At 33.4% G+C, this 255,398-nt stretch overlaps 20 protein-coding genes across 42 annotated transcripts in view; 8 read left to right on the top strand and 12 right to left on the bottom strand.

Annotated features, from left to right (window-relative positions):
• The first annotated feature begins 17,286 nt into the window (after positions 1-17,286).
• On the top strand, positions 17,287-23,122 carry LOC100816122 (zeta-carotene desaturase, chloroplastic/chromoplastic). The gene is made up of 14 exons (XM_003556436.5): positions 17,287-17,811; positions 18,010-18,134; positions 18,318-18,452; positions 18,598-18,670; positions 18,773-18,846; positions 19,030-19,134; positions 19,445-19,689; positions 19,772-19,859; positions 19,965-20,007; positions 20,093-20,249; positions 20,384-20,512; positions 20,968-21,040; positions 21,510-21,674; positions 22,820-23,122. Exons 1-14 carry the CDS (start codon positions 17,676-17,678, stop codon positions 22,982-22,984), a joined length of 1,713 nt encoding a protein of 570 aa, XP_003556484.1. The 5' UTR covers positions 17,287-17,675; the 3' UTR covers positions 22,985-23,122.
• A 123-nt stretch (positions 23,123-23,245) lies between these two features.
• On the top strand, positions 23,246-27,655 carry LOC100820537 (uncharacterized). Its single transcript, XM_041013467.1, has 8 exons — positions 23,246-23,739; positions 23,837-24,008; positions 24,112-24,206; positions 25,048-25,113; positions 25,323-25,412; positions 26,599-26,638; positions 27,312-27,390; positions 27,490-27,655. The coding sequence occupies exons 2-8, from the start codon at positions 23,911-23,913 to the stop codon at positions 27,577-27,579; spliced, it is 558 nt and encodes a 185-aa protein (XP_040869401.1). The 5' UTR covers positions 23,246-23,739; positions 23,837-23,910; the 3' UTR covers positions 27,580-27,655.
• Positions 27,656-29,388: 1,733 nt separating this feature from the next.
• LOC100815054 (uncharacterized) lies at positions 29,389-30,813 on the bottom strand. The gene has a single exon (XM_003556434.5). It carries the CDS (start codon positions 30,547-30,549, stop codon positions 29,554-29,556), a length of 996 nt encoding a protein of 331 aa, XP_003556482.1. The 5' UTR covers positions 30,550-30,813; the 3' UTR covers positions 29,389-29,553.
• Positions 30,814-32,067: 1,254 nt separating this feature from the next.
• On the bottom strand, positions 32,068-32,820 carry LOC100820003 (uncharacterized). The gene has a single exon (XM_003555532.5). The coding sequence runs from the start codon at positions 32,701-32,703 to the stop codon at positions 32,311-32,313; it is 393 nt and encodes a 130-aa protein (XP_003555580.1). The 5' UTR covers positions 32,704-32,820; the 3' UTR covers positions 32,068-32,310.
• Positions 32,821-36,990: 4,170 nt separating this feature from the next.
• Positions 36,991-42,105, bottom strand: LOC100819479 (histone-lysine N-methyltransferase SUVR4). The gene is made up of 7 exons (XM_026127356.2): positions 41,453-42,105; positions 40,201-41,126; positions 39,685-39,950; positions 39,068-39,134; positions 38,916-38,966; positions 38,035-38,128; positions 36,991-37,049 (listed from the first exon to the last, which is right to left on the bottom strand). The coding sequence occupies exons 1-7, from the start codon at positions 41,721-41,723 to the stop codon at positions 36,991-36,993; spliced, it is 1,734 nt and encodes a 577-aa protein (XP_025983141.2). The 5' UTR covers positions 41,724-42,105.
• A 4,226-nt stretch (positions 42,106-46,331) lies between these two features.
• LOC100818939 (plasmodesmata-located protein 2) lies at positions 46,332-48,449 on the bottom strand. Its single transcript, XM_003555530.5, has 2 exons — positions 47,690-48,449; positions 46,332-46,459 (listed from the first exon to the last, which is right to left on the bottom strand). The coding sequence occupies exons 1-2, from the start codon at positions 48,447-48,449 to the stop codon at positions 46,332-46,334; spliced, it is 888 nt and encodes a 295-aa protein (XP_003555578.1).
• A 7,098-nt stretch (positions 48,450-55,547) lies between these two features.
• On the top strand, positions 55,548-58,899 carry LOC100814522 (uncharacterized). The gene is made up of 2 exons (XM_003556433.5): positions 55,548-55,977; positions 56,786-58,899. Exons 1-2 carry the CDS (start codon positions 55,875-55,877, stop codon positions 58,360-58,362), a joined length of 1,680 nt encoding a protein of 559 aa, XP_003556481.1. The 5' UTR covers positions 55,548-55,874; the 3' UTR covers positions 58,363-58,899.
• Positions 58,900-61,492: 2,593 nt separating this feature from the next.
• LOC100818409 (protein CHROMATIN REMODELING 20) lies at positions 61,493-106,958 on the bottom strand. 4 transcript variants are annotated; one of them, XM_006606412.4, is made up of 26 exons: positions 106,927-106,958; positions 105,637-105,761; positions 105,427-105,489; positions 93,667-93,762; positions 93,494-93,586; positions 88,952-89,142; positions 88,643-88,877; positions 87,793-87,906; positions 85,788-85,871; positions 84,943-85,485; positions 84,178-84,509; positions 83,117-83,207; positions 82,819-83,034; positions 81,916-82,035; positions 79,991-80,157; positions 79,592-79,733; positions 78,282-78,431; positions 78,141-78,196; positions 77,752-78,052; positions 77,168-77,303; positions 76,142-76,203; positions 75,738-75,964; positions 74,350-74,553; positions 65,407-65,485; positions 65,076-65,335; positions 61,493-62,108 (listed from the first exon to the last, which is right to left on the bottom strand). In XM_006606412.4, exons 2-26 carry the CDS (start codon positions 105,757-105,759, stop codon positions 61,736-61,738), a joined length of 4,458 nt encoding a protein of 1,485 aa, XP_006606475.1. In that variant the 5' UTR covers positions 105,760-105,761; positions 106,927-106,958; the 3' UTR covers positions 61,493-61,735. The 4 variants fall into 4 exon arrangements, with proteins under 4 accessions (XP_006606475.1, XP_003555577.1, XP_014628106.1 ...); XM_003555529.5 differs by lacking the exon at positions 106,927-106,958 and adding an exon at positions 106,594-106,907; XM_014772620.3 differs by lacking the exons at positions 93,667-93,762; positions 106,927-106,958 and adding an exon at positions 106,594-106,908.
• Positions 106,959-115,128: 8,170 nt separating this feature from the next.
• Positions 115,129-142,924, top strand: LOC100817872 (probable inactive ATP-dependent zinc metalloprotease FTSHI 5, chloroplastic). 2 transcript variants are annotated; one of them, XM_003555528.5, is made up of 19 exons: positions 115,129-116,116; positions 116,675-117,146; positions 118,307-118,507; positions 118,615-118,908; positions 119,001-119,285; positions 130,949-131,038; positions 131,128-131,259; positions 133,297-133,470; positions 134,243-134,364; positions 134,459-134,660; positions 137,096-137,224; positions 137,877-138,059; positions 138,263-138,382; positions 139,503-139,688; positions 139,813-139,887; positions 140,875-140,934; positions 141,009-141,116; positions 141,916-141,996; positions 142,590-142,924. In XM_003555528.5, the coding sequence occupies exons 1-19, from the start codon at positions 115,269-115,271 to the stop codon at positions 142,650-142,652; spliced, it is 3,825 nt and encodes a 1,274-aa protein (XP_003555576.1). In that variant the 5' UTR covers positions 115,129-115,268; the 3' UTR covers positions 142,653-142,924. The 2 variants fall into 2 exon arrangements, 1 of the variants encoding a protein (XP_003555576.1); XR_005890325.1 differs by lacking the exons at positions 141,916-141,996; positions 142,590-142,924 and having other exon boundaries at positions 140,644-140,934; positions 141,009-141,098.
• A 670-nt stretch (positions 142,925-143,594) lies between these two features.
• On the bottom strand, positions 143,595-147,544 carry LOC100817339 (leucine-rich repeat receptor-like protein kinase PXL1). Its single transcript, XM_003555527.5, has 2 exons — positions 144,289-147,544; positions 143,595-144,132 (listed from the first exon to the last, which is right to left on the bottom strand). The coding sequence occupies exons 1-2, from the start codon at positions 146,972-146,974 to the stop codon at positions 143,720-143,722; spliced, it is 3,099 nt and encodes a 1,032-aa protein (XP_003555575.1). The 5' UTR covers positions 146,975-147,544; the 3' UTR covers positions 143,595-143,719.
• Positions 147,545-154,087: 6,543 nt separating this feature from the next.
• LOC100813990 (inositol phosphorylceramide glucuronosyltransferase 1) lies at positions 154,088-159,599 on the top strand. 2 transcript variants are annotated; one of them, XM_006606410.4, is made up of 11 exons: positions 154,177-154,529; positions 154,727-154,847; positions 154,996-155,181; positions 155,339-155,502; positions 156,992-157,099; positions 157,253-157,390; positions 157,467-157,601; positions 157,812-157,957; positions 158,030-158,097; positions 158,223-158,346; positions 159,125-159,599. In XM_006606410.4, the coding sequence occupies exons 1-11, from the start codon at positions 154,302-154,304 to the stop codon at positions 159,258-159,260; spliced, it is 1,554 nt and encodes a 517-aa protein (XP_006606473.1). In that variant the 5' UTR covers positions 154,177-154,301; the 3' UTR covers positions 159,261-159,599. The 2 variants fall into 2 exon arrangements, with proteins under 2 accessions (XP_003556480.1, XP_006606473.1); XM_003556432.5 differs by having other exon boundaries at positions 154,088-154,529; positions 157,812-158,097.
• Positions 159,600-167,194: 7,595 nt separating this feature from the next.
• LOC100813450 (bifunctional TH2 protein, mitochondrial) lies at positions 167,195-171,845 on the bottom strand. 8 transcript variants are annotated; one of them, XR_005890329.1, is made up of 9 exons: positions 171,434-171,839; positions 170,849-170,957; positions 169,950-170,240; positions 169,395-169,809; positions 169,028-169,294; positions 168,016-168,116; positions 167,506-167,562; positions 167,331-167,409; positions 167,195-167,237 (listed from the first exon to the last, which is right to left on the bottom strand). XR_005890329.1 is itself a non-coding variant. In XM_041013426.1 (8 exons), exons 1-8 carry the CDS (start codon positions 171,760-171,762, stop codon positions 167,404-167,406), a joined length of 1,575 nt encoding a protein of 524 aa, XP_040869360.1. In that variant the 5' UTR covers positions 171,763-171,839; the 3' UTR covers positions 167,214-167,403. The 8 variants fall into 8 exon arrangements, 4 of the variants coding, with proteins under 4 accessions (XP_040869360.1, XP_006606472.1, XP_040869359.1 ...); XR_005890328.1 differs by having other exon boundaries at positions 167,331-167,562; XM_041013426.1 differs by having other exon boundaries at positions 167,214-167,409.
• A 1,563-nt stretch (positions 171,846-173,408) lies between these two features.
• On the bottom strand, positions 173,409-190,534 carry LOC100816792 (myosin-24). The gene is made up of 38 exons (XM_006606408.4): positions 190,207-190,534; positions 188,747-188,875; positions 186,506-186,649; positions 186,281-186,426; positions 186,041-186,197; positions 185,842-185,900; positions 185,265-185,424; positions 185,041-185,190; positions 184,807-184,943; positions 184,583-184,729; positions 184,350-184,451; positions 184,147-184,204; positions 183,969-184,070; positions 183,337-183,374; positions 183,006-183,132; positions 182,755-182,925; positions 182,484-182,615; positions 182,250-182,359; positions 182,065-182,125; positions 181,664-181,841; positions 181,348-181,553; positions 181,143-181,262; positions 180,395-180,493; positions 179,977-180,198; positions 178,169-178,308; positions 177,586-177,697; positions 177,457-177,501; positions 177,105-177,371; positions 176,846-177,001; positions 176,553-176,759; positions 176,255-176,398; positions 175,756-175,826; positions 175,554-175,653; positions 175,406-175,462; positions 175,248-175,304; positions 175,093-175,173; positions 174,877-174,959; positions 173,409-174,070 (listed from the first exon to the last, which is right to left on the bottom strand). Exons 1-38 carry the CDS (start codon positions 190,207-190,209, stop codon positions 173,947-173,949), a joined length of 4,602 nt encoding a protein of 1,533 aa, XP_006606471.1. The 5' UTR covers positions 190,210-190,534; the 3' UTR covers positions 173,409-173,946.
• A 2,163-nt stretch (positions 190,535-192,697) lies between these two features.
• On the bottom strand, positions 192,698-196,314 carry LOC100812917 (GRF1-interacting factor 1-like). Of its 2 annotated transcripts, none has more exons than NM_001289286.2 (4): positions 195,878-196,314; positions 194,635-194,711; positions 193,510-193,594; positions 192,698-193,345 (listed from the first exon to the last, which is right to left on the bottom strand). In NM_001289286.2, exons 1-4 carry the CDS (start codon positions 195,956-195,958, stop codon positions 192,950-192,952), a joined length of 639 nt encoding a protein of 212 aa, NP_001276215.2. In that variant the 5' UTR covers positions 195,959-196,314; the 3' UTR covers positions 192,698-192,949. The 2 variants fall into 2 exon arrangements, with proteins under 2 accessions (NP_001276215.2, XP_006606470.1); XM_006606407.4 differs by lacking the exon at positions 195,878-196,314 and adding an exon at positions 195,537-195,822 and having other exon boundaries at positions 192,703-193,345.
• A 14,529-nt stretch (positions 196,315-210,843) lies between these two features.
• LOC102668810 (protein MAIN-LIKE 2-like) lies at positions 210,844-212,252 on the top strand. The gene is made up of 4 exons (XM_006606875.1): positions 210,844-210,907; positions 211,213-211,469; positions 211,641-211,751; positions 211,851-212,252. Exons 1-4 carry the CDS (start codon positions 210,844-210,846, stop codon positions 212,250-212,252), a joined length of 834 nt encoding a protein of 277 aa, XP_006606938.1.
• A 5,692-nt stretch (positions 212,253-217,944) lies between these two features.
• Positions 217,945-225,838, bottom strand: LOC100812377 (phosphoribosylaminoimidazole carboxylase, chloroplastic). Of its 9 annotated transcripts, none has more exons than XM_006606405.4 (19): positions 225,512-225,838; positions 225,243-225,406; positions 224,510-224,552; positions 223,872-224,132; positions 223,487-223,702; positions 223,298-223,409; positions 223,038-223,100; positions 222,812-222,950; positions 222,554-222,609; positions 221,996-222,069; positions 221,676-221,823; positions 221,327-221,500; positions 220,825-220,912; positions 220,573-220,689; positions 219,758-219,855; positions 219,552-219,669; positions 219,379-219,473; positions 218,449-218,555; positions 217,945-218,330 (listed from the first exon to the last, which is right to left on the bottom strand). In XM_006606405.4, the coding sequence occupies exons 4-19, from the start codon at positions 224,069-224,071 to the stop codon at positions 218,234-218,236; spliced, it is 1,902 nt and encodes a 633-aa protein (XP_006606468.1). In that variant the 5' UTR covers positions 224,072-224,132; positions 224,510-224,552; positions 225,243-225,406; positions 225,512-225,838; the 3' UTR covers positions 217,945-218,233. The 9 variants fall into 9 exon arrangements, with proteins under 9 accessions (XP_006606468.1, XP_006606465.1, XP_006606464.1 ...); XM_006606402.4 differs by having other exon boundaries at positions 224,521-224,552; XM_006606401.4 differs by lacking the exon at positions 225,243-225,406.
• Positions 225,839-229,478: 3,640 nt separating this feature from the next.
• LOC100811471 (uncharacterized) lies at positions 229,479-233,725 on the top strand. Its single transcript, XM_003556428.5, has 2 exons — positions 229,479-229,933; positions 231,161-233,725. The coding sequence occupies exon 2, from the start codon at positions 231,262-231,264 to the stop codon at positions 233,512-233,514; it is 2,253 nt and encodes a 750-aa protein (XP_003556476.1). The 5' UTR covers positions 229,479-229,933; positions 231,161-231,261; the 3' UTR covers positions 233,515-233,725.
• A 1,850-nt stretch (positions 233,726-235,575) lies between these two features.
• LOC100816274 (uncharacterized protein At2g34160) lies at positions 235,576-237,482 on the bottom strand. The gene is made up of 5 exons (XM_003555525.4): positions 237,343-237,482; positions 237,178-237,226; positions 236,315-236,377; positions 236,160-236,224; positions 235,576-235,955 (listed from the first exon to the last, which is right to left on the bottom strand). Exons 1-5 carry the CDS (start codon positions 237,454-237,456, stop codon positions 235,848-235,850), a joined length of 399 nt encoding a protein of 132 aa, XP_003555573.1. The 5' UTR covers positions 237,457-237,482; the 3' UTR covers positions 235,576-235,847.
• A 12,525-nt stretch (positions 237,483-250,007) lies between these two features.
• LOC100810060 (uncharacterized) lies at positions 250,008-254,147 on the top strand. Of its 2 annotated transcripts, none has more exons than XM_014772246.2 (7): positions 250,008-250,239; positions 251,418-251,895; positions 252,530-252,615; positions 252,859-252,949; positions 253,047-253,118; positions 253,232-253,342; positions 253,455-253,934. In XM_014772246.2, exons 2-7 carry the CDS (start codon positions 251,422-251,424, stop codon positions 253,737-253,739), a joined length of 1,119 nt encoding a protein of 372 aa, XP_014627732.1. In that variant the 5' UTR covers positions 250,008-250,239; positions 251,418-251,421; the 3' UTR covers positions 253,740-253,934. The 2 variants fall into 2 exon arrangements, with proteins under 2 accessions (XP_014627732.1, NP_001240042.1); NM_001253113.3 differs by having other exon boundaries at positions 250,017-250,248; positions 253,455-254,147.
• Positions 254,148-255,296: 1,149 nt separating this feature from the next.
• The window catches only part of LOC100810590 (histone H1.2-like), an 880-nt gene continuing 778 nt past the window's right edge, over positions 255,297-255,398 (bottom strand). Inside the window, exon 2 of the mRNA NM_001253209.2 lies at positions 255,297-255,398. This exon is cut by the window's right edge and continues 561 nt beyond it. The gene's annotated coding sequence lies outside the window, so the exon portion shown is untranslated.

The following is a 255,398-nucleotide window of genomic DNA, read 5'->3' as shown; positions in this document are numbered from 1 at the left end:
TCAACTAGCATAATAGAGATATGGAAAATGAAAATTATCCGACTATAGTATCTAAATAACTATCAATACAATCAGACCTTAAAATACATTTTAACCATGGATTGTGAAGGAAAAAAGAAGATGATTTTTTTTTAGTTTTAGATGTTCAAATTATAAAATTATTTTTATAACAAAGCATTTTTATATGTAAAACCATAATGAAAACATTGCCTTAAATTCTTAAATTATTATTATTTTAATTAGTTCCAAATGACTTTTATAGCATTTATTTTATTTTCTTCCACTCTCCTACTCATTAAAATAAGGAGATTTTTTTATTTCTATTTATCTAAATAAAATATTTTTTGATTAACTATATTTATGTTCTTTTTTTTTCTTATTATTATTTTCTTCCCATTTCACCCATTGTCTAATCAGACCATTAAAAAGTGTCAATGAAAAGGGGGTGCTATTAAAATTAACCAAAAACAGACTTAACTTGGAAAGTTAACTAAAAAAAAGTCTACCGTACAAGTTTAGGTGAATTCTAGGATGAAGTCCTAAAATCCCTCCTTCACCACAGGGAGTAAAATTACATGTAATAGCAGGTTTTTAACCGGATAAAAGAAATTAAAAATCATTAAAAATATTTTATAATAAACAAGTATGAGGAACTTACAGAATCTGGATTTTTGTATTCAGTGGCTGCATAAATCAAATAGTAAAGAATGGCATCTGCCGCTTGCACAATCCATTTGTTTATGAATTTCCATTGCGGACTGTTTAGGGGTTTTTCCCAAACAAATGGATTGTTTTATAAAATAAATAGTATCGTGGCATAAACAATCGTTTACATGAAACTTAATTTTACATTAATCTTTATACTTGGGGACTGTTCAGGGGTTCGTTGATTTTCCTGTGGTTATTGTTTGTATCTGCTTGGGCTGTTAGCCCAACAGGTGGGGTACTGAAATTGGTCAAAGCTTGCATTTTTAATTTCATCTCTAAATATCACAGCAAGTGGAAGAAGAAGAAAGGGAAAAGAAACTTAAGGCCATGGCTATGTAAAGCTTGTTCTGCATTCTGAGTCGTGGGTTGGTGGCGATGCAGATAGCCGCCGGGAACATGCAATGATTGAGACTGGACTCATTACAATGTTCAGAAATGGCTCTTCACGGTACATCTTTTTTTAACTTAATCACTCGGATCAGGTAACCGGTAAACAATCTACACCGTTTATTATAATAATAATATATCCAACGCTAACTTTTTGTGATTCACCGGTGCCCAAGGATTTTAAGACTTCACCCTAGAATCCACCCGAAGTTTAGGGGATTTCCTACAAGCATTTCTTATGAAGAAATATATACTTCAAACAGGAAATAGAAAAGTATGTGAATGTGCTTTTTTAAAAAAAAAAAATTAAAAATTTGTGACATTAGACTACGTTGACTGTTGACATATACCGAAGCAAGATCGACATAAAATCTGTTGAATTTTCAAGTCGACGAAGCAATCTTACTGGTCAGCAATTATATGCTTCAACGCTCAAAAAAAAGTTCAAGACGATAGAACAATTTTGGATGCACCTTCAAAATAATTTTAATGTTTGATATATTAAATTGATACTTTGTTAATTTAATATTGAAACGGGGCATGGATGAGATGGGACATATGGATTGATTGAGTGAGTACTTTTTTTTAAGCAGTAAGAAAGCGTTAGTGAAGAAGTTTTTAATTTCTTGAAAATCTTAAATTTAAAATTTTGATTTTTATGTTTGATATATATTTTTAAAAATTAAAATAAATTTTCATTTTTTTTTCAAAAATGTTATTTAACTAAACTCTTGAGTTAAAAAAAATACTATGATATAAATATCAAGTTATTCTTATTAAACCATTTGATGTGATAAATAATTAAAATTTATAATAAAAATATAATGTTACTTTTTTATTCCTAATAATTTATATAATTATTTTTCAAAATATTTATAACCTACCAAATATATTTTATTTATTTCTAAAAAGGATCATTCCTATGATTTTTGAATCTTAGATATTACAATTTGAACATAAAAAACTTTTGTTATATCAAAAGCTTCTTAAGTTTAAGGTTTTCTTGGATATGATTGTGTTTGACGTGTTGAGTCTTTTATGTAAATGTTTTATTTTAGTTTGTGTTTTGTATAAGGTAAATATTTAGCTACACGAATAAAAAAAAAAGTTATAATGAATGAAAAAAGACAAAACATAAGTAACTCAAACATTCAAAAGTAAGAGGTATTACTAATAAGATTCAATAGAATTGATAGATGATTAGATTTTTTTTTATAAAATTACACGTTTAGTTTTTTTAGAACGAATTTGATAAATTTATGTTTGACTTTTTTCCTTTCAATTCGTTAATAAATTTGTATGGGTTTTTTTTTTATGAATTTCGTTTATTCTAATACACTTAATTTTTTTTATTTACTATTGTCTTTTTTGTTCAAATTAGTTATGATTGCATCAAATAATATTTTTATTATTTGTTTTTTTTCCTCTTCATCATCTTCATAATTATTTTTCACTTGGTTCATGTTCTGGAAATAAAGAAAGTGCTTTAAAGCTCAAGCTAGATTTTATTTTCCTAGTTATGCATTCAAAAAATATTATATTAAGAGAGATAAAATTTATTTGAATAATCTCTATGACTTAAGGAGTAGTTTCATGTCAAGTATTTTTCTTTTTTTCTTTTTGAATCGAGAATATCTTACTTTCACAGAAGAGAAAAAACTAGTCAAATGTAAGAAACTGTAGAAGAAATGCTTTAATAGTAAATTAATTGTAAAAAAGGCTGTTTTAAAGTCTCATTAATTAAACTTTCGTAATGTTTTTTGTAAATAATGTGTAAAAAAACTAGTAGGAATGATTTTGTAAAATTTTAAAAATAAATCTTTAACCTGTGATAAAATTTACCACAATTAACCAATAACTAAAAGGATTTATTTACGTGTTTTTATTTGTTATTCGTATGACACCAACCCTGTTTTGTTGAGCACGCGGCTACGAGACGAATTCTAAAAAAGAAAATTATATTTTGTGGTGTTCTAGAAGTGCAAGCAAAAGCTAAAATTGTCAAACAAGCAAAAAAGTTTCATTGTTAGGTTCATTTGACCAGCTGCTTTGAATGTGTTGATGTATATAATTGGGAATTTTATATAGTTGCTTCTGTTCACATTTTCGGGAACCATTTTCACAGTCATTCCACTGAATTTTGCTGCTATTCACATTTTTTTACAGGAGTTTTTTTTTCAATGGATAATATTATTGAGACTAAACGTCTCCAGGAAAAGAAACCTGAGTTACTTTTTTTTTTTACCGCGGTTATTTATATACTGAAGTTAAATTTTATAATCTCATGCATACTAATTAACATTAACCCCACCACTATTCTATATATAAATTTAACTACGTACCCACTTTTGAATGAAAAGGTTTTTTTTTTTAATAACTCACTAATTTTTTGTTGCATCAGAAATCCTGTAATTTATTTTTAATATTTATTTTAGATTTAATTTAAGAAGTAGTCCCAAAAAAACATTTCTCAACTATATCAAAACACCATTCTTTTTATCTTTATTTGTACAGTTGATTTTTTTAAACTATTTATCTCTTTTAATTTGACCTTTTTATCTTTATTTTCAAATTAAATTTCAATGTTTTTAAAAAATAATTTGTCGATGATTAAAAATAATACTATATAACAATAAAATTATTTATCATAAATCTAAAATATAATTTATATGTTCAAAATATATTTTTATTACACATTTTAAATATAATATAATTTATTCATTTAAAATAAATTTAATGAAAAATATTACAAAAATAAACATTTATCATATATGCATTATTATACGGACTTAAATACTAATTTATTCCTATTGGATAAAATAAAATTCGTCTTATTAACAATAAAAACATTTGTTTTTATGGCAAATTTTCAATAAACCTCCCAATAAATACTCATATAAAAAGTAAATAAAAAATTAAATAAATTAAACTTTTATCATAAGTTAAAACCATTTTTAAAGGAATTAACTGAGAAAATTTGTATAAATTAGCTTATCCATAAACTATTTTTTAACATATAGGAAAAGCTTAAAAATGAAAGTCACTAAAGTCGAGTACATGGCTTAAAATTTGCGGATTAACCTATATAATCTACAATTCCACTCCGGTTAATACTAGGAAACACATATTAAAAAGTAATAATGTATAATTTTCTGCCGAATCCATTTAAATTGTTAGTCATATATGAGTTCGGCCCGTTGGTTAATATATTAACCCAGGGGCAAGAAAAAGATTAAAATATATTTTGTTATTTATATTTTATTTTACTTTTTATCATTTTTTATAAATGTTTTAATATACTTTATTTTTCCGAAGATTCTACTGTAAAATCATTTTTTTCTATTTTTAGTTTATTTAATATGTATTTTATAATGACTTTTTCAACTTTTGAGGAAATTTGGTCTACAAAATGTCAAGCATGCTTAAATATATGCCTAAAATTTTCAATCCGGCCTTCTCCATGCTGCTTTTTCTTTCTTTCTTTTTTTTAAAAAAAGGTTAGCATTTACTAAATACGACGAGGTATTAAAAGTTGTTTTTTTTTGTTTACTTTTGAGAAAAAAATATACTTTCTTATAATAAAAATCGATTCTCCATTCAAAGTGTTACTGTGTTAGGTCTATTTTTTTAAAAAACAATAAAGGCAAAGCAAAGCTTTTTATTGATCAATAACCTATAACTCAAGGTGTGTTGCAGGTTAGAAGCAAACACAGGTTACACATTTTCAGCTTGTGGCCAGTAAAAGCCCAACTCATATTTAATGCGGCGAATTAAAATAGTTTCATTATTTCACTTAGGAAAACGGGTTACACATTTTTTTTGTTAATTAGTGTAAGAACTCATGCAATGTATTGGAATTATATAGCATCCAATTTGAAAACAAGAAAATAAAATAATAATGTTTTACTAATGAAAATTCCAGACAACATTAGGAATTTTTATGATCCAATTTACCAGTAAAATAATGTTTGTAAGTAAAAAGAATAGTGTTAATTCTATCCATATAAGAATGTACAAGACTTTTCATAAAAAAAAAATGCATTTTATTTTATAAAAAAAATATTGTTGAATTTAAAAATAAAAGAGTGCTCTTCTTGATAAGTAATAAGTTATATATATACACACATACATTATGAATAACGCACAAAGCATCATGTGTACATGATTGTAATTAGAGTCATTAATCCTTATTACGAAGAAAGCATTACGTCATCAAAGATAAACAAAAATGTGTTACAAATATACAGTGGCAATTGTTCTTCACCAATGTTAGTAGTCATCGAAAAATATAAAGACAGTAGAAATTGTTGTTTTCTCAAACTCGAAAGGAAAATGTCGTCAATTAAAAGACATTAAATTCGCCTTTGAAATATAAACATTGTCTCAATTTTTCCCCCTATGAGGAGACAGTGACTCTAATAACATTTTTGCTTAGTCATTTTTTTATACTGCTTGCCCGGTCATTTATATTAGTATTGTTTCATCACATAAACTAATATGTTTCCCAAAAGCATTTCTAGTGCCCCATTTTTCAGTGACAATCAATGATTTAGAATTTCAATCGTGGACATGTAGTTCAAATGGTGCACACGTGAACCAGTGAATAAAGTAGCTACAGTACGTTATAAAATAATTTAAAAAGAAATTGATTTTATGTAAATGACTAATATAACCTTTTTTATAAAATGTAAAATGTCTATTATTCAATTAAAGCACCAGGGCTTAAAAGGGACAATTCGTTACCACACATGTTTTATTCAATTATATAAGTTATTAAAATTACGATGCCATGGCTATGTATATCTCTAATGGTAATTTCCACCAACCAACTGCTTCACAAATCGCAATCACGGGCACACAGACCAAGTCAATTCACGAAATCGGAAGGATTCATAATTTCACCATCTTCATCGTTCAGTATTTTTTGTTTTTTAATTAATTTTATTAAAAAATTGTATTCTAACTGATCATTTATAAAATAAAAAATATATTTCAATTTATTTGTTTGTATCTAAAATTTGTCTTAAATTTATTTCATGATTTATGAATGACTAAGTTGATGAAAAATCTAATTGTTAAAGAGTTATATCATTCAAAATTGGTAAGGGATTACATTATAATAAATTATTGGTGAAAGAATAAAACAAAATTACTGAAAAGAATAGAAATAAGAAAGGGTGGTTGGAGGAGAGATTTCATTCTTATTTACAACACAAATACAAAAAAAAAAAAAAAAGCTTCGATTGAAATCATAATTTTTTTGGATCTTGCCTTTAAACGTGTACGAATGATCTCAAGGGCAAAATGAACATGTGTGTTGTATGGAGGTTAGGGTGCATTGATTATCAACAGCAGCACATGCACACACAAGTCGGATCCTATGCACCTCTTCACCCAATGTTTTGATTTTTATACTAATTTAATTAAACAGCCAGTCAATTCAGACGCAAATCTCTTTTTACGCTTTGTTTATTTGGTAGAAGATTGGCTTTCATAGATGGAGGGGAGGATCTAATTAAGCGACTTCAAGATTGATTTCCCTGGTGTGTTTTCATTACTACACAATTTTAAAATTTTGATTTTAATAACAAGTAAATTTGTAATAAGTGGATTTACCTTTTGATATATATTTTTATCCCCAAAAGTAGTATTCATAAAATTAATATTGGTTGAATTATATATTAATTAAAATCAATTTCATTCAAATAGCATGGTCACGAGTTTTATAACATGGTGTTAATATTGTATATTATAATCACAAATGTTGTAATAAAATGTGAAAATTATACTATAAATATTTAAAACTTAAATTAATAATAAAGTGGTAAAAATATATCCCCAATAGGTAAATAGATTGACCCCATGTATGAAAATGTCTAAAGTTTAAAATGTAAAGGCATGCCAATCTACATCAAGGATTTTTACTCTCTTAAAGTGAGTAAAAGAAAAATAATTTTAGTTGATAAAGAAAATCAATTATTAATATTAGAACATATTGTTATATATATATCAACCATTAATTTTTTCACCAATGGATGAGATTATTTACCCTATCCTATCAAACATTAGAGGAAAATTATTATTATTATTATCAAACATCTCATTATAATTTACAAATATTTGAGATTGTTTGGTTTCTGGAGAAAAAATTAATTGAACCCAAGTTTTGATATCGATTTATTTGAAAAAGAAAAAGAAATTATAAAAATGTCTTTTTTATTTTTAAATTTTTGGCCAGGAATAAAAAAGGAAAAACCCATACCAAAAAAACTAATGGGCGGCAAAACACACACATATTGATGGATTGAAACTTATTTTTAATTTTTTTTTTAAATTAATTGGCTGAAACTTATTTTTGGAAACACATGAAAAGCAAGTCATGTATAGAAATCTTGATCATTGATGGAGTACCACCCACACCCGTAATTTTCATCTCTGTACCTACGTATCTCACACACATATATATAATTTTCATTTCTGTACCTACGTATTTAGAATATGAGAGGCGACACGATGAAGCAACGTAAAATAATGACACAGGGTCGCATAATGAAGGTGCAATCGCTTTGAGACAGTTTCTATTAATTTGCATGTTGCTCTAAATAGATATAGATAGTGGTGGGTGATGGGTCGTAGACTCTCGGTGGTGGTGAAAAATGGCGGTAGTGAGATAGTAGTAGTACGTACGTAAGAGAATTCAAGAGTGTGTGAAAAATTAATAAGAATATATAGTGAGTTGAAAATTAAACCACGCACCGGTATTTTGCTTGAGCAAGCATATTGATAAGAAAAAAATATTTATTTTTATATACCTATAATATGTGGTTGAGAAAAGCAAGTATATAGATAAAAAGAAGATGAGAGTAATTCAATAAGATTGAGAGAGAGATTTTAAAAATAATCTTATTCAACAATAAGTTTTAGAAACACTTTCATTAAAGATGGAAATTCAAATTTGCAAGAATAAATTGTTGAATGTTTAAATAATAAAACTGCAATCCAATATTCTTCCTAGGACAACTTTCAACATCTATATCCCTAAAACCAAATAGTTAGGTTGAAAGCTCGATCTATCAAATTTAAGGCCTGTAACTAACCCTCCTCTAAACATTGACACTGCTTATTTTGGTATCACGAAACAAAAAGACAATAATTTTCAGCAGAGATGTCTAACATTTTTGTCCTTCTGACATGTGCCTGAGTTGGTTCATACAGAATCTATGAGTATGAGCTCCGACAAGGCTTTGACTAACTCCAAAACCATAAATTATATATATATGCATCAGGTTATTTTCCAAAATATAATAATAATTATTATTATTATTACAAATTGTTAGGCAGTTAAATATATATATGTAGCTAGACGGCTTATAGTCTAGCAGAAACCAGGACCCTTTTCATGTACTCCTGGAGGAAACTAAATTTTATTAAATTCAATAGCTTATGATTCATAGTGTATTGGAACTGGAAGCCAAGCCATCAGTTGTGCTGCCACGCACACCCATTGTTTTAGGGTTCTTATAGTGATTTTCAAATTCTAGGGTAGTGTTATATTTTGTCTGTTTTTTAATCTCAACGGTCGTCCGTTCAACAAACAGCTTAAGATTTCATGCAATATTAGCATACAAACCTCAAATCGTGATGAAGTTCAAGGCCACAAAAAAATGATGCTAAATCAACTACGGGAAACATGCGCACATGAGATGCTTTACAAGTCAGCGAATGCGTCCTAGCGCCAAGTACTATATGACACAAAACAACACCGATTAGTATCACCAAAGGATTTGTTTCGCCAAAAGTTTACCACACACTCTCATGTCCAACTCACTTATAAAATATAATAAATTTGTAAATATGTTTTTATCTTTTTTAAATTATATCACTCCTTTTCTTACATATTTTTTTCATATAAAATATTGTACAAAATTAAGCCCAATTAACATTTCTTAAATAAAAAAACGTGGATTCGAATTGGAACCATGTAGTTTGCTCTAATCCGAAAGTAGAGGCTCCTTTGATGTACATGTACTTAACCGTGCCATTAATTGGGTCCCCAGAAAGCTTGGGTAGGCAACTAGTGGCCAGCAATGACACTAATGGTAACTCACCCAGCTAAGCATGTCTTTAATATTATGGAACATCCAATATGTAAGGCTTCCCATGAAAGTTTCTCAAGAAAGCATTCGTTGGCCTAGTGGCTGGCTAGCTACATTATAGTTCTTGTTATGATTCGTTATCTTATTTATTGCAATCGATAAGGATGAAAATTTTGTTTTTTCAATTGGTTATATTTTTCTTTCCATGAAGTTGCTTAATTTGTTCGATGTGGAAACCTCCTGTTTTATTTTCTACGGAAATACCCTTTCTAATTATGGTTAGTGTATTGTGATTGTAGAAGAAAAACTACTCGAGGACTTCAACAATATGTTAATTTGGTGCACAAAAAAGTAACCTGCGGACGTTGATGTCGGAAAATATTTAAATTCCACATCGTCTAAAATAAAGTTAAATTAGAATATATAAATAAGAAATAATTCTTATCTTTTGAGCTGCGAGAGTTTTTTTATTTTTTATTTTCAAGTGTAATTCTATGTGTGACTACGTATGATTCTAAAGCTAATGTTCCCCTATACACATAAAGCATGCTAGAAGAAGAAATCAACACCGATTAATACATAATGGAACTTCATCAAAATAAAATTCAGACATGCCATACCTAATCAAACCAACATTTTATTAATTAATATTAAATGAACGATAATGACATGTTCTAATGCACTATTTATTATTAATTAAGAAATATTTAAGTTCCCAAAAATATATGAGTACATACTCCTTAATTATAATAGTTCTCACTTATAATTTCACAAGTCTTAATAAACTTCAAGCAATAGTAAGATGTGTTAAAAGAAGAATATTAAAATTCGTTGCCAGCATTTTTTGTTGACAATATTCACCAAACTTTATTAAGCCTTATCCTTTGTAATACCGTGCACGAAAAAAAAAATCATTACAATTGATTCTCACGACAAATTCCAAAAGACTAATGTGTGAACATTTTCTCAAGGTTTAATATATTTTTTTCCATTATAATTCGTAACTATCTCATTTAGATATATTAAGTTTTAAAAATTTTATTGTAATTCTATATGTTTTTAAAATATATCCTTTTAATCATTTTCTTCAATTAGAAACATTAGTATTTTGCTAATTTTTAAATTTTTAGTTTTGATCTGTTATATTTTAAAAGTTTTATTTAAATTTTTTATGTTTTTTTGTCATTTTTTTAATTTTTCATTAGAAATGTTGGTGTCCATTAATATTTTATATTTTAAAATAATTAAATTATTTTTTTTATTGATAGGAATGGAAGGTAAGGATTTAGAACAATTCATGCATCCTTGCTTAATTAAGTGAGTTAGACCCCTTGATAATTAAGTTAACATAATGACGAATAAAAATAATTACTATATTTTTTTTATTTAAAAAATTTAAAATTACTAAGTAAATGAAAAAAATATGAATTTGAAATCACTAACAACAACAACCTTCACTTTCATATTATTATTATTTAATTATTTAATAATAATAATATTTTTATTCATCAATTATCCACGATTATAATAAATAATGGCATTTTCTCCTTCCACCTCTAGTCGTTGACCCAAAAATATTATTGCTCCGCCTCTGGTTTTGTCAGCCACAATTTTAAAATAATTTAATGTTATTTTTGGTTTATTATTTTTTATATTTATTTAATTTTAATATATTAAGTTTTAAAAGTTTTATTTTGATCTTTTATGTTTTTGAAATGTATCATTTAATCATTTATTAAAATTTAAAAGTAAACAAAACACTAATTTTTCTAACTAAAAATTGAAAAAAAGATCAAAAACAAAATATTTCTGATAAAAAAGGAGGATAAATTTTTTTAAACTTAATATACCAAAATAAAATAATAAAAAACATTATAGATAAAAAATGACATTAACGCCGATAATTAGTTGATTACCGTGTGTGTTTCATTAATATCTACTTGTCGAGATGCATAGTGTATAACCCGTTTTTGTAATAGAAAAGTTATTTGAGTGGTTTTATCTTTTAAGAAGCTGAATAAGCCCCTCCTAATATAAGTTTATCTATATAATTAGTAAATCAATGTACGTTAATTATTGATTTAATTAAAAATGTTTGTTAATAACTGATTTAATTTAAAACGTATGGCGATAATAATTTGATTTATTTAAATTTAAGAATAAATATATTGTTTTTTCCCATTTAAATATTCCCTTCTAAATTTAAGAATTATTAAGCTTTGTTCATAAGTACTTTGTCTAAAATATCTTAAAAAGAAATTCCAATTTCCAAAAGATGATTAAAAACATGATATAGTATATCAGAAAAGAGAAGCAAATTAAATAAAATAGAGAAAAGGCCGAATAATGTAACTGGAGACTGGATGTTGTATTGTTGTGGATCTCAAAGATTCTCTCACAGCATAATGTATTAGATAATCAAGGTTCAAATTTCAAAAGTACACTAACTAGGTAAATTTATCCCATGAAACATTAAATAAACGTGCAAATTTAAAGGATCACAAAGGGTGACAGTTAGGCTTACTAAGGAAAAAAAATCAAATAATCAGACTTATTCAGTCTTTTTTATTTTTATTTTTATCATAGACTTATTCAGTCTTTTTTATTTTATTTTTTATTTTTATCATAGACTTATTCAGTCAAAAAACTCTATATCAATAATATTTCGTTAGGATATGTACTTCATGACGATTTTCTAAGCCCACGTCTAATAGGTAGTCAGATTTTATTTTGAATAAATTAATGAATTTTTTTTATAATAAACTTAATTTTATTTATATTGAACTTAAATGTGTGAGTTTAACAACTTATTAGTATAATTTTTTTAAAGATTGGTATGACTTTTCAAAAAGTCTTCGTCTATCTTATTTGAAAATTTATTTAAAGGACTCCCACCTTTTAATAAAATCTTTTAACTCTGTTAATTTTTTTTAATTAAGATAATAATTTTACCTTTGAATATTCTAATATATAAGTAAATCATATATATAAATATAAAGTAAATATTTTTTCTATGAGATGATCTCAGGCGATAATTTTATATATATATTTATAAAAAATTATTACACGAGATTATTTTATTTTTAATTCAAACAAATATCATTGAGCATTAAATGTAATCAATTAATATTAATATAACGAATTCATCTGTTAACCAATTAATTAATAAATAGATTGATGTGAATAAATTAATATCTCTTATTAATAAAGATAAGTTCTCCATTCTTAAAATCCCGCCAATTTTGCATGTAATATCCCGTTTATTCTGCATGAAAATAGCCACGCTCTTAATTAATGAGGTAAGTCTCAAGTTCATTCATAAGTTCTCCATTCGTTATTTCGTTAACAAAAGAAACTTTTCCCATTAATTGCGAGACTATCTCATCATTTGTCCAGCAATTACGCCGTTTAATTAATAATTATGCACGCCGTTTAACCATTTAATGTCTATATGGAAGTTTATAAGTAGTTCTTTGCACTGTGACTATGGGGAATCGGGTTGCATTTATATAAAAGATTGTGCATGCCTTTCGTTTTTTGCTTTGTTTTTCACAAAAGCTTGCTGGTCGCCAAGGCTGTAATCAACATTGCTGATTTTGGCGTAGCCGGAGAAATCAGATCACAACCACCCAATACTTAGTATATGTCTCTACACGATGGTATTTTGTCACCTCATTACTTTATTATTATTATTATAAATGTATAATGCACTATGTATATGTATGATGAACTCTGATTAGGAATCATGCTCTTGAAGTCCTGCTGCTTCAGTCACAGGTATTTTGTACTTGCACCTGACGCCCGTTCCTGCATCTCTACCTTTCAAATGTTATTTATTTATTAAAATTAGATTTTGACTTTTGAGCTATTCAAAAGTTTATCTTAAAATGAATAATGTGAGAGGTCTAATTCAATCCCAAAAGCTAATTCAAGAGATGAGGGTTGTCCCTCACTTATATATTCTAATGTGGAATTACTTTTAGCAGATGTTGGATTATTTTCAACACTTTAATTAATTAAAGTGTATTCCTCCATAATTAGATCAGTTTACTGGGTCCGAACTTTCTCATTCTTTTATACCATTAGATTGCATATCTTGGTCTTCACCTGTCTGTACGTACCGAACGTTTTTGCTCAGTTGTCGCAGGTAAATATCTGATGACTAATTTCACTGTTACTACTATAGATAGATTTAGCCACGGTTATCCTTCCTTTTTCTTGCAGATAGGCGAGGGGAATTTTTATAGATAGGGTTGCATAGCATGTCGGACTTGAAATGATATTAAATTTCTATTGGTGGGATCTGAAAACTTCTTATAGTTTATCGCTTTCTTTCTTTAGTTAATTTGATAATTGTGAGTGATTGGGTGGTGAAATATTATACTTTTTCTAAAAAAGGGATTTACTTTCAATGCAGACCTCTTTTTCATAGTTTATATGATTCTAAGCAAGCTCTGAATGCAAGAAAATATTTTGTACTTCTTGTTTTTCGACCACTGGATTTTTTAGCAGTACATTATTGATAAGGCAAATTCATTCCTAAATAATAAATGATTTGAACCAGATATAGTAGTTATTACATGCAGTCAACTTAGTATAACAAATTCTGAGTCTGATTACAGAAAAAATGTATGATTGTTCAAGATACAAATAGCATATACACTGACTTTATACATAAATTACTCCGTTAGTTTTGTGCAGCTTTATTAGCTGTTTTCAAGTCAAAGACAAGTAGAAGTGATTGAATTAAATTACCTGTTGTTTATAACTACAGTTTTTGCTGATATCAAATAGCACACTTACTGGAACCAATGAATGCCATATTGAGAATTACAACATAGTGACTTTATCCAAATGAAGTATTCTATGACAGAGTATAGTTACATGTTCCAGTAACTCCTCTTAAGAGCGTATAGTTCTACCTCTCAACAATTTGGGAAAAGATTAAGAATATGATCAGTAATGTCTTTATGTTAGTATTTATCAAAATGTCTTCATTAAAAAACTATTCAGGTATTATATAGTGATTATAGCCTACTAATTCATATTTATTTTGGAATTTATATATATGGTCAGATAGCTTGCTTATTGTTTTATGAATGTTACATTTAAACTAGGGTGGATCTGTTTTAAAGAGATGTTACAAGAACCTGATGATAGGCAACAAATGAAAACACTGTCGATAACTGCTCTGAGCTTATCAACAGGCTTTTAAAGTGAGTGTTTTTGATCATGATACTTTAATCAGCATTGTCTAAGTGAAGGTCTATATTTTTTTACGACTAAGATTGGTTCTCCTTTAAAGGTAGTGCTCACATTGGTCTACTAACCAATAAAAATAAGGCCAGACTTTGTTATAAAACTGAGTTAATTTCTCTTTGAAACCTTGATCTTCTGTGAATAATTCGGCTATCATTCACAAGGATTGTCACATGATGCTGTGTATATGCACCCATTTGATCCATCATTGTTACATAACCAGTTTCTTCTCATGATTTCCATTTGTATATATTTTCCAAGATTTGGTTACTTTATCTCGAAATCCATAATCTTTTCTGCATTACTACATTGGTCTCTGATGATACTATTTCTTCTTTGGTAGGATTTGGACGAGCTGCCTCTTGAAGCTGAAACAGTTGAAAGGGAAAGGGGATACAGTTTGCCTGAAACTACTACTGGCTTATTGAAGGCTTTCAAATGAGGGTTCCCCAAGTGCTTGGGTGCTTATTTCTTAGCATTGGGATTTTCATTTTCTTTATGCCTTAATGATTTTCATTCCATTGTTTACTAGATCATTAAGCTGAGAACAGTCAGAAGAAGTGGCATTGTTGAAAGTTTGCAATTTCATGCTAATGGAGAAGCTGTTCGCTCATCTCTCTTTCTCAACCATAACATTGACCAAATTTGTGTTGTTTCTATGGAGTTGTAAAGGTTTCTCTCTAGAGGGTAATTGGGTTAAAGTATGAAACGCTTTAGGAACCTTTGTTTATATATTGCCCATGAGTTTACGCTATGCTCAGCAACATCAATGCCAGAAGAGGCATTTCCCTACATTGAAGCCTCACATCAAATTCTAAACACTAGTCATTTTCAAATTCAATACTTTAACCATATTTCCAATAATAATGATAATGTTCTTCCAATAAAATGAATCTAATCAATACATTGAAGCCTCACATCAAATTCTAAACACTAGTCATTTTCAAATTCAATACTTTAACCATATTTCCAATAATAATGATAATGTTCTTCCAATAAAATGAATCTAATCAATCAGGAAAAACAAAATGTTATTTTCTTTCACTGCACAAAAACAAACTACAACAATCCAATAAGAGATACAATCACACACTCCTAACTCATGTAAGTTCCCTTGCTTCACTTCAGGTCACAAGATACATATGGAGTATGTGTAAAAAAATCTCAAAACTGACAAATGCGCTTGCTTATCATGCATCCATTGCCCTGGATTAGAAGAAAATTCTGATAGAGGCAACCCTAAAGTTAATTACAACTCAAAGCAACTTCATGCATGAGGAAGGAATAAAGTATTCAATAAGCTTTCACTTGATAGCATATGATCTAGCTAGCTTGATTCATTGAAATTTAATGCAAGGGAAAAAGATCGAAGACCTTCTCATTTTCAATTTCTAAGGCGTACTCATAGCAAAACAAACATACACTGAAAACATAACATATACCAGGCTAAACTCAAATGCATCTACATATGATTTGAATGAACACTTTGCTCTGTGTGCATATTGATATTTGTTTCTCTACAACAGATCCAATCAAAGTGCATGATGCCCAATGGATCAGGACAAATAGCCTGAAGAAATATATAGGTTGTGCTCTATTGTAGAGGTTCAGGAAAAAAAACATTATACCTCGCCTAGAATTGATGCCGGCTTGGATTTAGATCGTCATGGCCACTCCCCATATTATTGTTGGTGCACCCAACACTTAAGGTGAAATGACGAAAATATCCTTGATCCGTAAGTCATTTAAATTGATCCGTAAAAGACTTACAGATCAACTTGATCCGTAGAAGCCTTACGGATCAACTTGATCCATAAGCTTTTTACGGATCAAGTTGATCCGTAAGACTTTTATGGATCAAGTTGATCCGTATTGTTTCGTAAAAGACTTACGGATCAAGTTGATCCGTATTAACCTTACGGATCAACTTGATCCGTATAATTTATGGATCACCCTCACACATACTCATCAAAAATGTGAAAAAAGCGTAGAGACAGTTTTGATATTTAAAAAAAAATGCTGGGTGCACTTAGCAACACCCTCTCTTTTTTTGGTCAACATGTATCAATCAACATTTGGGCCTCAAGCCTCAGCAGGACAGTGATTATGTCGGGCCTTTAAATAGCCTATCTCTTCTTGAAACTAAGGCTTAAATGGTTTGGATATTCCACTCCTTTCTTTCTTTTTTCCCACGATCACCTTCAACTTATTTCGTTTTTTTTTCTCTTATACTAGTTCCTGCAAAATATGATTTTTAACTTTATAAGCTAAATTTAGCTTATAAAAATAATTATTTTATTTTTCCGTAAACATACCCATAGATATAGATGTATAGTTTTTTTTACTGAAAAAGTAACACGGTCCAAACATAAAAAATTAATAAAATAAAAATTTGTTTTTGTTGTGTATCTATTTTACATATGTAACAAAAGCTTATATTCCTTAGATAAAATATATAATGTAAACTTGTTTTTGTCAATGACATTGCTTAGAAAATTGTGAGTCTACACTCCTAGATAGAATATAGAGTTGTAAGTTTACATTAAAAAAAAAAGAAGTTGGAGTGTAAACTTAGAGATTGGGAGGAAGTTTTGACATCAACTATAATTCCTATCTTGCGCTTTTCCAAGAAATTAGGATCAAAACTTATGTACTGCATGAATTTTGAAAAAAAATATAACAAATTGAATAATTAAATAAAATAAATAAAAAATAAAAAAGATTGTGGAACCGACACGTGACCATGACTAAACAGTTATAATAATTAATAATACTATTAACTAGTTAACTAGAAATGGATAAAAAGAATCCGAAGGCCACCAATAGCTGACACGTAAGCGAAATTAAGGAGTTAAAATAGAAAGTTTGATAAGAGTGAAAGTGAGTCTCTGAACCGTGTAGGAAGGAGGTGCATTGGTCCATTATCCGTTGTTAATGGAAATGGAAGTGGAAGTAGCACTTCCATTTTCCAATTTCCAATTTCCAGTGGAGTAGAACACATTCATTCAATTGCAATTTTTTATAATTTCATATATCCTCCAATATTGCTGGTGGTTAGCACTCACAAGAGACAGGCTCAACTACCAGACAAATTTTCCATTCCCGGCATCTCCTCCAAACCTACGTACCCCAGATACCCTAAATTCGATTCATACACATAACACAACACAACCTCGTTCCTTTGCTGACCAACTCGGTTGTTGTTTTTTTCTTTCACTTTCACCTATGGTTATGGCTTCTTTGATTCAGTTTTCCCCAACTCCCCTCTCCTCTGTTCCCATCACTACCCGTTTCACCCGGACCCACAAGTCTCGCCTTCGTTGCTCCTTAGATGCTAATGTTTCCGACATGAGCGTTAACGGTTTGTAATTTCAATTTCTCATCAATTGTCGATGTTACACTTATATTAGCAGTATCTTTTTTTCCCCTTCTCTTTATCTATTATTTTTTTTTCATTTTTGGGAGTGTTGGAATAATTTGGAAATTAAAGGCATAGTTAGTTTGGGGAGTGTCACAACGTTTAGATAATAATTCTTAAACTGTAAGTTTGACATGGCAGCGCCAAAAGGGTTGTTTCCTCCGGAACCAGAACATTATCGAGGACCGAAGCTGAAAGTGGCAATTATTGGAGCTGGACTTGCAGGCATGTCAACTGCAGTGGAACTCTTGGATCAAGGACACGAGGTTTAGCTCCTTCTTTCTCTGTTTGTATTAATGAGCTACTGATATCTTAATAATTTTGAAATCGGATGTTGTGGTAATATATAGTAAAGTTACTTTTGAATTCCTTGATCCTTAGTTAGTCTGTTTTGTTATTCAGGTGTTGATTGCATCAGGATGTTATGACTAATGTATTCTATCATTCAGGTGGATATATATGAGTCAAGGCCTTTTATTGGTGGCAAAGTTGGTTCTTTTGTTGACAAAGGTGGGAATCACATTGAAATGGGATTGCATGTTTTCTTTGGTTGCTACAACAATCTTTTCCGATTGATGAAGAAGGTAAGCTGTTTTTACTTCATCTCTAAAACCTGTTTTCTTCTTCCCTCTTTTTTGGCCATGAAACCTGTACTATTGACTTTATTTTTCGTGTACATTGTATCTGTCCATTTAATAACTTCTACTTCTTCAATGCTTGGATGACTAGGTGGGTGCGGATAACAATCTACTTGTAAAGGATCACACTCACACTTTTGTTAACAAAGGGGGTCAAATTGGAGGTATGTTTTATGCCGCAATACCTTTGCTTCATTTTTTGTTCATTTTTTTCTTCTCATTCCATGAGAGCAGTGCATCGCTCATAACTTAGTTTTCCTGTGCAGAACTAGATTTTCGCTTCCCAATTGGGGCACCAATACACGGGATAAGGGCGTTTTTGTCCACAAATCAGCTTAATGTAATCATATTGTATATTCTGTTATCATGTTTGTTTAGATTACATTACTTGGTCATCATTCATCAGTATTATGCAGAACTAGAAAGTAATATATTTGAATGCCCAACATAAGTATATTTGTTAATTTGGTTTTCCTCAGCAGGATGGTCATTGCACCTAACTTTACATATTGTTTATGAACAGACTTATGATAAGGCTAGAAATGCTGTGGCTCTTGCACTCAGTCCAGTTGTCAAAGCTCTTGTTGATCCAGATGGTGCACTGAGGGACATAAGGAATTTGGATAGTGTAAGAGGATTTGTTATTTTCTTGTTATTTTTTGGTCTATTTCCAAATGATGCTTCCTGATTATCTGTGCCCTCAGTTTCCACGTGTTCTTACACATGCTCATGCCCATCCACACAGCATATACATAAATGCTCACACACACAATAGGAGTAACTGTGAAGGTTCTTTGTATACCAAACAGAGTAAAAATACCATTACTTGCTGCCCTAGAATCTATATTTACTCTTTCACTTTGTATTGCTTGTGTTTGTCAATCTTCTTTCTTTATGTCCAATGTTGTTCTTTTAACCATTATGTGAATTTGTTACAGATTAGCTTTTCAGACTGGTTTTTATCCAAAGGTGGCACACGCATGAGTATTACAAAAATGTGGGATCCAGTTGCCTATGCCCTTGGGTTTATTGACTGTGATAATATCAGTGCCCGCTGCATGCTCACCATATTTGCATTGTTTGCCACAAAGACCGAGGCTTCCCTTTTGCGAATGCTGAAGGGTTCACCAGATGTTTATCTGAGTGGCCCCATCCGAAAGTACATCACAGACAGAGGGGGCAGGTATAATTTTAGATACAAAAATATTGCCACCATCAGCATCCAAATTTCTTCCTATTTAGATTCTCATTCATTGCTGGAACAGGTTCCATCTTAGGTGGGGATGTAGAGAAGTACTTCATGACAAATCTGCTGATGGGAGTATTTATGTTACAGGACTTTCCATGTCAAAGGTGATATCTGTGTTCTTGTTTGAAATCTTAACATGCTTGGTTAGAATCTAATTGACATTCTCAAAATCTTTATTGTCAATACCTTATTAATTTTTATTTTCTCAGGCTACTGCCAAGAAAATTGTGAAAGCTGATGCTTATGTAGCTGGTTAGTAGCTTACTCTTGGATTTTGTAATTTTCCTTTATTGTGCCAACAATCTTCAATGCCTTAACATCATTTACATGATGCCAGCTTGTGATGTCCCTGGAATTAAGAGATTACTTCCATCAAAGTGGAGGGAACAGGAGTTTTTCAATAACATATATGAACTAGTTGGAGTTCCTGTAGTCACAGTGCAACTTAGATACAATGGTTGGGTTACAGAGTTGCAGGATCTAGAAAAGTCAAGGTAAGTCTCTGAATTTTAGGTCCATGTAGAAACTATAAAGTGATGTACTTTTGCTTTGACAGTAAAGATTGATCGATTTTCCTTTGATCATTATTGTTCAACTTCTTCATGCACCCTTACTATCTGAATGACAGGCGACTGGGGAAAGCTGTTGGGTTGGATAACCTTCTCTATACACCCGATGCAGATTTTTCTTGCTTTGCAGACCTTGCACTTTCATCTCCAGAAGATTATTACATTGAGGGACAAGGATCATTGCTCCAGTAAGTGTTTGCAATCTCACACTTCTAAATTTTCACTTCCATTCATGAGTTGTTTACTTGAAAATAATTTATAAGAAAGATTTAAGTGTTTTGCTTGAGTGTTCTGCACTTGGCATAATGATAAATATATACATGGAAAAATAAACACAACTTAAATTTGCAAGAGTAGTGAAGAATTGGACTATTTTTAAGATCTTAATATTCCCAATGCTTCATAACTACTGTCATCATCTCCGACAGTTTATGCTTAAAAACATGCATGGCCAAGTATGTTATGCAATGGATGAAATTGCATCATCAATTCAACGTGCAGCTTGTATCTGAGATTGGTAAATGCACAAGCTTTAACCAAGCCTAGCGAGTAACTTTTCATGGTATTAAAATTTTGTAACCATCGTGCATATAATGTGTGATTTAGTATTGACCTTCTAAGAATATAATGTTATATTTGTCAGATGTGTTCTGACGCCAGGAGATCCATACATGCCCTTACCAAATGACGAAATTATTGCAAGGGTAGCAAAACAGGTTGGTTAACGAATTCCATTTATCTTATTCTGTTTTTGATATTTTTACCATTGATTTAGTAGTGACATGAAACGTTTGCTTCCAAAGTAGGATGCTTATGCACACCCTTAGTAGCTAGAGTGTGTTTACCGTGTGTTGAGTTATTTTAATATTTCAGCATTCAACGTCATATGATGTTAATGGTGAATGCAAGATAAATATTTTTAATGAAATACCAATATGGGATCAGTTTATGGATCACTAGAGACAGTTACTGGTTGGATTGGTACTTGTTCATTTGGTGCATGTTTGTTCATGCTGCTAATTTGATGGCTGACTGGATTGTTCTGATATCATCAGCATAGCATTTTGTATAATTTCCATCACAAATCAAATCACAGGTTCCATTTTGTAGTCTATTTGGGTTTTTTTAATCAATGGTAGATATTCAGTTCTCTTGTCATTACATTGATTTTCAAAATTTTATTAGGTTTTAGCGCTGTTCCCATCATCTCAAGGTTTGGAAGTCACTTGGTCTTCTGTTGTTAAAATTGGTCAATCTTTGTACCGTGAGGGACCTGGTAAAGATCCATATAGACCTGATCAAAAGACGCCAGTGAAGAATTTCTTTCTTGCTGGATCTTACACAAAGCAGGTAGCACCTTGTTGACTATGCTTCTCCTATGCATATAATATATTGCCCTTAAAATTGCATGTTATCTAGATGCTTTGTAGCTGCGGTGTATGAGATCCTACAGGAGTCAGTTAACCTTTAACTTCTTATATTGGTTCCTGCCCCCTGGGCTTATAGGGTGAGCTATGAAAAATTTTTAGAAAGTGAAGAAGCTTTTATGACACTGACAATAAATTCTTGCTTGCTGCTATATTTGATTGAATGGATTACTTGTCTACTGTACTATGAAAAATTGTGTATTTGTGTTTTTTCTTGTCACTTATTTTAGTATCTGGATTCAGTATTAAAAAAATATACTGACATGCCTTCTCTAAAAAAAAAATATGTACTGGCATGCCATAAAATATTACTTGGCTGTTGTTACTTATATTTTACTTTCACTGTTCAGGATGGGGTCTATTGCCACTCTAATGAATTTATTGTCACTCTTATTCAAAAAAATTCTATAATTTTTTTCTTTTCAAAATTCATAATTTGATAAACAAAGAAAAAGGAAATTTCAGATAAAAATTATTTGAATTGGAGTGGGAATAGACATTTGGAAAGTGGAAACGGCAATAGACACTCGCTACTTTCACTCATAATTCCCAGCGTAGTAAATGGTTTGTGGAAAAAGGATACAACGATAAATATAGTGTACATGGTTTTTCAATAGAGATTAGTATGTGCTTTTTCTAGTTTTTTTAATCGGTCAATATTAGTTGTTAGTTTTTGTTAGAATGTTAGTAGGAGGATTTGAACCCACATTCTTGCTCCCCTCCCTCCTCCCTTCAACCCTTAAGCCTCCCTTCCTAACCACTAAGCAACCTTGTAACTTCTGGATGTGCTTTTACTATGCTTGCCCACATCTATGGGATATAACTTGCTCAAACTCAAATTTACCGAACTAATTTGACCTTTCCAAGTTCAACCTTTTTTTTTTATCTATTAACTTTTTTTTTTTTTTTACTTTTTGAGTCCATGCCAATATTTATAATGAGCTCTTACAATTTTGCGGTGTTTGTCCAGCAATTGCTGTATGTTGTTTTCTCCAGTTTTACTGCAGTAGTGAAATTTAAGTTGCATTGGTGTTGCTCACTTTTATTATTATTGTTATTTTTGTTCAGGACTACATAGACAGCATGGAAGGTGCAACCTTGTCTGGCAGACAAGCTTCGGCCTATATCTGTGATGCAGGGGAAGGATTAGTGGCATTGCGGAAGAAGCTCGATGATGAGTTTAAAGACGACTTAACAATATCAAATACTAAAGATGAATTGAGCCTAGTATGATAAATTTCCACGAGGTGGTCACGTTGACATGAAGCTAGCTCGTTCTTTTTCCATGCAACATTTTACAATGTATATTCAATCCAAAAATAATTTCAGAACTGATTGTTTCGAAGCAAGTAGTGTTGTTTATAGTTGTAATATCCGGTGTCTATAAATTGTGATTCCTATCCAGCCATTGACATTCTTTACGCTGCAATTTTTTCTTTTCAACCGAAATTAGCATTAAAATAATTCAAGGTAATGATCCAGGAATTGATCGATGTGCAAGAAATTCTTTTTTTTTTTTAATACACACTTATTAGTTGGAATTTATAGAAAAAAACACAATTTAATGAGTTTCACATTCTCTTTTTTGATTTTATAATTTTTAATAAAATTTAACTAATGTGAGAAAATGTGGTAGAGAATATGTTATTAATATTCCTCAAAGAAAATTCCTATTAGACATGAATATAAATTAAACTAAAAAAATACACATAGGGAATACTGGAGTAGACAGGGACGTAGAATTGATGCGGTTAAGAGTTGGTGCATTTGATGTAGTCAGACAGCAAATGAGAACCCAAATCAAATCCCGTAGAGAGTGAGCAAGCCTTGACCACACAAATAATTGAACCGAATGTATGCATGCATGTTGGAACTGAAAACCGGGAACACGAACAACCTTAAATTAATGTAAATGATCACATGATAGGAAATGGCAAAAAATATGCAGCCTGAGTGAAACAAATCCACTACTAGCTTTACACAAGCAGGTACTACATACTTACTAACAATCTAATATATCTATAGTGGTGAATTCGGACATTCAAATTCATTGCCGCTTCTCTGATTTATCTTGTGACGTTGCAGTTTCGAAGGAATCACGGCGTCCAAAACTACTCAAACACTAACACACTGAATAGGAGGAAGATACAAAAGCAAGTATGAACAGAGAAAGTGAAACACCTCAGATATTGAAAATAGCAATGAGTGGAGTGACGGAGCTCTTGAGGCTTTTCTCTCCTTCTTCCAATCAAACAAGGTCAGGTCTCCATGCCAACACAATCTCCAACCTTCTTCACTTATCTATCTATTAATTGCTCTATTCTATGGAGACCCACTCTCTCCCAATTATTTATATGCAGACTTGAGAAACACAGAGATGAATTCCCAGCTTCAAGCGTCGATGATGTTCTAAGGATCATCCAGTCTGATCACCACAACGCTTATTTCTTAACAGGTACCTACCCTTTCTTTCATTTCACTCGTACCAAACATTTGATTACAAGTTTATTTATATGACAAATCACTACCTTATGATATTAGTTAATAGGACAAAAGTTTGTACTGCGATACACAAAATTACACTTTCCATAATTTTTTTTTTACACTCCTTTATGTTTTTTACAATGAATATTTTCTTCATTTAGTTCTTTAATCAATGTGTCAATGATACTACTTAATAAGATCCTATTTATATTTGTATTGCGATACACAAAATTACACTTTCCATAATTTTTTTTACCCTCCTTTATGTTTTTTACAATAAATATTTTCTTCTTTTAGTTCTTTAATCAATGTGTCAATGATACTGCTTAATAAGATCCTATTTATATTATCACTCTCTACTTGTACTCCCTCCCATCATACCCATCATAGTAGTATAAACAATTTGTTCAAAAATAATTCTCATTTTAGTTTTATAATGTAACATTAATTATTTTTTCCACTTATATTCCTTATAATACCAACGAAAAAACAAAAAAAAAATTAATGATGATAAAATTAACTTTAGAAGATTGTTATTTTTTTTAATCTAATTATTGATTTTTCTTATTATGTATAAACAATCTAAATTGACAATTATAATGAGATGGTGGGAGTATTTTTTGGCTAATATTTTTTAATTTGCATTTATTTTACTAATACGGTAATCACATCAGCTTTTTTTTTTTTTTTTTTCCGTGGTATGTTATCTGTCTCTTAATTTTTGCATGCATGATGAAGCGGATCGTGCTTGAAGAAATGAATTATACGGCTAAAATTAATGAACGCATTTCTCAATTTTGTTTGACAACTAGGGAACTTCACTTCTTCAATTTATGCTGAGAACTGTATCTTTGAAGACCCAACTATTAAATTTCGTGGTAAGAATTATCGTCTTCTACCTACAGCAACTTGTATGCTACTCTTCCTCTTGTGCTTGGCTTGGCCTTTCTTCTCTTCTTCAGCTTGCCCTTCATCCACAACTCAAGTTACTCATATTGCTGTCACCGGAAAAAAAAAACATGAAAGAAAAGAAAACATCACTTTGAAAATGTACAATCAACTAAAGCTATGATGCATGGTCATACAGGTAGGGAGTTATATGCGCGCAACTTGAAATTGCTTGTTCCCTTCTTTGACTGTGGATCAATTATACTACAAAAGATTGACAAGGTAGATATTCTATGTAAATTAACATTTTATACTTGCTAGTTGTAAAACTAGAAACCTACAACAAGAGACCATCTCTCTGTTGGAAGTTGGAACTCTTGTCTAAAGGCACTCTTTTGTGGAAAAGAAAAGTGCATTATTTTAGATCTTCCTCATTAAAACCATTTACACTTGTTTTGATTATATAATAAGAAGATTCACATTAACTAGGAGTGATTCTATTCATGACCAGAAAACTGTATTTCCCTTTGTTACTAAGGCATTCATTATTCAAGAATCACCTGGAAGAATGTATCAATTGGGGGGGGCGGGGGGGGCATGGGACTTAGCATCATACTATTGCCATAGGGTGGTTCTTTTGTGTTTGGACCTTTGGATACTCCATGGTTATATTGAGAAAATGGTCAAGTTTTAGACATGTAAATAAAGTTTGTATTATACAAAATTTCAAGTTCCATATTCTTGAGAAAAAAAAATTAAATTTCTAAACATTAACTAAAGTGGGAGATTCCAATGCATTGTGTAGTGTTATGATTTTGGAATTCAATCTTTGACTCATGGAAACTCTACATTTATCTTTAGATGATGGAGATTTCACTTTTCAGTGGCTCTTGGGAATCTGGGGCAATTAATAATTTAATATCCACCAACTCATTCATGAATGGAGCCACACCACCCCAACCTAAAGAGGGTTTAAGCACCCAAGCAGAAGGAACATGATTCTAAGAAATGTGATTCGCTACTTGATTGAGGGGTTTAGGCTTGTAGGATGATACACTACTTGGAGAGGGTTTTTCGAGTTTATCTATAAAACTTGGAATTCAATTCTAGATTTGTTAATTTTGAACCTATGGTCTAGATACTTCGAACCATTTCTTACCCATTTGCTTTATGGTTTAGACCCTTAAAAAGATTTGTTTCTCTCTTTTGATTATATGTGCTGATCAGTCATCTTTCTCTGTTAGGTTCCTATGTTGTCTTTCTCTGCAAATTGAAAGTCTTGAATCTCCTGATATTTAACTTTCACGACTCTGTTAATTTAAATCCTAAACACCTTATCGCTGGATGTTTCTTTCAATCAGTTTCTGGATATCTAACCATAACTGAAAGGACACTAGCCTCTTGAGCTACACTATTTACTCAAAAGACACACCTTCATGCTTTTCTCATGATATAATTCATAATGCGGGATGTTGACTCTGACACAAATTTTGTGCTGGCATCTTGGAAACTAAGGTGCTTATCCCGCTCCTTATATGCACTAATGTAACATCAGCATTTCGTTTTTCTAGCACTTTGTATTCCCTCAGTTAAGGAGTTACTGAAAACTCAGCAAATGGAGATAGAGTCCAATAGCTATATGAGTTGATAAAAAAGATAGAATAAGCCTTATCTTAATTTTGAAACTTTCCGTGTATAATGCTAACTTATCTGTACAACTTGATCATATGTTGCACATATATATGTGTTCAATCAATGAAGATTATCTTGGTTCCCTCTATATATGCATTGTTGTTCAAAAAATGATAAAATGCTTCTAAAAGCAAAATGGTAGTGATGTTCTTGAATATAGATAAATTTTTGTATTTGGCATCTTTTTGCCTTTAACACTGTTAAAAGGATCCCTAAAGAGTTCGCTACTTGCTTCACTTCAGTGTTCTGAAATTAGGTACAACATAGATAGATGTTTGGTCAATTTTATAGTCTTTGTTCATTCCTTAGGTTTGTTAGGTGTCTGGTACGAGTATGATAGTCATCAGTTTTAAAGTGTCCATGCATCTATTAATCAGCAAACATCACCTAAGAGGATATTAGAAGTTACATGACTGGCCTCCATTCCATGTTTTCATCACTTAATATTTTCAATTTCTTTGTTAATTTAATTTTTGGGGTTCTGATATGCATGCAGGACCAACTTAAACCTTCCTTGGAGGCCTCTAATTTCAATCGATGGAAGCACTGTTTATGAATTAAACGAAGATTGCAAAGTCAGTCAATGCATCCTTTTCTTTCTGGTGTATACCATTTTACCAATTGATGTGATTTGAGATCCATGTTAACTGGTGTGCAACTTTTTTGTTTGATAGATTGTTAGACATGTTGAGAGTTGGAACATTTCTGCAGCTCAAGCTGTTTTGCAGAGTTTCTCCTTTAAGTCTAAAAACTCAGGTGGTTGAGACATTGAGTGTCATGAAATTTTTGCATTCATGTGTCACTCTCAGTTGGCACTTTCGAATGGAGTCACTTGGTAAATTTAACTGACATATATCATAATGATTCTTAATTTATGTAGTTGTTAAAGATGCCATTTACGCCTATCAGTTTTTCTGCATGACTGGCTAATTTTTGCTCTAGGCACAAGTATAACCAGGAGTATTTGCAGCAGAATATTTATGTTCTAAAAGAAGTGTTTATTACTGGTGCATTAGTTGGGAGAATTTTCAAGTGAATGCCAGTATATCTACACATAGCATGAAAAATCAAAGGGACTTCTGCACTAAAACAAGGCAGAATTGCAGGATTTGAAATGGTAGTTTATCTATTTTTTGCTTGAAAGGAAAACTGCATCTAAAAATTGAACAGCCATCCAAGAAGTACATAGCTGCCACAAGAAAAGATAACAGACTTCTTGTTAACAATACACTAAATTAAGTTGAGCAGGCATAAGATTCCCTTTTCCATTTAAGTCTGTTCCACTGGCTATAGTGCCTGCAGTCTGTAATAAGTATGGAGTAATTCAAATTATCAGTTGAAGATCAGCTTTATCATTTGCACCACAAGAAGTGCGTCTGTTGCTATAATGATGGGGTGAGATTAAATTACACTGATAGTCTTTAGATTAGAGCATCTCTAGACCATAAGTTCAGCGCCATAGTGCTGTTAGCACAACCAATTTTTCTCTGACACTACATTATCATTTCCCTCCACTATCTCTGACTAGTGCAGCACAGCCATCAAGTTCAGGATTACCTTTACCTTTTACTACTGTCTTTAGAGTTCAAAAATGAAATTTCTCCTTACAAACAGCATGACCCTCACTCACCCATAATAGGCTAATAACCCATCTCCAACCTTTAGAAGATTTGGTATGAGTAGCTGCTTAGTAGACCATCTTTTAGTTGCATTTGTGAATTATATGAAGGCTTTGTAGTTACTTTTTGACCAAACAATATTCCAGATATGGCAATGTAGATTCCAAGGAGTTCAAGCCAGGAGGGAAGTCATTTGAAAGTTGGTTCATTTGAATTCATTTAGCACAGAAGATTGTTGGATGAAACACAGATTTGGGGTTGCAATCTTCAAGAATGTGGCTTACGATTTCAATGGCCAACCTTCTCAAGGTTTTTCAACCTAGTTGATTATATATATTAGAAAATGAAAGTAGTAAATAAAGCAGTCATGTTGCAGAGAATCTCCACCGACCACCATACCGATCTTTATAAGAAAGGTATAGGTACCTTTCTATCTGTATTATGCTTACCATATGATAGCTAATGGGGTCTATGAGTCTATGACTACGCTATGGTATTATTTAATCTGAGAAACCAAGGTGGAACGGTAGTTACGGTACTAGGGCCTGTCTGCAATTTTGCTCTGTCTTAAACTTTGAAATATATATTAAACGGTACCTCATGAGTTGGAGTCTTACATTTTATAATTTGGTTTCTCTCAACTCACGAGTCATAAGCTAACCAACTAGTTCAGATTCGAACTCATCCATGTGAAATTAAATTGCAGTCACAAATAGCACAATTCTTCTCGGGGGATACACAGCATGTTTAGACATGCAGAAACTTTATGCTCTAGTTGTTGCAATGGGCCGTACATTTTTATAAAAAATCATTACTTCATTGCAATTTACGTGTTACCATGAAGTTCCACTATTTTGTTAGAGGGCAAGAAATGGATAACCATGTAACTATTTTGTTCCTACTACTTGAAGACAAACTTAAGATAAATAACTGTACAACAGAGAAAGGCGAGTATACAAGAATTTGCTCTCCAATCCAGAGCAACATTCAAAGTTGAAACCCCCATGAAAACAACAGTTTCATTAATTTGAAACACAGTAGTTAAAAATCAATAATCACAAGTGAAAGCATGAATGTGCAAAACAACAATGAACTAATCCAGTTCCAAAATTTCAGACTCTAGTCTCTCCGCCAAGCATAGAGCAACAAAGAGAAACCACCATTACTACTCCCACACGACCTTGTTGATGAAGAGCACGAACTCCTCCCACCATCACTGCTCTCCTCCGTCCACTGCAACACACTGGAGCTCGACGGTGACGTTGTTACCACCGAAGGCACCATAGTGGGTCCCACCAACCTCTTCTTCATCAACTTCTTCTCTGGCCCCACCATTTCAGGCCACACGGCGCCACCATCACCAACTTGAAACACAAAAACACCATAACCATTGTTGCCATTGCCATTTTCACTATTAAACACCCAATTCAACACGTCCCAGAAGAACTCTACTTCAACGCCATCAATGAAGATTTTCTCGTTGCCTCTGAATTTCCACGTCAGCCTTTTCACCACCAAGCAAACTTGACCATCCACTTTCACTCTCAGTTCTTCTCCACTGAACAATTCAATCTCTATTTCGCGTTTTGAACCCACGAACTCACCCCTTGACTCGTAACTCGTGCTTCCAAACACGTGTTCTCTTCTCGACACAAGAGCTTGGTCACTTGGTTGGTGAGGTGAAAGCTGCATGGGAAGAACAAGAACAAGATCACCCAGAAAGAATTCAACCCTGCCATTGCAGCAGACTGCAAGGTAGAAGCGTGACTCAGGCTCAGCTGAGTTCCGAGTACTAAAAATTGCTTCAGAGAAGTCCCAGTGAAGTTTGATTTTCTGAGAACGTTTGTTGGGGCGAGTGAGGTAGATGGATTTGGATCCTGGTCGAGTTCGGAAGAAGGAGAAAGTTGAAGGGTTGAGAGGAATGGTGATGGAGAAGGTGTGAGGTGCATAAATGGTTAAGGAGTGAGAGAGAAGGGTTCTGGACCACGTGAGGGTGAGGTGCGTGGAGGAGTTGCAAAGTTGAGTTTGGTATATGCATGTTACTAGGTTTTGTGGCACTTGAGTGGTGCTTGAGCTTGAAGGTGTGTTGGGTTGGCTGAAACAAGCTGGGATCATGCTGTGTTGTTTGTTTCTTCTTGGACGACTGTGTGTGTTTCTCAAACCATGTAGTTAATGTGTCAGTGTGTGTAATTGGCTTTATGTGTTGGGGGCAAATTTTGTTGGACTTGTGTTGAATGGTTTAAGGTTGTGACTTCTTTTGAGATGTTGGCAAAAGTATAGAAGTAATGATGAGAAGGCAAGGCTTGATTGATATTAAAAGAGAAAAAGAGGGAGAATACGAGGCTTTTATGGGGTTAGCCTTTCAAATACAGTTTGGTGGTTTCCTTGAATTGCGCCTTTGACAAGGCTTCAAAAGTCTTTTGTCCCTCGTAGTATACATGCTGGTGAGCTGGGTTGCACTGGGGTGTCTGTAACTTTCCAAGTCATTCGAATTAGTCAATGAAAGAGATAGAATTAACAATTGTATATGCCATGACCCGATTTTATTTTGTTAATGATTACTACCTTCTCAGTTCCCTAGATTGAAATGAAATGTCATAAATCTTATTTATAATGTTTCAACTTTGAATATCAGAAGCATTGGACATAAATGATCGTGTCATGTTTTGTCATGGAGATAAAGGGGGGCGAGAAGGGCATCTGACTTTTCATATGATCCAGTTTTTTTCTACTAAACAGCTGACATATAGATTATAGAGCACTAAATTTATAATTTTTTTCCATGTCAATAAATTTAGTTTACTGTTATTTTGTTTGCATTATAAGTAAATTGCTTGATTGTAATATCTATTTAAATTCATGTATATTGCTTGCAAACCAAAATATGCAATATTATATTCACGCAACATATATTTAAATTAATATGAAACTAACACCATTGAGAAATACTGCTTGGTACAAAAACAAAGAGAAGAAAGGCGATGTAGTGTCATCCTATCACACCCACGGAGTTTGATGTAGTGAAAACATGCTTATTAATTTTGAGAGTGTAATTAAGAGAGTGTATTAGGATATTTCAGAAGGAGGTCCTTAGTTCAATTCTTGCGGAAAAACATTCCCTTGGATAAGGAGCTAATTTACTTATGTTCTAACTAGAATTCCTTATCAAAAAAAATTTCATCTCTCACACAGATTATTATATAAGATAAGGTTATTAATTTTTACCAGAATTATCTAAAAAATTAAGTTGATAATTTGTTATTAGATGACGTTAGTAATTAAATAACAATGTAAGACTATTAGAAAAAAAATGATATATGAACTATTTATGATGACTTCAGTTAAAATTCAAATTTAACTTTTACTTTTATTTTTTATACAACCAATGATAGATATACACATGTATTTGTGATGTGTTCGCGTGATTTTTTATTTATTTAACAAATAGCAAGATTACTTTCTATTATTCACAAAATACTTTTTTTTATAGAACTTTTGTAACACTATTTTCTCTTTTTATTTCTATTCATTTGACCAATCTTATCTCATGTTTCTCTTTCTTTCTTCTTTATGTTTCTTTCCTTTCTTCTTATTTTTTTGACTGCACTGAAAAATATGAAAAAATTATCCAACAAATACAATTTATCTTCTCCTAAAGATATTTTATTTGTTCAACAGATTTAATTTGCAGCAAAAAAAATCTTCAAAATTTGAAATCTAAAGTAGTGGCTGCCTTTCATTAAAGCTAATATACCCTTGAAAGTTGAAACATGGCCAAAATCAAAAGGCATATATAGTTTTGTTCTGCAGTTAATTGGGGAAATCTATGTCAGGAATATTGATCCACAATCACCGGATCTAGAATTGAATTGTTTACTAAGAATGAGAAGAGCGAGTTGCCAATTCATGTTGAACAGCCTTCATGAGCAAGCTATCTTTTCCAAGAAGCACAATGACGGGAGAGCCACCAATGCTACGAGCAGCGGCATTCATAATCTCGGTCATTAAGGCCTTGAACTCCTTCAGATCAAGTGCACCATTCCCATCTTCATCGAACCTTTTGAATATCTCTTCGTTCTCTTGCTGTGGCTGCAACTCCGAACCGAAAGGCAAGAGCATCCCTAACCTCCCTCGGATTTTGTCACGCGAAAGCTTCCCATCGCCATTCTCATCTATCCTCGCAAACCATTCATTCACGAAACCATCAAACTTAGCCTTGTCATTTACGAACTCTGTTATGGTGAAGCTGTTCACTACCGCTACGCTCATTATTCGATCTGTTTTGGATGACAAAAACAGTTAATATGTTATTGTGTTCTGGACATTAATGTTTTATTTATAAAGTAACGGTTGCCCTAAGTTCACGTTTCCAATGGTTGATTAGCCTTTATTTTAGAGCACTAGACCACACCCTTCACATGATATGCCATCTAACATCTGGATCATTATGCCTGCCATAACAAATGATATTTTAATTGTTACCTTTAATTACTTTATACATGCATATTTTTGTGTATCGTCACCATTACTCCCTCCTTTTTTTTAGATTGTCAAATTTTAAAATAATTTTTGTTTTTATTTATCTTCCGTTTTTTGTAATGCTCAAAATCAGATGGATTAATTCTTTTTTTCTATCAATTATATCTTTATTTATTTATAGTTTACGCATGTATTTATTGTAAAGTGAAAAAAGAAAAGAGATAAAAAAATTATTATATTTTTTGACTTAATTAAAAAAAAAAGGTTAAAAGATAGTTAAAAAGAAATGAAGGTAGTAATATTTAAGATGATAACAAGCCTCCATTTCGATATACTTTAGGTGATAATGCATATATTAACTTTAGGAGTATAAAGTGGATTAGTAGATAGTCGACTAAGTTTGTGGGATACATTTATCAGACAAATTCACTCAATTGAGGCATTCGTACGGCTATGATTCTCGAACGAGATGCAAAACCATACGAAGGATCATGGATTTGTTACGTTTGCAGCAGATAACAATATTGTACCCTGGTCATGTGACAAACGATCAGTGCTGTTGCATTTGTTCCTAGTAGTAGAAGAAAGTCAGAAACATTTATGGCTTTCAACACAAGTAGAACTGCAAATACTAATACCATAGGTGAACCTATCTATCTTTCAATACTCAATAACAACAGCTAGCAGATTAATAATTAATGATGGCAGTCATTGAACTGTCCACTACAGAATTATTTTATGTGAAGCAGTGGTGAGTGAAACTATAATTAATTGCCAAAGTTCATAACACTCTCACTTTGCTTTTTGTTCAGCCTGAACTCTCTTCTTTGACTCGTTTTATCAATTTATTAGCAGATTCAGTTTGCTTTTCTCTTCAAGAAAGTGACAAACTGTAAACACACACAGTTGCTCTTTCGACAATGTATGTCAGTGTGTCTGCTCTGCATACATAAAACAACTCGAGTATATATGTTGGGTGGTCCATGATCCTATCAGCAATACCTAGCAACTCTACACTTGACTACAAAATTTATTTTATTTTACTTTTACTAAAATTCACCCGTTACGGCGGCATATTTGAATTTGATTGAATTGGAAAAACAAAATCCTTTTCTAAAAGATTAAAAAAATAGCCTAGATTTATTCAAAGTTTCGTTAACTAAATTAATAATTAATAAACTTGTATATTAAATAAATAATGGCATAAATTGTAATGTATTACATCTATTCTATATTCAAAATAATCTTTACAAGCTGTGTAGAAAATATATGTCTACATTAGTAAATATACATAGGACAACAAGTAAGGGTATTTGTCCATGTGCTTAAGCAGCTTTGGGCCTAATTGAGTGGTCTAGGACTCTAGGGTGACATAGAAGTTTAACTGATCCCACTGCCATTGTTCTTGTTTGTGTGTTGCCATTTGCGAACCAATTGGGTTTGATACCGCAATCCAATACCAAAAAAGAGTAATGATTTTCATGCCTTTCTTTTTGAATTTCTACAGATTTGGTTTGTGCCCGTCAATTCTCTTGTTTTTTCTTTTCATGATCTTCTTGTCTTTCACTGCCACGTGAATTCAGTAAAAACAAAAACCAAATAGTAGTAGAGTTTAAATTGATATAAACTGTAACGTTTACCTAAGTCATTGCTCATTATTTGATGAAATCAGTGTCACATATGGTCTATTTTATGATGAAAGGTATGATTTGCGTAAGTGGTACTTGTCCCTTGATTGAAAAGAAGAAGCAAGACAGAATGGAAAAGGAAGAAATTAACCCGGTAGTTCTGGCTGTAGATTATACTACTTGATCATCAATTTCCCTTCGTTGTCAAGGATATATAAATCCAGGTTGTCACGTACTAATTTTTTTCCCTTTCTCATTGAGGCATCAGAGAGTATGCAGATAAGCTTATGTGATCGCAACTTTTGTGGCGATGGCATTATAAAAGGAAAGACAGCCATAAGACTAAGATTCGGTTTTTCTTTTTCTCTTTAATTTCTATTATGTTATATATAACATGCTTCATTTTCTTCTTCTTTTTTTTAAACTTTTTGGCATAATTAGTTCTTTGACTTTTTTCATTTCATTTTCATCTTTCATTTTTTTTTATTGATATAAATTTAGTTTAATTTATCATTTGTAGCGCTTAATTTGTTATTTATAACAGTAAAGAACTTCCAAAATATGTTAGGTCAAAAACTAACTATGTGAATCTTTTTCTTTTCCTTTCGTTCCTCTCATATCGGTGAGTGTACGAGAAAAAACATTACCCTAATTTTTTGCAACTATTCATTTAATTAAATTATGTTGTTTGAACTGTGAGCATAATTAACTCAGGCTCGCACGGTAATAAGAGACAAATCTCACAGGCGACGAGTCATGTAAGCATGGATACATACATTAATATATTAATATAATGAAATTAAGATTGAATCATTCAGATAATATTAATTATTTAATATTGATAAAGAAATATCCATACTGTCTGGTTAACAAATAGAGCTTTGGTCTCTACCCGAATATATATTCATATCTCAAAGTAGCCATTCACAACAGGTCCACCACCCATTGGAGTATACCTTTCATCTCGTATACTTTCTTTTCTGTTTTACAGTTAGGACTCTTGACTAACTTCTAGTTAGTCACAGTTTGTTAGATTCCAGCTGTGACTGTACAGCTATAAATAGCTTTTCACTTTCTCCTGTAATTCACTTTCAATTAACGAAATGCTTTTTTTCCCTGTTCACCAATCTCATACGTATTTGTCATCTTCACCCCTACTCCCAGAAAAAGCTATTTACTGATCAACTAAGTTGCCATTCACAACAGGTCCACCACCCATTGGAGTATATAAGAATGCCTACTCAAATTTTTGCAATGATAAGAAATTTTTAACATTTATAATTTTTTAACATAAAATGAAAAAAATCACATAGGTTGAGATTTTTGATATATAAGAATGCCTACTCAAATTTAGTGGATTTTGGGCAGTATGCATAGGTTTTAAAATCACTTCAGCATATATTTTAATTTATGAATGTCAAGAATGAGAATAAATTGTTTTGGTTAAAAGTTCAGGCTTACAAGATGCAGGTGAAGAGAAGTATCAGCAATCTCATTTTGAAAATATGATGAATTCTAGTTACGAACCACGTCCGAGGAAGTATAAAATAACAGATACAGTTGCCGTACCATGGAATAGATATATTGAGTAAATTTTTTACTATGCATGCGAATAGGATTGACTCCGAACTAACTTGTGAATGACTGTGTACTCAAGCATCCATTTTTCTACAAGTATTAGCATTTGTTTGTTTTTCTTTTCAGTTTAGATTTTTATTATCATCATTTTTTCAGGATGGAACATGGTTACAATTTTTTCATATTTTGAAATTACAATTTTTTCATATTTTGAAAATTTCTTCCTTGTCCAGAGAAAGTGGAAAAACGATGTATACATGGCCATGAGAGACTGTTTCGAAGCAAGGAGGATCAATAGTACCGACCAAGGAATACTATTAATTCTTTTTCCTAGCTTCTAATTGTGGTCTCTCAATTCCTATTTTTTTATTTTCTTAGTTTTGTTTTCTTTACTTAGAACAATGCAATGTACTGTTATATGTGTGCAAGGTGACGAGTTGTGACAAATGTAAAGATGCAGAGCAAACGCCAAAAAGGAAAATATAAAAGAATACTCACTTACCTTGGTGTATATATATATCAGAAGTTTTAACTAATGTGAGAAATGAAAACAATATAAATCATTATCATATTTGAATGAACAAAATAAAAAATAAAAAAAACACTTTTTTTAAGTAGCCATATAAAACCAACTAATAATTTTGATCATTCAGGTATGAATAATTACGCAAGAAAGGATTTACATTTAGGGATTTTTCAAGTAATCCCAGATAAATTCACCTTCTTACTTTCCTGGCAAAAAATCATCTATTTTATCAGCATTCGCTGCTCCAGCAAGCATATTAAGATGTTTAAAAACATTTATTGCCGATCTTCAGCAAATAGCTGGTAACTGAAAACAACGAATAAAGAATGCTAAAGTGTCAACTAGCTACTCCGTCTTTCTGGCATGTATCTCCTTGAGTTTTTTACCTTTCAATAATCTAGTTCCTGCCAAATAAATTAAATAATGTGTAAGAAGCAGAATCTTCAATAGCACGTAAATAAATATCTAAAGATAGAACCAAAGAAATCGTAAACTGCTTCATATGCACATGACATCAGAGAGGAAATTTAAGGAGACTATCATAGATTTTTTTTTTTTTAGGAAGACAATCATAGAAGATTAGTTTTTGATAATTTGCACAGAATTTTTATTTTTTTAACATCGCAGCGTCACTTAGAAGTGTAATTATGTGAACATGCCAATGATGTGACATCAATACTCCAATGGTCAATTAACGCATAAATAACGAAAGATAAAATTCATAAATTTTTCAAAAATAAATGCATTAAATTAAGGATAAAATTCATTAAAAAAATTAGAGATAAAAAAAATACAATTAAACTTTTTCATTTTTTCCCACAAAATGAAACGTTAATCAAAGAAAACAACTCAACTCTTACTTTGATTTTGCTAATCATTGCCACTACTAAGGTAAAGAGTTAAAAAATTAAAAATAAAAAGATTTTATCGAAAAACATAATAATTAATGTTACAAACTCATTTAATGTGATTTCTTAATAACATTTTTTTTATGAATTCCATAACTATTATTCTTAGACCAATGGTTAACCAAACCATTTTTATGTTAGATAGTCCAAATAACCTCATTCTTATAAGAGTGTCAACAATATGTTTTTTAAAATACACAATTTATGACTTCAAAGAAATTTTAGCTAACAATAATGTGTTAAAAGATGTGTTATTAACACAACCCTCACCCGTTCTTCATTCAGGAATCGGCTATGTAAATATTTAGAGATTGCACAGTTTTCATTCATCATGCAAGTTTGATCAAGAATACGGCAGATGACATTTGAAATTGAATTAGAGCTAGATCCAAAAATTAAAATGAAATAAATAAAGCACATACAGAATAAAGTTAAATTCTGACATGAGATAGCACGATTAATATCAAGTTATCTGACTGACCTTTTTGTTTCTTATCACGACAGAAGCCACTTCCACAACAACAATTAAATGCTTTAATGGGGTGCTCATGATCATCGAAGTCAATACCATAGTCCTGCAAATAATTTCTGGTGTCTTCAGGAAACTCAAACGACTCATATAAACATTAGATGAGTGCATGTAAAGTCAAACATCGATATATTAAGTATTTTATAATAATAATTTTAAATTTAAAGTATTAAATGATTAAATCATATTAGTAAGTTGATTGTATTATTGTTTTTTACAATTTTTTAATCTATAATTGGTCAAATCCATTCAATCAGCGAAATTTGGATTATCGGCCTGGATTACAACAATAGTACCTAAGATGCATATATAAGATATTATTCCCTGGAAATTGCAAGCTAATTTGCATGTATGTCCATCGTGAAGCGAGACTTTTAGATTTATGACGAACAATTCTTTCTAAAAAAACTACTAAAAAACCATTTTTGTTACACAAACACACAACCAAAAGCATTCTTTACTAGTAAGTTGTCTTGTTACCAATTAAAAGTAATTATTTAGAAGTAATGTGATAATAAAATATAGACTTGAATATATTTAACATCTCTAATAAATGAGAATTTTATTTTGAATCTTTAATAATTTTTTTGTTATTTTGAGCTATGATACATTAAAATTTGAGAAATGTTAGTGTGTTTTCTCTTACACTCTTTTTAAAAAACTCTTTATAATTTGTTTGAATTTTTATTGAAAATCAACATTGTAAACTTACAACAACAAAAAATTTATTAGAAATTCAAAATAAAATTCTATCATTTATCAAGAATTTAAACATATTTAAAGCTTAAAATATTTACGAAGAAAAGTAAGTTCAATTGTTTCAGCCTGCTTACCCATGTCAATTCCTCGTATGCATTCACATTTCTGTTTGTGAAGAGAGCAAGCTGCAAATAAGGATCGAAACAAACAATAAATGTGACCAAAAGTTAATTTTCACTGTTTTCCAACAATAAGTAAATGAATGTAGAATCAAACACGTTTTTACATGATAATAGTGACGATCAGGTGTCTCTACTTCAACTGGAATGTCTATCAGATTTGCGTCCGAGCATCTGGAAACAAGAAACACAGAAACCATACTAGAAATCAATAGATGAAAAAGACGGAAAAAGAAACATTTGTAAGGATGAGTGAAAGGAGGAAATAAAATATGATACAAGCCATGGACTACGGGGTACTCTTGTATGACGACAAAATAAAAGGAAAACAACAGGAAAAAAATATGTTGTTCTATGATGGCCATTGACAATTGACATAATGGAAAACAACAAAAATCAAGCACACTGACAAACACATAAAAACAATTCTTTAGTTCTTCCATCATTGTGACTTTCATTATGTGTTGAGTTTGAAATTAATCCTCAACAAAGTCAATTAATAATTCGCACTAATAATATGTTTGAAAAAAAAATACCACCGTAATGCTCTGTTGTAAATCATGTCTATTGACAAACTTTTCATGTCTTAAATCAGCCTAGCACATGGTAATTGGACAAGCCCAAGTTTGGCCGGAAGTGATTGCAAATTTCAGGCAAATAGTAATTGGGCTGGCTCGATTTCATCGTGCATAAAAAATATGGTTGCTGAATTTTGAAACAGCACCTATGATTGATAAACCTTGCAACATTTCCATTATATGTTGCATCTAAGCATAGTGCCTCCTCATCCTTTAACACCCCTTCCGAGCCCCAATCTGCATCAAGGGTTACAGGATATGTATGTCTGTCATTGCCGCTTTTCTGCATAATCCTTTCATATAATTCTGTATTGGTTAATATTTCCCCTGCATATTCACATACAAAACATCCCTTGGGCAAATCTTCTAGAGTTCTGATGCCCCATCCCTTTCCTTCTCGAGTCAAAAACACCTGAAGAATAAAGAACAAGACTTGTCATAGATCAAATACAAGAAATGTAGCAACAACAATGGCTGCTTAGTGCTAGTCTGCTACTGTTACCTATAAAAAAACAAATGTTAATAAAGACATATTGACTTCCATCGGTAAACATATTGCAATTTTCACTTACTATAATATAATAGCCACAATAAAATAAAATGAATAAAAGGAAATAAAATTCTCATCAAATTAATTGTAAGATTATTCATACAATACGAACCTGCAATTTACATCTTAAACCCCGTTGCACTACCCGATTTCCACACTGCATGTCACAACCACATTTCCTCCAGCATTCCTTGATAAACTTCCTAACCAGATGCCCCTTGCATGGTTCGGCCATGATGTCATTCCTGGACCTCTCCACTGGGCATTCTTGGCAATACACAAAATGATGATCTAGAGGTTCCAATTTCATAGACATGCAATCTTTTAAAAATATTTCTTTCAACAAGCCTCGTGGAGTGTAAGCAAACTCTCCACCTGTTTCTTGAGAACATGCACATGGAAGTGATAAGGAAAGACAGTCGCCAGCACAATCAGCACAGCAACCCTCATCCGCAATACGAGCAAGTGAAATATTGACGTTAGCATCTTGATATATTACATTATAGGGTATGTAATTAAACTGAGGCACGTCCTCACTTCCAGTTTCATCCAACAGTGATATTTTAACATTCTCGGAACCTTTTGTTATGTCATCGAGAAAGTGAAAGGAATTCTTGTCATCTTCAGTAACAGCTTGCAGTGGCAGACATGCCACATTGCGTGAATTTGCAGACTTGGGAGTTGACCCGTTTCGATTTAAACTCAAGCCCAGCTTCAAGTAAATTCCACATAAATCATCTAATAGCTTAACCATAGATGATTGAGGCTCGACTATCTTGTGAGCCTTCAGGTATTTCTCCTCAATGGATTTCATGATAGCATCCAAATCAGGAATACGGAAGTTTGGTTGTCCCAAAGCAGCTTCGCAGTTTAAAGAAATTTTAATTTCTCCCAAAGGTGAAGAGGCAATGTCAATACTACCCTTCTGAGTTCTTTTACTATTATTGCATGCTGAGGTAGCATCTTTCTTGGGCACATTCTGATACAGAGCTGATAGAGATTTGGCACAACAATTTCCATTTGAAGCATTAGCTGAGCCTATAGAATATCGGCAAGAAATTTACTAAACAGCAGTTATATATCACAAAACCTCTAAATGTCTAGAAAATAAAGAGGCATTTGTAAATTGGTGGATATAATTTAGTTATGGTGTACAATGACATCTATAGGAGCTCCTTTTTCATACAAATATGGGAAGCATTGACATTACAAATCAATAGTTTTCAAGATCTCCACTCTTATACAGAGGAAAAAAAGAAGAAAGAAGGGAGACCTTTTAGGTCTCAAATTGAAAGGTGAATCATGATTGATGTACAAACAAACACAAAATGGGGGGGGGGGGGGGGGGGATGTGTAATAATTACCATTGTAACTCGTTGAAACAGGTCCAAGATGTAACTTAAGTTTCTCAGTTCTTGGTATCATCAGCTCCTTCTGTTGATGATCATTTGATATATTTTTCCTCTGGACACGAGGATTGCTTGGTTCATCAATTGGATCTTCACAATGCCCTGCAGCTGATGCCTTCCCACGATGCAATTTTCTATCTCTAGCAGGCATGCAAGGTAAAGTTGAGATCCTTTCTACCTCACTCGACATTCTCTGCAATGCTTGTGAACTGCTCGTGGGCTTCATATGTACAATGGAGGTTTGAGAAGATTTAATGATTTTCTGTTTAAATGCGTTGGGAGTTATTTCCGAGTCTTCTACAGACAACCCTTGACTGGAGTTGTCAGTTGATGAAACCTGGTCATCTCCATCTACCAAGTGCAGTTCCTGTTTTGGCTTTCTCCCATTAAGATAACTGATTGGAGCCTTTCTCTTACCTTCTGTTTGCTATTATAAAAAATATTACAAGGTTTCACCAAAATATACACAAAAATCAAATCGAAAGAAGTTGATCAATATACATTCAAATGAACCAATCACAAATACTGATAACACAATATCAGTAACACAAATACATGCTTGGACGAGAAAAATTTTAATTTTTTTTTTAACTTCTAAGAATTTTAAATACTTCAATTGGAATTATTTTATTTTTAAAATTTTGTATTTGATAAAAAAAATTAAAATTATGAAAGCCAAAGAAGATGAATGTAAAGAGAAGACAATATATGATTGATGTGCTTCCAAAAAAAAGAATATTGATGTGGGGAGTCACAGGGAAACCCGGACACGATGGCATACACCATCATACTTGACCACAACGTAAGGCATGGTCAGACCCTCCGTGCCGGCAAGCACCTCCACCGCATGATAGGCAGCGACGACTGCTCCCCTAACTGGTGGATGCAGTTCTACGTTGCACCATTCGACGCTCTGCGAGATAGAAAAGGATCATCGGTGTGAGGAAAGAGTCCCGATTGAGAACGGGATTTCATAAATTTTCAAGAGGAAGAAGATTATAAAGGAAATACACAAATGTTTTGAAAGGTTCTTATGAAGAGAATTTCAATTTTTCAACTTTTAAAAGAAAATTAAAATTTCATATTTTTAGTTGATTAAAATTCTGTTTTAAAATTCTAAAAATTTAAATTCTTCATAAAAAAACATCCAAACAATAAATTTTAGATTAAAAAAATTTAAATTTTCTAATAAATTACTTTTCTTATTTAAAATTCTCTATCCAAACACTAACATAAACACATAAGAAATAACAGATCAACACATTAAAAACTTACAATTAAAAGGACAATTGATCAAATCAATGTTTAAATATATAAATAAGCACAAGATGTTAGGACAAACCTTAGCTTCCTTTAACTCAAAGTATGCATCTATAAGAGTACGATAATTGTCTTCTTCAATAAGTTCCCAGTTTCTATCATACAATTGTAACAAATTTTTCAACACCGGTTTCACCTCTTCATCAGAAATTCCTAAGGATCTCATAGCATTATAAGCCTTAATGACTCTTGGATGAGGAGCCATGATAGTTCCAAAAGTAATTGTCATGCAATTGAACACTAATGTAGAAGCCAATTGTACGCCAAGACTTTGTGCCCCTCCAAACAGCCTTTTACCAAAACTCGCAATCAAATTGAGCTTTATATGCCCACGCAATTAACCCTTTTTCCCTGCATATAACAAAATAGAATCACAGTAGTCGAACCTTAGAGAAAGTCAATGCATCGAGTAGAAAGTTATCATAGAACAAAACAAAGCAAATATAAGTATATAACCATTATACTTGGAAGGGAACTCTACAAGCATAAAAATAGAGGGAAACATCAATGAACAAAATTAGGGACTAACGCAAGATCCAGGTGACATCTTTCCAATATTCGATATATGATATTACTCATAAAGCAAATTAAAGTTTTTATTCCAGTGAGTCCAATATTTTAATGATAAATTTTGCTTTATATGATGAGTAAATGTTAATATAATAAATGCATATGAAATAGAAATAACAACATTTTGCATTTATGTTATTTCCAAATATTTCAATCAATTACTACTATCTAGTAACAGTCAGGGAACATAGGAAGCATTTTTCTCCTACATGGCTGCAATACCTAAATAAATATCCAGTATAGATACAGTATAAATGATCTTGGGATTAAATCCTTCGTAAACTGTTTTCCCTACATTTATGTTTTGTAAAATAAAATTTAAGGGCAAGAAGACTTGCCCCAGTTTAATGTTAGGGCTAGTCGTAGCCAGCAACCTTCCAAAGAATGTCCAGCCAGCAGCTGAAAACAAACCCCAGTTATTTTTGTATTATGGAACCCGACCCGTCGAGGAGGTTCACCTCCTTTGTAACTAAAAATTCCACTGGCTGCAGCTACATTTTTATCCTCAAAAGAAACCAAAAATACCAGCACAATGCATACAACTAGTAAGTAGTAACCTATATAACAGTACAAAAATGGACTAATGAATTTAGTTGAAAAAAATTCTCTCCATTCCCTTTTCTCCCCCATTACTTTTACTACCAAGCTTTTAAAAATAATAAATGTAACTTTCTATAAAATGTGAATCATTCATATTTTTTTTCCAAAAATTTATAAAATGAAAAAAAAAAGAGAAAAAAAGGGAAATGGAGAGGATCCATTTCCAATTTGGCTCAAAAACACCGGTATCGGGATTTCACGGGAAAGGAAGAAGCTTTTTTCGTGGTTAGTTCAAACCACGGATAAATTCCTTTTTTAACTTCACGCATTGATTCTACCAAAGTAATTTCTAATTAAAAAAAATACAATATTTCACTTATTATTTTATAAATTATATATATATATATATCACTCTCGATTTGAGATGACATGTTCAACCTTAGTTCGCATTATCATGTTCAAGCTTAACACAATACTTCGATTGAATAATCAAAATAGCTAAAGAAGCATAATAATAGAAACATCAACAAAAAGAAAATGAAAGAGGTTTTACTTACACAATCACACGATGGAGATATTTCGCGAAGAAGAAGGTGCTGAGCTATGATGGAACTTGCAGAACAAGTTACCTAACGAAAAAAGGAAACGAGTTTTGTTCATAAAAGCAATACGCAGAGTCGAAACTCATAAACCCTCAGAGAATGAGAGTATGCGTTTGGTTGCTAAGAAAATGTATCGGGAAATTAGGAAAATACAATGCGTGACTGCGCGGTTATATGAAGCGGAAGCCGAAGAGTCGCCGAGTCTAATGGGGTCGGCTTTGTTATGTGAGGGATTTATCCAGCGCGGTGGGAAACAGTTACGTGTCGTGTACCGGGCGACGTGTATTATTTTTATTGGATGGAATTTACACTTTGACCTTTCTTTTATAGAATGACTGCGACTTTCAACGTGTTTCGGTGATATTGATTGCAGGTGAGACGCTGGCCATTGCTCAAAGTATATTAAAAAGAAAATATTATTTTCTTCATTTATCTTTGTCTGTTAAATGTTATAAGTCAATTTTTAAGAAACCCGTGAATTTGTAAAAAATTAAAAAGATGAAATAAAAAATACAATTAAACCTATATATCAAGTTTTTTTTTTGGGGGGGGGGGGGGTGGGGTTGGCCTTGTTGGTGTAGTTTTGTCCCTAATTAGAGAGAGTAAATATTTCAAATGGACCTAAATATAAGTAAAATTAATCAATTTTATGTTAATTAAAAAAGTTGATTAATGTCATTTAATTCTTAATGACATTTGAAAATAATATTTTTTAAAGTGTCATTAATTGGAACTTGATTAAGGAATTAAAAACATAATTAATTTAAAATAAATTCTAACTCGTGCCTTTAGGATATTGGTTAAAAAACTAAAAAAAAAAAATTACAATGATTTTTTTATTCATTTTTTATGATCTGTGAAATAAATTATTTTTTTAGTTCTTTAACCAATGTTTTAAGAGCATTAGTTAACAAGACCCTTGATTTAAGGGTATTTTTGAGATAACATCATTAAATATAGTTAAAATTTATTTATATTTGAGTTCAAAAAAAATATATTTTTTCTTATATTTAATTAGATGGAGTAATATGCCGAGAGTATTTTTCAAAATATATTGTTCTACAAATGGAATAAACTGTTACCAAAAAATAATAAATAAAATAAAAATATTTGATTAATATTAACATTTTACTAACTCAACCTAATTTCCCTTAACTAATGCTAGTTGAAATGTATGTCATAACTATTTTCCTTATAATTATAATACAAATGATGTGTTTGATGAGACATTTTAGTTAGTTTTTATTTTTTAGTTAAAAAGTGTATTTAATTATTCGATAAATAATTTTTTTTTAAAGTAATTTTTAATATTTTTTGAAACACTACTTAAAATAACATTTTTTTTAAAAAAACATTTTTTAGTTAAAAAGTGTATTTAATTATTTGACAAATGTCATTTATAGCTTTTTATATTTTTTTATTTTTATCCTTAATATATTTATTTATTCAATTTCTTAGTTATACTTTTTAAACAAATCATGATTTTATAATTTTTCTTTTATTTTACATTTTTCAATTACTCTAACAACTGATTTTATTAAATATTTACAATTAAATAACTTAATTTTTTAACTTTTAATTTTCAACTAATTTTACAAGCATAGTTAAAATTTCAGTCAATATAAATATTTCACAGTCGGATAAGAACCTGAAAAATGAAAACTAAGAAATATTTTCAACATTAGTATTATAGATACAAAGTTGTTATCTTCATACTAAAGAAAAAAGCATAGCAAAGATGATTATTACACAGATAATCGTATCCTAAATTCCTAATACTCACTGGTTAAACCCAGTCCACTCTATTCATAATCGTCTTTTCTAAACCAAGACTTAAGCAGTGATAAAAAAGCAAAACCCAAAAACAGAGCTGCGGCCCCTCCAACAATTATCGCTGCCAACTTTTCGGTGTTGTTATTTCTTCTTGCCCCTGTATTCATAAATTTCGTACATAATTAATGAGTAATTAGTATAACAATCATTGTTTATCAATATAACCAAATTTAATTACAGAAAAATACTAAAAATATCTAAAAAATTATACTAGCATCTAAGTTTTGTTAATAACCATTAGGACAAAGCTGTGAATATATTTTTTGGTACAGAAAGTTATGAATAGTGTAAAGATGGATTAGAATCACTAGTTCAAAAAGAATTAAAAACATTTTAACTTACATTTTATTTTATAATTTATGTATAAAAAATATTTTTTAAAAGACTTGGATTTATTCAGTTGAAATTCAACTATAGAGAACCCTCACCCGTTTAAAGATATGTAGCATGAAAATAAATAAAAACACTTCATATAAGCTAGTAGAAAAACAGGCAGTGCCTGCATTAAAATTGTTTGTTATTTTAATATTTTTTTTTTATCTTTTAACAATTTAATGTAATTCGTTTGATGGGAGAGTTTGAAAAAAAAAAAAGTAGGTGCAGTGGGTAGTGGAAAGATAGTTAAAAGATAAAGTACTGTATTAAGTGATTTAAGAAATAGTTAAAGGAGTAAAGTAGCAAGTAATAGGTAATTTCTTAAAGAAAAAAAGTAATAAGTAATTTATAGAGTATTTAAAGGATAAAATAGTCTAATAAAAAATAAAGACCAAAATGATATTAAGAGCATCTCCAACGCTCTTATCCTATCGTCATGGGTTTTTGAAACGAAGATACCGTACATTTTTTTCTTAAACTTAAGTTCTGTCTTATAGAAGCCACCGTTGCATACAAATTAAAAAAAAAAAACAATATATTGAATAGAAACCAGCATCAACCAACAAAGAAAAAAAAAAGAAGATAAAATGGTCACAAATCACATCGGAGAAGAACATCAACAAAACAAGAAAGCATCGACATAATAAATAAGTATTCACCATAAAAATTGAAAAACTAATAAAAGCTATGCCTAAAGCATCAAAAGACAAATATGCTTAAGCGGGTGGGACAAGAATCCCACAAAATATTCTATTTTTTTTATGCATCCAAAAAAAATATTCTATTTAAATACTTCCTTCTACAACTCTTGGTTTCTAGATTATATTTATCTGGATAAACGGGCAAAAAGAAGAATTTCAAAGATTATTTCAATACAATAATTTTTTTATAAAAAAATAAAAAATGCAAATACAAGACTTTGGTTTGGTTCATGATTCAATTTAGTAGTTACCTGGGACAGAGTTTCCAGGAATGCCATAGTAGCTTATGAAACACTTGTCAAGATATATTTGTGCCGAAAGTGAAGTTCCGCATTCTTCCTTAGCAACCTGCACTGCATCGCTCACGCAGTTGCTACAGTCACAAATATTTGAATCCCCTTCACACTGCGCCATCAATTTCACTGATTTATAATTCATCGTATAGAACCCATTACTGTTCGGAATCCCACTTTCCAGATTCACAAACGCCTCGTCCATAAACTCTTTGAACTTGATATAGTCCACAACCGGTTCCCCACACTCCTTGTGAAGCAAGAAATTGCTATAACTTTTAGATTCACCATTTGTTTCTGGAAGCTCCTCTGTCTCGTAGTGAATGTAGCAACCGTCAAGTTGAACCCGTGTTGGCATGGAATCACTGCACAAGGTGTTTGACATCTGATGCAGCAAGTTTACGCAGTTAAAACAATCTTTTATGCCGATATCGTCTCTACATTGGAAAAGGCCTGAGATGGCTGCGTCGTCGCTAACGGCTTCCGTGTTTTTGAAGAACTTTTGTTGGGAGGATTGTGCAATGAGTTGTTGGAGCAGAGAGTTGAGTGTTTGAGAATAAGTTTTAGTTAATTGGTCGTTAAAGGTTTGGCTTGCACAGGTTTTGTACACTAAAATGCTGTAATCGGAAACTGTTTTGGAAGAGCAAGAAAGTGAAACTGAGGAGGATTGTGGAATGGGAACATTTGGAAAAACCACATTGGAGTGTGCAATGGACATTAACTACTCATGATAGTTTGAATTTAATTAGAAGTAGAATTGGAGTGTTCCATTATGCTAGATGGGAGGATCCTCCTGGTGAAGAGGAGATTATGAATATTCACATGATTAATGAAAACTTACACCATATGGGGTTTTATGCTTCGAAATGCTAATTGGTATGAAATTACTTTGGTAAAAAAACATACCAAGAATGTTAATTAATTAATTCACCTTGACTTGCATCTATTCCGTTAAACACAACCGTATAGATTTGAAAAACTGACACGGATTGCTTCGTGCAAGGAATGCAGCTTTCCTCTTTATGCTTTATATATAGGTTAGAAAACATGATTTTTGGACGCCCATCGTGTAATATTTGACATCTAGGAAAGTGATCAAAGAAAAAAAATATATAAATATTATAAATAATAGAGTAAATTATATTGTCACTTATTGTGATTTATTGAGATATTGTACGCACAATTGTTAAGCTTTTTAATATTTAATTATAACACAATGGTGTAATATTTTTCAAATAATTAAAAGAGTTAGTGTATCTTATAAAAGGTTTCAGTACAATATTAATTTTTTAAACAAAGATGTGTTAACGTCTGGGTAGAAAAAGAAAGATTTACCGGGAGAAACTTTGATGAAACTTCAAATAATATCAGTGTAATTTAGTAAGGTATATATAGTTCCACTTGCTAGCTGCACTTTAATTTCAAATACCATGCAATATCTTCAGAGGTGTAGCTTAACTATCAAATATTCCTGACTTCCAACAAAGATTATTTTAATTTTATGGTGTGTTGTGGCTGCCAATAATTGGATTAGTTTGATCCATCTCTTTATTCACTATCTGAAATATAGGTGTGAATTCAAGAATAACCATGGTAATTGGGTTCTTGAAGTGTAAAACCTAATTTAGGTCCTGGAATTGCAGAAAGTGTAGAAAAAGCCTTAGAGACAAACAACTGAAGAGAAAGTTGGTATTTGTCATTCTATAAATAAGAAGTTGCGTGATTCTTTTACTGACCTTCTTGGGTGTTATTTCTCTCTCACACACAAGGCATGAATACAGGCCATAATAACATCTTGGAAAAAGATTTATAGACACTCAAATGCTATTACATACCTCCCGAGATAGAAGTGATATGTATTATAATATGATAGAAAGAGAAAGATAAAAAAAATGAGTACCTATTTGATGTTTGGATTTAAAGGATGTCTAAATATCAAAAACTCTTTCTAAGATCTTTGAAACCTACTCCATGTTGTTGATATTAATAAATGTTAATTAGTTAATATATGTTCATGAGATGAGATCATGTGTGTGTTCTCTAGCATACATATAAGCATAAAGAATTTTTCTTACTTTAAGTTAGTGTACATTAGTGGAAAAATGGTTTTTTAGAACAACTTTTTACATTGGTTTCACGAACATCATTTTTTTAAAAAAAGTTACGAATAAAATGAATGTTTTTAGATCGGTTATATAAGAACTTAACTGATCTAAAAACTACTTTCTAAATCGGTTATAATTTTAACTGATATAAAAGATCATCTTTTTAAATCACTTTTAAAATAGAACTAATCCAAAAAAATTCTTGCTCAACAAAACCCCAAAACACAATTCTTCATTGTTACGCGTTGATTGAGACTGTTAAAGGATTTTTTGTATGATAAAGTGAAACCAAGTTTCGAAATAATATATAGGATTTGCGTTCAAGTCCTCTCTCAAAGGACCAATCCATATTTGAGAAATTAAGATTCTTGGAACTAAGGTTTGGAAAAATAATTATCAATTGTTGGTATTCAAATGCGTAAAAGAAAAACATAAAGAGTTAAAAGAAACTAGTAAAAGAATAGTGGTAGAGTTGTTGTGAGAATTGATGACTTGAACAATCAGGGTTGGACTTGATGTCCCCTTTTTTCAATGCAATAATCTTGATCAATCCAATTATTCATGCAATTTATTCTCAATTCACAGTTATATTCCAAGCCTAATGTCTTAGGTGAAAAAGTCTAAATTATTTAGATTAGTTCTCAATGTCTTGTCAAATCAATCTAAATAATCAAAACTAACATTTAAGAATTACAAGGAACCTAATTGGGGTTGACTTATGTCTAGAATCAATCTCAATTAGATACTCTTCTTCAATTCTAGAACCAAATGGGTGTCTATCTACTTATAGGTGATCAATCTAAAACAAACATTTAAAGATGAAGAACAAGAATAAATCTAAATAATTGTATTAAAGGAAAGTATTACATGAAATCAGGTTCAACCTTTTCAATCCCAACAAATAAGGAGATTATTTGTTCATAACTTTATTATAATGGCAAAATTCAAACATACAAACGTCTCATCAATCTCAGCCAAGAGCCTTAAGAATGGTCATGTTTACACTCAAAAAATTGCTCTTCAAATGCACTAGAATGCCCTTTCATTTGAACCTAAGGTCTTTTATATTTTGATATGGACTTAGGCCTAATGCGATTTTCTCGCTTAAGTGTGAGTAACATCTTGCTTAAATGAGACCTTCTCTTCTTAGATTCTTCAGCTTCTGACTTTCAAGCGCATAAAATGTTGTTAGATATTGAACTATTCAGACATCTCTTGCGATCTTGATAAAAACACCAATATAAGTTTATGTTAATTATGTCAAAAAACATAAACTCAAAAAAAAAAAAAAGAGAAAAACCCAAATAACATTTTTTCAGCAAGAGTTATTCTTAAATTTGATAATAAGTTGTTGTGTAATTTTATCAATGAAGTAATTAACGTGATGAATTCTATATAAGAACTATTTTTAAGAATATATATATATATACTCAAAAACAACTAAATCATCTAGAAGCAAACCATGTTTAGCATGAGAATCGGCCACTTGATTAGCCTATCTAAAGACATTTTTCCATGTAACAATAACATCCGGAGCAGCCTTCTTAAGAATCCGCTCGATATATAGGTTAGTAGCTTCATGCGATTGGGGACATCCATGGAGAATAAAGTTAATGGTCAACTTGGATGAATCATTATTTATATTATCAACAGATCTTAAGAATTATCAGATAATTATAACAGTTATTAAGTTAATAAAAATTGCATTATTAAAAAAATTGTTGAATTTTTTAAATCCAATGTGTCATTATAAGTTCTTCTAAAAGTGAATTAAACAATTCTATTTTAGTATTGGAGATGTTTTAAATATACCATATATATATATATATATATATATATATATATAACATTTTTTAGTTTTTTTATCATTTTATTTGTTTTATTTTATACCTTTTTATTCTCTCTTTTTTCTTGCTTACAAAGAATATACAAAAATTATGCATAAATATAACTCTTTTAAACAAAGGTCCTAAACCAAACAAGAAGCAGTACAATTTAATTTATAAAATAACAAAAATTTTAATTTAATTTTCAAATGTGCAAAAAATACCACAATTACATATTGGTGTATAATTTAATGATAAATTAATCTTTAAACTTTATAACATATTGTCAAATTAATTCTTTAATATTATATAAAATAGTATCATGAAAACTTAATATATATTTTTTGTTATTATATTATTGGTATTGAGTATCTAACCACTTTGTCAATGAATAATCTTCATAAAAAAACTTGATTAATCACTTTTAATAAGATTCTTTCCTCTCAATCAGATTTTTTTTATTTATAAAATTTTAATATCAGACTTTATTTAAGAAAACTAATTACAATACTACTTAAATCAACTATTTATGGGTTCATAAAAATTTAATATAAGAACTTATTTATTGTATTTTTTACATATTTAAAAATTAAATTTTTTTCTTTTTAAGAATTAAACCATCACCTATTTATATATTTTGAGACCAAAATACTGCTTTAGTCAATAAAACAAACGCATAAAGACTAAAATATCAAATTAAAAAATCTTTAAAAATGTTAAATAAAAATAATACAAAAATGGTCAGACCTTGGTGGTTGTACCTTCTTTTTCTTAATTAAATTTGAAGAATTTTTTAATGCCTACATCTTTTGACGTGGAATTGATGGAATTTGACATTTTGACATTTAAGTCTAATGGGGCGGCGGCTGGCGGCTGAGTATGAATTGCCAAAGGCTCAAATTCACGAAACGTTTTTCCTTTTAATTGGAGATATGAATATTGTTTTTTTTTATGTACTTTAAAATTCATCCACATATTTTCTAAAGATCAACGACATTTAGGTCCGTTTAATAGCTTGGAATAAATAAAATAAAAATAAAAACACAATGAATTTTTTTAAAATTAAAGTAAAATATAAAAGTATGATTTTCACCTGTTTTATTTTTTTTAAAACCATAAATTGAATCTCAAAAATTTATCAAACACCGAACAGATTTTAACACTAAAAAAAAACTTATAAAGTTATTTATAAATTATTCCTTAAAAAGATTCTTACGTTAGAATTCATTCATTCATTTCTTATCGATTTTATCAAATTTTATTGGTTATCTCATTTTACTCCTTCATGAAACGTTTTTCCTACAAATGAATAAATTCTTAAAACACTTCAACAATACTAACACTCCATTGGCATCCTCTATTTTTCTTTTTTTTTTTTCATATCATATTATCGATCACTTATACTTTATCTTGCTTTTTTTTAATCTCTCTCAAGTATTTACACTTCAAGGAGTATTAAAATATATATTTTTTATTTTCTAAAATAAATTACGTTTAATTTTTTACACAAATTAAAATAATAATAAGTTATTTATTAAAATAATTTTATTGAAACAATAATAAATAACATATTTTTCCTGTAAATTTTATTAAAATATTTTTTTATCCTTCTAAAGTGATTCTTGTAATATTTAAACTTTTCATTGCAAGAACGCTTACATAATTTCATCAAACGTTGACATACGGTAATAACACATTGTAAAAGTGCTTATATGACTATAGATTTATATAAACATTTTTTTAACTGAAACTAAAAGTAAAATTAAAAAAAATAACAAAAGATTTAAACATTACAAAAATCATAATTTTTTTTTTTTACAGAAACTAAAAACAAAAATTGAAGACAAAATCGATTACGATATATCTTCAAAAAAGAAAGGATTACGTAAATTTTAGCACTGTTTTGCTATTTCCTTTTCCTGTACTTGCAAGTTCCAAGTCGTCATTTTGGACAGTGAAATTCATGAGTTGGAGGAAAAAGGAGAGCCACCGGACCTTTGATATACGTCCAAATTGAGGAACAATATCTCGTGTTTATATTTTACTCCTCTCTACACGATTTTAACGTGGGATTTACACATACGTCACATTATACAAAAAGTACAAGTATAATATTTTTTTTTACTCATAGTACACGTACAATATGTTATGTACTCCTTCAATTATCTTATTAAATGTAGGAATGTTTACACGATGAAATGAATGAATATTATAAAATAAACGACCACGTACCATATCTAAATGTAAATTATCTTATTAAATGCATCCTTCTAAGTTATAAAGTATTATAATATTCATTTACCATTGCAATAGTAATGTTCAGCAAAATGAATGAACATTATAAAGTATACAATCATTTACCATTGCATTTGCCATCACAATCATTTACCATTCTAATTGTCTTCACAAAATAATATTTTCTTGCATATCAAGGACCCAAGAAAGCATGGCAATCTAAGGCAAGTGCCTTATCCAATCATTTTTCTATATGAAAATGACTTGCTACGGAATATTCCGGCTTCCTATTTTCGATTCCAAGATTGATTGAGCTTAGTTTCAACTTCCAAATTTAATTATAAACTAAAATAGAAAAAATACTGAAAAAAAAAAGAAAAAATGAGAGACTGCTTCCAAGTGTCAATATTTTGTTCCTTAATAGGAAATTAATGATATTTTCTGCGCATGTCTCACGCCTTCTAACTTAAAGATATTTATATTTGTCTTATTTTAAACGTGAATTACTATCAAGTATTAACTTTTTCAAGTTTTATTTAAGATATTTCTTCCTCTATTTATAAAATGAGAAGAGTATCCGTGTAAAAAAAAGAAAAATAAAATTAGTATAATTTATAGATAGACAGCTAAAATTAATTTTTTTGGTATATAATTAAAATTTATTTAATAATTACATAGTTATTTATGAAGCCACAAAACTTTATATTTAATATTTTCATAAAAATGTTATATACAAGTATAACTGAATTTCATCCAATCTAAATTGTTTTATATTAGATTGAATCAAATTGAAGTTTTAGATCAAACAAATATAACGTAAAAAAATTAAAATTATTAAATCAAATGTTTTTTCTCAAAATCAATTTAATCCAATTTTTGAAGACCCTTATTTGTTTCGTTATATACATTCTATAGTATATAATTTTTTTTTTACCATAACACACATTCTAATATAAAAGTTATGGTTAAGATTAATGTAAAAATGTATTTGAGTTATGTTCTCTTCAGTATATTTAAATTATGTTTAACAATTTAATATTATTTTTTTATCAAAAATATTCTACTAACTCTAAGATAAAAAAACCTATAATTGAGTACTAAACTAATTTATTTTGATTGATATTTTGTTTCAACTTTAATCTATTGTCTCTAATTTTTTAAACAAAAAATCATATATCCCTCCCTCTCAAATAAATCAATACCTAGAAATTTGATTTTATATATATATACTAACATTATATTCAATAAAACTAATTATAAGCTAAAAAGTTAACTAATAATTAAAAGTGAGAAGTCGGTAGCTATAACTTGATAAGCTAATTTATTAAATTATGAATGTTGGATAAAACTAACGGTTAAAATAAGTAAAAATTATAAAATAAAAAAAATAATAACTAAAAAATTTGATAAATATTTTAAAGATAAAAATAAAAAATTAAAATTTAAAAAATAACATTTTAAAAAAATAAAAAAAATTATTTACCAAAATATCAAACAAAATTTTTAACCGATAAAAAATAAAAATATACTACGAAATATAATCTAAAATATACTTACAGCGTAAGTAGAGTGAATGTAGAAAGATTTAATATATGCTTGTGGACTATGGGTAGATTTAAAGTTGAAGAAAGAGAGAAATATGTCTAAATCAACAACAACAAAGGTGATGATTGAATAATGAAGGCGTGTCTGGAAACTCACACTGCAGGTTATCATCTTATAGTATATTTTATTATTATTATTATGAATTAACAAATGATAACCGAACTCTGAGCTTCAAATTAAAAATCTCGAAACTAAAGTTAAAGCATAGCATCGTCTCTGCAAGAACAAGAAGAGAGGAGAGGAGAAAGTTGAAGACTTTTCTCCTTTACTATTGTTACAACAATCTCCTTCTCTCTCTTCTTGGAGTAATTCTTTGAAGAACAAGAAAACCACTCTCTCGTTGTGGGGGAGTAAGAGGGACTCTGAAGAGACATGTTTGGGTGCAAGAGTTTATGCTGGGATTCTGTCCCTGAATTCACTGACCCTGATCCACTTCCCTTTTCTCTGCCTTCACCCCTTCCTCAATGGCCACAAGGTATCTTCTTAGCATTGACTTTTTAAACAACCTTCTTTGATTCATTTATTTAATTTTATTAATGGGGTTCTTTCCTTTTCTTTTCCTCTCTCTCTCTCTCTCTCTCTCTCTCTTTGATAGAATTCCTGAGATTAGGCACTGTTTTTCTTTCAATAAAATGAATCAGAATTGAGACGGGTTGCTACTTGCTATTTTGACGTCAATCGTTACGCTGTTATTTATTTGATTTCACATATTACATCACTATGAACACAGAGAAGATGCCTTGTTTATTTATTTGTATATAAATTTTGTTTGGATGTGAAGTAGTGGCATTAATTCCATTGTTCTCTCGTTTACCATCTTCCATCGCGTACTGCTTCACTTCAAGAGACCGTTAAAATAACATGTTTTTTTAGGAGGAAAAGGGTTTATGACGTTACCTTTTTTGTAACTCTCCAACTGGATTTTCTTATCTTGACTTAACACTATAAATGTTTTGTCAAATGTTGTGCAGCTTATTGATGGATATTTGTTTGCCTTTGAGAATTGAACGATATTAATTCATTACTGCAGCACTTGTGTGTCGATCTTACAGTCATCCAAATTTTCCACAGATAAAATGCTAAGCTTAGTTTGTACTTTTGCTTGATACTTGAGCAATTGAGCATCAACTAAGCATCTTTATTGTCGACATCAAAATTGAATTCTTACTACTGATAATCTTTTAATTCTGTTTGGTTCAAATTATTTGATCTTCTGTGCTATGCTGTCAAATATATGTGGCTTAATTATCTGATTTATCTAACCCTGTGAGTGATCTGGTCAGGTGGTAGTTTTGCATGTGGAAGAATATGCCTTGGAGAAATAGAAGTTATAAAAGTAAACAAGTTTGAGAAGGTTTGGAGATGCACAAGTTTGAATGGGAAATCGCTTGGTTTCACATTTTATAGACCTTTGGAAATTCCAGAAGGCTTTTTCTGCCTTGGTCACTATTGCCAGTCCAATGACCAGCCATTGAGAGGATATGTTCTTGTGGCCCGTGACACTAGTTCTGATGCCTCCACTCTAGAATCTCCTGCTCTGGAAAAGCCACTTAACTACTCGTTAATATGGAGCCTGGATTCTCATGATGAATGTGTTTACTTTTGGTTGCCAAACCCTCCAACGGGTTATAAAGCCATGGGCATAGTAGTTACTAGCAGTCCTAATGAACCTGAAGTTGAAGAAGTTAGATGTGTGCGAGATGATCTCACAGAAAGTTGTGAGACTTCTGATCTGTTACTGACTGTAAAGTCAAAATATTCAAAAGATTCATTTCAGGTTTGGAATACACAACCCTGTGATAGAGGTATGTTAGCTAGAGGTGTAGCTGTTGGGGCATTCTTCTGTGGAAGTACATCTGTTGATCCTGAACAAGTGGTGGATATTGCGTGCTTGAAGAATCTTGATTCTTCCTTGCACGCGATGCCAAATCAGAACCAGATTCATGCACTTATTCAGCATTATGGTCCCACTGTGTACTTTCATCCTGATGAGAAGTACTTGCCATCATCAGTGCAATGGTTTTTTAAGAATGGAGCAGTTTTGCATGCAGCAGGCAATAAGAAAGGTATAGCTATAGATTATCAGGGCTCAAATTTACCTAGTGGTGGAACAAATGATGGTGCCTTTTGGATTGATTTGCCTACTGATGCTGATGCAAGAAACAATCTAAAGAAGGGAAACATAGAGAGTGCTGAACTCTATGTTCATGTAAAACCAGCATTGGGAGGAGCCTATACTGATATTGTGATGTGGGTTTTTTGCCCCTTCAATGGACCTGCCACCCTTAAAGTGGCATTGATGAACATTGAGATGAACAAGATAGGAGAACACATAGGTGACTGGGAGCACTTCACCCTTAGGATAAGCAACTTCACTGGAGAGCTATGGTCTGTTTACTTCTCTCAGCATAGTGGAGGTGGATGGGTAAATGCATTTGATCTGGAGTTTATTAAGGGGAATAAGCCAATTGTTTATTCATCAAAAGATGGCCATGCTAGCTTCCCTCATCCTGGGACTTACCTTCAGGGATCATCCAAACTAGGAATAGGAGTACGCAATGATGCAGCTCCAAGCAAATTTATTGTGGATTCGAGCATCAAATATCAGATTGTTGCAGCCGAGTATCTTGGTGATGGAGTCATTGCAGAACCATGCTGGTTGCAGTATATGAGAGAGTGGGGTCCTACCATTGTGTATGATTCACGGTCTGAGATAGAGAAGATAATAAATCTGCTCCCACTATTTGTTAGATTTTCTGTGGAGAACTTATTTGAACTATTTCCAACGGAGCTTTATGGTGAGGAGGGGCCAACTGGTCCAAAGGAGAAGGATAATTGGCTAGGAGATGAATATTGCTAGTTCTGCTTCCTCGCTCGTTTTAGTGGGAAAGGAATGCAAACTGATAAGGTAATATCTTTCTTTATGTCCCGGTAATAGTGTATGTGTTCTGTATGTCACTGTGGAAGAGGTGAAATGGAGCAAGACATCATCATTATCATCAATCAATTGTAAAGGGGGTGTACCTTACATAGTAGCAACTTATCATTCTTGGTGGCCTGAAGAACTATAGTTCTCTGATGTTTGAGCTGCTTAAAACAATATTGATAGCTACACAAAAATTGTGAGTAGAATGATAGCAATGTACATTCTAATACACTCTTTGTTATTAGTTGGGAATTTTTTAGACTCACAAATGATGTGGGGCTCACTTCCTATTTGATGAGTTTCTCTTATTATTTTGTGATTCTTAATAAATTTTAATCAATGACAAAGAGTGTATTTGAAAGAACATGTTCCTAGTTTATACTATAAACATGTACAAGCTAGGGTTATCGGTTGTATAGACATTTCTGATCTCTTTGTATGATAATCTTGTTGCCAGTGTTTAGTGGGAAATATGAATTTTTTTTTTTTGCTAGTATTCCGAATGTTGCTGGTCATGGAATTGGAATATCATTTACTCTGGTTATATATTAATTAATCAATTCACTTGCGTTAGTTTGATTGGAGTCGGGAAATTTTTGCCTGTCATGCCATAACTTCAAAACAAGACAATTCTGGTAAGACAAGAGACAATCTGCTAATGCGTTTTTAACTGTCTAACCTTGTCATAATAAAATTAATAAATTAACCATTTGTCAATAAAAAAAATATTTAACCTTGTCATAAAATAAATTTATTATTTCCTTAAAAAAGTTATTATTTTCTCAGGGTGTTATATTTTTTTTGTGTTTAGGCTTCCTCGCAAAACTCAATTTTTTGTGCTGCGGGCAATTGAACGTTAAATTTAATGTTTTTTTTTTATAATAATTATGCCGATGGGAAATGTGAGAGAAAAGTGAGGAAATGACTTGTTAGCAAAAAATACTTGCATAAACCTGATATACCTTTAAGCAAGATTATAATTTTTATTGAGTCATAATAATTCAACCATTAAATGATGTATGTATAATCAAAAGTAAATTATAAAGTAATGCATTTTTTGTGGCAGTAGTGAATAATACAAAAGAATATAATAGATGATTTTTTTAATAATAATAAATAATTCCTTTATATTTTAGAGATAGGAGACAATTTATTTTGAAAATGTAAGATTTATTGGTCATTTTTTATTATTATATTAGCAAGTGTCTTAATTTAGTCATTTATTATGTATTTTTTTATCATACTTTGAGTAAAAAAATTAATAAGGAATATGAAGTGATAACTATAAAGAAAAAAATTTAATCATTAAAAATAAATAAAAAATATTTTTATCTTGCATTAATATAAATAAAAATTATATAAAATAGATAATTAGAGAAAAAAATATAAAAATATAATATTTTTTTAACATAACTCAATAATCTGAACTCAATCTTAATCGAATTGAGTTGGATTAAAAAAAATCAAAATCCAAATCAAATCAATCCAATTATATATAAGAAAAAAAAATCAACCCAATTAAAATTAATTAGTATGAATTTGATTTTATCCAAACCCAAACAAATCAAACCTATAAACACTCCTATAAATTTCAATCAATTCTACTTTGTTTGCAATTTAACTTCTACCCCTTTACACTACATCTTAAGTTTTTTTCCTCTAATTTATTTTTTATTTTAATTTGATTCTCTATTTTTTTTTCAAGTTAAATTAGGTTATTTAATTTTTAAAATAAATAGTTACATCTTTAACGTGAATTTTGACTAATGAAGTTAAATTTGTCTTACTTGTTAAAAAAGTAGAACAACACATCAATGATCACATGAATTTTAGTATTGTTAGTCAAATGTGGTAAAAAAAAAACTTATTGAAACTACTTAAAAAATTAGAGGAGGTAATTGAACTCGAAAAAAAAAACTTAATTGAACTCAAAAACCAATTAAAGGACTAGATTAAACAAAAAAAATTAATTAGATGAAATAATTTAACCAAAAATAGAATTTTATCATGACTACAATCATTTAGGAAAGAGACAGGATTAAGGTGTCAAACATTTGCACTTAATAACTCTGTGTCAAGTACAAATTTAATCAATACAACTGTTTAAAACACTTGATCATACATATCAGTTTTTACACAAATTGGACATTTGTTAATATGTTAAATAACAATGAACATTTACCTATATTTAAATATATATTATCTGATGAAGTATTAATTATTTATTTATTTATATGAAATTTTATAAACTTAATTTACTCTATACAAACTTTCAAATTAATTGTTGATTAGTCAATTTGTATTTTACAAAATAAAAACTAAGTGATATAAATGCAAAAGTCACACACCTGTAATCAATTAATTCTGCCCCTGTTCACCAAAAAAAACAATTAATTCTGCTCCTTTATGAATTTTCGTGATTTGGTCTTTTAATTTTGGATACTAATTATAGAAGTTTAACGGCAAATTGAAATTCTTGTAACTTATAAAATTGTAATTAACTCCTCTTACCAAAATAGTTGATCTTCAACCATTTGAAAAATAGAAGATTATGATTACTCTACGTCAACATTCAACTCGTCACTGATAGCAACAATGTGCATCAGAAAGCAACTGAAAAACACTAATGGATATAGACTTAGTTCTCTCACTTCATTCCTGCATCTTACATCTTTCTTCCAACTGTAACAAAAACAATTAAACCATCTAATTTCTGCATTTGGGAAATTTTCATTGTGACTACCTTAATGGATTGCCAAAAGTAGAATAACGTCAACAAAAAAAATAAATACACGTAATAATGCTTATCTCAAATAGTAAGGCAACCCAATAGACGAAATTCCCATGTTGAGTTTTTGGAAAGAGAAATTATGCAAGCAGTGCGTATGTTTCCATGATTTTGAGTATCCTTTTAATTAAATTCAAAGTAGAGCCACAAGCCTAAGAAGCATTTTTCTATTGATATTGCATTATTGCAGATTATTACCGGGAATTAACCACAGACCAGGATATATATTCCTAGAAATTTGATAAATCCTCCTACTGAGTAATTGCTGGGGACCTGTGACCAACGCCACGCCTGATATTCCACGAAGCTTGATACAATATTTTACATGCCTAGCTAAAGAAAGACATTAACTGCTTACAGCAGCAAAAGAAACATTTCTATTTCATTTTTTTGGGAGGAACATTTCTGTTTCATCCATAAAAGATTTTAACATGGGATATAACCATTTACGACATAAAAAATTAGATTTAATTATATATAAACAGATCAAATTATGTCATCCTTCATGTTACCACATTCCTATCTCTTCTTCAAGTCCTCCCACCTAATCTCCTGGGCACATTCCCCACAGACAGTACTGCATCCAAATTTTGTTCCTTGGCTTCGAAGTGTCAACATATGTGCAAGGTTGGTACATTTCCGTGTCGTGAAACGTCTGCTTAGTTTAGTTGGCAAGATGCTGCAGCTTTCTGATACATTTTGGGGCATTGCATTTGGCATTTCTGGCTTCTGTTCAGGCATAATAGACTCACCAAGTGGTACTCTCTGCACTTCTTCCCATTCCAACGATTTCTGGTAAACCTCCCAAGCCATATCTTGCTCCTCTTTTGATAGCTTTTCCTCTTCGTTTTCTTGTAGCAGGGATTCATGTTCATGAAAATTGGCAATCCACCTGTTATAAAAAATTATATTAGCTTGTGTGTCAGATACATCCTACTTATTCTATAAAAAAATGAGTAATTAAATACAAGCATCCATATTTTTTACAGATCTGGCTCTAGCACAAAATCGTTAGTCTGTGTACTGATTACTTAACTAAAATCTTTATTGATACTATAGCTACTGGCATAGCAGAAATCCAGCCACTAAAAAATCCAGTTCAACTAGTGTCCTAATCGTGCTATACTCAAGATCCAGACTGCACATGTGACCTGGATGCATATGCAGAGATATGCCCACAAAAATATGATTCACATTATTTAGGAATAAATGAATGAATGAGTGAATAACTGAAACAGACATAATTTTTGGGTGGCTCAGGTGTAGGACTGTCAGAAGCAACAACAAATACGATAATACATCATTTAGATGCTTATTGCTTCCATTTCCAACTTTCTGAAACCTAGTCCCAATTGTTGAAACTAAAAGGGTAATTAAATAAAATCAGCATCCAATGCATTTGTCTGTTTAACCAAGAAAAGTTAAAAAAAAAGACCTTCAATGAGACTTCACAAAAACCTTTGTAATGAATATTCGTTTGCAATTTAAAAAAAAAAAAAAGCACAGGCATAAATGTCCATCTCAACAACTTATATAACCTAATAACTAAACTAACTATAAATCATTTTCACCAGAGACTGTTACAGAATAATCGGATCGGGAAATAAAACTACATCAGATTTACAGAAAAATAAATTACAATCAGAGGAATAGTAGGAGGATTCAGCAACAGAACTGACTCAATATTACCTCTAAATCAGACTTCTAGATTATCTGTTAGTTGAGAGTGAAATCATGAGTCAACTTTTTTTTTTTTTTTGCTCAGCAAAGATATATATATATATATATATATATATATATATATATATATGTAGAAGAGGTACTAAGGTACACATAGATATATATATATATAAATCATGAGTCAACTAATAGATGTTTGGCATGACATTTAAGAAAATTATTTTCAACACATTCTAATTGACCTTGAAAATTGCACAAAAGAGAAAAATTAGAAGTTACTTGATCCAATGCTTTTTTGGTCAAGGATCACAAGTATCTTCTACGAGAAACAATCTTGTTCATACTAGCAGCATCCCCAAAATTGTGGAGCTAACTCTCCTATAAGAGATTTTAGCTAGATTTTGCTTAAGGAGAATCAAACATATACCACCAGAATCAACCACTCACTTATTCCAAGAAACTTATTCCCCTTATAACACTCAAATTTAAAATCAATACCTATTATTAGTTTCTTTAAAAATATCTTTCTAAATATACCAATGTATTTTTAGAGTAGCCTTTGATAAATTGTCTAAATAATTTCACAAGAAATCAATATATTTCTAGGAACATAAAATATTACAAATAAGCTCGTAGCACAATTAGCACAAACCTGAGACTTTTGAAATAGGTGTGATGATGCTAAGATTCATTCCTTCATTTGGCCAACTATTCCTATCCTATACTTAAGTGCTAGCACCTCTTACATTAAAAACTTAGAATATAAATTGCAAACCATGAAACAAGTGAAGAGATATTGAAATTAAAAGAAACTATAATAACCTTGTGCACTTTTTAGTCAAAGGTGAAAAGAAAAAATGCAACTCTTTATAAAAAAATAAAACAAAATAATATAATATAAATGCATCTCAAACATGAAACTTTGGGATACTAGAGTCCTAAATGGAAAACATATAGGTAAAAAAAAAAAAGTTTTTATCCGGGAGAGGAGGCTGCCCAATTTCAAGGTAAAGGTATGCTGCAAAACATGACCTACTAAAGAAAGACCACCAGTAGAAGTGTAGAACCGAACCCAAAACCTTTTTGATCCTATAATTGAGCAAACCTTATTGGCCACAAAAATTGGTTATCTCCATATCATTTGAGTTCATAGGGAAAATAATTTGATAAACTTTCTGTTATTAATTTGCACCTGCACCTGCCTTGCAGTAGTTTGTCAATTATATTTGTCATGGATGGATTTTGCATTCAGGGGGGGATCAGCGTGTAGAGTTTTTTGTGTGGTTGGGAACCTAGCTTACAGCCAGATCTTTGGTTTCCTAATTCCTTCTGTTTATCATGTATTAGGACACCATAGTTCTGCACCTTTTGATGCTAGGATCTATATACAACAGTACCACTTGTACTGGATTTAATATTATACAGAATATATCTATACTTTTGCCGATAAAAAAAAAAAAAATATTTGTCATGGACCAATTATCCCAAAATGCGTAAGCTCTTGGGGAAAGGCTCAATAACAATGTTATATCTAACATGCCTCCTCATTTAACAACCTATTGGGCTTTATAGAATTTGTATAGAAACTGTGTGTCTCTTGGATGAGCACACAAAGCCATTATTTATAATGAGCAAATAGGATCAGTATTGATTACATAGGATCAATCTAATAATGAGAGTAATAAGGAATAAATCTCTAATCGCTATCTCATAATAAATAAGAGAATATTATGTAATCTAACAGGCTTAAAGCATGGATAATGCACACGTTCATTGTACCTTGAGCTAAAATTCAACTTCTATCGAGAAAAATTGGGCAGCAATGAACAAGTTTTGACTACTTGGTCATATATGCTCTAATAGCACATCTTGAACCAACTATCCCAAAAGCTCGAGTTGTTGGATGTAGGCTTATGAATGGATTATATATCTAACAATATTTAAAACAGAAATCATCTTTCATTTTTTTTGTCAATGAAAAAGTATGTTAACAAAATAAAAATTCTCTTATTCACTTCATTACTACATGTAGGTTCACCACTAAACAAGATCCAGGGTTAAAAATGGAAAAAGAATGTGAGAATAAATACAAAGATACCAAAAAGTCAAACTGAGAAAGACACTATAATCATGAGAAGAGTCTCAAAAGAAATAATGTCTGGAAGTCAAGAAAACCTACCGCGGATGATGCTTGCTAAGTAAGCTTTCCATTAACTTATCAGAATAACTACTGCCATTTGAATGTGGTGCTGTGTGTTTCAGTGAATGCCCAACCAAAATAGGGTTGTCTTGATGCTCATTTTCTTGACTTAGATCAGCCAAAGTCTCAGGGTTGTCATCATCACCAAGCTCAAACAGATGCAGCATTTCTTCTTTAGAAATGGTCCTATGCACCTGCTGTCTATCAACCACCCTAGCAGCAAGTCCCTCCTTTGTTACCTAGTGAAATCATTTCCACAAGTTAGAAAAAATTGGCAAATGAACAATAGAAGCACATCATGTTGTATTACCTGGCGCTTATATATCTTCTCCTCCATAGTTCCATGAGCCAGCAATCGATAAGCAAACACAGGCTTTTTCTGCCCATACCTATAAACATGAAAATTATTTTGATTTCAATCACATTGTTTGTCAATTGTTACAAATTAAATAATTTGTAAATGAGCAAATATAAAACATGTATCCTTTTAATTTTTAAGGGTCTATCCTGAGTGAAACCAGCCAAACTAGTCGAAATTGAAGAAATTCATATCAGTGAAAGAGAAAGAGATAAAACTGAAAGCTAAGAAACTGTTATTGCATTATGAAATTGGTTAGTTACAACTGAATGCTCAGCAGTGTATTTATAGAGAATTCTAACTACATAACAGTTAGAGAATTCTAACTAACTGTTATGCTGAGGCAGCAATGACTCAGCTGCTAACTAACTGTCCGTATAACTGACTAACTGTTATGTTGAATCAACAATGACTCAGCTGCTAACTAACTAACTGTCTATATCTATTATTCCCCCCACAAACGCAGAGTGCTCTGAAACGCAGTGAAAGAAAGCACTTTGAGTTTAGACCTCAAATCCAGAAAAGATTGCTTGGCAACAGTGATGCAATCCTACCTCCCAAGGGTATTGGATAGAAGACTCCGAGAGGCTTGGGCTAGAGCTACTAAAGAAGGCCCTAGGGTTCTCATGAACCTTAGGGTAGATTTTTGAGCCCATGGGTCAAGGTTGGATCCACTCTTCTTTGTAAATATTAGAATAGGTTTTTCCTTCTTTTGGGCCTTGTATTTTGGCCATTCTATTAGTATAGGGTTTTAGCCTTGTATTTCAGGGCATTTTGAGTAGTCTTTGTAGTAGGGACTTTTTTTTTTATTTTCATGTATTTTGTCAAGGAGGTGAGCTTAGTTTTTAGATGGGTGTGTGTAGCTAAGCTCTAGCTTCTCAAGGAAGCTTCTCAAGGAGGTGAGCTTAGTTTTTAGATGGGTGTGTGTAGCTAAGTTCTAGCTTCTCAAGGAAGTTTTCTCAAAGAAGCTTCTCAAGGAAGTTTTCTTAAGAAAGCTTCTCAAGGAAGCTACCTAGTCTATAAATAGAAGCATGTGTAACACTTGTTGTAACTTTGATGAATGAGAGTCTTGTGAGACACAACTCAAAGTTCAACTTCTCTCCCTTTTTCTTCCTTCAATTTCGTGCTCCCCCCTCCCTCTTTCTCTCCCTCTTTCTTTTCCTCCATTGAAGCATCCTCTCCAAGCTTCTTATCCAAGGTTCATCTTGGTGGTGAAGCTCCTTCTTCCATGGCTTATTCCTTAATGGATGGCGCCTCCTCTCACCTCTTTTCCTTTGTCTTCCGCTGCATCTCCATGGTGGAAAATCACCATTAAAGGACCCCATTGAAGCTCAAAGATCCAGCCTCCATAGAAGCCCCACAAGCAAGCTTCCATCAAACAGGCCTTGTCAACACATCAGCTAGTTGAGCATAGGCAGGCACATGACACACCAGCAGGGATTTATCCAAAACTTTTTCTCTCACAAAAAATATGTCTAGTTCCATGTGTTTTGTCCTTGAATGAAGAACAGGATTATGACTCAAGGCAATAGTGCTGAGATTATCACAATTTACAGCTGGAGTAGTGATTTTAATACAGAGTTCTCTTAGTAAGGATAGAATCCATAGAGTTCTGATGCGGTAACAGCCAGGCTTCGATATTCAGCTTCTGTCGTTGATCGAGCAACAGAAGTTTGCTTCTTTGACCACCAAGAAACAGGATTAGGACTGAAGAAAATACCCTGAAATTGATCTTCTGTCAACCATATCCATTCCCCAATCAGCATCACAAAAAGCTTCCAAAGTATAGGGTTCACCTTGAGGAGCAGATTTTAAAGACAACCCATAGTCTATAGTACCCTTCAGATACCTTAAAATACACTTGACAGCCTTCCAATGCTCCTCCATGGGTTCTGACATAAACTGACAGACCTTGTTTACACTGTAACTTAGTTCTGGCCTAGTTACAGTGATGTACTGAAGTGCCCCAACAACTGACTGATAGAGAGTAGCATCAGCAACAGGGACTGAAACAATCTTGGTTGTGCCATGTTTAGTTAACTTAAGATCAGAGGGCAGGGGAGTGAGTATAGGTTTGGCATCAACCATCTTAACCTTTTCAAGTAGATCATGAATGTATTTAGCTTGAGATAACAACAAAGAACCATTACTCAAATGTTTTAATTCAATACCCAGAAAATTCCAAATTACCTAGTTGTTTAAGAGCAAAGACAGCATGTAGTTTGGTAATTAATTTTTGAATAAGAACAGAAGATGACCCTGTGATGATAATATCATCAACATATATCAACAGATAAAGGCAGTCAGAAACAGTTTTGAACACTAGAAGGGAAGGATCACACTTGCTTTGAACAAAGCCAAAAGTCAGAAGTGTTTTGGTTAACCTTTCATACCAGGCCCTAGGTGTCTGTTTTAAGCCATAGATAGCTTTCTTGAGTTTGCAGACCACACTTTTATCAGAACCAGCAAACCCATGTGGCTGTGTCATGTAGACCTCTTCTTCCAAATCGCCATTAAGAAAAGCATTGTTCACATCAATTTGCTGAATAGACCAGTGATGAGTAAGAGCTACAGTTAGCATGATTCTGATTGTGACAGGTTTCATAACAGGTGAAAAAGTTTCTGAATAATCCTGACCAGGAATTTGATTAAACCCCTTGGCCACCAACCGAGCTTTATACTTCAAGATAGAGCCATCAGGATTCTGTTTTACCCTGAAAACCCACTTGCAGCCAATGGCTTTTCTGCCTGAGGGTAAGGGGACCGGAGACCAAGTGTTATTGGCCATAAGAGCATTGTACTCTTGCTGCATAGCTTCCTTCCACTCAGGAGATGAGAGAGCATGTTTAACAGAAGTAGGTTCAGCAGTAGTTAAAAGTAAAGTAGGATGTAACCGAGGGCAAACAATACCTGACTTTGATCTAGTTTGCATGGGATGTGTATTTGGAGGTTGAGAAGGAGGAGGAGAGGATAAAGCAGTAGAGGGACTAGACTCATCATTCACTGGAGTAGAGGATGCAGCTTGTTCAGTGGGAACAAGCTGAGGAGAATTCAACTCAACAGGTTGAGACAATGAACCAAGTGACTCTATAGACCCTATAGAATGAGAAGGAGGATTAGGATGAGCAGTAGGTATAGGAAGGACACCAAGAGCAAGTAATTGAGAAGGAACACTAGAAGGGGGGGATGAATCATGAGGCTTAGCAACAGAAAAAGGAAAACTGGATTCATTGAAAATAACATCACGAGACAGAAAAAATCTTGCCCTTTGAATCAAGACATTTATATCCTTTATGATGAGGTGAATACCACAAAAAAGTACAAGGACTGGACCTGAAATCAAGTTATGTTTATTAAAGGGCCTTAGATGAGGAAAACACATACACCCAAACACTTTTAGAAAAGAATAATCAGGATATTTGTTAAAAATCATCTCATAAGGAATAGTATTTTCGTGATAGGCAGAAGGAAGTCTATTAATGAGATAAACTGCGGTATGAAAAGCATGATCCCAATAAGAAAGAGGCATGGAAGCCTGTGACATAAGGGTTAAACCCATTTCAACAATGTGCCTGTGTTTTCTTTCCACTACACCTTTTTGATGGTGAGTATGAGGACAGATAAGCCTATGATGAATACCTAATCGATTAAAATATTGAGTAAAAGGTCTAAACTCACCCCGTCAATCAGTTTGAACACTTTTAATTTTCTGGTTTAGCTATAACTCAGCAAGACTCTTAAAATGTTTGAACACCGAAAGAGTTTCAGATTTCTGTTTTAAAATGAGACATAATAATTGAAACCCATAGAAGAAAGCATAGGTGCAGGTCCCCATAGATCACAGAATATTAACTCAAGAGGAGCACAATAAACAGAATCAGAAGGATGAGAGGGAAGTCTGTGAGATTTGCCAATACAATAGGCAGTACACAATTCTTCTGTCATTTTATTGGAACAAGGTATATTACAGGTCCTAAGAACATGAGTTACAACAGCAGAACTAGGATGACCTAGTTTGTTATGCCAAAGGGAAACTAAACTAGAATTACTAGTATTGAGTGCACTAGTACTGACATTATTACAATGAGAAGACAAATCAGAAAAGGAAGACATATGAACAGAGGCAACAATCTTTCCAACAGTGGACTTGACAGAAGATTTGAGAAGACATAGAGGCCATCTTGGCTAAGAGAACCTCTAAGAAGGATGGAACCATCAACCTGAGATGTGAAAACACAATGAGATGAGTGAAACTCAAAAAAGACATTATCTTTGGCAAACTGACTCACACTAACTAAGTTCTTAGTTATGTGTGGGACATGCAAAAGATTATTTAGGGTTTTTTTTTTTTTTTTTGAACTGCAAAGATAATTTATATTAATGATTAAAAGTACCAGTGGTACTACAAGATACAAAGATAATTTAACATTAGAGGCAAAAGGAGGATTAAAAACTGTTGAACTAGTGGAAATAATAGGCAAGCCTTGACCATTGCCAAGGAAAACAAGCTCATTGCCCGAGGTTGGAATTTCATTCATCAAGTTCTGAGGAGATGCAGTGACATGATGAGTTGCCCCAGAGTCAATGTACGAATTCTGTGATTGTTGAGTAGGATTAGTATTGGCTAAGTAGGCCTGAGGAGTTTGTGCATTTTGTTGTGACTGAGTTACTGTCCTGAGCCTGAGAGTTAGACCTTTGATAAGAGTAGTTTCTGTGCTGATTCCAAGACTGATTCTGATTATACCGCTGAGCTTCATAATTTGTATTAAACCCGTGATAGCAATCAGCTGCACTGTGGCCAAACTTGTAGAAAACTTGACACTGTATTTTATACCTATCAGTATTTCCATAATTTGCAGCATTTCCATAATTCTTGTTCTCATTATTTCCATAGTTTCTGTTATCATTGTTACCATAATTTCTGCCTCCTCTATACCCATAGCTAGGCATGCCACCTCCTCCTCTGTAATTAGAGGATCTGCCTCTATCATTGTGTTGAGTAAATTGCACTTGAGGTCCGAAGTGATGGATGATGCTTTATTTATAGCTTGGTCCTGGTTAAAAGCTAGAGAGAAAGATTCCAACACTCCTTTTAATAATTGGTCTTCCAATCTTTCGGAGTCTTTTGGTTAAGCTGGGTTGGGTACCTTTATATTCTGTGATGGGGTCCTGGTTGGGTTTATTTCTTTGTTTTTGGAGGGTGGCACCATAGGTGTCTTGTATTTGTTCATATTTCACCAGTACCTCTGGTACTGAAGTGTTTTTTATTAATAATATATATTTTCTGCCTTCCAAAAAAAAAAAAAATTGCACTTGAGGTGCTGAATCTGAATCAGTATCCTCTACCTTTGCTGTTTGAGCTCAAGTTAAATTCAGTGCAGGAGCAATAGCATTTTCTCTTAACTTTTCAAGCCTCTGTTCTTGAGCCAAAAGAAGATATTGGATCTCAAATTCAAACTGATCAATCTTGCTGCTGATTGCAGTAACCAGTGATTCATATTCACTTGGCAAACCTTCAAGAATAACATCTATCTGTTCCTGAACAGAAACAGTTTGTCCAATGGCTAGTAAAAAGAATCAACAATTGTCTTTATACGAGTGAGAAATTCGCCTATGGAGCATTCACCTTTTCTGCTATTCCTAAGTTCCGTGCGAAGATATCTGGATTTTGCTTTTGTTTTAGCATGAAAGTGATTATGTATCTTTCCCCATACTTGATGTGCATGAACACAGCCAACAACTTTTGACAGAATTGCCTTAGAAAAGGACGACTAAAGCCAAACAAGTAGTGACTGGTCTTGATATTCCCATGCTGCATAAGCTGGATTTTCTTTATCCATGTCTGCATCTTCTTGTGTAAGATACTTTGGAGGAATAAGAGGACTGACAACAAAACGTTGAAGATGATGAACCTTTAGAACCGGTTCAATTTGCTGCTTCCAAAGCAAAGAGTTATCATCCGTAAGTTTAGCCGTAAAATGATACACAAAATTATGACAACACCAGAGGAGGAGTTGACTGGACCTCCGGTCACCGGGACAGCATTGATCGGCGACGACGACATAGCAAACGCAGGATGCGAAATCGAACAGAAACAAGAAAACACAACTGCGAACCTGATATGGAGATTACGAGAAGCAAAACTTCAACACTTCAACGCTGAGATCGCAATGCAAAAGGAAATCGTGATCAACAAAGAAACAGATTGCAAACCAAAAACCGCATCCGAACAGGATTAAAAACTCGATCGAAGAAGACAAAGCAATCGGAAAGCCAAGCAGAACGAAAAATCGAGGATTTGCTTGAATCACACGAACAGAAATAAAAAACTGAATAGAATACGTTGGCAGAAGCAATAAAAATTAGGATCAAACTGCCATTGAAGGCTTTAGGAAGCTCTGGATACCATGAAGAAATTCATATCAGTGAAAGAGAAAGAGATAAAACTGAAAGCTACGAAACTGTTATTTTTTATGAAATTGGTTAATTACAACTGAATGCTCAGCAGTGTATTATAGAGAACTCTAACTACATAACAGTTAGTCTAACTAACTAACTGTTATGCTGAGTCAGCAATGACTCAGCTGCTAACTAACTGTCTGTATAACTGACTAACTGTTATGCTGAGTTAACAATGACTCAGCTGCTAACTAACTAACTGTCTATATCTATTAGAAATCAAGTGAAGATTTTGATTTGCAAGTATAGCAATATCAATTGTGTACAATACTGTATCAACAACACCTAATTTCCCACACAATGAGCAAATGCTTTTGCAAGAATAAGAAAATTTTTTTTTTTTTTTTGAAGGGCCACAAAATATTATATATATATAATTTCAAAGAAACATAGCAGCACCAGAGGTACTGCTGGTGGTTGATACATCTGAAAACATAGGAAAATAAAAAGCCCATCAAAACAAAACTGAGAAACTCAGATACACCCTTCCCATACATAACTGAAGAAATTCATTTAGCCAAAGTATCGCACTATATTGGACGACCAGTAGTTAAAGGAGTCATTAAAGTGCCTGTCTCTGGTTTTTAGCCAAGACCACAACAGGAATAGGGAATCTTCCATCACTTTTGGAGGATCGAAACTCTTGCCTTGGAAGACCAAAGAATTCCTATGCTGCCATATTGTGGAAGTTAAAGCAATCCACCAACAACGCCGGCGAGTTTGGTTAATGGCAGTTCCAAAACCATCACAGAATTGAATGAAATGATCTGCTGGGGATGCTGCTAAGGGACCAGCCATCTTAATCCAACTCATAGACTCCCACCATAATACAGTAGTGACTTTACAATGGAAAAACAGGTGACCAGCCTCCTCTTGATGAGATCTACATAAAGGGCATGTTTGATCTGGGATGGATACATTTCTTTTTAAAAGATTGTATCTAGTGGGTAACCTGTTTTTTAAACGTAATTAAGAGTGTAAGTCTCTTAATCAACTCACAGTTTCAGCTTTTGGGAGAGTTGATTCTTGACATAACTTTGGACCCTCTATGACCAAATGGTCTAGAGAACACCCTTGTGTTCTCCATTCTTCTCAAGAAAACTTGAGTTTAAGCATAAAGTAGGTGGGTGTATGCATTGAGCATTGTGCACACTTCAGGCCTAATCAGCTCTTGCATGAGGGTTTATGTTAAGGATATAATAAAAACCATTCATGTGCTTTCACCTTACAGCTTAAGCTTTTAGGAGTTGCTTTAACTATTAGATAAGAACTCTACATGACAGCTATTGTGTTATTCTATTGATTTTCAATTCTATTAAAGATAAAATGAAGATGAAGGCAAAATATTGGAGGATAATGTTGTTCAATCAAAATATGATGGATGAAAACCATGATGGAGCATTTACTGCACTATGGAAGCTAAAAATCTCAAGTAAAGCATCAGATTTTGCTTGGAGGTTGATTTGGGATAGATTGCCAACAAATGTTAACTTGAGGAGAAGGAACGTGGAGCTGAACGATGTCTGCTGCCCATTTTGCAGAATTTGCGATGAGGATGTGTCTCACCTATTCTTTAATCATGTCAAAACCATGCCACTGTGGTGGGAAACGTTGTCTTGGTTAAGCACAATGGGCATCTTCCCAGAAGCACCGAGAGAGCACTTTCTTCAACACTCCTACTGCAATCTCAATGGTATCAGACAACAAAGATGGTAAACGTGGTGGATTTCTCTGACTAGGTGTATATGGTACCATAGGAACATGATAGTCTTCTCAATGAAAGCTTCAATGGTCAAAAATTGAAGGATGATGCGCTGTTTTTCTGCTGGACATGGCTTAAAAATCTGGAAAAAGGATTTGGCATCCCTTTCCATTCCTGGTCTAGCAACATCAGGGCTGGGTTTTGTGTACAAGGGGGGATTGGATTATAAATTTTATGTTCTTGGGATCCTAGTTTAGATATAGATCTATGGCTGCCTTATACCTGCACTAAAGCTTGTATTAGGGCACCATAGCTCCGCACAATATGACTCTAGGATGTATATACAACAGTACCACTTGTACTGATTTATTTACTATCATATATAATACATACATATTTTTGCTGAGCAAAAAAAAAAAAAGAAATCCTCCTTAAAATAACCAAAGAAAACAAAAAACATTAACTAAGAAAATATCTCCCAGTCCCATGACATATCTGTAAAGGAAACCCCTCTAAAAAGACAATGAGCTAAGATACTGCTCATTGGAAGAATTCTCCATAAAGGTGACAGTCACATTAAATTCTAAACTTTTCCATTATTCCCATTTCCCAAAAAATTATTCCTACTCTGATTGCTCAAGTGATGGTACCAAAGTACACTTTATATTTTATAATTAATGTTTTAATCATAAGAAAACTCATCTTGACTGAGGGAAAAATTAACAGGATCTTACCTCCATGATCGATAGATGGCCTGGAGATCATACGTTGGATTCCAAGAACCATCAACTATAACAACACGATTAGCTGCATGAAGATTAATACCCAAAGAGCCTGCTCTGGTTGAAATCAGAGTGCACTTTACCCTCTTATTCAAAGGCTCATTAAATCTCTCAACAAGCTTCTGCCTCTCAGAACTCTCTGTCCTTCCATCCAACCTAGAGGTTAAATCATATCAGAAAATTCAGAAAATAATGAATGAAATAAAAGAAACTGCTTAAAATAGGACCCATCTAAATTACAAAGTATTAAGATAATGGAAAGTTCTTAGATACAACAATACATGTGCATTCAGAGATGAAACCAGTACAGGAGAGAAGAAACACGAAACAATAAAAAGCATACAGACTTTTTTTTTTTTTTGGAAGGCAGAAAGTATATAATATTATTAATATGAAACATTAGTACCAGAAGTACTAAATAAAAATACAACAGCAGCTATGCTGCCATACAGACTATATAAGTCCTGAATAACAAAAAATTCATAAAAGGGAAAGTAAGAAAAAGAAACAAAATTTTGAACATGCAGAGACAATTGATCCAAAATCCCAAAGTATGCTTAAGTAAGAACTCCAGTGAAAAATGATACATTAAATCCAATGACTAGCTCTTGTCTCCTTTTGTGGGATAAGAATAAGGTTTAAATACATTTCTGGTCTGGTAGACTTTCCCTTGATTTTGGTTTTGGTCCCCATCCTTTAAATGTTTTTAAAGATAATGTCTGGTATAATACAGGGAGAAAAACCTAAATTGAGTAAACACAATGGGAACCAAAACCTAAACTTTTTAAAGATAGGGAAATCAAGGTAAATAAGGACTACAAGTATTTAAACCAAAAGATCGTTGGTAAGTCTCATTTCAAACTTTTTGTTTTTTACAAGTTGTCAGCAATAAAATTGTATGCCATTCCAAACAAATTACTAGACTAAAAACCTTACTAATGTTATATCAAGTAAAAAGTGGTTTTATCAGAATTTTCTCACCACGCTGTCTCTCTGAAAGATATCTTCTAATACTACTTGCTTGAAAGAGAAGACAAAAATGAGAAAATTTGCAAAGTATCAAGAATAATTTGAGGAAGCCAATAAAAAGATCAATACCAAAGGGTGTTAAGAAATTGAACATTAACCAAAAATAATTTAGAAAATCTAAGCAGCAATTAACACAAAAAAAGATCATCCCCAGACTGTTAAAACAATAATGTCTTCAGATGAGAGTGTTTCAAGAATGTAAATGTGCATTTAGAACAAGAAAATTAGTTTAAGAAAACATAATAAAAAACAAATCAGCGATTAAAAACAGTAGCATCAAGTTGAACAGGTTTTAAAAAATCAGGACTCACCTATACCAATCTTTTCCTTTCTTCCAAAACTTCCCTTGTTTGCCACGTCGAGGTATCCTTGAGAGATAAAGTTCAATGAGGTCTAGGGTTGGTATGCTCTGACTAAAAACTAACACCTTATCACCCACATCAGAACTCATGGTTAGTATCTCCATCAGCAAAACCATTTTGCCACTGTGATCAATCTCTTTATAAATTTTTCCATGAAGAAGATCATTCCACCAACCCTGGAATGTGAAAAATAAGAAGAATCACAACCGAAAGCATTCTTGTTAAAAGCACAATTCATACCAAATGATCTAGTTTAAAATTCATGCAATGTAACATCACTTATATCAGGACAGGACAACCAAAATGACTAACACTGAATCTCATTCATTAATTTATTTTGTTTCTTTTCATACCTTCAGGAAAAAGCCATTGTCATCTTTCCTTTGCAGCAAGTCATTTCCATACCTCATCTTCTCTGCAAGGTAATGAGTTGATAAAAAATATCATAAAAAGTTAAATTCATGATATGAAGAACAAATGACAGAAACAATAAATAAAACTCAAAAGAGACAATAGATTATGTATTACAAGAAAAAAATAAAGGTTTTAATACTAGTTGAGGACTTTCATGTGTGTGCGTGTTGCACTACCTTATCATTGATCAATCAAAATTCATTTCCTTTTTTTTTTTTAGAAACTACCTGAAACTCTAATTTCTAAGGTAAAAAACATAACTTTCTAGCACCAAGCATGAGGATATAAAAACAGCATTGGCATTCATCATGCTATTCAGCCTATTGTAAGTGCTGTAAGGTAAAGCTGAGACTAAGCTTGGACACCAAATTTTATTGTTGACATAATGTCACTGGAACTATGAAATTGCAAAGCCAACAATAACATAATGTTTGAAAAACAGGAAACTAATTCCTGAAGACTTTACAAATTATATAAATTTATAAAATATAAAGCCTATAAATACCATATCCCTTGCTCTTCACATACTATGCTTTATAGTTCCCTTTTCTCATTTGTACTTTCACAAACATTCAAAAAAATAGTAAAATTAGGAAATCCATCAGAAAAGAAATTTGACCAGTTCTTATTGTGCCTCCAAAACAAAGAGAAAGTATTTGTTCCATCATAAAATCGATGGCACTAAAGACAACTGAACTATGTTCATACATTTTTAGAACCAATAGTTCCTCAATATAAGTCCCTGCTAAGTGTATTATCTCAATATTTATACAGAAACAAATACAGCTTTCATCACTTACAATAAAACTAACAATAATAATTGATTAAGAAAGTACAAACAGAAAAAAAAAACTCACTGAAATTAGACAGTTCAATCAAGTAATAACTATATTAATCAATAAACAAAACAAATATTAGAAGCATAAAAGAACAGGTACCTACGTATCCTATTCATGAAGACTTACCTCCAGCAAGTACATTATAATCAGAATTCTCATCACTGTAACTATCATCCACAAGAAAATTCTCAACAGCATCTTCGTGTTTTACATAGTCCTTGACTTCTTTTGTCAACTGCAAGATCCCAGGGTGGTTCCATATCTACTACAGACAAAAATTTATTCATCACCATCATATTTAACAAAATTATTTAAATATTTTTAGCTTTTGGTGAATTTCAATAAACTAATAAATAATGTGATATTTTTTTATAAAGTAAAGCTTAACCTCCTTTTAGAAGAACTAACTACAAGAAAGAAACAAAAAGGCACAATTTTGGAAAATAGAAGCTATAAACTTGTATACATCAAAATCAGTTGTTTGTTTTGAAATAACACAGGACTAATTGATAACTAGGAGAAGATATATGCAAACTAACCTACGCAAGAATTTATATTTATCCAATTTTTACCTTCAACAGCCAACAAAACAATTGTAATAAAAAACACCTTGGCTTCCTTAACTCCTTCAACCGGTTATTATAATTATAATATATACTAATATTGCTCAGACAATAATTGACTACTAAGTTCCTCATAGGCATACTTACCCGAGCTAATGCCTGGTACCCAGCAAAAAAACATCTCTTCCTTAACATTTCAGGATGCACCTGAGTAGTGAACCCATGCACATCAAGGAATCTCTTGTACAATTTTCTCTGTAAGGGAGATAGCTTGACAGTTATCACGAAGACAGTTTTGGGTGGTAGATCCTTCTTCACCACATTCATGTCCATTCTTTGAACAAAGCCTTTTAACTGTTCATAGAGGATATGAGACCTCTGGTTCATAATTTTCACATCGATCAGAGTTGAATTGGTGTGCTGTCCATTCTCTATTGGATTTTGGAAGCTGCACATAAATAAAAATATTTCGTTAGAGACTTACATTTAATAAATTACAGTAAAAATCAGTACAATGAGAGAAAAGAAAGTCTTGCCGGTTCCGAAATTCATGGCTGCTTCCAAGAAAACCTTCTCTTACAAAATCAACCATCTATTTCAGATAAAATGCTAGAGAGTCAAAGAATGCACGCAAAAACTTAAGAGCCATCCAATTTGTAACTTCTACACAAACTTACACAGTAATATTCCATGAGATTGTTTTGAAGAGGTGATCCAGTAAGTGCAATTCTTCTCTGGCATTTTACTTGTTTCAAGGCTTGAGTTACGTCAGCCTTAGTATTTTTTATCATATGGGCTTCATCACAAACAAGAATGTCAGGTCCATCCTGCAGCAACATACCAACAATGAAAACGGAATGCAATTGCAAATGACACAAATTCGAATATTAGGATTATTCAAGTTTTAGGAGTCCTAATCCATTTACTACTCTACTGGTGCATTTCCAAAATACAACTACATCACTACAATATTGAATATCCTCTGTTTTAACCCAGTGTTAGTTTTCAGTGGATGTCTCCTTTCAGTGTCCTTGTCCTCTCTGATGTGGTTGCCATATCTGCTTGTCTTTTCCTCATGTGCAATCCATTCCACCAATAAAACCAGAAAGTGCAGATCTGTAGGACTTCAAAATTTGAGGTCATCACTTTATACATTGTACCTACATAACCCATTTCCAACAGCCTTCTGGTGAAATTGTGACACATCTTTCCACTATTTCTGACCATGTCTTCTCCAGACCTGGTCAACTGACTTTAATTTTAAGCTAAATTGCACAATATCCTCTGTTTTTGAACTTTTTCAAATAACTCCCCTCAAGTCTTTCAGCATCAATTTAATGACAATTTTTGTTTATTTTACATATTACCCTTGGGGGTTTAACACTTTCTCAACCTACATCCCTAAATTATATTTAATTAAAGTCATGAGCTACTCTTTTCTAAAAACATTTACAGGGGTAGACAAAAAACAACTTGGATGCTTTTACGAAATAGATTTTTTCATGAGCTGCTCTTTTCTACTTTTTGAGAAAATCACCCTTTTTAATCGATTTTGCTTTTTGTTCAAGAAATTTATTTAATTATCATAAAAATTTGTTAAAATGATTTTAATTTAAAAAGCTTTATTTTTATTAAAAACAACAAACAAATGGACCTTAGATTCACCAGCATATATTTAATAATTTTAGTAACACGATTGAATATTAGTCAAATATAGTTATTATTGCAGTTAAAGTTTAAAAAATAGCTATGCCATTAGTCCTTTATCAGCTCTTATATTTAATTCACTAATAATACAAATTATGAGTAGTTTAAATACTCAGTTTCTCTCAAACACCAGATGTTTCAAATACTTAGACTTCCTAAGTAATATCAAGATAATTGAAATTAATGCAAAATGATTTGTCAGTATGAATTATAAATCAACTGATTCACAAGTAGAGTTATTGTCTAACAACATGAAGAGATGCTATTTCAAGAGATTTACCTGCAAAGCATGGCAAATTTCTCTGGCCATGTGCCGATCTTTCACATGCTTCCCAAAAGACAAATTTCGGAAAGCAGCATAACCAATCAAAAAGACACCACCTTTAGATCTCCATTTTGCAAGCAATTCTGCCCTTCTATCTCTGGGGAAAGGAAATTATACCAATATGACTTTTGTGTTGAAAATATGAAAAATTGAAGGGTAGCCTGGGAGGGGGGGTATTGGAAAAAATCTATTAAGATGATTGATAAATTTTAGCCAAATACTATTGAAGCTTATAAAAATCTATATAGAAGGAAGTGTTGGACAAATATTTTTTAACTTGGACGGGCTAGTATGCTGTTACAGGTCTTAACTCTTATGAATATCATAATGATGTCAACAAAATAATAAGCCAACCTTGATACGTCTTCCAGCATGAAGACCCTGAGTGGCTTTAACTCAGAAGGTCTCCATTTGATGAACTCCTGACGCCAATTATGTAGCACGTTGACAGGTGTGACTATAAGCACAGTTCTTAACCCCAAATCAACACATCTCATTGCAGTGTACAAAAAAGCTATCACCTAAAGTTCCAGCATAATCAGTCATCAGACCAAAACCATCAAACAGCAGCAGAACAGCAAAAGAAAAGAGAACCTATCCAAGAATGTTGCAAATTATTCACAACAGAAGAACAGAATACAAAAAAACGAAAATAAATTATCATTTTAATCTCTGAATTTGTAAACAGATAATTTTTTCTTATCTTTTTATATTTATCCTTTAGATTAAGTAATTAATACTGGCCATTTTGAAGATAAAAAAGAAGAGGCTGTTAGACTGGAAGCAAAAGCAAACAAAAGAATGATTCTTATTCTCTGGAAAATGTTCATTAAGTCCTTGCCTAGGTGACAACTGATCAAGAATTACAAGAGTCTCCTACTCTGGCTCTTCAAGAGGCCAACTCTCCTTCACTCCTTAATCTCCAGCCCTGATTTCTATTCCTCTCTCCTATTTATTTTCTGGCCTCACCTCTAACTAACCCCCCGTAGTTCAGTTATGCCAGCAGTTACAACTGTAAGCAGATGCTGAGTGCCATAGCTCACTACTGTGGGTCATTTTATAGCAAGTAGCCTTGTTTCTGCTTCAGTGACCATGGATTTTGCTGTTTAAAAATATTAAACTATAAATATTTCTTAGTTCTTACCCTCAGATTGTCATTATCACAGTGTTGTTAAATGGCGGCCATGGCAACGTCATGGCGGAATTGTGTAGCGGTTTTTTGAAAAAACGCCACCGAATAGCGGTGGCGTGGCAGGTTGCAGATGGTGGCGCCATGGCGGTCATGGCGGCGAGGCGGAAAATGGCGGATTTTTTTTGTTTTCTGTCCGCGGTAGGAGTTGGGCTGACCCAACCCTACCCAGTAATTCATTCAAAATCTTAGCCCTCCCCTCCCACGCACCTGTTAATCAAAACGCAGCCCTCCAACCAAAAGCAAACCAGCCACACCCTCCCCAGCACCCAGCGTCCATACCGCAACCCACCCGCACCCAGCTGCACCCAGCCGCGACACCCTCTGCAGTATGCACGTAGAACGCAGCCAACGGCGGCAGGAACGGCGGTGCGAGCATTGGCAGGAACGGCAGCGCGAGCACGGGCCAGGAACGGCGACCAGCACCCCCACGAAGGCAAACAACATCGCGGGTGAAGTGGTGCCCTTCAGCTTTTATTTTTTTTTTAAATTTTGTTTTTGCTGTTTGACACCCCTTTTTTCTGTCTGCAGCTTTTTTTTTCATTTTGCTATTTAACACCCTCTTTTTACTTTTGACTTTATATATATGTATTTTTTTTCAATTTCAATGACTTTATATATATGTATTTTTTTTTGTCCGTCATGACATCCGCCATTTTATGCTACGCCATCCGCCATTAACAACATTGCATTATCATCAAACACTACTAAAATTAATTTACCATCCATTTTTGGTGGAATATCTAATAATTGAAGACTAAAAATCCAATAAAAGACTACAAATCTACCTACACTAGGCTAAACAGAGTCACATTGTTGAGTAATATTTGTTCAATTTGATTTAAACTTCAATCCAGAAAAGAACAGATAATCATGATTAAATATTGCAAAAGGACGATATTGATAATTTTTTAAGAGCAAACGAAAGAGAGATGAAAAAAGTATGTAAGGTGTACTAAAAACAGTGCAATTTCACAGAGAAAAACACTGATCTGTCATATGGATTTTCAAAAAACAGAATTCACTCTTTAATTATGTCTACATAATAGCTTATCATAAAAAAAATCTATCTACATAATGAGTATAATACCTGAAAAGTTTTACCAAGGCCCATGGTATGAGCTAGAATACATCCAAGACCTTTATCCCCAGACTTTACTTTTCTGATTGACTGTATTATATTTTCCCACATGAATCTTATTCCAGTAATCTGCAAACATCAAACAAATTAAATTGTAGAAAAATACCAAATCCAAAAAACCAACAAACACAATGTAAAAACTTCAAAGATGCTTGAATAAATGGCAATAAAAATTTCAAATGAAGAAATTGAAGATGTAAGAATGGTGAAGAGTATGATTCATTCATACTCCATACTACTATGGTATTCCCAGTTTGCATGTTTAGCAATTAAACCACCTTTTGTGCATGTTCGGTTTGGCTTGTTTTAAAGAAATAATATCTTTTTTTACATGATCATGAGAGATATTAAAAACGGTTGTTTCCTGAAAAATAAGCTTTCCCAAACATGTGCTTACTCTAGTACCAAATGAAGGCATATCAGCTTCCAAGATGAAGAATGCCCATGTTGACTGATTATAATTGCTTGGCAGGGTGCAAACAAAAAATTAAAGTCCAAACAGGTATTCAGAGTTTCCTAAAATCCTCCAGTTAGAAGTTAGAACCCCAAATAAAAAGCAGACAGTCAAACAGCCAGAAGTACCAAACTGACATGCAGCATATAGTTTTTTTTTTTTTCATTTTCTTCCAATGCTATGCAACATGCAAATAACAGTTGAAAGTTCAAACAGAAACATGTGTACTTCTTATGATCTAAAGTGAATCCTAATAAGGTTCGTTATCCCAAAAAACAAATAATTCAGGATAATCTTGTACAGGACCTTAAGCTAAATAAAGAACTAGGTACAATGAAAATTCCAAGCAGGAATGAGAATTTATATCCAGAGAAGCAACTATAAAAAAAATCAAAAACCTGATGAGCCTTCAGTTTAGCGGAAATGCTAGGAGGAATTCTAACAGCTTCTTCACCTTTCTCCCTCACAACATTCACAATGTAACCTGCTACTGCATCACCAAGAACTTCAACACTTGCACTTTCTGATAAATTCCCATTACAGCCGTCAGAGCTCATTTCAAATGACGAAGCAGAAAACTGTCCTCGCAAAGACTTCAGGCGTTCCTGACGTTCCTAAAGAAGTATGGATGATAATGAACAATTTGAACCAGCAAAACCAGTGTTGGCAGAACAAAATCTCTCAAGAAAATCTCACCTTTTCAATTGCAATTTTCCTCTTTGTCTCTTCTCCTAATTCAGCATCATCGAGTATCCTCCGAATCTTCTTTTTGTGTCTTCGCTTGGAGCTGTAAAGAAAAAAGATAAGATCCGATAATGAATATCTCTGCAATTCATATGTGGAGATTATTGATGATAACTGGCAGTAATTGTAAAGTTAGAATAGTGCAACAAAAAAAATACCTGTGAACCTGAGAATTCCATGCACATGATTTCATATCAAAAGAGAAAACTACATGAAATCTTATAAGGAATGACTAAAAGAAGATCTAAGATGAAAAACAGTAAAGACAAAAATATTCAACAGAAACCCATACTATTGAAGAGACTAGAGGTTGTGAAATGCTTGAGTGCTTAACCCACTCAGCTGATCTATATTTATATAGACTTAGGGAGTAAATAAAATGTGAAATTTACAAGAATATTAATAAAGTTCTAGTACCTATGTACATGCATGTGAATTCCTAGATACATGAATATGTGACTAACTAGGTACATTAATAACTATTCTTTATTGGAACAAGTACCCATGCAATGTGTGGAACAAGTACCCATACAATGTGTAATTCCAACACATACAAATCAGCAAATAAATTTGCCAAATTGAGATGTACGCTCCAAAAATCAAGAGAAAACAAAAAATAAAATATTTTCCAACCACCTCCATTTTCTTTTTTTGGTCAGCAACTACCTTCATTTTCTTAATCATCAGAACATGTTAATACAACAATAACCATATGGAAAAAGTATGTACAGATTTAAGCATCATTAACCATCCGCCAATATCATTAATAGCCAAGTCTCAACCATAAATTGTCAATAATTACAGTTAGTAAGCATAAACAATTAAAAATTTTAAAAAGAAAACTATATAAGCCATGATGTTGAAGAAGGAAATCAAAGAGTCATATGCAGCACAAAAAGGCAATCAGCAATCTCAGGATAAGAAGCACGAGCATGAGGCAATTAGATATTCAAGAAAATGACCACGCCATAGGAAGTGCTGTCAATGAATTAAGCTTGTAACGATGACTTCACCTGATTGTAACATTAACCTTCGCATCTGAATCATCTGAGTCATCTGAATTATCTGAATCATCTGAACTATCTGAATCACTACCAGAACTGGAAACTATTAAATCAGCAGCCCCCACAGCTTTCGCTAGTTGCAAGGACAGCTTTTGCAAAAGATTTGGATGGCAACAACAACAATGCCAGCTAGTGTCCTCAACTCCAGGAACCAATTCTACACCAATATTCTTCTTTAAACATTTGGTGCAGAATAAAATCTTGCATAATTTACAACAAACTAATTCACTGCTTCCTCCACACCATGTACAGTAACCCTCAGAACAATCTTGTCCCTGATCCTGTGACAGGTAAGCATTTAAATTGAGTTTTGAGCCTCCTTTATGGATATAGAAATATTAACTTGAGATTGAGATGCTGTGGAAGATCAGTCTAGCTCAAATGAGGGAAACGCCATCTATTAATATTTAATGAAACACACTACTTAGAAAAACAATATTTTTTCAGGTTGCTTAAATGAATAGCTTCTTCCTCCTCCAAAGCAAACCCAGACAGAATTATTTACCAATTTACACAATCAAAATAGATGCTTGTCCTTAAATGGGATGACCAAAACCTTATGGATTCAAACTGAAAAACTGTCGTTGAATTTTATTAACAGTAAAGCTCAATTTTACTAATATACTAAAACAAAAGTACACAGGTATGAACCAAATATCCCACAGAATTCTAGTACAACTTCCAAGCAAAACATTAGTAGATTTAGGCTCATACCTTTTTATGTGTCTTTTCTTTTAATAAGCAATTGCAATCTCCACAAGTAATCACTTTCAAGAAAGGGTGTGGATGCACTTCAAGGGCCACTTTATCACAAACTGTGCACCAAAATTTTTCATCCAGACACTCCGAAGGAAGAGAAGCACCACCATTGTTACATAAATCTTCTTTTACCTCTTGAGTATTGCAATCTAATTTATTTTCAGTGACCTCTGCTTCATTATTACTGTCAATAACAACAATCCGACACTTTTTATTGTCAGCATCAAGCTCCCCACTGTTTACACGTTTGATTCCTCTCTGTTCAATATCATCTGACAAGCCACCAGTACTCGTAAGTTTTTCTTTGTCAACATGATGACTGGCATCAAAAACTTTAATTTTATCAGCCTCCATAAGCACACATGCATCCTTGCCACTGTCAGACACAATTTTCCCATCATCGCTAGTTCCTTCATTCACAGCAGGGCTTAAATTATCAACAAATGAAGGTTTCTGTATGTGGTTCTCCGTCAACAGCATAGGTGTGCTCATTTCTCGCTGAATTACACTCCAAATTAGTAAAAGGATATGACAATGTCAAAGGAACAAAACCAAATCAATTCAATCATCAATAAGTCATACGATTTCCAATTAGGGTCCAATACTCAATTATGAATACCAAGAACCACTTTTTATTTAACCTATACACGAGATCATTAACTGGGGTAAATGATACCGAAATAATCATAAATCATTTGCGTAAAACATCTCAAAAATAACATCCATAACAAAAGACACAAGCAATGTCACAAGTTCTGGGTCAAGCAAAAAAAAAAGGAGAATTAAGTCATAAAACTCACCTGTTTACTTTTCCTTTTTTGCCTCCTATGTTTCAAACGGATTTGAAGTTTCCTATCTACAATTGCATCATCCTCTTCTTTGACCTGTAAAGAAAGTGCATGAAAATATAATTAACTTCCTAAACAAGGGCAAACATATTGACATGAAGCCTTTTTGTATTAGCATTTTAATTCATGGCAGGGTGCAGCCTTTTTGGTTCCTATCCAGACTCTATTTTAGTCTGACTTGGAACCAGATTATGACCATCCAATTATATGTATTCCAAGTACCTCTGGTACTTATTTCTCATATATATAAATATATTTATCTTTGCTGATCAAAAAAAAAATATTGAAATGAAGAAAAAAAAATATAGATATGCAAAATATTTATAACATGAAATACCACTATATGAACTAGTATCATAGCCCGGTTTGGTACATGTAAGCATATCAGTTGGTGCTTGTGTGCATCTGTTCAGAGTATGCATGAATATTCAAAAGGCCAAATGTCAAACACCATAACTAATTTTGCAGTCATATCATAGTTATCAATCTCACATAGCACTATAGCAGAGTGAAGCAGATGACCCCAAGCATGCTAAACTGGGGTTCATAGTTCGGAACAGAAAAAATAATGGAGTGCGAATGTCACCACTGAAAATAGTGCCAAAGATGGCTGGGTGTTGGTCACACAGCAGAGAGAACAGAGAGGCGAGGGAAACTAGCATCCAACTAGGGTTTCTCCGAGTTATGAAAAGGGGAAAGGAAAAATATGTGTTTCGAAATATCTCACTCTAGCACTGCTATTGCACCATTAGGGGGCTGCCATTCAAAAACACACCTATTTTCAAATATTTTTGTGGCACATTGCCATTCTGCACTCATGATACATGACTATGTTTTGTAAACAATTAATATTGTTATTAGTCTGTTAGACTTAGTCTAATTAGTCATCTGTTGTAGACAGTTGTATATAGCTGAACCTCCTTTGTATTTGCCTTTTTCAGAAATACAACTCTCAGTTTTCATTTCATATTTCTCTCTCTAACATTTCGATTGTGGTAATCAGAGCAGGGTCTGAACCCTAGCGACCTATCCCCCTTTTTTTTGCTAGCACGACTGAGATCTTGCGATCTCTCTTGCAAATTCAACCTTCTTTGAGTGATCTTCGTGATTACATCGCAAGTTCTGATTGGATCTTTTCTCTTGTTTGTGGTTTTCTCCTTGCAATCGCAGTTCTCTCTTTTTGTGATCTGCAATCTCATTTTGTGGTTTAGGTTCTCGATTTCTGTCTGCAATCTCTATTTGCTGACTTCATTTGCGATCTCCGTCAGATTGCAATTTCTGTTTGCAATCTCAACTCGCCCACCTTTGCAAACTACGTTCGAGATCCCCGTTTGCGATTTCAGGTTGATCTCAATTTCTGCCTTCACCATCCAATCTCTCTCCGAGGTGTCGCTCCGATCGTAAAGATAATTTTGAGAACACAAAAGGAATGAAATAAAGATAATAGATAATATATTTATTAGAGTACTATAAGGAGCTGCAGTTATTCAACTGCAGTTTCCTCCGGCTTCTAGTTGAAGCTAGTTAGTTACTTCTAGTAGAAGCTAGTCAGTTGTAACTAGTTAGTTAGTTAGTTGTTAGCCAATTCTGTTAGTCTCTCACTTAATAATATGATTTAATCCTTAAATTATTCAAACTCATTTCATGTTATTCATCAAAACTCAAAGCTGATACCAAGAAAACTAACATGAAACATGTTTGCATAATTTAAAGACTGAACATTTTGGCAACCACTTAATTACATTTATTACATAATTTAAAGACTAAACATTTCGGGAACAATTTAATTTTAGGAAATAATCACTTTTTTCCAAAGCTCTTTTAATTCAAATTAAGTTAATCCAAATTCACACTAAATCATATACTTCATTTTTATCAGGTAGGTTGTTAGTGTAGAACACTTTCAAGGATCAGCATCCCATTTTGCTCGACAAATAAATAATGAATTGATAACTACCTTTTTAAATTGTCTCCTTTGCTCATCAGAAAGATCTAATTCTCTTTCATTTGCAATGGCAGCTGCAATAAATGGATCCGTAGAATTTCCATCAACATCATCAATCTCCTCCACCTAAAGAAAAAGAATTTCCAAAAAGAAAAAGGTAACTAACATGGTAAGCATACATCACCTATGGTGAAGAACATGCTTTACGAAACAGCTGTCATAATGTATTAAATTATGTAAAAGCCTACAATTTAAGAATGCATTGAAAAGATCGAAATTCCATATATCATAAAACTTAACCAAATTTCTACATATAGAACAAAACCATACAATCAGAGCAAAAGATAATTCATCAATTCTTAAACAACAACTCAACAATCATAGGATTGATGCACACCAGGGCAATGCCAAATTATGAGGCAAATTAACAAATTTAAACAGGTATTCAAGGTAAGTAGCAGGAAAAGGAAAGGCAGTGCATGCTACATTTTACAATGTTAGGGACGGTAACTGAGTAAAACCCAACAAATGATTTTTACAAGGAAACATGAGAACAGATGAATTACAAATGCCATTTTTTTATTGGATAAAAATAACATCACTGACATTACCCAGCCATTTCCTGACATTTATTTATATATTCGTACAGAACTACATATAGTCCAAATCATCAAGAATCCAAATTCAGGGCATCTCAAATTCAAGGGTAGGTGGGAAAAACAAACGATGAATAGAAAAAAATAACAACAGCTCGCTCCAGTAATTAAACTTTCTTCCTCATCATTTGATTCCTTTGACATATACATACAATAAAAAGAATATAAAAAGCAGCAGTAAACACAGTCAAAAATGTATTTTCCACCTCATCAACTCCAGGAAATTTGAGTCCCATCAAGGCAGCTTGCTGTGGAGTGCTGGCCAAATAAACAGAAGCCCAATGCTTACTGCCAAATGAAGCATCAGTGCCACTCCCATCAGAAACTATTTTATTGAACAGATCCCAATCCCCCTCATTCTTTACTGGCTCTTGGGATTCATCACAGAGTCTTTTTTGGAGAAAGCCACTAGCACCCTCTTCCAATAATTTACCATGCCGCCTGAACCAACACCAAAAACTTATAAGATAACATATTTGATTGTTTCTAGATCCAATGCCATATAAGAACCATACCTTCTAACAGGTCTGTTTACTTGCAGATGTTTCTCAGCATCAGCAATTGACTCAGAAATTTCAGCAGTTGCCAGAGAGCCAACCCAATGATTCCTCTTTTTCCATGCTTCAGTGGAGCAAACATTAGGAGCTTCTCTTTCAATCAACTTATAAAGGCTAGGAAGCTCAATGCCAGCCCCATCAAGTTGTTCCTACACAAGATCATATCAATAAATAGCAGAAGAAAAATACAAGCACATTTCAACAAAGACAGAATTTATAACAGCTCCAACAAAATTGCCACAACAACCAAACAAAAATCTTAGCAACTTGGAATGTTTTTTTTTTATCAGCAAAGATAAGTATTTATATATAGATAAAAGAGTACCAGGGGTACTGAAATACATATAGGTAGATGGCCGTGCAAATGGTTCCAAAACAGACTAAATAGAGTCTATGAAGGAACCAAGCAGGCTACATCATGATAGGAATTGCTACTAATGTAAGTGTCTTTTCATTATTAATACAAAAACCCTTCTCTAATGTTACTAGACCACTGATTGAAATGTAGTGAGAAGTCCTTCTCCAAATTGGATAACCATGTCCACAATAGGAAAGCTGCATCGTCAATCACTTTGTTGGCGTCGAAGGAGTCATTGGAGAATATAATCTTATTCCTCTTCTGCCAAATACTCCAAGTTACTGTCAGCCACCAGCATCTCCATCTAGTAGTTTGTATCCCCCCAGCCATTATCAACCCATGTTGGAGGAAATGTTGCTTTGGGTCATTCGAGAAAGCTGCAGAGATGTTTACCCATGATAATGATTCCCACCAGATAGGAATGATTTTCCTGTAATGAAAGAACAAGTGTCCTGCATCCTCTTCCATATTTCTGCAAAATGGACAGCTCCTATCCATGACCTCTATTTGTCTCCTATGCAAATTTATTTTTGTAGGCAGCCTATTCCTGAGTAGTCTCAAAGCAAATACTGCATATTTAGTTGGCACCTTTAGTTTTCACAGCTCCTCAAAGGCCTCATCCTGTATCCCGTCAACTTCTGTCCCCCTCATTAGATTGTAAGCAGTATGCGCCGTGTATTGCCCTCTATTGTCTGCCATCCACACCCAATCATCCCTTCTATTCACCTGTATAGTCCTACTGTCGATGTCTCTTAGGAAATTAGTGGCCATTGGTATCTCATTGTCAAACAGTGTCCGCCTCCATGATAAGTTCCACTCCCATTCCCCAACCCTAAAGCCTCCCATCTGCTGGATGAATTGATTCTATTGGCACGAGATAAGGTACAATCTGGGGTACTTTGTTACCAGTGATGCCTCTCCATCTAGCCACTCATCCTCCCAGAATTTAATCCTATCTCCACTCCCCACCCTCCACTGTATCCCTCTTTTGAGCTTTTGTCCCTGTTGTTAAGTCTGAAAAGCTATCTTTAGATCCCTCCACCACATTGAGTCTTTGATACACCCCGATGCTTCATCCAATCCCCTCCACCCACCGTATTTTGACTCCAAGATCCTTGCCCATAGTTGTCCTTCCTGCTAGAATAGGTTCCACCTCCACTTGCCTAGCAGGGCAAGATTGAAGGTGTTTATGTCCTTCACGCCCAGTCCCACCTTTTCTTTTGGTAGGCAAACTTTGTCCCATTTAATCCACGCAATCTTGTTATTATCTGGACCACCTCCCCATAAAAATCTTTGTTGCAATCCAACTAGCTTGTCCTCCACCTTCTTCGGTATCTTGAAAAAAGACAGAAAGTAAATGGGAATAGAATTTAGGACTGACTGGATAAGGGTTACTCTCCCCCCAAAAGACAGGTGTCTTTGTTTTCACTTGGATAATGCTCTCTCACACTTTGCTATAATAGGATCCCACATTTGGCCCCTCCTCGGATTTGCACCAATAGGTATTCCTAGGTAGACAAATGGAATGGACAACAAGCTACAGTTCAGCCAACTGGTTGCTTCAGACTTCCAACTCTCTGGCATTCCAATTGCTCCACAGCAACTCTTTGCAAAATTAATCTTAAGGCCTGATGCAAGTTCAAAAATTCTGAGAATGGCCTTAATTTCCCTAATGTTCTCCTTTAATGTCTCTCCAAAAAAGATTGTGTCATCCGCATATTGAAGGATGCTTATCTCAACTCTGCTTGATCCCATTGCGAATCCCCGGTACAAGTTTCTCTGAGTAGCCTCTCTCACCAGTCCATTTAATGCCTCCGCCACAATATTGAAGACAAAAAGTGCTAATGGGTCCCCTAGGCGAAGGCCTCTCTGTGGTGAGAACTCCGCCAAGGGGCTGCCGTTAACTAGTACCGAAATAGATGCAGATTTTAAACGTGCCACTATCCACTGGATCCATTTATCACAGAAGCCCATTCTCCTTAACATATATACGAGAAAATCCCATGAGACCGAGTCGTATGCCTTCTCATAGTCAACTTTGAAAACTAGACATGGCTTCTTACTCATTTTGGCTTCTTCCACCACCTCATTTGCTATCAGTACAATTTGTAGCAAATGTCTCCCTTCTATAAAAGCGGATTGTCTTTCATCAATCAAGATTGGCATAATCTTCTTCAATCTGTTTGTCAATAACTTAGCTACTATCTTGTACATACATCCAATGAGCGATATTGATCTGTACTCATCCAAAGACTGCGGATTTGTCACCTTAGGGATTAAGACAATGAAGGAAGCATTACATCCTTTTGGGAAAATTCCATTAACATAGAATTCATCCAAGAACCGTAGAACATCCGATTTCACTAAATGCCAGAATCTCTTGATGAACTTGAAATTAATGCCATCTGGTCTCGAACTTTTGTTACTCCCACATCCCCAAAATGCATCCTTTATTTCCTCCTCCAGAAATCTCCCTGTTAACATGTCATTGTGCTACTGGCCAATAGACTGGAAATGAATACCATCTAGGTGGGGTCTATTATGATCCTTTTCTTGGAATCGCTGTAAGAAAAATAGTCGGGCTGCCTCTTTTACTCTCGCCGGTTCTTTATTCCATTCGCCATCAATCCATAGCCCATGCAAAGAATTTGAATACAAGTGATAAATTGGTGGTTCACGGTGGCACAATGGCAAGACCTCAAGGTAAGAGAGATAAACAGGCCATTATAACCTAATTACTAATTGCTTGAGTTTATAACAAGGCGCCAACATTATAACCTAAATTAGGCTTGTAATAGTTAAGGGATCATTTTATTAGCTGATCATGAATTTTATGCTAGTTTACATATTTTGGGATTGTACTTAAGACCCAATTGTATTTGATGATTTTCTGCTTATATGGTGAGAAGAACATTGACTTCGGAGTTTATCATTATTTTGAATAAGAATTTTTCAACTTATCTTCTCCATAAGTGAGAATCTTTTCCAAAAGGTTGGACAATCCTCTACTAAACAGTATGAAGAATTATATGCAAATTCTTATGGTAAATTACCCTCCTTTGACATCACAGTTGCCAAAATTCCTATAGGGTTAAAGTTTTCGGATTTTGATTGACAAGGTAAGCAAACAATGTTGGCTTCAGAAGCTTTGCTCATACATAGTCAGACTTAGATTTCAATCTGTGGTTTACTTCCGTTTCAGCTTTTTACTCATATCAGAGATGCTATTTCAGCAGCAAAAACTTGTGTTTTTTTTTTTTGCTCGGCAAAAATATATATATTACGTAGATATTGGAAGTACCAGTGGTACTGAAAATACAATATGGGGATTATGTAACCAGCTGGTTCCTATGGTTATTACAAGGATCCGAGCCAGCTCTACATTACCCTGTTACAACAGGCCAGCCCCTATCCTCCCAACCTAGGTACAGAAGCCTACTCTTAGATTAGGGGACCATCGGTTAAAGTGTAATACAAAATCTTTCTCCATTGATTTGAACCATGTCCAAGTTAGTAGTATTGCATCATCCAGCACTTTGCTTCCATTGAACAATTCATTTTGAAAACAACACACCATTGTGTTGTGATTACCACAGTTCACAAGGAAACAACACACCATTGTGCTAAAGCTTAATAATAATAAATTATGGTGATGAATGAATTTCAGCATTTATTACGTCAATTAATCTCAAATACAAGGCACAAAGGGTGAGATCAAAATCATAGACTTCTATAATCAAGGTATTTTATACGCAAAACTATAAAGCAAAGGTAATCACTAGCATTTTTAAAACTCCAAAGCTGTTGTCCACCCCCTGGACCCTGCTCAAATAAAAGGTGAGCATAACATGTTTAAGATCACAGCTCAATCTGTCACCACTCACCAGTGATCTGGGTTATTGCAAATTCAGATATAATTTAATCAAGTTCGGTCTGAACTTATTTCTAAGGGCTATTTTACATTATAAGTATCATGGCCAAAAAGAAATAAATAGAAAGACCCAAATCAATATCATAAGAAGCAGAACACAAATAAGACCAATTTCTAAGTATTGATAGTGATAAAAATTGATAACAGCACAAAGAGAAAAGCAAATATTACAAACCAAAATATCTATAGAAAATCAAAAATGAAATCAAACCAGTAAGTGGGCACTTTCAGTTTCAAGGTCATCCAGAACAGCTTCCCACTCTTCTTTAAAAGTAGCCATCTCATCAGCAACAGCAGTTTCCAACTACAGACAAGATACACAAATCATAAGTTTAAAAAAAAAAAAAAAGATAAAAATAACCAGGGACAAAGAGAGAAACCAACATCATCCCCTTGAAGATTTTGTTTCAATTCTTGTCTAACTTCACTCTCCACTTTAGAAAGAGACTCCTCTTCAAGAGCCTCTTGAGCCTCTGCAGCCTAAAAAAATGTTAGAGGACCTCCATTGTTGTTGTGAAATTACACAAATTCACTCATTATTAGAGTTGAGAGAATTTTGAGAGAAGAGAAGAAAATGAGATTGAGAATTCTAATGTTATTCAACCCAAGTCTCAACAGATTACAGTTACAGATTACATAGATGATCTAACATCTAACTAACCCAACTGTCAACTAACTAAAGTTAGTTGATACAGCTGTCACTTAGCTGTTACACACTAATGTCCTCTTTACTAACTGATCACAAACTAACTACTAACCACAGCAACAGTTTATATTTCCACAAACTAATCAATTATAGTAGGAGGAGAAATGCTATCAGGGGTTTACTGATTGATGGATCTTGGGTTGAAGACCCTCTCTTGGTAAAGGCTGAGGTCTTACAGCACTTTCAAAATAGATTCCATGAACCCCAGCTTCAAAGACCTAACTTAGATGGGGTTCAGTTCAATGTATTGACTGCTTTTCAAAGGGACAGAATGGTAGAACCTTTTACAGAAGAGGAGATCACTCGTGCTGTGTGGAGCTGTGGTAATGATAAAAGCCCAAGGCCTGATGGGTTTAACTTCAGATTTATTAAGCATTTCTGGCAGCAGCTCAAACCTGACTTCCTTAGATTTTTTGATGAATTCTTTGTTAATGCCTCCTTCCCCAAAGGCAGCAATTCCTCCTTTATTGCTCTCATTCCTAAAGTGAAAGATCCCCAAGCTATCAACGAATTCAGACCAATATCCCTCATAGGCTGCATTTATAAAATTATAGCCAAATTGCTGGCTAACAGACTGAGAAAAGTCATGCCATATCATGTAGATGAAAGGTAGACAGCATTTATAAAAGGCAGACAATTGCTTCATGGAGTCTTGGTGGCTAATGAGGTGATTGAGGAGGCTCGAAGATCCAAGAAGTCTTGTATGGTCTTTAAGGTGGATTTTGAGAAGGCTTATGATTTTGTTTCCTAGCATTTTCTCATATATATGTTGAAGAGAATGGGGTTCCATGAGAGATGGATGGATAAGGGCCTGTCTCACCTCAGCTTCCATCTCTATTCTTGTTAATGGTAGCCCTACTTCAGAGTTTAAGCCTCAAAGAGGGTTGAGACAAGGAGACCCTTTGGCTCCACTACTCTTTGACTTAGTGGCTGAAGGACTGACAGGGCTAATGAGGGAAGCAGTATCTCAAAACTGCTTTAGAAGCTTCCTGGTGGGGAAGCACAAGGTTCCTGTGGATGTTCTTCAGTATGCTGATGATACTGTGTTCTTTGGAGAAGCTTCCATGGAGAATGTCAGAGCTGTGAAGGTCATTCTCAGAAGCTTTGAGATGGTTTCTGGGTTGAGAATTAACTTCGCAAAGAGTCAGTTTGGTGCTATAGGCCAACCTGAGGAATGGTGCAATTCTGCTGCTGTCTACCTTAACTGTGCACTGTTACAGCTTCCTTTCTGCTACTTAGGAATTACAATTGGTGTTAATCCAAGAAGAAGGGTGGTCTGGGATCCAATTATAAGCAAGTTTGACGCTAAGCTGAGTAAATGGAACCAGAGAAATATCTCTATGGTTGGTAGAACCACTCTTATTTTTTTTTTGGAAGGCTGCAAATATATATATATATCATTAATAGGTAAGCCAGTACCAGAGGTACCAAAGAGTAGAATTACAAGGCACCAGAGTGCTACCCTCCAAAACAACACACAAACTCAACATAAAAATTCAGACCCAAACCCATCTAATCAACAAAAGTAGATATATTAGAAGACCAGTGATGGAAATTAATGCTGAAATCTTTATCATAAGCCTTTAACCATGACCAAGCTAAGTAAATAGCATGATCCATGACTTTATAGGGATCAAAATGTTTTCCTTGGAAAATCAATTGATTCCTATGCTGCCATATAGAAATGGTTAAGGCTATCCACCACCCACATCTTGAACTATAATTCACATTCGATCCAAACCCCTCACAGAATTGGTATAAATGATGAATTGGGTTAATGGAAAGGGGACCAACTACCCGAACCCATCTCATAGATTCCCACCACAGAACATTTGTCATTTTACAGTTGAAGAACAAGTGCCCCACATCCTCTTGCACACAGCCACATAAAGAACAGGTGTCTTCCTGAATACTGACCCTTCTTCTTAGGAGGAAGCCTATTTCTAAGAAGTCTCCAACAGAAGATTGCCACCCGGGGGGGGATATTCAGCTGCCATATTGCCTTAAAAATGTTGCCATCAGGGTTTGCTGAAGTGGTGTTCATGCATAAGCTATAAGCAGACCTAGTAGAATACTGACCATTAGATTCAGCCAGCCACAACATGTTATCTTTCACCTGTCTTTGAATAGGAACAGAGCTGATCTCCTCCATAAACTGAGCAGCCAAGAGACTTTCATGATCAAAGAGATTCCTCCTCCACCTCAGGTCCCAATTCCAGATATTATGATTGAAATGGCCCATATGGGAAATATGATCCTTTTGCTGTCTGCTTATAAGGAATAACTGATGATACTTCTGCTGCAGATTGTATTGACCCCCTAGCCAAGTATCAGTCCAGAATTTGATACTTTCCCCACATCCAACCTTCCAAGACAAATTGTCTTTAAAAATACTACAGTCTTCTTGGTGATACAGCTTTCTAATATCTTTCCACCAGTGGGAAAAGCCCCTTTTGTCAGATCCATTCTGGAATTCAGACCAACCACCATATTTTAAAGTTAAAATTCTGACCCAGGGCTGCTGCTGATCAGACGCAAAGCCCCATATCCATCTACCCATCAGAGCTATGTTGAATTTAGAGATATCATTTATCCCCAAGCCTCCATCATTCTTAGGCAAACAGATATCATCCCATTTTACCCAAGGAATTTTTTTGTGGTCATTATCTCCACCCCACAGAAAATTCCTTTGGAGGGAGATCAACTTTGTGGCTACCTTCTGAGGAATTCTAAAAAAGGAGAGAAGATAAGTTGGAAGGGCATTAAGGACAGAATTTATAAGAGTGATCTTCCCAGCCATGGATATATTTCTTTGAGCCCATTTGGCTAGTTTGGACTTGAATTTATTGATGAGAGGCTCCCACACCAGCTGACTTGAAGGATTAGCTCCAATAGGTATGCCTAAATAGATGAAAGGATACTCCAGCTGTCTGCAATGCAGGATATTAGCTGCTTCCAAAGCCCAATTAACTCCACCACCTATAATCCCAAACTGACTTTTGGCAAAATTAATCCTTAACCCAGAAACTAGCTCATAACCTCTTAATAAGGCCTTTAAAACTTGAATGTTCTCCCACACAGCCTCCCCTACAAAAACAGTATCATCAGCATACTGCAATATATTTACAGGTTCCTTCTTCTTCCCAACCAAGAAGCTTCTATAAAGGTTCTTATGGACTGCTTGTCTCATCATTCCAGTAATACCTTCACCCACAATATTGAAAAGCAAGGGAGCTAGGGGATCCCCTTGCCTCAAACCCCTAGAAGGATTAAACTCCTTAGAAGGGCTACCATTTATCAAAATTGATATCGATGCTGAGTGGAGGCAAGCTGATATCCAAGATCTCCATTTTGGACAAAAACCCATTCTGCACAACATGTAATCCAGAAAAGACCAAGAAACTGAATCGTAGGCCTTTTCAAAGTCCACCTTAAAAATCATCACAGGTTTCTTATTTCTCCTTGCTTCCTCAACCACTTCATTAAGGATCAGAATACCATGAAGGATGTGTCTTCCTTTAATAAAGGCTGACTGCCTTTCATCAATTAGCCCATCCATGACAGATCTCAGTCTGTTAGACAGCAACTTAGCTATAACCTTATACATACAGCCTATCAAGGAAATAGGCCTGTAATCATTAAAGGATTGAGGATGATTCATCTTAGGAATTAGAGCCACAAAGGAAGCATTGGTGCCTCTAGGAAAGCTGGCATGAGCATAGAACTCATCCACAAATCTTCTAAAATCTGGTCTCAAGATATCCCAAAATTTTTTGATAAAGTTGAAATTAAGGCCATCTGGCCCGGGGCATTTGTCACCTCCACAACTCCACACTGCTTCTTTGATCTCTTGGTCAGAGAAGGGAAAAGTTAGGTGCTCTCGTTGCTCTTGAGATATAGATCTAAAAGGGACCCCATCCAATTGCGGCCTTGAATAATTCAGTTTTGTAAATCTGGACTGAAAGTAATTAACAGCTGCCTTCTTCACTGAATTAGGTTGCTGAACCCACACTCCTTCAATATAAATTCCTGGAATAGCATTGTAGGCTCTCCGATAATTTATCATTCTGTGGAAATACCCAGAATTGCAGTCCCCCTCTTTCAACCACGATATCCTAGACTTTTGTCTCAACAAAGATTCCAATGCAATTGAAGCATTCCAAAGGTCCTGCTGAAGGGAATTTCTAATTTGGATCTCTTGGTCAGACAGAATACGATTAGAAGTTAAGTCCTCCATCTCATTAAGTTTCTTCTGGATGTTGGATATTTTGTTAGCATCAACATTCCCCTCCCCCTTACTCCACTGCTTTAAGACAACTTTCAAGTTTTTCAACTTATTTTTTAAAGCAATACTCCCCCAACCACCCTGCTGGTCATTATTCCAGGTGTCTCTCACCAGTTTCTGATATTGCTTCTGTTGCAGCCACCAATCAAAGACCCTAAAGGGTTTAGGGCCCCAGTCCACCATGTTAGTTTGTAGAATGATTGGACAATGATCCGATAAGTCCCTTTGCAGAACAAGTTGACAGCAGTCAGGCCACAAAGACAACCATTGATCCGAGACCAAGAACCTATCAAGCCTACTTTTCACATAACCATTAGGCCTAATCCAGGTATAGTTAGGCCCGACAGATTTAATTTCCAGAAGATCCAAATCAGAAATTCACTGATTAAAGGCTGAGATATCATGGGTGTCTATCCTTCTTTGGGATAAGCTGACTCTTTCCTCTACACTTCTAATGCTGTTAAAGTCCCCAAGAACACACCACAGGCCCCCTGGGTTAGAGGCTTTCAACTGCCTTAACTCATCCCATAAAGCTTTCTTCCCTTCAAGGTCACATGGAGCATAAACGTTTACAATCACCAGCCTCTGATCATTGGGAATGCATCTCCCTTCAAGCATTAAGAAGCTCCTACTTTTCACCCTCCTTACAACCTCCAAGGTGGAATTATTCCACATACATAACAACCCCCCAGCAGCTTGCACTGAGGGAACATAATCCCATTGAGCAGTAGGATCCCCCCAAATGGCCTTACAAATATACTTATTAAAAATCTCCCTTTTAGTCTCTTGGATGCACACAAGGTCCACCTTGTGTTTTGAAATAATTCTTCTTATAGCAGTCCACTTAACCCCCCTCCCCAAACCTCTTGAATTATAAGAGAGTATAATCATGATTGTGTTTTTTTTATTCCCATCTCTCCTGCCATCAAAGCATCTCTGTTCTCCATGGATAATAACAACTCCTCTACCTTGCTGTCTTGATTCTCACAGGATAATCCCATTTCCTTTAGAAGGGCACATTGCATGTGAAAAGAGTCCTTCGGTATATGGGTCAGAACATCAACCATAGGACCTGTAATTAAATTTGGCTTGTGTTGTAAAGGAGACATAAACTCAGCGTGAGGCTCTGAATTGCAAACCTCAAAAGGGTCCTCCACCTGATGGGCTTTAGATTTACTTTTCATCATCTCTTTTCTTCTCACATACACTTTATTAACTGAAGAGGTTGGGCCTATAAGCTGGCCCAATTCCTCAGCTACCAACTCAGAGGGAAGATGCGTAGCTGTACCCTTGTCCTTATCCATGACTTGAGCTTCGTAAGGTATGTTTGCCGCAAGGGGCAAAGCTTCCTCTTTGTCCTCTGCGGAACCTTTTTCTGACCTATGTTGGGTATCCACAAGAGTGTAAGTCAAATGGGCCTGGTCTAAAAGGCTGTCTTTGACAGAATGCTTTGCCTTTAACATGATACCCTGCATATCCCTTTCAGCTTCTTCATTTAAGGCTGCCCCATTTCGGGGAAGTTGGCCGTTGGAAGATGTCAACGCCACCTCTGCCCCTATACCCTTCATAATTTGAACTTTGCCCTTCTGAAATGGTTCCACGTCATCAATGGTGAAGGACCGGTCCCTGCAGCTATGAGCCAGGGTCTTTACCCAGTGGTCTCTGCGCGGATTAGGCGGAAGGATAGCGTCGGGGAAATCGGCGTCATCATGTCCTCCCCTGTCGTCGGAATCTCCACCTAGGTTGTCGTTGGAAACACCATCGGGGAAATCTGGTTTACCACTCTTATTAATGTTGTTTTAACAGCATTACCTCTGTTTTATCTGTCTTTTCTCAGGGTCCCCTCAACTGTCATTAATAGGATCTCTGCCATCCAAAGGCAATTCCTTTGGGGAGGTAAACCAGAAGGGAGGAAGATTGCTTGGATATCTTGGAGTCTTTGCTGCACTCCTAAACATATGGGAGGTCTGGGGATCAAAGACATTAAAACCCTCAATAAGGTCCTTCTATTCAAATGGAAATGGATGTTGTTCCATCAATCTGACCAACTCTGGAACAGGATTCTGGTTTCTAAATACAATGGTTGGAGGGGCTTGGGGCAGGGACCTCAAAAGCAATACTTTTCTACTTGGTGGGCTGACTTAAGGGTCATTACTCAACACCAGAGTATGCTTGCTGCTTCTAACCAAATCTGCTGGAAGCTGGGTAGAGGTGACCAGTTCCTCTTTTGGGAAGATCCTTGGGGTGATGAAGGAATCCCCCTCAAAGATCAATTCCCGAAATTATTCAGAGTTTCTTCCCAAAGAGAACTCAGGGTGGCAGAGGTGGGATCTTGGACCGAGAATGGATGGGTTTGGAACATGTCTTGGAGAAGACATCTCTTTGATAATGAGCTGCAGTTAGCTTCTAAATTCATTGATCAAATCCATGCAACTAGGCTAAACATCAATCTGAAGGACACCTGGATTTGGAGAGCTGAAGCTAATGGAGATTTCTCAACTAAATCTACTTACCAAGTCCTTCAATCTAAGCTGGATGATCAAGGTCAGTATGTGGGGTTCCAACAACTTTGGAAGATAAAAATCCCCCCTAAGGCACTATCTTTTGCCTGGAGGTTACTATGGGATAGACTTCCTACCAAGGATAACCTGGTCAAGAGACAAATTGAGGTTGAAAATGACCTCTGCCCTTTCTGCCATAGTCAACCTGAATCTGCATCCCATCTGTTTTTCAATTGTGATAAGATTATGCCTATGTGGTGGGAATTCTTATCTTGGGTAAAGGAAGACAAGGTTTTTTTTTTTTATCGGCAAAGATAATATATATATATGAATATAAACCAAGTACCAGAGGTACCATGATTACAGAAGAATCCAGTGGGATGGTTCCCAAGACAAACTACATAACAGTCTCGGAGGGAACCAAACTGGAAGATAGATAAATACAGCTACTGCTACACTATAAATTCTACCCTCAACTAAGAACAAAAGCATCTCTAAGGTTAGAGGACCATTGATTATAGTGAATTGTGAAATCTTTCTCAAAACTTCTAAGCCATGACCACAATAAGAATAGAGCATCCTCCAACAGTTTGTTGCCATCAAAGGTGCCACTTGAAAATATGATCTTGTTCCTCAACTGCCACACGTTCCAAGTAAAAGCCACCCACCATACCCTCCATCTATTATCCCGAATTCCATCCACCCAATCAATCATATGTTGGGAGAAATTTTGCCTTGGGTGCTGAGGGAACACACTAAGCATGTTCACCCAAGACAGAGCTTCCCCCCATATCGGTGTAATTCTGCTGCAGTGGAAAAAAAGATGAGCTGCGTCCTCCTCCGATCTCCTACAAAATGGGCATTGAAGGTCATTAATCTCCACATTCCTCCTACGCAAGTTTAGCTTAGTTGGCAATCTATCCCGGAGTAGCCTCCAAACAAAAACTGCAGCTTTAGAAGGGATTCTTAGTTTCCATAATACTTCAAAATCTGCAGTATCCTCCCCCTCTATTACATTTCCCCTCAATGCAAGATAAGCGCTTTTTACAGTGTATTGGCCAGTAGGGTCCTGCTTCCAAACCCACTCATCCCGACTGCTAGGTTGGATTCGGATGCCTCCCACGTCATTTAGAAATGAGTCAGCCATGGGTATCTCGCTGTCGAACAAAAGTCTCCTCCACTTGAAGTCCCATTCCCAACCTATGTCTTTGAGGACTCCCATTTGCTAAATGAAATGATTCTGTTGACATGAGTTGAGATAAAGCCGCGGGTATTTGGCTATTAAAGCTGTCTCCCCATCAATCCACCTATCCTCCCAGAACTTGACTCGCTCACCACACCCCACCTTCCACACCATTCCATTATGAAGAACCAGCTCTTGTTGCGGATGATGGATAGCCAATTTCAAATCTCTCCACCATATAGAATCATTAGAGTCTCGTGATGCTTCATCTAAGCTCCTCCAGCCACCATACTTTGACTCCAACACTCTAGCCCATAAGTCTGTATGGTTTTGGAATAAACTCCACTTCCATTTGCCGAGCAATGCAAGGTTGAAACTATTGATGTCCTTAATTCCCAGCCCACCTTTTTCTTTTGGGAGACAAACAGTCTCCCACTTGACCCAAGCGATTTTGTTTTGATCGGGGCCTCTTTCCCATAGGAATCTACGCTGAATGCCCTCCAGTCTTTCCACCACCCTTCTAGGAATCTTGAAAAATGAAAGAAAATATATGGGAATAGATGTTAGAACAGATTGTATAAGTGTGACTCTCCCCCCAAACGATATGTGTCTTTGCTTCCATTTTGCTAGTCTCCTCTCACACTTTTTAAGGATAGGGTCCCACAACTGACATCTTCTCGGGTTATCCCCAATGGGGATCCCTAGGTAAACAAAAGGGATAGACAACATGCTACAATTCAAGAACTCAGTTGCATTCCGCTTCCACGCTTCCGACATACCAATGGATCCAAAACTGCTTTTTGCAAAGTTTATTTTGAGACCTGATACAAGTTCAAAGGTCCTCAAAATAGATTTAATCGCCTTAATGTTTTCCATTGACACCTCCCCAAAAAATATGGTATCATCCGCATATTGTAACAAGCTGATGCTCACGTTTTGGCTCCCCACTGAATACCCTTTGAAGATATTTTTCTCCACAACTTGTCTCATCAGACCGTTTAGACCCTCAGCAGCAATATTGAAGAGAAAAGGCGCTAACGGGTCACCTTGTATGAGGCCTCTTTGAGGGGTAAATTCAGCCGATGGACTCCCATTCACCAAAATCGAGACGGACGCAGATGATAAGCAGCCCTCCATCCAATGAATCCACTTAGGATAGAATCCCAACCGTACCAACATATATTTCAGAAATTCCCAAGAAACTGAATCATAGGCCTTCTCATAGTCAACTTTAAACACAAGGCACGATTTTTGACTTCTCTTAGCTTCCTCCACCACTTCGTTTGCTATAATGACACTATGTAGCAAATGCCTGCCCCTTATAAATGCAGATTGCCGTTCATCTATAATGAATGGCATCACCTTCTTCAATCTGTTGGTCAGCATCTTACTCACAATCTTGTAGACACAGCCTATTAGTGATATAGGCCTGTAATCATTCAGAGCTTGCGGGTCAGCCTTCTTTGGGATTAATGCTATGAAAGACGCATTACATCCCTTAGGGAAGCGGCCATTGGCATAAAACTCGTCCAAGAAGCGGAGGATATCAGACTTCATGGTATGCCAAAAACTCTTGATGAATTTAAAGTTGAGGCCATCTGGACCTGGGCTTTTGTCACTCCCACAGTCCCACACGGCCTTTCTAACCTCTTCCTCCTGAAAGCTCCCTAGTAACATTTCGTTCTGTTGATGAGTGATTTTCTGAAAGCGGATTCCGTCTAGTGTTGGTCTATGAAAATCAGTCTCCTGGAATCTCTGTTGAAAGTACGACCTCACCTCCTCCTTCACCCTTTGAGGTTCAACAACCCATGACCCATCTATCATAACACCTTTCAATAGATTGTTCCTCCGAGGAAGACAAGGTTATCCAAGGCTTCTAACAGAAGATGGAAAATGTGGTGGTTAGCAGCTACAAATTCAATTTGGAGACTCAGGAATGATATGATATTCCATAATCAATCCTTTGACATCACTAAGTTGACAGATAGCACCTTATTCCTTTTATGGACTTGGCTGAGGGGTTGGGAAAAGGAGTACCTCTGGTACTTTATCTAGTTAATATAAATTATCTTTGCTTTCCAAAAAAAAACAAAGACATTCAAGATTCATCTTATGATATGAATCGATAGGTAGCCAAGACACATCAAATCATAGGATTTGAATTATGAAATGTATGATTTAAATGAATATGATGTCAGCATCTCAATTGGCTTAAGAGAGGTATCAAGGTGAAATTTCAAAATTTGCAAGAAATCGACAACGCTTGTGACCCAAGTACAGGCTCAATTTGTTGTTTCCAAACAAGAAAATTCTTGTCATCAAGTTTTTCAATGATTACACCCTGGGACCATGGGACTCACTGGAGAAGATGAATTTGGAGATTAGGTCATTGGATGTGGTGCAAATGTTGGTGCATGAGGCGCATAACTTACCAGAGGCTGTGAAGCCATAGGATCTGATCGCAATGGTGGCAGATGAGAGAAATTTGGAACCTCACGTGGTGGCAAAGGTAAATTTGGTGGAGAAAGATCCAAAACAATTAATTAGGCTTCAAAAGCTCTGAATACCATAAAGAATGAGAGAGAGAAAATCTTAGAAAGTTTGTGAAAATAAAGTTGATTTTGTAGGGACTGATTTAATGTGGGTTTGGTTTCATGTTAGATTCTCCAAAATCACATTGAAATACTAATTAACATGATTTTTTAGGTAAATTTTCACATGATCTAAAACAAAATAGCAAAACTAACCCCAAAAATAGGTTCAGCCTCGTGCAGTATGGGGATAAAAGGGGGATATTTCCATTTGGCATAGTTGTTGGAATGGCTAGCCTTTACACGTGATAAAGGGCGTTTTTCGTATGGTAGCCATCAAAGGCCGTGACGCACCATTATAGCCACACGACATGTTGTGGTATTTATTGCTATATTTAGAATCACTTAGTAAGTATCAACTGACAAAAAAATCAAACTCTAGCCAAACGATAAATGATTAATTATACTAATGATCTAATAATTAGTGAATATAAATAAATACAGTCAAATTTCTCACATAAATGCTAATATTCTAACAACTAGAAAAAGATATTTTAGTAAAGTGTTTACATATTTAGAAGAAGAAAAAAATTCAATTACTCAACTAGATAATGTTCAAAGAGGAGTTGGTGAGCAACCACTAAGTTGACTAGTTATTCATAAACTCGTTAACTACAAATATTAGTTTTTTTTTTTGTAATTTCCTTAAACAATTAAATAAACCTAAAAAATTCAATAATTAGGCAGTTATTACTGTGCAAGAAAGAGATTACAATTAAATTGTAATTAAAAATATATAAAGTGAAGATACAACTTAGGATGTGCAATAATAACTGATAAGAGATCATGAAAGCTTAAATCGTGTGTGTTAGTGTGGTGTTGGGAGGGGGGGTATAACACATTGCATGGTTGTGTCTGTATAATTATAATTATAGTACCTTACTCTCCACTTCTAACAACTCAGAAATAAGATCTTGTATTTCCTCTTCTGTTAATGACTCCTGCATGAGAAGCGTACAAATGGAAATAAATCACACTAAAGTTAGTATTAAAAAAGCTAATATGGACAGCTAGGTTTTTATGAGTATTAAAAAAAACTATCATCGATAATCAAAGAGAGGGTGAAATAAAATATCTAGATAACTGACCCCAAGACGCATTCCATCATCTATTTCAGGAACTAAAGATTCCTCATCATCTGAATCATCATTGGAAGAACCACTAGAAGCACTCTCAATATCCACCACTTCATCCTCAGTTTTTCCCTCCATCTCTAGCAAAGGTTACATCATGAGGACATACAAACATACAAGACAGCATATTAAATAAGATGAACTATGTATGAAACTTATAACAGTACAACCTTCTCAGAGAATGACAAAGAGGCCAACAAGGTGGATGAAAAGTACAACATAAACAACAAACAGAATTACTCGAATAGAATCTAGACAACATATGTCTAAGTCATCTATCCCTCAGTGCCCACAAACCCATAAAAAAGTTTTTTTCTCCAATATTACTTGAATCATTATATAAATAAAAGAACCAAAATTGCTTGATTGAGAGTTTGGCAACAAGATCCAAATCATCTTAGCCATCTAATTTACTAGCGTTCCTTAGGAATATTGAAAACCTTGACAACAAACTCCATCCAAAATTTCTAAATTAGCATAGGCAGTTTCTATCTTGGCTTGGCTTTTTACAAAAATCTACCGCGAAAAATGAAATACAGCTAAGAAAATAAAAATGAAATAGAACCATGTCAAATTTGAGTAAAAGTACAGTCAAATGTCAAATAAGCAGTGCAGCAATGACCCCCAAGCCCTAAGGTAAACAATAAACCAAAGATTTAATTACAAAATATGTAGGAGTTATCCAAAATTTCTCAACACGTTACACGTGAAAAAAGTTCTCTCCGTCTACAATTTCACGCTAATGTTAAACAATAACAGTCCAGTGGTTGGTCGGGGATAAACACTAAACCTAATTAAGCAACAGAAAATATCTAACGCTGCAGCAATCAACAGAACCAGCATTTTGCGTAATGCTATTTATTGATTGAAAGCAAATATTCTGAATCACGCTATAAAACCGAAGCGTGGTACCTTAATCGCGGAAACAGAGGGAAATAGGGATGTGGTTTCGGAAATGGTTTCTGGATCTCTACGTTAGCATAGAAAATGAGAGAGAAAGGGAATTCGGTAGCAACCTCCGAAGAAGAGAATCGAGGTGGTTCGATCTTTCTTCCGAATAAGGGTACGGAAAGGAAGAGATTTATAAATATTATGAGTCGGGTAGAGTGTGGTGTGTTCTCATGTGCCACGCTGTTTCGGTGGTGTTTGGGGCGAAATTTGAAGAGGCATCGTGACGCGCCGTGAATTTGAAGGAGGGAGAAAGAGAGAAAGGACACAAATATCAACAAAAAAAAAAATGATTACCTTTTAAAAGCTTCACGATGAAATGAAACCAGCAGCGACTCGATCCTCACCGAACGTAGATTTTTTTTTCCCTCCTTTCTTTTATTTTTTTTTTTTAACATTTATAACATGTTTGAATTGGATTATAAAATTAATTTTTAATGAAATTGATTTTAAAATAATATGACAAATATCATAAATTAATTTTCAACATGCAATCACTAAAATGGATTTTAGTTATTTATACATGTCTAATGTATTATTATTTATTGTTATATTGATATGATATTTGTTAATTTGAAATAAATAGGTAGGTTTATAATAAGTTATTATAATAAAATTAATAATTAAAATATTAGATTGTGAAATAAAATGCATCCCTTTAATAAAAATTTTGTAATCAAAATTAATATAACAATATATTTATAAAGTGTTGATAGAAAAATACAAAAAGATAAATAATTCTTAATATAACACAATTTTGTTCTACCACCATAACACTAATTTTGATTTAATACTTGTGTCATTTCATCTCATATTGAATCTCGAACACGATACATCTGAGGCGAAGGAATGACATTTACAATCCAAATACAGTTAAATGCATCCTCATTATTATTATTTGTGTGAAGGCTTATATTTTCATCTTCACAACATCTAAAATCAACATCATCCTTAACATTCTTTCTCATAAAATTACGTATAGTCATCGTTACATAAACTATTTATACTTGTATTTCAAATTTGTACTTAGGCATGAATGGCGAGATTGCAAATCTGTTTTTTCATACTCCAAAAGTTTTTTCAATAGTGCACCTTAAACTAGAGTGGTAATAATTGAAAACTTTATTATTTGCAAATCAGATATACGTTTGTGATAACACTCACATGGACCAATGTATTCCACTGGTGTTGGATAGCCAGCATCTACAACATAATATTTACCTATTAAGAAAGATAAAAAAAATATGTATAAATAGAATTTAATTGAGAATGAAATTAAATTAAAATGATAAAAAAAATAACAATAACTTAAGGAGGATGTAGAAAATTCATGTTAAGAGTTGTGAAAGCATGATCGAAGATTCGAACATCATCGGCAATACCTTCCCATCCAGCCAAAACAAAAGTAAAGCACATGTTCCAATCACATACAACTATAATATTTTTGTGTTAGAATACCTTTTATTTCAGTAAATCTATCTTGCTCACTAGGAGTAATCACACATGAAATATGTGTACCATCAATTGCTCCTGTGACATTCTTAAAAAATGGTCAATATCATGAATTATTTTCTCCTTTGGCATGACTATTATGAAATAAAGGATCTAGTGGCCTTATATATTCCACAAACAACTTTAGGGGAGCAATTAAAACTTTGTGGAAATGTCTACTTACAGTTTCTTAGGGTCTTGAAACCTCTCTTGGACGTTCATATTTCCTTCCGCATGGCCAACCATGTTTAAAAACATTGCAACCATTTATTCAACTCCCATACGGTTAGTGAGCTTTAAACCATGATCAACCAATTCAAAACAAAGCTTGTAAAAAATATGTTTTTCAAACGAAACATTTCATAACAACAAATATGATGACCTTGCAATACTTCTTGCACCCATACATGACATGTTTGTTCAACAAATAGGATTCAATATTCTCTCGGTGTAGTTTAGGACTCCTAATTTTTCCTAAGCTTAGAAGGTGTTAGGAAAGGTTAGAGACTTGAGGAAGGTTGATTTTATGTACCTTTAAGGTGTGTAATAACAAAGGAAACACTTTAAGTCATGGTTGAAACATTACCTAACTCAAATGAATGCAAGCACTGTCTATACATAAATTTGTCCTACACCTTAATAGTTTTGACATGCTTTATGAAAATATTAATGACATATTCTATGAGATTTTTAAAATTATGGGACCAACTAGGTTGGAAATATATCATCTAAAACCATACTACTGTAAAATGTCTAGGTCTCCTTCTACTATGTTTGTTTACACGAATTGAGTAAAGACAACAAAAACAATACTAAAATCCAGCAAGCACTCGAAATTGATTTTGTGTGGAGTTTAAGAACCTTGAAGTAGTACTAGAATAAGGCACATAAGATCAAAATCTAAACCTTAAATTTTTTTGGCTTCCTAGTAGTGATACAAAACTTCTTTGGAGATTTTGTGAAAGAAAGAAAAAACAAATAAAGATGCAAGATCAAACTAGAACAATCTCAAATTTAGTATAAATCTAAAATTGATGCTTGTTCATGACTCAAAGGTTTAAGTAGTGATTATAATTTTTCTACAAATTAGTGTATACTATCAGATAAAGGGTTGAACATTTGTCAAAACACAAAACATAAACAATATAGATCTATCAAAAGAAACTCACATTTTAATAGTTTTATATTACCTTTTTTCCCTTAACTTCAACACTCTCCTTCAATAAACTCATTCAACAACCTCTGCACCAAGTTCCAACAAGTTAAAAGCAAAACATTAAAATAAGACTCATATTGTAAAAATGCAAAAAAAAAAAAATGAAAGTAGCAAAGACCTACCAAAAAGACAAAAGTGGATGACATTCTTCTGTCAGATAAATGAACATAGGCAAATTTAAATGGAGTATAAGCAAGTGGTAATTGGTAACCCCTTAATTGCAGCAAAAACAACATAGTTTGATTCAAATCATCTGGAACAAAATAGGCAAGTCCTTTTTTCTCTCCCAAATGTAAGGAAAAATGGTTGCACTAGTTGAGATGTGGTTACAATCCATACCACAAAAGGAATTATCAACATTAATTGCAACATGTTTTCCTAACTCTGTCTAAAACAAAAGGAACTATATTAACAAATTGAATACCTATCAGATGAGCAGGTTTGCAATGACAACAAAACATAGACACACAACATCAAATGTACATCAACATTAATTGGTGGCTAAAGAAAGTGTAATTTGAAGGAAATCAAATACCTGGATGTAAAACTCATTGGGTGACAAAGATCAAGTTTGGGTGAAAGACAAATAAGAGAAATCAAAGACCCATAAGTAAAAATCAATTTTAGTCGTATGTGGAAGCTATCCCAACTCTGTTTCACTTCAAAATTAATTCTAATGGAGTGAATCACGTCCAACGGAGATACCAAACATCACATTTAACCATGAAATACGCGTGTTCAAGAGATTTCAACGTAGTTCCAAACACGTACTTAAATTCAACTAACTAGTAATGATTCTTGACCATTTTTCTTTGATGAATTATGTTTGTATGAGGAGGGGTGAGAGTAAATAAAATAATTGATATGATGTAAGATGGAAAAATAAATAGCATTAAAAAATAAGTATAAATAAAAATAAACCTGGATAAATCAATTTGAAATCTTGTCAGGGAGAAAGATTGTCTATAGGTTAACATGTTGGTCCATAAATATCTTACTCACAACTCCTTTTTGAGTGTCAAGCCATCTCCTATACTTGACGAGGTATCCTTAAAGCTAGGGATAAACTGTCGAAGGGATTTCAATTTAGGATTGTTGATGGCAACATATCAACCAAGTTTGACGAGTAAGAAAATTCTAGACGCATGTGTCAAAATGTGTCATTTGTTTTAATTCATGACATTGATCATTGTGTGTGAGATATTATGATTGGTAATAATTGGTGTGTCAATAGTCTTTATATTATTCTCACAGTCAATTGTTCGGAGAATCTTGTTGAGATAGGTTGTAATATTGCACCTAACTTTCAAAATTGTTGGATTTGGAAATATAATTCCAATGGTATCTTCCCAACAGACTCAACCTATTATTGGTTGAATAATAACTATGTGAATTCTCATCTTACCTCCTTTAGATGGCTTTGGAAACATGCAATCCTATAGAAAATTTGAATCTTTTATTGGCTTATCTTGCAAAATTCATCACCAACAAATTATGCTTGATTTCAAATACATTTGTTAGCCTTCCCCTCTTACCATGCTTACTCTCATAATTTGGAAGATATTATCCATTGCATCCATGATTGTCCACATGCTAAGAAAGTGTGGTTTGTGTTTGATTTCTTATTCCAACCTAATTTTATTAATCCTAACTCTCGTATATGGATTTAGAAGTAGTTATTGTGCCATGAGTTACCTTTTTATGGCAACCTCTTGATGAATTTGGAAATGATGCAATAATATAATATTTGATGAGCAGACTTAGGACATTCTACAAGTCTTTCACCAAATTATGATGTTGCGTGATGGTAGGGTCTTATATACTTGGGATCAGGACGTTGATTCATACCCACTTCTGTGTATACCAAAGTGGTTTCCTCCTCTTGCAGATTGTTATAAACTCAATGTTTATGGGAGGTTCAACCACCAAAACATCATTTGTTGGGTCAAGTGACCTTATCTGTAACCATGATGCTAAGTGGGTTACTAGTTTTTTAACTTATAATGTTTTTGGAGATGCTTTAAAGGTTGAGATTATGAATATTCTTCATTGCATGGGATAAAAACTTCACAATTCTCTCTTGTCAACATGATTAACTTGGACGTGATCAACTTAGGGAAGTACCCTCACTTGCATCAATATGATGTGCTAGCGACCTAGGTTTTTTGTTTTGTTAATCATGGTTGAAGTATTAGTTTTACTCATGTTGTCAGGGATGCAAAATTTATCGTTTATTTTCTTGTTATTGGGATTAGTCAAACCCTTTTTTTTGTGTAATCATTCTCCCACTCTTAACACTATCCTTCTTAAGGACGAGTTAGGGTAGTTGTGTTGGCTATCTTTCCTCATAATAAAAAAAATTGGTATCCACGCCATTAACAATTACAAATGTTTTATTTTTATAATATTTTTAAAATTAGGAAGAAAGAAAAAACATAATATAAGATTTGTAGTCAATTAATTGTTAATTATGTTATTATGAAAAAATATTTTATCACACATGCAAATGTTTTTATTCTCTTGCTAAAATGCTTTTGAATTTTTTATTTTATTTTTAATTTATAAAAATACATAATCATTATAGTTTAGGTGATTACAAGAAATATATAGTTTAGTTTAATTATTTGATTTTACATAATACAATGAATAATTTATCATATTTTATGGAAATTTTGTATAAATAAAGATGTAAAGATTTGAGCTTTCAAAACTTTCCTTTTCAACAAAAGCTTTATGAGTATTAAAAATATTTTTATCATTGAATGCCAAGTTTGCAACAATAGTATATTTCAATATTAACTTTGTTATAAGTATTTTGTCTGATTGGGTTAAATATAGATCAGGTAGATATGTGTGAAATTTTACTAAAAAGTAGCAATTGTATTTTATTCAAGCTTCTTTAATGGTTATTTAAAGCTTTTATAAGGATATGATAGGTGCTTTGAGACCTCCTCCACGAGGGAAACTAGACGCTCTACCTTTTCCATGGCAAATGTATGACTAAAGAGGCAAATATCCATAGAAAGTTCGGAGGAACGCCCATGTGCATAAGGATTTGATGCAAATAAGGTGGCTTCGGGAACAAAGAGGCCAATTAAGATGAAGGTGTGAGACTACTTGTCAAGTAGCTAAGCAAGATAACAAGGTGACTTTTGAGTTTTAAAAAATAAAGTAACGCCTAAGACACAGTAGCACCATGCTTGTGGTGATTTCCGAAAACTCTTAACCACACTTGAACTTGTAAAAAATTTATTTGTAAATTGTAAATTTTGAATTTGAATGAAAGGAATAATGTGTGAACTATATACAGTTTTCTTTGTTTATCTTCATGTATGGTTGGGCAAAGGTTTCAACAAGCAACTTATGGTTAGATTCCGTGTTTATGCCCACTCCTACTACCCTTTTTCAACAACCTATAAACAAAATGATGTGTTGTGAACTCATGGAGACCAAAAAAATAATAATGAAACTTATCAAATCACATAGAAAGAAGTATGAGCCTTCACCTTTCAAGGTGAGATTGGTTTACAAAAATGAGAAAAGAACAACAACCTTTTAAATAAGAGAAATAGGAAATGGAATGTGAATTTTGAAAAATAAAAAAAATAAAGAAATGGGTTCTATGTAATATACCTAAAATTACACAAAATATTTTGTATAGTTTAATTTTATTATATTTACTATAATAAATGATTTCCCCGAATATTACACGTGTCAACTCCAAAGTATGAAAGTTTTTTGTTCACCCCATATGTCAATATAATAGTTTTTCTTACTTAAAATTTGACTTAACTTTGGTAATTATGCAACTACCATCAATAATGATTCATTTTGTCCATGCAAATCTTTGCTAGCCTTTTATAATTATCAAATGTAATGTAAGTTTGGTTTATTTTTTATTTTTTTACATTTTCTTAACTTCATGCTATTTATCTCGAATGAAATGTAAGTTTTTTTTTTATTTTTTTTATTACAGTTAAAATGTTTTTCAATAAAATCTTTCTATTAAAATTGTCCAAATGTGATTATGAACTCAATTCATAGAAAAAATAAACCTAAGTAATGTTACCAATAAAGTATAAGGAATATTATTTACATCATAACTAAAAGACAATGGAGTAAGATGATGGTTAATATTTGAATAATATTATTAAATATTTTGAATAATTTATATGAAATAATACAATCAAAATTTTATATTTAATTTTTATATTGTAATCTTAATTAGTTTGTCCCCTCCAATTTTTCATCTTGAGCTCTACCACAAGTCAGAAAGTTGGTTCAATCACTCAATTTTCATTTAAATAAAAGTGGAGCCTGTGAGTTTTTTTACTATGAATTCAAATGTTAATTCAATTTGCATGTTACGCCACCAAGATGAAATTTTACCATAGTCAATTCTTGCAATGGTTAAAAAAAACAATCTAAGTAAATTTTTATACTAGCAATTTTTTTATACTAAACCTCATGACAACTTAATGTTTTAACTTAATGTTGAACATAACAATCCCTACCAAATGGGCTAGCCCAAATCATGAAAATGCTTGATTATTTTGGATTTTCTTCCTGCACCCCACATTTTTCTAGCAGGTCTCGAATTTATGACTTTCGTGTTATTAGCAAAACACTCTAATTAACTGAGCTAATAGACTAATTATGTTAAAAAATAATTAACGTCGCTATATATAATACTAAAATTTCTAATGTATATTTAATACACATAAGTTTATATAATAATTTTTATAACAATTAATTTTGATCTAATAATGTAAAAGATTTAATAATAATTTTGATATAATAATATTTTTTTACACATATAAATTTTAAATAAAAATCATAGGTTTAATAAAAATTTATATATGTAAAAAAATACACTATTAGATCAAAATTAATTATTACAAAATTTATTATATAAACTTATTTGTATATTAAATATACATTAGAAATTTTAGTATTATATAAAACAACATTAACTATTTTTTAATATAATTGATATATTAGCTCAGTTGGTTAGAGCGTCATGTTAATAACCTGGTCAAAAATTCAAGATGATAATGTGTATGGTGCTTATGGATTACCAATATGTATACCTCTTACGGATCCATATGAGACTTACTGATTGTTAATCTGTAGATTTCTTTGAAGGAATTTCTATGAGACTTGTGATGCCAATCCATATGAGATTATATGTAAGATAATTTTGATTTTTCTCTTTCACTATTAGATATATTGGAAGATGTTAGATGTAGAAAGAAAATTCTTAATTATTTTTATAAAAGAAAACTGTTTTTGGCATGAAGAAGTTCAACTTTTTGATTATTTTAGAAAAGTTTTTTTCCTCCTATAGAAAGGCATCTCCAATTCCCATCCACCATTAATACAAATAAATAATTGTTTTTGATGCATAAAATAATAATAATAATAATAATAATAACTGTATACCCCTTTCCGTAATTTATCATGTAAATGTTATTTTTAGTTGCATCCTGATTATAATAAACTTTGAAGCAAACTTACCCAAACAAAATTAATTTGATTATAATCAATTAATATAACAATAACCAACAGCCAATTATACATGCAATTAATTATTAAAATAATTTAATTTTTAAGACTGTCCCAAAGAAAAAGCAAAAAATGTAAAAATTATTTACAACGGCTATTTTTTATTAACAACAACTCAGTTGGTTTAATGAATTATTTTTTATTAACAACAAATCACTTGATTTCAGATTTAATCATAATCAAGACTCCTAAAATACTGTGATTACTTATCTAGTTGTTAATCTATTGCTAAAACCCATTAACCCATCTCGTTGCTGTTCTTGTTGCAGTTGCAGCTCTGTTGGTAGGATAGAGAATCTCTTACTTCATTCAATTCAATTTCAATGTCTATCTCTCCCTCCCTCACTCCTCTTCTCTGAACTCAACCATGTCTTTTTCTCCTCTCCACTCACCACTTCATTTTCCCCAGCGCCCACTTTTCACTTCCATTCGCCCCATTCCAAACCGAACATTCATCTCCAACCCCCGCCGAACGCCACGAACCCCACTCTCACTCGCTCCTATCACCTTCGCCGCCAAGTCCACACCCTCCCCGAACGACGACGTTTTGTTCAAACGCCTCGTTCGCGCGCTGTTCTGCTTCGCCGTTGGTTTCTCCGCGCTCGGCGCATTCCGCGCTCCTCCTCCTGCATTCGCAATTGCCGCTCCATGGACTTATTGGGGAAAGAGAGGCGCCGAGAAAGAGAGAGCCAAGAGTCATCAGTACTCAGACTGCACCGATAGGCTGCTTGAGACGGTGTCGTTTCTGCTGAAAACCGTGGACGAGGTTCGGGAAGGCAATGGTGAGGTGAACGAGGTGGAGGCGGCGCTGGAGTCCGTGAAATCGAAGAAGGAAGAGTTGCGGAAAGAGATTAACGGGAGGCTTTACCCGGCGCTGAAGAGGTTGAGGAGGGAAAGGAAGGCGCTGTGGAAACGGTCCGGGGAGATCGTCGGCGAGATATTGAAGGCGACGGCGGAGTACGAGAAGTTGAAGGTGAAGGTGGCGGGGAATGAGAAGGAGAATGCGAGGATGAAGGAGTTGGAGGAGAGCGTGGGAGTGATGGAGGATGAGTACAATGGTGTGTGGGAGAGAGTTGGGGAGATCGAGGACAGGATTTCGAGGGAGGAGACGGTGGCGTTGAGTTATGGAGTGAGGGAAATCAATTTCATAGAGAGGGAGTGTGAGCAGCTGGTGGAGAGGTTTAAACGGGAGATAAAAAACAAGGACTTCAAAAGGTTACATTGCCTTGTGATAATTTGAATTAATGCTTTTTTGTTTTGTGATGTGTTTGTTTGTGCATTCGTTAATATTCATTAATTCTGAATGCAATTTTATGTTCTGGTTTTGTCTGCATAATTAGGTGAGTGAGGAGGTTATGGTAGGATCGCATGTGGGTGAGGTTTTTGTGTCATTGAGTCAACTTCAAGTGCAATAGTTAAGGATGGATATTAGAATTTTGAGGGTGTAACTTCTCTACCATTTGTGGATTTTGGGTTGCTTGCAGCCTCTTCACACTATTATTAATTTATTTTATTATTGTTTTTTTTTGTGTTTGATTTTACCTGACCGAGGGACTTAATAGAAGACGGAAATTGCCGTTAAATTTGGACAAGGATGCGATTATTCTCTTGAAATTATTTTTGAATTGGTACATCTTACAAATAAAGCCATAGAACACTGTCGTCATGCTATAACTTTATTGGTTGCATAATGTTCTGTCATGCAAGTTAGTTTTGGTATAATGCATTTGAAATTGTGTGTCATTATGCAATCATCTTGTCATGTGGTTGCAGTTTGCCTACTGGCTCAGTTACCAGGCTCTCAAAATCTGTCATTCAGAAAGATTTGGAAACTGTGCATAGAAAACAAGCAGAACAAATAATTCTTCCTAGCATTTTGGATGTTGAAGATCTTTGGCCATTCTTTCATGAAGACTCTATTAATTTTGCCCAACGTTTAACAAGAAGTCTTAAAGACTCCAGGGAGAAGCAAAGGAATTTAGAGGCTCAGATAAGAAAAAAAATGAAGAAGTTTGGCAAGGAAAAACACAGTATTATTTATTCACCAGAAGAAGAGGTGGTTAAGGGTTTTCCCGAAGTTGAGTTAAAGTGGATGTTTGGAAATAAGGAGGTTGTGCTTCCCAAAGCTGTTGGTCTCCATCTTTACCATGGTTGGAAGAAATGGCGTGAAGAAGCCAAGGCAAATTTAAAACAGAATTTAATAAAAGATGCTGAGTTTGGCAGACAATATGTGGCTGAAAGACAGGTTCCATTTCACTTTTTCATTGTATCTATATTGATGCATAAACTGCATAATATATGTGATAGAATACCAATAAAAGTTGATGTTTATTATGATTAAACACAGATTTTTACATAAACTACAGCAAGAATGCTGTCTCAGAGTTGAGAACTCCTACAAAGAATGCACTCTGTCCAAACTTCCTCTTAACTCTACTTACATAATATACTACAGATACATAAGTGCTACATAACTATACTGCATTGTTAGACACACCACTGCTGAATAACTGTCCTGCAGAGTTAAATACATAACTATTATGCAACCATCCTGCATAATTAAATGCATAACTGTCATACACAACTGCCACATGATCAGATTTCTACATCCAATGTCCCCTCATTGAGTATACCTTCCAAATAAGTGGATTATTAGACTCTATGGTCCCATGATTCCCATCAATATGTTTATTATGCATGCTTGTAGTTTTCAATTGTTTTTATTTGATAGTTTAGATAGTAAATGACCTTATCATGGCTTCGGACTTTAAATCATTGAGTTTGTTACTTTAACATTTGATGTCTGGTTTCTCCTAGGACATTTTAATTAATGTTATTGGCATTGAATCATAACTAAGGGAGCGTAACCAAGTATTGTACAAGTGATTATGGATGCAAATTTAGAGTGAATTTTACACGCACAAAACAAAATAAATCAGTATTATTTACTCATCAGAAGTGGTGGTTAAGGGTTTATTGATTTTGTATCTTCTTTGAATGATTCTTTGGAATTGTAGAAACACAAATGTATCATAAATACTGCTAACTCACTAGAAAGGCATTGAACAGGTCAAATTGAGATGCATTTCCTTCCCTTGTTTGACAATTATTAGTAGTCTTTAACTTGTTAAATAAATATCTTGTATGTTGCAGTGGATCTTGTCGGGTGCCTTTTCTCTACATACAAATGGAGTACCATAAATCAGAATTTTATGTGTCTGTGTGTGAGGTGTTGATGATAGATACATTATTGTTCACATGTTTTTGTGCACGTAGTTGGATTTGAACTTTTTGTTGCTTTCTGTTATCACTTATCAGGCGTTAAGTGGGAAAAGGCTTGATTGTTGTTGTTTGTAATCAGGCATTACTGTTTTCCTTTCACTACTTACTACTTGCCCATTGCAGGAAAGAATTCTTTTGGATCGTGACAGAGTAGTGTCAAGGACTTGGTACAATGAAGGGAAGAATAGATGGGAGATTGATCCGGTGGCTGTTCCTTATGCTGTCTCAAAAAAGCTAATAGAGCATGTCCGCATTAGGCATGACTGGGGTGCCATGTATATCACATTAAAGGGGGAGGATGAAGAATTTTATGTAGACATAAAGGTTGTAGCTGTATATATATATATATATATATTCTATTTCTTATTGAGAAGTCAATTTTTGGCTTTATTTCTTGTATGGTGATTAATAAATATGCTTTCTTTTTTCAGGAGTATGAAATGCTTTTTGAAGATTTGGGGGGATTTGATGGGCTGTATATGAAAATGCTTGCCTGTGGTATTCCAACAGCGGTTCATCTGATGTGGATTCCTTTCTCAGAATTGAATATCCGCCAACAGTTTCTATTGATATTAAGAGTGTCTCGTGGGATTTTGAGTGGCTTGTGGAGTTCTGGAGTTGTCACGAATGTGAGAAATTGGATCTTTAAGAATATTAAGGATACAACTGATGACATAATGGTGGTGATAGTGTTTCCTATTGTGGAATTTTTAGTCCCTTACCCGGTATTGTTGAATTCAGAACTTGCCATTTGCTAATTCAGGGGTTTGGTTTTAAATAATAAATTTGTTAAACCTTTGTTGTCATTATGATACAGGTGAGGATACAATTGGGGATGGCTTGGCCAGAGGAAATATATCAGACAGTTGACTCCACATGGTACTTGAAATGGCAATCAGAGGCAGAATTGAATTTTAGATCCAGACAAACAACAACAGATGATGATGAAGAAGTTCCATGGTTTTTTTGGTTTCTTGTCAGAGCTGCTATATATGGGTTTGTTTTGTTTCATGTGTTGAAATTTACGAGGAGAAGACTTCCTAGTCTTCTCGGGTTTGGGCCTTTGCGAAGAGATCCAAATATGCAGAAGTTGCAGCGAGTGGTATAAGTTAGTTCTTGCATCTTGTGTATGTTATTTTTAAATTTCTGCACAATTTTCTGATGGTTATCTTATCATTGTTTGGAGAATTCCTAAAATTCTACTCCTAGTTTATTGGCTACCACTTATTTCAAGTTTATGCTGTACTGTGGTATTATATTATGTCACACTAGTATTATACCGTATTTAAACTGATTGTTTTCTGTTGAAAATGAAAGTCTTAAAAAGTATTGCAGAAGCCACTATCTTTTTGGAGGCTATATTCCAATTTAGCTTACTGGATTGGTAATAAAGTCGTGTTTATTTGAATTTAATTGGATTCAGGTTTTAAACGAATCCTTCTAATTTGTGATATAAAAAGTCTACTGACTTATGTTGATAAGAATGTAGGTTTTACTTTTGGTGGTGATACATCATAGGATTATTGAATTATTTCAATTCCGAAAATGTTCAGTAAGTCTTGTGTTATGTTATCAGTAGTTCACAACTGCTTCAGGTAGCTTGGTCGCACTCACAACCAGATCATCATGCCACCCTGAACACACTTCACAATCACTCTTGCTAATGCTTTAGTCTGCTTGACATAGTGCCCTTCAACCAACATGATTTCTTACCAAGTAGAGCAGCATCTGCTTCTAATTTTTGTATTTCTTTATTCTTTCCAATAACATTTCTTTTATTTAAACCTCCTTGCATCTGGTGTATGTTATTTTTATATTTCTGCCTAATTTTCTGATGGTTGTATTGTGATATTGTATTGTGTTATACTCGAGTTAAACTGATTGCTTGTGGTTGAAAAGAAAAATGTTAAAAAGTACTACAGATGCCAGTCTTTTTGTAGGATATTTCAATTTAGCTTACTGGACTGGTAAGTTTGTGCTCATTTGAATTCAATTCAGTTCAGGTTAAAAAAAGGCCTTATAATTTGCAATATATAATGTCTAGTCTACTGATTCTATGTTGATTAAAATGTGGGTTTGCCTTTTGGTGGTGATACATCATAGGATTCTTGAATTATTTCTATCCTGGAATGTTCCATAAGTCCTACGTTATTGTTGTCACTACTGCTTTGACCATCTCCGCACAACCTCCATCATCATGCCTCCCTGAACACACTTCACAATAATGATTTCTAAATTAACACTCTATGATCATCATGGTTTCATACCAAGTACACCAGCGTCTGCCTCCCATTTTGTATTCCTATATTATCTTCAATAATATCTCTTTTGTTTAAACAAAGGGTGGAGATAGAAGTCTGTATGTTTTTTTTTTTTTTTTTTTTTTTTTGGAAGGCTGAAAATATATATATTATTAATAAGATGACCAGTACCAGTGGTACCAGAAAAAGAGATTACAAAGCACCAAGGTGCTACCCTCCAAAAAACAACAACAAACAGCCAACCAGCAACCAGATCCACCCCCACTAAGCAACGAAAGTGGATATATTAGAGGACCAATGGTTGAAACTAGTACTAAAATCTTTATCCTTAGCCTTTATCCAAGACCAAGCTAGATAAATAGCATAGTCCATGACTTTACAAGGATCAAAAGGTTTTCCTTGGAAAATCAGTTGATTCCTATGCTGCCATATAGAGCACGTTAAGGCAATCCACCACCCACACCTTGTAGTATAATTCACATTTGTCCCAAACCCATCACAGAATTGATAGAAGTGGTGAACAGGATTAATGGAAAGTGGACCTGCTCCCCGAACCCAGCTCAGAGATTCCCACCACAGTCCATTTGTCTTTTTACAGTTAAAGAACAAATGAGCTGCATCTTCTTGCACACAATCACATAAGGAGCATGTGGTTGCCTGAGTAAAAACATTTCTTCTTAAGAGGTTGACCTTGGTAGGGAGTCTATTCTTCAGAAGTCTCCAACAGAAAATGACTGCCCGAGGGGGAATATGCAGCTGCCAAATTGTCTTAAAGATCTTGTCTTCAGAATTTACTGAGCTGGTATTCATACATAAACTATAAGCTGACCTGGTGGAGTACTGTCCATTAGGTTCAGGCAACCATATCATATTATCCTTGACCTGGCTTTGAATAGGCACATTGCTGATCTCCTCCAAAAACTGTACAGCCATCTGACTTTCATGATCGAATAGGTTCCTCCTCCACCTCAAGTCCCAGCACCAGCTATTATTGTTAAAATGGCCCATTTGTGAGATGAGAGCCTTTTGTTGTCTACTTATGAGGAAAAGCTGGTTGTACTTCTGCTGCAGGGTGTATTGTTCCCCTAGCCAATTGTCAGACCAGAATTTGATATTTTCCCCACATCCAACCTTCCAAGACAAGTTCTCTTTAAAAATACTGCAGTCCAACTGATGATACAAGCTTCTAATGTCTCTCCACCAATGAGAATAGGCCCTTCTGTCTCTATTATATTGAAATTCTGACCAGCCACCATATTTAGAGGTTAAAACTCTAACCCAAAGCTGATGCTGATCAGATGCAAAAGCCCATAACCATCTACCCAACAAAGCTAAGTTGAATTTGGAGATATCCTTTATCCCCAGTCCCCCATCAGACTTAGGCAAACAAATATCATCCCATTTCACCCAAGGGATTTTTTTATGATCAATGTCTCCACCCCACAGAAAATTCCTTTGAAGGGATATCAGCTTTTTGACAACCTTTTGAGGTATTTTAAAGAAGGAAAGGAGATAAATTGGGAGGGCATTGAGGACAGAATTTATCAGAGTAATCTTCCCCGCCATGGATATATTTTTCTGAGCCCATTTAGCTAATCTTGATTTGAATTTAGTGACAATAGGATCCCACACCAGCTGACTTGAGGGATTAGCCCCAATGGGTATGCCAAGATAGAGGAAAGGATACTCCAGCTGCCGGCAGTGCAGGGTGTTAGCTGCTTCCAAAGCCCAATTGACACCACCACCAATAATCCCAAACTGACTTTTAGCAAAATTAATCTTTAAGCCAGAAACTAGTTCATATCCTCTTAATAAGGCCTTAATAACAAGAATGTTGTCCCACACAGCCTCTCCAACAAAAACCGTATCATCAGCATACTGTAAAATGTTGATAGGTTCCTTCTTCTTTCCAACCAAGAAGCTTCTATAGAAATTTTTTTGGACTGCTTGTCTCATCATACCGGTAATGCCTTCTCCTACAATATTAAAGAGCAAGGGAGCTAGAGGGTCCCCTTGTCTCAAACCCCTTGTAGGTGTAAATTCCTTAGAGGGGCTACCATTAATCAAAACTGATATAGAAGCTGAGTGGAGGCAAGCTGATATCCATGATCTCCATTTTGGGCAGAACCCCAATCTAAACAGCATGTAGTCCAAAAAAGACCAAGACACTGAATCATAGGCCTTTTCAAAATCCACCTTAAATATCATCACTGGTTTCTTGTTTCTCCTTGCCTCCTCAACCACCTCATTGAGTATCAAGATACCATGGAGGATATGTCTTCCTTTAATGAAGGCAGACTGTCTTTCATCAATTAACCCATCCATAACAGACCTCAATCTATTAGACAGCAACTTGGCTATAATTTTATACATACAACCTATCAAGGATATAGGCCTATAATCATTGAAGGACTGAGGATGATTCATTTTAGGAATCAATGCCACAAAGGAAGCATTACTTCCATTAGGAAAGCTGCCATTGACATAGAACTCATCTACAAATCTTCTAAACTCTGGGCTCATGATATCCCAAAATTTTTTGATAAAATTGAAGTTAAAACCGTCTGGACCAGGGCATTTGTCGCCTCCACAACTCCACACAGCATCTTTGATCTCTTGGTCAGAGAAGGGGGCAATCATCTGCTCTCTTTGCCTTTGAGAAATAGATCTAAAAGGAACCCCATCCAAATAAGGCCTCGAATAATGCTGTTCAGTAAATCTGGTCTGGAAATAATTAACAGCTGCATCTTTGACTATGTTGGGTTGCTGGACCCACCTACCATCAATAGAGATGCCTGGGATTGCATTGAAAGCTCTCCTATAATTTATTATTCTGTGAAAGTACCCAGAGTTGCAATCCCCCTCCTTCAACCAAGATATCCTAGATTTTTGTCTCAAAAGAGATTCTACTGCAGTTGATACATTCCATAGCTCCTGCTGAAGGGAGTTTCTGGTTTTGAGATCTTGGTCATTTAAAATACGATTAGAAGCTAAGTCCTCCACCTCATTTAATTTCTTCTGAATGCTGGATATCCTGTTAACATCAATATTCCCCTCTCCCTTACTCCACTGTTTTATAGCATCTTTCAAGTTTTTCAGCTTATTCTTAAGAGCAATACTCCCCCAACCACCCTGCTGATCATTAGACCAGGTCTCCTTCACCATTTTTTGATACTCTTTCTGCTGCAGCCACCAGTCAAAAACCCTAAAGGGCTTAGGACCCCAGTTCACCATGTTAGTTTGCAGAATGGATGGACAATGATCAGATAGATCCCTTTGCAAAACATGTTGGCAGCTCTCAGGCCACAAAGACAACCATTGATCCGAGACCAAAAATCTGTCCAGCCTGCTCTTCACATACCCATTAGGCCTTATCCAAGTATATCTTGATCCCACAGCCTTAATTTCTTGGAGCTCCATATCAGAAATCCATTGATTAAAGGCTGAGATATCATGAGGGTCTGTCCTGCTATGGGACAAGCTTATTCTTTCCTCTGCACTCCTAATGCTGTTAAAGTCCCCAAGAACACACCACAGACCCCCTGGATTAGAGGCCTTCAACTGCCTTAAATCATCCCACAGCACTTTCTTCTCAGCAAGGTAGCAAGGAGCATATACATTTACAATCCGCAACCTCTGATTGGTGATGTTGCATCTCCCTTCAAGCAATAGAAAGCTCCTACCTCTCTCCCTCCTACTTACTTCGAAAGTGGAGTTGTTCCACATACATAGAAGACCACCCGCAGCTTGCACAGAAGGGGTAAAATCCCATTGAGCAGTCGAATCCCCCCATATGGCATGACAAATGCTTTTATTAAAATTCTCCCTTTTGGTCTCTTGAATGCACACAATATCTACCTTGTGTTTTGAAATAAGCCTTCTTATAGCAGTCCACTTAACCCCCCTCCCCAAACCTCTAGAATTATAGGAAAGAATGATCATGATTGTAGTTTTTTAACTCCCTTCTCTGCTGCTGCCTTCATGACATCCCTGTTCTCCATGCATAATAGCATCCCTTTAATCTTATCATCATCTACCCCACAGGATAAACCCATATCCTTTAAAAGGTCATATTGCATTTGTAGAGAGTCCTGTGCTATAGGAATCAAAGGATCATCTGTAGAGGGTGGTGTTATTTCTGTCTTCTCTAGTAAAGGAGGTACAGAAAGATCATTAGGATCTGTAGGGCAGTCCACCATTGGGTCCTTCACCTGCTGGGCCTTGCTTTTATTTGCCAACACCTCTTTTCTTCTCACATACACTTTATTGACTGAGGATATTGGGCCAGGTAGATGGCCCATTTCGTCATTGACCAACTTTGAAAACTGTTGACTACTTGCAGCATTATCCTTATCCGTGACCTTTAAATCGTGAGGCGAAACTACCCCTTTATCCCCTACGTAGCTTTTATCTGACCTATTTTGAATATCCCCCATAGTGCAAGTCAAAGGGGCTTGGGCTATAAGTCTGCCCTTGACAGAGTGCTTTTCCTTTGTCATGAAACCCTGCACAGCACTTTCTTCAACCCCATTCAGAGTTTCCCCATTTCGGGGAAGATTTTCGTTGGGGAGTGTTATCGCCACCTCTTCCTCCCTGCCCTGGGAGATTTGAACGTTGTCTCTCTGGACTGGGTCCACGTCATCAAGAGTATCAGACCGGTCACTGCAACTACGAACAAGGGTCCTTACCCACTGGTCCCTGCGTGAGGTAGATGCAGGGAAGGCGCCCCAGTCTTCGAGTTGATCGTCGATGAGGTCGTCGGAAGCTCCAACAGAGACGTCGTCGCCGGAGAAAGCCTCTGGGTGGAGAGCACCCCCTGTTACGGGGGTGTTTGGTTGAGTCGAAAATGGTGAAGGGGGGAACCAGGCTGAGTTGCAGCGAGACTTCTTCGACCCACCCATGTTCGTCGTATCCTCAGCAACATGGAGGACGTAGTCTCTACCGTCGATGGTGGCCGGAATCGTCACCTGAAATGGAGGTTTCAACTCCGTCCGAACTAGGACTCGTGCCACGTCCAGCCGCTGCTTGGTCTCCACGTACGCGTCTACCTCCACCACCTCACCAATATTCACCAACACTTTCGCCATAGACTCCTCATCCCATACTGACAGAGGAAGACCCCAGATGAGAACCCAGGTGAGCCTATATGTCGGCCGTAACTCTGGAGACCATTTCTGGAGCTCCGATATAGGAGTAGCCCCATTCTCCTGTTCTTGGTGTATGAGTCGAGCAGCCTTGGCTTCATCCATGTAAGGGAAAATAACCCAGTCATCGACCCAATAACATGGACTATTGTCGTCTTCAACCAACCATTTCAGTTCCTCTTCCACCCTCTCAAACATTCCTCTATTCTTCAATCTTGCTACCCATGCCTTAGAGAGCCACTCAGATGTCACCTCGTTTGAATGCAAGATGACCGGGCTGTGGTTCATCTTTACAACCCCAGGCATATCTACCCGCATAGTCATAGAGTTCATTTGGCGATGTACAGGTTCCTTGACCACCTCAGCATATGATCGAGGTTTGTCACTGGCTTTGTTGTCCTTCTGGGCTCCTTTATCCCCCTCGCCATAACTATAGAGCCCTTTCTCACGTGTTCCAACCTCCTTCCTTCTATCAAACTTCGGTCTGTTCACGAATAGTTTCACACCACCAAGGAAAATACTATTATCGAGTTGCCTCTCAAGCCTCTGCACATCCACCACTTCTTTGAATCTAACAAACCCAAACCTATGGCCTAGCTTGTTTTTGATTCTAGGAATGAATACTTCCCACACCTTTCCCCACTTCTGAAAGATCCGCCACATGTCCTTCTCCATCATCCCTTCAGGGAATCTAGAAAAGTAGAATGTCGTGATGTCGGCCTTATCCCTCCATGTCGCCTTTCGTTCTTTACGATAATGGCTAGTATTTTCCGGTCTACCTCCCATAGTCACCTTGTTCAGTTTCTTCTTGCGTGTCACTTCAACCCAGTCACCGTTATTTGTGTTGCAGCCTGACTGATACGTGTCGTCGTAAGCAATCCATGAGGATGATCCACGTTGACGTCGCGTGTGGTCGTCATCAGTCCACCAGCAGTTCCGTGTTTTGCTCCGAAGACCCCTGCGGTGGTAGTCATACCTAACTACTCTCTTTGTGTCTACTCTCTCTCTCGGTCTGCCCTCTCTTTCTCTCACCCTGCCTGTCTCCCTCACTCTCAGATTGACGTTTCTCACACTCACCCTCTCTCTCCCTCTCTCACCACCCTTTCTCTCTCTCATCTCACCCCTAACAACACATCATTCTTCATCTCTTTAGAAGTCTGTATGTTTGTTGTGGACTTGAGACAGGTCACTACTAATTTCATTGTTGTCATCACTATACTGCAACCACTAGTAGCATCTGTGATGCGATCCTTATTAGGAGCAGATCCCTTGGTACAGGTCATGTAATCGGATGACGCTACTTCCAGAGATGGAAGATAAGTCAGGGGTAGACGCCACAAGGGTTCAACCTTGATAAGTCCGGAATTGGTTCAACAAGGAACCCAGAGAGAAGCTCTCACGAAATACAGAAGTATTTTATGAGAAATGCCGAAAGTCCTTTTCTTCAAAAAGAGTTGAATACATATGGAAGCACCGAAATAGAATCATCTTTTCACACGACACCTTCAATGCCAACAAACTGTTGGAGGATGCAGTCTTTTTACTCTGGACATGGCTTAGGAACTTGGAAAAGAACTTTGTTATTCATTATAATCATTGGTCTAGCAACATTAGCATAGGGTTCAGGCAATAGTTATGGATAGCTACATTCTGTACAGACTTGTCTAACCTACGTAGACAGATATTGGTTCCCCTTAGACTACATTAAGTCTGCTGTGGAACCAATCATTTGGCATATATTTTGTATCTTGCTTTCTGGTACCTCTCGTACTCAATTAATATAATTTAATCTTTGCTGACCAAAAAAAAAAGTTGAATACATATAGTGTAACATTAACTGAAATTGGTGCAACTGAAATTGGAAGCAGAGATATATATCCTTTGGGGGGAGAGTGACACTTATCCAATCGGTGCTTACATCAATTCTTATTTATTATTTTTCTTTTTTCAGGGTGCCTCAAACAGTGGTGGACAAGCTAATCAAATTACAACGTAGATTCCTATGGGGAGGGGGACATGACAACAAAAAGATTGCGTGGATTTCATGGGAGACAGTGTGTCTACCCAAAGACAAGGGGGGTCTCGGCATCAAAGATATCAATACTTTTAATTTGGCTCTTCTCGGTAAATGGATGTGACATCTTTTGCAGCACCAAGGGGAACTATGGGCTAGAGTTTTGGAGGCTAAATATGGGGGATGGAGGGGTTTAGCTGAAGAGGGCAGGTCAAATTTAGAGTCAATATGGTGGAGGGATTTAAAAAGAGCTGTTCATCATTCACACCACGGTAAGGTCCTACAAAATGGACTGAAATGGAAGGTAGAAGGTGGGGATAAGATAAAATTTTGGGAGGATAGATGGATTTGTCAGGAGGAATCACTAGCTGAAAAGTATTCTAGACTCTATATGATTTCATCTCAGCAACACCAGCTTATTCGACAATTGGGAAAGCACAACGATTCTGGTTGGGAGTGGAATTTTAATTAGAGAAGACCGTTGTTCGACAGTGAAATTGAATTGGCTTTCACTTTCCTTACTGAAGTTGAAGGTAAGTCCATTCAGCATTATGGATATGATGGCTGGGAGTGGACAGCAGATCCATCGGGTATCTATTCTACACATAGCGCTTATTCAATGTTTTGGGAGGAGGCAGCAGTTAGAAGCTAGGAGGATTGTTAAGGTGGAGGAGGATGCATCCCATCTTTTTATCCATTGCATTAAGATCCAACCTATATGGTGGGAAACAATGTCGTGGATAAATATTAAGGGTGCCTTTCCATTAAATACAAAACACCATTTCCTTCAACATTCGTTTCTGCAGGTTGAAGGCATCAGGATTAAGAGGTGGCAGTATTGGTGGTTGGCTGTAACATGGTCTACTTGGCAGCTCAGAAACAAAATCTTGTTCTCCGAGGCAACATTCGATGGAAACAAACTGTTTGAAGATGCGACTTTCTTAATGTGGACTTGGCTTCATAATTTGGAGAAGGATTTTACAATGCACTTTAATCAATGGTCGAGTAACCTCTGTCGAGGTTTTTTGCAGCAGTAGGGGATAGTTTTTATTTGGGTCAATAGCAGATGTATAATCTATTTTCCATAGTATGGTTCCTATTCAGACTCATGTTGTTTGATTGAGGAACCATTTTTATGGATTCTAACCCTATAATCAGTACCTCTAGTACTTCCTTTATACATATATATATATATATATATATATATATATATATATATATATATATATATATATATATATATATTTATCTTTGCCGATAAAAAAAAAAGGCATAGGATTCAGCCACCAATTTATTTAATTACAATTACAAAATAGAAAATATTGGATATGAGCCTTCAAATTAGTTTGGGCCTTCAGCAATCAAGATTCTTGGGAGTGTCTCTGGGCCTTCATCCTTCTCCAATTGGGCCTTGTCAAGTATGGCTGCTACCATTTGGTGGAGGGTATCCTCTGACTGTTTGGTCCTACCCCTAGTCATAGGTCCTTGTATTTGGGCAGCTTTGGGATTCTCATCAATCTGTCAGAGACAAGTAAGGGTTAGAGGAGACAAGTGTGCGGTCTTGGTGAAACCTTCTCACTCTGAATCCTTCCCTAGTCTTGATTTTTTTTACCCATGTTCCTCGTATTCTGGGTTTCCCTCTCTTTAACTCTGTCACCTAATTTACCTCTTCAATCTCCATTCATCTTTTTTTTTTATCAGCAAAAGTGTGTGTGTGTGTGTGTGTATATATATATATATATTATATAGAACATTAAAATTAGTACAAGTGGTACTGTTGTATATACATCCTAGCATTTGCAAGGTGCAGAACTATGACGACCTAATACATGCTAACCAACTTGAATTAGGAAACCAAAGATTTGGCTAACTGCTAGGTACCCAACCAGCCAAAATTCTATTATATAAGCTATCCCCCCTCAACACAGAAAACTATTCCGAATGTTACTGGGCCAGGAGTGAAACGGGATATCAAATCTTTTCTCCAAATTTTTAAGCCAGGTCCAGCAATAAAATAGACTGTCCTCCATCACTTTATGGCTGTTGAAACTTTCATTTTGGAAGACCCTCCTCAACTTTTGTCCTAGATCCACCAATCACCACCGCCACCCTTGTCTCTCAAACTAGTTTTGGGCCAATTACTGCTAAGAAGTCCCATATCGCCTGTCTCAATTCTTAGGGTGCAACTTATATATCTGTTGAATAACTTTAGTTAGTGCCAATTGATTTTAAGTTGAAATCTAACATGGTATCAGAGCCTAGCCCATCTTGGTTCTCGCTTATTCTAGTAGGCTCGCCTGTTCTGGCAGGCCATCTGTGGAGGGGGGTGTTAGGAAGTCCCACATCGCCTACCTCGAATCTTAGGGTGCAACTATTTGTTGAGCAACTTTACTTAGTGCCAATTGGTTTAAGTTGAAATCTAACAATTACAACTATAGCTGCCCCAAGCATACATATGCCACTTATCAGTTCTCCTATTTTTGTTCATTCTATGGATTGACTAATGCTAGATATTTAGCTATAGATATCACTTTATATATTCCAAAACTTCTATGTCATAACAAAATTTTCTGCTTCAATATCTAAAATTAAAATCTTTTGGGACATACACACTTTCTACCCATTTTTATGTGGCTTCTGCACATCTTTCTAGGGGATGACAACCTTATTAAATAAGCAATGAAATTATAAAACTCTTATAAACTGATATTTTCTGTTTTCTTTTCCCCCCTTATTTGTTGTTTCTGTTCTTTGGCTTATTGTTGGAGGACGCCTTGTCCTCTTTTGTATTTTATTTTTATTAGAGATATAATATCATTCTTGAGCTTCCAACTAATAGCTTAACTTTTAGGAGAGTTGATAATTGATTTGGTATTGGTATGACCGTATGAGAGCCTCTATGACCAAGTGAGTTTGATCTACATTGCCCTTATCTATTAAATAAAAGTTTCAGAAGCTAAAACGAGTCTCTTTGTTTGTCCATGCTTTAGTCTGTATGGCTCTCGTGTGAGGGCCCATGTTATAGCTTATGATTTAAGCAGAGTTGGTTCTTGATAATGTCATTTCTAGTGAGTTCTTTAATCTGAAAAGGCATATCAACAAAAAAATATGGTAATAATTTTTCTTGTAGCAGCACTATTATCCTATATTTTACATTTTACCAGCACAACACACTCAAAACTAAAAAATAAAAACTGGGGTGGGGATAAGCCAGTATAGTTTGTAGTTGTTGCTTTCATTAGTTTACTTCTGTTAGGCACAATGATGTCTTGTATACAGATCTTATGTTACCATGGTGGAACTTTTAATTAAGTATTGTTACTCTTTTATTTTGGCTATCTTGCAGAAGTATTACATTTCTCAAAAATTGAAAAAAATCAAGCAGAGGAGAAAGGATGGCGTTGATCCCATAAAGACTGCTTTTGAACAGATGAAGGTTGAAACTTGAGAGTTGTTTATTTTCTGTTTTAATACTGGGTAATACTCTCATCTAGGAAAAAACTGAGACTTATAGTTGTTCTGCAGAGGGTGAAGAAACCACCAATACCATTGAAAAACTTTGCTAGCATCGAGTCTATGAAAGAGGAAATCAATGAAGTTGTCACATTTTTACAAAATCCAAGGGCATTTCAAGAAATGGGTGCACGGGCACCTCGGGTATGATATTGCATGAAGATTTTTCAACTTGAGAAGGCATTGCTTTTATTTTTTAAATTCTAATATATTCTTGCAAAATTGTGATGCAATTTTCCTTATCAATTTTTAGGTTCCTCCTGTTCCCTTGAAAATTGATGCACAAAGAATTTTTTGTTTTAAATAGAAAAAACCTTGAAATTACTCAAACATGCTTAAGTTAACCCTATTTATTTGTTTCAATTAAGGGTGAGAAAATCTATGAGATTTTAAGTTAATAATTCTTATTAATTTTCTTTCACCCAACAAGGCAAATCCCCCCTCCCCTCCTCTGATTAGAAAAATGGACAAAAAATTAAGTCACCTTCTTCCATCCTTTGCTGTGTGCTTCATTCACACAGAGAGTCAGTTTCTTGTATTTTCCAATGGAAAAGATAACTTTCAAACTATAGAGACTAAAAGAGAAATAAAATACAAACTATAAGGACTAAAAAGATCACTTTTAAACTATAAGGACTAAAAGAGAATTAAAATGTAAATTATAGGGACTAAAAAAACCATTTTCAAATTATAGGGATTAAAAAGGAGGAGGAGGAGGCTGCTCACTTATTCTTCAATTGCAGCAACATCCTCCCTCTATGATGAGAGTCATTGTCCTGGGTTAACCTAGCTACAGCACTACCTCAAAACCCTAGGGATCACTACCTGCAGCATTCAAACGGGACTGCTGATGGAAGCAAAATGCTGGACGACGCAATTCTCTTAATCTGGACGTGGATCAAATCCATGGAGAAGGATTTTGCACTACATTTTAACCAATGGTCCTCTAATCTAAAGGAAGGATTTAGTAACTAGGAGGGGATGGGTGATGCTGGGTTTATGTAACAACTTAACGTGGATCTAGCTTGGTTCTGCGAAAAACTGGAACCAGATGGATCCCTATCTCATGTTATGTAATTATAGTACTACTGGTACTACTACAGCTTAATAAAAAATATATTTTTGCTGAGCAAAAAAAAAAATAGGGATTAAAAAGGTATGAATTATGAAATTATAGGAACCAAATCAGTAATTTAAGCAAAAAATAACCTAAAGTATTTCTCGTTTTCTTTTTTATATGTAAACTTGTTATTGTTAATAAATATTATTGTGTATTGTTGAAACTTAGACATAAAGATTATGATATATTTGATTTGAACTTGTGTGTACTTTGAATATCAAGAACCTATAAGATTATATTTTAGTTTTTAGTGTTATAAAGTTATGACACTATATTTCTTCAATATTATTTTATTTATTTTAAATTATTATTATTATTATTATTATTATTATTATCTTAGTACCAGTTCAACAACAATTGAACCTTGAACTAGTGGCTTGACTGGTTTAATGACCAGCTTAATTTGAAAATATTGGTACTTACCCCCTCTCCTGAGTTAGCTTTTGGTGTTTAATTAAATCCATTTTGTTCTCAATTCTACTTTGATATTTGCAATAATTGGACCTTGACTGTATCATATCAATATGCTATCATAGTTCACCCTGCTCTTGGTGTTGGGCCATTTTATAGATGTTCAACCTTTCAAACTTCGCTCTTTTTTTTTTTTTTGCTCAGCAAAAATAGAGAATATATATTTAAAGAGTACAAGAGGTACTAAATTACAAAATACTAGATTGCCCAGTGCAGTGGTTCCACAGCAGACTAAAATGGAGTCTGGATTGGAACCATAGCCGAGCTACCCCAGCCAAGGGCAGAACTACAGTTAGTCTTGTAGGAGCCCTGCTATATAAGTTACATGAATTCAAAGCCCCTCCCACCTAGTTACTAAACACTTCCTTGATGTCCAGTATTTTGCAATCCTTCCCTTTTGAGCTAGCTTTTGGGTTGAATTAGACATAATTTGTTCTCAATTCTAATAATCTCATTTCATAACAATGTAAACTTGTATTTGACCATCTTTCTAACATTTTGCTGAACCGTTCATCGTATAACTAATGTCTCATTCACTTTGGTTTGAAAGTACCTATATCAACTTCTGGGAACTGTTTTCTATATCGCAGGGTGTTCTTATTGTAGGCGAGAGGGGTACAGGTAAGACATCTCTAGCATTGGCTATAGCTGCTGAGGCTAAGGTGCCCGTTGTTGAAATTAAGGCCCAACAATTGGAGGCTGGGCTGTGGGTTGGACAAAGTGCCTCCAATGTTCGGGAATTGTTTCAGACAGCAAGAGATCTGGTTATCTTCTTCAAACAACTTTAATATTTATTTTCTATCTTCTTATCTTTCACTGTTTATATCTCTATAATTGAGTCAAAAAAGTTATTAATTATGAGTATAGTTCACAAGATTAAAAAAATGGTCTAGATATCTATTAAAATGAACTTCATAATTCATATGGTTCAGTTTCATTTCCCCTTTGTTGTTACCGTGCCTTGATACAATGAATTCAGTCAATTTGTTATACATTTGTTCTGGTAGTTATATCAGTCAAATTATGTTTATATGTATGTTCATGCCTGCATTCTTGGAACTGGACTGGAATGGCTGGTCCAATCATTAACTGGCCCCACTTCTGGTTAAGCTACCTTCCAACCCTGAAGTGAGATAAAATCTGGTCAAAGACAGGTTAAACCGGAATCCGGAAATAATAATAGAATATTCCTATTTTGAATCCTTTCTCAAATCATGTATGTAATTTTTATTTTAAAAATATGAATTTGCATGTTAATTTTTTTTATATATATTTTACAAATGTATAATAATGTTTTGCTACTTCTCATCTATTTTTCCGTTTTATTTTTCTGGTTGGACCACTGGTCAAACCATTTGGATAGTGAACCACTTCTCCCTGATTTAGTGTCCTGTTTTATTTATTTGTTTGTTTATTTTTTTTAAACTTGGTTTCTATTTATGCATGCTGTATACTTGACTGGTTGACTGACTTTGTTGATCTTGAGTCCTAGATTATGTCTCCTCTTTTTCCTGATTTGTTTGTTGCTATTTGTAGGCTCCTGTGATAATATTTGTGGAGGATTTTGACCTGTTTGCTGGTGTACGTGGTACTTATATTCATACCAAAAATCAAGACCATGAAACTTTCATCAATCAACTGCTTGTGGAACTTGATGGGTAATCTGTAGTGTTTTGCTTCTTTTGGCTGTCTGAGAATGAATATATGCTCATATGTAAGTAATAGCTGACAACTGGTTGTTATGCTATGCAGATTTGAGAAACAAGATGGGGTTGTTTTGATGGCTACTACTAGAAATCTCAAGCAAATTGATGAGGCCTTGCAGAGGCCAGGTCGCATGGATAGAATATTTCATCTTCAAAGACCGACACAAGCTGAGAGAGAAAAAATATTGTACTTGTCAGCAAAGGAAACCATGGATGATCAGTTTATTGATTATGTTGACTGGAAAAAGGTTTATCCTACTTTCTCTTTTTCAAATAGAACATCCCCTCCCCCCCCCAAAGAAAACAGTGAAAGTTCAACTAGGAGAATAATAAGATATCCCACAAAAGAGAAAAGCAAGGTACAACAAAGAATATGAACACATGTCCAATGCAGTAAGACTGCTCAGTCTCTACGTATTGGAAATGGTGATTCTACTGAAACAACCATGAGTAGAGCACAAAAAATAGTAATAAATAAAATCCCATGCTGTAACAAGTGTAAGGGAACAAGGCCACTGTTGAAAGTAGCATTTTACTCCAACTAAATTCACCCAAGAACCACATATTTACACTACCAAAAGGTTTAATCCTCACTGTTCTTACTGAAAACCTTTTTGAAATTACTCCAAAGTAGAGGGACATGCCCAATCCCCAGTGCCTGCCAAGAAACCCAAAAGATTTTCAACAAGAAAGTAGCTCCTTACATTGTAAAAATAAGTAGTCTGCTGTTTCTGAACTAGAATACACATAATAGATTTTGGGAGCATGTGTGATGCCTGTGAATCTACAGCAACTGTCATCTGTATTAATCTTAGTAAATAACAATGTCCAAACAAAAAATTTGACCCTAGAGGGGGCTTTTGAATTCTAGATATGTTTGTCAAGAAAGAACTTTTGATGATATCAAGATAGTGAGTTAGAGACTCAAAGTTACTTGCATAAAACACACCTGAAGATCCAATGTTCTTAGGTTATTTACATCTAGTTTAAAATTTTGTTTTCTCTTATCAATAGAAATGAGCTCTTGCTTGTAATATGCTATTATTGAGGCCTAGTTTTTTCGTTTTGTTTAGTGTTTCCCTAGAATTTTTTCCCTCTTACTACGATATGTTAGACCCAAGAGATTGGACAACAAGTGGCACAATTTTATTGATAACAGTTCTGAAATTAAACCAGAATCTGAATTACAGAATTGGTCACCCACGCAATTGCCCGAACAAGGAGCTTCCTCCTTCAACACTGCAGAAACAATGAACCACACGTACCCCCTCTAACTGATCTACTTTCCTATATCTATATTCTGTATTCCACAAATAACAGTCACCACAAATTAATAATTGCCTTACAACAAATAAAAACCAATCAGATAACTGGCGCACCTATCACATAACTGTCCTATAACATTTAAAATAAAAACCACTCAGATAACTGTTGCACCAATTACATAACTGGCCTATAACATTTAAAATAATTAATCAAGTCTTACTAGACTGGGTTTGCCTTTTATTCCTTCTGACATACGCATGATTGCCCAATTAAAATTGTTCTATCATGATAAGACTTTATTGAGTGGAATAAAAGGAAAGATAAATGGATTTGGAAACCTGAACCAGGAGGACATTACTCAACAAAAAGTGGATATGACCTGTTATGGGGGGAATTGATGGAGGAAAGCCAGGATACTGATTTTGGGGAAATATGGAAACTAAAAATACCAACCAAGTCAGCAGTGTTTGCATGGAGACTAATCAGGGACAGATTACCAACTAAGACAAACCTTAGAAGGAGACAAGTAATGGTAGATGACATGCTCTGTCCATTCTGCAAAAATAATGAAGAGGGGGCTGCTAACTTATTCTTCAACTGTACCAAAACCCTCCCTCTATGGTGGGAGTCAATGTCTTGGGCTAACCTCATGACAGCAATGCCACAAAACCCTAGACATCATTTCTTACAGTATGGAACTGAGATAGCTGATGGCGTGAAATCCGAAAGATGGAAATGCTGGTGGATTGCCTTAACATGGACAATTTGGCAACATAGAAATAAGGTGGTCTTCCAAAATGCAACTTTCCATTGAAGCAAGGTGCTGGAGGATGCCTTACTCTTACTATGGTCGTGGATCAAAGCCATGGAGAAGGATTTCACATTACATTTTAACCAATGGTCTTCTAGCCTGAGGGATGGATTTCGTAACTAGGGGGGGGCTAGGTGATGGTGGAGCTATGTAACACATTAGAGTGTATCTAGCTTGTCCCAGCCAAATCACTGGATAAGCTGGATCCATTTCTATCCATATGTAAATTTAGTACCACTGGTACTTTTCTATATATATATAATACATCTACTTTTGCTGAGCAAAAAAACAAAAAAGACTTTATTGAGTGAAAGAACAAAAAATGTAGAGGACTAGCATTAACGATAAAGCAAATAAAAGGAAGACAGAGAGAGAGGTGAGTAGGTGGGAATTTGGGGATAGCTTATTGAATGGTAATACTTTACTTGAGCCTATAAATGCAACTAAATAATTGAAATCAAATGGAAAATGACAATGGAAATGGCGGATACCAAGAGTGATGAAACTGAAGAACTCCACTGGGTTCATAACTGATAGTTATTAAGGTCTTTGGTTATAACTGATGTTTGCTCCTGCCTTTGAACTAAAAAAGCTGTTCATTTTCAGGTTGCTGAGAAGACAGCTCTTTTACGACCTATCGAATTAAAAATTGTTCCAATGGCTTTGGAAGGAAGTGCCTTCCAGAGCAAAGTACTGGACACAGATGAATTGATGGACTACTGTGGTTTCTTTGCGGTAAGAATTTGCTAATTGTGGTACCTTATTTTCACAATAAGTTGAATAGGAAAAGTTTAACTTTTCTGTGTTGTGCCTACTAGATTTTAGATACAGAGTGAATCTAGAGAGAAAAAGTGATATAAGTATTATTTATTCATATGTCCTGAGAAATAATACAGTATTTAACTATTTATAGAGTACAGGTGGTTTGTGTAACAAACTGGGAAATTTAACTGGCAGCTGTAAAAGCTTTCAGAATAACTGAAGGTTATGTCTAGCAGAACTGGTAGTCTCCAGAAGACTCCAAGAGAGACGTCTGATATACACTATTAGGTCCATCAGTATGGGTTACACAACAGGAGTTAATTCTCCTGAATTGCCTTCTTGAGTTAAGAGGAAATGATTCTTAAGTTTGTTTATTGCAATAAGATAATGAATAAATTCTTCATTTGGCATGTCATTCTCTCTCTCTCAAATTTTCATTTATTTCTTTTTTGTCAAGAAGTACAACAAATAAGCAAATTGAAAACATTATTGCATAACTGTTCTTTCTACTTTTTATCATCTGGAGACTGCTATAGATCACTTTCTTTATACAGCCATATTTTGTGTGTATTTAATATTCATATAGTTTTTCCTGTATGAAATGAAATATATTATTTTTGCTTAGACTTTCAGTTCTATGATTCCACAATGGCTGCGGAAGACCAAAATTTTCAATAAGTTGAGCAAAGCGTTGGTGAATCATCTTGGACTGACATTGACAAAAGAAGATCTGCAGAATGTTGTTGATTTGATGGAACCATATGGCCAAATAAGCAATGGGATAGAGTATTTGAGCCCCCCACTTGATGTAAGAAACTATTATCTGCAAAATGCTTATTATGTGATTAAAGCACACCTTTGCCATATACATATTTTCATATGTTTAATCACTGAGTTTGTTCTTTCATTTTTTTTTAACGTAGTTGCAGCCTGAGTATTTTCTATTTTAGAAGTTGAAAAATAATTGACTTGCTACGGAAAATAACTAAATGAAGTTTCTTTGTTGTTTAGTGGACGAGGGAAACCAAGTTTCCACATGCTGTCTGGGCAGCTGGTCGTGGTCTTACTGCTCTTTTATTACCAAATTTTGATGATGTTGATAATCTTTGGCTTGAACCTCTATCCTGGCAGGTTAGTCATACTCATTCCTAGTCTGCTATATGTAACCTGGCAATATTATAGCAATGCTTTCTTGTTATCTAATTTTGGCTTTTGTTATTGCTAATTTGCTATTGCCCAAATTAAGTGATGATGACTGGATGCCATGAGATCTTCATTATAAGTATATAATCTGGAGCAACTGGCCAAGAAAAATACTGATTACCACCAACACACTCTTCAACACACTGATTATTGGGTAAAATTCATGTGAGGTTTACTAAATGATGTTGGTCCTGCCCTCTATTTTAGTACTTTTGTTCCTTATTTAGTGGGACCCACATGAATTTCACCCAATAGTGAAGAGTGTATTAAAGAATGTTGGGTAGCATTCTTTGACTAGCCAATGTTTTGAATGCAAATATTTAGCAATAAATATTATATATATAATGATTTTGGAAGAGTAAATTCTGTGGCAGAATTTTAGGGAAATGAAGTATTTCTGATAAGAACTGGCTTTTGTATTCCTATACTGCGACCTTTTAAATTTATAAACTCCCAAAGAAAAACACTTCTTTCTTATTCTAGGATTTCCTCCATTCCTTTTATGCTTCTTTAGCATTGCTTATTTATTTATGTATTTGTTTTTTTAACTGTAAAATATGGTATCTTTGGCTCCGGCCTGTTATGTTTGCTTTCACTTGTCTAGTCCGCCATTTATTACTAGAAGTGGCCAGTCCCCTCATGTCTTGGTTTTGCTGTATACCAACTTAATAAAGTCTACAGTAACCTGATTTTTGACAAAGTGGCTCTATATGAAGCCTATTGCTAGCCTGTATTCTCCAAACTTAATTACTAGTCATTGTGGTAGTGACAGTTCTGTTATTAAACTCTAATATATACTCTCCCAAACTGGAATAGTGATGGTAATAGCGTGGCAGGATGTACGGAAAACAGTACCTCTGGTACTGTTAACAATTATTATTCATTATTAATACTATATAGTATATATACATATTTTAGCTGATAAAAAAAAACAGTTCTGTATTAAAGGCCAATAGAGGAAAACATACTGACTTATTTGATTGCAAAAAAAAAAAAAATGATTTGTCATATTCACTTGATTAATGATAGATTCTTGACAATTGTACAGGGAATAGGATGCACAAAAATCACAAAAGCAAGAAATGAAGGTTCCATCAATGGGAATTCAGAATCAAGATCATATCTTGAAAAGAAGCTTGTGTTTTGTTTTGGTTCTTATGTTGCATCCCAAATGTTACTTCCTTTTGGGGAAGAAAACTTACTTTCTACATCTGAGATACAGCAGGCGCAAGAGGTTGGCTTATATTTTACTTAATATCTGTTTTTTTTTTTTTTCATATTATAATTTCCTTGAAATAATAATATTAGCCAAAAATGTTGCATGTATAAAATTCTGATCATTGTTTTCTTAACAACAGATATCTACACGAATGGTCATTCAGTATGGGTGGGGACCTGATGACAGTCCCGCAATATATTACTGTAGTAATGCGGTATAGACCTTCTTACATGCATCTTAACTACCATTGTTGATTTTTTTTTTCATGTTTGTGTGGCATTGAAAAGTTAGATTGAATTATTTGGTAGGTTGTTGCTTGAAGCTTACAAATAACACGTCACTAATGTGTCTTTCTTTCTCAAATGGTGTTAATAATATTCAAGATGGTTAAGAAGATTATTATTTTTTGAATGAAAATAATTTGTTGAACTGCTAATTGAGCAAGTACTGCCCAACTTATAAATGAGGAAAAATAACATAAAATGGTAGATAGACAATCTCCCAAAAGATGTAGGTGTTGTGGAATCTGAGATTGAACTAATGTAGTCCACAAATTTTGAATGCTTCAAGCTCCATGTGAAATTTGGTGAATCCATGATTTAATTGCCACATATAGACGTGTCATACATTACTTGTTTGTCAAATCTCTCATTAACCCAATATTTTTTCATGTGCCATTAAGATGTCTAAAAACTAAGGTGCAATATACTTTTCAAGTAAATGAAATACCAGCATACTTTATTGCCATTTATATTTTCCTTAATTTGGTGTAAGATGGACATGAATAATGATAGTCCCTTATAACTCAATGGTTGTATTGGTGAAAACCACTTTTTGTAAAGAGTTATTGGATGGTACAAGTGTTTCATACCTTACTACAGCGTCAACTGATCCCAAACACATATTTAACCATTATATGTGAACCGCTTACTCTTCTGGTTTGGCAAGTACTAAGCAGTCCAGTTTTCAGAATACTGGCGGAGATTGTGATTCTTTAATCTGTCTCTCCTCCCCCCTCATGAGTAGAGAACACTGCCTTTTGAATCTGATAAGCAAAACTATTGCTTGAGGGAGTTATGATCAAATGAACAAATGGAAGATTTCTGTGGCAACTGCATAACAAAGGAAATATGTTTATTGGCCTTGGTTTTTTAATATTAGTATATTGTAGGCCTTTTCTTATGTTTTTTTGCTGACATAGGTTACCGCATTAAGCATGGGGGATGACCATGAATATGTGATGGCAGCTAAAGTTGAAAAGGTAGCCATATGTTAATAAAATTTTAACTTCTTGCATACAAAAACATCTTATGTAATCTTTTGTGATATTCCTAGATGTTCAATTTGGCTTATCTCAAAGCAAGAGAAATGCTGCAGAAAAATCGCCTTGTACTAGAAAAGATTGTGGAGGAATTACTTGAGTTTGAAATTTTGACTGGAAAGGTAATCATTGTTAGTGTTTGAGATGCTGTATTTAGTATTTTGTCTACTTGCATGTCATACAAGTTCTTCTAATATCTTAACGAACATGAGTATTTATTTTCCAAATTTTGATAAAAGTGCACATTTTTGTTGTAATTTCAGTATGTCATTCCAAATACAGAGAATACAGCGGCTAAATTATTTACCACAAATTGTGATTCATTCTGACCCCTACGAAGGTCTTTTTTTTATGGATTTAGGAAAGATTACCCATCTGAAAGCCTAATTTCTTGATCTTACGTGGTTTTTCCAATCTCTTATCCCCTTCTAAAATCTACTATTGGGGTCTGCAAGACATGATACAGTACTTTTAAGTCAGGTTTTATTTATTTATTTGCTAAATCCAATTTTTTATATTTGCTGGGAATATTAACCAACCCGTGTTACTCATAAGAGACATTCTTTTAGTTTATCTAAATATTTGTAATTAACTAAACAAGATACTAAAAATTTGTTCAATGAACTCAGTTGGTTCCATTTGTATAGTTATTATCAAAATTTGTCTAATCTCTTGATTATAAATATTCATTATGTTGTGCTTGAAATACTGAAAGTAGCAGTAATGTATCACATCAAAATTCCAGTTATATTGAAGTGCCTGTGCAGTGAGCTCACTTGGTGTTTGTCTAATTAGGGATATATGGCCCTACTGCCCCCCACCCACCCACACATTTTGCTCTTGCAATCTGTTATTTCATGTTGGACATGATGGGAGTTATTTCTTGATTGTTCATAACACGGTTGATCACCCCTCTGGCAGGACTTAGAAAGAATTACTAAAGATAATGGTGTAATCAGGGAGCAAGAGCCGTTTACTCTTGGTGAAGTTCAAGCTAGTGAGGTATATGATTATCATCTCTAAATGAGTTGAAAGAATTGATTGAATGAGTAAAATTTTGAAATTCATTTTTAAGAACTCTATTCTGAATAATCTGGATCTTCCAATTATTCTGGTATTGGGAAAAACCCAAGTCTCACATCGGCTAAAGATAAAGTCACTTAAGAGTATATAAGTGAGGGGCAACTCTCACCCCTTGAGCTAACTTTTGGGATTGAATTAGGCCTAAACTCACACTCTAAGATTCTAAGATCTGGCAATCTTATTGGAGTGTATACTCTCTTTTTCCTGCTTTACCTTGTCCCTTTATATGAAAAGGAGCCAACATCAACTTTTCCAAGGTTTTGGTTTTATTGGTAGCAGTTGGGTTTAGCCTATGGTTCTTCGGATGTATTGTAGTGTTATTATGGATTGAATTGCATGTCAACCTGAGTTTGCAAACCGGCATCCATATGTACAATGATATTTTAATTTTTGTATGCAAACAAGTAATATTATTTATAATGAGTGGTGTTACACGTATAGTTTAGTCAGTATTCCAGTTGCTCTGTACATTTTAACCAATCTCACTACTGTTTCCATTACTGTTTTTCCAGCCAATATCTGGCAGCTTCCTTGAAAGAGGAAATGCATCAGGAAGTGCTCTATTAGCATCCTAGATTAATGGGATAGTATTGGGTATGAGACAATTTGAGGTGAGACTCCTGTTCTTTTTTTTTGGAGGGCAATCTGTTCATTTGTACTTGGATAAATGTGTATAGTTTAGGATACAACATACACTATTATCATGCCTGTATTCGTTGGGATGAGAAGAGATAACAGTTTTCCTTCTCGGCCTTCGTTTCTTGATGTCAGCCAGATCCCAATATTTTTTCCTTAGCATTGTAACATGAATCGTTTATTTTAATGTTATTGGACTTCTTATCGTAAACACTTATGCTCGATTAACGTACTTTTCTTACTTTGAAGACATGAACTTATCAGCGGAACTGTATGTAGTGGTTGTTATTGCATTTTTTTTCCATATTATTTGGATTAACTCGGAGTATCTATAAGGACACATTCAGAATTGGAAGAAAAAACAACCACAAAACAACGAAGTTAGATAATTTTTCACCTTTTTATTTTAGAAAATTTTACAACTCGGAACTGAGTGCAGCTTAATTTTTGTTATGGAATTGTTTTCTTGTCACGCTGCGACATTGACATGGTAGACATCGAAGATCTTTCTTCCTTCATTTACTGTGCGACAATTGAACTAGTTAAAAAGGGATAACTAGAAACAACTAGCGAAGAAAGAATATTGAGTTGAGAAACAATCGGTGCAGTAAGACAATTGTGAAAGAGAATAATCGTGGAAATTGGAAAATGGCCAGAAAAAAAGTTTGCAAATGCTAGAGATGTCTTTGCTGAGATGGAAAACGGTAATTAAAATGGTGTTAAGAGACAATGACTCATTATACAGTCTTTATGCTCATTTTTGGTTATTTTTATTGAGGATGAATTGATTATGATTCTAAAATCACCGTTTCTTCCTCAATTGAAAAGGAAAGCAAGAAACAAAAACTTATTATCTAGAATTAATTTCCATTTTTCTTTTATCTAGAATACATGTATTTACTATTTGATATAAATTTGGTCGACGTAGGCAAAGCATACATCCAAATTCAGAGGTTAAGGGAATTCAAAATTAAAAATATATTGCTAATTCCTAAACAACTTGTTGCTACAAAAGACTGATTATTGGGGAGGTGGTGAAGATCGTTGGCTTTTCCACGCTCCTGCTGTCTTGTCCCCCATTATGGCAAATACTTTTCCTTCTTGGCTTTGCCTCTCCAAGCATTGTGACGATGTCTCTCATGGGTGGTCTTTCCTTGGGAAGCTTTGCAGTACATAGAAGTGCAATCCGGAGCACAAGCAGCATTTCTTCTTGGACATGCTTGCACTGACTAGCTATAGCAGGATCCAATGCTTCTAACAAGGCTTTGTTGCTTTTCTTCTTCCTTATCCATTCGACTATGTCAATTGATTCTTCAAATGAAGGGTCTAAAGGCATTTTTCCAGTTAGGAGCTCCAAAAGTACCACTCCATAGCTGTATATGTCAATCTTCTCGTCAACCTTCAGAGTGTATCCATATTCTGAAAACCAAAACACATAAGCATGATGTTAATCATCTTTTGCCTCATTTTCACTTGTTTGAGCTAGGAAGTTACAAAAACAGAAATTGGGGCATAAATTGCATACTAATATGGGCGTGTAAATAAACTTCTAAATAATGAGAGCTAAGTACTGACCGGGTGCGATGTATCCATATGATCCAGCCACCATGGAAACTGTCTCATTCTTTTGAATCATCATCCTTGCCAACCCGAAATCTGCTATTCTTGCCTCTAAATTTGAGTCAAGGAGTATGTTGTTAGACTTGATATCCCTGTGAATTACTAGTGGGTGGCAATCATGGTGGAGGTAGTTAAGCCCTTGTGCAACACCAAGAGCTATGTTGTACCTTGAGACCCAATCAACAAGCAACCTTGCAGATTGTTCACCATGCAGTGCTGTTCCAAGATTCCCGTTAGGCATGTACTCGTAAACCATCATCACATTCCTTTCATTGTGTACATACCCCAACAGCCTTACAATATTCCTGTGCCTAAGTCTCCCTAGGAGTTCCACTTCTCTCAACGCATCATTGCCATCTTCTATATCTGTTCGTGACCTCCATAGTTTCTTCACTGCTAAGGTTACGTGAGGTCTATGGATTTCAGCTTTGTAGACAATACCGGTGCCCCCCATGCCTATGACATTTGATTCCTTTATACATGCGAGGATGTCACTACTAGTGATGCTGATCCTCTGGAATGCTACTAACCTCCAGGGCCAATCCTCATTGCTCTGGAACCAATCATGGAAGAAATTGTTATACAAGTGCCATCTCTTGTATAAACATCTACCTCCAAAATATACTGCACCAAGAGCTAAAATCACTGAGACGCCAGTCACAAAACCAATAATGACGTGTCTGATATGTGAGCTCCTTCGATGGCTTGTCACAGCCAAACTTGGAGAACATGGAGGGAGAATGCCTCCACAAAGACCCTCATTGCCGATAAGATCATTAGGATTTATGGTCACCAACATCCCATTTGAGGGTACTGGACCCTCAAGTTTGTTATAGGACAGATTCAGCATTTCTAGAGCTGGGGAGTTGCCAAAATTTTCAGGCATCCTACCAGTCAGTGAATTGTTGGACAGATCAAGAACAGATAAGGTGGGCATCTTTGTGATTGATTTCGGGATTTCTCCTGTCAAGCAGTTATTTCGAAGGTTAAGGTTTACTAATTTTTGACAAGAAGCAATGCTTTCAGGGATTGTGCCAGATATATGGGTGTTTGAAAGATCCAGCACAGAGAGAGATGGACAGTCCTGGAACTCATCTGGGATATTTCCTCCAAAATTGTTATGAGAGGCAATGAAGGTTTGAAGGGATGGAATAGAAAGAATATCTGAGGGTAAAGAGGACTCAAGGTGGTTCCAAGATACATCAATGAAAGAGAGTGACGTGGATAAGGTAATATCAGTAGGAATTTTCTCAGTGAGGTTGTTCGTTGCCAACTCCAGCCGTTGAAGGCCAAGGAGGCTTCCAAAGCCAATTGGAATAGTCCCAGAAATAAGATTGTTCTGAATCCGAACACGTACTAAAGACAAACAGTTTGCAAGTCCACTTGGAATGAAACCAGTGAAGGAATTATTAAAGAGGATTAGTTTAGTGAGATTGCCTGTAGTACACAAACCTGGAGGGATCTCCCCCGATAACGAGTTAGAGGATACATCCAACCACTGCAAAGGAGAGTTCTGCCCAAGGTTGTGTGGCAAAGGACCATGTAAAGAATTTTTCCATAGCTCAAGCACCTGTAAATTTTTCAATTCACCAAGCTTCTCTGGTACAGGCCCAGATAGTTTGTTGGCCATTAGATTTAAGAGCTTCAGGTTTTCCAGTTTAGCAAGTTCTTCTGGAATCTTTCCTGAGATCTGATTGTCAGAGAGGTCCAAAAATGCTAGTGAAGTAATGTCGCCAAGTTGAGGTGGAATTTTTCCTGTGAAGTTGTTATGGTACAAATAAATTGTGGTGAGTTTTGTCAGCTTACCCAATTCAGCTGGAATTTGTCCACCGAGACTGCCTACAGCCAAGTCAAGGTACTGAAGACTGGTGAGGTTGCCAAACTCTGCAGGGATCCCACCTTCAAACAAATTGTATCCTATAATCAATGTCTCCAGAGAAATAAGTTCCCCTAGATACCCTGGAATCCTCCCTGTGAAGTTATTGCCTGAAAGGCCTAGAAACTTGAGCTTCTGCAAATTCTTGAAACTCATGGGGATTGGACTCATAAAGTAGCTCCCTCGAAAATCAAGGCTCTCGAGCAATGTTGCATTTCCAATATCCTCGGGAAGAAAACCTGAAAATTCATTGCTCGATGCATTGATTAATCTCAAGCCTGTAGCTCTTCCAAGACCAGTGGGGAAGCTGCCAGTGAAGTAGTTCTGGCTCACATCAAAGCTTTTGAGAGAGGTGAGGTTGGACAGTGATTTGGGCAGTGATGAAGCAAAGTTGTTACATCTTATGTTGAAAGAAGATAGACTTGAAAGAGATTGAATGCGGTTGGAAACACGACCGCTGAGGTTCATGTTGGAGAGGTCAAGACTCTCTACAAAGCCTTTCGAGTTGCAACCAACTCCAGTCCAGTTACAATGAGGTGAGCCTGGCTGTGTCACATTGCTTGGTGTTTGCCAATCCTTCAGATGCTTCATCGGGTCAATGAGAATGGATTTGATTGAGAGAAGAGTTGACAATTCATCATCTGCTGAAGCTTTAGTAAAAATAAGTGAGAGGCCAATGTAATAATAGAAGAACAGCAAGTGGCTTTGCATTTTGGTGGTTGTTTTCTTTGCGTTGGTTCCTCTTAATCTTGTTGCATTTTTCATAGCAGGGAACAAGGAATGAAGGGGAGAGAAGGGAAAGTTATAGGAAGTTCTGAGGAACAAATTAGTTTATAGTTAATCTAATGAGTGACAGATTGATGATAAGCTAAGGGGCAATTATTTTATTGGATATACGTGGGTACTTGGGATCTGAACCACCTAATCATGTGCAACTGATCACTGTCAATCTTTGGACTCATTTGAAATCTCCTAGACATCATAGCATGCACAGAATGTGTTCCAGAACTGCTTATAATGTCAACCCAAGTGAGTAATTTACCTGGTCCAAATATTCTTTATTTAGGCATTCCACAGCTTTGCATATTCAGTTCTTTTTCCCCTTCTTTTCTTTAAGGTACTTCAAGACAGTGTTCAATAGTAAGCACATTAATGAAATAATGATCAACTAGTTAAAACCCCTAACGAACTCTTCTATGTGGGAGAGATATGATTGAAGAAATGTTGGGTGAATTTTAACTGGTCCATTGCCATAGCATATTCTTCAAAGCAATTATGCAGAAATAGTTTCTTATGTTAGTATTACTATGAGATAAGGTATGTTTTAATATAAAAATCATGAATGAATATTATATTCAGGGGTGGCAGCACAGGGAAGTGGGGTAGGTTTCTCCTTTCCCAACCCTAATCTCATCTCTTTAAACTTTTTTCTTGAATACGTCCTTACCCACTCTTTTTATTTTGTTTTCTACAATTTCACATTTTCCCTTAAATAAATTATATATTATATATCAAGTACCTTTTGTACTAAATAATGCATTAAAATAAACTTTAAGATGAAGAAAGAAATTTAAGAAAAATGTGTTTAATTTTATAATTTAATTATTGTAATAAACTAATTATTGTCACGATGGAATAGAGCATCTATGGGTATAGATTTTCTTTACCTCATCTAATTATAACAAAAACAGCTTATGCATTGACGAAAGTTACATGCATAGGCGAATTGAGAAATATTGCTAATAATAGCACTTTTAGTTTTAAGCAAATATTGTATGATGAAGTAAGAGGAGTTGAACTTTATTAAATTTTCACCACTTAGCATAAGTGGTCTAACATATTGTATCATTAATCACTTAAAAATTAAACTAGTTATTTATCTAAAGCAAGTTAAAATAGATTGATATTCAGTATGTAATAAATCAACCGCGGAAACAACACAGTTTGGAACTTTCTCTCTCGAGTGTGTAAACAGGAAGGTCGAGATTTGTATTTTAATAGGGAATGTGTTATGTGACAATCATTATCTGCACCTACCATACCCCATTCCTGGCACAAAGCAATTGTGTCCCATTCGATGGCCACCACATGGGTACATCTGGCTATATGCTAATTATTATAGATTATGATAGATATACTGTATAAAATTTATGAAGGTATAACATGAAAAGGATATAACATATTAATGCATTATTCATTCTGTTTTTCCAATCAAAGGTTAATAATTGGACCCATAAACAATGAGAGGTGAAGGGCTGGAAGCCATGTGAAATGGGCAAGTTCATGAGGGGAAGAAGAATAGTACTTGATTCGTCATTATTGGAACTGATTTGTTCACCAAAAGAAAAGGGAAGCTGCTGAATGCTTACAACTAAGTCACATACACTATTATTTTTATTTGTGTGCCCAATTTGGGATCCACTAAAGGGTGAAAGCTTAGGTTCCCCACATGGCTCCACAACCAAGACTTAAGCTCACCACCGCCATTAATCATATTCATATCCTCTCCACAAAATAAGAGTTTATATGGATAGCCAACTCGAAATTTTGGCTACTCTTTTAGACTGTTTTTTTTTAAACAATTTTTTAGAACAAAATAATCACAAAAGGAATATAAACGTGATTGATTTTTTTTTAATGCTGGAACGTGATTGAATTTGAAAGTTATTACATAATCATGTGTGAAAAAATTGAGTGAAACTATTAAATTAGTCTAATTCATAATAATGTTTTAATAATATGAATTTAATTTAGATTCATCGTTAGAGTAAAACTTTTTTTACAAAAAGACATCTAATAAGGATTTAGATTGTCGCATCTGTTATGATTTGATTTTTATTTTTTAAATGATGAGATGTATTTTAGAAAAAAAATTATATATATATATATATATATATAATATTCTAAATTATTGATTAAAAAATAATGGTTGAGAATTGTGATAAAATAATATATATATATATATATATATATATATATATATATATATAATTAAATCTCAACAGTTAATTAATGGTTGTTATTACGTACGCTTTATTTGTTAAAGTGATTTTTTCTTCTTTTTTTTTCTTGAGTCAAATCCTATCATTAGTATGATGTGATGATATAATAAATCTCTCTATAAACAACTCTTACAGTTGATAGTGCACGTAAATCAAGAATAAATAGTATTGTTATAGTTTAATTTATGAGTTTAATATGTAAATTTTTATAATTAAATGAACAGTATAAAATCTTTTCATCCTATGAATATATACACTATTTACTCAAATAATATTGCATAAGTTCGTCACGATCAAGAATTAATTCTTGAATGTTTGTATATGTTTCGTGCTTTACATTATTTATTTATTATTTCCGCATCGAGAACATAAGCTATGCCCTATGTAAAACTGAATAAATCTCTGCTTGTTAGTGTAAATACACAAATATCAATACCTATGGCTTAACTTTCGATCTCTTCCATTTTTTTTAACAGAAGATATATTTGAATGTTCTTTGAAGCATACTTACCCTTTAACGGCTTATTTAGATAATTGAAACTTCTTGACACGATCACAAATTAAGAAAAGTAATTTTATTTAAATATAAACTTTAGAAAGAACTCAAGTTTCTAGGTAACTTTGAATTGAACTAAAAAACTCAGGTAGCATTCGGTCTCAGTTTCATTTTAGAGTTTTTCTTCTCTTTTACAAAAAAGTTAAAAAAAATACTTTTTTTAAAAAGAAAACTCTATAAATACAACAAAGAATTCTTAAAAATAAATTATTTTTAATAAGCAAAGAGTTAAACAAATATAAGAGTTTCTATTTTTAAGAAAATATAAATTTTAAAATTTTTGGAGTAAATACTTGTTAAAAGATGTAGAAGAGATGACAAACACCACTAAAAGCATATTTCGGCGAACATCTCTTATGCAACTTGATGCCTGACTTTGTCAACCAAAGTTAATACAACGAGTGATTGAACTCGTCCACTCAAGACTAGAATAGTATGGAGCCTCACAATCAATTACCATTACAATATTTTCATAAGTTAGTGTCAATTAATTAATGTCAAGACTAACGCTAAACAAACACTCATCATGCTTTTCTTTAAATCTTTCATGCCTTTTAACTTGTGTTAGCCATGACTCACACTAATTAATAATTTTTTACAAAGATTGGTCCGAGTAAAAATAAATTCATATATATCCTTTAAGGAAAGTTTTAAGTTTGAATCGTGTATAGAAAAAAATATAATAAAAACAAAAGAATCCATTAAGAGTGACTAACTAATTTCACAGTAAAAATTAATTACCAATAAAATTAATAAATACTTCACACTAAGTAAAGAAAAATTCATTAACATAATCATAAACATTAGCCATTAATAATTAATACCAATTATAACTAATTTAAAAAATCTATTAAATTTTGTTTGATTTAGGGCAAATAAAAAATATTTAAAAGGTTTAATTATAATTTTAATTTATAAGGGATTGCAATTATACAATTTTGATCACTCAAGTTTTAATTAATTGTGTTAATTGACTAAATTTTTCCATTTACAATTAGGTTCTCTATTTTGATTTTATCCGATATTTAATGAAATTAATTGATGTGACAAATTGAGTATGATATTGACATGACAATATTCAAATATAATATACCAGTTAAAAAACAAAACTTTTGAACAAAAGATCTAAAAAGATGTTTTGATTATATTGACTTAATTGTGATGATGATGTTGATGGATAAATTATTGTTTCTATGACATAATTAATGAACACTAAAAGGAATGTCTTTGGCTTAATCATGTAATTTGTAGATTAATTGATGTATAATTATTCTAGTTTAATTAAAGATTTTGAGTTGTGCATATTTTTTCTTTTTTCTTTTAAAATAAAAATTATTCTCACTTGATATATTTTCTATAAATAGATACATTAATAAATGTTAGAAAAAAGTCATAAACCGTAGTCCTTGAGCAGACCAAAGATAAAATCAATTGAAGCGGATATTGCTAATTAAGGGTACGATTTATTCAAAATTTTGCTTCCTTCATCGCATCCACACGAAAGTTCAATGAAAAATTATGTCCGATGAAATTACGTCTTTTAAGTAAAAAAAATAGGTAATGTATTATATATATTCCGCAACTATATATGTCTAATTGTCTGTACTGAAATAATTACTTTTTAATTAATTTACATGATTACGAAAGAATTTGGAGAACTAAAAGTTAATTAGCTTGGGATATGAGTAACTTCTTTTTAGCGAAAGAAATTAAAATATGGAACTCTATTAGAACTCTAGTCTATTCCAGCTAGCTAAACAACATATAAGTTAATTTTATTTTACTATTTCTTATAAGACTTCTTTATTAATAAAAATATTCAAACAAGATTTAAACGTGAATTAAGATGGAGCCGCCATTAATGTAGGACTTCTAATCATAATACAATTTATTTTATGCCATTATATATATGATTTCTCTCTCTCAGGGCATTGGAGTGATAGGAAGGAGATAACACTTTGAATCCTATGGGATAGGGCACCAATGAGTACATGTTGGGACAATGCATGGCATAAAAATTTAAAAAGATCGAGGAAAAGCGTGGCGAACTTATCTATATTTGTAAGCTAGGTGACAGCTACGGGATTGATATAATTTTAAATCAGAGCTTTGGATAGGGATACAAGAATACAAGATCGCTGAAGTTGGAATTCATGGACAAGAAAGAAAATGGATGGGCCATTTAATTTTCTCATATTCATTATGTTGTAAAACTTAATTTTGTGTAACAGCTCCTTCTATTATGACAAAAATCCAATAATTCACTGTGTCTGAGGCAAGTATTCCGAGTAAATGAAGACTATAGAGCTTGGTCGTTATCTTCTCTTTGTCACCATAACCTGACTATCTCTTTCTGAATTTGTTGATTCACTTTTGTTTAATTTCTTCCTCTTTTCCTTTAGCGGCCTGTTTATTAATTAATTCTTACTTCACATGTAAGATGCAGAAAGCTTTTCTATGCAAGATGCAATATATTAAAGAAATCAAGTAGATGAATGAAAGTTATGACTAGAAAATGAAACCAAGCCCAACAAATTAATAAATAAAAACTAGCCAGCACCAAGAGGCCTGAAAACTGAGATATTCATGTAACTTCGGTATCAAATTCCATATGATGGTTCTACGTACATATATACTGTGACTTTGTCATATATATGTTAAGCCAAATGAACATGAAATTGAAGACTAAATAAAAAGAGCCAAGAACCAGACTTGCCGTATGTAGACAATTGATCATTTCACTTAATTACTTGCCTCTCGTGGCATGCAGTAGATCGAGGGCATACTTAATTTCACTTAGTTTGCTACAGAATTCTTGGCAATAATATCCTGCATGTAAGTGTGAACTTTCCATCAAAAGAGTTGGAGGGAGAATCTTGGCGAGTCTCATCTAACCCCAATTCCAAACAGACATATATATTTTGTTTTAATGGCATTTTTTTTATTGATAATATATGATATATATAATCTAAAAAGAACACTGAAACTTTAACTATTTGTATTATTCGGAAATTTAGATAATTTATGCATGAATTAATATCATTTCAGTCGGTAGCTAGATCAGACACCAATATATTGCATCATTAATAATATGATTTATTATAATTTTATGATACCATTAAATGCATGAGGTTATTACTCCAACTTAACCCATAGTATCGAGTTCGAACGGTGTTAAATACGAAAATATCATCAATTAATGTGTAACAGTTTTAATGAACTACCATCAGATCATTTTTTTTTAATGAACAAACATATTAGAACACTCATTAAGAAAGTAAAAAAAAAATATTGAGATGTATAAAAATACGTTTCTTTATGATTTTTAAATGTACTCTCATATAATTTTTAATAAAATATTTCATTTTTTAATTCCTTAACTACTACCATAAGTTAGCAAAATTATTTTTTTAATTAAAATTAAATTGGTGGTGTATATTAACAAAAATTCTGTTACTATAAAGATAGATATAAACCACTGATATGTCGTACTAGTATTATTGACATAATGCATCATAATCTATATATTAATAATTTATTTTCTATTAATTAAATTATACCAATTAAAATATACTTGAGGTGTGTTTGAAATTATTAGTTCATATATAATAAGATAGTTGTAAATTGAAATTTAATAAATTAGTTTATTGAATTAATATTTGACAAAATTAATTGTTGAACTAAATAAAGGATCATATTTTTTGGCCATGACATAAAATTTTGTAACTATATATTTTTTATATCATTACCATTATATTTCAAAAAATAATAATTATCATTATTCTATTTTAATTTATTTAAAAAAAAATAATTAAATGAAATGAAAAATATAAATATATTTATATTATCATTTCAATGATTTCATTAAAGAAATTATATTTATGAAAGTGTGAAAGAGTGGTTAATGGTTTTTTGAATAACTAGAGGGATAACGGAATATTTTAATAAGTTAATCAAGATAAAAATTAATAAAATAAGTTATGAAGTTATAATTAGGTTTTGTTTTGATCAACTTGTTCAATAAATACTTGTAGAAGAAGGAAGTAAGGATGTAAAATAAGTTAAATTAAAATAAATTTATGCACCTTAAATTTAATAGTTGTTTTTTTATTATCTAACTTCTTCAAAATCCGAGGTACTTGATTTTAATTTGGGGAAAAAACTGATTTTTTTTAATTTTCTTCTTATGTAGATATTCATTGAGAAATTTACTAAAACAAGACCTTAAGCTTAATTAAAAACCACATAAAGTAGCGTTTTTTAAAAAAATTAAAGTACCGAAATGTTTTATTTTACTAAACAGTTAAATAGGCTAATAGCATATTGATGAGTTGAATCTTATAAAAAATATATTATTTAATTCAGTGGTTATAATAATTAGAAATATAGGATGAGTAATTGAGTATACATGATGATTTCTCTTTACTAAAATTCCATGGATTAAAAAATAATTAAAAGAGTTTTACGGTTGGAAGTAACAGCGAGAAGGGATTTTTCTCGAGAAAAGAATCTTCACGTTGAGAATCGAGTTAGGATGAAATTGTGTGGAAGTATATGGTTATGGCTGATACTTCTGCTGGCTTCAGTTCAATCACTGGGATCTGAGAGGACGGATGTGGCATACGTGACTCTATTGTACGGAGATGAATTCTTGTTGGGTGTTCGAGTTCTCGGCAAATCGATACGCGACACGGGATCCAACAAAGACATGGTCGTTTTGGTCTCTGATGGTGTCTCTGATTATGCCAATACCCTTCTCCAGGTACTCTTTTCCTTTGCCAATTGTATTATTGCGGAACGAGAAATGAAAAATTTCTGATCACTTTATATTAAATTTGATATTAATGTTTCATTTGACATGAATCCTAAATTTTGTTAGTTATAACTTATTTTAAGTGATATTGTTGATTATAGACCTCGTGGGTAGGGTAAAGGGTTTTATGATTGCTTTTTGTGTAGGCTGATGGGTGGATAGTTGAGAAGATTAGTTTACTGGCAAATCCTAATCAAGTACGTCCAAAGAGATTTTGGGGTGTCTATACAAAGCTCAAAATATTTAACATGACTGACTACAAGAAAGGTATAGTATTTATGTTTTTTGTGTCGGGTTATGGAAGTTGTGGAGGATGCTCTAAACTTTCCATTTAGGTTATTGCCTTTCAAATGGGATGTAGCTTCTCATGTTTATGCCCTATGATTTATTGGCTGTCTTGAATATGTATGTGCAGTTGTTTATCTTGATGCTGATACTATTGTGGTTAAGAATATTGAAGAACTTTTCAAATGTGGAAAATTCTGTGCTAATTTAAAGCATTCTGAGAGGTTGAATTCCGGAGTCATGGTGGTGCAGCCATCTGCTACTGTTTTCAATGACATGATGAGCAAAGTAAAAACTCTACCATCTTACACTGGAGGTATTATTGTTTTTTCTTTTTTCTCTTTTTTGTACTAATATTATATGCCATTATTTTATTCATTTGGATTTCCTTGCTGGAAGCATTTTGTATTAGATGTGGATTTGAATCTGATAGGTTTGAACAATTGACATCATCTCTCTTCCTGCTTTCACAGGGGATCAGGGATTTCTCAATTCATATTACTCTGGATTTCCCAACGCACATCTTTTTGAGCCAAATTTGTCCCCAAAAATGTTGGATACTAGACCAGTTCCTGAAATGGAGCGACTTTCCACACTTTATAATGCAGACGTTGGTCTTTACATGCTGGCTAACAAGGTACTGGAATATTGGTAAATAAGAGGATGTTTCCTTACTTTTATGTAATTAGGGGCAATACAACAGTGATACATCTCCCTTTTTGTTTCTTCCCTTTGTAACTTCCTTATTTGAGTTTTCAGTTCAGATGGATGCCTGTTAGATCCAGTTGCCTTATCTGATTAATGTTTAACTTGTAATAGTCCTACATGTTCATGTATTGATGTTTAGTTAATGTTCCAATTCACATGATGCAATTAGTTTAACACCTACTGTCTTAATAACATATATTCTTTGTGATAGTTGGAAATAATTTTTTTTAATTGAGGTATTAAAAATTAAAGCCTTTCTGAATAGGTTAAAGGAAAAATTGAATAAATCTTCTACAACAATTGCAGGGAAAATTTCTTTTGTGTTGAGATGGATTTCTTTTGTTGGTTTAGGAGCTTATGGTAGAAATTGGAGTTCGTGCTGAAGCATCTCTTTAATAGCTATAGCATTGCAGTGACCCATTTTAATATATTAATAATGTTAAAGCCTTAAAGGAGTTATTTAGTGCTGCTGCTGTTGGCGGATGGCAATTTTAGCAGTTAGGATCAGCACTTATTAATTTTGCTATGCAGATGGGTCAAGGTGATGATGTAGGAGGAAAGCCTCGGAAAATTTCCATCAATTTAACATTTTCATCTTTCTTTACTTCCTGTTAGAAACTGGGTTTTGGGGCATGTGTGATGGGAATTGAGTTAGGGGTAGTAATGACAATTATTGGCAAAAGTAGGAGCAATTACATATTAAGATTGGTGTAATAATAATTGTCATTAGCAGTAATGCATTATTAGAATAAGTTGAATAGTAACTGCAATGTTGACAGTTTAGGGCAGAGAGTTAGGAGTAGTTACATATTATTAAATGTGTGTGTAGTAGGGGGATACTTGTGTATTATTTTCTAGTAATCTGAACAGAGAACTCTTCTCTGTAGAAGTCTATGACTCTAGGACTGCAAATGCTGCTGTATTTTGTGTGATTTAATATTACTCTTCTCCAATATATCAATTGGTGTTCTATCATTTTTGGTCCAACCTGCCAGATTAAAAGGGGGGAAGTAAGATCATGATGTTTGTGAACGAGAGGTTGAATGAATTGGAAGAGAAACTGGAGGGGATGGAAGCCATAATCGAGGCTTGGGTCAATGTCGACAAAAATTGGCAAATTTTGAGAAGATTTTGTTGGAGAAGAGAAAATTGATGGGCAAGTATGCAGTAGGTAACCTTTGCCTTTCAATCAATTTGAGTTGATTTTTAAATGGTGGGAGGTGGATGACCATTTCAGGAGTTGAAACTCAGATTCTTGTACCGAATTTTCCTAGTTTTGAATTAGCTGCTGTGAATATTTCGTACATTCTCTCACATACATACCAAATATATGCATTTAAATATCTCTGTGTTCTTTTACATTGCATCTTTTACTTCAGTTATATAACTATTCATACTATTCATGCTGATTTGTCCAGTGGATGGTGGATGAGAACGAACTCCGTGTAATTCATTATACACTAGGCCCTCTTAAGCCTTGGGACTGGTGGACATCTTGGCTTGTGAAACCTGTTGATGTCTGGCAGGTATTTGTGCATTATTATTCTATTTTAGCAATATCTCAAAAATTTGTCTTCCAGTAATTTTTTAAAAGGCCATCTTGCTTGAGTAGTCATGTGACTAAGTTGAAGTTTGTGATAAATGTTAAATAATTTGCTTTTACCTTGTTTGTGCTGCAGAATGTAAGGGAACAGCTGGAGGAATCCCTTCCTGGAACTGGAGGGGGCCAAAATCCTAAAGATAATTATCTTGTGAAGTTTCTTTTTCTGCTACCATTTTGTGCTGTGCTGTTCTGCTGCTATCGTTCATTTCTAAAGGTCAGCTATCATGAATTGATTTTATTCTTTAAGCATTAGGAATTCCATGTGCCTCATAATGTTGTATTTTCTGCAGAATCAGGGATACTTTGGTTCCTGTTATAGAACCTCACTATGTGATCATGTCAGACACCTTTATTACAGGATTAAATCAGGGGGGCCACTTGCATATACTACCATTTCTACCTCAACTCTCAATTCCCCTCATAAGGTCATTTTTTTGCTTCTATATCTTCTTATTTAGGGATTTGGTTCCTCGCATGTGAGGCCCTTGCATACTCATCAGATGACTGGGTAATGTGATGTCCTCACATTAGAGGATCCAAATCCTGTAGTTGGATATGCATGCTGCTTGCTTGTGCATTCTTAAAAAATATTTTTTTTATAAGCAATACTAAGTATTATTTATGGTGTTAAACAGCTCATAAATGGTGCTCAGTACAAGGCGCCTGCATATATGGGCAGTATTTCTGTCTGTGTCTGTTTATTGGCTGCAGTGGTGTCTCTTGGATTAGCTCTCTTGATAGTACCACGGCAAGTGGCTCCATGGACTGGTTTGCTTTTGATGTATGAATGGACATTCACAATCTTCTTTATACTATTTGGAGGTTATCTAAATTTGATTTATCATCGTGGAAGGATTATGACATCACAAACACCTTCCTCATTGTCTCATCATGAATATTCTGATGATGATTCTGGAAAAGGTATGTTCTGCCAGAGTAGAGCTTATTTGGGGTTTTTGTCTTTCATCTAACTGTGTCCTCAAGACTTATTCTTTTTATTCTTTTTTTAATTGTCATCCTTAATTTGATCTCATCTGTATTAACAGTTCATCAGCGTCAGATGTCATCATGTAATGCTGCTACGTGGTTCTATGGATTAGGGATGGCCTTCTTGGCCATTGCTACTCCATCTTTGCCTTTTCTTTTTGGGATCACTGCATTGTTTTTACGGTAATTTTCCTTTGAATTTATTAGTAAAGATACCATATTGAAATATACAATTTTATTATCCGTCTTCATGGTTTAAATTTTAGAAATAGCACCCCGTTCTCAGTATGTTTTTGTAATCATTGACTAGTCAATTAGTAAACTTCAAAATCCAAATTTAAAAGAATCTACAGTCTGCAATGGTCTCTTTTGAGTGGTAACTTATAATCACGTGCATGGTGCATCTGATAGGCTTTCAACCTGTGATTTCATCCACCCTAAGAAACAGAAACTGTAAGGTTATTTGACCATTTCATTGGTCATTCTTTGCTTATTTTTGGCTCACGTTTTAATTCAGTCCTTCTTCTACCTCATTAAACTGGAATGGTAGTTTGGAGACAATTAGGGATGTTAGTAACTTTGTTTGCTTTTGTTTTCTTGTTTTTTTAAGAGGGAGGAAGAAGTGAAGTAAATTCTTAACAGATAATTATGTGTTTTTGGACAGAGCAACATACTTGAATCAGGAGGGTTTTTCTTTTTTGTCTTCTGTTGTATTTTGGTGCTTTTTGTTGCCTATTTTTAGCACATAGAATGCCACCTCTATAGTACGCATGAAATTGAAATTTAATAGAACCTACCAAAATAATCTTCTCTTTTTGATATGTATTCAGTTTGAAGTGGATTTAACCATATTTAAGTGTTCTTTCCTTTAATTCTAAGTAGTTTTTTTAAGAGGAAGAACATTTTTCTCAAATCTTTCTCTTTGAATTTACACTTATATTTTGATTTATATTTCTAACAGGTTAGCTTTGATGGTCGTTGGGGGCTTAATATTAACATGTTTCTTGACATACTCCTCTGAACATCTTGCAATCAGATCATTTCTGAAAGGGCTTGAAGAGAGGGATGCTTCACGCAATGCAAACTTCTGTTGTTGATTTAATTCTTTGATCTGGTGCAAACTGTGGTAGATTATTTTTTTTATTCACCTTTACTTCAAGAAAATATGCGTCATTGATCTATATAGGATTGGGATAAGTTGCCATACACAACCGAGCTTGGGCTTGCTAATGCAAAAATTGGCAGCAAAGCATGACATTAGGCGGAACAAAATCTTAGGAAAAACTCTTAAAATTTAGTTTTTGAGAAAACTCAAAAACATTTGAATCATTTGATGCATCTAACTTATCTCATGTTGAGACTTAGTGGTGGTTATTATTGTATTCAACTAACGGGTATTGTTGTTCTAGTGACCAATGCAGTATTAGTTTTGTCAATGAAGCATAATGTATTTTTCCTTGTTTCCATAATTCCTTTATTACATAAAAGATGGCGTCGCTCCTTTTGAAATTACAGTTTGAGTCTCAAATAAGATAAACGTGTTGTGTTTTTCAAAGAACGTGCTTGCTTGATGTGAAATGGCTGTCAAAATTGCGCGTGAAACTTGTATTTTTGTTCTTGAAACATCCTTTTCGTGAAGGCTAGGAAGAGAATGTCATTTGCACAGTTGTCAAGCTACTAATCGTATATTTTTGCTCCATGAGTTAGTTTCATTTTTTTTTCAAGATTATGAGGAGTCCTCATAGGCTTGACTTTAATCACTAGATATTTTATAAATTCGGAATCCTTGCACTGTTAGTTGAATTTGTTTAAACATTAAAGACTAATATGCTGTTTACATAAAATTTAGTTTGCCGGTGGACTTTAACCAGTTTCTCTTTGTATCTTGGAAAAAAAATTGGTAAGATTGGAGAGGCAATCAGGCACTTCCAATACTGTTAGTAGGGTGCTGATGACATATAGTGGTTGTCAGCATAGACCATCTAAAGAGTTAACCACATACGCTTGAACTGCAAGAAGTTTCATTCAATTATAATTACTCAACTAGTTCGATGTCCCCAAAAGATTTTCTTGAGAAGGATTATCTACTAAGCGAAGAAAGTAATGTCACAGGAATCCAAACTCATGCCTATGAAAAAGGTGAAAATTTGTATTGAATCTTTAATCACTTATATCAATCCACATTAACAATAATTCCAGTTTCTCCCTTGAATGTTGAATGATGCCAATTGCCCATTGGAACCGAGTTGAACAAATTCAGTTTATCTCAGTATTGCGGTAAATATCAAGGCACTGCCCAAGTTTTGACCAAATAATGAGTGGTGCGCCCTGTGGTTACAACCCAGAACCTTTAAGTTTTATACATTATCCACATCTTACACAATAAAAAGAGGAAGAGATATAAAGTTCAAATTTTGTCATTTTCTTCCTTTTCATCTCTCATCCCTGCTTTTCTTAATAATAAAGAGAACCGATTAGTATCTTTCAGTATACTTTTCTTTTCGTCCTTGGCTTCGGTATGGGATCCACTTCTATGCGAGATGGCAATTACAAGGATGATATCTTTACTATTTTTTGAGTTAACTTTGTTAAAAAATTAAAATGGGTAGCATCCAAGGAAAAATGACATTTTACACCCTAAAATAGGTAGAAATATCATATAAACATTTTTTTTTGTGTGTGGCATATAGACTATTACTCCGACAAAGCAAAGCCTAACTCAAGACCAACTTCTATGCTAGATTTCATAGCACTTGACTTGTCATACTCGTTCCCAGTGATAGTGGAACTCGCACAAGAGAATCTAGTTGTGATTTTATTTATAGAGGATCTCTTTTCTATTATAGTGTAAGTAGCACTTATGAAGAGACAAATTAATTTATTATTAGTCTGTATCTTTTTAACCACCCCTAATTCTTGAAAATTGCAAGTTCAAAATGGTACAAGCATGACAATACAAGTGGTTAATAACTCAAAAAAAATCACAACGGACATAAATTTTGGCCACTTGAAGCCATAACAGAGAAGGGAAAATATCAAAAAGGTAGAAAAACAGTCCTTGATTATATTGGAAGCCGGTGCTCCTCAGTATAATCGAACTATCCTTGATATATAATCAAAGGATCAATTATCAAACAAAGTTAATCATATATATTTGGCTTGTCGTTTTTGCGCCTGATGATTCACAAGCCAATAAAAAATTATTTATTTATTTATTTAGGCAGGTTATAGTTATATTATACCGCCTTTAAGTTTGTTGGTGCGCATCACTTTCCTCCAGGTGGGACACTGGCGACTAACTCATATCTAATAAAGAAAAATGAAGTTGATATTGGACAAATAGGGTAGACTTGACGAGCATTATTATGCTTATCCTAAAGTAAAAGTGTAGTGTGGTGTGGTCGATGAAAACTACGAAATAAGTTATCGGAGAAAACTAAAGATCTGAGCCATTTATTTGGCTTTTTGCTGAAAAAGTAATACTAACTTGCCCCAATTTATTATTTTATTTCCCTCCTATGCATATAAGTTCTGAGTGGGGCATGATCTGCACATTCTAACGTTAAATCCAATTATAAACTTTGATGAAGATTTACCAAGATCGTTTAGGGCCACTTAATATGAACTCAAGTGATATAATTGTCAGAAGTTTGAGCAGGTAAACTTGTTTGATTTTTCTCCTAATTAACATCTTGAATAAGAAGGGGAATGATAATTATTAAGACTTTTATGACTTGAGTTAAAGATGCAAAATACCATTCAGGTACACGCTATGATTGTTGATCAAAAAGTGAACGTGAAACCAAGTGCACTCTTGACCACAGTTACTACATAGTATGTAGTAACTTGAAGTATCAAATTAGACATACACATGAAATTTCAAACTGGATCAAAAAACCAAATAGCATTTATCAATTGCATACTGATAGAACTAAAAAGCCTTTCCTGCACCTGCCAATTCTAGGCAGATGTTAAATACATTTCGTCCACAAGAATTCATTCTTCCACTTTCCAGCTGTTTGGAGAGTTTAATCCTCCCTCAACAATTCAATTTTTCCTTTGAACCTAGAATCATCACATTCATTAGATCTGAAACAAGATGTAGATGCATGATACATGCTTTATATTCATATATATTTGACATATCTGTGCGTGCTCAAGAGTCTGCCATTGGAATTGCATGGTTTTTAACCAGACTATTATTAACCAAAATACATACAACTCATGGCAGGCTGCTTGTGTAATTTATTCATTCTTTTCTTCTTCTCCAAAGCATGTTTTCATTTTATATTATTAGCTTTAAGTCAATCATCATTCTAACTTGAACAATTGAAGCATTAATCCCTCGCCCTTATACGTGTACACACGATGAATATCTCAAAAGGGGGGTGGCTGTTACTTTCAATAATATAAAGCCAGAAAGGATCATGTCATGTGATTATGTTTTCATTGGAAGAGCCAATTTAAATCCAGCAAATAATATCTTTGATTAATTAATTTAGAGAAAACAGTAAGCTTTTTTGTTCTTTTTCTTACCTGGCCATGCCAGTTGCACATAATCAATACAATAAACTAAGAATCCAATTGAACAAACAGAAAAGAGAAAAACTGAGGTATAATAAAACTTTCATACAAGTAGTATTACAAAAGCAGCTGTTGTAGAGCAGAGAAGGATATACATAACATATCATTGTCCCAACTGGGAAAGGAAGGAGGAGAGGTAGTAAACAGAAAAACTTATACTAATATCAAACAGATATGATATGCTAAATAATTTCATGACGTGAGCCATGCCTTATTTGATTCTCAACAGCAGAGATGAAAAGCCAAGCATCAGACTTGCCTAGAGGGCATGTTTCCTCAGGTCAAATGTCCTGATCAGGTTTATAGTTCCTTTCTTATAGCATCATTTGGCCATGGCTCCAACAACGGCGCAAACTTGGACAAAAGTGGTGTTGTTCTTGACTTTAAGCGCCTCATGATGATCTTCTTCTGCAGGACTAATTTGAAAAAAGAGGAGGTAAGGAGATGATGGGAAAAGAGGCTACAGAGTTGCTACTTATTCTTTCAATCGGATATGTATTTCTTAGAACACGAGAGATGGATGGATGAAACAATATTCTATATAAATACACAAATGCCAAGGGTCTATCTACTTCATGTCTTTGATTTATTCATAATTTCTAGTACGAATATTGACAAAGAAGGAATATTCTATTACATAGATCTTTCACAAATTGCTAGTGCGGAATCAGAAGTCACTTAAAGAAATTATTAATACTGAAGAATAATTTTGTTTGTTGTATTTGTGCGTAGAGCATTGAGTGGGAGGGGTTTTATTTATCTATATGGTGGACCTAACCAGCTCTTTCATCAACAGGTTGATGAAAAAGGAAAGTTTATATGGCACTAATTTCATTTTGTTAGTATAAATGGTTAAAAAAGATACATACTATTGGTGCAAAAATTTAAATATTTGAAGTCACATTGTTTCAATTAAGTCTCACAAAATAAGTGATACAGGACTCTGCATAAGTTATACGAGGTGAGTTTAAATCTCATTGTCATGTATTGTACCAAAACTAAGTCTCACAGAATAAAGAAACTCATGGAGCTATGCTTATAAAAATATTCGTGGCCTTCAAATTTTCAATCATAGACTTGAACAACCAAGTAGTTTATTTCCTATAGCTAATTAATTATCAAGGTTATCCAGGTGTTGCCAGTTAGGGTAGGTTATTAATGTTTACCATTTGAGTTGTCACAAGACTTGGATCCAGGACAAACTGTAGAGTAAATGAGTCCTTATTATGCAACCTCGCATTAATCCTTCCTTTTGAAGTAGGTCAAGTGAGGTTGTTTTTTCTCTTTAATGAAAAAGTAAAGCTTTAGATAAAGTATGAACTACCTAGGGTTGTTAAGGTTGATAAAGTTGTTACAGATGATTGTGCCCATGATTTTGGTGGATCCTTTCCAGTTTCTTCTGTTGTACTCAACCATATATATATATCTAATATCTTGTTAGTTAGGGAAACAAAGAATTTCAGCAATTAACCGGCCAAAATATCAAGCTAAAACTGTTTAAGAAATTTGTTATTTGCTGGAAAAGAAAGCAAGAGCACCACTTGTCCCCAGTTGTACCTACACAAAAAGTGTACAACTTTTTGTGCTTTGTATTATTTGCTGAGTGCTATTCACACAACTGTGCGACCACTTTTGGCACCATTCTGTGAGACCGAGGCTCAAGTCTCAAGACAAATTGACTCAGAAATTTTGCACCCTTTCAAGGTTTAGCAGATTCAATTTTACATGTTACTATTGTGTTTTGTTTTAACTAGCTCATGAGATTACTCCTACAGCACCAAAGAATTTTCTAAGTTGTGATACTCTGCCTCAAGACAAAAATAATAGCCATAAGCCATTGCTTCAATTCAATATTATATAAACTATAAAAAAATATAAAACTATTGATAAATTTAATACTACTAACATAGTTATTTAAATTCTTTAATTATTGTGAAGCAAGTAGCATTTAAATTTTAGCCGGGATTATAATGGATTCTTTTTCAATTCAAATACAGAGTTAAGCACCATAAACTAAAGTTACCTTGTGGTAGAAGTTAACTAATCTCAGAAGTGTAGATTTTGTTTTAGTCAAATCGAGTACTGTAATCCGAGTGTTAACTATTAAGTGCATGTTAGTATCCATGTCCAGTCCAATTAAACGCCAAAACAAGTCTCCCCTTGCTTCTCTATTTTTGCATGGGAAAGTGGGAAACATCCATTCAACGTGGTTGGAACGGTTTTTCAAACACACCGGTCAACATGTTTGGTTCCTTTGGTTTCATGTCTCGGGTTAAACTTTCTCAGTTCACAGCAAAGTTGCTTGGTATATTTTCTATCTTTTCACGTTTTTTATGCACTTATTCTCTTTTCATCATTTAATAAAAAAATTATATTTTATTTCTAACATAAATGCAACACATACGATATGATATTACTTAAATTAGTCAATCTTAATTTGATTTTTTAACTGAGAAATATATAAAGCTTTTATTTGACACTTAATTAATCCTCTTTTCATAGGATTGACCCACTTTGAGGGTAAAGTGGTGCTCCAAATCGTAACTTCATCCTCAAGTTGAGGATTAAACTCCAAACCTTAATTAAGAGATACAAGTGCCAAACTACTTTTACCAATAAATTTTAATATCTTAATTTAAATTTAAATTCTATGTTCTGCATAATACTGATAATACTATTATATTTTTATTAAAATAAGTTATCTTTGTTTAAAAATACTAATAATGTTTTATATGTCTTATAGTCTCACTATAATTAGGATTCTCTTATTCTTAATATCGAAGTTTTCTCTATCCAGTGCATTTTGAGGCAGAGGGAACTATTATACAAAGTTGTATATTATATGGCTATTATTGAGGATTTGACAGGTGATGGCTTGATGAATCGGCTTCCTAAAGCAATTAATTTTCTTCTTTCAACTGAAAATTCAGCTATTTTCTTGTTATTAGACCTCACTTTTTTATTTTAAATAATGTTACTTATAATTTTTGCAATACAATATTTATATGAGAAAATCCATCATTGATATAAAATAATTTTACATTATAATTTAATTACAAATAACTATTTATCACAATTTTATTAGTTTTTACGATAATTGCCTTAAAAATAATTTCAGCGGTTATTTGAACTAGTTTATATTTATTACAACTTTTTTAGCTCTATTTACTACGTGATAAATAATTATATTTCATTCCCTTTTTTTTATCTTTTTTTATTATTGTAAAAATTCTCATGAAAATATTGCTTTTTTGTACTTAATAGATTGGTTGATTCACTTGATTGGCTAAGACGGGTTTCACACTTGTCACAAGTTGCAAGTTCGTATCTCTATTAGTGTCTTTGGGATGAGGTAAAATTATTTTGAGTCTATAAATTTTACCAATTTTTGACTTAAGCATCATTCTCTCGCCCTAATTTTTTATTACCAAAGAAAATATATTACATAATCCTTGTTTCCATCCCATTTTCTCGGTATACCCCCCAAACAAATTGATGCAACACAAATTTAATAAATAAACGCTATCATTTGACTCTTTTATGGGCAAATGAGATAGTGTAATTTTGTGGGAACGTGCTTGTTTTCTCCATTTAAAGCCTCATCAAGTTTATTTGTTCAATTGTGGGAACGTGCTCTTCTTCGTGTGAGCTACAAGAATAGTTTACTTGACATTTGATCAAGTCGGTGACAGTTCTTCTGAAAAAAAAGAAAAACCTTAAAAGAAGAAAAATAATAAACAGATAAATAATGATTTTTTTCGACTCCTTATGTTAACTTAGCAAATAAAAAAGACTCCTTATGTGGATGCACTAGAATAAATATAAAGAAAACGTTTGCCACGCTTTAGTGCCCTCGCCATGTAAAGGAAACGCGAAAGTGTTTAATGCGTTTCATGAAATTTTAATTTTATTTTTTATTATCCACTAAATAAAGGGGAAACAAGATATAAGTTGAAATAGCAAATTCCATAAACAAAGAAACTACTTTATTCACAATTTCCCATTGTGTTTCCGAACATATATAATACATTTTTTTAATTTTATTTTTTTCTATGTTGAAATCCTTTCAGTTTGAAGGTACAGCTTACTCAGTGATATCCTTTATACTTATCTGCTTAAAATTTAAAAGGTTTTAAAAAATCAGTTATCTGTATAATAAAAAATCCTTTCGATTCTATACCACTCTTTGATGATTATTAAAGCAGATAGTGTTTCCCCACATTAATTCAAACGGAGTATCTTTCACCTTTTCTTTCCTTTATCCATTTAGCTAACCTTTTCTTCTTATTCATATGCAAATTAATTCTCTCGAGTTTGATAAATTATATATTTTCAGAACATTCATAAAAAGGCCCTCAGCCATTGTATTCTTAACCTCTCCCACATATCTAAGAAAAACTCCATAAATCTGCCAAAAAATATTTAAAAACAATAAAGTAAAACAAAATAAAATAAGTGTCCCAATATAAACATGAACATCACTTCTGCATCTGCATTCATAAATGATCAAGGAGTCAACTGAAAATACACAGGATCTCTGCCGAATTCTTAAAATTATGGAACAGCAATAGCCTACTAAATACCCGTACAACACTTCAAAGCCTGAATTGATGTCCTGATCTAACAAGCATTTGTATTATTGCTGTCTGAAATTTCTCATACCTGACAAGATTTCAGGGGGAAAAAAGTTATCAACAACAATGAGCAAACACAAATGTCAAAGAAACACTTGAGAAAATTCCAGGAAATTGCAGATACCCTGATTACAGCATATCCACTAATCAGAATGACACCAAATCTCTGAATTGCAACATCCTGTAAGAGAAATATGAGACAGCAGAAAATCTGTGGCCGCTTATAAAATTAGCCACCTGCTTGTGTATTTGTATTTCACTATATATATGTTTCTTTCTTTTAGCCTAGCATGAATTTGGGTGCGAGAGACACAAAATAAGACTAGCAACCCAAAATAAAAGCATGCACTTCAGCCCAACTAGAGACTGTGTAAAGAATGCCAGATAAACCCTTCCAATTAGAAGTGCTTCCTTCAACGTATTCTTTCTGTTTCTTAACCAAGCCAGAATACAATGGGACAAATGAAATACCAAATTGCGTCCCTACACTTCTAAGACTTGAACTTGAACCGATCACAATTCCAACATCTGCTTCAAGTAGGCAAAGTAAATCACCCACCGAATCCCCAATGTAAACAGTTAATTTCTTCTTGTCATCATTGCAATTTTTCAATATGTTACGAAAAGCTTCAACCTTGTCAATGGGAGACTCCACCTTCTTAACAATTTCACCCGTGGAAACAGATCCCTCATAAGTGAACTCATTAGCATGGACATTCAACTCATTCAAATCAGCTGCTCACAAATTAGAAAAATAAAATTATAAGACAATAAGAAACTAAAATATAATACATTGCAAAAATTCAATCAATTTGGCAAGTTCTCATAAAAAAGTACACATAAAGAATGATATAATATGAAACCACAAAAGATAAAACTACTAGAGTAAACAAGAAAGATATCAACAACTATTAAAATAATGACAACAAAAGAACGAGTATTTCAATAGAAAATTACACATATGCTTCAAGAAAATAATAGAAAGAGATCAAGACAAACAACAATAAAGAATTCATGGAGCTCAATTCATTCTCACAAACCATACCAACATAAAAGTCATGCTTTCCATGTCAAACATATAGAAATGTACAACTTTAACAGATGATAACATGTCTGGTTACATAATAAAAGTTGAATCTGTACACTGTGGTCTTTTTTTTACTGGCTGTATACTGTAGTTAAATCACTAAAGTTAAAAAAATATCAAAGTAGCAAAAAAGAAGCTGGCTAAAGTGGGTCAAAATTCCAGCAGAGCTTTCCACTTTTGTTACAAACGGTAACAAAAATTCTCTTATGATAACCATGTCTAGAGCAGGCATGAGAAGCATTCAAAAGTTGTATCCCCTAGTAAAAGTAATGATAAAAAAACTGAAAACATGGTCACTCTCCAGCAAAATACATCAGAAAGTTGCATAAACCTCACAATACCATGTGCGTTCATCAGCAACCCAAGCAAGTTACTCTATATGACACGGCATGATTAGGAGGACTCCTAGTCCTAGAGTGCAAACAATAATTGATTCACAGAGAAATCCCAAAAGAAAAGGATTTTAATTCCAAATGCTTGAGTTGCTGAAAATTAACAACTGGAATACAAGTGTTAGCAAAGAGTACTGAAATAACAGCTCATGACAAGGAATATGTACCTGAAGAGAAAGCAGATCTAATGAGGTCACCACACCAGCAGTATGAAAGAACATGCACATTGGAATTCAAATTTTCATTCTTAACAATGCTCTGAAAGAAGTTAGTGCAACCATCTTGTAGGATCAGACGCTCCCCAGCACGCTTTATATCTTCAAGACTTATACCCTTGAGTACCCCTGACTCGATAACCCTATTATTTGCAGTGTTCTCAAATTTTGAAAGTTGCTCAAGAGCCATAGACAATTCTTTATAATCGAAATTGTTCACTGCAAAACACAAGATCAAAGCCAATTAACAAAGTCTGAGCAAAACAGACTCTTCCTAATCATTTAAGACTACTGTAAAGAAAACAGGAAAACACCATACATCTATCGGAAGGCATAATGCTTTCTATACATTGCTCATACTCCTCCGTATACTGTTTAGATAGAAAACCCCATGTATTCCTGAGGTCAGAAGATAACATCCGAACAATTTGATCTTCAGGCTGATTCTGATCAGATTTTGGTGCCGTCACTATAGCAATTTCAGCCAAGATGGCGGACGAATCAACTACAGTGCATGTTAAATCAAAATCAGAAAAAACTATGAGATGATCTTCCGCAGGCTTATGTCCTTTAGTCAAGGGTACTATAGTTGGCTGAAAGAGTGGCTGAGCAGAGAAGAAATCTATTTCAAGCTTCATTGCTTGGTAATAAAGCTTTTCAATGACATCAAGTTCTTCACCAGTCAAAGAAACACTTAGTTTGTCGAGCAAATCTTCAGTTTGCAGAGTAGTAGCCTAAATTAAAATATAAGAATAACTGAGTAGTTGGGGTGCAAGAATGCCATGACTAAAATGTATATTTGACCAAGATTCAAAATAGTATCCAAGCACCCACAAGGGCAATATGGTATGGCTCTACTGTCAATATGACAAACCTGGAAACCATCAGAGGAATAATTGTCGATCCACTTGTTATATGGGTGAGTACTTTCATTGGAATCCAAAAGTTCCTGGAACTTCTTTCCCAAAACAGCATAAAGCCTCATGCAAGGAGTCATGGCACCTAAAGTATAAGCAGCAATTTTTGTTTTCTCAAATGGTGTAGCAAGTTTACCAGGACCTTTTAGTCCTTCAATCTTCCCAGAGGCTGTAGCCAGTAGAAACTCTGTGTACTTAACAGTTGCAGAATTAATACCGTGCTCTTTGGCAAGGTCCAACCCCCATTCCTACACACCATTAGCAAAAAACCAAAATAATATAGGCTAAATGGGTGGTAAAAGGAAAAGAAATTTAACCATGTGAAGTATAAATTGGCTGTTTGAAAATCTCATGAAGTTAGCACAATATGATACATATGTGACATACATTTGAAGTTTAAAGATTGGCTTAATCTCACACATACTGTCATAATAATAATAAACTGACTGAGGTGAAGTTCAGGCAAAAGTCATACATTTTTTTCCTTCCCAGAAATAATTTAAAAGCACTCATTCCCCTGTTCCACTGGAATGGATGTCCCATGTGATCAAGCTCCAACATATAAAACTTCATTATTATGCACACAAATTGCTTGAGTTTTTTAAACAAGGGATCTAAATCCAATCAGCATATAGAAGAGATTTATTTCCTTCACTAATGGCACACAAAGCCTACGATATTATTCGGGGCCTATCCCATTTACAAGTTGAGAATCATGGCAAATGACATTCTTCCCCTGGAATGCTTCATAATTACAGTCCCAATACACAAATATAAGTTACAGAATCGTCTTAAGGAGTAAGATCTGAGGACCCTGATCTAGCTCATGCCTACACTACTGGGAAAATCGTCTTACCTGTACCAGCGAGTTGTGCATCTTCAGCTCCTCTAGAACTGCCTTCCTCAACTCACAGATTCCAAGTTTCGCATCGTCGTCATCAGCACACTCTTCAGCCAACTCATACCTGCGAAACAATAATTAAACACAAAGAAGAACCTTTAGACAACCAAATTATTTTGCACAACCTTCTAACAGCTTTTTAATTTCAAAGAAAAAGAAAAGGAAAAGGTAGGAGGAGAGTAGAGTAGGTCTTGCACGGTGTTTCTTTTCCTAGATTTAAAGACCGAAACTCACCTCAATGAATGCATATACAAATTCACCAAATAATCTAACCTTCCAGTTTTGGTTGCTGAGAAAACTGAGAAAAAGGAAAAAGACATAAAATAAAATTCCAAACACATGAATTGAGTGACACTAACTTGGAAAACCATAAATTAAAACTAATAATAATGTTGAGTGACGAGAACATTTTCAGTCTCTATCATCTAAGATAGATAATAATTGTTGTAAAGTTTCTCAGCAACCAAACTGGGGAGAATAATAATAGAAGAGAAAAGCTAAGCAAGGGCGGAATAGTTTTGAAGAGGAGAGTGAACTCACGCTTGAGCAAAGGCACGTAGGAAATGAACGTCTTGGGCGATGTAACGGTGGAAGGAATCAATGTGCAAGTTACCGGAGGCCAAGGCGATGACGAAGGGAGTGTACATGGCGAAGATGGATTCGCGCGTGAACTTGATCCAAAAGCGTCTCGCCAGTCCGGTTTCGCTGTTGCTGTTGCTATTGCTGTGGTTGTGGATGGCCGCCATTGACGATCTCGAAGAAGAAGTGAAGGTTCTCCTCGCCCAGTGAGGTCTTAATGAGATTGAAGGGCTCAGATTCAGCAGCGAGGTTTTGATGATTGGGCTTCGGAGGAACCACCGCATGCGCATCAATCAAATATCAATATCAACAATTACAAAGACGCCGATGCCTCTCTCTCTCTCTCTCGTCGTGTTTGTTTTACAATCTACACAGTGAATGAGACGGAGAAAGAGACGATTGCTACTCCTGCTCCTGGGCTCCATGGGCTCGGCTGTCACCTCTCAATTTGGGCCAAGCCCAACTTGAAGTACACTAGCCCGTAATAAATTGGGTAATGCTAGGTGCACCAGTATTTTATGTGAATAGACAAAAATACCCTTCACTCAAGTTGATCCATATAAGTCACAATTGCATGTGTAACACTGTATTTAAGGATGGATACATACAATGATTTCACAAGATTTCTAATCCTTATATTATACCACCATGTCAGAGACCCTCCTAGGAGAAACAAAAAATAAGAATCAGTTCTTGGCTTAAGAATTCTTACAAGAACCACCTTCAAGGATGATCCTAGAATGTCATACCTATTACCTAAGCTTGTGGTAAGTTTATAAGCACTAAGATTAGAGTTTATCTATTGTGTATGTTAGTTTGTGTTGAGTACTTCTTTGTATCAGTTATATATATATATGGAAATTACTAATGCACATTTTTTTATAATATAAGTATATTAGCAATCAATATCATAAATTAGGGGGAAAAATTAACACATTCTTTTACAATAATAACTTTAATTTAAGGATATTATAATAACTTATTATTTAATTCAAATAAATTATTTCTCTCTCTTCTTTTATTTTTGACAAACAATAAATGTAAGAATTTTATTTCCTCTCTCTTCTTTACCATCATTAATTTTCTTAAACTTTCTCTTCTCTCACCTCCCACTATAGTATAAACGTATTATAAAAATAAATGTGTATTTAAATTTACAGTTTTTTTTTATAATTTAATGTGCATTTTAAATATTTATCTAAAAAATCTTACATTAGATAATTTTACTAAACTTGTTTTATTAAAAATTTATCAAATGTAAAATTTTAACAAAAAACAATAATTTATGTTTAATATAAAATTTTATTATATTATGTTGATTTAATATGTTTCAAAAATATTATATTTATATATTATGCTTAATATGTTACGAGACTCATAAGATTCATAAAAAAAAAATCATGATACACATCATAAGCTAAAATGTATGCACACCCTAAGCTAAAATGAAAAAAATGAATGTAAGTTTTTTTTTATGAAACATAAGTTAAATTATTAACGCTTAATATATTATGCATAAAATGAAGTTATATTCCAAATTTTAGCACCCGCATGCATTAAATTATATTTGGAAATTAAATTTCAGAACAGGATAAAGGTGTTTTTGAAAAAATAAACAAAAAACAAAATGGAAGGATGGTGTAAAAGCAAACTTTGCAAATAGTAAAAGCCTACTTTTCCCTTACTCTTAATGAAGCCTAAGCAAACTTTGGATATTTTATGGGACAAAAAATATTTTAACCTTAAATATATATATATATATACATACGCACATCCATCTTCCTTCATATTTTCTATCCATGCATGTGCCTCAAAGTCTCGAGCATACATTGCAAAGAGTAAGCTTTGAAACTGATCGGAATCGTACCAAATTTCAACTTTTAAGATTCAAATCTTGGTTGAGAGCAGTTTGATATTTTGCTTACAAATTTAGCTACATGGAGAGGCCCCATTCCATGAAGCGATAGCTAGTAATTAGTAAAGATATCGTGGGAGGGGGATTCATTATTCGAGAATATTGTACAGATAAGACTCGAAAACAATGAAAATGCACGACAGAACAAGTCCAAATAAATAATGAACTTTTGCCACATATTCTGACGGACTTCATTCACCACTATAATTTAATGAAATTCCTATAATTCTTTCTAGATACAAAATATTATTCCAAGAAGAGCAATGTGTTCAGAAGTAACAAGGTTCATAACAAAATGCGAGTGAAAACTTCATGGAAAAAGGCCATAATAGTATTATTCCTTTTACTCTCAGCCCAAAAATCTACTTGCACGGCGTGATGATCTACCTTTTGTCATCCATCACTGAGATGTAAATTTTGGTATGTTTAATACTGACTTATTCTGACACAACCAAAGTCAACAATTCAAGCACTCCATGATAACATTTAAGTGATGTGAGTTGGTAACACCATGGATGTGGGTAAGAATACCGGTGGATCAAATCTACACCAAAAGCTGTCAATCTGGACGTGGCAACAAAAAGCTAAAGCCAGAGTTTTCACGAATTAGAGGCGGGGGCTCTATATCTGCGATATCTATCTGTTCCATTGATTTCGATATGTCATCAACAGAAAACGGAATGCTGCACAAAATAGATGCTTTCATATAGTTAATGTTACAATGTCATGATATAAATTTGCAAAAGGATATGCTAAGAATACAAGCTTCTCAAACTAGTATTCAAGTCAATTTGAAAAAAGTTTTCAACAAATACTTGTTATAGTAAAATATAAAATGAATGTAAAACAAATTAAACTTCGTCCATAAAATCAACTTATGCAACTCTAATTTTTCAGAAGCTCCCTCATCCAAATTGCTCATAAGCACCGGTAAATTTATCGAAACTTGAAATTATTGCCATAGAAAAATAATACTACTAGGGTTTCATAATTAAAAAACTTCCACAAGTTAATCCAAACTAGACCTTGGTCTTCACTTACATGTCCAGATTAGCATATTTTTGGACTTGATTATTTTCTTTTTCTATAACTTTTCAAGAAAGAAAAATAAAAATTGTCCTGAATGTAGCTTTCCCATGCTTTCTGTCTCAGGACACAACAATGTAATCTTGAAATGGGTTCAGTCCAATGAATGTGGTTGTAAGCTTGGTAGGTTATATAGCAACATGACAAAGTCAGGGATCACAAATTTGAGAAGAATTAAAGTCAGGGATCATAAATTGAGAACAGCCCTGAACCTCAGGACTGCCACATGCTTATTTCAGTTTTTATATTTATTCTGTATTTGGTTGTCATGCATCATAGTTAAACTAAGTAGTAAGAATTATTTGGTAGAAGCACCAATAAAATGTGAGTGAACTTTAACTATTTGCAAGAATATTAAAAATAATAGGACAATTATCACATGAGCTAATGATATCTGGCTGACCTTGAATCATCATCCAACAGGAAAGAATTACTAACTGCATTATTTGAATCTTCAGTCATCAACACTCTCATATTGGATATGACCTAGATGAAAACATTAATAAGCAGAGCTCAGCATAGTTTCTCTGCACGTCTAATATTTGAAGTTATCGTACTGCTTTCTAACATATATGATTTTAAACACGAGTTTAAGTAAAACTTTTATGTAAGAACTTACATCGGAGGACACACTATGCGTTCCATATTTGTCATCCCAATACATGGTGCTTATCCGATATAGCTGCTGTATACTAAGGACCTGTACACAGAGACTGAGAATGTTAACTATTCCAAAAAGAAAATCTTTCAATGAAAAAGATTTCTCCTACTTACTGGGCACAGGTCATGGCTTATTTCATCCAATGTTTTCTTTGGTTTCTGATGTATGACCTACACAAAGGAAAAAATTTAGTTCTTCATATTTTCCTATCTCTTGACAATTAGGGAAAAAAATAGTTTCAGATGTTATGTAGCCAAAAATAGATAGATACCAGAAATCCAATAGCTTGTCTAATATGTTTGAGCTCATCCCAGGCTGAACCTGCATACTGCAATTTTGTTTTTTTTGGAGAAGGGGGGTTAGTATATAAGCCTATTAGAAGAACTGAAGAGGATAACAGCAGGGCAAAGTTAATGCACCTCATCTGTTGCCTTATAACACCAATGCTCCAATTCAGCCAAACCAGCTTTGACATATTCTCCATTACTAAATGAGCAGCATTCCCGTCTTAAAAGAAGACTGGAACAAAAAAAAATGAGATGATTAAAATGAGACTCTTCCAATCTACAGAAAAGAAGACGGCCCTTAAAACGGGATATTAAAAGTGCAGAACAAACCAACCTATTGAATAATTGTACATTGATGAAAGAAAAAATTTGTGTGAACACCTTACGAACTAAAAATGGAGGAACCTGCATAAATTAAGCCAAAGTGGGAGAAATCACAACATTACAACACTAAATAAATGGAAAATAACTTGCCAAAGAAAGGAAAATAAAACAATGTTGGAAGAATATAATATGCAGACCTTTCTGAGGTTTGACCAAATTATGTAGATCAACCTTTCCATTCTCAAATTTATACAAACCTCCCATGTTTAATTATCAATATAAATCCCCCTTTATTTAAAATCAAAATAAAGAAAATATATGTAACTTGAGAATCAATAAGGGAGGTCATGTAATTTTATTAAATTTCAATAGAAGTATACATGATTTTAGTACAACAATATATTTAATGGAAAAGATCCAAAAATATGTGTAAAGAGACAGTATTGAGACATATTGCTATACGGAGGAAAAAACATAGAAAGAAAGATGCCAAAACAGATTATACTAACATGATTTGCTTTCAAAGTATTTAGAAAGTTTCCTAAGCTCTTCACTATCCCCTGCCAGTGAGCAATCAAAGCGCGTTGTGCTTCGGTGTTTGCTACTGAACGTGATGATCCCTTAACAAGGCTTGCTCTGGATGTTCTCGGTGCCTATCTCGTCACATATTAACAGTGATGTTTTAAATGAATGAATTTCTATGGAAATGTAAAAATTGGAAAAAAAATAAATTGATCATTTTTAAAAGCAGACATTATAGACCAGCTTGTAGAATCCTACTACAGATTAATGAATAAATTGTCATACCTGGATGCATAATCCAAGCAAGGGAGAAATTTCTTTCTTCAAATTATCACGAATCATTCCATATATCTTTTCCACATATGCTGTAAGCTGTTGTTTGAAAAGCAGAGCTGGGTACTTGGCTTCAACTTGTCTTAATGTATCTACTCCTCTGCTTGTGTTACCATTTATTAGGGAAAGATTGACTCCAGCTGGTGCTCCACGGAAACTCTGGGAAAAAAAGGGAACTTGCTTATCTGAAGAATAGAAGATTTTCATTGGGAATTAATTAGTTCATATCAGAAGCTATGCTTTACTTGAGTCATCCTCCCAAACAGGGTTGCTGATGAAGAACGACGGCGTTGTGGAGCCATTCCAGCAGCACCACTAGCCTTGAGCGTGCGCTGGAGTAACAAGAGAAGTGTAGAGGCATTGGATAACCAATAAGCCAAGATATCATTGTTATCCTGGGTCTGAAATCCAAATTGAAATATATCAGCAACTTGAAAGTATTACGCTAAGAAAGAGGTGTAAGAAAAAGAGACTACTAGCATGTGGAAGTTGCATTTTTCACACCTCAATTGCATGGCCAATAGTTTGGATGATACGGTCAAAAACGCTAGTACGCTCAACTTCAAATGATCGCCAGTGCAAGAGGCATTTGTATATGATACAGGCAGCAATTGGTCTGTTCCCAGCATAGCCTAGATGTTGTGCAATACATCTAATGAGTAACTCTTGATTCTCCTGTTGTTTCTCATTTAGTGACTTTTGTGGTTTGTCATCCAAGCCGTCAGAGGGTTCCCTCCGGTGCATTGATGTGCTATGCATTTCCTGACTAGGCTATTAGGTGACCAAGAAAGAGTCAAATCCATATAGACATACCCAAAACCAATAACTACGAATTTAAAATAAAAGATTTAGTTACCAGAGTTGTCTTTGCTTCCGGTACAATATGACCACTTTCAGTTCTCTATTGACAGACAAAAAGCTCCTTTAAACCAATGTCAAGCATTATATTGTTTTCACGCATATAATATTCATTATTGAGGATTACCTGGACAACTGATCTTGAACGTCCTGAAAGGAACTTATTAGGTGCCATGGACACAGCTTGTTGACGTAGAACCTGATTCTCTGATTCTAAATTAGTGATCTTCTCCTCTAGCCTAATCATAGAATTATGAGATTTCACTCAACCATCTCAGTGAATTAAGAGCAGGCATAATATGATGAAATTTTGAATTAGCTATAAATTATTGAGATGTCAAGAGAAGTTAAAGAAAGATAAATTTTTAACAGCTAGCCAATTATCACACATTTCAAGAGAAAGAAAGTCTCCACAACAAGGAATTTGGCACACAAGTTTACACAAGTCATCCAATATTTTCAAAGCAGGTCATTGTTGATTAAAGTGTGGCCCAGAGCACAAGGCTCCCACCACCAAGTAGGGTCTGGAGTAGTAAATGTATGCAGCTGTAACTCCATAAGCAGAGAGACTGTTTCCAAGATTTGTACTGGTAACCTCAGGGTTACAAGTAACAACCTTAACATTGTGACAAGGCTCTCCCTTGCAAGACATCATTGATTATCACGGGAAAACAATTACATCAGGGCATACTTTTCATTATTTATATTACCTAGTCAGTGATTCTTGAAGCTGACGTGTCTTCTTCTCCGTGTCTTCCAGTTTTTTACCTCTTTCTTCGCTACAAACTTGGGCTTCGTTGTATTTTCTTTCAAAGTCATCAGCTTTCTGTTTCTCTGACTTGAGTGAAGTCTGTGTAGATAAAGCCAAGGCAAAATCACGTAAGATGAGCTAACCACGATATGATGCTACAAAAACATTGGTATTCACCATAAGCTTAAGAGGAAACTGTCCTCCTTATTTCTTGATAAACTTATCCAAAGGCATATTCAGAAACATAAATCTGTCCAATTAAAATACATCATCCTAATACAAATTACTACAGTAGAGATATAATCTATTCAAGTGCCTCCACCTAACCTCAGTTTTTTTAAATGATTTGTTATTGACATGTAGACATTGTATGGGACTCCATGACAGTAAAATGTTCAATCTGGATCCTTGCGACCCCCACTCTTCACAATTATTCATAATTAAGGTAAGTTTTAGTACAAGGTAAAGTGCACTTGGGCATTGTCCACACTTCAAAGGACATTTTGTGAGGGAAAAACACCACTGGATATCAACTAGCATTAATGCATAACTTGATTTGATAGTAGTATTAATTTGAAGAGAATGAACAATCTATCTTGTTGTTCCATAAATCAACAGGAGAGAAACTTGCTTTGTTACATCCCTTTAAACAGAGGAGGATCTACAGAGTGTTAATGAAATTAATGTAATAATCCAGGCTGCTAGAGGTGTTTCATGAACAGACAAAACAGTGAAACACAGAGGTGGACTGACATTATATCAGAGAAGCCTTGGCAAGTCATATTATCACTCTTACTCACATATCTACAGCAATTCAAGTAGCTGATATTTTTACCAATGCTATGACCAGACAGCGGCATGGGTTTCTTGTTGCCAAATTGTTGCTGGTTGACAACCAGCATCAACATGAGGAGGATGTTAATGAAATTAATGCGATAATCCAGGCTGTCAAGGGGTCATATTTATCACATGTTTTTTAGGCTGTCATAATTATTATTTTCATCTGTATATTCTGTATAGTGTATAGACATAACCTTAGGAATTTATTTCCTTTCTAATAAATCTGAAGTAAATATCTGCAAGATCTCCTAGAATGCCTATCTTGTAAAGATGCTGAATGACTATTTAATAAGAAAGGCCACAAGAGGACAGTTCAACTTTTCCCAAACACATCTTCCTAATCTTTGATGTGGTTCTAGGGATTTCCTAACTCAGATATAGCATTTCATACAAGTACTCTGAAAGCGAATCAAACTCCTCCCATAGTTAAAGTCAACTTATGCCCCTCAATTTTTTTATAAGCTCCTTCATTTAACTCCTCTAAAAGTTAAGGTGCATAAGTTGATTTTAACTTATAAGAGAATTTTGATTCATTTTCTTCTCTTATAAGTACTTAAGAATAAGTTTATCCAAGATAGGTCATAGTTCTGTTTACAAGCTGGGTTACATAATTGGATACATGTCCAGAACAAAAATAAGATACTATTTAAATAACTTCTTCACATTGAAATTATTTATGGTCCTCAGTCTCATATACCAAATTCCATATCTGTTGTATTTTTCCCCCCTTTATGAACTAATCAATGAAGAAGAGGCTACAAAATTAATGTGCCATTCTAAAAATGATATAGGTCATATATTACCGAAATAAATATTGTCATAAAAACTTTCAATTTTAAAAGAAGCATTTTATATCGAAAGAGATGCATCCTTGAAATAAGGTTCACCTAATAGGAGATTTGGTCTTGTATGACTGAACTTTCTTACCTTTAGGCTCTCAACTTCTGCAGTCAGTGTCTCAATCTTCTGTGTATCTTCAACAATAACTTGTGTTTCTTTAATGACGGGAGGTGCTTCTTCAACAACTTTCTTCACATTCTCTCGCTCTTTGATGAGCAGAGCATTAGTTTCTTCAAATTTGTTCTGCATCTCCTGCAATGAATTCTGCACTTTTGCTATCTCCTGTGCTTTGGATTCTTCCAGATTGGTCTGTACATGATTCCACATGGCTAACTTTTCGCCTTACCAGTTGAAAGGATATTTAATAACTTGCAAATATTGGCCTTTTAACCTTCCTTTTTATTTCTTATTTGTGCAAAAATGTTTTTCAAAATGCATGAATGTGTAAGAGATCAGAATAACAAAATCCTTCCAAATTATATCTATACACAAAACATGCACTTACCCTTAAACCTTTTTCTAGTTGGAGACGCCAAGTGAGTTCCTCCACTCGTTTTTCTAGTTTATCCTTTGCTTCTTGAAGGGCACCAGTTTCTCTTGCAGCCTAAAGCAAATGGAAACATATGTCAACTTAGAAGAAAACAGAAAGATATAATGAAACCAGGAAAATAAAATTAAAAAAAGTGAGGTTCAAGCTACTTATATATTACAGAATGAGTCAGGTACAAGCAGCTTAATCAGTTGGATCAAGGTGGGGTTAGTTTTAGATTTGATCCTTCATACCACTAAAAAGGAAAGAAACATCAAAGAAAGATATTGGATGACTCTCAATTTAGGCCATTGTGGATGCGACATACTATTTTGCAGTTTTCTCCAAGGTTTATTTTGTATCTACTTCATTTTTTCAAAATAAAGATAAGGTAGCGGTTCAAGAAATCAAAATAAAAAGGGAACAAAGTTTTGTCCTCTGTAATTACAAGTAAAAAATTAAAAGCCAATTTAATCTTTGCAGATCAGAAGAGAATTTTAAGTTCTTCTATTGTTTTTCCCTTCATGAAGATAATAATGAAACAAAAAATATGAATATTGTTTGTATATATCTATAATTTGAAACTCAATTTTACAATTAAAAATTGATCAAATAGTATCTTTTGCTTTTTGTGCCATAAGTTTTGTAGGATGGACGTGTTACATCTTTTGTCATCTATTTCTGAAGGATCTACTTAATGTATAAGAATCATGGTAAAACATACCATTTTCAGTTTCCTAAGTTCTTTCCTGGCTATGCGCCCCCTCCATCTGCATTGTGTAACTATTGCACCTCTACTAAGCCTCTTATAATATATGGCAGCTTTGTGGCACCGCCACCAAGCCTGCAATTTTTTGAGAGGGAATTTAAAATACTGAATACTGATTGCCCTAGAGGATAATCCAAATCATATAGTACTGAACCAAAACCTGAATAATAATGGAAGCTTTAGTCTGCTTCCTAAATCTGAATTTATTGCGGGCAGCAATGGCCCTTATAGCTGTTTGCAGTGTAAGTGCTGACACATGAAGTTCTTTATAGGCTTTCCTAGCTTCATATCTGCGTACGTTCTTTTGAATTTTCCTAGCAGCAGCCTCCCTTCTCAAGTGCTCATAGAGTTTACATGCAAGTCTTCCTACAGATTTGAGATACATTATTCTAACCAGGGAAGTCATACAATATGAAAATTTGACTGCATGTATCCAAACAAATGAATCGGGATATTTCACTTTTGAAACACTTTACCTCTCCACCGAGACTGCACATATATGCTCTTCTTTCGCAATGCAAGATAATGTTTACGAGCTTGATGAGTTCGTATACGCCGTTGGATAACTTTTGCTGCATTACTAAGTACTTGAGCTCTCCGTGCATCTAGTTCAGCCATCTGACCTGCTCGCAAGAATACCTTTGTTTTTCCAATCTACAATATTTGAAGCCAACCAAATGAATTTTGTGAACATATGAGCATGGCATAAATATTATACATATAAGCAAGTTATAAGACCATACAAGCTCCCTGTTGATATTAGTTCGTTAAGTCTGAAAGAGCTGTTATAAATTAATGCTGCAATGTGCATGGGTTATAGTTGTTGCTAAGGCCTTAAGAGCTTTACAAATTATGCTGGTGAAATATTTCAAATTACCTGATATCCTTGAAGCCCCATCTTTTCCAAAATCTTTTGGCAACCAGTCTTTTCATCACAGCTACTCACAGGTGAAAAACATGACATATTAGCACCATGCCCAAGTTTGGTACGAAATATTTGAACATATCAAGCCAAAACTTTCTTCCTCCAAGGCATAGAAGATAAACTAAAAGAGTGCTTACTTTGCTTCCATGGCCTCTGTAGCAAGGATGCCAAATCTGTTTATAAATTCAAAGAAAGCACGACGAGTAGGGTAGCCAGCACAACTGATTCTGATTGCCTCCAAAACACCCTATAGGAACAAGAGTTAGGAACAGCTGAAGAAGGGGTGAAGACTTGATGGAACTATGAATATACTTTTGTATAAACCATCTTCCAAATAATGAAATAAAGGAAGAACATAAAAGCATACTCACACCACAGCGAAGTTGTTGCATAATATTGACATTCTCAAAAATTGCAGGCTTGAGTTGGTTGTTTGGTTTCACACATCTAATGTAATGGGGTTCTGTAGAATTTAATGTGTCCATCAGGCTTTGTAGTTGTAGCTGCACCATTCAAAATTTCATTAGCTTCTTGATAATAAGAATGCAGTTCAGTTTTTGTAGGTTGTTTCATATATTCATTATTTGAAGTTTTAGTCGAAGTCCTAAAGTTTATCAATAAAGACTTGAAAAAGAATGATACCTTAAAACGAGAACCAATTGAAGAAAATTTGGAAGATTTTGATGTCTCTTCTGGAAGTGGAGGAAAAAGGCCAGATACAAAAGAACATTTGGAAGCACTCAATAAATCTTGATGTTCAGGAACCACATAATCCTTGTTTTTGTCTAAGAATTGGTCAGACTGGTATAATACCTACAGATTTAGGAGGGTAAATTTGAATAAGCAAAGATGCCTCGTTTTAGCAGCAGCTAATGCTATGAGATTAGTCGTACCTCCCCAGCATAATGAGCAATTGTGAAATCTGTTCGAGACAATTTTGGCTTAATAAAGCGCTTGTTATTCTTAAATGTTTGATAAAGCTTGTTTGCAAATGTTTCATGAGTTGACTTCGGAAACATGCTGAAAGACAAAGGGAGAGGGTAAAGGCAAGAACAATGGAGGTAGATTCAATATGTTATGTAACAAGGAGCTTTGGATTTGAAGAAACCAGACAAAAACTGGATCATGTCTAATTTTACCAACCTAAAGTAAATTGAAAAAGTTAAATTCATCAAGCAAGCTGTGAAAAGGAAGTAGTTCATGGGAAAAATAACAATTATTTACCAAGCTTCATCAAGGAGAGCAATGATTCCTCCAGGTTTCTGCAAAAGCAAAATCAATGTAAAAGAATAGTACAAGAACAAAAGGCAGGAAAATCCTAACTAGGGATTGAATTAAGCTGTAAAATGGGCCCAAAATAATACTTGGTGGAAGACTATTCGCTACTCAGAAATGGAACTTGCTTGATTATAAATTTATATTCATCTAAAACCCAAAATAAAAGATTGTGTATGTTAGACACAATAAAGGACTTGTGGTTCAATTCCAAAGAAGCAAGAAAGAAACTCATTAATCAATTTTCTTTTCATCACAAGTTCCTGTTTCCCTGCTTCTCTTCCTTTCTACATGTATGTAGTTGTTCTGTATTTTTTATCAACCTTTGCAGATTGGGATCAATTGAAAATTCATTATTAATAGGCAAGGTATAGTCACACTAAATAGACTGTGGGGAGAGCCTATATTGGATAATTAGAAACGACAGCAATGTAAATATCATCTTTAAGCATATCAAACACACACACCTTTCAGTTTCATTAAGGTTTTGAACATCTAAGTTGAAGGCTTCCAACTAAAAATGAATCAATTATACTCGTTGCCTTAAAGAAAGTGGGAAAAAAAAAGGAGAGAAAGAAAACCTTCTCAATAAGGTCCAAAACATCTTGGTTGTCAACAAATTCAATGTAGCTCCAATTGATCTGCTCCTTTGTATATTCTTCTTGTTCCATTTTAAACACGTGCTGAAATCATCACCATCATATTAATAATGGAAATAAAAAACAAACTTGAAGTGCATAATTTGTTCTTAGACTTTGCCTGGTTGAAATGTTGCTGCAACTTCTCATTTGTGAAATTAATGCAAAATTGCTCAAAACTGCAGAGCATGACAAACTGAAAATAAGTTACAAAAAATTGAAACTTGAGAATAAGTAGAGGTAGTTTGCTTTCAATATCTTCAGTAATGCCCTCTTGTGGACATACTTATATAGATATGTTTATTCTTCGAAACTATATATTACCTGTTAGATTTAAAGCTTTCGAAACCATAGATATCAAGGACCCCAATCAAAGATTTAGAATTGGGGTCTTGTCCAATGGAATTATTAATCTTGTCCACCAACCTGTTAGTAAACACATAAATGATCCAGGAATCAAAACCAGAACCCTGTATTCTCATATTCAGTATCTGTGATACTAATTAGACAATTTAAAGGTCTTTAAAATGAATTTGTTTCCATTTTTAGTATCTTACCAGTCAAATAGCCGAGAATAGATTGTTTTTGCCAATCCATCTCTACTGATTGCTGCACTTTGGGGGTCAAGGCTCCGTTTTATAACTTCTTCAGGGGTGATCATGACACGCTTACATAATGCGTCTTCCAAGGCATCAGCATCACACCTGATCCAATATTGACAATTATCTTAAGTAAACTATATATCATACAGACATAAGTAATAATACAACAGTGTCCATACATGAGAAGCTCAGCAGTTGTTTTCAGGTGGAATTTGGATTTGTCATCTTTTGGAACTGATGAATCAACTTCTTTTCCTTTGGTAAATTCAATATTACCAATATGAAGAATTGAAGCAACAACTCTGAAAATGGCTTCCTGAGAACAAGACAGCAGGGAAAAGCAGAGAGGGAGAGAACAATCATTCTATATTCTAGCAGGAAAAAAGCTGCATTCGTATTTGTGGAAGAAATACCTGATCTTTTTGGCTTATTCCAACAATATCCATAGCTCTTCGGGTGGCAAGATATTCATGAGCATCACTTACATCAGCCAGTTCATAGCATTTTGACTGGTTAAGGTAGTGAAACGATCTAGGATTTCCTAATTTGTATTTCTCAATTTCCTGTTAGCAGAATTTTCAATGAGTTTATATAATTAAAAGAATCAATAATAAGTAGATTGTAGACAGAAAGCCACCTCCTGTGGTGCAGCACAAAGAAGATAAAAGCAATGGTAGTTCCTTTCAGGATCATTAATTTGGCAAACCCGAGATCTCTCTAGAAGATATGTTCGGATGGCTGCTCCTGATATTCTTCCACTTTTATCGAATTGGATCTCAACAAATTTACCAAAACGGCTGCACCATTAACACTAGGAGAATTTGAAACCAACTCTTTGGTAATAGCTTAGACATTAAGAATCATGTAGCAGCTTATGTTAGCAAAAAAAGGAATTCCTTTTCTGGAACGAAAATTTGATTAAGAAAGACATCATTCTAACTGCCCTTCTTAACATCAGAATGACATCATTCTAACTGCCCTTCTTAACATCAGAATGACTTTTGACAATATAACGTGATATTAAGGTAATGAAATGAGACAAAACTGGAGATGAAGTTAATCTATAATTTCAGACTAGCAGTAAGAATGAAGCACAAGGAATCCTTTGTTGTCCACATGTCAGAAAGACTGATACAAGGTTAGTTTACATACCAGAAATCATAGAGAATAAAACCCACAGAATCCTTTATTTACCACATATAAGATACACTCACCTAGAATTGTTATTCCTGACAGTTTTAGCATTCCCAAATGCTTCCAGTACTGGATTTGACTGCACTCAAATCAGTTAATATGGAAGTCTTGAATGAGTTCATATTAAAAGATAAGAAAATGGAATGTTATTCATTGGGGAGGGCGGGGACGGGAATTCTGTTAAGAGTTCAAAAATGAGTGTAATTAATTAGATCATACTTCAAGAACTTGTTGTTCAACTGTTCGCCCTTCGGTACCAGCCCTACCACCTAAGAAAGCAAGGTATTGCATAAGCATTTTTGTAGTTTCAGTTTTACCAGCTCCACTTTCCCCACTGACTAGAATTGAATTGCTTTTTTTTTCGTTAATCATCGCCCTGATATTAATAAAATCAACAATTCAATATTTGCTTCACTTATAGAAATGAAACTTGGATCTTAAGAAAAAATATAGGATTACCTATATGCAACATCAGCAACTGCAAACACGTGAGGGCTTAATTCCCCAAATGGAGCTCCCTTGTATTGTTGCATCATGTGCGCACCATAAATATGAGGTAGTCTTTGGAATGGATTTATTGCAATCAGAATATTTCCAGTATAAGTCTGCCAAAACATTAGGTAACAACTTTTTCACTGATAAACTTTGCTGAATCTCATCACATTAAAGGGAAGAAAGCCTTACATATATTTCATTCAATTCATATCTAGCTTTTAAGTTCTGCAGGACTCCAGGCTCATGCAAGTAGGACAGTTTAGTCATATCGTCCACTCCACCAGGAGGAGCTTCCATATCCTTAGGATATATTTTTGATAAATTTGCAACAACCTTAAAATAGCCAAAATAGAAGTTACTGCATTATTTTGCACATTTTCCAGTAAGCAATACATGCATGAGAAAGAAGTGCTGCATGAAGAAATGAAGTATACAAATAACAATAATTTTCTTACTGCAGAGTTTAATGAGTAAAGATAAAGCAGGAATACAATAAAGACACAGACAGTGGTAAACTTGTTCAAGACTCCAATCAATGACTTCGACACAGATTTTCAGAACAATAAACCTTAATTAAATAATTTTCTATAGAACATATTGATGACTTGAATCCCAAGCAGGTGAATTCAATAATGAAAGAAAGAACCCTTGTTTATGGATCTCTTCCCTTTTTACTTTTTAGTGTTTTCTTTGGCCTTCGTTTCTCATTCCATGATCTACTTGAAGCCAGATACAGCTGACCAGCAGTTCTTTTTCTTATTTTAGTTGATCACCATGTATGTAGTTGCTACGTATATAAACCTAGGATGATCACAAAGGAGACCGGGGACAAAGCTAGAATAATTAAGATGGGGGACCTAATATGAAAATTACTTTATTGAGGGGTGCCAAATTAATTTTGTTTTAGAAAAAAAAGCTGCAAAGGAAGGGAAAAAAACAAATTTTTAAAGGGGAAAAAAAGAATGGGGCCAATCCTCTCCTCAAAGCAATATTTCACATCCCCTAAATGAGAGGCAAATCATTACCTATCATTATTATTTTATCTTTCTTCTGTATTAACTGCTGTCATACAATAAGCCTATGTCAAATGTTTAGCTATCCAATATAGTATGGATTGATTCTAGAATGAAAGTCTTATTTATCAAGATAGGGTGCTGCCCATCAATGACCACAATTGGTCGTAAACCAATCATCAATCTTCTTCTTGTTTATGTGGACGATATTGTGGTCACCAAATCAGATTAATAGGCTATCAGTACAATCAAGAAATTGTTGCATTCAACTTTCCACATGAAAGACCTTGGCCAACTCACTTATTTCTTGGGATTAGAAGTACACTTTCAACAGAAAGGCATTTTTGTCAATCAACACAAATATATTCAAGATCTAATTCAATTAGTTGGTCTCACTAATTCTGCTCTTGTTGACACTCCAATGGAAATTAATCTAAAATTGCGACAAGATGAATGTGACCTTCTAGAAGACCCAACTTTCTATCATAAGCTAGTTCGAAGTCTTATTTACCTAACCATCACCAGACCAGACATCTCATTTGTTGTCAACACAATTAGCAAATTCATGCAATTTCCTTGGAATTTGCATCTTTCAGTAGTAAACTGTATTATTCAGTATCTACTTGATACTTCCAGCCGTAGTCTTTTCTTCCCTACTGGTGCATCAACACAACTTCAAGCATCCAGTGATTCTGGTTAGACTAGATGTCCAGACACACGGAAATCCACTACTGACTGGTGTATGTTCTTAGGGGAAGCTCTAATCTCTTGGAAATGCAAGAAACAAGACTCAGTCTCCAAATCATCCACTGAAGCAGAATACCGCGCCATGTCTGCTGCATGCTCTGAGACAATACAAGCGCCATTCAAATTGACACAAATCTTGTTTACCATGAAAGAAAGAAACACATAAAGGTTGATTGTCACTCAACCCAGGAGGTGTATGACCATCGAGTTATCATCTTGCCTCATGTTTCTACATTTGTTCAACTCGTTGGCATTCTCACAAAATCCTTGACACGTCAGTGCCATAATTTCCTAGTCTGCAAATTTATGCTTTTAGACTTACCAGCATCAATTTGAGGGGGGATTTCAATGAAATTGATTAGCAGAATATTAGTTATTAATTGACACAAATTGTAGAATATTGGTTATTATTGGCACAAATTTGTTGATCATTCAATACAGCAGATCTTACATGATTATATAGTTGTAATTATCTCCTTAATTAGTTATCTCAGCTGTAAGATAGCATTTATTGCAGATTGACTATTTAATTCATAGATGTAAAATTCAAATTGGATGAACACTATTTAATGTAAAATTCTTCACAAGAGAACACAGTTTTTCATCTGCAACTTTCTCAGTCTAATAAAAATAAGGAACCAAGTAACTGGCACTCTGACAGTCTACAAACCTTTTTTCCATTGGTATCTTCAATTTCAGCATCCGTTCCATTGATTTTTAATACCTGTCCATCAATCCAAGATACCTCTGGGTCTTCAATCCAGACATGAGAACCCACAATAATATTCACTGGAGTCCCCTGCAGATTGAGATATGGAATCATTTTTTTATTACAATGATCTATGTAAGATCTCATTAAGGTTCTAAATATTTATTTTTATATTATCTTGTCTTCAAGAAAAACTAACAAGAATTATAAATGGGTTTGTCCCATGACATGCGTCTAGAAAGATCTATAAATTCCAAACTAAACTAAAATATGCCTAGTTAGACAGGACCTGTAAGCCTGTAGTACTAACAGCCAAATAAATCAGAATGTTTTACCATAATTCTCCGGAATAGTCGCCTAACAACCAACTAGATGCCACATTGTAGAAAAGTCAGTTTAATCAGAGTTTTCTGCTGCATGACAAGATATCATATTTCTTTCCTACTACATCCTTTTCTAATGTATTGAATGAGAGATATTTTGAGTTTTTGAATCTTGAAAAAATTGCAAATACCACAGGAAATCAGAATCTACAAGTCTACTGGATGCTCTTCAAAAGTAAAGTTCATGTATAAGTATAAACAAATGCGAGTCACAACCCACAACTCAGGATCCTGAGCTCAATATTGTTTTGAAACTTGATATGCCTACTAAATCTGTATTTCTTCTATCCATTGCTAAAATCCATCCACTCTATACAGAGCGAACCAAGTGTGATTTGTCTGCTTTGCATTTCACGATTCATCACTTTTTGTTTCATAATTCATCCACTGTTGGCATCATTATTCTCTGACAATGATGGCTAAGTTACCCAACTTGATCTGAATGCAACATCTCCCAAATAAATCATTTGCTTATAGATTTGAACAAAATTTAGATACAGGTCCTTAGGTACTTTTAATGTTGTTCTTCTATTAGAATTGGAGTTTCATCTCGATAATCCGTATACTAAATGCTTAAATACATAAAAACATTAAATGTCACCACAGATTCCCAAGGTAAAACTCCAATTCTGATTCGAGAACAACCCCAAAAGCACATAAGGAACTAAATATAAGTTTTGTCGGATTGTGAACTCCAATCCCTTTTCCCATACTTCTCCGAAATTCTAATGTGCATTGATCATGGAGGAGGATCACTTAATAAAACAACTTTGCATTACAAAGAATCACTTGACTTCAAAGTATGACGACCCCTAACACCTTCTCTCCAGTATCCAGTTCATAGTTTTATTCCATCTTTCACGTAAGTATTTTCAATTCCAACGCACGTAAACGAGATCTTACTATTTATTTTAAAATGTAAAAGATAGAAATAACAAGAGGCTTGATCGCCTGAGGCTTCCAATTGCGCAAGCAAAGAAAAACGCATTGCATGAAAAGAAAAAAAAAAGTAAACTGAAAATGGCGAGAGAAACATACCATTATTGCGGTGTAAAGTGGGAGGTGAGGAGACCTCAACAAGAAGGTTCATAAAGAGAAGGAAATGAGTTATGGATCTGATGGGAGCGTTGCTGAGATTTGAATGAAAGGCGTTAAGAAAGTTGTGGGAAAATGATGTGAAGGTGAAAGTGAGATGATAGGAACGACGACATTGTTTAGTTTTGGGGGGAAGATGAAAGGAGAGAGAAGTGGAAGAAGCGAGTGTGGGTTTGGATCCATGAAGAGACATTCTTCGCCACGCCCTTCAACCTCGGCACCTTCTTCTTCTTCCCTTTGCTTTCGCGCCAACTCGTGGCTCCTAATTAACTATGTGTCTCTCGCTCTAAGCTCTTTAACGGAATTTCTTCTCACTCCCTTCCCTTGTGTTTTAAATGTTTATACACTTGTAACTTCACAAGTTACCTAATAATATTCAAGTTACTCTATATGTATTTAAATTCATCCATATATGTATGTATTCTCTAACTATATTTATTAGTTGTTAACTTTGTCAAATTCTAATAACTTGGTAACTTTATTAAGTTGAGTAAATTTTATATAAGAAGTATTGACCATATCCATCAACTTAATTTATTTATTTTTTTCCATGAGAAACAAACAATAGAAAAAAAAACCATTAATCTAGTTAGCTCCGTATAAAAGAAATAGATGGTGTGTTTGAACTAGATGTAGTAAGAATTGCTATGTTGATCATTATTAAAACTTTTATGATTTTTTTTTTACTAAATATAGATGTCAATGAAATGAAGAAGGAATTTATGTACATGGTTTTTCCTAATAATTATGCTGGGTAAGATTTAAAAGGCCTGATACTTACAAAATTACATAGGAACTATCTTTGTTGATGTTATAGTTAATCGTTACTAATATTTAACTGTGTTTGTGTTAGCATAATTTTTAAATAAGATTGACAAATTAGACAACAAACTATGTGGTTATAAAATCTCTTTTACATTTTTTTGTTCTTAATCCTCTAGTTCATCAGAAAAAATAATCTTGATTAATCTGAAATTTAGTTAAAAGATAAATAAAATCTGACTAAAAATTGTTTCGGTCAAAAATTAAACTTAGATATTATGTAGTTGTCTCCCAACAAATATTTTAAACAAAAAATGTCCTTGCATTAAAAATGTAAAAGAAATAGCTAAATTCTTTAAAAATATAAATTGAAAATATGATTACATTCTAAACTTAAAAAAATATGAAATATAAATAGAAAATATTTAGGGTGTCTTGACTAGATAGTCTTGTCTTTTAACATTATTTACACAATTTTGAATTTTCAATAATCAATTTCACGTGCTAAAGAACGTCCCATACTTTTTTTGTGCTTATAGAGGAATGATTACTTATTTGACTCTTACCAATAAGGTTGGAAATGAGTCAAATTTAATTTAACAAGATTCGACTCAAATTTAATATTTAGTTCATCTTAAAATGTGACTCAAATTTGGTATGAATCTCTTTTTTTTTTCCACTCGAACTCGACTTGATTTAAACTCGCAAATAGCTCAATTCAGCTCATTAGCTAAGTTCAAATTTTTTAAATTCTATACATTTCAAATTTTTAATTTATTAGTAGATTTTAGATAAAATAATTATTTAATTTTTTAAGAAGGCAAAATTGAACATATTATATTAACTTTATAGTACTACAAGGTAAGGCAATAAAAAAAAATTAACGAGAGCTGAGAAGTGATGGTTGAGTACAAATAGTCAAAATAGAATGAGTAGAATATAATTATTAAGTTAAGATAGGTTTGAAAGCTATAATGGAACATAACCCTAATTCAAAATTCAGGGTAAAATATTAACTATAATAAACATTTTTTATTACCGTTTTTTAACAAATTTTTTTTACATTTTTTAATTATAGTTGAGAAACTCAATAGCTATTAATGGAACATAAGCCTTTAGTTTTTTTGACAGGACTAGCCTTTAGTTGAGAAGCTCAATAGCTAATAAACTTTTTTTTTTACCTACAGTCATATAGTTGTGAAGGTTGCTAGCTATTAATTTGCATAAAGGAATATTTCAAAATAAAAATATTTGTAATATTGGTATTATGAATATAATCACTTAAAAAAGTTATTCTTTATTAACTATCCAAAAAAAATTGTCATTTAAACAATATCTTACAAGGATATTTTGAGAATTATAACAAATATGATTTATATGCACATTTCCCTACTTATACTTAAATTAATTATTCATATATATAATTTTAAATGTTTTCTTTTTATTTATATTTTTGTAAAGTTTACTTGAATAAAAAAAATAGTTGATAGTTAGTACTAACAGTGATCCACCACCAAGTTGCAAAATCAATTATTAGTTATTTCCCGTGGCATGATGGGTTTAGGTTGTGATTGAACTTTGATGCATCAAACTCCTTAAAGTAGGAACATCGTCAAAATTGCATCTACCATCCTTCACCAAATAACCCTCTTGGACAACAAGTGGGCACACAGAAAGGGGAGGAACTTGTGACCTTGACATTTATGACTAGAACTTTACACAAGAAAAATTAAAGCATGCATCATGTTACTTACTAGTACTACTACAGAAACGTTAAGGCAGTTTGCCTTCAGCACAAGATTAACAAACAAGATATCTAAGCAGCAACTTTTCCCTTTCCTCCTTCCCTTCCCCTACTTAATTCTCCTAACTCAATAAACGGCTAAAAAGGCCAAGGAAACTTTTACCATTCTCCCTGGCTAGTTCAGTTTCCATCACCAGCAGCTTTCAGGTAATTAAGGGTTTCACCACCATCACCAGAATGGCCACTAGAGCTTCCTCCTCGGCCTTCACCAGAACTTCCAATATCTTGCTTGCCACTAGCAATGCGTACAAAGTCGGGAAACCTTCCTCCGGTTCCTATGGTTGCATTGCCTCCAACATTAGTGGCTTCAGTTTGCAACATGTGGAGGCCTTGACTTCCATTGGAGCTCATGCCAAGTTGGCTGTGCATGCCTTGCTGCTGTTGAAGCACTGAGAAAGGCTGTTGGGAGTACAAGAGTGAGGAGCGCGAAGCCATTAGCTGTTGTTGTGACATCTGCTGAGCCTGCTGAGCCTGCATGTAGTGTGCTCCCTGCTGCATAAGTCCACTAGAAGGATACTGCAATGGTATCCCCAAAGATTATGATGTTAAATGAAGCATATGTTATGTATCATTGCTATATTTCATTGATCAAAATGTATCCAACATGTTCTCAATTTAATGCTTTCAAAGTGATTACTTGTATAGTTATAGTGATCAATACTATGAAAATAGGCATGTACCTGACCAGGCATTGGAGATGGTTGGGGTTGAGAATCAGCTATTGCAGCTAGGTACATGAGATTTCTCTGCAGCCTTGATTGGTTCCTGAAAAATGGCAAGAGGATGATTAATATGATGTTTTAGGACCACAGTAAAAGGAACAGGAGAGGAACGAGAATCTGATGTTAAGAGAAAAATCCAATAATTGTTTCGGTTTTGTATCTCAAGGCAAGCAAGGAGAATTTTGATTTCTAGAAGAAACTTTTCATAACCCCCCCTAAAAAAAAGTTAATCTATTAAGAGTGTCCTCTGTTGCCTTCCAACTGCATTGACAAAAAAACATGAATGATGCAGTTGCCTAAAAGGGTTACAGCCTTTATATGAATGATTGACCTTTCAATCAAACGGTATGTAAAATATATACACATAAAATTACAACTTTTTTGCATCAAGTCATCATGTTTTCCAACTTTCCTTCATAATTGTATAAAACTATTGGTATCCAAATTTTTTAAGTACTGTGGGGTACCCCCGTATCCAAGAAAAAGCCTGCAAAAAGATAGAAAGTCATTGCAGACTATATTTAGATTCAAGGCTTCAAACACCTTTGATTTATCGATTGACTGGTTGAGTTCATAACAAACACTGTACTTGGGTGTAAACTATCACATAAGAAAAGTTTAACATTGAGGAACTACATTATTGGCCTGCAAATGGAACAGGTAGCCAGAAAACTAAAATAGAATTCACTACAGGGATTGATGCAAGTAACTTTGCAAGTTTATACTTTACAGTTATTATATAACACTAGATCAGCCATATTATTCTTCTAAGTTCTCACACGTTATATCATATAATGTGTATGGTGTAGCATGCATATGATGATGGTGGGATCAGGAAAATTGTATGGTGTAGCATCATGTCTAGTTGACGAAGACATTCACCATTAGATGGAATATATATATATATATATATATATATATATATATATATATATATATATATATATATATATATATATATAACTGGCATCTAACTGTAAATAACTCTGCCAACTAGCCACCAGAAGGGGGCATGTTTGTTAAGAAACTAAGATATGAGAAACAAATTTTTCAAAAGATGTTGCAATTTAGTCCAAATCTTACTCTGCACACTCGCTCAGCTTGCCAGAATTCTGGCTTTCAACAATCTTCAGGATCAAGGACTTGTTCTCATCCAGGTACTGCATGTAAAGAGAGAGAGAGAGAGAGAGAGAGAAAACGGTTATATGAGAAATAATAGTTTAAGAGAGACAGAGATGCAGGGGAAATTGCCTAGTAAATGTGATGTGGTGGGAAAAGCAACAAAAAGAAAAAGTCCTAGTTGAACTGTCTTCCCTTTAAACACTATTACACTAACACTATGATGCATGGTGATCTTAATAAATTTCAGAAAATATCTTTCGTTGGTTGAAAATAGTTAAAAATATTTTAGGTTGTATTTTTTTAAATATATGTATGCAAAAAAAAAGAAGAAGAATAAAAAAAAAATAGTTGTATACCATTCATTAGTGTCAATTATTTATGTTCCAACAATGCAACTGAAATGATAAATATTACTAGTATTTTCCGGCATGCAATTTCCTTCCTCTCATCTAACATTAATGTCAAACTCTTTCTTAAATTAAATGTCATTATCTGTCGGTGTCAGGAATTAATCAAACCATTTATTAAACTTAAAATCCTTCAAAAATGCCCCACACAATGGAGGAGTTAAAGTAAAACAGAGAAGCCAGAGACATGCTTGTACCAATATAAGGACAACACTTCGGAGAAACTAGTGACTTCAAACTCAACACTTTAATCCATGAAACGAATAAAGCAAACAACACATCAACAAGTCTTAAAGTGGGGTGCCACCAGAACAGTGGAAATATTAAAAGAATAGTTTTTACTCTGGGAAAAGTAATTAAAACCAAACACAAACTTAAGGGGGCCCAAGAAAGAGTCTAGTTAAGCTTAATAAATGCTGAGAAGAGGCCTGTGAAGGGATAAAGATAGGGATTTACGTGAAGATAAATAATAATCTGAAGTCTAAAGAGAACAACAGATGTCACGAAATTTCCAAAAAGCAAAGAGAGCATTTGCGCGAACACCGCACCAGGCAGGCAGTTAGCAGAAAGTGACAAAGAATAAAGAGAAGAGGGTATTATGATGGAGTGGTAGTAGTACTACTAAAAGTGGCACAGTAAGACCCACAGGCACAGGGCAGAGAAACATAAAACAAAAGGTCCCCTGAGCAGGGATAGGAACAAACGCGAAGGAAAGTAGTAGAAAGAAAGAAAGAAAGAAGCGTGAATATGAAGAAGAAGAAGAAGAAGAAGAAAGAAAATAAGGGAAAGGAAAGGACCTGTTGAATGTGATCAGTGGTGACGTTGTTGGGGTAGTAGGCTGCCATGATAGGCTGCATCTGCATCAGGTGCTGCTGCATTTCTCGCACGCTATTTATATATATGTATGACACTCGCTCACTTGCTCGCTAGCTGGTTCTAAAGTATAAAACTTTCTCACTCCAAAGAAACAGAGGGGTTGGGAGAGGAGCAGAACGGGAAACAGCTGCACCTGCCTGCAAGAGTGCAACTGCAGAGAGAAACAAATCCCCCTGTTTTCTCTCTGGTCCCGCTTTTACCTTGTCTTACAGTGATGCTATTACACCGAGAAAGATATTATTATTTATTGGACAAACACAGGGAGAGAGAAGAGAATGGTGGTGCTTGTTTGCTTTGCTTTGCTTTGGAGTTGAGGTTGAGGCAACCTGGTTTGATTTGGCTCTTTCTTCTCTGCAATGGGGTCACTCTCTAGAACTGCGTGTCCTTTTCTCTCTCCAAAAAGTAGCTCACGTGATGGACGAGAGAGAGGGAATAAACTTAACAAAAGATGCTGCTGTTGAAAACTAATAAGAGTCAAATACGCCAAAAAAATTGTCAAGAAACCAAATAACATCTACTTTTTTCTTTGCAATTTAGGAGAGAATGAGAGACATAGATGCCAAAAATATGGTGAATTTGTGACTGTCTTGATGATTGGAGATAAATAAGAAAGAAATAGAGAAATAAATAAACTTAATAATTATTTATTAAATATTTGATTTTTTTTCAATTAAATCTGTTTGATAGTTTCACAATATTTGTATGAGATCTCAATTGTTGGAGTCAAACTTATATTTCTTTTGAACAAAGATGTTAAAAATTTTCACATTATTTACCTCAATAAAAAAATTACAAATTCAAGGATCTTAATTGAAAATATATAGTTTAAAAATCTAATTAAAAATTATCAAATAATTCAAAAATTAACAAATTAATTTAACTTTTAAAAAATATTTTTTTTATTAAAACGATTATCTTTTTATATATACTGTGACAATAATAAAAATCATCGATTATTGAGTGAGAGCCATTAATACTATTAAAATTTTTGCAAACTATGCAAAACATAACATTATTGACATGTAGAACTACGGTGGAAGATAACCGTCATTAGTCCCTTATTCGATTTAAGGTTTCTTTAATCATCATGGTTATAGAAAGAATTTGATATTTTTTATAATTATTTCATACGGTCCAAACAAAAGAATTCCTATCAATAATTAAAATTCAACAATAATAAAGAAGACAACAATAAAATCACATTATATACAAAAAAAAATAAAGTAAATAGTAAAATATTCAAGATGTCTTAAAAGATCAAGATGAAGACGAGGGAACCAACTTGAGATTTTAGAATTATAATTAAAAAAGAATAGCTTTTGAAATTTTGTTTTTTATGTTAGAATAATAGGATTAAATAAAGAAGTTTCAAACTTTCTATTACGCATATATGTTTTTGCTACAACAAGTATGAAACTTTGAGTATTAAGAGAGTTTTTGTTATCCTTGGTAATAGAACTCGATTTCAAATTGCTTTTTCTAAGAAATGTCATGTTAGTTCAGCATGCAACAATTAAATTAATTAGTTCACACAACAAAAAAAAACATTAGACGTTTCATCTTCAAAAACCAATAACTTTGATGTTATTCAACACACAATAATTTTTATGTCTATTGGGGATCAACCTTTTTGTCTATGTATTTTCATTTAACAATTCTTTACGGATAAAGAGATGTTAAGAAAATTTCGTACTTCTCAAAGACATCTTCTTACATCTGTATATAAACACTGATAACCTTTTGTTAAAGTATTTCATTATCATTTGTTGATTGTGACTAACTTGTTGAAAGTAAAGTGGACAAATGAATTCATACTTATCAAGTAGATTATTTGACTTGCAAAGGCTATAGACATACATGTGTGACACTAGAAAGAACAATGTTAGGGTAACAAAGCATATATTATTCATTTAAAATGATAAAAAAATTTACTTAAATTACAAATAAGGTTCACACAAAGCATTTCTTATCAGTTCAAGAGTTTCTGAACTTGGTTAGGCATCACATATAATTTCATGTTTGTGCCAACATTGATGATGGTTGTGACTCAAGAATTTCATACACAATTCAATAAGTATTAATAAATAGTTTAATTACCTGAGATTCTTGAACGGCGAGGTTAGATGAGAACATAGTCGTCATCTTTTCCTTTATGGATATCATTGCTCCTTCTTCATGGTGGCTAATTGTTGTAGTAACTCCTCTCACAAAGGTATTTCTGCATCTCTTCCATTTTGTCTCTTTTAACCATTGTTAGACTCGAATGGTGTGCAAGTTCACCACAGTTTTGTTGGATGTTGATTGACACCACATCCAACTCCTCATACACAATTGGGGTGCTTTTTCTCCTTATAGTCTCAAAGAGTTGTTGTGTTTGAATGGTGTACAACTTCCCTAAGAGCATTATTTTTCAAGCGAATCTTATTGACATGCATGTAATCAATTAACAAATAAAATTTCAACAAACACTACTAGAAAATAGGTTTTTAACATTAGTTATTAAAGACTTTCAATATCGATTATTAACCAATGTTGAAACTACCGACATTAAAATATCAAAGTTAACATCAATTTTTTAAAACTAATATTAAATTAAACTACACAACATCGGTTTTTCAAAAAATGATATTATATAATAAGAAATAACAAAAAATGTAAAATATTTATAAACCAACATTGATTTTCTAAAACCGATGTTATTTTTTGGAATTTTTTTAATATCCTATCTATTTTTTTTAATTATCCCTAATTAACCTGTAAATTGAAAAACAAAACCAATTCAAATAGTTTTTATCAAGCAGTTCAAATTTTGTCCATAAATAATTGAATAATTACTATCAATTAAAAGAAATATTTAAAGTAATAAAAGTCAATACATAAAATCATTTGTAACCTAATCTAAATTAACATAACTTTACGATTCTAAAATTACTTAAACACCTAGTATTTCATTTTTAACTTTTAGATAAAATCTTGTCCACTAAATGTGAATTGTCTTTGTTCTCTCTGGTTCCAATGGTCTTTGATTAGAAAAATATTGCATGATATAATAAAACTATAAATAATAACAATTATAACAAAATGAGTTAGTTTACAAGTAAATAATTACCATTTTCCAATTATCCATGAAACCTCTTAAGATTATCATTGACATCCAATGTATTATGTAATATCTGTACTCAGTGCTTCCTTTTTGCTTATTACACTAAATTTAATAGGATATTCCGATATTCAAAGTTAACCAAAAATATATTTTTAAGGCATTAAATAATGTTTAAATGACTTACTTTAACTAGAATTCATCTGGTCGCAATCTTGGATTTCCTTCCTTGACTATTGTTAAATCCCTTTAAAGCACTGATTAAGAGAAACATGCATGTGTATTGTAAAATTAAAATATTGATGTCAAATACTAATTATAAAATACAACTGACTTGTTAATAATTTATTTCAAGTAATTGTCGGGCCTATTGTACAAGAAATTATAAAATATTTTATATATTTTGTAAGGGGATTACAAGAATTAGAAAAATAAAAAATAAACAATCACAACAAGACAAAAAAACAAATAAAAAGCAATTGTTCAAATGGCCAAGCTTTCACAACAAAAATCCATACATATAAAATCAGAACCAATTCAATATATTCAACCTTTTAAACACAATTTCAATCACCAAGTTCCATGTCACAAAGTGTTGTAACGGGATATAAAAAGGGTCAGTGCCAATGACAATATTATCCATACATACAATATCAGAACCAAAATCAACCAAAATGTTTCTCTCTTTCTCTTTCACGTATATTGACAAACACATAGTGCTCACCACCAAGCTCAACCAAAATTCAAGTAAACTCAAAGTAAATAATTTTTTAGAGGTATAAATATGTTCAAAACGCAATGAGAGAAAAAGAGAGAAATTGTGAGAGAAAAAAAGAACCTACCAACCAACAAGAGAAAGAGGAAGGGAGTAAGGGATGCAAGAGCAAGCAATTGCGTAACGCGATAGACACCCAATGACGCAATGAGCAACGCAATGGTGGCACGGTGGGCACGCAACACTGCAAGGAGTTGAGTGACACTGAGAAAGCGAGAATGAGAGTCACAGAGGAAGAATAAGAGTTGCAGTGTCACAAGGAGGAAAGTGAAAGCGAGAGAATGCAAGAACGATATGAGTGAGTTAGACAAAAAGGATTTAGACACCAGAAATTTTTCTTTTATAAAAAAACCCAACAACATCGATTGAAAAATGTGAATGTTAACATCGATGGTTAACAAGCTCATATTATTTACGAATATATCATTGCGCTTTTATTAAAAAAAATTGATGTTAAAACTATGTTTTCTAGCTGTGACATAATAATAATAATTTGTGTTTATTTACCATGCTCTCAACAACAAAACGAAACGCCTTCACCGTATACTCCCCATAAGATCTTTGGCATGTCTTCCTCCATTTTGGCTTGCTCCTAATCGAGATTGGAGAAGAAATAACATCAGATAGGTCAAACTCAATTGTTTTTGTTGTTGTTCAAACTTCTCCATCATTTTTCTTCAAACAATATATTCATACCCGGCCCCCACAAAACAATTAGTGGGCAAATAAATCTTTGCTGGCTAGATTTTTTTTTTTTCCTACTCTCATGAAACATTATGTGGGAGTATATCGTTTAAGGTTAGATTGAACACATAGGTTAATAAATATATTTAATATTTTTGTTTATTTCAAACTTATTTGTATTTTTTTAGCATCTTTTTTATCCCTTTATCGTTACTTAACATTTTTATTTTTTTTAAAGCAGTTACTTAACATTTCATTTATCGTTAGTTGTCTCTTTCTTGGTTACAAAAAATATAGACAAGAAGGAAGTAATTAATTCTTAAAAATTATATATTATAAATAAAAACCAAAAACAAACTTTTTAATTTCTAAAATAGTGAATATATATATATATATATATATATATATATATATATATATATATATATATATATATATATATATATATGTAAATATGCTGGGAATTTTTTTCTTCAATTTAATTGTATCGACTGAATGAAAAAATAATACTCTTTCTCGTTTATTTTCTTTCATTATTTAAAACAATACTTATTTTTTTAAAAAAAATATCATTCGTTTATTTTTTGTATAGATATTTAAAAAATTACTAAATATCAATAGTTTTTTAAAAGATATAACTATATTTAAGTAAACTGTTTTATTAACACATTATTCTTATATGAAGTTAGATATAACAGTAAAACATGGAAGATATAATTGAAAAATTACTAGTATTTCAAAGAAAAAACTGATTGATAATTTTTTTAAAACAGTGTTGAGTAACAACTTATCTTCAATTTACCATGTTAGAAATTTCGTCAGTGTTTCTGAAATCAGCCCTCCGTTTGAGCAACACTCCATCTTTAATTCCGAACATGTTTGTCGCTATTAGGAACCGTTATATGAAGGAAGTAAAGCTATGAATGATTGAATAAAATGATGTTGAAAAGGTGGAAGGAACTTTAACGTCTTGTTGAAGTGTTGGAGTCTATGAACGTTGAGAAGAATAAGATATATAAAATATAAAATTGAACGACTCTAATTTTTTAATAGGTTATTCTTTTTAAAATTAATCATTAAAAAATCTTTGTCAAAAAAAATTTCTTTAATAAAACTATATCTTAAGACCGTAAGTAATTTTTTTCTTTTATCTCATTTTTATTTTAGTTATTTAAAGTTATACACAATACACATATATTATCAAGCATGTAACTTAAATAATATAAAATTATTCTAACTTATAAAATGATTTCAATTCCAAATTTTAGATATAAAGTTTTATTTTCAATAAATTTTATTTTTCATAATAATTTTATTTTAGTTGAATAAGATTTTTTCTTCTGAAAAATATTCGTAATTAAAAAATAGTATAGACTTGTTAAAAAATAAATGACAACAATTTTGCATCTCATTAAAAAATTCTAATTCATAAATGTAACTGTACCTCTTTACTTACGATAAACATGACACAGTGTGCAGAGGGTTATAGGTCTCACTTATTAATGTTTGATGATGAAGTTGGACTTGTGTAAGAGATTCCCACTCTTGCGTTGTACCCTACCCTCCCTCTATTGCAATTTGCATCACGCGCTCCTCCTTATTTTGAAATCACCGCTAATTCATGGATATTCACCAAATTTGTTAATGGAAAATATCCCACTCGATCTCTGATTTTTTTAATTGGATCATGGTTGGGACCAAGGTGTCACTATGTGTTCCATATTTGTATTTATATATATCTTCAATGAAATTTTTTAAATTTTATTTATTACTTATTAATTTTATTTTAAATTTTTTATATAATTTAAGATTTTTTTTATGACCATTTTTATAAACAAATATGTTATAATGAATTTAATGATATATAAATAGTTAAAAATACATATATAATAATTAATTTATTTTTTTTAAATCAGATTTTTATTAACCTTGAGTTCTTGACCTTTGTGCAAATCATTGTTTTTCGAGTAAATAGTCATAGAACCGGAAGTAATACTTAAATTTATAAAACGTGAATAATTTTGAAAAAAAATAATTTAAAACATCAATAAATATAATTCTTCCTGTCTATAAGATCTAATTATTTAATTTATAAAAATTAAAAATAATTAATGTAATTATAATAATAAATTTATCTTAAATTTATTGTTTTTTTCAAATTTATCCTTATAATTAACATTTCTTTTTCTTCTTTAAATTAGAAAAAACATTATAAATCGACTCTTATAAAAGAAAAAAAAACTTTGATCTTATATATAGAAGGAGGCTGATAGTCTGGCCATAGTCACGAACAATATCCATTCTCAGATGAGCATTGTCATCCATATCTCATATAGATCTTGCATTTTCTTATTGTGCTTTTTATAATGCGATTTGGCTTTGGAAAAAAATTGTCTACTTTATGCTGCAACCTAGAAACATTTGGATTTTTCACCGTAGATGAAAGCTTGGTCGTTGTAGGTGACGGTGGTAATGGAGAAGAAGGAAACGAAAAAAAGAAAAAGAAAAGAAGGATTAAGGTTAAATTGGAAAGGAGAAGTAAAGATGATAAAAGAAAAATAAAAATACAACAAAAAATATGGACCCAACATTTTAAAAAGAGAGTGTCGATACGATTTTGACCGGCATGACACCGTGGCAGAGGAGGACGCCAGGGAAGAACACAATTCTTAGGTTGTGGTTGGAGAAACGTATGGTGAGCAGAGATTTGAAAGGAAAGAGAAAGAACCACGGAGGGTTTCTAGAGTTTTTTTTTTCTTTCTTTTCCCCGTATATGTCTCTATAATAGACTCACACTTATCTTAATGATTGATTATAAAAAATTTATATCTAATGATCCATCATTGTTTCGTACATTGCAAGACCTATCTTGCTTGTGCACACCAGAAGCCATCACATCAAATAGTAGTATCTATCATAATAACCAAACTTTTAAAGATTTAACTTGATCCCTCCTCCCCTATAAAAACACTTGATTCCTCCTCTTCAATATACTGGGTACTGCTCGTAGTCTTTTGTTGTTAAATAGGTACTCTTAATTTATCTATTAGTCAGACCACCCTTTTCTTCTTCAAGTAATGTTCGATTGTGTGGAAGAATAACAACGATCCTAAATAGTTTGCATTTAACATGAAAATGTAAATGATTTCTTTCACCCACCGCTGCACCCTTTACGTAAGAAATAAATGAACGTATTTTTTTTTCCTAATATGAGAAAAAAGGATATTTTTTTGTACATCCTTAGTTTAGTATGAAATCTATTAATAAGACATCCGATCATTCTTTATGCAACTAGATAGATTTATTAACCTATTAATAATATAAATTATATTTATTAGTGTGAGAAAAGTATTCTTTGAATTATATATCGTGCAATTAAATATAACTAATGCTCTAAACTATATGATTTTGTACTCCTTCGATCATCCATTGGTCGGATTTTTATCCTATTGAGTTGCTCACTTAGTAATCGATCGGCCATTAACAATTTAAATATCGTTAAATAATGACTAAATGATATATGAGAAACTGTCCCATGAAAATCAGGATTGCTGAGATATGGTAAAACATTGATACCAGATTAAATGGCAGACATATTACACTTTCACACTTGATATACTTTTGGGTTAGGTCTTCTATTTCTTTATGCATGATCAAACACCAAGAATAGATTTTATAGATTATTTTAAAATAAAATTAGGAATTATAATGTTAATTTAGTGGTAAAAAAATAAATGAAAGAGGTCATGAATTTGAGAATTCCTCTCACTAATAATTTTTTTTTGTTGAATACAAAAACTAACAAACTAACTTTGTTGATAAAAAAAAAATTGGAATAAATTTAAAATTAATTAAACAATTTTTTTATTACTATTGAGAATGAATTATTTGCCTCTTATTGGTTTCTTTATGTAAAAGATGGGGAGTACAGTAATATTGTAGTATGATTCCTGAAGATAAAAGAAGAGAAGGGGTTGGGACCCAAAGGTTCACATGGCCTATTTTGAGTGCTGTCCAGTCCATTTCGAACTGTCATTGAAACAGGCCCCTCATTACAAAGGTCAAACTGATCTCCGACTTATCCTTATACCCACGCACACACTCCTAAGCTATGTCATGTATTATGTATTGTATCGTATCGTGGCTCGCATAAATAAATAAATTAAGTTAAAAGGGACGCCATTGATTCTTTTACAACAAAACAACAACAACCTGCCTATACCTTCCCACTCCCACAGTATCTTTTGGCCTGCCTTTCCCTTTAACTAGAGGCCAGGGTCCACTTCTTAAGATTCCCAAAATCATATCATAATGGATCATAAGAAAAACAAAGGACTTGGTAAAATCGTATATACTGTATAATTGTATTACATGAGTCTCAAGAAGGTAATAAATATATATATAAAAAAAAACCTTTTTTTATCGCCTAATAAATAAAAAACCTAGTTGTGCCAAAATAAAATAAAGTACACCAAATATAGTTATATATTTTTTTCGTGGATATACCAAATTCAAATGTAACAAGAGAATAAATACTAGAAAATATCAATTAAGAGGAATATTTAATTATTATTATTATTACTCTAAAAAAAAAAACAGAAGTACAAAAGTATACTACTAATGTGTTGGTTACGAATGGAGTCAAATAAAAAAAAACAGGAAATGTAGTGCTCCCAGGTCCTGAAACATGATGGGTGGTTAGGGTTTCTCAATTGATTTTATGTGTGCATAAATTCCAATCCTGTCTTTTCAACGCCCTGCTGCTTTGTATCGTACGTAGCTCATCATCACTCCTTTTTTCTTTCCTGACGCGCCCTCCAAAGAAATATGCGAACCTTGTTCATTTCTTTACATTATAAGAGAGGGGGCGAAGTAATAATTTACCTTTTTTTTTCTCTTAATAAAATGCCTATCTTATATAATATTTTTTTCTTAAAACATTAAATATACATGTGTTATTATACATAATAAAAATATATTTCTTTTCACCTTTCTATCCAATTAAATAAACGTAAAAATAATTATTTAAATTTTTTAATAGAATAACTTAATTTTTTTCTCACTTTTTTCTTCCCACCTTTCTTTCCTATGTTTTTGCACATCCAAAAGTGCCGTACATATGCAAAGCTAATATCTCGTTTTAAATACATTATAGAATAACTTATTGATACATTTTTTCAGTTAATATATTCTAAATTAAAAAATTACAAAAAAGATTGATACTTTTTTTCTGTGAAAACAAAAAATACACATGCTATACTAGAGCATTGTGTGACTTGAAATAGATTAATGTCATAAATATTGTTCTTCGGAGATAATCTTATTTAAAATACGAATGGATATTAATTGTAAACATTTTTCTTAATTAACTAAGATTCAAACTCTATATTCATCACATTATAGACCTTTTTTTGTTAAACCCAACCCCACTGTAGATAATCTTATTAAAATACGAATGGATATTAATTGTAGTCTGTAGACCCTTTTGTTAAATCCAAAAAAATAGCTTCCTTAAAATAGTATTATAGTTAAATCATAGAATGCATGGAAGTCTATTGAATTACCGGAAAAGAAACTAATAATTGAATGAATGCATTCAGATGTTCAGTACTGTCGGTTGCACCGAGAACAACCGCAATGAGGGGATACTCTAAAAGAACCGTGTAGATAAATTTTTTTTTTTTATAAAAAAAGTGAAAAATTAAGTATTTAATAATTGATCAATGGCAGATCTAAATTGATTACTCAGTTTGATTATCCATCCCTTTTCCAAATTCAGGTTGAATAATTATTGTTTGTTAGTTATTTATTGATTGAATATTTTTCGAGAAGGTGATTTTTCCAAAATTATATATACTCATAATAATAAAGCGTAGGTTTGGTAGTGACAGCTGCAGCAAGAAAGGCTTAGGTTAAGTGTACGTGTTGATGAGACGCTTTAACGCGTTCGGTGTTGGTCACAATGGCAACAACATCAGCCCATAGCCTTTTGCATTAGTTACTTGCACCTCCCATCATTGTCCAGTCCCCAGGCCGAGGCCGTAGACTATAGCTCTTTGCCTTGCCTTAAATGACTTTGCAATTATGTGTGTGGTACCATTGTAACCCCTGTCCTTCACCATGTGACTTTGTTCATGCAATTGCCCCCACACACTTTTGTCATTTTTCAAGTGTATGTTTCCATGTTAATATAACTTTCAAAATGACAACTTTTTTATTACTTGATTATGTCTTTTTTGTAATTCAAACATTTTGTATTAAAATTCTCAAAATATATATATATATATATATATATATATATATATATATATATATATATTATTTTGAGTGTATACAGTTAAAAATGTTGCCATATACATAAAATAAAAATAAGAATCCAGATATGTTAATAAAATTGGTTAGAGCAACCGATGCTTGTTTTTGAATAAATTGGTGTATTGTGACTTTATTTTATACTTTTAATAAAATTGTAAAATTGGTTTCTCACTTTATCTTGAATTACGTATTTGATTCTCCTATAATTTAATTCATAAATTTGGTCTCCCATTTTTATAAATCTCTGCAAAATTGGTCTTAAAAGTCCGATTTGAACGTTGACCGTTAACCTCAGACGTTGACGGTCATGTGTCAATGCCACGTGTTAATGACACATTTCAACGTCTTAGTGGTTTCATGTAAAAGCTTCATTTTTTGTAGGTAAAATTATACTTTTGGTCCCCCAGTTTTACTCTAATTTCGATTTTGGTCCCCCTATAGTTTAATTCCCACATTTAATCCCTCAGTTTTATAAATCCCTTTATAAATTGTTCCTGCAAAATTGGTCTTTTGAATGGTTTAGCCACTGGTGCTAGAGACATGGTAGATCTTGATAAATGTCGCACTTCTTTTTCATCGCAAGTTTTTCACTCACTTGAAACCCATAGAAAAATCACTCTTTGTCTCTCTTCCACTTTCGGGGCTGTTCAACTTCGGAAAGTGGCGCATGAATCCCAACTTGGGTCTGAAATTTTCAGATATCTTACTTTAACAGGTTCTGTAATAATCTCCTTTTTTTTTTCTTTTTTTGCTCTCTCATGCGATATTATGTGTATATGACTGCGCTTAAGTGGCCTATGTATGACAATGGTATTTTTGTTTGAAATTTGAAATACAACTTCTCAAGTAATGAAATTTGGTTGAATTTATAAAGAGATTTATAAAACTAGGGGACCAAATGTGTGAATTAAATTATAAGGGGACCAAAATCGGAATTGGAGTAAAACTGAGGGATCAAAAGTACAATTTTACCTAAAAAAAATGAAGCATTTACAGAGAACCACTTAGACGTTGACACGTGACATTAACATATGACATTGACATGTGACCGTCAACATCTGAGGTTAACGGTTAACGTCCAAATCGGGTTTTGAGGATCAATTTTGTAGAAATTTATAAGAGTGAGAAACCAAATTTATAAATTAAATTATAGGAAAACCAAATCCAAAATTGAAGATAAATTGAAAGACCAAAAATATAATTTTATCTATACTTTTTAAAGATGTAATATGATTTTTATTTATAAAATTTTAAAATATGAATCTTGTAAACTATGGATTTTTTGAAGAAAAAAAAATTAATATATCAATTTGTACCGTTCAATCAATACCTGATTCAACCACTGACCGTATGTCTAATATAACATTGGTCAAAGACTACAGGAATATGAACGGGAAGTAGAATGACAAAACTCAAATGGCATCCTACGAATTCAAACACTTGGCCAATTTGTGCCAATAAAAAGTGTGTCTGATTTTGTGTTTCGTACTATTTTAACGGACAATCCAAAAATTGTCGAGTGCACGAGCAAAAACAAATACATATTATTATAGTATTAGTTTTGTATTACTATTTGAGTCGTGTAAATATTTATTTCTCAATAATTAAATTTAATAATATATAAATATTTAATTTATATTATTATATATTATAATTTAAATTTATAATTTATAATATATAAATTATATTTTAAATTAATAAAAATAATTTAAACTATAATATAAATTATTTTTAATTATTAAATTTTAAAAAGTACTAAAATTCAATTTAGGTAAAGATCAATTAGGTTAATTGAAAAGGGCAACAATTAACAATGTCAAGTATAAAGATAAAGATATAAGGAGAGTATTTTAGAGAGTAAAAACCTTCAAAATAGTCATTCAAAGTTACCTTGTTAGTCCTCTAAAATGTTACTACTATATTATACTTTCAAAAATCATGTCACCGCAATTAATTTAATCTCTTAAAATACATTTAATTCATTACTAAATTAATTCCTTAAAATCCCTTTTGATGTCACTAGCTACTTTATCCTAATTATATAATAAGAATGAGCATGGTAATATTTTAAAATTTTAAAGAGCTAATTTTCTGGTAGAAATTATTTTGAAAAACCGATGTGATATGAACTTGAGTAACGAAATTTGAGCTCCAACATAGTGGTAAGATCTCCAGTGTGAAGCAACATAGGTGCGAGATCTCACCAGAATCGTCATTGAATGTGTTAACTATTTCATAATGAGTGAGAGAGTAAAGTTGTCTTCTCCAAGTAGGACATAGTAGGTCCTTTAATAGTTCTTCCTTTGTCCTAAATCTAACCTTTTGGGTCTTGTCCCATACATGTTTGGGTGATGCTAGATGCACCCAGCATTTAATGTCAAAAGAGAAAAATACCTTTGGCCTTAATTTAAAAGATTTTGGTGTACCAAGCACCATTTTACGCGTACTGTACACCAGCATTGTAGCTTCCATTTGCGCTGCCGCATCTGTTCTTCCCTTCCCTCCGTTTGCGCCGCCGCTATTCTTCTTCCCTTCCCTTCGTTGGGCTTTGATCCTTCTTCTCCTCCGTCGGCATTGTGGACGTGCATTAAAGGGGTTGCTCCACCGTCGAAGTACGCTTCATCTTCCCTGTCACTTGCATTTCTGGTTTTTAATTTCTTACGGATGTAGTTGATCCGCATTTGATGTAAGAAATAGGTTTAGCCTTACAGATGAAGTAGGAAGTAGGTTTGTACATACGGATCAAGTTGGTCCGTATGAGGTATAAGAATCAAGTTGATCCGAAAGCCTCATACAGATCAACTTAATCCGTATGTACATTTTTTTTAAAAAAAGATGTAAATAAGTATTTTTGTTTTGAAAAATGTTTCTTATTATGATTTAGGGTTAATGTTGATGGTTTAGGGTTATTGTTGATTGTTTAGGGTTAGTGTTGAGGGTTTCTATTGTATTATGTTTGAATTCTTTGAACTAGTTGATATTGGTTTTAGATATTTTAGTTTACTAAGTTAGTATCGCTTTTAAAAATCGTACATATGATTGACTTACGAGTTACAAGTAATAAACATCTGTGAAATCACTATCTTGAAATGTGAGAATAGTTTCAAATCATGCATTATATACCAAATATGTGTGTCATAAGAAAATATGAAAATTCCACACATAAGCACACATATAAGCATGGTAATGGCAAGCTAATGATAAAATAGGAACAACATGCTCCACACTTTAGTTTAAGATCTAAGCTGAGCTACACGAGGAGCACCCCCATAACCCAAATCTCCTCAGGTTTCATTTGCCCCTAAAAGAAACAAAACTTAAATCCTAAAAGCAAAACAAGCAGGTCTAAAAGCAAAGCAAGCAATAAATGTCCCAAGCCTGTCTGCAGAATTAAAAACTCTGGATGCTTTGAAGCTTCTAATGTTGTCTTTGCAGAGATCCAACAGAAGTTGTCAATCCCAAACATCTTCTCATCAATTAGTCTTGCTACAAACAATTTTCAATAAGCAAAAAAGTTCAAAATCTCATAAATGAAATTACTATAGATTTGGAATAAGACTTTCCAAAATGACCTGAAAATCAAAACAACTTATGAGCACAAGCACACACTATAGAGTTTATGAGCACCTGAAAATCAAAATTACTTTTAGTCTACAAAAGATTAACACACAGTGACTATAGATTAATTTCTTGGTTGAAATATAGATAATTCGTTGTAAAGTAGTCCAAAATCTTGGTTGCCTAGGATTGAAGGGTATAAGTTATTTAATTCAGTTTTCTTTGAACAAGTTTATATTGTGATGAATTTATGTGGTTTAGTAATGGAATTTGTGCGTTAACATTTGCATATCATGGTTAGAACTAGAGGCTTAGGTCGTGTCTTAGGTAGGCTTATAGGCAGAGCCCTGGGGAGAGAGGATCATCATGATTAAGATGATGTTCCTCAATGGCAAAGACCTACAACATCGGCATGTAGGCAATGGGAAGTTGCCCTTGTTGCTAAAGATGAGCCAATGGTAGCTGGAGACGTACATGCATATGGTTCAGAAGCTGGTCATGATGCTGAGGGATTTCCAGGTGGGTTGCGTGACCCATAAGTGCTTACAAAGTATAGTGACCATGTTGTAGTCAACGCATGAAACAAATAGGTATTTAAAATTTTTAAGTAAACTTATTTGGTTAGTATTTCTTATAATTGAAATTTTTCATCATTTAAATTATTATATTTATAAATTGTTTGTTCATTTATACTTCAATTCAGGAATGTCCTGAATTGAAGTTATCCTCCCATGGGAGGAAGGTTTAGAAATTTGAGAGGTCTACTCTTGAAATTAAGGGGCTAGTTGCTGCCACAGGATTAAATCCTTTGATCGCATGTTCAGTAGACACTGGCGATCGAGGACTTATATCTACTTTTGTGGAGAGGTGGCATAATGAAACTAGCAGTTTCCATCTTCCTGTTGGGGAGGTTACCATCACCCTGGATGATGTGGTGTCTCTGCTTCATCTTCCAATTATTGGCACCTTCCATACCTTCGAGCCTCTGCACATCGATGAAGCAGTGTTGATGTTTGTGGAGTTACTTGAGGTCTCAGGAGAGGAAGCTAGGGCTGAGACAACACAGTGTCATGGGGCATACGTACGCCTATCTTGGCTATGAGATATTTATCAAAGGAAGTGTCAGCCCGGACATTGGACTGCTAAAGCTCGTGCCTATCTTCTGCATCTCTTAGGTTACACTCTTTTTGCTAACAAGAGTGCAACCCATGTTCATGTTGTTTTCTTAGACGCTTTATGTGACTTCAATCAGAGTATAAGCTATGCATGGGGAGCTGCCACCCTAATGCATATGTACGATCATTTGAATGATGCTTGTAGGAGCGGCAACCGACAGCTTGCTGGTTACATCACTCTGTTACAAGTAATTAATATTTTTTAATATGTTAATTACAACTATGTTTTAAATATGTTTTTAAGATGTTCATTTGACATTTGTATGATTTTAATGTAATCTTTGTAGTGTTGGATATATGAGCATTTTCCTTCAGTTGCGGAGTGTTTGACTGATCCGGACTACGATGACCTTTCACCACGTGTATGTCGGTGGATTGCTACAAAGGCTTCTTTGAAGTCCATATCTGCATCGACGTATAGGAAACGTCTAGATGGACTCAGGATTCCTGATGTTTGCTGGATGCCTTATGGTGAGCATCGAGCCGTTCGTGAGTTTGATTTGATTTCATGCTTCTCCGGTCATCTACGATGGGAGCCCGTCGTCGTGAGACACCGACCAGAGATGGTCATGCGCCAGTTCGGATACGTGCAAAGTTTTCCTGTAGAGGCTACAGATTCCTGGGTGTCATTTGAGGAAATTGACGACAGGTGGATGCACTACTCAGACCATTTTGCACTAGCGGGTTAGATTTGTGTCGTGCCAAGACATTGTGCATCCGAGTACATGGACTGGTTCTTCCTCATTTCTCATCCGTTCATGACAGTGGCACAGCCTTCAGATCTGCCACGGCATCCATCTGTGACGCAGGATGCCTCATTTGTGGAGCCACATATCCCTCGGGTCCTAGTGGCACCAGCAGCAGCACCGGCACATGCTCCTTCTGATGTGGAGCAGCCTAGACATGCAGTGGTAAGTATTACTATTTGGGTTGTTTTATCAAATGTCATTTACTTTAGTTATCATAATACTATTTTGGTTGCTTTCTATTTCATAAGATGCTTGCTAAGCGATTGCTGAAAGGTTGGAGTGTCTGCTCAACCTTAGGATAGTCACGGCAGGCACGGAGATACACGAAGCTTAAAGGGACACCTACACATCAATATGAATGTCCAACCAATGACTTAGCCAATTCATGATTATGAATCTCACACATCAACTTTACCATCTAACTTTGCCCTTCAACCACTGGTTTCCCACGAAGCTTAAAAGGACACTCACATTTCCTACTCTCAGTATCTCTTCTAACAAAATCTTTCTTCCTAGACTTATACTGACCACTTCTTTCACAACCAATTAACACAAATGAACTTCTTCCTCTACTACCAGTGTTTGTGTCAGATCTCATAATGACCGCCACAAATCCATTTTCATGAGCAACGGATTGAGCCCACTGCAAAACATCATCTTGGATACCAAACACCTACAACACAACCCACACAATTTTAATCTTCTGAGGGACATTGATTTTATGAAATTAATAACAATAATCAAAATTATTACCTGAGAAGTATTGAGCATCCGAACAATCAATATGTTGTGCATTCACACCACATTCTTGTTCATTTTGATTATCCATATCAATTTTTTCAGACATTATACTGTCATACACCCATTGATCTTCATCCATCTTAACAACAAATCATAAATTTCAACAAGACAGACATACAACACCTAACTACACTATACATATAGTATCATACAAAACTCTACATAATCTTTTACTACACACTATTTTATAAACACTACAATTCATAATCATATATAATAAAATGCAAAAATCCTATATCATTCTACATACGAATTAATTCAATTACACATATAAACAATTAATTTATTTTTTAAAATGACCATACAAACATAATAATAATTAAAAAAATATTAAACTTAAATAAATGTTAAAAATTCAAAATATGTACAACTTACGGATCAAGTTGATCCGTAAGGCTTATATGGATCAACTACATCCGTATGTGTAATATCAACATACCGATCAACTTGATCTATATAAACTTTACGGATCAACTGGATCCATATGTCGACATTCGACTCCAACTCACGCACACCCAGCAGAAATACGTACCTCGTATGTCGACGACAATGAACCAACCATCACAACAATGACCACCGACCCCTTCACCTTCACCCAATGTCACCTATCTCAAGAAAAAACCACACCAAAGAGAGAAATGGAAGAACAAAAAGCATGGAGATGTAAAACACTACTGACCCAGCTTAAAAACGAAGAAGATACAAGAGAGACATTTTTGGTATTTTTTAAAAAATGCTTGGTGCACCTAGCATTACCCTACATGTTTCTTGCATGGTGGTGTTTTTTTGACCTCCTTTGGTAATTGACTAGCCCATAGCCTTGATGTCTATCATGACCGTTGACCCTAAGTTAGCATTACTTGATTACAACTCATACTGACTTAAATTGTGAAGTTGAAATATTTTTTATAATAGTTGTCCTTGAGCTGGTATCACTTGGATATAAGTGGTGTCACTTTAACCTGTGAAGTTGAAATATCCCTATAACACTTGTCCCTAAGTGAATGTTACTTGTATACAAGTAATGTCTTTTTTAAATTGTGAAGTGGAGATATTTCTTATAACATAATGACATTTTATATATTTCAATCATCAGAAATCATTTAATGACTAAATTTTATTAAAAAAAAATTAAACTCATCTAATGATGTGTGTAATTTTGAAAAACCAACTTAAGTTTTTCCTGACATATACAAGAGTCATATGTGAAAGGTCGACGTTTATTATGTTAAAAGTCAACGCCTCTTTATTTAATTAAAGTAGCCAAACTTTATAGATGTCAAAACTTATTGTAGGTCATGATCAATTATAATAAAACATGGGATGCATGCATGGCAGCCAGCAAATTTGACGGCAAGATTTATGGAAGTAATGAAGACCACGGCACAAACAATAATACAATATAATCAATAAATGTTTAAAATAACTTAAATCGAGCGAGAGAATAAAAAATAGAATCACAGAGAGGTATAAGCAAATTAAAGAATGAAATTGTTTTATTTTAGTTAAACCAAAATATTATCACCTACAAATCATCCCAAAAGAATATGTTACGTATATATTCTTGTATATTACATATACACACAAACTTTGACTTAATAATATGAATGAACTTAATTAATTAAACATGATGCGTAAGTTATTATAAATTTTTAATATTGTTTTTATTCGTGTCAATAATAAAAAATATGAATGAGAGATTATCATAAGATATATCGAGGCTGAAGTTGATGGATCAAGAACTTAGAGACATATTTTTTAGTCTCACGAGGTAGAAATATATATACTGTGGAAAAGATGGTGATCCGAACTAATTGGCAACTTCTAGTGGTGGTGCATGAGCAACGTGATCGGCAACGTTGATTTCAGAAGTGCAGCGTCCCTTACTGCGCCCAGGAACGGTGGAACATGGGTTTCTTTCAGAATGTTGCACGTGGCCTCTTTGTAGTGATTGTATTACCAGCCTCTGCTTCAACCATTGATCCTCTTTCAATGGCCTAAATGCCCATATTTGTTGTAAACCCAATAGTAAAATTGTTGTGAACATCAACATCTTCGTGTAGCGACCCATTATTGTGATGAGGGAATAGACACCTATATGAGATTTTAGCTCCTGATGGAACAAAAAATAAAAGAATCAAGAAAGTTTCTCGAATTCAAAAGAAGATATTTGAATGGTAAAGATGGCAATGACGGTGGAGAGTATTATTATGTATGAATATGATGAGTTTATATGTTTATATATATACGGGCATAATAACAAAGTAGGCTTTGGTTTGTTGAACGTAGGTTTGGTTTTGACCAAAACCCCGCGGTTTCAAGATCAGGAGAGTAAATTATACTGTTCAAAACCTGTAGATATTTAAAATCAAACACATCAACCCGAAATTTCCATGAAATTTGCAAGTGCCAAGTCCTAGTTGGCTAGTTGAATGAGTCCCATAATTTAGTTTATTCACGTTCAACATCTCTACTTTCAGAAACTTTTTGTTATGTTTCTTGTCATGCTACTTTATCACGATTCAAGTCTTCGCCACGGACCCTACAACCATGACTATGTCAACCAACCCAGATCATTTTGTTCCGGCAATAAAAACGAACGTGAAAAGTTGGGCTCAGGTTTTTGTTTTGTACATTATAGCCCTTTATTATGGGATTGCCTCCATGAGACGAAACAAGAAAAAGTAATTGTCTCCACTGTACAATCCATATTAACAACAGCAATAATGCTAAAGAGATGCTTTGATTACATTGAATGTTACAACTTTTAATAAACACCTTCAAATTTTAATGGTTAGCAAAATAAAAAAGATTTATGATTTATTCATTAGGATCAACCTAGCAGTGGAGGATTTGAGTAGTTTACATGAGATCGTTAGTTTTGACCTTTGTCACCATAGTAAATAAAAAATAAATAAATAAAAGAAATGTACTAATCAGTACATATCGGCTGTTGTTCAATTTTAATCATTCTCCCAGAAGCTATTTTGGTTCACTGACAAAGGGGTTGTGAAAATCTCAATTGAAAATGGTACAAGATCAACCCTAAGCCAATAAACTAAATCAAACAGATTCATCTCAATTTTAATAATTCGAATACTAATTAAAATTTGTTCACAACAAAAGTTTAGTTCCTTCAAAATGCTTTTAACGATGAAGTCCGGTTGAATGTTAATCCATCTTTGGTTTAGGACACACGCTGCCCCTTGACATAAACGTTGTCTTATGACGTACAAAAGGATCCATGATTTACAATATACAAGACAATTTAATTATGAAATTTGTTGAAATAAGGTTTTTTTTTTAATTATTTAAATATAAGTTAAAGATGAACCTCTAAAAAAGATTACATGCCATTTTATAAGTCTAAATATTCACAACAAAAAAAAGTCTAAGTAAATTATATGGATTCGAATCTTTTCGTGTAAAGCTTCTCTCCAGCAACATCTTAGACCATTGGATATATCTCATGGTTAACATTAAAGCATTTAAAAAAGTCAACAAAAGTAAATGTTAACCTCCTTCCCTTTCTACCTCTCAAGTTTTTAGTGCTTCGTGCCGTTTTTTTTAAGGTTAAAATGAATTTTTTATCTTTATAAAATTGGTAAAATTTAAATTTTGTTCCTGTAAATATTTGTTTTTTTTCGTCCATATATAAAATTATAGTGTGTTATTTTTTAGTTCAAAATTAGATTCGGATTTCAAACCTACCTGACCAAAAAATATATTGACTTTTTTTATTATGGAAACAACATACTATTTTGTTCAATTTTTATCATTCTCCCAGAAGCTATTTTGGTTCACTTTCTGGATTCATTACTCAAAGAGCACATTACAATATTGAATCCAGAAATTGTTCTTGGGATGTATTCTTTTTATTTATTTAATTGAATGCTAAGAATGTTCATAAAATATTTGTTGATAATTTAAAAACAGAATGCCACAAACAATTTTTTTATAGCATCTCAATTCTCACTAATACCTTTTTATTTTTCTTGGAATCACGAGGATACTCATTTCTATAACCTTTTTTTTTCTATGATAAAATCATTATAATTTAAGAAAATACTATTCTTTGTCTCATAATAAGCACCGCCCTATAGTATTTTATATAGACCAAAGAAAATAAATAAATAATTTTACAAAATTAATATTATTATTATTATATTAAAAAACTAAAATTACACTTATTAAGAAAATAAGTAAAAAAAAAGTAATTAAAATTGTATTAAAAACTAAAATGATACTTTCTAGAATTCAATTTTTCTTCTTAAACTACATTATGAGACAGGAGTCATATACTCATAAGACACTTGTTAAATAGATTCCAAAATTGAAAAAAACAGTAAATGAACTTATTGTTTTTAAAAGTTTTAATATTATAAATGTTATGTACGTCCCTGTAATAAGGAATGCAGTCCACAGTGTTCCCACTTTTTCAGTATCCATCTCATACAACACTGAAGCTGCATCGCTGAATGATCCCAGTTATTGGCCACACTATTAATGCTGACGAACTATGTTAGAATCAGCAACGAAAGTAAAGTCAATTCAAAGTATTTGTCAAAACATTTGCAATACCTATTGCTCAGTGAGTGGACAACAAACTACCATGGACATGTAACAAAGCACTATCAAAGCCAGAGAAAACTACCACCAAAGACCTTTAAAAATGTGAAGGGATAAAAGGGCCAAAGATTCATAAAACCAAAAAACTATGGACCAAAAGGAAAATATAAAACCAAAATTTGTTCCCAACTTCACCTAGCAACCAAAATAAAATACAAGTTCTACATTTTGGCTCATCATTTGCTTTCCAACTGATCAAATCTATCCCACAACACTGGCAGGGACTTATTTTGATAACAGTCAATATCAATGTGAATACAAGGATTTTCTGCCAGATTACACAATTTTCATCTGTTGCTATATGTTAGCAATAGAAAATAGAAAACCTGTTGATTTAGGTAACAAAACATATAGCTCGAATTATTCTTAACCTACTTATTGATACCATGGGTCTATACACCCTCCATGTGAAATCTTTTCTATCAAAATTTTGTAGTTGACCAAAAATGAGAAATGAGCCTAAAAAATAATCACCAAATTAATGGGGATAATTAACTATTGTTTAAGTAGGATTTCCAGCCATGTTTTTCTAACTTATCTCCTTTGCCCAATACGCTTTCCTTTTGGGCCTCTTGATATTGACTCATCCTGCACAATATTGTAAATGGAAAGTGAGATTATGTTTCCATTTCTTTTTGCGAACTTTACTTTAATGAACAAATTTTACATCACAGATTATACAGAAAGGAAGAGGGGGAAGGGAAACCTTGACAGAAGATTATCATTGGCAACACCCAACATCCTCACTGCCAGCAATCCAGCATTAGTTGCATTATTAACTGCAACAGTGGCAACAGGGACACCTCTCGGCATCTGCACAGCAAACAAATGAATTTGTTAGCAAGAAAAGGCTATGGTAGTGTTTGGTTCAATCTTTTTTACCTCTTAACTTCTATAGAAGCTCTACTACTTTTGAGCTTTTGTTTATTTAAAAATAAATAAATTTAAGAACTTTATAAAAATTGGATTTAACTCGACTTTTTTCTTTTCTTAAAAGAAACTCAAAAAAACCTGAGCCAACACTATGTACATGTTACAAACCAGCTTTAATAATTTGATGCAGTCCTAAGTCACTGGTGCAATTTCTTAAGCCCTATCCAATTGATGTAGTCGCTGGCTGTTAGAGCCTAAACCAATTTATCAAGCCCAAAGGATCATCTGGTCGACTGGTCACTAGGAGATGAAAAAGGGAAGTCAGGAAGGTGTGAGGTGGGGTGCTGTGCTGGCAGAGAGAGAGTAACTGTTTTTTAGGGATTTTTGGTTAACATATAAGCTGTGGGTGTGTGAGGAGGGTATGGGAGGTAAATCATTGTGTTGGTTGTGGATAGAGAGCAGCAGCTCTCTGTAGGAGCCTCACTCTGTGGCATTACTCATTAGGGATACTCTTCCACAGTAATTCCCTCATTTCATGAATAATACATGTTCCATACCTCTCTTGTTGCATTTTTTACCGTTTAATTGATATTTGGTGACTCTGTTTCCTAAGACACTGAATTTGACAATGATTCCACTTCTTCGGTTGATTCATGTCAGGTTACTCAAAACAGATATAAAGCAAGGCAAAATAAGGGTAAACTTTGAAGATGGACAAAAGGAAGCCACTAGCACCGCCACCAATGAGGCTGAACCAACATACCTGGACAATTGACAAGAGTGAATCAATCCCATCCAAGGTAGAAGCACGCACAGGAACGCCAATAACAGGCAAGGGAGTAAGGGCAGCAACCATACCTGAGATTTGAAGCTTTATTAATGGCAAAAAGACACTACCTTGGGATAATTATACATAGCAAAATTTAAATAATTTACCAGGCAAGTGAGCTGCACCACCAGCACCAGCAATAATGACTTGTATGCCTCGTTCATGAGCAGATGAGGCATAAGAAAACATCAATTCTGGAGTCCTGTGAGCTGAAACTATTCTTACCTGAAATTTGGTACATATATACATTATATTTAAGGATAAACAACTTCATACACAACAAACCACCTCAGGGAAATTAGAACAATTTTACCTCGTGAGGCACACCAAACATCTCCAAGATTTCAGCAGCACTTTTCATAACAGGTAGATCTGAATCAGAACCCATTATGATCCCCACATGTGGTGCAACTACAGTTATCAAATAAAACAAAGCATAAAGTGTGAGAATAACAAAATTTTAACTTCAAAATTTCAAATATAGTGCTCCTCTCCAGTTTCCTTAATTATAAGAGAATGGTTAACAGTAGTTTCTGATCTTCGTCAAAGAGTAGATAGCAACACACAGAAGGGATGACTGAAAGCAGTATAAGGATGAGACATAATAACAATAAAAATAATGTCATTATGATAATCTTATTTTATTCTCTCTGTTCATTAGCTACTAACAACTTTTTAGTGAAATATGAGGAAGAAACAATTAATTTGTCTCACCAGTGTCATTACAAAATGCAGGTAATATCCAAATTTGTACACAGGTGTTTGCTCAAGTGTCCAAGACAACAAGTCAACAAAATATAAATTTAATAGGATGCCTAGTAAGAAGTGTCCAAAAAAGTCGCATAAGGTATGCTACAAACATGTCTTGCACTACAACATCTAGAGCAAGAGGAGTGTCCGTGCTTTGTAAACTGATAGGTGCTTCAAATATTACTCATATCCTTAGTCTAACTAAAGCGGCAATGTAGCTATGAACTACTCATTGTACATGTGCAATTATTGTTATTGCATGAGTCAATAAAGATATTAAATGGAGTTGACTGTGAAACCATCTTCCTTCATTGGTCTAGCAACATAAGATAAATAACTACAAAGATAAACTATAAGGGAATAAAGTCCGTCACTAACCTGCAGTCTTGCCATCTAATTCTTTCCCTTCCACCAATACAGCAAGATTGCTTTCAATATTGCTAAGGGAAGGCCCAACAATGGTTATATGGCCCATCTTTCGTTGCTTTCTCATCTCTGACAAATTATTATGATGGTGTTATTTACTAGTCATACAAGTGATTAAATGCCTTTTAAAAAAAATACAAGTGATTAAACAACAAACAAGAGGGGAGTAATCAACCTGAAATTGCTGCTTAACTAGAAGTTTACCTGGCTTATCATACCAATGAACAGTTGCCCCAGGGAAGGTCAATGCCCTTTTGATCAATTGATGAGCTAATTGAAAACCAAGACCCCCCTAAAATCATTTAGCAAATTTAACAGACTAGAGTATGAAACAATGGTAACTAAAGAGAATGATCTTTTCAAAACAAGTAAATGAATTAAAAGGAGCACTCAGCAGACAGCAGCCTTTAATTGCATAACCTTCATCCAACTATGAACCAAATATATAACATGAAAAAAAGTCAATCATTGTTTGCAGGTTCATGACAGCAGAGAAGATTTTACATCTAATTTGACTTTCTTACGTTCTGACGTTCAATTTCAAACTCTCTTCCAACCATGGACCAAATAATAATAATAATAATGAATCCCAAACAAATATAATACCATCACCTCATCAGGTATGGGAGAAAACCAGACTTTTGTTCAGATTAATGACAAAGGTGAAAGGAATGGAAAATGGGGAAATACTTTATGCTGATAGTACCTCTTCTTCACCCAATATATTGTACATGATAGCAGCTGGAGTTTTCAGTGATGGATCACCAAGTGGAAGACCAACAACAGCCCGCAAATGTTGCTCATATTGTGAGGTATAGCAAGATTCAATTGTGTGATGACCACTATTGTGAGGTCTAGGTGCCACTTCATTTAATAAAATCTGTGAAGAAACACAGGCATGGTCACTATCAGGGGATTGACAAACAAATATAATGCATTTGCATTGCAACGGCAGAAAATTTACTTGTAAAAAGAAGTCAATTCAGCAGTCAAGAAAAAACAAAAAACAAAAACATTGAGGCATTTCCAGAGTTGATGAAGAAAAAAGTCACAACCTGTCCATCCTTAGTCAAGAACAATTCAACTGCAAACACACCAGCACCTTCTAGAGAGTTAACAGCATTCAAAGCTACTTCCGAGGCAAGCTCCCTCGTCTTCCATTTCAAATTAGCCGGAGCCTTAACTATGTGACATATGTTGTCCCTAGAACAAAACATAAATCTTTAAGTAGATATATAAGAAAGCTGAAATGATACATTGCCGATCAGATTAGTCATTAGCGAGATTACCATAACCGAGATTTTGAATTTAATCTGTGGGAACTCTTGATTTAAAATCTTTCAAATTAATAGAATGCATGTGTTCTGCAAGTTACCTATGTATAGTTTCAACAACAGGATAGCATGAAATTGAATTGTCTCTGCCTCTCGCCACAATGACAGCTAGTTCCTGTCATTATTTTGGGAGAAAAATATGTAAGGTCCATAAACTCATAAATAACATGACAAAATTGGTAAGTTTTAAGAAATAAAAAACATTTTTGAACAATTGAAAGGCAGGTTTCAGATAAGTAAATTGCATGAAAGCACTATGGAGTATAATATAATTCTTTGAAAGGAAGGAGATTTAATAGTAAGAGAACTTCGCAAATGAAGCAAGCATATTATGGCATTGGGAATAAGTTACATCCCAAAATAATTTACATTCATGAAAGGAAAACTGTTATCAAAGGTAAATACAGTAGAGACTGATCAATAACCATACTCAACAATAGAAACAATCCTTTCAGATTCAGAAAAGTTAATAAATTGACCACAATTTACAAAAACTCAAGATTTGTTAGCTTAGCACCAGTAATATCACCTTCCATCATACAATTAGTGAATCATGGATTGAAAAATCACTATCAGCAGCAAAAAATATAGACATTGACCTGGACAAAAGGCGCCCATTTTTCAGCATATAAATCACGACCAAATCCTCCAAGAGCTGCAAAATGGGGGGAGTGGGGGGTTAAGGAAGAAGAGTAAAAAAATGGAAAAAGTGTGCACATATCAAATAGGCAGGAAGATGTTTTTCTTTTTCTTTTGGCTAATGAAGGACAAGTATGAATTCAAAGATGAGTTTTTCCCTGTTCTCCCTTTCTTAAGAAAAGAAAAGAAAAAAATACACCTGTTAAAAAATTAATTACCATCCACAGCAGAAGGAAGTTCCTCTTCACTTTTGACGACAAAGTTTCCTCGCCCGTCATAAGCTAATCTCCTACTCTTGATCATAAGAGGATAGCCAAAGAGCTCCCCTACTTTCTTAGCACCTTCGAGATCATCTATCTGTTCAAAACATATTCACTTATCCTCAATTCGTATCCTAAAGATGAATTTTCAAATACTATTATAACCAAGATAAACAGTACAGACCTTCATAAACTCAGGAAGTGGAATGCCATGCTGGGAGAAGTGAACCTTTTGCTGATACTTATCCTATAATATGTTAAATAGTCATGTCAAGGAAACTATTCAGTTAACATTACTCTTATCTTTAAAATTATTGAAATCATCAAGTCAATGTAAGGTGAAATATGATCCTACTACAATGGGTAGGCTCTGCATAAGGTGGATATATCTAGTTATTCATTTTCTCAATTAATACTACAAGCGAAAACCAGAAAAACAATCACCTGAATAATTCTTACTGTAGAGGCTTTGGGCTGACAGTCAACTCCTTGTTTCTCAAGTTTTTCCAATGTATCAACATTAACATGTTCAATTTCAATAGTCAATACTCCACATCTGAGCATCATACTTTCCAATAAGTCGCATAGAAAATGACAAATTCAAAACAACATCAATTGCACAAAATATTTAACCTCTTGGCAAATTCCTCCACTGTAGTGCTGTCATCAAAGCTTCCAACCATATGATGATAAGATAGGGAACTAGCAGGGCAATTCTCCTGTGGATCCAAAACCATGACTTTAATGGCCATCTGAGAAGCAGCTTGACACATCATACGACCAAGTTGCCCTCCTCCTAGAACCCCAACAACCACTTCAGATAGTCCATGAACAGGTGACTCATTATTCCTGCACACACCAATACCAAATTTGGGGCTTTTCACGTGATTTTCAGTTTCAGAAACATCTAAAGACCAGATATTTTACATTTATCTGCCTAAGTTGAAGAAAGCTGAGAAAAGGGTCAAAACCCCAACAATTACAAAACAAGCGCCACAAATAACAACGCAAAAATAACCTTAGAGAAACTGTATCATCCTGTGTTGTTGCTTGACAAGCAAGATGGGGTTGGTGACACTGCTTTAGCTTTAAAGGAGGAGATTGCTCCATGTAGAAACCCAGTGAAGAGGTTGTCTTAATAGAGGGATTAGAGGGTCTGAAGGCAAAACCTGAGATGGTGGTGTGCCCTGACAACACTAGGTGTGCACTTTGAAGCATATTCAAACCTTAGTTTTTGTCACAAACACCTTCCTTGTCTGTGTGCCTCGTCTTGAGCTGACTTTTACATATATATAACACAACATAAACCAAAAACCCATTTGGCTTAGAGGGAAAGCTGAAAAGGGATTCATTCCAAAATAATAAAAAAATTACATTCTCTTTCTAAGTTCCAACAAAACAGGATTGTTAAGTTTCAACTTTATTTGCTACTGCCTACAATGATAGGCAGGTATAGAAGAGAAAATTCCATTTTCAAATCCAAAGAGCTTTTAGTTTTAGGCAAGCCAATGCATATAAATTTCCTTTATGATACCAAGCAAATTTAAGATTTACTAACAGGATCTGCTTCTATTACTTAAATAAGCAGGCCAAGGCTAAGCAATGGCTGTAAGAATATAAATACATAAGAGGTGGGAGGGAGGGGGAGGGGGACACCTGTTACTTACTATTGTTATCTCATGAACTGCATTAGGTGAATCTGCAAACAAGGGGAAGGCTTCAGTAATACCAGCAAGTAAAGAGCGACTTTATAATTAAACAAAATAACAACAGCAACAAATATGTACCCAAAAAGAGGGAGGCTAAGACCTTGCAAACCTCCATCTTATAGAGACTATAAATGAGAGCTATGAGTTCAAGCTGTTTGTTGCAGCAATCATATAAGCCCTATAAATACTAAAACAACATATTCACCAAGTAAAACCATTCCTTTTATCATTGAGATTGGGTGGCGAACTAGTTACTCAATCTTCCAACTTCCTGCTGTAATATGTTCCTTTATAGTTTATATAAAATAAACATATCTAGCAAACCACACTTGACTTCATCACTACATTGAGAAAAGAAACTAAACTAGTACCAATCAAAGACAAGGATTTAGCTCCTTTAAAGATGAGGAAGTGCACTTTCAACTGTTGAGAATTGTGATAAAATCAAACGCATACACAACGAACTCTAAAGTTAGTTACAATCTCAATTCTCATCTGTTGTGATTATTAATACACTCCACTCCATTTACTTTAGATGAGTCAAATCCAAAGGTAAAAACCCAGTTTCTCACTTCCTAGCATGCATTGATTCCATAGGATTACTAAGTAAACTGCTTAAATCTAAAATAACAACGTTGATCTCTAACTGAAGCAACCTACCCCAACCCAACATTTCTTACTTGGCACAAGAAGAATAGAGCTGCTCCTGTGATGAAAACGAGTTTTTATTCAAACAATAGTTTTTGCCTCAACAACCTTCCAAGTCCGTGTGTCTTGACTTGGGGTGACTTTTTCATATATATAAACTACACAAACCCAAAACCCACTTGGCATATAGAAAAAGCTGAAAATAAAAATAGGGCATTTTGAGTACAGCCTTTAAATATTAAAAAACTTAAAAAACTTGTAGACGAGAAGGTGAAGCCGGAGAGAATCTCCGGCGAAGTACCTGCAGGGGGAGCGGTCGACGGCGATTAGGGTCTCGCGGATACAGAGGCTGCGACTGAAGGAGGACGACGACACCGTTTTGGTGAGCGGTTCTATTTAAAGCACAACCAGTTCCAATTATATTGGGAGTTTATCACTTGCAGAAGCAGAACACAAGGCTTTCTTTTTAAATAACTTTTTCTCAGCTTCTCAAAAATATTTTCCAACAAAGAAATAGAAAAATATATACTTTAAGGATGCGAATAACAAATTAACAATGATCTGTGGCTCAACTTGAGAACCATTCCGTCCCTTCCCGCCCAGCTTTTGCTGTCAATGCTGTGGTAGCTCTTAGCTGTGTTCACTTTTTTAAATAATAATAATCATAATCGGAAACCACTGTCATTCACGTCTTTTTCAAGTGTTTTTTTTTTTAAATAACTTTTCTTAGTTATGATGAGACTAGTATTTTAGAGTCTCTAATATGCAGGATAAATATTTTTTATATGACTAAAATTTATAATAAATAAATATTTTTTAATATATACAATTTTAAAAAATAAGGGTAAGAAAAATTTATCATATCTTGACTTAATTAATGTAATAAATAATTGATTACAATATGATAGGATGCATAATTATTATTTTATCATCATATTCTAACCACATCAAATAGATGTAATAGGAATAACTTGAGAAAGAGAAAAGAAAGAGACTCATCTTATATCATTTCCTAACTCAAATTCCTCTCAATAGGATGGGATAAAGGGTAGGAATGCAGGATAAAAGATTATCATATCATATTGACGCAACAAAACTCGTCTTAGAGTTGGTTTATTACTTAGGTGTTTTTAATAATTATTTGTTCCGCACTTAGACTACCAGAGGTGGGTCATTCTTGATCCTTTTGTATCAGGGAAATGCCCTTGCAATGCTCTAATGCTTAAATGGGATATAAAGTCAATTGTGCCTTCACATTCTGAACCTAGTTCACGTACTCCTTTGATGGATGAATAATTTAACTCTTAAAACATACTATAACCTCAAATAGTAAAGAGTCAACATCAGGTATCAAACCTCCAATGGATGATTTTTGGTACCCAGAGAATTTTACACAAAAGATAATTAAATATGAATTCTTTCACTAAATATATCATTCTTTTATGTGTTAACACAATAAAATTTTATATGAGGTAGTCAATCATATAAATCTTTCTTTAATTTAATTTGAAAGTGAATAATATTTATTTAACTTTAAAATACCTTAAAAATCAACACAGGTGGTATAGCAATATTCCTAAAATAATTTTGTATGATGTAGAATTTTATAATTATTTAATTAGAGGTTTTTATAATATTAATAATGTTTAAGACTATAATTATGTTTGACCAAACATTTCAATTAGTTTGTAACTTTTTTTATCAACTACAAAATTTGTTTAAGTGTTCGATAAATAAGTTTTTTTAAATAATTTCATTGTTTTTTCAAATACTACTTGAAATAGTATTTTTTTAAATGTTAGTTTCTAGTTTTTTTTATATTTTATTCCCTTTTTATTTTTAATATATATCAAATTCTTAATCATTATTTTTAAATAAATCATAATTTTATTATTTTTTTATTTTATATTTTATAACTACTTTAATAGCTAGTTGTACCAAATAATTATAAATTTTATAAGCTAATTTTTCACCTTTTAACTTTCAGTTAATTTTATTCAACATAACCTATGTAAAAAAACAATGTTTAAGGTAAAATACAATTTTAAAGAATAATATTATACAATTAGGCTAAATTATATATTTTATATTATAACAAACTAAAAAGTTTCATTATTTTTCAATAACGATTTTAGATAGTAATAATTAAACAGATAAAGTCCAAACATTGGTATAATTTTTGTACAATTGTAACCTCATATACCTCATTAATATATTTAGTTAAAGTATGTGGTAAATAAGTTAAGTGCTATATATATATATATGGATGTCAATAAAGGTTGATCCAATTATTGATGAAGATCTTGTTGATAGTAATTTGTAAGTATTTTTAGGACCATCTTTTTTAACAAAAAAAAGCATACACGTATGAATTAATTGATGCAAAGTTATTTTAATTTAATTATTGATTTAAGTTCAAGATTTCAATATTTATTTGCATTAATATTAAGAGAAAAAAAACTTATTATTTGCAATTGTCCTATCTAGTCAAGTATAATTATCTCTTAAAAAAACACCTACTGTGTCAAAAAAATTGCTAAGTGGTAAAAATAACAAAATATGCTTAATAATCCCAGTCAGAAAGGTCATAGTACATTTGGAAATGTATAATGTATTAATGTCGTAGGTTATAAATTCAAGATCTGAATGAATTCTAATTGAATTTGTTTTTTTTTAACATTCTATTTGATTTAGTCTGGATTGAGTTTCAAACAGAGGGATATTCTAAACATTTTTTATGAGTATTTTAAATACTAAAATCTTAAAATACATTATTTAATTCAATAGTTTAATATTGAAAAGGTTGATCAAGTTAGTTTAAGCTACAAACGATAAATTGAAAGGTCAAGAGGGGTCTGGCTCAAGCTCAATTGATTAGGTAAGGATGTGCGGATTGTTAAACTGCTGAAATTATTTTCAATTCCTATGATTAAAAACAAAAAAGAAGAACAAAATGGATTATAATTGATGTAGATTGGTTTGAAATTTAAGCGAAATTAAACCAATCAATCAAACTAAATTTGCTGAGTAAAACAAATCAAATATGATGCACATCCCTTGCTATTTTTTTTTTTGAAGGATCCCTATCTAAAATTAATTAAAATGCTCAGTTTACTTTGACAATTGAACTATTTTTGAAATTGAAAATAATTGCGAGCATGGCAGGTTGCATATAGATATGATAATGAAGATTAGAGATTATTATCTTCTCTCACACCCAAAATCGTTTCTATATATTGTGGCAAAACCAACTGACACTCTCACAAAAGCCAGTTTGGATAATTCTGGCAAACAAGAAAATTCACTCAGTGGTGGAAAGCTTCATTCTTTAGTGAAGATTTCTGTCATAAGAAACCTGCAGAGCCAGAGCAAAAGAAAGAAGAGGAAGATAATAAAACAAATACTACTAGTGGAAAGACTTTTTCTTTAACTGTTGCTCTTAAATATTGAAAGTGATGATGAGGATTAGTAGTCATAAATATTGAAAGACTTTTTCTTTAACTGTTGCTCTTATTGGATTGTAATTGTAGTTTTTTTCTTTTTAATATGTAATTGTAAGAATGAGTGTCTTGTACATATTTTCTATTCGGGTGTGTTGACGAACATATCCAATCTAATGAAAACCTACAAAATTGATTAAAAAACCTAAAAAAATAAACCAAAAATAAATGATTTCAAATTTGAAAAACAAATTTTTATTGGATTGGATTTTAGATTTAATTTTTAAAATTGATTTAATCCAATCTAAATTGAACGCAAATATTTTTGTTCATATTTTGACAATATCACTCATGTTTATATTTTTATTTTTTATATATTAATAAAAATTATCACATAACTTATTATTATTTATAAAAAATATATTCAATTAAAGATAATATCTTCTAACTACTCGAGTTGAGATGCTAGTTATATAATGATATATAAATGAAACATTGGATATTTTAAATTAATTTTTCTTATTATTTTATTTAATAATTTCTTAAAAAATAAAAGTATGATTAAAATTGAAAATTAATTTAATCCAAATCACTTTAAATTAGATTGGATTAAAATTTTGAAAAAAACAATTGGATGATGAATTAAAAAAGCCAAAGTGATCATATTAAATAATTATTTCATTCAAAATTAATTCAATTTAATCCATGATCATCCCTATTTCTATTATGAATAGAATAGAAAACAAAAAAGTACAGTTTTCAAGCTGTTGCAGAAATGCTTGTTATCTTGTTTAAGAGGAAGGGGTGAATCAGAGGATGGAAGAAAAGAAGCATAAATTAGGCTGATTTATTTTATTTGTAAAAAAAAATAAAAAATAGATTACTGCTACTAGTGTAGAGTGGGGCAAAACAGTAATTCGCCGAAACAGAAAAAAGAAGAGGTTGAATTCCTTTGACCTAAATACCCTCTTTTTGTGGATAGCCCCAAACCTGTATTCCCTTCTCAGCCCTCACAAGCGATGCTTCTGCTACCCCTCTAATTCCCAATCTTCCTCTCCTCTCCTTGCCCTTCGTCTTCTATTTCCGATTTACTTTCCCCGCCAATTTTCCTCAACCTCTTTTCAAATTTCTCTTCCTTCTCCTTCAATTCACAAAAACCCTTCGATCCGCTCTGAACCCTCGCCCTAGTGCCCTTACGAGCATTACCCATCTCCCTTTTATGTTTTTTCCAGATCCTAAGGCCATGGTTTCACACCCTTTTGAGAAAAGGTGAAAGCTTTCAGGTAATTTTCCAACATTATGAATCTTTAATCATCTGGGTAGGGTAAATGCTCATGGGTATTAGTAAATTCTTCTTTTTTTTAGTCAATTAAATTGTGGGTAATGGATGTGATTTTATGTTTTCATGAAAGGTTGTGTCTTTTTTGTTAGTTCACTTACCTGTAAAGCTGTTCCACATTACACTTCTTATTTTCCCTGTTCTCACCCTACCCCAATGAGTTACTATAGTCCAACTTAAGTTATTTGGAGTCTTAAGGTAAATGCATATTTTGTTTTTCTTGGATAGTGTAAGTGATTTTAGTTTTTCATGAATGTTACCCATTTTCTGCAATGAAAAGGCGGTGATTTTCGTTCTGGGGCTTAGGAAATTGAGTTTCTGTAATTTGAATTTGTTTTTGGATGGTTATCGATTAATAGAAGTATGAACGGAATGTTTATGACATGGATAACAACTGGATGTCGATTCTATTTCTATGTAACCATAGATGATAGATTTGTGGGTTTGTACCCCCAACTGTGCAAATATAATTATAAGTGTGTGTTTTGGATGAGCTTACAAAATTGATTTTAATTTGAATTGGTTTTGCAAAATTAATTTTGATTAAAATTGATTTTGAAGTGATGTGATGTATGCTTGAATGTATTTATTTAAAAAGCAAGTTAATAGTAAAACTTGGTATACAATTTCTGATCCAACACAAAAGATACCTAAAGTTGTTTCAACTCAAAATCAATTCTAGAATCAATTCACCAAACATGTGAACATTTACCTAAAGTTGTGTTAGCTGTCATTTCAGTAATTCAGTGTGACTCTTGATATCTTAACATGAATCAAACGTGCACTACATCAATAGTTAATGTTTCATTATGTAATTTGTGATTTATGATGAGTGATGGCACTTGAATTTGCTAAGGGTGTAAAATTTTCCCTTGTCTCATTTGAATTATTTATTTGCTGCTGTTTCAGCATAGAGGCCCGACATGATTTAGTTAATTGTAACTGTCTAATTGTACATTTGCTATGTATTTGATGTGGGGCATTCGAAGAAAGGATAGAAAAGTAAAAACAAGGAGAAATAAGTGGTTTGTTTTTGGCATGCTTTGTGAACTGGTTGCTTGTATGATTTTCCATTATTTCTTTGTTTCTTTCTGGTGATTAGGACTTTTATTTTTAATGCACCTGACAGAGGATTGATATTGTTTATCTGACTAGTCTTTTGTTATTGTAGGATCTTGCAACAGTGTCTCATCCATAAAGCCATTATTTAAGCTGAACAGTGGTTCTTCTTGTTGTCAGCTTGTCACTATATATAGTGATTTTATATCTTTGATGGCCAATCACGATTTGATACTTGGTCAAAGCCACAATTTAGCACTTGGTCATGATCAGCAATTGGTGCTGGGCCATGACCATAATCTGGGCCTCAGCCAGAACCATGCATTGGAAATGGGATCAGCCCATGAGCACCATTTAGATCTGGGACAAACCCATGATCATGAACTGGGCTTGGGGCATGCCCATGATCATGAATTGGGGTTAGGACAGAACCATGAACATGAAGGTGATGATGGTCACACTTACGAGCACGAGCATGAGCGTGAGCTAGCCATGGATCAAAAACCTGAACATGATGACCATGACTTGCCCCTTCCTGGACAAAATCATGAGTTAGTCCTATCAGAGAACAATGATTTGACTGTTTCAGAGAACCAAGAACTTGATGAGAACATGGGACTGGCTGCGGTTCAGAACTCTGAAATGGGAATTGATTCTGCAAATGATATGGATGTTCAACAGTCACAGCTTGTGGTACCCCCTATAATTCAGGCTCGTACTGCAAGTCCTAGTTATGAATTGTCAGTGGGGCAAGAATTCCCTGATGTCAAGAGTTGCCGAAGGGCTTTGAGGGATACAGCAATTGCGCTGCACTTTGAAATGCAGACTATAAAATCTGACAAGACCCGGTTTACTGCTAAATGTGCTAGTGAAGGATGTCCCTGGCGCATTCATGCAGCTAAGCTCCCAGGGGTTCCAACTTTTACTATTAGGACAATCCACGAGAATCATACATGTGGAGGAATTTCTCATCTCGGCCATCAGCAAGCTTCAGTTCAGTGGGTTGCTAACTCTGTGGAGCAAAGGCTGAAGGAGAACCCTAATTGCAAGCCAAAGGAAATATTGGAAGAAATTCATAGGGTTCATGGTATCACCTTATCATACAAACAAGCATGGAGAGGCAAGGAGCGTATCATGGCTGCAATGCGTGGATCTTTTGAAGAAGGTTATCGCTTGCTTCCACAATACTGTGAACAGGTGAAACGCACTAATCCAGGCAGTATTGCATCTGTTTATGGAAATCCAGCTGATGGTTGTTTCCAACGTCTCTTCATCTCCTTTCAAGCATCTATATATGGCTTTTTAAATCCTTGTCGGCCACTATTGGGACTTGACAGAACATATTTAAAGAGCAAGTATCTTGGAACATTGCTTCTTGCTACTGGGTTTGATGGTGATGGAGCTCTCTTTCCTCTGGCATTTGGAGTTGTTGATGAGGAAAATGATGATAATTGGATGTGGTTTCTGTCTGAACTTCATAACCTGCTTGAGATTCACACTGAAAACATGCCAAGGCTTACTATTTTGTCTGATAGACAGAAGGGAATTGTGGATGGAGTGGAAGCAAATTTTCCCACTGCTTTCCATGGATTTTGTATGCGCCACTTGAGTGACAGCTTCCGTAAGGAATTTAATAACACCATGCTTGTCAATCTTCTATGGGAAGCAGCTAATGCTCTTACTGTAATTGAATTTGAAGCAAAGATTTTGGAGATTGAAGAGATATCACAAGATGCTGCATATTGGATTCGAAGAATTCCACCTCGCCTCTGGGCCACTGCTTATTTTGAGGGGCACAGGTTTGGTCATTTGACAGCCAACATAGTTGAATCTTTAAACACTTGGATATTGGAGGCATCTGGACTTCCAATAATTCAAATGATGGAATGCATTAGAAGGCAGCTAATGACTTGGTTTAATGAGCGCCGGGAGACCAGTATGCAGTGGACATCGATACTCGTACCATCTGCTGAGAGACGTGTAGCAGAGGCTCTTGATCGTGCACGCACATACCAGGTTCTTCGCGCCAATGATGCCGAGTTTGAAGTGATAACTCATGAAGGAACAAATATAGTTGATATCAGGAACCGTTGCTGTCTTTGCCGTGGCTGGCAGCTCTATGGTTTGCCCTGTGCACATGCTGTGGCAGCACTTCTCTCCTGCAGGCAGAATGTTCATAGATTCACAGAAAGCTGTTTCACGGTTGCAACTTATCGCAAGACGTACTCACAAACCATACACCCAATTCCTGATAAATCTCTCTGGAAGGAGTTGTCTGAGGGGGATGCCAATGTTAGCAAAGCTACAGAAGTTGTTATCAATCCACCTAAATCACTCAGGCCACCCGGGAGACCAAGAAAGAAGAGAGTTCGTGCAGAAGACCGTGGACGTGTTAAGCGAGTGGTGCATTGTAGTCGTTGCAATCAAACAGGCCACTTTAGAACCACATGTGCAGCTCCCATCTAAGTTGCTGAATTAATAAATTGGACAGCCTTTAGTTATGTTATGTTATGTTCTCTCCGTGCCTGTAGTCCTTTTTATTATTTATTTAGGTTTTATAGCTTAGACTGGCGAGTAAATGATCTATGTTATTTACTTGACATTAATGTGAATTAATTCGTAGCAGATACTCTATGTGTATATCCTTCAATAATTGGCATTGTTCTTCAATAACGCATATAGTAATATTGCATAATTTTTGTTTCTTACAGTTTTGTAGGGGTGTTCAAAGGTGTAGCCTCAATTTTTTTGGGGGCTCTTATAATTAGGCTTATAGTGAATGTCCACTAAGCCGAAGGCCTCGTAACTTTTCTTAGTGTTTACTTCTGCTACATTCAATTCGTGAATATTGTCCCTTTCGGTCTTGCAATATAACTACTTGTCTACATCAAAGTGGTTTCTTAATATATTTTTTCACCAAATTAACCTTTCAAATGGTATGCAGCTGGTCTTTGAAAAGCGAAATTGATAGCATTAGTTAATTATTAAAAGAACACGTTGACGACATTTATGAATAAAGAATTAATATGTTATCACATAGTTTTAAAAAATAAATATAAAATTGGTTGGATGGTTAAGAAAGAAAAAAAGGAGAAAAATATTGTGGATTCGATCCCTTATATTAACAAAAAATTAACAATTAACATTTGGTGCAAAAGTTAAAGGAGTATTTAGGAGTTTCAATAACGCTATATTTGGTAGATATTTGGTAGAGAGGAAAGAAAATTTTAAAATTTAAGTTGAAGGGAAAATAAAGGAATAAAAAATTAATATTTTAGTTTCTTGAAGTCAATTTTCTTTTTATCTTTCTTCTTTTTTTCTTTCAACCAAACAAAGAAAAAAAAAACATCATAATACAGTATTTTTTTTTCCTTTCAACTTATTTTTCTTCTATTTTTCATTCATTCCAAACGCACCCAATGAAAACTCGTCCCGTGCAATGATTCTCCACTGAGTTACCGCTTGCTGCCATAGGAAAACATTTGCAAATTTCTAAGTATATATTTTTATAATAATGCGAAGAAGTACATAAATTATAAACTATTTTGGTAGATAAAAGAAGGCTACAATGTAGAGTATATTGGCTTCTTCTTTTTTTTTTTAACTCTACTCCTCAAATTGCTCTGGGCTAGAATAAGGGAATTACTATTGGCTCCCCCCAAATGACTATTTAGACCCTCTCCTCTTTAGAAATGAGTTTTTTTTACCGAAATATATGAAGTTGGATATCCCCATAACACAATGAAAACAAGTTTTTTCAATATATATTGAAAAGATACACAACAATTTACTATTTATGGGAGAAATTATATGGCATAAAAAGGAGAATGTGTGGGGATATATAAGTCTTTTTAGTTAGTTAGGCGGTTCGAATAGCAAAGATGGGGTACTAATAGTAGGATCCCTAGAATTATGTTACGGGATTTGCTATGTGCTCAGCTAATGTCTGTTTCAAGACCAAAAAGAGAAAAGAGTTACCATTTCATATATACAAATTGGGAACCTTCGCAGCATTCTTTATTTTTCCTTGTTCTTGATTTATTTTGCTTTGTCTCTGTTTTGAGGTTGTCTTATCATCCTTATAGATGTGCTTTCTCTCCTTTTTCCTTAAATAAAGTTCTTTTGCCTTAAAAAAACATTTCCCTTTTAGTTTGTGCTTATTAAGTTGAGTAATTCGAGATTGTTACATGCAGTTACAATTATGAACAATGTTATTCAAAAAGTATATTAACAATGAACAGTGTTAAGTATGAACAATGTTGAAATTATTAATCCAGAGAATTGTGTGTATTATTCAATGAAATGGTAAAGAGTATATTTGATTTATAATTGAGAAAAATTAAACATCTGTATCACATGCAAACTTCAACAGAATTATGTTCGTTATTTATTGGTACAGTTCACGAGATGACTAGATGAGTGGCTTCGTTTATTTTTGTTAACATAAGCTCACTTGTAAAAAAATGATTAATGGGAAAAATCCCAGATAAAGTGGAAATCCGCGTAATGACACGTGACAACAACACCTCAGAATAAAAAAAGCAGGTTGGATGAACAGAAAAGGATAATGAGCGAGCTTAAGAGTCACCAGTCATGTACTCATCATCACAATCATATATGTGCAATGAAGAAATACAATCTAAATTGATGATGAAAATGTGCTCTACAACTTTGACCACTCATTGCTGCCTTATCATTGTAATTTTACGACCCTATTTACGTCTATGACTGCAAACAGTACAAAAGACTCAGAATGTTAACTACAACAGTTTCAAATTGAGTGGACTGTCTTATATTTGTCACTTTTTGTCATGATCATCATCAGCAGCTGCTGCTTCTGATTCAGTTGGTGCAGGAGGAGACATCAGATTGTCAAACTTGTCAGATTTCCCCAGCACAATTTCAATCTAAAACATCAAGAAAAAAGGGAGAGATAAAGCACCCAAACAGAGGGGACAACTTAAGCCTTATAGTAAGTAAACCAAGCGTGGGTTTGGTTAAGCATTGAAACCACGTTTAGGGAGAAACACATATTCCAAGGCACAAAAACTCTAAAAAAGCTTTTCTTTTTTCAATCCGAACGCAGGTTCGCAAACACATTGGGAACTCACCTTTGCCTTCTGTACCAGACGACCTTTGTTCTCATCTTTCATGCCAACTGTAGATGTCAATACTTCTGTTCCATTGCAAGATTGATATTGATTAGATTGGAGTAGCTACAACCATCATACAAATGTAAGTAACAGAAAAGAGGAAGAAGCCTTACTCTTCTCAGTGGCAAGTCCATTGTTCTTCAAAATCTCCGAAATTGTGACAACGGTAGCTATAGCTGCATAAATACATGTCATCATTTTTTGCAGAATATTATATTAGTTGGACTTGGAGTGGGAATAGATGAAGCAGGGGACATTTGATTTGTTCAATTGACGGAGGATGTTATGCCAGTACGACAGAATGTGTGCAAACTCTTATTTTCAGTGTTTTAGCATAAAATAAATCACGTAAATGCTTGGACGTTATGCCAGCCATATTCCATGATTTTGAGACGACATAGGAATAATTACAATGAGATGAGAGGCTATAAATATAACTTGGAATGCATAAAATATAAGAAACAAAACTACAAAACAATACTAACACCATGGTAAAAATAATGGCATATTCATCGAGTTGATTCAACAATGCCAAGAATGTAAAACATGCATAGACATTTCAGCATTAAAAATGCTTAAAGAATGTAATAGTTTGTACTAAGTAACAATCAACCAAAAATTCCAACAATTGGGCATGCAAAATATCTCTCATGGTAAAAAGTAAAAAAATCTTATGATCATGATTTTGGCTGCAATGTCAAGTTTTTCAAGTGTATGCTATTGTGATGCGACAATAATTAAGGTCACATTGATCACATTTGTCTATAATGTTTTACAATATCAATAAACACGATGCAATCACAACGTTGACCACGGCTGATATTTAAAACCCTGAACACAAGGTTCCGAGTTCAGCTTTATTTAATTCCTCATGTCAACGGCCAACAATACGAAATTTATACAAGGAATAAGAAGCATCCTTAATTTTGTGTTTTGTCCAAAAAGAAGGGAAATGTGAGTTTGAGAAAAGATGTACCCATTCCAAGAGCAGAAAGCTCAACCTCATCGTGCTGCTGTATGTACCTCTGCATCAAAAAGAAATAATTTCAGTTAGCCATTAATTGATCATATAACTCCAAATTCACGTACGTAAAGGAAAGAAAGACAAATGAAATTTCAAAAAACATAAGAAAGCGATTACCTTGGCGAGATTGACGTAAAAGAAAAGAGGTTTCTTAGTGTTGGAAACCTGAATTCTGTACTTTTTGTGGGAATCGTTTGCAGTTAAAGCAGGAGCAGCAGCTACGGTCGCCATTGTAATTCTCTGTAACTCTAAAACGGTAAAGTAGCGGAATGGGTTAGAGACTCACTTATATAGGTCACGATGACACAACACGTGGCGGCATATTAGGGGGCGTGGACGGAGTAAGAGTAAACTGTATTGAGACGCGAAAATCTGCATGGTAGTTATTTTTTTTGACTGGACCGATTCTTCTGCTCCCTTCCACAGTTCCACCTCACCCAATTCTCTTTTTGGTCAAATTAATATTATTCTCGCAATGTTGTTTTCAAGAAAATATATTTTGGCATCATATATTGCAATTTGATAGATTGGTATAGAAATTTATTTCACCCATTACTCGTTTTATCATTTATCTTCTGTCATTATGCGTGTCTTGCATGACTGCGCCTAAAGAACCATTAATGCAATCTATAGACATACTTCATCGGTTTACCAAATGACTGTTGTATAAGATGAAAAGAATTACTACTATTAAATAACTTTAATCATAGGAAAATATATGGTGAGTTTGTTTAATATTTAAAAAAAAAACACTTTTAAAAAATATTTTTTTAAGAAACAAGTAGAATTTATTTCTTTAAAAAACAAAAAAAAAACTATTTATTTTGAGTAAAAACAATTTAGACAATTACAATCAACTAAACCATTTCTCTTGTTTTATTATTATGTGATTCTAACTTATTCCTTGATTTAAGTAACAACAACTCCAATATGCTTTCTCATTCTCTTGTTTTATTTTGTGGTTCTACCTCAAAAGGTATGAGTCATACATAACTCATAAAGAGACTAGAGTTGTACTAGGTATGGTGAGACATGGCTTGACATGAGTGTCTATTTTTTTTTTTCTTTTGAAAATAGAAATTCTCCACACCCTCGATATAATTTTTCTCTTTATTAAGAGAGTTTAATTCAGATAATTAAAATAGTAGTATTGGATTATTGTAAATCCTAGTATTTGATTTTTGAACAATCTTCATACATATATATAGATATTAGCCGCGTAAGATGATTATGATCCTATCCTTTTTTTTGCTAGATAAATATTTGATTTTATTTATTGATAATGTGAAATATGATTGATCAATTAGATGATGCTATCTATTTAATTATAATTTTATCAATAAAAAACTTGAATATGTTTTTGGTTTAAAAATATGATTATTTAAATTATATTTTCTAATGTTTATATTCAATAAAAATAGCTCATTTTAATTCTTTATTGGGAATTGAAATTTTCTAAAGAATAAAAGTAATAAAATAGAAATAGAATTTAATCCATAAGTTGGATGTTTTTAAGATCAAAGCATGTTTAAATTAAAAAGTAATAATTACGATGATATTCGAAAGCTTTATTTATTAATAATAAAATAAATCATAATTCACTTGAGTGAATGCGACATCTTCTTCATAATCATAGGCACACGTGCGTTTTTTTTTAGAAAACGCGTGCATATTTAATTTCACTCTTAATTTGCAAAGCCTATTTCTAATCTTTTAGGTCGTGGCGTCGTGCTGGCACATTGATATGGTGCATGTTCCAGACTAATTAATATTATTCGCAGCATATCCATCACATAGGAGTAGCGTTTTTTGATAGTTGAATAATATTTTTAATCCACATAATTGATATTTGTTTTTTATTCAGTCTTTACAAAAAATAATTTAATTTTATATGCATAATTTTTTTAATTATTCTTATCATTTATTGATGTAATAATGTTTTCTATTGAAATTACAGTAAAATGAGGAGTAAAAATTAAATTAAAAATAAGTGTGTTGTAATATTTTTTTATAGTTGTTGTTATATTTTCATTTGAAAAAAATATATAATATATAAAAATTAAAATTTAAAATAAGTCTCCCATTTATAGCATACAAAATATGTTTGAAACTTCCTTAAATTTAATTTGATTCACTTGAATATTCATCAATAATAATATATATTATAATATTTTTTTTCAAGAGTATCTCTAGTTTTTCATCTTTTAATAAAGTTTTTTTTTCATACACATAGGTTGACGAAAAATTTAACTATTGACGGCATACTTGTTGGTTCCTCTAAAATTTTCAAAATTTCATTTGAATTCCTCTAAATTTGTGTGTTTGTTTTTCTTTTTCTTAATGTGAAATGCATCATTTTTAATCCTGTCTCTTTATAAAGAACTATCTAATTTAGTTAGAGGATTAAAATTAATACATTTCAAAATTCTAATGACAAAAAACGGATAATTTTTTTTTTGAAGAGACTAAAATTGAACTTTAATATAAAAATGTACAAAAGTAAGTATTAAATTTTTAAGGGAATAAAAACATATTTTATCTTATTTTATAAAAAATGAAATCAAATAATTTAATATATTAAAAATGTAGAAAAGTAAGTATTAAATTTTTCTGTAATTATAATATTTTTTTTTAAAAAAAATTGTTCTTAACATTATTGTGAGTCTTTCATTTTCTTCAATCTCCATAAAGAGAAAATAAGAGAGAATTCTAGATATTTTAATAAGAAAATAATTAATACATAAAACAATTAAAATGAAATGTTATAAAAAGTAAAAAAAATAAATTCAAAACTATATCTTTATAAGTAAATAAAAAGATTTGACGGTAGAGGAAGATTCATAATAGTTGTTTGTTCAAATGTAGGGAGGGATAGACAGGGGGAGGATCTATTTCCACACGTGCGAAAGTTGTGTGATCTGGGAGCAATAAATAAATTGGATAATTGTAAAGGTGAGTTCCGTGGAAGCAAATGAAATGGGCCCACAGTCCCAAACGGCCTTTTTGCACTGCTAATGGGCATGGGTTTTTTCCTTTTAAACTTCTCAACCAAGCATCTTACATGTGCTTGTTTGTTGAAGGATCATGAATGTATAGCGAGCCCAGTCAACCCACCTAAGCATAATTAATAATGATTTTTTTTGTCATACTCCTTAGAATATAATATATCAGGGCTTCTAATGATATCTTTGTAGCATCCTAGTAATTACACTCCTTAATTTATTTACTTTTTGAAAAATAGCTTTTACTCTTTCTTGTAATTTTTTATTTGTTTTTATATTTGATATTGTTACTATTAGAGTGGATATGGGTTGGTACTTTTTTTTATTTAAAGAAGATATGGGTTGGTACTTAACCCTTTATATTATATGTCTTATTGTACCCAACTAATACGGATTACAAATAATGTTTTGTATTCGTTCCCTTTAACATCAACACCTAATTTCGTAATTTCGTGATAATTCATAACTTTGTTGTTGTTGTATATGAGTGATTAAGTGTAAGAAAATAATTTAAAAGTCCATTCCTCTTTTTTTTTAGGAAAAACCATTACCTTTTTTTGTAATAAATTTAATTTAGATAATTTCAAATTCCCAAAATTTTAAAAGTTAAGAGACTGGAAGTGGAATTGAGTTTTTTTTATATATATAAAATTAAAGACAAATTTTCATCAATCATTACGATTTCAGAACTAAATAGACTAATAATTTACCATTTTGGATATTATTTTATTTATTTCAAGGATCAATTTCACCTTCTATAATAATTTTAGAAACAAAATCATTTGATAACTTACAATTAGGAACTATTTTATTATTTTATTAATTTTAGGAATCAATTTAACTGACTTTTATAATTATAACCAGTAAATTGATAATTCACTCTTAAATAATTTTTTGACAAATATTTATAAGAAAAAAAATATTCAAATGATTTAAGATTAACTAATATATTTTAACCTTTTTGTATTTTTTGTCTATCATTAGCAGCGAAAATCAAAGAAAAAATTAAACTTAAATATATTTTTAGTTCCTTAAATTTGAGACTTATTTTTTTTTAATCTCCGAAGTTAAAATTTTTATTTTTTTAGTAGTCTCACAAATTCATAAAATATTTTATTTAGCCCTCTAACCGATTTTGGCAGTTTGAATACATACTTGTGACAATTTTTTATTGCAGGAAAATCTAAAAAAAAATATTTTTACGAATTTGAGAGAGGCTAAAAATATATATTTTAATTTTGGGAACTAAAAAATTCAGATCTCAAATTTGAAGGGCTAATAATATTTTTAAGCTAAAAAAATTGTGTATTAGAGAGGTCGTGCTTTAAAAGTAAAAATTTAAAAGATAATTTATTGTGAACTTACACACACATACATATATATATATATATATATTGAAAGAAATTTGAGGTGGCTATATAAAACCCCTCCATACCATTATATAAATATATGAGTTTAATTTTTTCTACAAGTGTCTATAATTATAAGAATTCTCTTAAGTTAAAAGTGGAATTTTATCTCAAGTGAACACTTTCGCAAGTTAATTAGAAAATAATTGTCCTGTTTCTCTTGAGATTTACATCTTTTCAGTTGAGCGATAGAGACGGTTGATCGGCTAAGACATCAGCGAGGGATACCTTGTTGATGAAATTAACTTGACAAAGTGCAGGAAAATTGATTGGCAATGGTTCCATCTTATAGGTTTGGCATATGTAAAATTTATATCATTTTCCACAACTGTATAATCAGTAATCGGTTAAGCTTTCATGTCTCCTCGTCATGATTTCTAATTTACATATAAATATTAAATGGGGCATGGAGTATAGTACATGTATCGTACATATCATAGTATATGATTAATTCGACATTTAAAAACGTGTTATGACGACGATGGATGATCCTCCAAAATAATGCATATTATTATACAACATTTTAATCGCATACCATTAAATGAGTTCTCCGTCAGCAAAATTCTCAACTAATTATTTTTTATGAGATTTTTTTATTTTAATGATATTTTTTATATATAAGATTCAAAAATCCACATTATATTTAAGAGGACAAAATTAAATACCATTTGAACCAATAACTTATAAATTGTACACTAAACTTTAAAAATGTGATATAAATCCAAATGTATCAAACCAATCCATATCCAATAAATACATTTAAATGGATTACTTTCATATCCAAATCCAAATTTTTTGATTCTAAATCCAATCCAAATTAATTGGATATGGGTTGGTTATTTATTGGAATTTTTAAATCTAATCCAATTTTTTGGATGATGACAACTAAGTTATTTTTGGTCAATTTTGATAAGTTTTTTTTTCCTAATTTTGTTAAGATTTTTTTCAACCGGCGTCATTCGATGATGTTTTTAAGCCATCATCGAGCAAGACTATTTTTTGGTTAATTTCGATAATGGTTTTTTTCGGTGACATTGGTTGAGACTATTTTTTGATCGATATCGCCTAAAGTTTTTTTGGTTGAGATCAGTCGAGACTATTTTTTAGTCGACGTTATCTAGGTTCTTTTGTCAAGGTTATCTTTGGCTTGACATCGGGTTAGATTTTTCGGCCGACATCAACTAAGGTTTTTTGGTTGACATCGACTAGAGCTATTTTTCTGGTCGATGTCGGCTGACATCAACAAAAAAAATATCCCTAGTTGACGTCGGCCAAAAAGAAATAATCATGGCTGATGTTGGCCAACAAATCCTAGCTAACGTCAATAAAAAATAACCTCAATTGATGTTGATAAAAAAAACCCCTAGTCAACACAAACAAAAAATAGTGTTTACCAGCGTTAGCAAAAAAATCTTAACTGATGTCGACCAAAAAATAATCATGAATGATGTTGACTAAAAAACATCATCGACCGACATGAGCTATAAAAACCTAGTTCATGTCGACCAAAAGAACTCTAATTGACATCGACAAGAAAAATATCCATGATCGGCGTCAACAAAAAAACCCTTAGTCAATGTCGACTAAAAAATATCAACGATTGACATTGATCAAAAAACCCAGTTGATTTCGACCAAAAAATAACCCTATTTGAGATTGACAAAAATATCTTTGATCGATGTTGATAAAAAAAAATGCACTGACCAACGTCAATTGAAAAATGCCATAGTCAACTCATTGGTATAAAAATGGTTGGGATCAATGTCAACCAAAAATTGTGCCGGTCAAAAATATCTTTGACTTCGATCAACTTCAATTGAAAACTGCTTCTCAGACAAAAATAATTTTTGATTTGAAAATGAAATTTAAAATGGATAAAAAAAATCCAAATTGATGTTTTACAAAATATGAATGTTAACTTTAAATCTAATCCTTTAAAATGGATGTCAAACGGACCTCTACTAAACTTTAAGATGTGTCGGATGTATAAAAGGGAAATAAATGTGTACATATATTTTCTATATAGAAAAGTATTTATGCCAGAACAATTAATGAAAGAGTAATATTATATTCTCTTATAATATTTTTTATTAATCTTTAGGTACTATTTTATAATAAAAGTATTAAATAAAAAATGTATTTAACATCATAAAAATAAAAATATTTAAGATTTTCTTTATCAAGTAAATTAGATATGTGCTTCCTTAAAAAAAAAAATAGATATGTGCTTGAATGTCATATTTAATTTAATTGTATTTGAGCGCTATAAATAAGGTACATCCAGTGTTATCAAGCGAACTATCTTTCCATATATAACTAATCAATTATTCAATTCGTTCACTCGCTGATTTAAGTATTAAGATATCTTTACAAATACTTACATAATCTCCCTTAAAACTAACGTGTTTGGAGTTTGGACTACGTATACCATCAAAATCAACTTGAAGATTCACCAAGGTTGTAGAGATGCCAAAGGCAACTAGATGATCACATACTATTATCTTAAACTTGGCTTGAGATCCAATTTGCTAAATACTGACCTCGCTCAACACTTTCACTTGGGCACAAAAATGCTACATTAAACCTAGAAACAAAAAAAGTATATATTGGTTTGGAGTGAAGTTACATTTCCTCTACACCAAAATAGAATAACATTTCTCGTTAGAATCATTGAGTTCTGGGTTACGAATTCAACTCATTTCAACCTCCTCTACTTATAAATACAACAAATATCAACAATGTTAGGTATGTACGTAATTACCATGCACGATCAGTCTAATAAAAAATTATTATAATTTAGAGTGTTGAAATTTCTTTTGCAAGTACTTGTATGAGCTGTATCTTTGCCACAATGCCACCATATCTCAGCCGCTTGGGATATTAGAATTTTCGTATGTACGCTTCACATCTTAATCACTGAAGGACGTACCTCAATTAAAACAATTACACAATTCAATCAAAATTAATCATTGTACCTCGGACGCAACAAATAACATAGTGTGTACAAGCCATGGTTGGGTGGCTTGGAGACCCATATATCGTAAGCCTTAAGTTTATAAATCAAATCATTTAAAATGTATTAGAATTTTAGAAGTTAATACTAAATAGCAATTGAAACCCCCACCTATTGCGGGTTGATCTTCCGACCCCTTTCACGTCATCCACTCTATTGCCAACATAGACTCGTTGTTTAATTATGCCATTAGTTTTGGGTGCAGAAAAAATAAAGTAGTTCAAAGAGATCGTACAGGAATCAATTAGATTGTAGAGACAGAGAAGAGGTCCCATAAGATGGAAATTAAGTAAAGGGAGCCATCCTAGAACCTATAACTAGTTCCCCTTAACAACTTACACTTAGGAATTTTCTTCAATTCCTTTTCGCACCGTCTAAACTGCTGTGCAACACTCAGCAATTAGCCAATACGTCGTGTTGTTTGAAGAGATTAAGGATAATTAAGTGGATAGGTCAATTAATTACAAACCTAGAGTTTAACTTTTTTCATTTTGTGGAAATCTTGAAAGGAGAAAAAAAATTGGGATATTCAAAAGTGAGGGCCAAAAAGTAGACTCGCTTTTGAAAATAAAGGTTAAATTTGGTCAATTCTTATAAACTTGTTTATAATATTAATATATTTTGAGAAAGGAATTTTGTTACGAAATTGAACATTAAAATGTAATAGTATCAAACATTAAAATAATGAGTACCATATGCGAGGAAATGCAAAAGTAATAGGACAAAGCATATTTTCTAAGTCTTCCTTTTCCTCGTCGGTGCAAATTAAAACCAAAGAATAAGCAGCACGATAAAGCAAATCTTGGCAAATCATAGTATAGTAGCATACTTTATGTTCAAAGTTCAAAGGTTCTACATTGTTCCTGAGCTAGGAACTAGTAGGAAGAGAATAGATTCCCGTAATTAATATAAACATTAGACAATAGTAAGACACAAGTCTCTATAAATGTTCACAAACCACAACCATATGTGGATTTGACTAAACGTACTCATACAATTCCATATCATAGATCAATATTAAAGAATGTCTAGAGACAAGTGACTGCGAAGAGTGTCTCATTGCCTCTTATTACAACCATTTCTGACAGAAAGTTATATATTCGGTCTTGACCAGTATTTTTTATCCTCTATTATTGTTCAAAGATGATATACATACATATATATAAAATAGATAAAATAACAAATTAAAGAAGTAACATCCATATAGCAGCCGGAGGTTGATATTGGTTTCAAACTTTATGGTATATGGTAGTAATAATGTAGGCAAGGCATGAAGTAAAAGCTCTCGATCAGAATATAGGTAATGCATAATTTGGTCAATTAATTTAAGCCAGTACAAGATGTTATCCATGATTGATACAATTTTCTACCATCTGATCGATTGAAGTTTTGAAGATCCACATTAAATAACAATATTACCAACATTATGCTATTATTAAACAAACAATTAATACGAGGGATTCCTCTCATACTTTGCTGCCGATAAGGAACCTCCTCTTTTAAGGCTTTCCTATCTACCTACAAGAGCCGCAGTACTTTATTTGGTTAACTAATTAATATGATCAATAAATTGATAGTGAAATTATTAATAGTTCCTACTAACTAAAATCCACAAAGTTTTTAATAGGGGAATTTGAAATGAACGAGTATGAGTGTCAGTAATCAGATAGATATATACAGTTACCCCCTTTGCATCTTCAAATTCAAAAGGAGAAAGGCGGTTTAGAAGATGAGCAAAACGAGAAAAAAGGGAAAAAGTGTCATTGCTACTGTGCCGCAACTATATAAGAAGGTGTGGGAGCAAGTTATAATGAAAAAGTGCAGAAGTTACCTGTCGAGCTATCTCATATTCAAAAATTGAAAATACCTTGTAATACAAACTTCTTTTTGGCATTTTTCTGTGATTTTAAGGCAATCGACGTAGACTTCATTTCAAATTTTCATTTTTATAAAAATATCATTGTATCTCCTACTATATGACTTTTTCGAGGAACCAAAGTATAAATTTCCAGGGTTAAAATTGTTTTTTTAGTGACATAAAAGATTAATTTCTAAAATTGGTGTATCTTTTTATTATTTGAAAAGTGGGTTTCATTTTGATGTATTAAAATAGTTTCATATATCACTAATCGTGTAAATAAATTGATATGAAATTGTCGTAGTTTAACCAATAATTTTCTTTAAGTTTTAAATATAGGCGCGTCAAATAATTGAATATGTCAACTTCATGTGTAATTATTATATATTATAGTCTAATTACATCACGTACCAAAACAATATTAAGAAATAATGTAACAGTAAAAGTATTGTAGACTGATAGTGTATTAAAATCAAAACTCTTGAGAAGTAACATTCACCTTGATGATGCTTTGTTAACAATTATCATACCTAAGAAAATGTTAACTTTTGTTTACATTAATTTGGCAAATATCTTTCGACATTTACTCATCCGGAAGAAAACAAAATGGTGTGTATTTATCATTGATTGATTATAAACCTACCTAACATCAAACATTACATTTTCAAGATGTTACTTTTTATCTTAAGAAAGAAGCTTGGGATTTGTGATGAGAACAAGAGGACTATGAATCAACCCTATCCTGCATATACATGGAACGAAGGTTAACGTGCACTTTTCTATCGAAAACAGAACTGCCATATTTTTGTGTCACATTTCTATACATAGCTTCTAAGGCTGGAACGTACGCATCCTTCAATTGACATCACTTGAATGATCATGTTAATGACATGGAATCTTCAGTTTAGTGGCAAGGTCGTATCTTGAGCATGATGCTTAAGTAGCTAGTACGTGTCACGCAAATTTATCAAGCCTCAATCTTGTCCACACCCAGAGAGACACATTAGAGGGAAAACATAGGAACAAGATTTCATGTCCATAACAATATTCACGAGTTAGAAATGAAAGTTACATTTAATCTGTCACGTGATTTTACAATGTTGTTCCACGGTAGCATCGATCCAGTACAAATATTGGGTCTGAATTGCGTGAAAATGGTTGTAGCGGTTGAGCTGATGAGTATGCATCATTCTTAGTTAGTAGTTAATGGGTGCCTAACCTAACCCTTTTTTTTTTTTTAATGTTTGGTCAAATGGCAGGACAGTTATTAAATAGAAAGAGAGAAGGGGAAGTAGAACAAAACAAACAAACTCCCCACAAAAAAGAAGGGAAAAGTAAAAAGAAGGTTGATTTGCTCGCTGTTACTGTGCCCACCAGCTACCGTTTTTTATCCCTTCCGAAACCTACTTATCTTAGATAGAGTGAGAGATTGTTGCTTAAACCTGTCCCCTGATTATCATGACTTTTAATCATTATGATCGTACTATTAAATTGTCGCTTTACTTTCAAGAAACAAAGAGGTAGAATACCCAAACAAGAAATGCACTTCATTGCAATCAATGGTTAGATATTATGTAAAAGTAAGTTCACATTTTAATGAATGATATATCATATCATATATGATATCAAATTTAATTGAAGTTTATTTAAATGAAATACGTAATTCTAATGAAAAACAAACAATTCTTTCATATATTATAGTATGAAATGAATTTTTGTTTTTAAAAACTATACTTAAGATTAGTTATTCAACGACTTTAGAACAGAAAATTCATTTCTTCTTTTCGACTACTTTTTCTTTGCTTACAATTAATATCCAGTAATCACTGTCTTATACTTTATGTTATGATGTTGATACAATATTAATTTTTTTTTACTGAATATAATATTAATTTTAATACTTTGTAAAATATGAAATTATAACATAACAGTTTAAATAGGGATTTATCATTTTCTTTTTTCTTTTCAAATGAGCTGATTGAATAATCAAATAGGGATATATCATTAAGGAAAAAAAAAAGTAAATCCCATTATAAAATCACCGAACACATGATCAACTAACACAAATTTATTTTAATTTAATCAATTATCTCAAAAATTGTCTTCAATAGAAGATACACACTATCTATTCCAAAAAATCCAATTATACAAAAATATAGAATGTCAGCCCGGTAAGCTTGGATGTTTTTTTAAACGTAAAATTATGGTTCTGTACTTTCTCTCTCTCTAATAAACAGACTTTATTTGTGTAAAGAAATCTTCACTATCACCAAATAATGGTAAGCATGACTTTTAAAGAAGTTGCTCTAAAAATTAATCAATTTATCATATATGTTTTTTTTTAAGAAAGTTTATCATATATGTTAATCTATCATTAAGTAATAATAATAATATAAAAAATATTTGCATTAATTATTAATGCATTTGATTATCTAATCATAAATATAAAATTCTTTTAATTATATACTCAAATGATAGATGAAATAAATTTATCATATATATGTTAATTTATCACTAAGTAATAATAGTATAAAAGTTATTTACATTATTGATGCATTTGACTATTTAATCATAAATATATATAAAAAAATAACTATAAACTTAAATGTCAAATGAAATAAATTTATCATATGTCAATCTACCATTAAGTAATAATAATATAAAAAGTATTTATATTATTAATTCATTTGACTATTTAATCATAAATATAAAAATCTTTTAACTATAGATTCAAATGTCAAATGACATTTCATTGATTTTTTATTTTTGTTGTTGATATGGAGACTTTGTTGGTGGACAATATTTAAAATACTTTTATAAGTACAAACATGCATTGTCTTTAGTATGTTTTTGATGCTTAACTCACCTGAATTTTTACCTAAAAAAAATTACACTTTATTGCTATACAATAAAACGAGCATATATAAAACTATTATTTTATGATTTAAAAAAATTAATATTTTAATTCATTATTTTTTTATTTATAAGAATCAATTTCAAATCTGAGGAAAATGATAACAATTTACGCACATTATTTAATTAGTTAAATTAGATTTTTGTTAGTATTAATATTTTAATTTAACTAAATAGTAAATATACAACTAATTAAAAAATAAATTTAATGCAGGTAATCATATTTAAGTGTGAGAAATGCATAAAAATGTAAAAGAAATTGGAAGAAAGCATAGATAATGTATTATTTTTGTGCAGATAATGGTCTACTAACTAGTCTATAATTGTTTCGCTATATTGAGGCATATCTATAAGACTTGAGCAGATACCTTATCTATTTGATGACTGTATCATTCGTTTCCCTTTTCCTCTAGATTTTAATTTTCATTTGATTTTAACCTCACTCTGGTGAAACCCCACTGTGACACTGTCATTTAACGCCGTCAAGTCCTCGGTTCCGACAACAAACAACGGAGAAAAGTGCCTCGGTGAAAAATCGCCGTTAAAAAACCAGAAAAACCATCTATAAATAACCTTAAACCAATGAAGGAACAAAAACACAAACGGGAGAGTGAGAATTAAAAAGAAAGAAAAAAAGAGGTTTTTGATAAAGCAAAAGAATATTATTGAAACATAAATTTTGGACTTTCTTTGCATTTGGCAGCCACCCCCACAACGAAATAAAACAAAACAAGCACACAACCAGAGACACACACGCATAGAGAGAGAGAGAGAGAGAAGCAGAGGAAGAAGGAGAAGAAGGAGATCTTGAGAGATCAGGTCGCAACTGTAAGCTACATTTCTCACATTCTTAACTAATTCTGTTACCGTTTTCTGTTTGGTTTTCTTCTGCTTTACAATGTGGGTGTCGATCTCTGTTGCACCTAACACTGCTTCGCTCTACTTTGGACAGATTTATCTGCCATTTCCCCTCTCCTGTGCTTGTTTCTGTGATTTGTGATGTGGGTTTTTCTCAGCGTGTTTCCTTTCTTTGATCTTTCTTCTGATTCGTTGTTTTTGACACTCACCAGTACTTGCAGCTCCCGATAACCCCATCTTCTTTCACCGCCAAGTGTGGCCTTTTCCTTTTCAAAATGGGGATACGCGTATTGGGTCAAAAGTGGAATTCAACTTCCTTTTTTTGCTTTTCCATGTTTTTATTTTTTCACCGATTCTTATTTCTTCGGTTGATTTCTTCATTTGTTGGGTTCATGTTATTTCATTTCTCCTTTTGCGTCTCCGTTTCTATTCTTCCGACCAAAGGGAAACAGCTTTTTTCAATTTTCATTCACTTGATTACTCTACAATGTAAATATGTTTTTTTTTCCCTCATTCGAAGATCATGTTGGAGTAGCTTCTTAGTTTTCTTTTTTTGGCTCTTAACATTAAACTTAAGTGCGTGCTTTTGAATTATTATATAGTTATTCCGTAGAATTCATACCTTATAATGTCTCCTCTTGCCGTTTTCTCTTGTTCCACGTCAAAGCACATTGAAGATGAGGAGTTTTTGTAAAAAAAAAAGGAAAAAATTAGCTCAACATTTGAAGGTTATACGGCGGTTGATAAAATGATCAAAATTACTAATAATAATGAAATATATTCATATGAACAACTTTTTCTTATTGAACTGGGTTCTCTCCTGGATCTGTTTATAACTTATTCAGAAGAAGTAACTTCCATTTGCCTTTTTTTTAAATCTCTATAAAGTTATTCTGTTCATTCCTGAATCTTTCACCTTCACTTTAAGGGCAGTGTACTAAACTAACCTTAGACATATGAAGTATCTTTTTGTTTGGTTTCTGGCATGGCGTGTATATATAGTCTTCTGTTTTAATTGTGTAGTATTTCTTGAACGTTTAGAGCTAATAGAAGAAACCTATTCCTTTATAAGTGGAACGCTTCAACATTAAATCTTTGCTGAGTCTGGCGTTACTCACCCTGTAAATTATTTCATGCAGCGTCATGGGGAGAGAAGTTACAGGAATGCAAGTTGTGGACAAGAAGCCAAATGGTGTTATACCAGCTTCAAATGGTAGTTCTAATGATAAAGTATGTTTTTCTCCTAAAATGGAAGCAGCTAAGGTTCAGGCAAAGGATCACAAGGTAAATGAATGTACCAAAACTAACTCTTTTGAGGAGAAAAGCCATGAGAAGATGGATGGTTTGAGTGCCAAAACAACAAACTGTAATACTGACTTGCCTGAGGAGGAGATTGAGATTTCTGAAGTGCAGAAAATGGGTGACAGTAAAAAGTTAAGCTCACCATCTGCAAGAAAAGAGCATACTAGTCACCTTGTTACACATCCATCTGATCTGGTTACTGAAAAGCATGGTTCCCACATACAGATTGTTGATGCTGAAGCTGATGCAACTGGTCTGAACTTATCACCAAACACTATAAACATGCTCTCACCTATCTCATCAAAGAATTCACAGGTAATTGATTGTCCTGCTTGTTGTCATGCCATCACATGTTGATCTTGAATTCATAAGTACTGATTTAACAGAGCCAAGGATGCTTAATGAACCTAGCACATGTTGTGCGTTTTAGTTATTAATAGATTGTTTCTAGTTTTACTTGAGGAATAAGAAGGTAAAGTTGTTGGTGAATTACAGAACTAGGATCTTCCTTTTGTTTTTAATGCATGCTTGTTTGTGTGTAATATGTTTCTTTGACAGAGGATTAGTTTCTCCACCTGTGGTCATTTAAACAAGTAAGCTTGCCGAGGGAATCTTTTTAAAGCACAAAGTGAAGATAATTTATGGGCCATTTATTAAAATTTTGAGACATGCATACCTGTGAAAAAGTAATTGGGTTTAAGGGTGGGACTGGATCAATTTCCGATCTGTTCAATCTTGGGAATCTCAAAATACCATGCCAAACAAATACATAAATGGTTTTGTTTGTAAATATAGCTGATTTGTTAAGGTTTATGTTAACAGATTTACCTACTTATATATGTTCTGATGATGTTTGCCAGGGTGCTTTGCAGTTGCCTGTGTTGCTATTTGTGTGTATTTGTTTGTTTGTTGATGAGATTACTGACAAAAAAAAATCCATTTTTTTCAGCCAAACTCTCCTTTTTCATCAAGTAAGCCTTTGCAACATGATAAGAAGAACTATGATGATGAAGATAATTGGTCTATCACCTCCTCGTATCCTCTAAACTTGGTCATTTTGATGGTTTATTGTTCACAAAGCAAGTTTTACTACGCACATTGGAAGAATCTTTAACATAATGACACTTCTAAAGTCTCAAACATTCGGCACTTATTTAATAGTTTTAATCGGAAAATTTGGATTATGAAACCATGCAAATATAGTTAAGACATTTACCTACATATATTACGGTAGAGCTGTCATTACATCACTATGTGTTCCTTAACCACAAATATTAGTGCTATGTCTATGCGCACAGCTAGATCAAAGGTAACTCATGGCTCAGCCCCTACATTTAGATGCTCCGAACGCGCAGAGAAACGTAGGGAGGTATAAATTTATTGACAAGTTTAACTCATGTCTATAATTCTTTAAAACAGATTATTGATCCATGTTTGATGCTATCATTTTAATTTATCTATCCCAGTTTTATCTGAAGTTGGAGGAGAAACACCGAGCTCTTCGAGAAGAGAAAAACCAGTATGAGGCAAGGCTAAAGGTACAGTGGTCTTTTCTTGTTTTATGTTTATCCTCCCATTGCCATGTTACCTTGTGCACATTGAATTGATCAAACAACTTGTTTATTGTTTATTTAATAATTAACAATGATAGGAAGAGCAAGAAGCAGCCATCAAGCAGTTGAGAAAGAACTTGGTAATTAAAGCAAATCCAGTACCAAGTTTTTACTATGAAGGGCCTCCCCCTAAGACCGAACTAAAGAAGGTATGCATTTGTTGTCATGCATAACATCATTTTTGGTTCTTTCCAATACTGAAGAGTTTTTTTCTTTTTGATTGGAAAAATGATTCATTGAATTTGGTTTGGTGAGTGACAGCTGCCACTGACACGGCCGAAATCACCAAAGCTAAGTCGGAGAAGGAGCTTTGGCGATACTGTGAACTCGTCTCCTGAAGCTTGTAGTCGAGCCCGTCACAGCACTGGAGGTGTAGGTCACGTCAAGGGTGGTTCCAATGCCCCTTTTCCTCACAAAAACAACATTCGACGCAACAGCAATGGTGTTTGCAAACCCAAAGAACGAACTAAAGCGGATAAGGAAACAAAAACGGCTCCTCCTAAGATCACCAACCACGCAAATGCAGACATTTCAGTTCAATCATGACCGAAATAGCCTTTCACATCACTTGATTTTCATGGGGACTGACTTTTGTGACTTGCGGTGTATATGTTTTGTAACTTATAATATTGCTACACGGTATCTCTTACTGTTATATAATGAAAGTTATTGATGTAATATGTGAGGATGTTTCCCCAGACTAGTCCCTGGATTTTAAATATAAATTAGATGCTTTCAGCAGGACTAGTAGCATTAGGGGTCTTATTATACGGTTTTATCTATTGTGCTAAAATGGGTGTGTTTTGCGTGTCCTTATCATGTGATGATGCACCTTTGCTTTTCCACAACTGGATTTTGCATTTTGACATTTTCTTCTCTTGTTCTTAATGTTGTACGTTAGTATTAGTTTTGTATTTTCGAACAGAAGAAAAGTTAAATGAGGTTACGTAAGAGTATTGCTATTAAAAGAATATCACGGACATGTGAAGAATGAAAAGATATATTGGCACATAATATCCCCACGGAATAGAACTATGCATATGCAGTCTGGAGGTTGGGATGGGACCCCGCCGACACCAACATCAATGACTAATGATTACTGGGCCTTACATTTTAATTGCTCTCAAATAAGTTTGAGATTTAATAGAATTAATCTTAATATAATTTTTAAACTATGATTTTTTTTACGTTATCGGTGCATTACTCTTCTCCTATTATATAGGATAAATATTTATCTTAAAATAATTAAATTCATAACAAAAAATTGTTTTTAAAATGAATAATTAAACTGATAATTTTTTTTAAAAATAGTTTAATTAGGAAATGATAAATTAAAAGATAATCAATTATACAAATGAAATAAAAAATAAAATATTAGTTGATAAACAAATTTCAAGTTTTATTATAGGATAAAATGTCAAAACAATGGACAAAAGAAATATTTATTTTGATAATTCTGGCAAGAAATATTAATGTATACTAGAGAAAACAAGAAATAAAAGTTTTATCCTCAAGTTATGAATTCTATTCTATTATAAAAAGAAACAAGTTATTTTACAGTATAACTTATTTCTTGTAAACAAGTTATTAAAATCTACATTTTTTTTAATTAAGATATGAAACTTTCTTAACTTAAAAAGTAAACCAGGCTAGGCAAAAAAAAAAATATACAGGCTACGCACTAAAAGAAAAGGGCACCAGGCTGGGCTACAAAGATCCATTAGTTGGCAAACGCAACGTGACATTTGAGCCAAATATTCCTTGTCATCGCCGGTAAGCTTCGAGACAAATTGCACGCTAGTATATTTCTCGCCTTTACGCTAACTTCTATAAATTTCTGTTACAAAAACTAATTTCGCCTTTATGCCGCCAAAGTACATAAAGTTGGATCTCTACCACACCTCAACACTAAAACGAATAAACCAGATTTGAATGCACTTTTTTTTTTTTAATCATAACTACAATTTATCGTAAACAGCATTTCAGCATATGCATCACAGGTGAATGCATGTGTTTTCTCACCTGGATTAAAAACCCAATCCATGCCAATGCCAACCCCTACGTAACAATTGGGAAGATCATAAAGAAGGCTATATCCAATTCGGAGATGAAGAAAACGAAACTGTATTCAATGCAAAAGAAGAACACTTGTTAAAATTTCTAGCAAAGGAATTTACATCAATACTCTTCTAAAAATATATCCAC

This window comes from Glycine max, chromosome 20 (assembly GCF_000004515.6).
Source record: "Glycine max cultivar Williams 82 chromosome 20, Glycine_max_v4.0, whole genome shotgun sequence".
Classification (NCBI taxonomy): domain Eukaryota; kingdom Viridiplantae; phylum Streptophyta; class Magnoliopsida; order Fabales; family Fabaceae; genus Glycine; species Glycine max.
This window is presented reverse-complemented; position numbering and strand designations above follow the sequence as displayed.

Coding starts and splice junctions, on each gene's coding strand:
- LOC100816122 (XM_003556436.5), top strand. CDS start 17,676: ATGGTTATGGCTTCTTTGATTCAGTTTTCCCCAACTCCCCTCTCCTCT. Junction 18,847..19,029: donor TGTCCACAAATCAGCTTAAT/GTAATCATATTG, acceptor GTTTATGAACAG/ACTTATGATAAGGCTAGAAA. Junction 21,675..22,819: donor CTGGATCTTACACAAAGCAG/GTAGCACCTTGT, acceptor ATTTTTGTTCAG/GACTACATAGACAGCATGGA.
- LOC100820537 (XM_041013467.1), top strand. CDS start 23,911: ATGAACAGAGAAAGTGAAACACCTCAGATATTGAAAATAGCAATGAGT. Junction 25,114..25,322: donor CCCAACTATTAAATTTCGTG/GTAAGAATTATC, acceptor ATGGTCATACAG/GTAGGGAGTTATATGCGCGC. Junction 27,391..27,489: donor AATTAAACGAAGATTGCAAA/GTCAGTCAATGC, acceptor TTTGTTTGATAG/ATTGTTAGACATGTTGAGAG.
- LOC100815054 (XM_003556434.5), bottom strand. CDS start 30,549: ATGATCCCAGCTTGTTTCAGCCAACCCAACACACCTTCAAGCTCAAGC.
- LOC100820003 (XM_003555532.5), bottom strand. CDS start 32,703: ATGAGCGTAGCGGTAGTGAACAGCTTCACCATAACAGAGTTCGTAAAT.
- LOC100819479 (XM_026127356.2), bottom strand. CDS start 41,723: ATGAAGCCCACGAGCAGTTCACAAGCATTGCAGAGAATGTCGAGTGAG. Junction 41,127..41,452: donor TGTTTCAACGAGTTACAATG/GTAATTATTACA, acceptor GATATTCTATAG/GCTCAGCTAATGCTTCAAAT. Junction 38,967..39,067: donor CTGATCGTCACTATTATCAT/GTAAAAACGTGT, acceptor CCTTATTTGCAG/CTTGCTCTCTTCACAAACAG.
- LOC100818939 (XM_003555530.5), bottom strand. CDS start 48,449: ATGTCCATTGCACACTCCAATGTGGTTTTTCCAAATGTTCCCATTCCA. Junction 46,460..47,689: donor TCCTGGAAACTCTGTCCCAG/GTAACTACTAAA, acceptor TTATGAATACAG/GGGCAAGAAGAAATAACAAC.
- LOC100814522 (XM_003556433.5), top strand. CDS start 55,875: ATGTTTGGGTGCAAGAGTTTATGCTGGGATTCTGTCCCTGAATTCACT. Junction 55,978..56,785: donor CCTTCCTCAATGGCCACAAG/GTATCTTCTTAG, acceptor TGATCTGGTCAG/GTGGTAGTTTTGCATGTGGA.
- LOC100818409 (XM_006606412.4), bottom strand. CDS start 105,759: ATGGAGGGAAAAACTGAGGATGAAGTGGTGGATATTGAGAGTGCTTCT. Junction 88,878..88,951: donor GTAAACAGACCTGTTAGAAG/GTATGGTTCTTA, acceptor GTGTTGGTTCAG/GCGGCATGGTAAATTATTGG. Junction 78,197..78,281: donor ATCTCATGGAATATTACTGT/GTAAGTTTGTGT, acceptor TATCTGAAATAG/ATGGTTGATTTTGTAAGAGA.
- LOC100817872 (XM_003555528.5), top strand. CDS start 115,269: ATGTCTTTTTCTCCTCTCCACTCACCACTTCATTTTCCCCAGCGCCCA. Junction 119,286..130,948: donor TGCAGAAGTTGCAGCGAGTG/GTATAAGTTAGT, acceptor GCTATCTTGCAG/AAGTATTACATTTCTCAAAA. Junction 131,260..133,296: donor TGGGTGCACGGGCACCTCGG/GTATGATATTGC, acceptor TCTATATCGCAG/GGTGTTCTTATTGTAGGCGA.
- LOC100817339 (XM_003555527.5), bottom strand. CDS start 146,974: ATGAAAAATGCAACAAGATTAAGAGGAACCAACGCAAAGAAAACAACC. Junction 144,133..144,288: donor ATATGGATACATCGCACCCG/GTCAGTACTTAG, acceptor TTTGGTTTTCAG/AATATGGATACACTCTGAAG.
- LOC100813990 (XM_003556432.5), top strand. CDS start 154,302: ATGAAATTGTGTGGAAGTATATGGTTATGGCTGATACTTCTGCTGGCT. Junction 157,391..157,466: donor GCTATCGTTCATTTCTAAAG/GTCAGCTATCAT, acceptor TATTTTCTGCAG/AATCAGGGATACTTTGGTTC. Junction 158,098..158,222: donor TGATGATGATTCTGGAAAAG/GTATGTTCTGCC, acceptor CTGTATTAACAG/TTCATCAGCGTCAGATGTCA.
- LOC100813450 (XM_014772902.3), bottom strand. CDS start 171,762: ATGCGCATGCGGTGGTTCCTCCGAAGCCCAATCATCAAAACCTCGCTG. Junction 170,958..171,433: donor CTACGTGCCTTTGCTCAAGC/GTGAGTTCACTC, acceptor ATTGTTTCGCAG/GTATGAGTTGGCTGAAGAGT. Junction 168,117..169,027: donor TAGATCTGCTTTCTCTTCAG/GTACATATTCCT, acceptor ATTTGTGAGCAG/CTGATTTGAATGAGTTGAAT.
- LOC100816792 (XM_006606408.4), bottom strand. Junction 181,554..181,663: donor TGTGCAGTCTCGGTGGAGAG/GTAAAGTGTTTC, acceptor TCAAATCTGTAG/GAAGACTTGCATGTAAACTC. Junction 175,654..175,755: donor AATGTACAATTATTCAATAG/GTTGGTTTGTTC, acceptor TTTTTGTTCCAG/TCTTCTTTTAAGACGGGAAT.
- LOC100812917 (NM_001289286.2), bottom strand. CDS start 195,958: ATGCAGCAGCACCTGATGCAGATGCAGCCTATCATGGCAGCCTACTAC. Junction 193,595..194,634: donor AAGCTGAGCGAGTGTGCAGA/GTAAGATTTGGA, acceptor GCCATTTTTCAG/GAACCAATCAAGGCTGCAGA. Junction 193,346..193,509: donor CATCTCCAATGCCTGGTCAG/GTACATGCCTAT, acceptor ATACCATTGCAG/TATCCTTCTAGTGGACTTAT.
- LOC102668810 (XM_006606875.1), top strand. CDS start 210,844: ATGGTAGCTGGAGACGTACATGCATATGGTTCAGAAGCTGGTCATGAT. Junction 210,908..211,212: donor TGATGCTGAGGGATTTCCAG/GTGGGTTGCGTG, acceptor TCGCATGTTCAG/TAGACACTGGCGATCGAGGA. Junction 211,470..211,640: donor CACAGTGTCATGGGGCATAC/GTACGCCTATCT, acceptor GACTTCAATCAG/AGTATAAGCTATGCATGGGG.
- LOC100812377 (XM_006606405.4), bottom strand. CDS start 224,071: ATGCTTCAAAGTGCACACCTAGTGTTGTCAGGGCACACCACCATCTCA. Junction 221,824..221,995: donor GTTGTTGAAACTATACATAG/GTAACTTGCAGA, acceptor GTTTTGTTCTAG/GGACAACATATGTCACATAG. Junction 218,556..219,378: donor CACTCTTGTCAATTGTCCAG/GTATGTTGGTTC, acceptor TTTGCTGTGCAG/ATGCCGAGAGGTGTCCCTGT.
- LOC100811471 (XM_003556428.5), top strand. CDS start 231,262: ATGGCCAATCACGATTTGATACTTGGTCAAAGCCACAATTTAGCACTT.
- LOC100816274 (XM_003555525.4), bottom strand. CDS start 237,456: ATGGCGACCGTAGCTGCTGCTCCTGCTTTAACTGCAAACGATTCCCAC. Junction 236,378..237,177: donor GCTTTCTGCTCTTGGAATGG/GTACATCTTTTC, acceptor GTATTTATGCAG/CTATAGCTACCGTTGTCACA. Junction 236,225..236,314: donor TGGACTTGCCACTGAGAAGA/GTAAGGCTTCTT, acceptor GCAATGGAACAG/AAGTATTGACATCTACAGTT.
- LOC100810060 (NM_001253113.3), top strand. CDS start 251,422: ATGGGGAGAGAAGTTACAGGAATGCAAGTTGTGGACAAGAAGCCAAAT. Junction 251,896..252,529: donor TCTCATCAAAGAATTCACAG/GTAATTGATTGT, acceptor CATTTTTTTCAG/CCAAACTCTCCTTTTTCATC. Junction 252,616..252,858: donor AATTGGTCTATCACCTCCTC/GTATCCTCTAAA, acceptor CACAAATATTAG/TGCTATGTCTATGCGCACAG.